Source organism: Dermochelys coriacea, chromosome 3, assembly GCF_009764565.3.
Source record: "Dermochelys coriacea isolate rDerCor1 chromosome 3, rDerCor1.pri.v4, whole genome shotgun sequence".
In the NCBI taxonomy this organism is placed as follows: domain Eukaryota; kingdom Metazoa; phylum Chordata; order Testudines; family Dermochelyidae; genus Dermochelys; species Dermochelys coriacea.
The window spans coordinates 65,624,061-65,851,887 of NC_050070.1; the positions used below are offsets into that span (position 1 = coordinate 65,624,061).

The 227,827-nt window shown below is 40.9% G+C and overlaps 1 protein-coding gene across 33 annotated transcripts; it reads right to left on the bottom strand.

The window, feature by feature from the left end:
* Positions 1-5,366: 5,366 nt before the first annotated feature.
* On the bottom strand, positions 5,367-143,749 carry SNAP91 (synaptosome associated protein 91). 33 transcript variants are annotated; one of them, XM_043510584.1, is made up of 31 exons: positions 143,592-143,749; positions 142,318-142,477; positions 101,366-101,508; positions 100,013-100,088; positions 86,052-86,154; positions 78,686-78,779; positions 77,084-77,195; positions 73,837-73,943; positions 72,573-72,614; positions 68,328-68,398; positions 67,298-67,303; positions 65,745-65,772; positions 57,977-58,086; positions 56,300-56,400; positions 43,291-43,305; positions 42,965-43,135; positions 31,908-32,015; positions 31,040-31,282; positions 30,736-30,813; positions 30,513-30,584; positions 29,898-29,981; positions 28,751-28,834; positions 20,814-20,951; positions 19,341-19,481; positions 16,778-16,808; positions 15,131-15,242; positions 14,539-14,562; positions 11,577-11,660; positions 11,394-11,492; positions 9,319-9,420; positions 5,367-6,759 (listed from the first exon to the last, which is right to left on the bottom strand). In XM_043510584.1, the coding sequence occupies exons 2-30, from the start codon at positions 142,445-142,447 to the stop codon at positions 9,328-9,330; spliced, it is 2,700 nt and encodes an 899-aa protein (XP_043366519.1). In that variant the 5' UTR covers positions 142,448-142,477; positions 143,592-143,749; the 3' UTR covers positions 5,367-6,759; positions 9,319-9,327. The 33 variants fall into 33 exon arrangements, with proteins under 33 accessions (XP_043366519.1, XP_043366517.1, XP_043366513.1 ...); XM_043510582.1 differs by having other exon boundaries at positions 19,341-19,466; positions 31,040-31,303; XM_043510578.1 differs by having other exon boundaries at positions 31,040-31,303.
* Positions 143,750-227,827: the final 84,078 nt, after the last annotated feature.

Consider the following 227,827-nt stretch of genomic DNA (forward strand, 5'->3'; position numbering starts at 1 on the left):
GAATTTAAATGCTTAACTCTCTGTTTTACTCACGGCATATGCATATTGCTACATTTTTCCATTCTGTGACTTTAGGTAACAAGGCTCACACTCTCTCTCTCTCTCAAACTATTAGCAAAACCATAACGAAATATTTCAGAAACAATTTGTGATTACAACTTTATGACCTCAAAACAAGCCCCATGCTCTTCACAATCACGCTTTCAAGCTGCATGTGTCTATGGTACTATGAACTTGATTTACTGGGCAAATATAGAGTGACAGAGTTTAAGGCCAGAAGGAACCATGAGATCATCTAGTCTGACCTGCTGTTTATCACAGGCCACACCACCACCCAGCACCTACACACTAAACCCAACAATGGAAATTAGACCAAAGTATTTCAGCCCAGAAGATACTAGGCTGTTTTGTGTCACAGGGAGAGAACGGGGGGGGACCAAGATGCACCAATGCTTCAGACCACAGTAATGGCAGAGAAATGACTCAGATATACCCAGATAATCCTAACAAGTGACCCGCAACCACACATTGCAGAGGAAGGCAAAAAAACAAACCACCAACCAAACAAAAAAACCAACCCACCCACCTTAAGGTCACTGCCCATCTGACCTGGGGGAAAATTCATCTCCACATATGGCAATCAGTTAGACCCAGAGCATGTGAGCAAGAACCAGCCAGCGAGCCAAGCATCTGAGAGAGAGAGAGAATGCTCAGTGCCACCTCAAAGCACTGGCTTACCCCACACAATGTCCCATGTCAAGCCATGGCCATCTCTGATGCTTCAGAGAAAGGAGACAATCTTTCCTCCCATCCCCCAGAATATCTTGAGGCATGGACGAAATCCCTCCTGATCCCTGAAGTATGAGTTTTTAGGAATGTAAGGAAACCTGCAAGTGAGTCCCAGGGCTGCTGAACATGACCTGTGCCATCGCAAGCAACTATGTCATACAATCACACTCAGATTTGTTCAGCTTCTAAAAACTAATTATGTTGTTTGCCTTGGTCTTGAACATGAATGACCATAACTGTACACAGTATTCCAACTGAGGTCTTACCAGTGCCTTGTACAATGGCATTAATACATCTCTATCTCTACTGGGAATCACTCACTTGATACATCCTAGGATCACATTGGCCTTTTTCACAACCACATCACATTGGTGACTCAGTCATCTTGTGATCGACCCATGACCCAAGTCTCTTATGTCACTTCCAACCGATGAGCCACCAGCTTGTAGCAGAAAGTCCATTACTAGATAATTCCACCATTGCTATCAACAACAATGCAGAAAAAGAAGTGTTATATAAATATTTTTTTCTGTATTTGGGAAAAACAGAAATGATATAGTCTCATGTTATAGTGATAACACTCTTTTCATTCCATTAGTGTCTTCTGGGAAGGTTAAACAGAAGCTACTAATGTTAGACACTTAAATCAGCAGATCAGAATAATGTGCAACCAACCGTTTTAAAAGAGCTGGCTCAGGAGCTCACTGGACCATTAATGTTGATCTTCAGTAAGGCCTGGAGCTCTGGGGAAGTTCCAGAAGACTGGAAGAAAGCTAATGTTGTGCAAATTTTTAAAAAGGGTAAGTGAGATAACCCACATTATTATAGGCCTGCCAGTTTGACATCAATCCTGGATAAGATAATGAAGAGGCTGATATGGGACTTGATTAATAGAGAATTAAAAAGAGGAGGATAATATAATTAATGGTTTATGAAAAATAGATCCTATGAAATTAACTTGATATCCTTCTTGGATGAGATTACAAGTTTGGCTGATAAAGTAATAGTGTTGATGTAATATACTTAAATTTCCTGTAAGATGTTTGACTTGGTACTGCACAACATTTTGATTAAAAACTACATAACATTAACGTATTAGCCGGATTTTAATCTACTTAACTAATAGGTCTCAAAATATAATTGTAAATGGGGATGCGTCATCAAGCAGGTGTATTTCCAGTGGGGTCTCCCAGGGATCTGTTTGTGGCTGTCAAGGTTCCTTCCCCACTCTGAACTCTAGGGTACAGATGTGGGTACCTGCATGAAAGACCCCCTAAGATTATTCTTAACAGATTAGATTAAAAGCTGCCACCACCAAAGTGTTACACAAAGAACAGGGGAAGTGCCCACTTGGAAATGTCTCCCCCCAAAATATCCTCCCAAGCACTACACTCCCTTTCCTGGGGAAGGCTTGATAAAAATCCTCACCAATTTGCATAGGTGAACACAGACCTAAATCCTTGGATCTTAAGAAGGAAAAAAGCAAATCAGGTTCTTAAAAGAAGAATGTTAATTGAAGAAAAAGTAAAAGAATCACCTCTGTAAAATCAGGATGGTAAATACCTTACAGGGTAATCAGATTCAAAACAGAGAATCCCTCTAGGCAAAACCTTAAGTTACAAAAAGACACAAAAACAGGAATATACATTCCATTCAGCACAACTTATTTTTATCAGCCATTCAAACAAAACAGAATCTAACGCATATTTAACTAGATTGCTTACTAACTCTTCACAGGAGTTCTGACCTGCATTCCTGCTCTGGTCCCAGCAAAAGCATCACACAGACAGAGAGAACCCTTTGTTTCCCCCCCCTCCAGCTTTGAAAGTATCTTGTCTCCTCATTGGTCATTTTGGTCAGCGAGGTTATCTTAGCTTCTTAACCCTTTACAGGAGGGATTTAAAGTTGGGATTTAAAGGTGGTTAGCCTTCTCTTTATATTTATGACAGTGGCTCTACACTATTTAGCATTTTTATCAATAAAAAATGAAAGAAAACATAAAATCATCACTGATAACGTTTGCAGATGACAAACATGGGGGAATGGGAGGCTAGGTCACTGATACAGAGCCATCTGGATGTCTTGGTAAATTGGGTACAAGGAAACAATGTGTGTTTTAATGTAACTGTATACTTCTAGTAACAAAGAACGAAGGCCATACTTACAGGACTTGATCCTCAGAACCAGTGAGTCTGAAAAATATTTGGGGGGTCTTGGTGAATAATCAGCTCAACATGAGCTCCCAGCATGTTGCTTTGTTTTCAGACGCACAAAATTCTGTGTGAAGTATTTTTCCATTTTTATGGGTTTACATTTTCAGTGGCAAGAAATTATGTGGGGAGGGGGATCAGACAATTAATGACATTTTTACCAAAAAAACCTGAATTCTTCCAAGCCTAACTATCCTGGATGTCACACTACCCCACCTCTCCCTCCCTGACCTCCACCATCTCTAACTTCCTGCTCCTCTCAGGTTTCATTCTGTGCCCATCTCTTTCCTTTAGGGAAGGGCCTACCTATTCTCACACCCACTGACAGGGGGCAGCTCCAGTGGAGGAAGCCTCTCTCCTTCCCCCACTCCTAAAGCCTGGGGGGAGCAGGGATAAAGGAGGAAGCCAGAAGGCTAGGCAGATACTTTCCCACCACAGGAGGGAGAAGGGAAGAGGAGAAGCTGAAAGAATCTAGTAGCTCAGCTCACTCCTTCACCTTCTCGCTACTGAACAATGGGTGAGCTCTGGGGAGGAGGAGCAGGCCCACACACTTTTTCAGTTAAGGGGATGCATGGGCCCTTAGCTGCTGGAATCTTTCTGCTCTCTCTTTGCCCATTGCCCTCTTGTGAAAGTGAAGTCACAGCTACAGCATCATCCCTCTCCCTCCACAGCCCCCAAGTGCAACCTTCTCTTGGCTACTGAGGGGGCGAGCACTGTATTATATATAATTACTACTCTCCCATGTCTCTATGAAATAACCTGTACTTACTGCATAGTTTAGGAATCAGTGACTTTCTATACACTATATTTCAGAAATGCCAGTTGAGTCTTGCTGTTCTTCCCAATGTCAGGCATCAAGTGCAACCCTTTTTCTCTCCACAATGGTCAAGAAATAGACTTTAGTGCCCTGATTATGATGTTACAGTATTACATGGCATATAACTTGCCAGTGCTACCATTTGCCATATGAAACAAACAAATTAACAGAAAAAGAGAGCTCTTCAGTACAATGATATCCAGTTAAGTTGCTTATTTAAAAAAGCAACACAATAGACTTGAGTGCTATTTTAGGGAGAAAGAATGTAACTAAAGAATGGAGAAACTAGTTCTTAAAGAAAAAAGCATACAGCAATAAATGAAGTCGAATTTATGCCATACTCTGAAATTTAATCTGTCCTGGCAAGCATTAATTGGATGCTCAACAGCTGAAGTTTTGCTTTGATGGGTATGATTGGATCATTAGTTACATATTTGACTACATAATCTCTACCTGGTGTTTAGTTATGCTTGCCTTTAAAAGCGTTTCAATTCATTGTATCCATTTTTGCCCCAGGAAACAGCGTGGCTGTAAAGAGTTGATCTGTGTGTTCCTTTGGGCATTACATCATATGAATTAAAGGAAAGTTGTACAATACAGCTTTATTTTAAGTTTAAGTTGAGGCTACTATCTGTGCAAGCTTGGACTTTATTACTAACAGGATAGCCCATAGTTTCTAAACAGTGAGGCATGTGAATAACTTTATATATGTTTATTTGCAGAGCTTGGGCCTACGTTTATCTGTTTGATAAGGGTGAAAGAAACAAGCAGCAAGGTATGTGTCAGGGAAACTTTTGAAATTTAAAATTCAAATGGAATCTTTGCTGCAAAGCATTTTGGGATGACTCAAATGATCACAAGTGCCAAATTCAGTTCTGGCTTAAGGTATAACTTCAGTTATTTTCAGTGAACTGCACCCATTTAGCCAAAGGCTGGATTTAGTCCAAAGACTTTGCATCTATTTTAAATATTAGTAATTGTTCTAAAAGTTGTGTTAGACTACTAAACATTGTAGCAGCATTGTAAGGTCAGACAATTTCAAACCATTTTTACTACCAGTTTCAGAATTAGAAATTCATCTGGAAAACACTACTAATTGACTTACATTTAAAGTTTATATTGTGGTTTTTAAATATTTCAGTATTTTAATTTTTGTGAAATCCAGTCTTTTAGTTGGAAGGATATGTAAACTTTAAATTGTTTGTTACATGTCATATACATTACAGAGGTCTGATTTTTAAAGACTAAAAACAACAAATTGAAAAACAGGATTACTTTGTCCAGAGTATGTTACTTTGTGCCTAGTCAGTTTAACTTTTTTCTTTGCTTGTATGTGTATTTCACAGAGCAATAGGGAAAAGAGATTTTAACCATAGGAAACAGATTGTAAAAGTCAAAGTTTAGTAGGGGACTCAGGTGTAGTTAGACACACAATTTTTGGAAAATGGTGCACTTTTAAAACTGTGGAATGAACAATACATTGAGAACTAGTGGCTATAATCCTGGACCTTTTCTTTTATGAAATTAGACAGACAATATTTGTGTTCATATTTACTTTGATCAAGGTGTTTATTGCATCTCAGAGGGCGTACATGCACTGGGTTCTTAAACCAAAATACAAAGAAAAGCTATTTTGAAATTAGCTTTCTATAACTTTTTCCCCATTACAGTGTATGTTATCCCCACAATTAATTCAGATACAACCACTTTTAATGGTACCATACATTGATTAAATAGTTAATTTGAAAGACTTAGGTGAACATCTTTCCAATTCAATATGTTTTGAACAAAGAGCTGCCAAGCCACTTGTAACACTGATCAACAGTGACCTCATTTAAGAGTCAAAATCTTAAGCCAAGCCATCAGCACAAACAGTATGAGAACAAACTAAAAATTAAAGAACACAATATGTACAGTAAAGGGTGTGGTTCTCTGGATCAGAATGAGGTCTAGTCACAAATAGTACAAAAACTACTCACAGCATAGTTGGGGAATGAAAATACACTACTCTAAGGTATACATACAGGTAAGCACTAAAACAACAGATGTACATAAAAGAGTTAAATAAAAATGCAATAATGTTATAACTACAGACACACCAAAGAGTGCTTTCATATTTGACATTCTTTAATGTCAGCACAAGTATGGCTGCTTTTTTCAACTACATGGAGAGAAACTGACCCTTTACTTATTTTCAGTGCATTTAGCAAGAACTGATCAATAAGCGAATTTAAATGAACTCAAAAACAGTTAAAATATATTTTAAATAAAAAAGTGATAAATACAGTATTCTTTCAGATATGATTTTTCATTGGTGAAGTAATCTGAAAGAAGTATTCGTTATGGAAATTTACCTTTATATTACTTTAAATTATAATATAACATATACAATGCCACAAAAATAAAACATTTCTCACAACAACTGAAATTCCTGCGACTGTGGAAAATGTATTCCACACAAAGATTTTGTCTAGTTAAGTGTTTCTTACTATTGGTATTATCACACTATGTTTTGTAACAGATAAAGAAGAAACTGAATGTTTAGGGAAATTTCAGGTGTTTGTCAAAAGTTATATACATTAAAACCTTCAAAAACACAGACACATCGCTCCAAATGGCTCACCACACAACAGCTGCATAATCTGCCCCCACTGAATGGGTTCAGAGAAGCACTAGAAGGCATCAGAAACATACATCCATTGTTTAAACTGTAGAACACAAATAACCCAAGTACACAAATTGAGAGAGAGTAGGGATAACAGCTAAGGTAGTACACATTCCTAATGTTCACTTTCACAGCTGTGCTACACGTTTCGGAAGTAAGAGAAAGTCTGAATAAGCACTGGGTTTGGTACTGGTGGCTCACTTTAAAACTCTGAGCATCAATCTGTGATTTGTAGACTCCAAACTCACATTTTTACTATCCAGTCAGAAAAACTGCAGCTGTGAAGACAAAAACATAGTTAGAAGGAATAGGTTTCATAGTAGGAATAGAAGGAATAATGACACAAGTCTGACTCAAATTTGAATAAAATGGCTTGCAGAGCAGCTTTAAGGCCAAACTTGGTATACAAAAGAATCAATAGTCCCCCTTATCATACCTAAAACAGCTATGAAACTATTCTTTGAAGGAATGGCTTTCATACAAAAACATTTAAGAATTCAGCTATATTCTAACTTGAACTTTGATGGAGGTGTCTCCCCAACAAGTTGGGGCCCCAATATTGCAACTGGTCTATCATGCTTACATAGAGCTCTTTGGAGACACTGGGTCCTAATTACAATGGGTTATCTATGCTCACCAACAGCTCTAATTCGGTCACTATAGCAGAGATTCTCAAAATTAATTGGACTGCAACCCCCTGCTGATGATAAAAATTACTACATGGCCTCAGGAGGAGGGACTGAGACCTGCCCCTACATGAGCTCGCCGCCCCAGGCAGGGGACCCAAAGCCAAAGCCCGAGTCCCACCACCCCAGATTGTGGGGCCAAAGTCGAAGCTCAAGGGCTTCAGCCCCAGGTGGGGGGCCTGCAACCTGAGTCCCGCCACCCAGCGTTGAAGTCCTTGGGCTTCAGCCCCAACCCCGAGCAGCGGGGCTCAGGCTTTGGCACCGGGCCCCAGCAAGTCTAATACCAGCCTTGGTGACCACATTAAAATTGTGTTGTGACCCATTTTGGGGTCCCAACCCATAGTTTGAGAATTGCTGATCTATAGCCAGCAATGGATGTAGGTGCACCGGTGTTGACCTCAAGTGTAGACAAGGGCATGTCGGAGAGAGTTTGCACTGGCTGAGCCAATCCGTGAAAAACCCAGTTTGACTTTGTCTACAGTTACATGCAGAGCTGTCCCTAGACACTGTGGTGCCCTATGCAGCCCCCCACGGGGGAGGGGAGGAATGGCCCCATGCCTCCATGGGGGGGCCGGTGGGAGAGGGCTATGCCCAAGGTCTGTGGGGGGCAGGAATAGGCTGGGAGGGCCAGGAGGAAGCCACCCCCCCGGCACAAGCTGGCGGAGTGGGTTGGGGCCAGGTCACTCTACTTCCTGCCTTCCAGTGATTGCAGGGTAGGCCTGGCCCGCTCTGCTCCACTCCCCTGGCTCCCAGCCTTGGGACTTGGGGGGAACTGCCCCCCAGCACTCACCAGCAGCACGGAGTGGGCTGGGGCCGGGTCACTCCACTTTCTGCCTCCTGGTGAGTGCAGGGTGCGCCAGACCCCTGCTGCAGTCCCCCGGGACATAGCTCAGAGGAAGGAATGGAGTGGGGGTGGGGCTGGGGCAGAGCAGGGGTGGGAAGAGGCAGGGCAGGGGTAGCTTTCCTGGCCAGTTCAACTGGCCGGGGGATTGGGCTGGCCGCTGGAGCAGCATGGAGTTGCGTCGTTTCTGTATGGGTAAAGATGGCCCTGGTTACGTGTCACCAAAGGTGCAGCTTCTTCAGTCATTGAATCAGGACAATTCTCAAATTCTTCCTGATATCAAATTTTCACATGCTGTGGATTGTACTGAGTACAATAACTAAAAACTATCACCAGAGATGATGTAGAGCTGCTACTTTCTCTTGTTTAATTCTAATAAATGGCGGAAAAGACTATTTAACACAATTTCTCATCACCTATCTTCTCTACTTCAGTGGTCTCCAAATTTTATTGGTTGGCTCCCTCAAACCGTTTTGTGATGTTCTGGTATCTGAACCCTCATATTGCTTCCCAGAAAGGTTTATTATGGTAACTATCTTTTCCCTTCCCCCCCCTTTTATTAAATTATTATTATTCTTTTTTGGTTGCTCCTCTTTGCCTCTTATTCTCTCTCAGCTCCCTACTCCCCTAATTTCCCCTTCTCTCTTTCAGTGCATCCTCACTGGTGTTTGTTCCCTCCCTAATCCATGCTTCCCCATGGCTGTTCTACATAGCACTGCTCAATGCCTTATGCCATGATGTGCAGAAAAGCAACGCCCTGTAGCACCCCACAAGGAGACATGGAAAGGCCATGGGGCTGGAAGCAATGAAGGATGCAGGCAATATCCTCTTCCAACCAGATCAGAGATTTGGCATCCTTTGAGGACATGCACACGTTTGGGAGTCTCAATTGCACTCATTCGTAACAGTGATACCAAATCAGTTTTATGGCCGCAAATCAATTTCTCAGACCAGATTAGGGATTACAGTGTAGGACTAGTCACAAGAAGAATTAATGTGAAGAGGAGAGTTATTATTATGAATAAAAAAAAACCTACTACAACCGCAGCATAAAGAAACAAGATTGTCAAACAGAATGGCATGGAGAGGTAGTTATGATTTAAACCTATTTTACAACCTGAAAACACTTTTTAAAAGGGCTTTAAACTTGTACCTCCCAGTTCTCATCACAGTTGTATTTTTCTACAAATAGTTGCAGGTTCTTACTCAAATTTAAAGGGAGTGGTATGCTTGTAGTAATGTTTTATACTAGTTAACTGCTGCAAACTAAATACATAACCCAGATAAGTTCAAAGTCAGCCACAGAATACCTTAATTGTTTACAAGAAATCCTTGATGTTAAGATCTGCTAATGGGTCCTTTGTTGGAGGTTTCTTGGGACTCTGAGTGGCAGGTGTAGGGCTTGGAGAGAGCTAACAAAACAGACACCAGCCAAGGAAAGCGGAAAAAGAAAGTAAACAGAGATACACAAGCATTAGGTAGATTTATTCTATACAAAAAGCACATTACAAACATGCAAAAAGTTAGAGATCTTGATTTATGGGCTTAGCAGTGTCTTTTCTCTGTCATCTCTTGTTTGACTCCTGTGTTTAAATTTCAAATACAATTACTACAAAGTTGACCGTAATTGTGGGAGGGATAGCTCAGGGTTAGTAAGTTGGGGGAGGATTAGCTCAGTGGTTTGAGCATTGGCCTGCTAAACCCAGGACTGAGTTCAATCCTTGAGGGGGCCATTTAGGGATCTGGGGCAAAAATTGAGGATTGGTCCTGCTTTGAGCAGGGAGTTGGACTAGATGATCTCCTGTAATCCCTTCCAACCCTGGTATTCTATGATTCTATGACAGTGCTTAGTGGACATTTTAATTCAAGACAAAACTAGGTTTTCTAAGTAACTTACTCGTCATATTTGGCCGCAGTGAATATTCTGTTTAGTGTACCCATTAAATGATAAGGGAGTTTAGAGAGCATGTCAATGCCTAATACGCTTGCCCAAGCAGATAAGAATTTCTCTAACTGGATAGTTAGAGAATTGTTCGGAGCACTAACCTGGTAAGAAGGCAGTTTAATTGATATTTTGTAGCAACAGTTTAACATCAATGTATGGAATACACAATATATTTTTTGAAGAACATAGCTAGTGTTCATTGGCATAAAGCAATCTTTATGCAAAGGAAAACCCAAACATACAGTAGGCCAAGCTATAGTGTACACAATATTAAACAAAAAAGAACTACATCAAAAGAACATGATTAAAGTTGCAAAGACAAGCACTCAAAAGTTAGGAAATAGGAGAATGAAGGTTCCACAGACAACCTTAATTTTGGCTCCCTTAGGCTGAATCATAATGCATATGCACAATTACATGATCCCATACTATGTTTTCCACAGGACCTCTACCTCATTCAATGCATTGCATGGACGATACTCATTTAACGAGCTGCTATTCAAGACTGTTTTTTCCTCACTTCTCAATGTGTGGCCCATGCCTTGTTTATGGCACACTATTTCAAACCCCATTCTGAAGACAGAATTATTAATTTCCTCATAGGCTTATAGCTATAGTGCTCATCAGTGTAGTATGCAAGTGCTTCCACCATTCATGTATTTATCTTCAATACTATTATTCCTGCAGTCCCCTATCTCATTCACTACACATCCCCCAGCTTCAGCAACAAGTGAAGCAAGTGTCCTACAGACAACAGTATTCCCTCCCTACACAGCCCTTATTCATCCCCAGAGAAGGTCCATCCTGTGCCCTGAATGAGGTAAGATCATATGGAATTTTTCAGCAATTTTTCAAATGTTCATAACTTGGCCATATTTCGGCACATTTTCACCGGGACAGCAAAAGAGACATCCCTTAAAAGGCCATCCCCCTTGCCAAATTTCTCAAGTCTCTGTTCCAAAGTGGGGTTGGGGGTGGAAAGGAAGAGGGTGCCAGGACTTATCAAGGAAATGATTGCCAGAATTTAAAATTAGTCAAAAATGTTTTTCCTCTAGTCTTCTTCTTGGCAATGATAACTCTTTTGGCAGAAACTTACCAATCATTATCCCTACACTGAAGAAAGTTCAACACCCAACTTTTCTGATTGGGCAGAGAAAAGAATATCACGCATACAAAGGGAAGTTTTCATGTGATTTATTCTCATAAGGCTACATGCACTTCAGTGGAGTTAAAAGCCAAACACAATAAAGTTCTCCTTTATCCATATACTCAGGACTGTATATAGATAGCATTTAAAACCAAGTTTTCAGCCAGGGTTTAACAGAAGGAAAAGCTTAAATAACAAATGGCTGTATAGGTGGCATGGAATGCAATGCCACTAACACCCTATTTCTACTTTAAAATTTATTTAATTATTTTACATATAAAAAACAGACTTACTTGTACACCTGGTCCAGATGCAACTCCGAATGGTGGCCTCATCATAGGTTGTCCATACATAACTGGCTGCTGAGACATCAGACTTGGTCCAGCAGGAGGCTGCAAAATTAAGAAATTAAAAATATATAAGGTTGCTAAAATTGACTAGGAAGACTTATTTAAATGAAGAAAAAGATCACTCACCATTCCAAATCCTGCTCCTGGCTGTGCAACTGGTGGGACACCTGAGGCAGGAGGAATAGCACTTGCTGGAGGCACAGTTCCAGCCTAAAAGCCAAAAAAACAACAGATGATAATTTCTATAAATCCAGCTGCAATTACATGGAATAAAAGAGGGGAAAAATCTTATTGTATTTCAAGATAAAAAATGTCACAACTGTTGTACAAAATATTGTTAAGTAATAGATGTTACCCAAATTGCACAGCAGCCCACCTCTATGGCAATTCAGCCATTTTAATTCTCAAAACACTGAGAACTGGTCATTAGAAACTTCAAAATTTGGTTTCTAGAGAAGTATCTAGAAGGTATATTTATGTCAATGACATTAAACTTTAGATAGTCATTTCTTACTAGGATTTGCACAGTATGTTCCGCTTTATAGATAAAATTCTTAATTCTGAAAACAGCTTCAATCTATTATCCATGTCTTAATCTAATACAACTAGAAAATGACTGCAAGGGAAATCTTCTGTACAGAACTGCAACAATACCTCCCATTTCTCTTCTTCCCACCAGATAACACTCTTCAAATCTGCTATAAAGAGGACAGTGATCAATTGTCCTCAATATCCACTGAAGGTTGGACAAGAAGTAACGGGCTTAAATCTGCAGCAAGGGAGATTTGGGTTATATATTAGGAAAGGCTTTCAAACTATAAAGGATAGATAAATAATTGAACAGGCTTTCAAGGGAGGTTGTGGAATCCCTATCATTGGACATTTAAGAACAAGTTAGTTAGACAAACACTTGTGAGGGATGGTTTAACTATACGTGGCCTTGCCTCAGTGCAGAGGATGAACTAGATAACTTCTCAAGGAACCTTCTAGCCCTACATTTCTATGATGCTACATTAGCACCCTTGACTGGTTGTTGCTCCAAACAAAATGAATTATGAAGACCGTTTAGAACATGTTACACATAATAAATCTGGGGTTGTTTATCTTGATCCAAGATAAGCAACACAGCAACCTGTAGATCCTGGTCAATTAATTACTATGATGGATTACTGTATGTCTGTATATCAGTCTGCAAACTCCATTTTCTTGTGTGTACATCATTTTGATTATAAATGTGCTGCACCTTCACTTATGCCTGTTAGCCTCTATATTTGACTGGAACACCCAAGAGATATTAGCACAGAATCTGTGTGCCCATTGGTGGAGAGATAACCATGGAGAGCTTTCAAGAGTCATTAACAACCTGGAATGTCTTCCATTCAAAGGGAAACATCCTAGAGCAATGAGCTGGCTGCAGGTCAAGGGAGCTAGAATCCCTAGTTTGGGGACCAAACAACAAATCACCTGACAAGGGACCTGAAGTTGCTTGGGGGAAGAGGGCAGTTGCCTGATATAGAGGGCTGAAACTTTATAAAGAACAAGTATTGCTCTTAGCAGGGGCTCTCTCACCAACCAGGACATAAAGGCATGGCTGGGCAGGAAGAAAGGAGGGTCCTGCAATTCTGAAAGGACTGACAAAATCCCGAAGGGCTCCCAGAGTGGCGAGGACAGGGGAGGGAAGTAGGAAGGAATTTGTATGCAGCTGTTTTCCATAGATCTTTACCCATTGTGCTTTGTCTATGAGTAAAATGTAACTTGTTTAGAAATTCCTTTGTAAGGTCTGAGGGTTACAGCAGTTAGAGCAAGTTACACTTACTTTAACAGTCACAGAATCCCTAAAGGGTGAAACAGTAATCTAGAGGGTCCATGGTTTCAACTGAACTCTGCAGAGCATCAAGAATTACTGGGGATGCTTGGGAGAGCTAGCACTAGCTTCAGGGCCAAGGCAGTTGGACTATTGCATATTTTCTCAGGAAGTTGTGCGCGCGCGCACTCTAAGACTTCCAAGGAGAGTGGAAGAAACTCTAAAAGCCACCACTGCCTTTAAAGTATCCTCTTACAGTGGTCCAGAGCATAAAAGTTTGGCAAATATTTTTACTAAGCCAGGCTTTTGAATGAACCTCAATACAAATACAGGTAGTCTGTCTGAAGATTAGGACCTTTAGATAAGTGTCGATGACTAATTTGTGTCTTTTACTGTTATTGTGCAGTGCCATAGGTACCCTCCATTATTGACACTAGACAATATATAGTAATAGTTTAACTGCTTGACTAAAGAAAGTTCAACAGTCCTAGAACTATTAAGTTCACAAAAAAAAGTCCATTCCTACTGTTTAAAAACAATAGCAGCAAGAAGAATCATATAGCTAACATTTCCATGTGAATTTAGTACTCTCAAAAAGTGTCAGATTGGACACAGCTAGAGGACAGACAGCATAAGCAGCAGTTCAAGCTTCAATATTGCTCTGCCAGCGTATCTCAATACTGACCTGAAGGAACTTTAAGGGTTTCAATCTCCATAGTCATTTCTATGTCACTGGTATCCTTGTTGGCAGAGTTAATTAATTTTTTTTTTTTACTGGCTTTAGACATCAGCGAACTATGAACTCTACCAAAGCCACCCAACCCATTTCCTAGAGACCAGTGAATTCCTATTAGATGGTAACTACTTTCAGTTACAACCAGTCTAGTCTGGGTTTGAATGAGTGACTAGAAGTGAAGTTCCACATTATAAATCTCCAGATGCATCCAGGTCCTCAGTTTTTCAATATCTGCTGGGAACAAGAATATCCTGAAACAACTGCTTTTAACTTGCCTTCCATGAAAGAGATTACTAAGTTGTTTCTCATGAACATACTACAAAGGCTAGTGGATTAAGTAACTGGTCACAATGACATGCTCTCAGGCATGTAAGAGCAGCCACATTAATATATTAGTGACAACTTCCATCTAACTTTAAGCCAGCTGTAAGACCTGTAGTGCAGGCAAAGAGCAGTTAGTATTTTCAAGTTTAGTTTTAAAAAACAAAACAAAAAAACAACAACTTTGTAAGTAGAATTAGTAGAACTTTACAATTAAATTCACTTACATAATAGAAAATTGCCCAACCTTTCTAGCAAGAAAAAAAGTTGAAATAATAACTAATTCATTCATCAAAATTCCACACCCACATTAAATGGAAGCTGAAACAATGATTGCAAAAAATGTCCCTCCAGCCCGCCCCATGAAACATTTTGCTCATAAATTACTAAAAGAAAATATCACACCCTATTGTCTTGGAAGTAACTGACCACTCTTTCTGGCACATATACACAGATCCTGAGCAGGTGTAGGCCAGCGTAGTTCAACTGACATCAATTCCACAATGCTGATTTACATCAGCTAAGGATCTGGCCCACAGGTATTGGTTGTCTCAAATCAACGTTTTCCATGTTAGTCACATTATCAGAGATACCACAGTATTTCCCTACAGTTACAGACAATTAAAGTATCTCCGATATCACATGTTTAACAGTTGGCTAATGTTGATTAATAGTCAGAATTATACACACACAGTCCCCCAGAAAAACACAGGGAAGAACACCAGTTTATGTACAGAATAGTAATAATTTGTTTCTATTTCATCACCATTTGAGTGGTGCCGGACATGAAGCGCTAGGACTAGTTACTGAACTACATACCAAGGGACCAGTTGGAGGAACACCAGTTGACCATGTTGCAGGTGCTACTTTTGGTTGCCAGTTAGCTCCTCCTGTTAACTTCTTTTCTCCAGCATTCCACTGAAGGTCTCCCCTAATAGGGATTCAAATGCAGAAGCAGAGATATAAATCAGAATAAAGCTGTACATTGAATGTTAAAAAACTCAGCACTCTGAATGTATGTACATTAATTTACATAAACACTAAACAAAGCTAGCACACGCATTAGTTTTTATTATAGGCAGCTGAGAAATCCTGAACGCATTTAGTGTGCATAGGTTGTGAATAAATTATCTCCAATCTCAGTGGTGGTCATTAGCTATGGTAACTAAATTGCCAAGTTTACGATAGTTTATATCAAAAGATGAAAACAGAATTAATGGTGAAAGCCTTTAAATCTCATTACCAATGAGTAATTAGCAACATGGGAGGAGGCAAAACATTGTTTAGTGCTATATTCACATTCACCTGTATGGTGGTATAATCTACAGGGAAGGATACAATTTATATCAAAGACAAAAAGTGAGGGATTGGCACTGCATATTCTACTGTTGATAAAGGCATTTCACAGTTAAGAATCTTGTTCAGAAAGCTGCAGCAAAAGAAAAGGAGGGCTTTTCCCTTCAGAACAGTCATCTTGTAGGATCAAGATCTATAAAAAACATTCATAGAAAAAAGAAGGAATATTTTCACCCCTTCTAGATGCAGAACGACTATTAGTAAGGGGTAGCCCAACATTTGTGTTTTAACAAAAGACTGCAGAAAAAAATAACAGGATTTGAGGCACATGACAAACCGGTACATCTCCAAACCTGGACAGTGTTGGAATTCCCCACCTTCCGACCACAAACCAGTTAAAAAGGTAAAACTCAAAGTGAAGATTTTAAGAGAGCCTTGCTCTACAGATGTAAGTCTTGTTTGATGGGACAAGTGGGAAAGAATCCATTGGAAACTTTGGGTGAAATTCTGACCCACTGAAGTCAACTTGAAGTTTGCTTCAATGGAGGCCAGGATTGCACCTTTTGTCAGTAAATTGGGACTGATTTTGTTTTAGAGTGTAACTGACAAAGTGGGAAAACCAGCTAAGATAGGAACAAAACAAAACAAACAAGACATGGTGGAAAAGAGTCAAACAATGATAATAAAAGTAATTTTACATTTTCCTTTTCTCAAAAGAAATACCACCATGGATTTCCCCCCTCTTAGCTCAGTCTAAGTAGAGGTTGTGAACCAGCTCAGTAGTCAGTGGAGTTGAACAATCACAGAAAGTGTATCTAAATATAAAGCTCAGCAAAAAGATAAAAGGGACTGGGTGAACTTGAACACTACATCAGTTTTGAAACAATATATTACGTGTTGCTTCAGGACCTAAATTTGTCTCTAGTTACCCTGCCAATGCTGTGGTTTAACAAATCCCATTTCTTTAAAAGTATATCTCCCCATTAGTGTGGAAACAGATAGACTCTGCCAGAAAGATAACGAAACGGACCACGTTCAAAGTGCTATCAAATACACCAAACAAAATGGGGGAAAAGTTCGCTAATCTTTCAGTTTTATTAATCTTATGCGTTACAAGGACCAGCATTTTTAAACAATAAAAAAACCCCCCACCCAAAATTCAGAACTTACTTTTTTGATGTGGTGCCAGAAATTCCAAGATCTGAAAATCAGAAATGAAATTAGGATAAAAAAGTTACTTGTTTATAAAATTAGGTGAAGGATTCTGTCAAATGCTTTTAATATAAAAACATCTGTGCACCTGCACAAAACTGATCCAACAGCACAGTCTAGGAATAGTATTCATTTTTTCTAAAAGCCCTCTAAATAATGAGAGCTAAAAATTGAAGCACACCAGTTTCATCAATGATTTCCTTATGACAAACTTGTTCTTCCAAAACTTAACATTTCTTTAACATACAAAAGAAATAAGAGGCCTAAAGAGCCAGTGTCATAGTTTCCTTAACTGTGTATTTGTGTGTGTGTGCGCAAAATAAAATGTAAATATGGTAGTTTGGATCCAAGTGGCAAATCTAGTTTATCTTTTATGTCATACTTGTGAGAGGTTCCAGCCACCTGGGTGTAGATATGAAAACAAGTTGGTCTTTAACAGTGTCCTTTCAAATTTAAAAAAAATTGTGCATTGCACTGCTAGGCTAAGACTTATGTGCACATCAGTTGCTCTCTAAGTTTGTAAGCAACAGAGTTAAGTGGACTTAAATTTAAAAGGTTTTGGAATCCCAGTGATTGAGAATTTTTTTAAAATATTTTCCTCCTCCTCCATCACCAGTAGAGATCCTACAAAAATTCTGCTGCGTTTCCCCTATGTTTCCCCATTGCCCACAGATACACAGGAGTAATTGAGGATGGAATTTGATTTACATGATAATTTACAAGTGATCGTGCATAGAAGAAAAGCCAGCTTTGCTCTTGCTGATCAGATAATTGTTTTTAGGGCTGTCGGAAAAAAAATCTGTTTGTAAAAAGTACATATTAGATGATGTCATTGAGAAACATGAAACAGTGCAATTTCTATGGTCTTTTTCAGACTGCAACCACATTTTAAATATGATTACCCATTGGCCCAAGCAGTTGATCAGTATTCAGGGCCTTGCTGGGTTGTTTCCATTAGAAGAAGAGATTGATTATACAAGTTTGGGGTGGTTTTTGTGTGTGTAATTTTGTTTATTTACAAAGAAAATACAAAGTCCCATTTCCCTAAAAAAGTAGAAATAGTTTTCTTGCTCAGAAATCAAAGTCTGCCTTTTCAGTGAGCACTCTACCAAAAAGAAGCTCTCTCTACTTCCTCCCAGGGCCATGCACTGCTGCATCTCCTGTTGTCTGCTGACTTTCTCCTTGATATTTGTTTCCTTTTCCACAGGGACACAGCTGCAACCAACCAAAGCTGCAGTCCCTACATGTGTAATCAGAGAAAACCCTTAAATCACATGGCTTTGCCTCTGCTCAGGCCTTGCCATGCTGGCCTGTGCCTTGGGCAGCGGCTTCTATTATTTCAGCTATCACTAAGCCCCCACTGACTTTTACCAGATCTCTCCTTTTCTGCGGAAAAGGACCTAGGGGTGACAGTGGACGAGAAGCTGGATATGAGTCAGCAGTGTGCCCTTGTTGCCAAGAAGGCCAATGGCATTTTGGGATGTATAAGTAGGGGCATAGCGAGCAGATCGAGGGACGTGATCGTTCCCCTCTATTCGACACTGGTGAGGCCTCATCTGGAGTACTGTGTCCAGTTTTGGGCCCCACACTACAGGAAGGATGTGGATAAATTGGAAAGAGTACAGCGAAGGGCAACAAAAATGATTAGGGGTCTAGAGCACATGACTTATGAGGAGAGGCTGAGGGAGCTGGGATTGTTTAGTCTGCAGAAGAGAAGAATGAGGGGGGATTTGATAGCTGCTTTCAACTACCTGAAAGGGGGTTTCAAAGAGGATGGCTCTAGACTGTTCTCAATGGTAGCAGATGACAGAACGAGGAGTAATGGTCTCAAGTTGCAATGGGGGAGGTTTAGATTGGATATTAGGAAAAACTTTTTCACTAAGAGGGTGGTGAAACACTGGAATGCGTTACCTAGGGAGGTGGTAGAATCTCCTTCCTTAGAGGTTTTTAAGGTCAGGCTTGACAAAGCCCTGGCTGGGATGATTTAACTGGGACTTGGTCCTGCTTTGAGCAGGGGGTTGGACTAGATGACCTTCTGGGGTCCCTTCCAACCCTGATATTCTATGATTCTATGATTCTATGATTCATTGATAGCTGTTAGTAGCTCCTTCAGCCTAATGTACACCTCTAGAATGGCAAGTGCTATTTTTCCCATCTGTATTCTAGTCTGTTTCAAGTATCTAAGCTTGAAAACGTGTTTTCAAAAGACAAATTTGTAAATGTCCCTTGGATTATAGAACAGACCAATTTAGTCTGCTTGAAAACAGAAGCTCTATGATATGGATCAAACTTTGGCACAAGACCAGGAACTGAGCTGTGAAAACCTAAGCACTGTGGTCTCCTACAGAGAAGGACTGTAGCAAAGAGGCAGGACTCTTAAGGGGTGCCGCAGACTAAACTAACGTACAAGTGACAGCTATATTTGTGTACTCAAAAACAAATATTACCAATAAGTTGAATGAGTTGAGTAGTTAAGATAAGTCACTTTTTAAAAAAACCAAAAACCATAGTTGTGACTTACTGCCTACTAAACTTGCAAGAGATGAATCAAGATCACTTCCAAGGCCTTTGCTTGCTGCTGAAGCTGTAGCAGCTGAAGCTGCTACAGACTGACCAGATGGAATCATAGTTGGCATAAGAAGATCACCTAAACCATCAAACACTAGAATTTAAAGAAAACAGCAGTTTAGATAGTAACCTTTACTGTAATATTCCTTTAAGTAACACCACTGCATAGAACCTTTAGTATTGCTTAACAAATGACCATAGCACAGACAATCACTACACAGGTATTACTAATACATAATTTCACATGAAAGAATGCCGACACGGCATGCATGATATTTTACTAACACACTGAAATGTAGGATTACCTTGAAATAAAAATATACTAATGAAGACTGGAACAATACATGCCTAAATGGTTACAAATGAATTCTTAAACCCTGGTAACAAACTTAAAAATCCCAGAGCATTGCCCCTCTATGTATAGATTTTGCAAAGAGGTTTAGAAAAGCTATGTAAAAATATTTTTTTAATAGATGTACAAGTTACTGTAGTAGGAGAGCCAGGAAGATAGAGGATTTTAAAATGTGTTAATTGATAAACAGGTTTCTCTAACATATCAATTAAAGAGATCAACAGGGATGTAACTGGTACTCTTCATCCACACTGACAGATCTAACTTCCCCAGAGCAGATGTCTGCGTCAGGAATCAAATTTACATATCATAACTCAAACTGCTTCTCTTTTGCCTGGTTAGCCCACTATTATTTTAATAACCTATATTACTTTATTTCACCACAGTAAATATTCTGATCCACATTTGATGTGCATGCTAATGTTATTTCAACAAGCAAGTGTAGCATATTATGCACTGGCAAGCAACCAAATAATCAAGCAGCAGTACTACTCAGATTTCTCTCTTACTGATTTAGTTGCAGAACTCACCAATTGTAAATTTGTAGCAAGGACCCAGCATGGAAAGTATAAAATGGAAGAGATACAAACAAAATGACAGCAGTGATGAAGAGTTAAGCTTTATGTCAAGCAAAGACGACTATCTTGATCTCAGTTTTGTGTAACTGGGTGCCATGCAAATTTAAGGGCTTCAGCAACAGCAGCGAGATCACATGCCTATACTCTGAATATACAGTACAAAGTGTTTTGTTTTTCCTCTGATAACTCGTAACAGTCATGCAGATAAGCACGTGCAAAGAGATGACACACACACTTATATTTGGTTTCTGCTGAAAATTGAGAGAAGATAATGGGAACAAGGAAAAATTTCCTAGAATTATCCCCACTGCAGGTGAACACTTACGCTACTAACTGGTATTTTCTCTTTCAGTTGAATACGTGATAGAAAATATTGATACCCATGAGATTTATTTTTATATCCTTTGTATTAAGAGCAGTAAAAATTGTATCATTTATATTAGTGTTGAATGAACACATTTGTTCTGAAGATACACAAGGGAAACCCTTCCCTCACCTGATGGATCAAATGAGCTGCCACCAGTTGATGGTGATGTTCCAAAAGCTGCTTCAAAGTTGGGCTTTAATAAGGTGGTTTGAGCTGGAGTAACCGGTGATGGTGATGGAGAGGGAGCAATGAAAGAACCTCCAAAGCCTTTAAAAAAGTTATATTAAAAAAGGTCAGATGCACCCAGATGGAAATCACAAAATAAAAGCCTTGACATACTTACTGTTCTTAAAGCCATAATATAATATAGTTACTCTATCATTATGCTTTCTGATATTAGATAATAAGCATCTCTTGATGTAATGCAAAGTATTCTAGTAAAAATCACTCTAAAACCAGCTAAAGAAGATATACTATAACTGGCAAGTTCCGGGTTGCAAAAATCATAAGATAGCATCATAAACCTAATTTGTAACTTTACCCACAAATGAAATGCAATCACCTCTGGGGTACAGCACAGCAGTTTAATAGCACATTCAGTGCACAATGCAAGATAGACATTCAATACGCCTTACCCAATTATAATGATAGGGGTAATCTATAAGTAGGCAGAATGCAGTTACTGGGATTTGGTCAGGACACTGGGGTTAGCTCTTAAGGAAAGTGTACCATGAGTTGTTTAATGACCCTGACTTGAATAGCCAGGAATGCCAACAGTACCTCTTAATTTCATCTAGATTAAATACTGACTACCTCTTGATTCAACAACCAACCAAATGAATCACCATCACTACTTCCTACAGCACATGGGCCTTCTTTGCACCTCTCCCAAGTTCTTATCTAACCTGACCCTCAATTTCATTGATTTCTATTAACGGTACCACTTTCCTTTACATGACTGGGCTTTTAAGTGGTCTCCAACTATAATTTTAGATTTTTGAAGTACTATAAAATATTGTAAATAAGAAAAATTATATGATTTTATAGATTTCTTTCTACAGCATTTTTCCCCAGACTCCTTGATTTAAGTTTTCCTCTTGTTAAACAAGAAACGTTTTCCCTGAAAAATGGAAATAAAAGCAATAATCCACCACATTTCTCTCTGAAAATAGTTCTGTGCCAATGTAACATGAGTTGAGCAGTTCTATCTATCAGTCCATATCTTGCTGGCAGCTATGGCTTGTTTTTCAGGAGGTGTGAAACACCCACAAAGCTCAATGAAATTAACAGAAGCTGCAGGTGCTTCATAACTTTGGGAGACCAACCAGTATAGATTTTAGTTACAAGGTCAATTTTCAAGTAGAATAGTCAGCAGCCTAGAATATTTTCTTGTTGCACTAATTTCAGGTTGTCAGGATTCAAGTTGCATTGGTTGAGGACACAGCATATATTAGGGATTAGTGATATCACAAAATATAGGAATGAAAATCAGAACCTTGAACTCAGCTTGTGAAAGAAATGAAAGAGGAACTGACTTAAACTGTTAAGATTTGTAGTCTACACATTATGCTAAATGCTTAAAGATACTGAATCTATTAACATTTTTAAGGCAACAACACATGGCAACTGATGCACTTTAGAGAGATTATGACAGATCGAACACAGACTTTTTATCCACTTGCAAACTGTAATATGTACCTTCAAATGTCAGACTACTGTAATAAGGAAGAAGACAGCCAGACCTGAATGTTTGGAGAACACTGGACACAAGTGTGGTAAAGTGGACTACCTTCAATTTAAATAATTAATGCTTTAAAAAATGAAGTGTTAAAATTTAGGAAGTTAGAATATATATAAAAAACTCAACAAAAGTTATTGTAACACATTATGTTTCTCATAGCCATTTAACCCCAAATCAAACTTTTGCCCCAAGCTGTGAAGGAGCACATCATGTTCCCAAAGAATACTTCATTAGCCCACTATTCTAGGAATAGTAGCTTTGGAATGATCCTGACACCATTTTCTAGCATATGAATGCACTAACAGATTACTGTATCACTTCTCAGTAATGTTGATTAACCTCAATCTATCAGCCACGCTCAGTAATCATGAGATACTGGTAACCTATATACATAACCTAGCAGGAATTATGCTTTTCTAAAAGATCTCAAAGAGTCATGATGGGTAGCTACTTCTCCTTCCCAAGGATTTGGGTAAGACTGGTGACGGAATCAAACCCTACTTGCAACTATGCCTGGTAGATGCACAACAGCATAATTTGAATTAAACTGAAACAGATGCAGAGAAGGACTACTAGGATGATCAGGTGAATGGAGAGGATAAGATTTCTCTCTATGAATACATCAGAGAGATATACACCAGAAAGGGAGGAAGGGTTATTTAAGATGAAGAATTGGCACAAGAACAAATAGGAATAAATAGCCCAATAGTACATTTAGGCTGGAAAATAGAAGAATGTTTCTAATCAGAGGAGTGAGGTTTTGGACCAGCCTTACAACAGGAGTTGTGAGGACAAATGACCTAACTAGTTTTTGGGTTGGAGATTGACAAATTTATGACAGAGTACATGATGAGGTTGCCTGTAATAGCAGGAGACTGCCTATGACCCACGAGGTCCCTTCCAGTTCTATGTGCAACATGGATTATCATGCCAGCGGTATGATGTTCCGAGTTTTTTTTCCCCAATCACTGAAGACACTATATTCCAGTTATCTCCAGATACAGAGGAGCTGGTACATGGCATAACAGCCTGCCTGTTCAAAGTGTATCTAGGAAAGACTGAAGCAATGCTAGTTGGATAAGGAACATCACTATTTCATCCTTGATCAAGGCCCCTGACCTCTAGTAATTAAGACAGCTGCAGTCTGGGTTATGCTAGACTCATTGACCTTGGACTCACTGGCTCATTAGTGCCCTTCCATCTCAAGTTAGCCTGAAAATTCCAGGACAGAGCTGAGAGTGACCAGTCCGCAGTAGTTAGAGATTTGCAATTAATGTGATCTAGAGCTGCCAAATGCTCTATCTGGGGCCCTGATAAGGTAATTAGGAACTAGACAATTAAGTAGGCTATGTAAATAGCTAAAGAAAGAATATCACTTTTCCAGAATCTGCACTAACTTCCCTTTGTTAGCAGATCCACTTGAGGGTTCTGCTAGGACAAAGACGTGAATTACTCTCATTATCTCAAACTGCCTCTTTTTCCAGGAATCCATACCAGCTGCAATCAGACTCACTAAGATTTAGAGCCCAGACAAAAACTTATGAGGGAGATGAGCCGCCTTTACAGCAGCCCATAGGCTCTCAAACATTGTCCTGAAGGAAACATGTCAACTTCAGATCCCTCTGCAAAATTCCTTTTCAGTCCCCAGAAAAATGAAAGCAAAAGGATATGTTTGAATATTCAAAGAATAGATGCTCACAAATTAAGAGCAGAACAGAAACCCAGCTGCCCTTCTGGAAATTTGTTTGTATTACTATAATCCATGAATATAGTTCTATGGTGACAGGTGCTTTAGAAGAGCATAAATAAGTTCTATCCTTCTCTCAAGACTGGAATGGTAGATTTGGAAGCAACAGATGACATTTAGCCTTACAAAACAAACTGCTCGTTATGAAGGTGGCAATAAAGTTAAACTGGTAGGGTTTTAATTTGTACATAATTTTTATAAACATACTTCATATACTATTACATAGTCACAGATTTACCATTTTAACTTAGTTTGCTTTTAGTCCTTGTGAATTTGCTACATTTGAAAACTGATTGTAGTATATTTATCAACTTACACTACTTAGCTAGCACATCCAAAGAAAGATCTGAAATGTTGAACAGTTGGTTGAAAGAAATGAGCAATATTAGAAGTTAGACTGGGAGAGTTAAAAAAAAAACATTCCAAAAGCAGTCTAGAAAGAAACTATACTAAAATGCTGTCTTGAAGTTTCCCTGCACTCATTGTTTAGGAGTTTCCAGTTGGGCTAGCATTTATTCTACATGACACTAGGAATTCGCTTGAGAGTAGAACTGCATCTTCAGTGAAGATTGCTAATACAAATGTGGACAACAAAATAATAGCAAGCAAAACTAAAGTTTCAAGTAATGTCTGGATGGATCAGACAAAACTGTCTATTTTTTTATTAGGACAAAATACCTCATAAAATATTCTATTACCAGTTGTGTAGGGTTCCTATTTACATATATATACACACACACATACTAAGTTTAGATATAGGATTAATTACAGAGAGGAAGCAATTCAATAAAACTTTAATAAACCTTTATATTATCCTATTCCAATAAGTTTCTCAGCAGAGAAGAATAGGAGAAAGATATTTTTTTCATTAGGAGGAGATTAAAGGAAGTAAGCCAAGAACACAGCCAAACAGTGTGACACTTTACAGAATACTTACAATTATGCATAATAAAAAGGTACCCGTAATTTTATGCACACTTTCACTAAAACTACGCATTCAAAATCCTTGGAGAACAAGCCTTCAAGAACTATGAGAAATCAAGAGGATTTTATATTTAGAATTGGATTATGCTGCAGGTTATACATCTGCCATTATCTGAGGCAAATAAATGCTTAGCAATATGCTGTTATGGTTTTACAGAGCCTTTGTATCTGCCAAATTGTCATTCAAACCCTATTGGTAGCCATTTTGGATTTAGAATGTAGAAGCTCTAAGCAGGAAAAAAAATAGTTTACTTAATAGTAAGTGAGACTGTTGGAATTTTACCTCTTTTCACAGGCACTTCAACATGTGGATCCAGAAACATTGAAAGAATAAAGCTTAAAGGCAAGATCACATGCCTCAGTGCAGGATAGGGATGGGCAACTGTGGGTTTGATGAATTCTAACTAAGCCTCAGTTAACCAAAAAAACCCCAAAAAACAACAAAAAAAACAGGCTCATGTCCTCCATCCTTTACACACAGAAGTCTTGATTTAATACAAACTTCACCAATCTTTTCCAGCACCTATGAACTTGATAGCTGAGATAGCTCTTTAACAAAAAGAGGGAATCTAAATTAAAAGGCAAGGACTGCCTTTACTGACGGCTCCTGGTTTATCCACATACTCCGCTTCAAGCAGCTGTCTTGGAACCAGTATATGTAATCATTTCTGGTTACTTGTAGGAATACGGACAGTTGCAGAAAATGTTATAGCTGAGAAAGATTTAAGCCACTTTACTTTAAAGATGACAGTATGCCAGTATTTAAAGGACAAATATGATCTAACAAATAGGGCCAAATAAGTAGTTCATAGGTGCTGGAACAATTTTTCTAGTGGAGAATGCTGAAAGCGATTCCACAAAACTGAAAACCTTTTATATACAATGTAAACCACTTCAAATTAGGGAGAGCTGCTGTACCCCAAGCACCAATGAAATAGTTACCTGAAAGGCAGCAAGGAAAGATTTTCACTTTAATTCTGAATTAAGAGCCAATGTATATGAGATGAAAGGGAGTACAGTACTATTAGAAAAAGCAGCAACATTTTCAATCTGCTAACTCAAGGGAGAAGAGATAATACCCTTAGTTACTGGACTTGCCAACTTCACTTTCTAGACTAATCAAAGTCACAGTGAGTTAGTGACTATTCTCTGGCTATTTAGAAATATATAAATAAGTTTCCTGAAACTAGAGGAAAGCTGGCTAGGAACTTTTTCCACCACTGATTTAGTGGCCTTTTTTGGTTTGGTGTAGAACAGGTAGCTTGTGTTATCTGAGCCAGTATATGCCACCACATCAGGTTCGGTAGCATAAAAAGGTAATACTTCTAAGTTGGTCATTGCCTAATGTAAGTCAATAAAAAGGGTATTGCTCACAAAGTTGGCACATGGAAAAGACCAATGAGGATAAGCTGAAGCTGCCTGAGTAAGAAGAAAGCCAAATACATAGTGGTGGAAGAAAGAAGGCCATAGTATATGGATATTTCTCGTTGATATGTATTTATTTTTACAGGAAGAAAAGCAAAAAAGTGTCATCTTGTACCCCAGAAGGAATAGTATGTTACATGTATGCTTGGCAATGAAGCTTCAAGGAATCAGACTGACCTGAGGCGGTCACCTTAAACTTGAAAATCAGCATGACATCCCCAGTTTTGATTTGGTACCATACTCAGCACAATTCAGGTTTTTATAATCCCTTCTGATTTGAACCAAGAGTGACAAACACTTTGAACGCTGAGGGTGTTATGCTGCTCTTTGAGACGCCTCCCTTTGATGAAGGGGCACAAAGGCACATACAAGTTAAAGTGGACAAGTTATTTAAAACGAAGTAATACTCAGAATTTGTTGCCTCTTCAATCTGGCTCAAACAAAGATTTGGGCATATGTGCCAAAAATCACAAGTAGTGTCCTCTATCCCAATTCTTCTTACTGCGGGATACTATGAGTTTACTTTCCACACAGTTTGGATCAATTAAATCAGAAGAAAACAACTTTTCATGAAATTTCTAAAACTAAAATTATGCACCGATATTGCAACCATCACTTAGAGGTTCTTAATTTATGGTCTATAATCTGCAGCACAAGTAGTACTGTAGGACCACTTTGATCAGTAATCCATAACTGTGCAATTTTAAGGTATTTTAATACAATTTAAGTAGAGATGCCTTTGCAGTAACAGATTTAAATTCAAATGAGTTTATATTGTTTGATTTAACAGAAGCTTAGCAGTACCACATAATAGCTGTGAGGTTCTGAGAACCTCACTAAATCTTCAGTTTATAGTAACTTTGAGAGCTGCTCATTTAGATGTTTTCATTGTTTAAGATATTTGTATCATATTTGACCTTATCCTGATGATGCATGGTTTAGGATTCTTTTTTCTCAATGCAAACTTGTGTCCAAAAACTTTAAGTCTAGTACAGTACTGAACATATTTAGTCCAATAGATCATTCTCCAAAAACTGCTAACAGCAGTTATCCTCTGCTTCTCAGTTAGCCAAAACGTAAAATGGGGTAAGTGATGCTTGCAAGGATTATTTAACATACCTTCAGAGTTTTAAAAATAACATTATCTGAACATTGTCAGAAATTAAACAAACTATAAATGGTGATACTTCCATTTGTTAAATAAAGCTTGTACAACTGTGAAGATACAGGACAAATGTTTAGCACGGAGAGGTTAGTTTAACAACACTGACACAAGCAGTTACACACTAAAGTTATCAAAAATGTAACTAGTCTAGAGCAAGTTTACTTCTTTAAATCAACTCTTGTTTACTGTTCACTTTCATAGCAACACAAATATGCATGGGACCATACAATAGACATAATACCTATTTCCTGCCCTGAAGTAAAATCTAAAGGAAGAACAAACAGGAGGAGATTAGGAGAAATAAGGAGAGGAAAGTAGGGTTAAGAAAAAGGAATAAGAGGATGAGAACAATAGGATCATGCAGTCACTTAGAAGGAGATATGCCATGAAAGTAGTAAAATTTGATATACACAGCTTTATTTAAACGATGGTACTTAAGAATGTTTAATACTATCAAATCTGCTGCTGTCCAACAACATTTAGAGCAGGGGTGGCCAACCTGTGGCTCCGGAGCCACATGCAGCTCTTCAGAAGTTAATATGCGGCTCCTTATATAGGCACCGACTCCGGGGCTGGAGCTACAGGCACCAAACGTTTACATGTGCCTGGGGGGGGGGGGGGGGAAGGTGCTCACTGCTCAACCCCTGGCTCTGCCCCCACTCCACCCTTCCCATAAGCCTGCCATGCCCTCCCTCCGGCACGCCATGAAACAGCTGATCAGGAGGTGCAGGCAGGAGGGGGAGGCGCAGATCAGCGGGACTGCTGATGGGCAGGAGACACTGGGGGAAGCCGATATATTACTGTGCCTCTTTGGCAATGTACATTGGTAAATTCTGGCTCCTTCTCAGGCTCAGGTTGGCCACCCCTGATTTAGAGTTTACTCTACTGCAAAATGAAGGTTCGTTTTGAAATAAAATAGGCGTGTGACTAAACAAATCCAAAAAAAAAAAAAAAAACCCCTTCCACAATAAAGAACACATTTTATTTAAATTTATATTTATTACCAGCCAATAAGTCTGCAGAAGCTGAGGAACTAGAAGCTGCCTGGGTTGCAGGTTGGGGTTCAGAAGCACTACTTCCAAAAGCATCTACAGGGTAAATTCCACAATGCAGCAAGAAAGGCAAAAAAAGTTTAACATAAATACTCTGATTCATCATTGCTATGTAAAGAATGCATGAATAGCAGTAGTATGACAACTTCATTCACCAGGTAGAATGACAGAATGATGAGCAAACATGTTTGGGAACCTCAGACAGAATTGCAGAAAAAGTGGTTTTGATTGCATATAGTGAAGGTGGAGAAATAAGGCAATGAGCCAACATGTTTTAAAAATGATATTTTCATATGAGAAATGCAAGTGATTTTTTGGGCCAATACTTCGCCTGTGAAGCTTGTAAAACTAGTGGGCTTTTCCAATAGGAGACCCCAACTATATTTACAGTATGCCATTTTTGACTTGAGTTAAGCCATTTACACAGATCCACATTATGGATTAAATAAAAGGCAATGATAACTCCAGCTAGAAGTGTAGAGCTGAAAGTACTCTAACAACCTACAAGCCTGTCATTTTAGTTGACTGTTTCACTGAAGTTTAAAAATAGCTTCATAATACATGAAACAGAAATTCTGTGGTGTTTGCCTATACAGATAAAGTTTTAAAAAAGTTAAGAGTTGGCTAGGCCTATCCTAACTTCCACCATTTCTGATCAATTCAATCTAATCTAGTAGAATTCACATTTACCAATTTGTTTTAGTTTATATACCAACTCCAGCTGCTTACAGAAGTTGAGCTGCTCAGAGAAACATCAACAGAAGATTAAAGATATACAGCTTCGTACAATGAACTTTGAGTGAAAATGCAAATACATGATCAAGGAAGATAACCCATGCACTGAATATAGATGATAGAATGGGGTAAATACAATGAGGATGGATGATGGAATAGAAGTGTTGCAAACGTTTATTTGCAGTTTAAGTTTTATTGAATTTTCGTTTAAGACGACTTCAATACATACAAAGCTGTTCAGCTGCAACACTGCATGAGCTAAATTGTGAAAAAAGAAAATTGCAACCGCCAACATGAAAACAGTGTAAATGTATTTGAAATAAGTCATTTAACTTGCAAGTGGTGAGGAAGGAGAAATACCCACCACCAAATAGGTCAATCACACCTGAAGAATCCACTTTTGCTGGAGAGGCAGCGGGTAGAGGAGATGGTGCTGCAAATGCATCCACTGCAGTAGGATAGGCATATGACAAATAATATTTAGTATCAGCAAGTTAATAGCAATGATAACTAAATATTTTGAAATCCACACTTAGACTCCACCAGTTAGCACCACAGGACTTGTACATTAGTTCAGATACCAAACTACAACACTGCAATCAAAGTATGTGAAGTTTTGCATATGTTGTTTTTATGATGAAGACAGCTTTGTTCTGCACAGGGTAACACTTATTTTCTGAAAAATTAAGGCTATACATACATGTTATCTACTACTAGTATAGATAACTTCAGTGGAGCTGGCAAACTGAACGTTAGCTGACAAAATCTGAAGTTTTATTTTTAAGACATATTTGACTATTGTGATCACTAGAAAATATTCTTCACAAACAACATGCATCACAATTTATCATTGAAACATTTGAGGTATTATAGATAGGGATTTGAAAGGGGATTCTCAAATTAAGCATAAAAATCAATCATTTATTTTTACTTGGGAAAAGACTGAAAATCTGTAGTATCCTGTGACACAAGCACTCACCAGATAAGAGATCAGCAGTGAGAGAACTCTCAGGCACTGGAGAAGGTCCATGTGGTGGAGATGAAAAAGCATCTTCCAGAAGTAAAAGAAAAACCAAGTAGAAGTAAGTACTGTGTTTAAATCAAAATCAGCTTATGTGGTAACAGTGTCAAATGAGAACATTTAACGGAAAAACAAAACAAAAAAAAAACTACATTGTGGGAAAGGATCTTTTTATCTTTACCTGTACCAAACAGGTCTATGCTAGGAGTAGCATCTGGTTTAGGCGCTGCAGGAGCATCAGGAGCAGATTCAAATAAATCTAAGACCAAGAATATACATGTCTAACTCATTTTGGAAGACAGGACTGAAAGCAGTAACTTTTCAGTTTTGTACATCGTATTTGCAGAATTTTAAAAGGACTGGCTCTTTGTCTGTAAAGAACCTTCTAATATACAGTATACATGCAGTAGTGATAGTGTATGCTGTACATTTATTTGACAAACCAGAGTTCAATCCACCAGAATCAAAGACTTAAAAACAATTACCACCAAAGATATCTAGAGCAGGAGGAGCGGAAGTGGTGGTAGTGGTGGTGGCAGATGTGGTGGCTGTGGTGGTAGTGGTAGTTGCTGTAGCAGTAGTAGCAGTGGCAGTGGCAGCAGTGGCAGCAGGAGAAGGAGTAGTTGCGGGAGCTGGAGTAGCTGCACTAGTAGGGGTAACTACAGGAACACTGGTCTCAGTTGGCTTCATAGCAAAGAGGTCCAGCTCGGGAGCAGCCTCTGCACTACCTTCAGATGGGGCAAAGGGGTCTTGTAAAAAGGAAAGCGGAGAATATATATATATATATATATAGGATCAGTAAGGGAAGAAATTAGCAAAAATAAAGCATAACTATGGGTAACATACATACACAGTAGATACACACAATGACTAGGCTCACTGTAACATCTATCCTACTGATCTTGGCAAGCTATTCAGCAAGTTTTTCTAAAATAAAGTATTTTTATAAAGGTGGAAAGTTTGGGGAATTGAACACTTTTTTTTTTTTTTTTTTGAAAGACTGGTTTGGCACGATTGAAATGCAGCAGATGAAGATAACTGAAGAAAAAAGGTCAGTCTACAAAACATTAACAGGATATTAAACTTGTTGCTGCTTACAACACTCAGCATTGTCAAAATTATTCAGTAGTGCTACTGAATAAATGTACGGAGAAAGGATATTGGCTTTGATAGAAGACACATGCAGTTATGTGAAGAATGCTCTTCTGTCTCAAAGTTCTACGTTTTTGATCAACTACAACGAATACTACGTACTCAGAAGAAAAAGATTTACTGATCATTAAAAAAAAAAAAAACACACTGCCATGTAGTTTAATACTACAACACACAAGAGACTAATGACATAAAACCCACCATTTCCTGAACATGCATCAAGAGCTGCTGCTACAGGGGTTGGGGTAGCTGGTGCTGCTGCCCCTTCAGGTGCTGCAGGGGTTTCTGCAGGAGAAGCTGCAAAGGCATCTTGAGTGCAGTTTTTTAAAACAGAAATTAAAAGGATAAAGAGAAAAGATATAGTAAAAGAACCAAGTTAAATTGCATAGGAAGATTCCCTTATACAACATGAATTTTTATTAGTATTTTTACTAATGTCAGATAAAACATACATTATAAATTCTCAATCTCCCCCCACCCCACCGCACTCAATGTATTTATTTTAGATGGGACTACATATTAATACTTTGAGGTGGTAGGCAAGAGGCATATTAAGATGTTAAAGGCAACAGGATTCTCATTGTATAAGGGTTCTGAGCAGCATGTTTATGTAACATGAGAAGTTAACGAAAGCATGTAAAAAGTTTGGCAGTAAAGTGATTCCAATTAAGTTATTAAACTTCCATGTTCAGTCAAATTACCTCAAATGTATGTCTGAATAATAATTTATCTAGCATGTGACTTTTAGCTCTTCAAAATATTCAGGAAACAAAGCTTGTGCTGTGAACTAGAATTCTCAATTACCCTTTATTGCCAGCATTTTATTGATTAGAATTTGTGAAGCCCATTTATAGAGAAACCTCATTTGAGAGATATCCACATAACTGACAGGTATCCTGAGAAGTGGAATTTTAATTACCTATAGTAAAAAAAAAAACAGACCGGTGAATGGAAATTCAGTCATTCTTTGCCATTAACCGTTAATAGTTTAAAATATTTCTAGTTCTTGAAAGGTACAACACTAAAAATTTAGCAGTTTTTAATTTTTTTTTTGTAGTCCAGTCTTATAAAACATCCCAGGAACTGTAGTGTTTTACATGAGTATTGATATTCACTGGGCTCCCCAGATGGAAACACTCCTTTGCACTTTTCTATAACCCATTTAATTTTTCTATATATATTGCATCTCAGTGGTCTAAATTCAGACTTTATCCATGTCTCCATTTGATAATGTAACTTTTAAAATGAGTCTTATAAGTCTGCATGTCAATCTTTATTAAAATCAATAAGGCCCTCTAAAATAATTTGTTTGAAGACATTAGCAGGTCTTGAGGATTTGCATGAGAGGATTCACTATAAAAAGGTTTCACCAAGCTTCAAAAGACAAATTAACCATCTTTCTAAAAAAATCAAGAATTCTAAAAAAAGATTATATGTTCACTTATCTTGTTTTTGACAGAGCAAGAAAGTTCATCTTAATGTACGGTGTAGTAAAAGACAACTAACCAATCTCCTCTAATTTGAGATCAGTGTTCCCTTGTGACTAAACATTTGAAAATTGACCCCAACATTAAATTTGGGTGGTAGTTGAGCAATAGCTTTTTTCTTTTGCTTTTTCAAACAAGTGCTAACATTATAGCATTTCAAGCTTTGAAACCATTATAGTAATACATTCCCAGCATTATGCAACTGGGCAAGTTAGGCACAATGTTAAGTCTTACTACCACATGTAGTGTTTACTATCATGGAGTAGTTCTAAAGCTACAATTCATGGGGACTGCTCACATAAGCAAGCTCAGTGCACAGTAGCATTTGCATGATCAGGTCCTAAAGTGTGGTGCATAACACATTCAGCTATCGAAAGCATTTCTAAGTCCTAAATATCCAATGTTGCTCAGGTTTCAGAGTAGCAGCCGTGTTAGTCTGTATTCGCAAAAAGAAAAGGAGTACTTGTGGCACCTTAGAGACTAACAAATTTATTAGAGCATAAGCTTTCGTGAGCTACAGCTCACTTCATGCATCCGATGAAGTGAGCTGTAGTTCACGAAAGTTTATGCTCAAATAAATTTGTTAGTCTCTAAGGTGCCACAAGTACTCCTTTTCAATGTTGCTCAGGAGATAGAAAGGAATGAGGAAAAAATAGCTAACTACAAACTTCCTGTTAGAAAGGAATGCTGCAACTGCATTGCCAAGCCAGCATTAGAAAGCTTTACATGCTGTAACAAGTTTCAATTTGAATGAAAATGCCCATTTTAAAAACAAATTTTGTGCCAACTACTCTAAAAACGCTCAAGACGACATGCATCTGAACTTCAGCAAAACCAGATAAAAGCTGATATTTTAATTCTATCTGACCAAATAAAAAGTGAGAACTAAGAGCAACAGGAAAAAGAGCCTGTCAATAAGCAGTTTCTCATTACTGCATTAGAGATTTAAATGTATTTAATTTACAAGAATTCACAATGGCAAAACTGAATGGCAGTTGTTCAAAACAGTAAAATGTATAATCAGTCAAAAATTCTCTACATTATTGCAGAAATACTACACACTGGCACATGATTTAGAAGAATGGAGAAATCTGATCAGTCTAACAAAGAATTGGACTCAAAGTTTTTTGAATTTGGGTACTTCCAACTATAATTGCTTTTGAAGATCTGTATGCAAGTGACTTTTTGCCTTTTCACCAGCTTCCGAATCAGTGGAGAGTTTCAACTGGAATACAATCTAGTATTACTCCTGGAAAAATAAACACTTCCAATGCACAATACAAAGTAGACTGATACTGTGGAATACTTTCAGTAAATACTGTTTTTAGATAACTTTGTTCTGATACTATAATGTACAGTATTACATTAAGAAAATAAAAAAAACATTGTGGGATTGCAAGAAAGCCCATCAGGATTACTTGAAAGAATAATTAGTTATGTGCTGAGACCATGTAAGCAAGGGCATAAAAGCTTATTCCTGTTAAGATGTAACACACCATCTCTCGAAATGTAACAGCTAAAGAACTCCAGCAGGGATAAACCCCTCAAATACTCATAAAAGGGGAGTGGCTGGCTCTGAATATGGCAAATAATTTTTTTCAATTCTGGTTTCATACTTAGCTGGGACCTACAATGGGTTTTCAATTTATAAAACAGAGCTCTAGCTTGCAAAACTATGATTTTCATAGCTTTCTAAAGCGTTCAGACTATCAGCTATACAAAGACTTACAACAGTGAACTAACATTATAATGGCTCTACAATCCTGACAGTTATCAGAATAAGCCACAAAGGACGCCCTTAAAAACTTGTTTCAGAGTAGCAGCCGCGTTAGTCTGTATCCGCAAAAAGAAAAGGAGTACTTGTGGCACCTTAGAGACTAACAGTGGGCTACAGCTCACTTCATCGGATGCATCTGATGCAGTGAGCTGTAGCTCACGAAAGCTTATGCTCAAATAAATTTGTTAGTCTCTAAGGTGCCACAAGTACACCTTTTCTTAAAAGCTTGAGAGACTAAAATAAACTTACCTTAACAGCAGTTCCCATAATATATGATTTACCTTAAGGATTTCAGCATAAGATCTTAAAATAACAATAAACTCGCACAAGTTTTGCTACAGACAAACTTTGAAAGGCATGTCAAGTCAAGTCATGAAAAAAACTGTACCACATATACAGTTGAATTATGATGGAAACATTTACAAGCCTAACTTAAAAAGAAAAGGAGTACTTGTGGCATCTTAGAGACTAACAAATTTATTAGAGCATAAGCTTTCGTGACCTACAGCTCACTTCATCGGATGCATTTGGTGGAAAAAACAGCGGGGAGATTGATATACACACAGAGAGAACATGAAACAATGAGTTTATCATACATACTGTAAGGAGAGTGATCACTTAAGATAAGCCATCACCAGCAGCGGGGGGGGCGGGGGGTAAGGAGAAAAACCTTTCATGGTGACAAGCAAGGTAGGCTATTTCCAGCAGTTAACAAGAATATTTGAGGAACAGTGGGGGGTGGGGTGGGGAGAAATAACATGGGGAAATAGTTTTACTTTGTGTAATGACTCATCCATTCCCAGTCTCTGTTCAAGCCTAAGTTAATTGTATCCAGTTTGCAAATTAATTCCAATTCAGCAGTCTCTCGTTGGAGTCTGTTTTGGAAGCTTTTTTGTTGAAGGATAGCCACTCCTAGGTCTGTAATCGAGTGACCAGAGAGACTGAAGTGTTCTCCAACTGGTTTTTGGATGTTATAATTCTTGACGTCTGATTTGTGTCCATTCATTCTTTTACGTAGAGACTGTCCAGTTTGACCAATGTACATGGCAGAGGGGCATTGCTGGCACATGATGGCATATATCACATTGGTAGATGCGCAGGTGAACGAGCCTCTGATAGTGTGGCTGATGTGATTAGGCCTTATGATGGTGTCCCCTGAATAGATATGTGGACAGAGTTGGCAATGGGCTTTGTTGCAAGGATAGGTTCCTGGGTTGGTGGTTCTGTTGTGTGGTGTGTGGTTGCTGGTGAGTATTTGCTTCAGATTGGGGGGCTGTCTGTAAGCAAGGCGCATTGTGGCATCATCTCAGGCATTGGCACCCTGATAGCAGGATTGTCTGGCTATGTAGACTCCCTCCTCAGGCCCTACGTTACCAGCACTCCCAGCTATCTTCGAGACACCACTGACTTCCTGAGGAAACTACAATCCATTGGTGATCTTCCTAAAAACACCATCCTAGTCACTATGGATGTAGAAGCCCTCTACACCAACATTCCACACAAAGATGGGCTACAAGCCGTCAGGAACAGTATCCCCGATAATGTCACGGCTAACCTGGTGGCTGAATTTTGTGACTTTGTCCTCACCCATAACTATTTCACATTTGGGGACAATGTATACCTTCAAGTCAGCAGCACTGCGATGGGTACCCGCATGGCCCCACAGTATGCCAACATTTTTATGGCTGACTTAGAACAACGCTTCCTCAGCTCTCGTCTCCTAATGCCCCTACTCTACTTGAGCTACATTGATGACATCTTCATCATCTGGACCCATGGAAAAGAAGCCCTTGAGGAATTCCACCATGATTTCAACAATTTCCATCCCACCATCAACCTCAGCCTGGACCAATCCACACAAGAGATCCACTTCCTGGACACTACGGTGCTAATAAGCGATGGTCACATAAACACCACCCTATATCGGAAACCTACTGACTGCTATTCCTACCTACATGCCTCTAGCTTTCATCCAGATCATACCACACGATGCATTGTCTACAGCCAAGCTCTACCGCATACCGCATAACCGCATTTGCTCCAACCCCTCAGACAGAGACAAACACCTACAAGATCTCGATCATGCATTCCTACAACTACAATACCCACTTGCTGAAGTGAAGAAACAGATTGACAGAGCCGGAAGAGTACCCAGAAGTCACCTACTACAGGACAGGACCAACAAAGAAAAGAACAGAACGCCACTAGCCATCACCTTCAGCCCCCAACTAAAACCTCTCCAACGCATCATCAAGGATCTACAACCTATCCTGAATGACGACCCATCACACTCTCAGATCTTGGGAGACAGGCCAGTCCTTGCTTACAGACAGCCCCCCAATCTGAAGCAAATACTCACCAGCAACCACACACCACACAACAGAACCACCAACCCAGGAACCTATCCTTGCAACAAAGCCTGTTGCCAACTGTGCCCACATATCTATTCAGGGGACACCATCATAGGGCCTAATCACATCAGCCACACTATCAGAGGCTCCTTCACCTGCGCATCTACCAATGTGATATATGCCATCATGTGCCAGCAATGCCCCTCTGCCATGTACATTGGTCAAACTGGACAGTCTCTACGTAAAAGAATGAATGGACACAAATCAGACGTCAAGAATTATAACATTCAAAAACCAGTTGGAGAACACTTCAATCTCTCTGGTCACTCGATCACAGACCTAAGAGTGGCTATCCTTCAACAAAAAAGCTTCAAAAACAGACTCCAACGAGAGACTGCTGAATTGGAATTAATTTGCAAACTGGAAACAATTAACTTAGGCTTGAATAGAGACTGGGAATGGATGAGTCATTACACAAAGTAAAACTATTTCCCCATGTTATTTCTCCCCCCCCACCCCACCCCCCACTGTTCCTCAGATATTCTTGTTAACTGCTGGAAATAGTCTACCTTGCTTTTCACCATGAAAGGTTTTCCTCCTTCCCCCCCCCCCCCGCTGCTGGTGATGGCTTATCTTAAGTGATCACTCTTCTTACAGTGTGTATGAAACCCATTGTTTCATGTTCTGTGTGTGTGTGTATATCAATCTCCCCTCTGTTTTTTCCACCAAATGCATCCGATGAAGTGAGCTGTAGCTCACGAAAGCTTGTGATCAAATAAACTTGTTCGTCTCTAAGGTGCCACAAGTACTCCTTTTCTTTTTGCGAATACAGACTAACACGGCTGCTACTCTGAAGCCTAACTTAATTTTCACTATATTGCATACGGTATGTACTTTTCACATTTCATTCATCTTGGATCAAAAAATAGTTTAGTTATTTTCTCTTTCTAGTCCCATAGTACTGGCACAATACTCCCATCTTTAAATTTCCGAACACTGAATTTATCATGTAAAATTTAAGATTAATGACATTTCTACTCAATGTTTTATGTTCCCACTTAAAAAAAAAACAGGAGTATTTGTGGCACCTTAGAGACTAATGAATTTATTAGAGCATAAGCTTTCGTGAGCTACAGCTCACTTCATCGGATGCACAGAATGGAACGTACAAGATCTTACTATATGTTCCATTCTATGCATCTGAAGAAGTGAGCTATAGCTCACGAAAGCTTATGCTCTAATAAATGTGTTAGTCTTTAAGGTGCCACAAGTACTTTTTGCGGATACAGACCAACACGGCTGCTACTCTGAAACCACTTAAAAGAAGTCACAAAATCAAAGTTTTGGTTCTAAAGACTAATTTAAAATAAATGAGTATATGATCTCTGGCTAGGTCTGGAATGAGAAAAATAACTGCATTACTTAAAAGGAAACACTAAATCCGTATCAAACATACATTGTTGAAACCCTTAAATTAAGGGTACATAATTTGGGACTATTGAGATACTAAAAGTATCTACATAAATATATTTAAGTTAGATGTGCATATTGTTTTAGGAAAAACATTCTTTGTTTTCAATACAACACATCTTTCTTCTGTTGAGTTTTGCAGGAAGACAATTATGCTTCCGTACTTAGAGACCACTGAAACTAGAGACCATTGAAAAATGTTTTGTCTACAAATTTATAATTCCAGAGTGTGCATGCCATGTTATGTGGCCATAGGATCCATAGTTGACAAAAATATTTCACACATGTACTAGACATACTGGATACGGTTGCCAACCCTCCTGGACTGGCTGGGAGTCTACAGGGATCGATCTCCCAGTGGCCACTGAAAGCAATCCAGGAGATTTTAATAGCTACTAAAAGTCCAGTTGGCAGCGCAACAGGGCTAAGGCAGGCTCCCCATCTGCTCTGGCTCCACATGGCTCACAGAAGTGACCGGCATGTCTAGTCTTAGGCACAGGGGCGGTCAGGGGGTCTCTGCGTGCTGCCCCCGCCTCATACACTAACTCCGCAACTCTCGTTGACTGGGAACCACTGCCAATGGGAGCTATGGGGGTGGTGCCTGCATGCAGGGGCAGCATGCGGAGCCACCTAGCTGCCCCAAGCCTGGGAGCTGAACATGCTGGTTGCTTCTGGGAGCTGCCCAAGTTAAGCATCGCCTAGTCAGACCCCACACCCCAACCTCCTGCCCCTCACAGAACCTGCACCTCAAACCCCCTCCCAGAACCCATATGCCAAACTCCTTGGCCCAACCCCCCCACCCCAGCCCAGAGCCCATGATACAAACTATTGACAAGTGAATCATAATGAATCTTTATAAATGGAACAGTCCATAAGAAGGATATATGCAACAATATTATCTCAGAAGATCCTTGGTAAGTTTATCTTCTATTATATTAGAGAACGGGGGATAAAAATTACAAGACTTTCCCCAATTAAAAAATTAAACAGACCTAAAAATAGCAATTCTTCAACAAACATCTCCAAAAAAACAGACTCTAATGAGAAACTGCAGAACTGGAATTAATTTGCAAACTGGACACCATCAAATTAGGCTTGAAGACAGATTGGGAGTGGAAGGGTCATTACACAAAACTAAACTATTTCCCCATGCCAATTTTCCCCCGTACTGTTACTCACACCTTCTTGTCAACTGTAGTTTTAATTAGGATGGCCCATTTCAAACAGAAGTTTTTCTTCTCCTGCCGACAGTAGCCCACCTTAATTGATTTGTCTCATTAGAGTTGGTATGGCAACCCCCATCTTTTCATGTTTTCTGTATATACACATCTTCCTACTGTATTTTCCACTCCATGCATCTGATGAAGTGGGTTTTAGCCCACGAAAGCTTATACCCAAATAAATGTGTTAGTCATTAAGGTGCCACAAGTACTCCCCGTTCTTTTTGCAAAAACAACCAGTTATTCATGCATTTTTAAAAGCAATAGCCTTAGTGAAGCAACCTTGCTTCAAGTTTCTTGTCCCTTAACCAGCCCGACAGCCATTATATTTTGGAGGAAACATGTTCACTTGAATTAAAGACTCCAACAAAATACCAAGAGAGGGAATATATTCCAAGACCTTTCCCTTTCCTCCACACTCAGTTTCCTTAATAAATTTGACTCATTCTATTGCAATCCATTTGGCCACCTATTACTCAAAGTATAGATCCTACGTTTTCTGGAAAACAAGGTAAGAAATTGTTAACCTTTAGCCTAGTTAATAAGCTACCTCCCAAACAAGTTATTCTGGTATCTAATTGATTCCAGAAATACAACTTCTTTTTAGAACAAGGCAATAGACAAAAATACATTGATCAATCCTGACCTTAGATAAAACACAATGGAGAACTACTTTGTGTTTTTGAATAATAAACTGATCAGGTAGCAATTCAAGTGAAGCCTAAGGATAGTTTTGAATCTTTTCAGTGAAAATTTATTAGTACCAATAAAGCTAAACTCCTGATCTGTAGATTAGTAAATTCAGTACACTTTCCTTAGGTGTTAGTTAGTTTTTTTTTTTAAAGAGAGTATTAGTAAAATATTAATTCTTGTATAAATGCCCCTTTGCATTTCCTCCTATGCTCAAGCAACAAAGCCTCTGCCACCGCTTCACCCCTTTCTTTTTTCTACCTTCACAGCCCTTTTTTCTTTAGTGTCCCTATTTCTGCTCTAGACTATTCCTCTGGCTTCTTCCCCATCTCACATCCAACACCAGAGAGAGTAGCTAAGAACTGGTGAACTATGAGAAGTTAAAGTGACTCCACAAAGTTAACATTTTCACTCTCCAGCAGACTCACAGGTCAACAAATAATTTCTTAAGATAAGCACTAATGTGGTCAGCACCATTCAAAACACATTGATCACCCCTCCCCTGAAGAATTTTAAAAGATCTAAAATCTGCTAATGTGAAATGAACATAGAGGACAAAAAAATTGAAGGACAGAAGAAAATAAAGAGCTGGAAGTGTTGGCCTAAGGAACTGATGAGGGGAAAACAGACTATAACTATAGATCACTGGGCTGTGTTTGACCCAGATCAGCAGTAATCAAAAGTTACTAACTAATAGTCATTTGGTGGCTTTTCACAAAAAAGGTTTTAATCTGAGTCTGGTGCGTAGCAGATACATCTTTACATTACAAGAATCATTTAAAACTTGTGTTTGTTGTGGGCAGCTTCAGGAGAAAGGCAAAGACCAATAAATCCCGGAGGAGACTAAACCAGGCATTCATAAAGAAAAAGGGTGATTAGATTCTGTAGAAGGGATGTCAAAGAACCCAAACCAACAAGCACGTAGAGGCGGAAACCAGAGCTGGGTACATTTTTGGCAAATAGTTTATTCACTGAAAAATGCCGTTTTGGGTTGACCAAAACTATTTGCCAATTCACATCACAATTGCCAAAACAGTTTTAACAAACCAAAAAAGATGAGTTAATTGAAAATTAACTCAACAAAATTGGTTCAATTTCAGCCATTTTGACAAGAGCAAAGACTAGGAGGACTAGATTCACAAAATGGGAGGAGGTGGTGATTTTATAGATTTTCATCTCACTGGTTACAGCACTTACCTGGGATGCGGGAGACCTGAGTTCAAATCCTCCCTCCACATCAGATGGAGAGAAGGGATTTGGACTCTGGTCTCCCAGTTGCAGGGAAATGCACTAGGCAGTGGCCTGTGTATAATAGAAGTATTCTGAGCTGGGTCTCCTAAATCTCTCCTTTTGAAGCTGTTCCACTGTATATAATCAGTCACTGGAGCAGGGACTTGAAATTGGGTCTCCCACAGCCTAAATTACTGCACTACCCACCAGGTACAGAGATATTCTCACTCTTCCCTTGGCCCAGCAAAAGGCAGAGAAAGGGCCCAGTTTTACCTAAAGGTCTAGCAGTAGATATTTAATTTGCCATTTCAATCTCTTTAAATAGGATCCCCTTTTGGCTCAGCTACGCAGCAACTCAAAACTGAGGAAAAAGGCACCAATTATCCCAGTCAGTGATAATTTTCTTTTCAAAATACTTTTTAGGGTTTACTTTCAACAAAAAAACTTCAACAAAATCTTCTGAAATACAAGAAAATTTAAGAGGACTAGATTACTAGAATTTAAAGAAAGGGTCAAAGAATAGCACAACATGGGTCTCTGTGTGCCAATTAAGTACAATGACAAACAGCTGTAGAGGACTGGTAATTTTAGTGATATGAGTCTATGCATTTCAATGAAAAGTCCTAGGTTCACTCACAGTATAAGAATGCAGATTGTGAATAAGTGTTTTTAAAAAAATCCAATATTTAATTTTAAACGTTAATTGTTTGTTCTAAAATTGGCTACTTAATAGTTAAGCTTAGAACCCAGTTGAAAATGTATCCAGTTTTATGTTCCCACTCCATAGGAGATATGCAAAAAGGAAACTCTGCACACAGAAAAGGGAAAGTCTTTCAGAATGTACGACAAAAAACCAAAAACCCAGAAACCTTTAGTTAATTTGTAAGTTCCAGCCAAATGTATCTAATTACTTGAATAATTTGGGCTTTCAGACACCACATGATCAAGTTTTTAGTTAGACTATGGAAGTGGATGATTTCAAGATGGCTTATTCTTCTTGTATAAATTGCATAATTAGAGTAACGAAACTAACCTCCAAAGAGATCCACTTCAGCAGCGACAGCAGTAATGGTTGTTGTAGTTGTAGCAGATGCTGTGGCAGTTACAATTTCAGTAGTTGCAGCAGTAGTTGGGCTAGGTTCTGGAGCAAATGGATCTGAAATCTGTGGCTCAGAAGTAACACTGGAAAGCGCTGCCAGATTGTCTACATGCAACCATATACGAAGACCAAATGGAAATAGTGAGCGGAAGAACGGGGGAAAAAAAACCTCACTAGACTCCAAGAAGTAAAGACAGCTGTTAAAATTATATTAACAATTCTCTATTTAAAGAAGCTTAGAAAATAAAAGTGTTACTCACCCTCTCCCAAGAGATCTGTAACATTGTCCATTACATGATAGCAATATAAAGAAATCTGAGAGTTAACAAAACTGCCAGAGTGAACATGTACATTAGCCACACACGATAAACAATTTCTGAACAATTCAATCACTAGTATGCTACCCTACCCAGACATGCCATAGATAACTTGAACTGAGTTTACATAGGATAGTCTAGTTTTAGGAACTTTGAAAGGTCAAAGTAGAGACTTAAGTGAATAGCCTGATATGTGAACTGAATCCACTTCTTTAACAGCTTAATTCAACTATTCACCCATTGGTCCATGGGACTTTGATTCACTTGTCAAATTCATTCATTACATAGTTGCTATTAAATACACTACCAATACCAAGTCTGAATGGACTGCTGATTAATAGTTTGTTTCAGCTAACTGAAATGTTTTCTTTCCATGTAAGAAAAGTACTTCGAGTCACATCAGTTATTAAAAATCCACGACTATACTGCCATTGAAGGAGCTGAACAAGAAAAACACTTTTGTAAGTATTTTGTTGCCACAGATTATACCAGTCTCCCTATTTCCCATATTGCTGTCATTGATCTCAAGACTACTGTATTTAAGAGATTATTTTTTACAAGGGACGCGCCAAAGTGCTTGCCCTTAACCCATACATTTACAGCTACATATGTTAATGGAATTATCTGGGATAATGGGCCACTCTAAGGTTTGTCAGTGATACTTTACCTTTGGATAACTATTCTCTCCCCGCTTAGATTTGCGTAACCACTACTGATGGCCTACTAAAACGAAACCTCAATTTAAGAGTTAAGGCGTATTTGACTAATACAGTTCTAAAAACTGGCACACAGAGCACTCAATTATAATCTGCCCCTTTCCTCAAAGCCTGCTATGACATATGATCTCTGAAGCTGATTCAAATTAGTCCCTCATCCAGAAATATAATGCACACACACAAGACATTGGACTGGCTGGTTAATGTTTGGACTCAAGACTAGAGTTCATGTTAAAGGAAGTTAGTCATCCAAAATGAGCCATTTTAAAAAACTCCACACCTCAAGACAGAAAATGATGCAACAAACTATCATCAATAGCCAATTGGAGTCTTTAAATATAAACTTTGTCATTTCAACTTGTCAGTTTTGGCTGGAAATTGAATTTCTCTGTGGAAATCTAACTGAATAGCAATTGGTCTTTTCCTACCAGAATTAAATGATTATGCTCAAATTCTAAATTTTACATCAAAGTAAACATTGTGGAGATAGGACAATGTGCAAAATGAGGAAGCAAAATGAGAATTTTTTTTATATCCTTGTTTCACCCCAAATTTCTACAAAAAGGCACACATTCAGGGGTACTATAACAATTTATATAGTGGGGATGCTGAGAGACATTGAATCAAACTGTAAATCCTATGTATTATGGAAACCACTTCAAGTCAGGGGGTGCGGAAGGGCCCCAAGCACCCCTACTTCCAGCACCTATGCACAAACTAGAGCAGAATTACAATGACAAAATTAGATAATTCAAAAACATTCTATATCAATTGCTTCAGGATACCACTCATGCGTCCTATATGATTTTTTTTGTCTTACATCTTCCATAAAAAAGTTCAAAATTGTGATTAATACACAGTACAAGTGGTTTGAAGTTCACTGTATCGTATTTGAAGAGTTTTGCTTTAGAAAAAAATCCAGCTGCATTAGTAAGGAAGCAGAGTCTCCCAGAGGCATAAGTACTTTGGCAAAGCATGTCCTGATAGGATGTAAAATCAGATAAGCCTCAAAACCAAACATGATTTTTAGGTTATTATTGACCACTGACCTGATCTTCGGGGGGGGGAGTGTCTCTGGTTTTGGGTAAAATAAAGCAAGTTATTCAAGCTGTAACAGCAAGTAGAACCACCAAAATATACGTACTAAAGTAGGTTTGGCTATAGGTCCTAAGCATTAAGTGTTAAGGGCTTAGGGTGTGGCCTAAAAGTTTGCAATATGTATCTTGTGATAGTTTAGCAATGCATCTTGTAATGAATAGGTAAACTGCAAATGGACAGTAGCATCTGAGGGGCTTTTTGCAATAAGAGATAATGCGATCTTTCAATACATCAGTGAGGTTAACCGTTGGAAATGTAATTATGGGGAACCGGAATAACACATATGGACTAACAGAACCCTGAAACTGATTGCCCGGTACACCAAATATGAATAAGTGGGCTGGGATGTTATCAGATATGGTCCTGGATGTATGTGGATGGAATAGAAAAAGGCATATAAAAGATTGTCAAATCCATCCTAATTGGAACACAAGAGAAGACCAAATAGTGGAATCCTGAGTATGAACAAGTCTTCCTGTGGTCATCTCCACCCACCTTTTTTGTCCATCTTCGCTGTCACCAGTCTCCATAAGGTTGTAAATATGTCAACACTGGGGAGAGGGGAAGGGGCTTTATCTTGTACCAGCCTAAGGCTGTAAGTATGTATGATCCAGGGGTGTTTTGTTATATATGTATGTTTTCTTGTATAATTATCCTTATACTTGGATTTATTTGCATTTTAAGTCAAGTCTTCACATTTCCATGTATGTGCTCTACTAATGTCAACCCAACAAAAATTTCTTGAATAGCTTCCTGAGTAAAGAACCAGTTATTAGCGATTTGTGCAATTTGCACCCTAAACTTAATGGAGGCTACATAAGCAATTTTCTGTAATGACTCAAGAGTTAAATATTAGAAGCAAAAAGGCTACAGTATTACAGAAAGAGTGTGTGCTGTATTTCTATTCAGAAGATGTGTTGCGATTTCCCTACATACATGGGGGCAAAGTGTTGGTTAGAATGCACAACATGCAAGAGGGGGCAAAACAAGTTATTACCAAGTGTTCAGAAAATTATTAGATGTGATAACTGATAGCTGGAGTGAATAGCTCAGGGATGCAATAATGGGATGTAGAGACTTTCACCTTCAGATCATTAGTCAGCAAGAGCTTGATAAATTTAAGAACGTTGTGTAATCCCATGGTTGCCTGCAACAGCAGGCAACTGAATGCAATGACCCATGAAGTCCTTTTTAGTTTTGTCCCCAAGTGCCAGATTTTCAAAAGGCAACGGAGGTATTTGTTTTAGAAAAGCCTACTATTAAGTTAACATGGAGACTGCCATCCTCTTCTAGGAGTGGTCAGACTTGGAGCACATTGAAAGAGTCAGATTAAAGTTTTTCATGGTTCCTGCCACAACTGTGGCTATGATTTAGAAGATTCAATTAAGATGAACTATCGTGAAAAGGAGACTAAGCCTTTACCTATATGATAAGCCTAATAGGAAGTGAAAGTCAATCCTTGCAGCATGTCTCAACAAATCTGTTACAAACCAGAGGTGGCTATGTGAGTCAATGATCTCCATCAAAAATTGGCATTTTCTAACAGCTACAGACAGTGAAATTAAAATACCAAAAGCTCTTGTTTCACTCAAGATAGAAACCAAGTGTAGTAACTGTGGAAAACTTTCACTCTAAAATGGAGTTCTAACATGGTGAAAATGTGCATCCACAGCTACACCCACACCTTTTATGCATCTCCCTCCCCATCCACCACAGAGCCCTTAACAAGCATGCCTCCGTCATTTTATAAAGTAACATTTGTGATTTACTAACAAAATATTTCATAGATATGGAAACAAAACACTAAAGTTGCAAGAAGCCTTGGTTGGCTCTGAACTTCTTGCAGTCTTATCAGACTCTCCTCATTTGGCCCTACCAAATTCATGGTCCATTTTAGTGAATTTCTCGTCATAGAATTTTAAAAAATAATAAATTTCATGATTTCAGCCATTTAAATCTGAAATTTCACACAGTGGTGTAATTGTAAGGATCCTGACCCCAAAGGGGGGGGAGGAGAGAGAGAGAGAGTGTGTGTGTGTGTGTGTGTGTGTGTGTGTGTGTGTGTGTGTGTGTGTGTTGGGGGAGGTCGCAAGATTATTGTGGGGGCGGTGGTGTTTGCGATATTCCTACCCTTACTTCTGCGCTGCTGCTGGCAGTAGTGCTGACATCAGAGCCAGGCAGCTGGAGAGTAGCAGCTGCTGGCCTGGAGCCCAGCTCTGAAGGAACAGCCACTGCCAGCAGCAGCACAGAAATAAGGATAGCCTGGTATGGTATTGCCACCCTTACTTCTGCACAGCTGCTGGCAGGGTGGACGCTGCCTTCAGAGCTGGGTGCCCAACCAACAGCCACTACTCTCTGGCCACCCAGCTCTGAAGGCAATGCAGAACTAAGGGTGGCCATACTGCGACTCCCCCCAAAATAACCTTGTGACCCCGCTGCAACTCCCTTTTGAGTAAAGAATTACAATTTGAGAAACACTGGTCTCCCCTGTGACATCTATGTACTATAGGGTAAAAGCACACAAAAAACACCAGATGTCACAGGGGGAGACCAGATTCCATGGTTCGGACACATTTTTCATAGCCATGAATTTGGTAGGGCCCTACTCATAACTGCTGTTATCCTCTTCACTGAGGTCAAGGTTTAAAATAATAGGGAGGGGTGGGGAAGGGTGCACAGCTCCTTCAGTTAAAAAAAGGCTCCTGTCTTCTATCCAACTTGGATGAGCAGAATCTCCCCCATCTCTTCCTCCTCAAATGGTATAAGGGGTACTCCCCCTCCTGTTTCGATCTAGTTTAAAATATAACTGACTAATGTAACTGGTATTTGCCAGTGATTTTTTGGATTATTACACATCAAGGCAGGTCTATTGTATCAAAATACCACGGGGTACTTCTAGTTCTCAATTGACTATCAAAGTGCAGAACTGCAAAATAAAAGATTTCACAGCTTCAGAAAAACAGTAGCTCTTATAACCTTTCACTACAGAGATGCAAGGAGTAAAAACCTTTAACTTCAAGAAGACAGGAAGGAGTGACTATGCAGTTCCAGTTCATCTTTACAATGATGCAAAATCCACTGGCTGTGACACTATTATTTAGAGAATGGTTTGGATTTCTTGTTTTAAATCAACTCTCTATTAGTCTGCTCACAGCTTTAGTCTGAAGCACACTGAGCACAAGCTAATGTAGTGTACGGCACACATATGTAGTGTATGGGCCAGTACAGTCATTAAAAATTCTTCCCTGATGAAAAGTTACAGAGCAGAGGAACACTATAAATACATGTAGCATGACCATAACAGTTATCGTCCCTTTATATTATATAACCAATCTTTACATCATACACTGTTGTAAAAAAAACAAAAAAAAACACAAAAAACAAAACAAAACAGTGCATACTCTGTAGAAATAAAGTATTTACTGCAGAATTCCTATTACGAAGGCCAGAGGAATATTCACAGAACTACATGCATCATCGGGGAAAAAGTCAAACATTTTGAAGGTTTTTTTTTTTTAAACTTGAGATAGTCAAGAGGCATACTTCCTTCCATAAAGGATTTTACAACAGTAGCAGGAGGTATATTAAAAAAACATATCACTGCATACCTGGCTGAGCTTTGAAAGCTTGACTAGAGATACTGTTGTTGAAACATTCCCACCTTGCATTTGTCTATACTTATACATAACCAATTTGTTACCTCACTAATTTATAGATGATCATATTGTACGGAAGTCTTCTAATTTCCTAGCATGGTAGCCTACTAAAATGTTGTTAAAAAAAGTTTCAATTATTGTTTTATAAAGCAATTAAAAAGAAAAACATTGCAACTATTTAAGAATGCAAGTTTTAAAATAATGTTTTACTGCTTTTTATACTTACTGCCATTACAGATATTTTTGTGGAACAGAGGAATGAAGCTGTGAAATTATCAAAAGGTGAGTATTAGGTCACAGTTTAAAACTAATCTACTTTAACATTTCATGATATTCTGATGTTGTAGGGAACTATAATTTTTCCTTGCAAATATTTTTACAACATGTCCAAGGAAAATATTGTCTCAAGAAACAAAACTGAACAGTTAACATATGGGACACTTCCTAGAGGAATGAATCATACCCACATACTATATATTGTTTCAGTAGATATAGCTTGCAGCACTGCTTTGCTGATTTTAATCAATCATTCCCTTTGCAAGTCTAACAATCATTAGACACTGCAGAAATTAAAGGGTGGGACTTCCAAAAGCACCTCAGGGTATGTCTATACTGTAATTAGATAACTGCAGCTGGCCCATGCCAGCTGACTCTGGCTTACAGATCTCAGGCTTGGGTTGCAGCCCAAGCTCTGGGACTCTGACGTAGGAAGGCCCAGACCTGGGCTGCAGCCTGAGCTTGAATGTCTATACTACAATTCAATAGTCCCTTAGCCTAAACCCAGCTGGCATGGGCCAGTCATGGGTGTCTAATTGCAGTGTAGACAAACCCTGGATGGCTAACTTGGGGTCACAAGTAATTTAGGGTGGGATTTTTCAAAGTGCCTTAGATTTCAGTAACAAATAGGGAAAGGCTCAAAAAAGTTGTCTGTTCTCAACTTTGTGTTAATTAGAAATGGGGAAGAATGTAAGTAAACTTCCATCACAGAGGTCCAAGAAATTGCAAAATTTAATCTACTGAATCCTTAGTACAAGGGTCAGCAACCTTTGGCACACGGCCCATCAGGGTAATCCACTGGCAGGCCGCACATTTTGTTTATGTTGACCGTCCGCAGGCACGGCCCCCCGCAGCTCCCTGTGGCTGCGTTTTGCCGTTCCCAGCCAATGAGAGCTGCGGGAAGCGGCAGCCAGCATGTCCCTGCGGCCTGTGCCACTTCCCACAGCTCCCATTGGCTGGGAATGGCAAACCACGGCCATTGGGAACTGTTCCTGCGGACAGTCAATGTAAACAAAACGTCTCGCAGCCCGCCAGCAGATTACCCTGATGGGCCGCGTGCCAAAGGTTTCCAACACTGCCTTAGTAATACACTGCATTCCTTCAGCCCACTTCCTCTTTGCTTGCTCACCCCTTCCCTACATTGCATTTGGTACATTATGTTCCATTAATTCTGCAATTTTTATTTCCCAAACCTTGCCCTTATTAAAGTCTACTGCCACAGAAAGAAATGAAAGCAGATTATTGCACCTGCAGCTACAGAAAAGTTTGTATAATAAATGGAAGCATGGCAGCTATACTGAAGCTAAGCAAAAGAGGGAGAAATTTTCAGAAAGCAACATTACTTAACTGTTAAAGTGCAGATACATGGAAAAAATCCAAATCACTTTTAAAAAAGAGTTTGTGACCATATACGATATAGATTATGGCACCTTAGAGACTAACAAATTTATTAGAGCATAAGCTTTCGTGAGCTACAGCTCACTTCATCGGATGCATTTGGTGGAAAAAACAGAGGAGAGATTTATATACACACACACAGAGAACATGAAACAATGGGTTTATCATACACACTGTAAGGAGAGTGATCACTTAAGATAAGCCATCACCAACAGCAGGGGGGGGGGAAGGAGGAAAACCTTTCATGGTGACAAGCAGGTAGGCTAATTCCAGCAGTTAACAAGAACACCATACAAAGCAAAGCTGCAGCGATTAGCAAAAGATCTTCTAAAGCAGTTCCAAGTAAAGAATATCAGAGGAACAGTGGGGGGTGGGGTGGGAGGGAGAAATACCATGGGGAAATAGTTTTACTTTGTGTAATGACTCATCCATTCCCAGTCTCTATTCAAGCCTAAGTTAATTGTATCCAGTTTGCAAATTAATTCCAATTCAGCAGTCTCTCGTTGGAGTCTGTTTTTGAAGCTTTTTTGTTGAAGTTTAGCCACTCTTGGGTCTGTGATCGAGTGACCAGAGAGATTGAAGTGTTCTCCAACTGGTTTTTGAATGTTATAATTCTTGACGTCTGATTTGTGTCCATTCATTCTTTTACGTAGAGACTGTCCAGTTTGGCCAATGTACATGGCAGAGGGGCATTGCTGGCACATGATGGCATATATCACATTGGTAGATGCGCAGGTGAACGAGCCTCTGATAGTGTGGCTGATGTGATTATCTACCAATGTGATATATGCCATCATGTGCCAGCAATGCCCCTCTGCCATGTACATTGGCCAAACTGGACAGTCTCTACGTAAAAGAATGAATGGACACAAATCAGATGTCAAGAATTATAACATTCAAAAACCAGTTGGAGAACACTTCAATCTCTCTGGTCACTCGATCACAGACCCAAGAGTGGCTAAACTTCAACAAAAAAGCTTCAAAAACAGACTCCAACGAGAGACTGCTGAATTGGAATTAATTTGCAAACTGGATACAATTAACTTAGGCTTGAATAGAGACTGGGAATGGATGAGTCATTACACAAAGTAAAACTATTTCCCCATGGTATTTCTCCCTCCCACCCCACCCCCCACTGTTCCTCTGATATTCTTTACTTGGAACTGCTTTAGAAGATCTTTTGCTAATCGCTGCAGCTTTGCTTTGTATGGTGTTCTTGTTAACTGCTGGAATTAGCCTACCTGCTTGTCACCATGAAAGGTTTTCCTCCTTCCCCCCCCCCCTGCTGTTGGTGATGGCTTATCTTAAGTGATCACTCTCCTTACAGTGTGTATGAGAAACCCATTGTTTCATGTTCTCTGTGTGTGTGTATATAAATCTCTCCTCTGTTTTTTCCACCAAATGCATCCGATGAAGTGAGCTGTAGCTCACGAAAGCTTATGCTCTAATAAATTTGTTAGTCTCTAAGGTGCCACAAGTACTCCTTTTCTTTTTGCGAATACAGACTAACACGGCTGCTACTCTGAAACCTGTGATATAGATTATGTCACTGTACTAAAAACAAAGTTTCTGATGTGCCTTAAACTGTAAAAATAAAAACAGGCTTTTAGCCACAACTGCTATTCTCTCTTTCTTAGTGTCATGGTTTCTTTTCCCTATCTCTAGATCCACATTTCTAAACTTCTTTCAGCATATAAAATTAGTCGAGGTTTGAAGCCTAGAGACTCAAGTTTCTTGAATCCTACAAGAAGATGTTACAAGCTATAAGAGAATGTTAAAACTTTTGGTTCACACATTACAACTGCTTGGCATTGCTGAAAGAAAGGAATATGTGGCATATGAAGACAAGTAGACTGTCGACTTCTCAATACTTGTGAGAGCTGCTGTCTAGACTGATGCAAAGGAAGAAGTCGGGACGAATGAAGAGCCTTGACCAGTTATAAATTTAATTTATCCAATTTTTTCTGCCATGTTCATGTCTTCGTTCTAGAATAACTCACTTCAACTGTAGCACAAGGTTCATATGAATGGTGAAATACTCCATACTTGTGCATCCCATCTCATACTTTCTTTAGTTTATTATTATTTTAATTTTACATTGTAAAGAGATGAAGTTGACAATGGCATATTATGATAAACAACGCCCTCAGGCAGTCCCTATTCTTACAGAGTTCTGTGGTGGATGCAATATAAGGTATGTTGGAACACCAATGAAAAAAGGAGACAGCTAGAAGCAGTGGGGGATGGACATTTGGAACCTAAAGCAATCACCATATACCTTGCTGAACTATCCTCCCCTTTCTTAAAAGAAGGCAGCCCCATATCCAGTTGAAGATAAATACGCTTTTGTTTACAATTAACCTTTAAGACCTAAGGACAGTATAAGTTTCTTTTTAATTATTTTACCTAGTGACCATTTAAAAGTTGACTATCAGGAGAAACCTCATTTTTTTTTCTCCTCCCCACTTGTGTCTGAATCATTCCTAAACCATTTAATGAGTTGATCTGGCTTTGAGTATCAAGCTCTTTTGGCTTTGCGTGCAGGTGGCACATAACACAGAGGAGGATAGGGAGTAGAAGCATAAACATCTATTGTTGCTTTCCAACAATGTCCCTTTACCTGACAAGTGTACAAACACTGGAAAATAGCAGCATTCTGATTTCCTCTGCTGAATTGCAATAACTGATGCAAGAGCACTGAGGAAGGAAGTGGATGGGAAGCCCAGAGTACCCCATGGGAAAGGAAGCCTAGCTTTTATGAAAGCGTATTCCACAGTGTACAAATTTCAGCAAAGCAACAGGAAGAGAATCTAAAATACATTTACTGACTGCTTGCATTCTCTTATGGAGTCCTGGATATTTAGTTAGGTAAATTTAACTTAATTTTTAGAGCTAATTTTAAATCCTATCTTATCCCCCAAGACTGAAAAAATAAATCCCAGTTTCAAAATAAAGAAACCTCACAAAATATATAAAAAACAACCTATTCCAGTACATAATACTTTAATGGATTTGCCAGTTGCCTGAAGGATGTGTCAGAGTAAGGCACAGAGTTATTCCTTGCCATAGCATATTATCTCACACAGAGTTACTACATATTTAACCCGTCACCATATTTGTATTACTGCCAATGGTAAAGTAGAGACTTATTAGAATAAAAAAATAATTCAAATTGTCAAAACAAGTGCTTTCCTAATAAAATGGTTAAAAGGGTATTAAAAATTACATTCAGTAAGTTATAAGAAAATAAGAAGGAACTTATTACATCAAGAACAAAAGAAATTCTAGTTGTGTTATAGGTACATTACCAGATAAGGATGCTAAAATTGTCATAGACTTAGATATGGCAGAAGGGTTCAAAAATATTTTTGTTCTGTATGCAGAAACAAGTTGGAGGACATTCACATGATAATGAAATACTTTCTACTTCAACTGTAATTAAGATGTTTAAAAATGCTAAAGAACAATTGTGAATTTAATTCTGCAGATAATGGGCACCTAAGGATTTTTAGAGGAATTGGCTGAGATGTTTGCAACGTTGATATTTAAACAAAATCCAGTGGCCTGGATAAAAGCTAATATGCTACTATTTATAAAAGGTAAATACGATAACCTGGGTAACTACAGGGTGCTTAGCTTGACCATGATCCAAGACAAAATCATAGAAAGGCCAATACAGGATGCCATCAATGAAGAATTAAAGCATGGCTGCATAATTATTTCCAGACAATATATTTTTATGAAAGATAAAATAATCAAGTTTGGCCTATTTTTTTTAAGAGGAGATTAAAGTTTGGTTGATAAAGGCATATGTTGACCATATATAGATTTCTGTAAGGTATTTCACTTGATACCACATGACTAATTAAAAATTAACACAATACAAAAAACAATGTAGCCCATATTAAATCTGTTACAAGCTGTCTAGATAGATAGATAGATAGATAGATAAAGAAATAACTGTAAATGAGTAAACATCATTAATTGAGGGCATTTTTAGTGGGGACCTATTGCCATCTGTTTTGGACTCAATGCTATTCCACATTTAAATCTTGTTTTCTTCCAGATCATTGATAATTGCCAATAAAATCCGCAGATGATAAAAACTGGTGGAGCAGACAACAAGGATAAGTCAGTTCTACACACTGAGTTGAAATGCATGGTAAGCTGGAGTCACTTGAACACACATTTTAACATAGTTAATGCAAGGTCATACTTCTAGGAACCAAGAATATAGGTCACACTTATAGGACTGGGAGAGGGGACAAATACTCTGGAATACAGAAAAAGACTTATGGTCATAGTGGACAGCCAACTAAACATGAGCTCCAGTACAATACAATGGCTAAGAGGAAACACATCGCTTAGATGTACAAGAGGAAATATTGAGAAGTAAGGAGGTATTATTACCCCCATAGATGGTATTAGTAAGATTATTACTGAAATACTCTGTCCAGTTCGGTTACCCATGCTTTAAAAAGGATGTAGACAGATTGGAAAAAAATTCAGAAAACTATTACAAGAACGACTTGAGGTCTAGAAAACCTGCTTTACCAAGGAAGATGAAAATAGCTTCATCTATGCAGTTTATCCAAGAGAAGATTAAGAGGTCATGGTCTACAAATATCTACATAGAAGGGACAATCGTGAATTTGTCTAGCTCCGGCTCCCAACCACTGGATCTTGTTATATCTTTAACACAGAGGGGAATTAACCACTAGAACAACTTATGTAGTGGATTCTCCATTACTTGAAGTCTTTATATCAAGATTTGATGTCCTTAAAAAGGATATGCTCTAGCTTAACCAGAAGTTATAGGCTTCATGCAGGAAAAACTAGGTGACATTCTACGGCATGTATTCTGTAGAAAGAAGGTTAGGAGAGTTGATCATAATTTTCCTTTCTGGCCTTAAGATCTTTGAAAATAGGTGGTTAATACGGAAAAAACTTTAGAGCTAGAAGATCCACAAGAGTTGCTGCTCTAAGAGTTCAAAAATCAGAGAAAATACTGACCAGATATATAAAATACATTGCCCAAAAAGCCTCTTCTTCCTTAGAAATTTCAGAGAATTTGAGTCCATGAAATGTTTCTGATATAAAGTAGCATTAGCCTGAACTGAAATTTTTTAGGATTTTGCATATTGTGGCTATGCAGATACAGCTGCAGATAACAGCAGTTTTGTTCAGCTGTAAGTATTTCAGGAAATAGCGTTTCAACGTTTAGGATTCCTAAGATTGTTAATACACTTACAGGCCAACTAAAAAAAATACCACCACTCACTGAGCAAGGGCTGATTAAGAAATCCAAGAAGTAATAGAGCCAATAGTTGAGAATTTTCATGGTGCCTATCTTCTACAGATCTCACTTGCCTGCAGGGAAAACTTTTGTTAAGTGACTTACCCCCAGTCATATATCAAGTTACTGACATAGATTAGAAGGCTGGTATTTTGACTCCTATCCCTATGCCCCATCCCTACTTAATCAGCACACCACCAGGCTGTTCCAGGGCCCCCACCCCACCCCCATCATCTCCTTCCCAGCTGTTTCTGGGCTCCACACTCTGGCTCCCACATCGGATAAGGACTGTTGACAGCTTGTATGGCTGCACATCCACCCCTAGAAGATTCTTCACTACAAAGAGCCTACAGTCTGAGTTCCACTGACTTTTGTCAGCTGAAGCTAGTGAGTGAGTTTGGAACATGGTTTGTTCTTTTCATAACAGTAGGGAAAGTCAAGTTTCAGTTCAGCTGCCAATCTAAGAGTGAGATTAAAAGGAAAAGTGAGTGTAAAACAAAAAGGTACTTTACCTCCCCATGAAGTCGCTTCTGCTGGAGCAGTTGGAGCTGCTTGCCCAGTAGATGTGAAATCTGGCTGAAGATCTAGAAGATCACTGGATGGTTTGGAAGTGCTATTGGGGGTAGAGGGGAAGCGGGGGGGGGGGGGGGAAGGGGTGAAGAAAAAAACCAAAATTTGTATAATTCTGCAAAGTAAAAGCTGTTCCAGGTTACACTGGAGTGTAAATGTTGTGAACAAGATTAGGCTGTTAAACCACTGTAAAGCAACTATTTTTCTGGATCAGAACTTAATCCTGCAGAAGCTACTAAATGCCTTTACAGGTTTCAGAGAAGCAGCCGTGTTAGTCTGTATTCGCAAAAAGAAAAGGAGTACTTGTGGCACCTTAGAGACTAACAAATTTATTAGAGCATAAGCTTTCGTGAGCTACAGCTCACTTCATCGGATGCGATGAAGTGAGCTGTAGCTCACGAAAGCTTATGCTCTAATAAATTTGTTAGTCTCTAAGGTGCCACAAGTACTCCTTTTCTTTTTTCTTTTTGTAAATGCCTTTAATACACATTTAGCTCAATAAATGCTGAAGGTATTCAGCACCTGGAGTGAGGACACCATTGCTCCTAACCATTTTTTTATATTACTGGATGCTGGTACTGTTCTCAGAGTAGCAGCCGTATTAGTCTATATTCGCAAAAAGAAAAGGAGTACTTGTGGCACCTTAGAGACTAAAATTTATTTGAGCATAATTTTTCGTGAGCTACAGCTCACTTCATCGGATGGAATGCATCCAATGAAGTGAGCTGTAGCTCACGAAAGCTTATGCTCTAATAAATTTGTTAGTCTCTAAGGTGCCACAAGTACTCCTTTTCTTTTTGGTACTGTTCTGTGTCTCTAGAGGACGCAGTTAAAGTGCAATGATACTGTAGGACAAAGCACAATAGAGGAAATACTGCTGCAGAATTTCTAAAAGGAAAATCAAAACCCTTTTAGGACCAATAGGAATGGAACTCTGTTTTCAGTCACAGCAACTATCTTCCAAAATATTTCTGTCCCTTAGGTCAGAAAGCCATAGACCTATGCACCAGGTACTGAACAGGCAACAGGGAGAAAGTTAATATCAAGGGCTCATTTTAGAGCTATATCACCAACTAATCAATTTCAGTAAGTCACCCTTCAAAAAGACTGAAGAAGTGAAAAAGTTAATTTTTTTCAGCATGTCTATTTAGATGTGAAGATTAATATTTAAGGTTAACAAAGAAATAAAAATCAATTAAGTTAGCACTTTTTCCCTTAACATATATTTTAGTCAAACAGAACTTATGTTTGTTTATATGAAGTAGTAGTGCTTAATGGTTGTGATATTGCATACTGCTCAAAGTAGCTATGGAACTAATTTCAGTTTTCTTGGAATTAGTCATATAAATCTAGGGTTTGTGCAGCTGTAATGCCATACCATCCCACAAACATACTATGCATTCAGTGTTAAGTAAACTAAAAATTGTGAATGAGTCCAGTGACTAAAAACTGTAGAGCTGTAACTGGTATAACTCCAGAGATCTAGAATTTGTATAGCAGGTGCAGCATTTCTCAGAACTATGCAACATGCTTAGCTTTTAAAATTCACAATGTGAAATGGCAAAAGGGTCTGTGGGCAACACAAACACAGTTCACGATTAACGTATTGCAGAACTAACCTGACTGGAGCTGCTGTAGATGAAGTTGCAAAGAGATCAACTGGTGGAGAGGTATCAATACTTTTTGCTGGGGTAGAATTAGGAGATGTAACAGTTGTGGCTGGAGAAGACTGGAGACAAATCATAAAAACATATCACTCAAAAAAAAGGTAGTGCCATCATCAATATATAAACTAGCATAGGCTTTCAAACTATTACCACCTTTAATACAAAAATGAAATTTTCTAGTGATTCAAAATTAATCTGGGAACAACACAAGGAAATCAAGTCTCCCTACAGAGTGCAATTTCTTTTCCTTCGAAGACTGAGCAGCACAAATATTCTTAAATAAGAAATGCTTTAATGGACTAGCAAATTTGAAAAACCACACAAGTACAGAACACCAGTTAACTAATTGTGTGCTCTGTTTATGGGATCCTTTACTTGCATGGGGGATGTCTGGTCACTGGGTAAGCTTCTTAAACCCTGCCTTTCCAAAGCCTCAAATCCCAACTTATCTGTTTTCTTGGAGATGCAAGTTATTCACCCTATGCATTTAGTTTCAGTGCAATTGAGAAAAGAAAAAATGGTCAACTATAAAAAAAAGATAGATATTATGTGGCTTGTTTCTTTGTACTAGACATGTTTACACGTTTGCACATAACTACTTTCCACTACATACCCTCCAACCTGAGAAGCTTGATAAACCAGTTTAAAAGAAAATACTTTGAGTATTTCATGAACTGAAGTAAACAGACCCAAGATTACGGTTTGTTAAAACAACTTATTACAGGCAACTGTCTCCATAACAGTTAAAGATATTATTGGGAGATACCTACTCTTAGGTGCAACATCCAAACACTGTCTGTGGCTCTTATGGCTAAAGTTTGTAATCTCAAATTTCTTTACTCTGACAGGGATCAACAGTTTGCCACCATCCACCTTTAAGAAGATCCCACATTAAGTCTTATGCTGGTGGTGGAGGTGTTGGAGGTTATTTTTGCTATACTGATCGAGGGAAAGAAATTTGCTCTTCATCAATTTCTGTCCCATCCATCCTCCAACTTTTAAAATGATTCTAGTTCCCCACCCACTAAAATGTGAAAACAGAATGTAAACAGAAAACATGATAATTGTTGGCACTTTGTTTCTGCATTTCTTTTCTTGTCAGAAATACCCTTTTTTGGTAAGAGGATTCTGTTTAGATACTGTACTGTTCCACTATGAATCATTGCATAGCACCTCAAGTGCCTTGTCTGAGTGGAGGTAGAGGGTAAAGGGAACAAGAATAATGAAGAATTAACAATCAGAGGCTAATTAGTTAATGCGTAAAATGCTCTGAAGATGAGAAGTACCAGCATCACCAATTACCAACATGGTAGTTCCCTGGGAAAGTAATATCTGGGGGGGGAAAAACAGCTAAACTGAGAAATTCTATCAAGAAAAATATTGGGAACATAAAAGAAAATCAAATATTATTGTACATTCAGACAACAATTACAGAGAAACAAGTTCTTCATTTGATGGTACTTTGGATAGATCAACATGCCTCCTCAAGGCTAGGAGTATGGGTGATGTTTAAGAATTTTGAAGTGAGACTGCCTGTGGGAAGAGATAGATATTACCCTTTCATAAGGGTATTAAAAGCAGAACTGCAAGAAAATATACAAGGGATTTGGGGTTATTTAGGAAGTGGGTAAGTATATACTCATGGTAAAAACGGTAATCCAGTTTATGTGGCTGGAAAAGAAAATTAGGAATAAAGATACTATGCCTCCTCCTTGGGGGTAGAGAAATCAGGATGATCCAGGAAGCTTCCAAATGGTGAGAGAGAGGTTTAGATCAAATCCTACATAATGGATAACCCAAGAATGTAGGGGAGGGTACAATAGAGTGAGATCCATCTCAAAAATAGGTCAAGTTATGTGTAAAATGAAATGTTGTCATCTCCAAAAAGTTGGACTCCCACAGAGCTGCTTTGCAGGATTTTATGGGCAATTTGAAAAGCTTTATATCAGCAGCAGTTCCTTTTAAATATTTAAGCTATTACTGATGTGTTGTAACACTATCTGGTATTAAAATATAACTAATGCTGTGAGAACAGGCCAAAAACCTAACTATAGCTTTGTTAACTTCTGTGGTCATATAGCAGATTCTCCTATTATTAATGAACTGTCAGGAAAGCCCATAGTTCTCTGTTGTGCACCACTGCAACAATTCACTTTTGAGGCAGCTGCCCTCATTTGACAGATTGCAAGCATTAAGATATACCATGAAAGTAGGTTTAAAGAGTGCTGCATTTATCAATTGTAACTACAACTACCTATTCAGAGTAACAGAATCAAAGACTCAGGGTGCTCTTCAGTTCTTCACTCAGTAATTCACCTTGCAGAAGTCAGTCCAACGGTTAGCAGTGTAGGTACTTGAAAGGACTAATGATTTTTCCATCAGAAGAATCTGGAATTACTGTCTGGGACACAAAGTCATGCATCCCCTTGACTAGGGCTTGTTATTGTATTCTGCAATCACAAGTAATGAAGACTGAACACAATAGTACATGGTTGTAACCCAATAGCCCCTTAATGCCAGCAGGCAAGGGGGTTACAGCAAAGTCCCAATTCCTGTATATACATGCTGGTTCACCACAGAATGCCATGTGAGGTCTTAAATAAAAGCTGGAGTCTCACTGGTTTTTAGTATCATTGAGAAATGTACCTACAGATACTTTGTAAGGAGTTATGCACATAAACAATGAAAATATGTTCTTGGAGTCTGTGTCAAGGTACGAATCCTCAGCAGAGGTGGAGAAACAGTTTTTCTGGCGGACATATGATATTTATTCACCTCTCTTGGATATACATCAGTGAGCTGATATACAATTAAGCATAATCAAGTCTCTCTCATACTGACGGCAGAGGGGTAACAAGGTGACTCAGTCCTGGGTACCCCAAGAATAGTCACAGTGATGCATCTGGACATTTCCATCTAGGTATTTTCACCTTTTATTGATGGATATTGGGTTGGAATGTGGATAGGGCTGCATGTCATTCACTGCAGAGTCTGTTGGAAAACAAAGGCTTTTTGGGCCACAGCTTCAAGAATTTTAAAAATCATGTTTTCCAAACCAAGAGGTAAGGGTCCATCTAATGAAGAGAGGGAAGAGTATCTTCGCAGGCAGGCTGGCTAACCTAGTGAGGAGGGCTTTAAACTAGGATCACCAGGGGACAGTGACCTACGCCCTGAGGTAAGTGGGATACCAGGAGGAAACAAGGAGGAGGGTGCAACAGTGGGGGCCTCCTGATTCATACTGAGAAAGCAGGGCAATCGGCTAGTTATCATAGGTGCATGTACATGAATGCAAGAAGCCAGGGAAACAAGCAGGAAGAATTGGAAGTCCTGGCACAGTCAAAGAACTATGATGTGATTGGAACAACAGAGACTTGGTGGGGTAGCTCACATGACTGGAGCACTGTCATGGATGGGTATAAACGGTTCAGGAAGACAAGCAAGGGAGAAAAGGTGGAGGAGTTGCACTGTATGTAAGAGAGCAGTACGACTGCTCAGAGCTCCAGTATGAAACTACAGAAAAACCTGTTGAGTGTCTTTGGGTTAAGTTTAGAAGAGAGAGCACCATGGGTGATGTCGTGGTGGGCATGTGCTATAGACCACAGGAGCAGGAGGATGAGGTAGATGAGGCTTTCTTTGGACAACTGAAGTTTCCGGAACACAGGCCCTGGTTCTAATGGGGGACTTCAATCACCCTAACATCTGCTGGGAGAGCAATACAGCAGTGCACAGACAATCCAGGAAGTTTTTGCAGAGTGTTGTGGACAACTTCCTGGTATAAGTGCTGGAGGAACCAGCTAGGGGACGTGCTCCTCTTGACCTGCTGCTTACAAACAGGGAAGAATTGGTAGGGGAAATAGAAGTGGGTGGCAACCTGGGCAGCAGTGACCATGACATGGTTGAGTTCAGGATCCTCACAAAAGGAAGAAAGGACAGTAGCAAAATACGGACCCTGGACTTCAGAAAAGCGGACTTTGACTCCCTCAGAGAATTGATGGGTAGGATCCCCTGGGAGGCTAATATGAGGAGAAAAGGAGTCCAGGAGAGCTGGCTGTATTTTAAAGAAGCCTTATTGAGGGCACAAGAACAAAACCATCCAGATGTACAGAAAGAATAGCAAATATGACAGGCGACCCGCTTGGCTTAAGAGTAAAATCTTCGGCGAGCTTAAACACAAAAAGGAAGCTTACAAGAAATGGAAACTTGGACAGATGACTAGGGAGGAGTATAATAATATTGTTTGAGCATGCAGGGGGTGTAATCAGGAAGGCCAAAGCACAACTGGAGTTGCAGCTAGCAAGGGATGTGAAGGGTAACAATAAGGGTTTCTACAGGTATGTTAGCCACAAGAAAATGGTCAGGGAAAGTGTGGGACCCTTACTGAATGGGGGAGGCAACCTAGTGACAAGTGATGTGAAACAAGCTGAAGTACTCGATGCTTTTTTTGCCTCAGGTCTTCACAGACAAGGTCAGCTCCCACACTGTTGTCCAGGGCAACACAGTGTGGGGAGGAGAAGAGCAGCCCTCAGTGGTAAAAGAACAGGTTAAGGACTATTTATAAAAGCTGGACATGCAAAAGTCCATGGGTCCAGATCTAATGCATCTGAGGTTGCAAAGGGAATTGGCTGATGTGATTGCAGAGCCACTGGCCATTATCTATGAAAACTCATGGCAATTTGGGAGGTTCCGGACGACTGGAAAAAGGCAAATAGTGCCCAACTTTTAAAAAGGGAACAAGGAGAACCTGGGGAACTACAGACTGGGTCAGCCTCAACTCAGTCCCTGGAAAAAGTCATGGCGCAGGCTCTCAAGGAAACCATTTTGAAGCACTTGGAGGAAAGGAAGGTGATCAGGAACAGTCAACATGGATTCACCAAGGGCAAGTCATACCTGATTAACCTGATTGCCTTCTATGATGAGATAACTGGCTCTGTGCATATGGGGAAACCAGTGGACATGATACATCTTGATTTTAGCAAAGCTTTTGATATGGTCTCCCACAGTATTCTTGCCAGCAAGTTAAAAAAGTATGGATTAGATGAATGGACTATAAAGGTGGACAGAAAGATGGCTAGATTGCCAGGCTCAAAGGGTAGTGATCAACGGCTCTATGTCTAGTTGGCAGCTGGTATCAAGCAGAGTGCCTTAAGGATCGGTCCTGGGGTGATTTTGTTCAACATCTTTATTAATGATGGGATGGACTGCACCCTCAGCAAGTTTGTGGATGACACTAAGCTGAGGGGTGGGGGGGAAGAGGTAGATACGCTGGAGGGTAGGGATAGGGTCCAGAGTGACCTAGACAAATTGGAGGATTGGGCCAAAAGAAATCTGATGAGGTTCAAAAAGGACAAGAATCCCATGCACTGCTACAGGCTGGGGACCAACTGGCTAAGCAGCAGTTCTGCAGAAAAGGACCTGGGGATTACAGTGGATGAGAAGCTGGATATGAGTCAACAGTGTGTCCTTGTTGCCAAGAAGGCTAACAGCTTATTGGACTGCATTAGTAGGAGCACTGCCAGGAGATTGGGGGAAGTGATTATTCTCCTCTATTAGGCACTGGTGAGGCCACATCTGGAGCATTGCATCCAGTTTTGGGCACCCCACTACAGAAAGGATGTGAACAAATTGGAGACAGTCCAGCGGAGGGCAACGAAAATGATCAGGGAGCTGAGGAACATGACTTACGAGGAGCGGCTGAGGGAACTGGGCTTGTTTAGTCTGCAGAAGAGAAGAGTCAGGGGGGATTTGATAGCAGCCTTCAACTACCTGAAGGGGGATTCCAAAGAGGATGGAGCTTGGATGTTCTCAGTGGTGGCAGATAACAGAATAAGGAGCAGTAGTCTCAAGTTGCAGTGGGGGAGGTCTAGGTTGGATATTAGGAAACACTATTTCACTAGGAAGGTGGTGAAGCATTGTAATGGGTTACCTAGGGAGGTTGTGGAATCTCCTTTCTTTGAGGTTTTTAAGACCTGGCTTGACAAAGCCCTGGCTGGGATGATTTAATTGGTGTTGGTCCTACTTTGAGCTGGGGGATGGACTCTATGACCTTGTGAGGTCTCTTCTAACCCTAATCTTCTATGATATTCCTCAGACCAAGGAAGATGGGTATCTCCCCAAAGATATACAAGGGAAGTCTGGAAACACTGCCAAACATAATCCTTTGATATTTTACTCTTAGTCCATATGTGGCAATATTTCAGGGAGTCACCACTTTTCAGAAGATCTAGGTGTGGCCAGACTTGCCTTGGGGCACAGTCTCTGGAGCAGCAGGGTTATGAGAATGTGACCATATACATTGCAGCTGTCAGGTGTATGGAGCCCATCTCAAAGCCCTGCTCTGAGATTTTGGGCCTGAAGTTTGCCCTTGGACCATGTGCACAATGTCAATACATGGAGGTGGTGTTGCCTAATGGACCGACAGAGCTCTGGACGAGTCAGAAGACTTGAGTTCTTGGCCTGGATCTGGCTTGCTGGGTACACTAGGCAAGACACTTTACCTCTGTGTGCTTAAGTTTCCCCATCTGTAAGACAGGGATGAGGCTACTGACCTCCTTTGTAAAGCACTTTGAGATCTACAGATGAAAAGTCTATACAAGAGGTAGGTATTACTACTTCTATATTCCTTGGAAGAAGTAGGCATTAAAAGCTGTTGAAACACCTTGCACAACTGAAAATTCACAACAGCCACCTTACTCCTAGCGAGTTGACTATTCAATCCCTCTGTCTTTGTGGAAGCCTTTAGTGCATACAAGTTTGATCTACAGAATGATTTCAAAAAGAAAAGGAGTACTTGTGGCACCTTAGAGACTAACAAATTTATTAGAGCATAAGCTTTCGTGAGCTACAGCTCACTTCAAGCTTATGCTCTAATAAATTTGTTAGTCTCTAAGGTGCCACAAGTACTCCTTTTCTTTTTGCGAATACAGACTAACACGGCTGGTACTCTGAAACCTGTCAGAATGATTTCAATGTATGAATGAATGACTTGAGTCATGTTTCCTGGGCACTGACAGACTGATACCAAATATTTGCAGAGACCCTGTCCTCTGAGCTGACATGACCAGGCCTCAGAGAGAGGCAGTGCCCATGTCCTTTAAGTTCATTTGGATAAGGCGGGATGCTGGTTGGTATTAGAGTTTCTATAACAAAATGATGAAGACATTTGAGAGGGAAAAACAGTGATCTGAAAAAAGCCAAATAGGGGATGGCAAATCAAACAGAGGAGAACTCAAAAGGGCAGTCTCCTCACAGTAAATATACCACCAGAGAAAAAGATGTAGGAGAGAGAAGTTGACATGCCAGAGTCAGCTTCTCACTGGGAAATGGGAAAGGCCAAGTGAAGGTGTGGACTTCAGTTATGCCTCCACATAGCACTTGTTTGCCATCTCCTGGCAAGGCAGTTCAACATTCTTTCAAGTGTTATGAAGTATTCTCAGCCATCATAAATTAGCATCTTAAAATTCAAGAGCAAGTCTCTAATCCCTGTTTTACAGTGGTTTCATTGTTTGCACCCCCGCCCCCCCCCCCTTTTTTTTTAAACGGACAATAGATTGTCTAGAGCTTGGATAGGCGGAGGTGTTTTTTGTTTTTGTTTTTTTATAAAAGAAAAGCCACACAGACCCAAATGAAGTTTTCTTAAGCACTTTTAACTCTAAGGGTGGTTTAAAAGCATATGCTGACTGAGAGCAAATCAATCTTTAGTACATAAGTTATTAATATTTACCTTGCTCAATGGAGAAGGAGCACCAGACCTAAAAAAGAGAATGTAATGAATATTTTCAAGCTAAGTACGTTTTAGGAAAGCACAATGCTGAAGAAACATCAGAATAGTATTAAAATAGTTTTCCACGTTCTCATTAAAAAATTATGTAACCAAAGAGATTTTCAACAAGTATGCTGGACTTGTCTAAAAGCCATTTCAAAATCAATACATGCTGGAATTTAACTCAAAGTCTGCTATTTTAGGAAATAAAGAGATACTTTAAGATGTGAAATACTGATACCTATGTTTAGTACTGTTTGTGGCATTTGACATCCTAGGCCAAGTCCTACAGTCCAGACCAGATGTACTTTACACAAGAATGGTAAGTAAGGCAGCAACTTACACATCTGCCTTTGGCCCCATGAAAGCTGGGGATTATGGGGTGAAGTGGTGGCCTGGCCTTACCTCTTTCCCAGCCATGCCCCCTGTATTGATGGCTGGGAAGGGTTGGCATATGAGTCACTGTGGAACAGGAGGACACTTCAGGGGGTCAGATCTCTTATTTTTAAGCTCCCAGAAAGCTACAAAAGCCAAGATCAGCTATGCCTTAGCTCCTGTCAGTTATATCTGAAATATATAGCTCTATGGGAAGGTGGCATTTAAGGCATACATATCAGTGATTTAAGATTAAAAGTGTTACAGGGCTAGTGTATTTAACATAAAAAACCAAACATGAAAAACCCAGGAAATTCATATCTAAGATTATACTTAAAAGAAGCCCAAATATGCAAAGATATGGCAACGCATAGTTAGGACACCTAGACTAAAATCTGCCCTGTGGTGACATCATGCAATAACCATACCGTTTTAATTAAGGCATTTTAATATTTGTGGTTCTAGATTAAACTCAGGTAAAGACATATTCAGGCTTTTTCATACATTTTCCTACCTCATGCTGTCACTACTAGGCAGAGTTAAGGTTGTTTGAGTGCCCTAGCTGTGCATTTCCTTACCCATAGATAGTTAATTTATTATAAAAAGAGTAATTGTTTCACTGATTGCTGCTTTCATACCATGACAATAACTCTTTGTTCAGAACTTCAGCTGGGTAAACAAACCTGAAGAAGAGCTCTGTGTAAGCTCAAGAGTGTGTCTTTCACCAACAAAAATTGGTCCAATAAAAAGATATTACCTCATTCACTTGTCTCTCTAAATAGTTAGGAGTCAATTTTCTCACTTCTAGGCTAAGTTTTTACACTAATCTGATAGTCAATTTTTTGTACCAGTTTAACCTCTGGATACATACACAGTTGTGAAATTGACCAGATACTTTTTCATGTATTTAAATTTTGTGGTTAAGACAACTAGTTCTGAAATAGGCTATTAGATATTCCTCTTTGCGCAAGAGAAAACAAATATTCCTTGATTAGTTGCAAATATCAGTGAACACAAATATATACACAGCTCATGAAAAAACAACTTAATCATAGAAATTGGCAAGATTTGATCAGTCAATCTCCTCAATACTATGAGTATTTAAATATGCATGCAAACAAGAATATATACAAACTTACCCTTCACTGAATTGCATGACAAACAGACATACAGAAAGAAAGAGAAAGAATGCATAGGTTAAGTGCACTTTAACTTTTTTCCTCAAAAAAAAAAGAGAACAGTTAAGATAAATATCTAGATAAGAAGCTGCAAGTCAATTAGAAAAATCTGCCCAGCAAATCCAATTTTTACAAATATGAACAAAGACAGCAAATAAAGTAATGGAGAAGAACCAACTTATTCTTCCTCAAAATGATCCCTGTACAAAAGCAATACAAGTCAAGTGGATTCCATTATGTTGCAGTGTATACTTTTTTTTTTTGGTGAAATTAAGAACTCTATTAAGCAGCTCTTGTAAATAGAAAACATCTGAGAAGTCAATGATGCTAGTTAAACAACATGATTAGTCTGTTCTGAAAAGTGAATCATGAATGACGTAAGTGAGGGCTGTCTTCAATATTTATGTCTAATTAGTTGCTATCAAAACAAAGCAGAATTACATTTGCATAGGTTATACTTGTTTCAGATAAGCACAGGGAAATCTTAAAATAGTTGTAAAAAGGTATTGCTTGTATGGTCATAATGGTGTGAAAAAAATGAAATCTCAAGCAGCGTTTAAAGTCAAGTATGGGGAAGTAGACCCAGTATAAATTAGAGGAACAGCAAATACTGGGATGAGCACAGTGTGATGCTGCTATACTCCCAGTGTGCAAATGGAGTCACATATCACTAGGCTTCTTCTACTTCCATGGAAGTTCCAGCAGAGATAACAGTGATACACAGACCACTTTCTCTCTTCAGCAGTCTTTCAGAGCTGCTACATTTAAAGTTCTTTGCAGCAATCAACACAGCCCAAAGAATTAAAGATGGCCAATATGCATGTGTTGCTCTAGTAGAGAAGCAAGGTGAAACCAAGAGCCATCTCTTCTTTCAATAAGAAGCAAAGGGGAAGCTCTGGATGCTGGGTGGCCTCTCTGGCCTGGAGGGGCTTCCATTTTGGGCTTGATGAATTTTTAATCTAGTTCTACACATGTAATTGCATCATTTTACCTGTTCCCAGGTTTTTTCCCTTCCAACGTGTTTAGATGTTGTTCAAGGGTCTCCATAAGACTGCTGGGAGCCTAGAAAGTGAATGTAAAAAAAAGGTGCACATTTTTCTTCTTTAAAAACCACATTAAATGATGGGAACCTTAAGGTTATCAAGGCAATTTAAATCTTCTGCTAGTTATATATAACCAGTTTGCATGCTCACGCTATAACCCTAATTCCACTCCATTATGTAAAGAAAAAAAAATGTAGTTTCATGCTGGAAATATCATGACAAAAAAGTAATTCTATAAAAAAAGCCAATTCTGAAACATTTATTCTTTGCAGAGTTATAGCCATCTTTTTCTTTACTACACAGGTACTGAACCCTATGTGCGTGATGTGCTCACCATGCTTCCAGCCAGATCATGTGTTTGACATTGACAACAGCACAGGTATCCCACAGGTTAAGTGGAAGTTACCAAAAAAAAAAAAACCCCACACAGGTATTTATGTTCATATCATATTCTATGATTCTGAGACTTAATAAAGTTTTCCAATATACTATGTGCAGCATGTGCGCTATATTAGCTTTCAAAAACAAGTGAACTTTAAAAAAATCTGTCTGATTCAGCTATAGATAGGGCTCCAGACCTAAGAGTTCCAAGGCCTCGGAGGTCATAGTGCCACATCCAAATACGGTGATCAGATAGCAACTGTGAAAAATTGGGATGGGGTGGTGGTGGGTAATAGGCCTCTATATAAGAAAAAGCCCCAAATATCGGGATTGTCCTTATAAAATTGGGACATCTGGTCACCCTAAGCTCAAACTAGTTAAATATGAAGTTTAATAGCATGCAGCTGGCAACATTTGCTATTAAGAAGTTTTTATGACACATTCATGGGGATTATCTCTGGCACAGATGACTAGGCACAGAAGATGGCTCTAAAGTTAGCAAATCAGCCTAATCTTCTATTCAGTTTAGTGGTGGCTGCCATGAGCCTGTTCTCTTCAGGCATAACTGATATATTTTGTCTGGCTACTAAAATTAAAAATCCCTCACGTTTTCTAGCAATTAAGACTCCCACCTCAACTTCCAACTCCCTGAAGCTGAACTAGAAAGACTAAAATATATATGAAGCAAAAATCCAACAAGAGAAACATGGTTGGGAAATAAACAGAAGTATTTATGAAAAGTTAAAACCCACTATATTTCCCTTCTTTAAGGCTGCAAAGCATCAAACCTAGATGCCAAGTTGAGAGAACAACACTGTGTACATGTAAATCTTCTACATAGGACATTTTGGGAGATATTTATTACCACCACTAAGGAATGCCACAAACCATTATAGACCTAGTAGACAGAGCCTTAAGAACACATAGGTAATGTCACCTTACATAAAAATATAACTGGTATTTCAATTACAGCTGCGGAAATAACTGCTTCTTCTGTTCAGCAGCTGAACAAAAAATTTAAGGAATTTCAGATAGACCCCCACATGATTTGTGTTTGGCTGGCTAACAAAAACAAACAAACGAGTCAAAAATTTCATTTGAGGTCATAGGAAGGATTTAATTTGACATGAAACAAACTTTTTAAAAAGGCTAACCTCCAAATCAAAATTGCAGTAAAACTGGAAACAAATAAATAAATAAAAAGATTTTATTTCAAATATGTACCCCTGGTTGAGAACCACTGTGCTAGGGGACTGATTATCTGCATCTGGTGGAATTTAGATACCGCTTTTGAAACACATTTGTTATCAAAATGCAAGTCTCTCTGGTGACTCCGTCGGTACCAACCTGAGGTTTCCTGCCCAGACCTGATTCTGCCTAGATGCAAGTTTCTTCAGTACCTGAGAATTGTTTGCTCCTACCATGCCAGCCAGACTAGATAGGAGCTAGTACCTGATTTTTTGGTGACTGTTTACTTGACTTGGGCATCTTTGGAGCCAGATACTGATCCAAGATTTCTCAGGGACCCTGACTTAAGGGCTCACATTAAGAAATACTGGCACCATCTGTGCTTAGTCAGTCAGGGTCTAAGATATAAACATGACACGCTGCCCTTTTAGTACTGGTTTGGAATGTTTGTGACAGAAGCTGCTCATGCAGTCCAATGGGCACTGGTTTCCTGAAAGGCTGCAGAAGCTTAGCAGCATAGTAAGGGCAAATTTGCAGAAGTACTCCAAGAATTAATTTCAGTGTAACAATTTCTGGGTGCTTCCTAACAGCCATAGCCCAAATTAAAACCTCTTAGTTTAAGGATTTAATAATCTACATGTGACAAAGTGTGGAAGTGTTTAATATCTTATCAATATCATGCAAGACTATTTCTATGTTCAGCTTTGCATAGCTGCACTATAGTGCATAGAGTTAAATCAAAGGGGAGTATAAAGGGGTTAAAGAACTGAGGAGGAAAGAACGATAGCTTCTGGTAAACACCTTTAAAGCAGCTAACAAAAAATAATGGTGCCATCAGACGTACCAGAGATCAAAAAGGCTGAGACCCCTAAAATAAGAGACCTTAGAAGGTGGCCCTGGCAGAAAGGAAGAGGGAGAAGTGGTCAGTATGCTAGGAGACTGATACAAACTAGGGGAGAGGTAAGAGCTGTACGCAAGCAGCCTCTCTCTAAACAGGGCCTAAGTAGGGTGACCACATAACTGAAAAAAACAGGACCAGAGGGGGTGGGGGGGGGGAATAGGCGCCTATATAAGAAAAAGTCCCCAAAAATGGGACTGTCCCTATAAAATGGGACATCTGGTCACCCTAGGCCTAAGAATCTAGGCCAGGAGCAGCTAAGCTAAAAGCAATGTAAGATTCATGTGGTCAGGCCTCTTATTTGTACCCCATGTCTCAAACGGCTTTATTCCTACTGATAATATTGAACAATACTGCTTGAGAAAACTGTGTGTTCCCTGTGAACTAACTACTAGTCACAGCTCTGGGAGAGAACTCAACAGCAGGATTCAAATCCCAGTTGGGCCTTCTGAAGTAATCATAGCTGGTATTCAAGGGGTTGTAACACAAGTCCTGGTCTAAAAGTGGGAAAATTACAGAATTCTACCTTAGAAGAGATAAAGATCTGAGGCCTGACATCTATGGGAGTGCACGCAGATCCCAAGAAGGGACAGTAGTGCAGCAGCTACCCTGGAAGCTGTGACCCCACATATAGGTATTACTTTGTAAAAAGAAAACTTGAAACATTTAATGTAATGTAGTTATACAATTTTTGCTTCTAGCAGACTAAAATGGAAATTCAACGATTTTAAAAGTAAATTTGTTGTAAATGCAAGTATTTTAGATTATATAAAAACCTCAAGAATTCCTTAGGCTTCTGTTATTTTCCTCAACTCAAGCCAAAACGTTAAACACAAACTTTTATTTGCGATAAAGGGATATTTTCCAATCAGAAAAAACAATTTAGGGAATATAGTAGGTAACCAAGTATTTAGATGCTTTTAATATATATTTATAAGCAGTGAACATATTCTATTAAAATTCATTAGATTTTTATACAATTGCTCTCCAGTTTGATTAAGAGCTTTTAGTTTCTGTGCCATTTTGCAGGCATTGAGATATGCAAGAAGTTATAATTTGATTTGAATACACCGTTCTGCATTCACTAATGAAAATGTTCATACTACTGTGCATTAAGGCAAACAATTAACAAAAGATTGTTATGGTTCTTGTTAAAAACAGGAATGCCACATTAATACTTGTAGTTGCTGTAAGTAAGGAGTTGGATCCATGTTTGAGTATCAAGGAATAAAATTCTGCCTCTAGTTTTAGCTCCTTACTATGTTTTAAAGTTTAAGATATTCTTATTTGGTCATATTATGACAACTTCTTTATATCTATGGACCAAGACACTCTGCCAGAGTTGAAATTATGAACTAGGTCAAAGCACGAATTCAGTGCGATGACACCTTTGTCCATTTTTTAAATGCAGTACTCGCACTTCTTGTGGGATAAATCTGCATGCCTACAAGGGAGAACAGATAGGCAGTCTTTTCATTATTTAGTTACAAACTGTAAGACAATAGTCAGAAAATGAAACTGGTCTTCTGGGATTATATGACCAGCAGAGATCAATCTGCCAAAAATGGTTGACAATTTGCAAATTACTCCCTTTTGCATTTGAGAAGGATTTCAAGAAATGTATGTATAAGTGTACATGCTAATTATCTGATTCTTTTCCTCATACAATTTTAGTTTATTGTGTCTTTCCGTATTGCATCTGTTTATACAAAATTTAGAAACTTACTTGTGTGAGATCAGGAATGTCTCCTTTATCAATTCCAACTTGCTGTGGATTTAAAAAAAAAAAAATTTATTGAGAAACCAGCAATGGTCATATGCTACAACTGCAGCAAGTATTCAAATTGATTAAACTGTGGCATATTTTGTTTTCAACTAACTTCTTATGCTTTACGTCTAAAAATCATTAAGTTATGAAGTTTCTAATTTGTATACAGATTTTTCTCCCCACAAGCCACTCCCTCACCCAAGCACCTTGAAAATGCTGCAATGCTTCCTTGTAGGGAGCAAAAAAAGTTTCTTTAGAAACAAAGGTTCCCCGCCAACCCTCCAAAAACACCTCAATTCTCACTCAGGTCTTGCACTCCCTAGCACGTACAAGCAGAACTTTCCAGCTCTAATGCATTTGGTCTGAAAAGGCAGCAGCAGTGAGCTCAAGAAAGCATTATCCAGGACTCAGAACTCTTTTTGAAACTTTCAGTTAATCCTCTCTCAAATCAGTGAAAGAGCCCCTGCAGGAGCTGCACCTCTTCACCCTTCAATCTGGGTCCCTTATGCCCCTTTCAGTGCTTTGGAAAACTAAAATAAATGTTAAAATACCAATCTCTGCTAGCATCCTTAGTCCAGTTGTGGTGGGGCCCAGAGCTTCTATTTTTTTGTTCCAATTTTTTAAGTCTCAGCTCATTGCCTTGAGACTTTCGCTCCAATTTAGAGTTCTTTCAACTCCAAAGTCACTTGATTGATTTTAGAATGTAATCCGCTTCTCTATCCATCACGAAGAAAGGAAGATTATAAATCTAAGCAGTGTCCATGTAGCAGGAGAATATTATGAATTGGCACACTTGCTGCATATTCTACTTGAGCTAGGAACGTTGTACAAAAGTGTCAAATCTATCTTCAGGTGTCAAGCTGACAACTAGATCTTCATGAAGATCACCTGTAGTCCCCAAAATTGCCACCCTCTCCAAGGTTACATTTAAGTCAGGGACTGTCCATTGGCACAGGTTGTGGTTCTAAACATGAATGGAATGCTACAAGCTATGGTTAGTTTTCATATCTTGTGCTTCAACCCACTACTGACCAAGAACTTTAGAACCTGGATTTAATCAGCACTGTTTGAGCCATGAATAGTACACAGTGTATCAAACGTCTGAAAATAGAAGTAATATTTTGATGTATGTGCTTTTTACTCTGATATTGAGGAAAATATAGCTTATCCTTTAGCAGTTTGTCACTTAAGATTTTTCATGATAATATTGGAGGTTACTTACCTCTGCAACTTTAAGAAATTCAGATACTCTGGTCATTCTAGTCAGAAACCGTTTGTAAATTTCAAGAGCATCTTTACACTGTCCCTTTTTCATTTCAAAAAATTTCTCTAGAAGAAAAATATAAAAGTGAACAACCATTTTTTCTTTAGCAGTATGTCAGTCACTAGAACTACATTTATGGTAGATCTGCACTCATCTGCAATCCTATTTACAGAAAAATGATACTTAAATAATTTAATTGTTAAGTGGTATATTGATTGGTCCTATTAAGGCCTCTCCCTCCTCCTCCATTAGCTAAAATGCAACATTATCTTAAGCTACAACTACATGACACAATTGAAGTAAGTTTAACTGGTGCACATGGTTAATTTACCTCTACATATTTGCGAAACTAATTCAGTAGCTCTTCTAGTCATTAGTAAAAGTTATCAAGGATCTTACGTGACCAGCAGCTAAAAATCTTAAATTTTTCATAATTTCCATTATGAAAATTTTTGTGATCCAGGTTTTTAAGCTCTCAGAAAACCAGTTTTAGAAATATTTAAACAAAAACAGTGAGTACACTTATGTTTGCATACCTATCACTAATTTGAAAATAAGTTGAAAGTAGTCTAAGTTCAAGGAGCTTTTTTCTCCTTCTTCCCCAATACCAAATAAGGTTCACAAAACTCTAAAACAGTTGTTCTCACTTTGGACTTTGAGACATTGTCTTATGCCCATTTTTCAGATTCACAACCATTACTATAAAACAGGGTCGATGTGGGTTTTTCAACCCTGAGCACTTGAAGAAGCATCATGAAAAAACCCATGAAGGTTTATGAAATAGAATACAAGAACAAACACTTCATAAGCACAGTCTATTCCACAAAGAGGCACATTTTATCCAATCATAAAAATCTTGCAATTCCTTAAGCACCACCTTAAACCGCCCCCCCTCCACAAAAAAAACCTGACACACCCAAACATCCAGGTTTTCAGTCCAAATTAGTCCTTCCACAAACAGCTGCCAGTTTCTTCACTGTTGCAACCGTCGGAAGCAGCAACAGTAAGCAAGGTCCAACTTCTCAATTATTCCCTAGAACCAGCAAAGGAGCACATGCCTGAACGCACACAGCACTCCCACTCCTTCCTAGTTCCATGGAGAGGTTTGGGGAAAGTAAATTTTGTCCCAGCTCCACACAGGAGTCCTGCTAAGGAGACAGCTTGATCCCAACCAAACAGAAGAAACTATACTACTGGTAAGCACCCTCTTGCGGGGCCTGGAGAACATCATGCACACAAACCCCCTCCACCCCAATGCAGTTTATTAGGCCATATTATTGCATGCGACAGGAAGGGCAGTTTCCCATGAACAAAAAACCCATGACACAAAATTGACATATTGAAGAGAATTTTCCCTGGCTAGCTCACGGCTGTAGTTACTGTACATGCACCATCTGCCTCCTGACCATCCCCTTGTGGCTGGCATGGCTCTGAGACACCCTGCCTCAGTTTCCCCTCTTTCAGGTTCCACAATGAACTCTAAAACACAAAAGGCTTTCATGAACCCACACATCAGCCACCTTTTTTGGGGTCTGATTCATTAACACAATATTCAGAATTAACCCAGAAAATCTCCCACATCAGCCTTAAACTGGACACAGCCCTTCTTCCCTGAAGTACAGTCTCCTCCTGCTCTCAGAGCAGCTGAAGAAGATACAAGGCCTGATCTGCCTTCTTTGTCTTCTCCCTAGCAATAAAACACAACTTCCAGCCAGGGCTTTGTACCCAACCACAACTCCCTGGGCTCTAGCCTAGAGTCTCTCTTCCTCAGGCACCATGGCAGCAGACTCCTTTCCTGCAGCATACTCTGCAGTCCACAGGCCCCCTTTTTCTACACCACCTCAACCAGGTTTAGTCACATGACTTAATCCATCCTCCCTCCACCTGGGGAGGTATATCAGTTTTGTCACAGGTGGATCAAGACCTATCTCCCTTTAAAGGGGCCAGCCACCCTCCGACTGTTACAGTTACTGTTCTAAGCAACAGTAGGTACAGTTTCCAGACAGACATGTCATTTCCAAGTAGGAGGCTTTCTAAATTTGTTTAGAATTTCAAAGAAAACTCCATCAGAAACAAGAAGTGGGGAAAAAACATGAAGACAGTAAGCATTTTAGTTCATGACGTATAAAATATTAGCTGTTTTATAAAAAACATCTACAATTTATCAGCTTTGAGTTGCCTATGCTGAGAAAATTGATGACTTGAAAGTAATAAACAGAAACTAGAATCTCTCTCCAGTTCAGTAGTTGAAACTCATCCCAACTGGACAATTACTAACAGTCACTGTATGCGAACCCTCTAAGTTCCTGGTGAACTTGTCCCCCATCACAAGATACAACATAACTGAAATCAAGTATCACCATCCTTGTGGGCAGTTAAAGCTATAAGGCCAAGGAAAAAGTCAGCAAGGGGTCAGAATTACAAATTCAGCCCTACAGATTGTTAGCCCAGAAGAGAAAGCAACACACTGGTTGAGTGTAGAGCCTGCACCCTGTCACATGTGGCTGTCCTGTTGATAAGAATGTCTCTGAATGTCAATCCTGTTTTTTAAGAGTAGGATTTATTTTTAACTGATAGAGAAAGTCTCAGTATGCATTTATGAGATTCAAGTAACTACAATACCCAGATACCTTGTCAAAAACTTAATGTGAGTCAGCTAAAGTCTGTATCATAAAACTTTGTATAGTAATGGTTAGGAGTACATGATTTATAAAGTTCTGTACTAATAAGTAAAGGCTAAAATAATCAGGGATGAAAGTTAACATATCCCAGCCCCACCCCAAGTCTCTTCATTTAAGATTCCAGTTCTTGCTCTGTTTTCTTGGTATTTTAGAAGGCAAGGTGTTTATAACTGAATAATAAATGGGCAAGACAAAAAGGGTATTTTTACACTTGGAAAAAATACTAGTGTGTCAAGAGTGTCAATTCTTTTTATACTAAAATAATTAAGTGTTTGTAAGAATTCTATTTTTTTCTGCTTCCTGAAGTCATATTTTCAAATTCCATTACTATCCAATTCTTTTACAGCTTGTCTAGTTGAGTAACTGCTGTAGAAAACCTGCATGTCCGATTAAGGATATAAAAACAAACCAAAAAACAGACTATCACATCTTTTATTTGGCAAGAGTATTTAAAGTTGCCTCAGAAAAACTTGAGTAGAAATTAAGTCTACTACTTTACAATAAAATTTCATCAGCCTACTTACCTAGTAAGTTAATAACTCCATCATTGTAACATGCAAAAAGCTTGATAAGATCTTTAAAGAGAAGCATAAATGCAGCATTTATGACGCCATTTGTCAATTCATTTGGATGAACCTACACACAAATAGAACTCCATTCAGGTACATTTAATTGATCTATAAAATGCTTAACATTTTGGCTTTCAGCAGCAGATACATATTAAGTTAAAAGAACAGGAGTACTTGTGGCACCTTAGAGACTAACGTTTATTAGTTTACACCTAATTACACCTCCAACTCCAGTGTATATATCGACACCTAAGCCATTTAGGTGCCCAAGAAGTTTAGAAGCTTAATTTTAGATTTCCACTTTTGAAAACTTTGGCCTATGTTGCATATAAGAGTTCACAATACTGTGTCAATGCACTGAAAGTGTGAATAAACTTTTCAATGTTAACATGGAAACCATTTTATTTAAGGTTTCAGAGTAGCAGCCGTGTTAGTCTGTATTCGCAAAAAGAAAAGGAGTACTTGTGGCACCTTAGAGACTAACACATTTATTTGAGCATAAGCTTTTGTGAGCTACAGCTCACTTCATCGGATGCTTTCAGTGCAAAATACAGCAGGGAGATTTATATACATAGAGAACATGAAACAATGAGTGTTACCATACACACTGTAACGAGAGCGATCACTTAAGGTGAGCTATTACCAGCAGGAGAGCGGGGAGGGGGAACTTTTATAAAAAAAAATTTATTTTAAGTGACAAAGATTTCATGCCACTGAGAAAAGTTTTCAATAAAAACATTTTAGCCACTGATGTTGTAAACACTTATGCACATGCCTAACTAAGTGCGCAAGCAGTCACACTGAAGACAATGGGGCTATTCTGGTGAGTGAAGTTATTTACCTGCTTAAGAAACCCTACCAGCAGTGGCATGTAAAAAAGCTAGCATTTATAATTTAGTTCATTAGAAAGTTTTAAATCTTAAATTACAATAGCACAAGTTTCCAGTGTAGTTTTACGAAGCCTCCATCTGATTTAAAAAAAACAAACAAACAAAAACCTTATGATTTATATTTGCTCCACCCTGGTCTTAACAGATTTGCAGCAGTATTTTCCCCTCTTATTTTTTCATCTTTCTTCTGCTGCTCTCAATCACTCTCCATCCCATTCTTTCCTTACGTCCTCTCCTTTATATGTAAAAGGAAATTCCCAAGCTCAAGTTTAAAAACAAAAACAAAACAAAAAAGAAACTTGAGCATCAACTCTTCTACTCCCAATCTCTCCTCCTGCCTCATCCTGTCTACTCCTTCATTCCCCTGTCCACAGCCCACTTTTATTATATCCTCTTTACTACTATCTACTTTGCATTGTCTACACAACCTATATTCATTTACTCTAAAAACAAAAAAAAAATTAAAAAAGGAATGCTGTACTTCACCCAACCCTTGAAATGCAACAAATTGGAGGAAAAACATGCTGTGCCCTATTGCAGTAAAAAGTGTTAAGTCCCATTAATCTCAGCTGCTAGTAGGGTAAAGCAACACATTTAGCTAACTTTAAAAAAAAGTATGAAGTAATGTTTATACTTTTGTTTTGAATTTAAAATTCTGAATACATACATCAAATTCAAGTAGTGCATCAATTTGTTCCTGTAATATTGGCATGCTCTTCAACAGCTTTTCTGGAATCATTGTTCTCATTACACCATCAGCTCTGCAAGACAGAAGAACATAAGTTAAGAGACAAGTTTGATTAAAGATCAGTTACTCATTAACTAGAAGGCCTGAAGTACAATAGGGTGGTGGTTTAGAAAGTTTCAAACACAACACAGCATCTCAAATACATTTTTGTTGCCATCTAAGTCACCTGTTTATTTCAGTGCTTCATATAAAATGTAAAATTGAAATTAAATCTTAGTAAGTGTTGGAGAGGTCCACTTTTTCATAGGTTCCATTGTTTGCTAAGTACCTAATTAGTAGTCTATTACTACTAAAAAAAAAAAAAAAAAAGCGACAGGTAGTCATAGCACTCATGGAAAAATACAGTGCAGCATATCGTGTCAGACACAAAGATACAGTGTTGTACTCAAATGTTCTCCCACTATAGCATCCACAAGGGCAGTCAGCTACCTGTAATTCTGCTTATCTTCAAGTATCTTTTGAATCGATTCCATCATTCCTACTTTTTGGTCACCACACCCTGGCACAGAGATTGGAATTCCCCTAGTTTGTACAGTGCCTACTACAGTAGGGTCCTGTTACTTGGCACTATGGTACTACGAATAGTTCTCAAAGATTTGACCCTTTGAGACAACACTAGTTCAGTCTGATAGTGAGACCAATTTCTAAAGCCTCAGCAATCCCATAGAGAAAATTCAGTTTCACTTCCTTGATAAAAAGGAAGCTCTTTGCTTTCTATGTTTTGAGTCCCCACGGAAATAGTCACTTGGGAAAAAAAAAAAAAAAGAAAAGAAAAGAAAAGTACTTGTGGCACCTTAGAGACTAAAATTTATTTGAGCATAAGCTTTTGGGAGCTACAGCTCACTTCATTGGATGCATTCAGTGGATGCATCCAATGAAGTGAGCTGTAGCTCACAAAAGCTTATGCTCAAATAAATTTGTTAGTCTAACGTGCCACAAGTCCTCCTTTTCTTTTTGCGAATACAGACTAACAGCTGCTACTCTGAAACTTGAAAAAAAAAAAAAAGTTACCTTCAACAGCTCTGAGGGGAGATGGGTGCACAAAACAGGAATACAATCAAATAATACCTTCAGAGAAGTTGAACTACAGGAGTAGAACTCTTCTCTAAAGCTAACTTGTTGAACAGATTTCTACTTGTGGAGACTAAGAACTTTGAAGTGAGCCTCCATAAACCTACAGATTCTACTGTTATGAAGGAACAAAGACGAACACAAAACTGACCTTTTTATATATGACCAGGAAGAGTGTATTCACATCACAGGGAAGTTCTGACAAACAAGCAAGGCCATGTAGTCAAGAAGAAAATATTTTTTACAATAAAAACTTGAGTGGATGAGAGTTTTTCTAACCTATTCCATCCATAGTGGATAAAAACCAATTCCAGTACCCAGCAAGTACTTCCTGTTTGTCTTTCTGCCTGTATTTCTCTGTTTGTTTCTATGAATTTCTAATACCTAGAGAAACCCATCCTATGCTCCTGGTGACTGTCAAACTGAACACACACACACCTCCAAAGATGGCGGACCATAAATACAGCACGTCTCCCTCAAACCATGGACCACTTCTTCAGCCAGGAAGATTAGTGGTCTGGTTTTTGAGACAGTAAGGCCCACTGTGTAAATACTGTAATCAAGTCTGGAAGTCTTTGTGATTAATGGACAGAGGGTTTTGGAGATCTGGCTCAGGGAACTGTATATTACTCTTAAAAGAAGATTAGCACAGACCTCTGGGTCTGTGAGTTGATGATCTGATACACATTATCCAGTCATCCCCTTTAGCTGCAATCAAGCAATGTGTCTGGAGTCTCTATAGTTAGATATAACATAGTAAGAAATAATGTGTTACACCTTGAAAGGGATCTCTGAAATGCAAATCAGACTTTAAACCAGTAGATTAGTCATAAAAAAAGAGTTTTGAAGTCTTAAAATAGACCTCAAGACTACCAAATGTAGCCTAGAGAATAATGTGTGCAGTTCTTGTGCATTACTAACTTATTCACAAGCATAATAGGGTGCCATTAAATGACAATGTATTGTGAATGAGAATTCTGAGAGTGGAAAAAGTAAGGAGAAATTCATTTAAGGTTACTAAGATGACTAAACTTCCAGAAGATTTCCATGTTAATATTCTTGTCACTTAGTAGGGATTTCAACACCATAAATAAAAAAGGACTGATGGGGGAAGATTACCTCCTTGCTGGAGAAGAGAAACTCTTACACCAGGGAGCATCCCAAATGGTTCTTGGGAAGCTACTGAAGCAAGCCTGTAAGATTCCTATATGGTGTCTCCAGGACACAAGATCCCCAGCCCAAGGAACAGAGCAAATAAATAAAACCATAAAGAAAATGTTCCCTGAAGTATTCATTTAGCAATAAGAGGATAAGAATAATACAGTCATAACTTCTGCTGTAGCACTATGAGGGTATAACAGCACCTTCATAATGTGAACCAGGAATTACGAACCATTACTAAGCAAGTCAAAACAGATGCAAGGAAGGTGAAACAAGGCATAAGGGTTCATAGAAATGAAGGCACCTCAGCAAGTTGGATGGTACAACCTTGGAGTGTTTGGAGTCAGAAATCTCAGAAATTAGTGAGGTATATGCAGCATGTCAGATGCAGGGCTAAGCATCCAATTTCAGGTGAATGCTTTTGAAGTTCTGGGATGAGAATCAGGCTTACAGAAGTTATTCAGAGACTTCAGGAAACCAGGGATGCTCTATTTTCTGGGCAGATTAGGAAATATCCGCAGAACAGAAATATCCCAATTCACCCTTACCTGATAGTGGATCTTCCCCTCTGAATGTCTCTTCTGTCAACTCTAGATGAGACCAAAACCCAATAGCCACGCGCTGAGAAGGCACTGAAGTCAATAACTTAGGAATACACAACATTTCAATGTAAGATCAGACCACTGAATCAGGTGGCTGAGAAATCAGTGCCAACAGTAAACCATTAAGGCGACTGATGCTCCGTGCACTGAACGAAGAACACAAGAGGAAAACTACGCTAATTACCTGAAGTTAAACACACAAAACAGTGGCTGAAAGCCTGGTGGGTTTTTTGGTTTGTTTGTTTGTTTTTTTGTTTAAGATGCTAGCAACTCCAAGATGCCTTCACTTACACAGTGAAGTAGTTGAAGCAGATACTGGTGCTATGAACAACTCTGAGGACAAGTGTTCCCCTAATCAGCTGCTCATGTCTAGGAATGCAGCAGAGGCTGTAACCAAATCAGGTTGGTAGTAATGTTAATTGGCAACTAACTATAAGCAGTCGGCAAAGGAACTGAAACAAGATTATAGAGGGCACTGAGCCACTAGCTGTTTATCTTGGAATGTAGCTGAACTATTGGTGCCTTACAGGGACCAAAAAAATAAATCTTAAGTTAGAAGAATCCCAGCCTGTTTCACACTAAAGAATAGAGACCCAAGAGTATTCATTCTCATACTACAGAGACCAACTTGTTGTTTATTCCACGTGAACACACATTTACAACCACCTAGTAGTCCTTATGTACTGAAAATGAATTCTAAAAAATGCATTGTGCAGTTATGTTCATGGCCTTGAGTTTCTGTATCAATATGCTCAGTTCACCAATACATGTTTTTCTCACTGCTACATACTCAACCTGGGCTCTGAAATGCACGTGGAGGTTTCCTTCTCACACATTCGTGAGCTGTAATAAACCCTGTAATGATTCTACAGGCTAAGTTAGCAAATCAGCAACATCTGTGCAAACCCACTGCCTACAAGTTTAATATTCTATAAAACTGACAGATGAAAACAGGTAATGTTTGCATGCTGATGGAAAGCCACAGGAAATGGTGAAGATGAAATATTTAGCCCAACTTGAAGGGATGTTTGTGACTGAAGATGTTCTTAATGCTGACTGGGAAGGGTGCGCAGTGGGGTTACAGGAATTCCTGATTCTGGTACGCACATTCTGTTTCACACAAGAATGTTACGTGAGGTCTCAAATGAAAGCTGATGTCACACTGGTGAAATGTATATACATGTGCCAGGCAAGGAGTTACGTATGTGTACCAGAAAGTTATGTTCTTAAGCATATAAGATAAAAGCAGGTCACCAAAAGGTAAAATGTCTTAAACCGGTTTCTCCAGACAGGAGGCAAGAAAGGTTTCTCTCTCTCTGTTGGGATATAAATTAAACGTTGTATATTTACACATGTAGTCAAATGTTGAGATGTGAAAACAGGAAAGCACATACAGGAAAAAACAAGCCTTGGAGGGTTATTCTGTCTTTGAGTAAAGACAATGAACTTTGTGGGTATTTCTAGAAAGCAAAAAAGATACCCTGGTATCCTGCACCTAGGAAGTAAACTGACAGCATGTCTGCATTCATGAAAGCAGAATCTTAGACAGCCATGGTTGAAAATGTGGCATAGGACTTTGGGCGAGAGAAGTTTAGTTAAGTTTAGTCTGTAGAAAGCACGTTATGCGTTTCGAATAGTTTTACTCACTACTACACTACTTGTAATAAGTTTATTACTGCTTTCACTATAAATATATTAAGCTCTGTGATATTAAGCAAAGCAATGGTCCCCAGCTGACTCTTACAAGCTGGTGTGTACTGTTCCTTTGGGAATACGAGACCTGGTAATTTTGAGTGTGTCTAAGGGATAAGGGGCAAGACACTGTAGGGAACATTCCAAGGACTCAGGGGTTGGTATGTACCTATTGCTACCTACACACAGAGAGAAAACTCTGGAAAATGGTGCTTGTGCTGCCGGAGGCTATTGGTTTCAGGGAACTGATCCATAGCAAGCACAAATGAGATTCCTTGATGCTACGGGCAGGTAGTGGAGAGGTGCCTCACTGTGGGTATTTTGGGGGAGCATCAGTGAACACTTGCCTGTTTGTTACCAAACTTGCTAGTTCCAGTTGGTTTGAGAGAAGTTCAAGATGTTGTTTTTGGATCTAGTAAGCCCTCTAGTTTGGGTCCTGGGTACCTCTGCCATCCTGTTAGGTTTTCCAACTCAGCAGTTGAGATCAGCTAGAGACTGTTAGCAGGAACATCCTATGTTAACAGATGGAGTAGGGAGAGAGGGCACTCAGTGGACAGCCTCAGCTCCAGAATTTACTTCTGTCCTTTGTCCAGAGCCAGATAAGCTTCAAGGCCCCTCCTTATGCAGGCTTTTTTTTTTTTTTTTTTTTTTTTTTAAAGAGGGGATAGTTTGAATAGAGATAGTCTACAAACAAACTAAAAACAGGTTTTTTAAAAAAAGTTTTTGAAGGTTAAGACCATCTTTTTCTTGGTAAAAATATTTTGTTCAAGTGCCTCAAGAAAGTACTATTAAGAAAAAACAAGCAAGACAAAGCAGTCTACACAGTAAAATGCCAACTATCACAATGCAATTCAAACATTTAGTAGGGCCTGAAAAGGCCAGCTGGCTCATTTGATCTGATCCCGTATGTTTTGAAAGATGAATTATTACATTATTCTCACCAAATTCTCATCAAGCTGGTCTAACAATCTCTTAGTAATTATTCTACTGCTCATTTGCTTTAAGTTTTGAGAACATTTTTAAAACCCTAAAAATATTTATTTCAGGGAACTGCTATCTCCCATAACCATCATCTGCAATGGAACTATGACAATATGGCCCAATGTCCCCTCCATTAAATTTTTTTTTTTTTTAAGTATAGAAGTTTAAGCTTCTTTACTCTGCCTATCTTCCAGTTCTTGTGGCGCTTGAACTCTTTTACTATAACCTTCTACAAGAAGAGTGTACAGCCTTCCAAATATGGTAGCTTCAGGACTAAGAGCAATAACGCTCTCTCCAGTTTCTACATGCAATATGCCTGCAGAAAAAACATGTTATAGCAGTTTTAAATAAAAAAATAAATGCACTGCACTGAAAGCTCCTATATACAGATTTTCTACTCAGTTTAGTCATCCTGACTTAACATTGTGACACCTAGCTCAGTGTCCTATGTTACAGTCTAATCTACATAAAGCTCTCTTGCGCAGAGGTTGAAGGGTATGTCAGCTTCCTACCATGCCAGTCAGTCAGTCTGCCTCACTAGCAGATTCTTTGACACTCTGTCTTTACTCTGCCTTGCAGGTTTAAAAACCACCAACCTGTGAACCCCCAATTCCTGAGTTTCCAGACACATGGCTCTGTAGTGTCCACAGAGAGACTGGACACACAGAAATTCAGTTCACTGCCTCCAAAAAGACACTGTACACACAAGCCTGTTTGGTTACCTGAGGACTCATTCGATACTTTATTAGAACAGCACAGGTATGATTTGTAGTAAAGCTAAGAATAAGTTTACCTACAAAGAATAGAGATTTAAGTGATACTAAGATAAAATTGTTACAAGATATGATTACAAAACAAAACACTTTCTAGTGACTAAAACTTAATTTTAGCAAGTTACAGTCTTTGCTTAAGCAGTTCTCAAATCAAGTTACCAGAATCTCTAGCCTGCCAGGCTGGGGGATCCAACTTTCTCAGGCTCAGAGGGTGCGCTTTCCTTTGTCGTCACTTAAGTGACAGATAACTAGAAGATCTTTTTGTTCCCCTTATATTTTCCAGCATCCATTATTTCTGTCTAAAGAGCCAAGAAAACAAACCACCAGTATGTTCTCTAAGCTTCAGCTTGTTAGCTTGGATTAAGAAAAGGAGTACTTGTGGCACCTTAGAGACTAACAAATTTATTATTTTTATTATATAAATTTATTATTATTAGCTTGGATTGATTGATTTATCTTACATGTATGTGTACTTTCATTGACCTCTGTCTGTAATCCAGCCAAGCAGACAGATAATACTACGTTCCTTTGTGTAAGGATCCACTGGATCCATTCAGTGCCTCCAATCATATACCCAGCACACACACACCTTTATGCCCAACTCACACATACACACAATGATATTCCTGATCAGACATCACCAGTTTACAAAGGATATCTTTGGATACATATTACAACTGTGTTGGAGGCAGTGAGTGTGTCAGGCCTGATAAGGGTTACAGTATGGTGTGCCCTCTACCAGTTGGCATTGAGGGGTTTTCACACAACTCAGCTCAATACATTATTTAAGACTGCACTGAGGGAGTATGGACTACCACTACTTGACAAACTAAATTATTTCTTAATGTTTAGATTTAGTTGCATCTTTCATTTGCTGTTCAACTAATACTTAAACTATGCCCTTTCATTAAAGCATTAGATAATTATTTATTTTAATGTCAGAAGAGTCAGGTTTCACTCAAGTCCCATCATAATTAAGTTTAAATATGTAAATAAACAGCTTACCCTTTCTTCACTCTTGCAAAATCAAATGCCATTTGTCTGTAGGAGAATGCTTTTTCATTCAAGTATCTACTATAACGCCTTATGAAGGTAGACATATCATATCCTGCAATAAAAGAAAGTTCCATGTTTTGTTAAACCGGATCGGTGTAATTGTTTATAAAGACACTTACCCATTTGCTAAAACTGAAAAAACGGCACATTGCAAAATCTACTGAGACTAGACGTAGCCTTACATATGAAAAAGTGACACTTCAAAGGAAGTTCATAGGAAGAATTCTCAGTTTTGAAAATTTAATTGAACCCCACCAAATAAAAGTAAAACAAAACAAAACCACAGTTCGTATAAGAATCACTGCTCACTAGCCAAGCAACAGCACAAGCCAGATTAAATGTGGAAGTCGCTCTATTGCTTATACTATATATTTAAAAAAAAAAAGTTCTGAATCAGTAGATTTACATGCTTTTGTTAATTGATCTTGTAACCATAACTGAAAACCATTAGCAAGTGTCAGTAGTTTCTGACCTATCCGAAAGACTCAAAAGCACGCCCAAATTACTATACTTTTGTCCAAACAGTCATGTTAAATTCAAGAGAGTCTCTTCCGACATCTATTACATGCTGCATACTTGTAGCCTGCAATATTGTCTTAGGTAACAGAATTTACCAGATGAATAGCGCTTCTGTTCCTGCAATTATTTCAGTCTATGGCAGTCTTTGATTATACTTTGGATGATACCTTAGAGAAACTTTGTAACTGAACATATCTAAAATAATTAATGTTTAGACGAAAGCCACCTGCATTTCTCATTTCATAGTTTACTCATTTGAAGTCTTGTGGGTATTCTAGCTTGCTCCACTGACAAGCTAAGCAAAATAATTCACAAAACACAAATAATTAGCACTCTAAAAGTGATTAAAGACAGAGTCCTGTATTTAGCCTTATAAGTTAGAGGATGACTTACTGCTAACTCTGTAGATATGTAAAAAATGAAAAGTTAGAAATACTGTGCTGTGTGTAATCTATTTTATACCCCTTTAATTCTCCTTGGACAACCTGAAGCACATCAGAAACTATAACACTTTATATCACTCAGTGTGTGAGCCAGAATTTCTGTTTTCATATAAATCCCCCATACTAACACTTGTAAATTAATTTATATTTGTAATTTCTGAAGTTTCAATAAAGCTTGGTTAATGGAATCTTAACATCATGAGGAGGGTAAGCCAAGTCATAATGGTGTGTGTGTTTTTTGTGGGAGGGCAGAATAACTGAGGGAACACTTCAGTTACAACTCTTCTACTAATCCCTTGTAAACTATTTTGTAGGAAAGGTGCAGGAAGAACATGGAGTTGTAGCAGCTACTATATATAACCAATAAGAAGGATGCAGCCACAAAACAGTTATGGCATACACCTACAAGTGTTTATGGGAATAAAGGTTACAGCAAGAAACAGCTAGTTTGGGGGTTGTAGTCCCAGTTGACTTCTGCTCTAGTTACCCCTTGCCTCAACTACTGCAAGTTCTTCCACCTCTCCGAGTCATCCAATTCAGATTAGGCACCCAATACCACAGTATGCCTTCCAAGACAGGGTTCATCAAGTGAACTCTTGCACTCCTTTCTTGGCAGCAGCTAGAAGTATTCCTTTTTCACTATGTGCATGGGCACACGCCCTTCTCCCTTTAGTTTGTTATTGTTGTGGGAGGCTATGTTAGAATTGTAATCTTCCTTGCAAGTCTTCCACAAGCACCTGTATACTCTGCCTACCCCCAATGGTTCAGAAAGGGCATCTACTGTAGGCTCCTGGCTCCTCAGCCATCATCTCCCTTGATTGGAGGAGACCTGTCTCTCTCCACTAGCCGACTGAGGTTTTTCCAATCTGCACTGTTCCCTGCTTACACTGATAGCCACAGCAAGCCAGACTGCCTAAGCAGGCTGCCTTTCCTGCTTTCTCCTCACAGGGCACAGACAGCGTAAATTTTTCACAATCAATCAGAAGTTACCACAACACCCTTCCTTATCAAACCTTTTTATTCTTAAACTGAAAGAATCACAGAGAAAACATTTAAAAAAATGCGATCTACACACATGCTAATACAAACACCAAACAAGGCTCTGGTAGGCGTTCAGTCCTTCAAACCCCAACAAGGAATTTTTCTGTGGTTATGAATTCATAAAAGCTGTTAGTTCAGAACAACCACCCCAATGAATATGTAAATCCCTGCTTTATATAGTTCAGGTCTCTGATCTTGGGACCCTGAGAACAGGTAATCAGACAGATAATTGCCCTCTCCCCAGTGCATAAGCTCCAAAGGGTTGCGTTTCTCCATAAGCAGAGATGGAAAAGTCAGGGGAGAAAATGTTTCCCCCTAGATGTTTCCCAGGAAATCCACTTCACACATATTGTCCCCAAAGATCATCCTTGTCCCCAAAGATCATCTGCTACAACGTTCAATGTAGTCCTTTGATCATACAGGCCCACAATAATTTGGAATCTTTACATTTAATACAATGAACTCCAAAGATATTGAACCTTAATTCAATAAGGTTATACAAGGGTACTGCAGTCGCAGTCTGTTCCTGAAGAAGTAAAAATGAGGTTGCAGGTCAGTTGCGGAAAGAGCTCCATCCCCCTGCTTGCATGGAGTTTGACTCCTGAAATTGACAATATTGTTGTTCCAGTAGATTATCGCTCTAAAAGAGCAAGAATTCACAACAAAAGGTGTATTGATTGCACTCCCTTTGCACTGGACCAAAATTTATCTGAAGTTTTACCTGATTTTATATGAAAGGAACAGTATAATGAATAGCAGACTAAGATGATGTGTTCTAAGCAGTCAGTTCTGCTTAGGAAGCAAACTGCAGTGTTCTGAACTGGTTGGAACTTGGAAATTAAGTGCACTCATTTCCAAGTATTGCATACACATTGAATTGCCATCCCAACTAGGTATCATGGAAGTGTAGGCAACTGTGGACAGGCCATTAACAGACCGTATGGGGCACTGCCTTCTGGGCAACAACAGAAGAATGAGAGCATTTCAGGTAGCTCTGGCTGAGTGTCCAGAAACAGTCGGTCAATCTAGAACAATTCCCAGGCCATGTACCAGCTTTACTATTTGATGGTTCCTTGCTCTAAATTTTTCCATCTTTCCTTGAGCATCACCTCTGTCTTGTTTGAGTTTGACAATTGCTGTACATCCACTTGTTGATCCTAGATAGCTACTACGATAGTTGAACAACAGTATTATATACATCTGATGAGAGGTATAGATCTGGGTGTCTATGTAGTGTCATGGCTTATGATTTCTTACAGTAAACTTAACAGGATGGAGGGATACTACAAAAGCCACAAGAAACTCCACAGGTGAATAATCTGGTAGGATAGTGTGTGATGCCCTTTCACCTACATACTACTCCAGGTGGAGGGGGGGGGGTCACATCCAAGTCAGTACTTCCACATTAACCCTGATCCTACCTTGCAGTAAAAGAATAGTATACTGTAGTCATTGACACTGAATGCCATATAGGTGAACAGCAGACACCAATGTGGTCAACTTAAATGTATCCTTCTACACAACTTACTTTGTCTACTTTAAGATGATGCATATGGGGAGCTGCCAAATGGTGCTGTTACTATAGCAATAGGGATAAAGAAGGACACTAACACATTAAAATGAACACTGAAATATTTGCATCTGTTTGTTAAATGATTATTTCAAGACAAAGAACATTGGATTTCTTTGACCTCAAAAGCATCACAATCTAAAGGGTAATAAAATCTAGGAACAAGTTTGTACAGGTATCATTGAAATGTGATAGCACTAATGATATGCAATAATCATCAATCATCATCATGAGCTCCGTCAAGAGAGTGTATGGTTACACCAGTCTTCATTGCCTTGGTATGTACATAGTTTTGTGCAGGAAAGATTGTTTTGACTATAGACAGTTGATTGTGCAGCAATTGGTACAGGCACTAAGAAGATCTTGTAGAAACTCAGATGCCATTGAGCCCTTTAAGAATACAGGAAGTAGTTCACCATCCATGTTTTTCAATTGATGTTGCAGTGGCAATCCCGTATCTGGTTTATCTATGTATGTCGTCCCAAATCTTTCTTTTCCAAGATGCACTTGTCATGCTCTTCAAAACGGTCCCCACACTGTGGGAGTTTGGCCAGGGACTTGTTCTTTTTGATAGCTAGACTGAGAAGCAACAATTCACGTCTGTGGGTTTCCTTTTCTTTTTTGCTCTGGTCACACAGTACTGTTACTAACTTCCTTGCAGCAGAAATTGCAGCTTGTACATCACTCTCCTCCAATTTGGCAAGATCTCTGAAGTGGTAAGCTCCCTTTATTATGACATTAAACACAGATTTCCTTCTCCCTACCAATATTAAGTAGTGATGACACAGTCACATCCTGTTAATGCATGTACAGGAGAAAGCATGTTGCAGAAGTCAGGAGTGAGTGCGTCACAAATTGCATGCACAGGTATGAAGCAACGCTTGACAGTTGTGCTAGTAATGGTGCCATTTGAATCCACACAATATCTGTGTTCCATTTTGGAAAGTAGTGAACAGCAAGGACCAAAACGTCTCAGATTACCTAAGTTACTGTAGTTCCTTTGACACCAAGAGACCCAAAAGCCATACTGGAACATACAGCTTGCAGAAGTAGCCTTGTGACGGCTTCCTCTTGAGTACTATACAAAAGTCTTGGGCTTCAAACGCCTCTACTGGAGATGGACTTTGCTACTTCACCATTAGAAAAACCTCCACTAAGAAAATGTCTTTACTGGATGTGCTCCTGCACCTACAGGCATTTTGAACCATAGTCACTTGTAAAACTCCTCTAAGATATCCTTGTTGGACGACGTGTTTAGAAGGTTTTCCATGGAGGCACACGAATCGCCTTGTATTTCTTCCATCAGACATTACATCCTGTCCTGCTCTGTCTTTCTGCAGATCTCATTTATTGTTGTCAAAGCTGTCAGACTTTGAATACAGAATTAGTTTTATCACATCCTCTGAGGACCTTCCTTAAGTATATAGCCAATTCATCAAATGTGTGGAATTTGTCTCCACCCATGGCCTCTCTGATGTACACTGTGGTTTCTTTGTTGAATGCTCTTAGCTCATGGATTCTTTCAGTTTGAGCTTCCAGATGATGTCCTAATTCAGCTTAGTCTGTTCTTCTCATTGTCCCATCACCGTGGGACAGACACATAGTCCCACAACAGGACTTGTGCCTAAGAACAGTTGCCATTGAAAAATCATCTTCGCATCTCACCAATGACAGGGCTCTTCAGAAAACAGTTTCTGAACTAATAGCTGCTATGATTGTCCTTCCTTGCCAGACTTAAAAATTGATTTCTTGGCTATGTCAGCAAGGTTCTGATGCCAAATTTATTGACTGGAATGAAGAAACGATGGGTCCAATCGGGATCAACTGCACCTCTCAAATTGCTTTATTGGTTTTCTACAGAATCTGCTCTTTTGGAGTAGAAACTCTTGTACATCTGATGTTACATGCTGTCAGTAGATAACATTGATAGGAACCTCTAGATGTGATTCAGGGTCAAATGGGTTTTCAATATTGCTGATGGCATAGTTGGTAAGAGCTGTAACGTGCTCTTCATACCTCTTCAGTTTAGTGGCAAGGACTTGTCTGTGGACTCTGTCTTCACTACTTCTTGTTCTTATAGCTTTTTCATATTCAAGTTCTTTTATGAGAGAGTCCACCTGACAAGAGCTAGTTTCTTTCTTGCCAGTCCTACATTCCCACTCTGCCCTTTGAGTCTTTGACAGTTCTGTTCCCATGTCACTCAAATTCCACTGAAAGATCCAGGAAGCTGATGCACAGAAAATTTCAAACATTCAGAGGCACTGTACTTCTTCAGGGATATCAAGAATGTAGACGGATATCTACCTGACATGGTTGGGCGAGTTTGCTCTTAAGAACTATTGAAGCTTGGCATGTTGGGTTTGTAACTGAAGTTTCCAATCACCATCTTGCTCTACACAGACATTTAGTAGTATGACTTGGAGAAAATGATTCCATAATTGAACGTAGGAGACAGGACATACTATGACCACCCTGCCTGACATTCCTCCAACAGCAGCATACACAGAGTTATAGCATCATCAAGCTCTTTAATAGACATATTGCAAGAACTCAAATACCTTTTGAGTATCAGCCAACATTTGCCAAAGTGTTAGAGCTACAGTAGAACCTTCTCCCTGTTCACATCATTTAACAATGAATAAAGTTTCAGAGCCCTCAGGGTCTCAAATGCTAGAATCAAGCCATGTAGAGAATGGTTAATTGCTTACCAGCAAGCGTTTGATCTGCAATACAAACTGCATACACATCAGAATCAATAAGAAAGTCTAGCAATGTTGCGTCTCCCCCAGAATATCCTGAGATATTAATAGTCTGTCTCTGAAGGAGATATTTCTATTATCTCCTTCATGAATGAGATTTCTATCAGCAGGAAGTGGTACAATTCCATTTGGAATGAACACCCCTCCCTGGGACTCTTCCTAGTTCGGTTTTTGCAGCACTAGCAAGGAACCAGCATTTTTGCCACATGTTAAACAGTTCCATCATTTCGGGGGTGGGGGGAGACTTTCCCATGCAAAGCAAATAAAAAAAATATTTTAATACATTGCCATTTGGTAGCTTGACATTTTGGGTACCATTGTTTTACCTAGCCTGCAGGCTTATGGCAGTATTTGACAGCTCCACATCATACCTCAATTAAACGTATATAAAAAAAAGCTTTCAAATGATGTGATGTAAGCATGTGTAGGATGGATACATTACACTCCAAAAATATGGCCCATCCATCCGTGAACTTAATGTTTATTTCATATCCTGGCCTGAAACTTCACTGGTTGGACAGATGAGTTCAAAACTGAGAATTTTGAAAAAATCTATTACTTTTCAATTAGTTAGGAAAGGAAGGTTGCTACCAGGCGATAATTTGCTGCATGTGAAGGCCCTTGTGTATTGGAAGAACTATTGCTGGCTTTAACGGGGTGGTAGTTCATGCTGCCTTACAGCAAAATCTATGTCAAGAGGGAACTCAAGTGATCCCAGCCATCTTACTAACCACAGGGGGTATGGATCATGTTACATGCAATTGCTCCAATTTCCAGTGGAGCTTCAGTTATATACTGTGCGTGCACATTAGCCAAAGACTGGAAAAAAGAAGGAAAATTTATGGTACTGCAATCTGTTTATAGTTCCTTTGGTCTGAAGAGGTCACCACAGATTCAGATGTCTACTCCATTAGACAGTTTACATGTTGTGAAGAAATATCCATGCTAGCGTCTGGTTATTACGACCATAAAATCAGGGTTTATGAGAATGTCATCCTAACAATTTCTGCTGACTACAATTTACTGACTGCAGGTGACAGTGGAGGAAAAAATCCAGCTAGCAAATCAGATAACTCTTGCCATTCTAACCAACCCATACCTTTTCCCTTCTGAATCCCTGCACTGGATACTGAATATTTCTCCTGCTACTACTACCACCATTTTCAAATTAAGAATATTCAAGGCAGTGTTTGTGTTCAACAAATTGTTCATGTAGATTTAAAAAAAAAAAAAAAAAAAAAAAAAAAAAAGATATCCACCTTCAAGAACTTTCACCATCACTCCCCTATTCATGCGCACGCACACAAAGTATTTGATTCTTTGAATTCTGCTGCACACATCACCTCTTCCAGGAATTAGAAGCAAGGTCCATAAAACTAAATAGCAAAGCTTTCAGAAAAAATGTCCAGAAATATTTTTGGACCCCTAAAAAGACTTGGCAAGGCTTGACCAGGACAGTTTGTGCAGTGGTAAACAGAAATGTTACTTTATACAGCTATGGAAAGCACATTATCCGCTTCCAAAAAGCGGGTGCTGTGTGCATGCCAACTATTAACCATGTGGGCATCCAACACGTAAATGTTCATACCCAAGAAAAAATTCTCACATGCAGAAAACAAATAAAAAAGGAAGGGTCTTTACTCTCAATATGGCAGAGATGAGACAAGACTGTGTGTAGAATAGTTCAATTAAAGGAGTAACACTAAAACAGTAACATTAGGGAAAAAAATTCTAACATTATGCTCTGTTATTCCATTGTCTAGACCTTTTCTCTTGGTCTTCCTGTTCTTTTCTGGCAGGAGAATATCTTTGTACTGGGTAGATGTCTGCACTTTGGATTCTGTCCTTTTAACTCTTTAGGCTGGGCCTCCTGGAGATCTGGCTCCAGCTTGGAGGGGAGAAACTTAGGAGTCTACTGTAGTCCCTCGGCCAATGCTTCCCTCTTTGGTCCAAAGTCTTTGTGTGTCCTGAGGCCTACTGTAAATAATAGGCCTTGAAGTTGGAGGCCTATATTCATAAAAGTTTGCTTTCTTCTAGGAATTGGATTAATATAAATTACTGTTAAGAATGTGGGAGATAGGGGTGTACACAGAATCAGTAGAATGCCTATTACTGTCATGCTGTCTGCTACATAGGACTTAGTTAACCCTCTACAACTATGTGATTTTGCTGCCCAGCCAGGAAGGCAGACAATGGGCTAACTCAGTCACTAATACTTAAAACAAGTGTCAACTTCTACTAGCATGGATCAGGATTCTGATTGGAGGTGAAAGGTCCCAGCTTGAGGCCTCAGGGGCACTTCAGGTGGAAAAAATGAAAGAGCTTGGGGGGGGGGGTCAGAAGGAGTCAGTGACTGCTTGAGGTCTGCTGCCCCTTCATTCTTGGATGTGGGGGCAATAGGGAGGTAAGTTAGATCTACCTAAGCAGTTAGGTTTCAGAGTAGCAGCCGTATTAGTCTGTATTTGCAAAAAGAAAAGGAGGACTTGTGGCACCTTAGAGACTAACACATTTATTTGAGCACAAGCTTTCGTGAGCTACAGCTCACTTCATCGGATGTATTCAGTGGAAAATACAGTGGGGAGATTGTGTGTATGTACACACACACACACACACACACACACACACACACACAGAGCGCGAGAGAACATGAAAAAAATGGGTATTACTATACACACTGTAAGGAGAGTGATCACTTAAGACGAGCTATTACCAGCAGGTGGGTGGGGGGGGAGGAAGAAGAAGAAAACCTTTTGTGGCGATAATCAAGGTGGGCCATTTCCAGCAGTTGACAAGAACGTCTGAGGAACAGTGGGGGTGGGGAGGGGGAAAATAAATGGGGAAATAGTTTTACTTTGTGTAATGACTCATCCATTCCCAGTCTCTATTCAAGCCTAAGTTAATTATATCCAGTTTGCAAATTAATTCCAATTCAGCAGTCTCTCGTTGGAGTCTGTTTTTGAAGCTTTTTTGTTGAAGGATAGCCACCTCTTAGGTCTGTAATCGAGTGACCAGAGAGACTGAAGTGTTCTCCAACTGGTTTTTGAATGTTATAATTCTTGACGTCTGATTTGTGTCCATTCATTCTTTTACGTAGAGACTGTCCAGTTTGACCAATGTACATAGCAGAAGGGCATTGCTGGCACATGATGGCATATATCACATTGGTAGATGCGCAGGTGAAAGAGCCTCTAATAGTGTGGATAATGTGATTAGGCCCTATGATGGTGTCCCCTGAATAGGTATGTGGACAGAGTTGGCAACGGGCTTTGTTGCAAGGATAGGTCCTGGGTTAGTGGTTCTGTTGTGTGGTTGCTGGTGAGCTGTCTGTAAGCAAGGACTGGCCTGTCTCCCAAGATCTGTGAGAGTGATGGGTTGTCCTTCAGGATAGGTTGTAGATCCTTGATGATGTGTTGGAGAGGTTTTAGTTGAGGGCTGAAGATGATGGCTAGTGGCGTTCTGTTTTCTTTGTTGGGTCTGTCCTGTAGTAGGTGACTTCTGGGTACTCTTCTGGCTCTGTCAATCTGTTTCTTCACTTCAGCAGGTGGGTATTGTAGTTGTAGGAATGCATGATAGAGATCTTGTAGGTGTTTGTCTCTGTCTGAGGGGTTGGAGCAAATGCAGTTATATTGTAGAGCTTGGCTGTAGACAATGGATTGTGAGGTGTGATCTGGGTGAAAGCTGGAGGCATGTAGGTAGGAATAGCAGTCAGTAGGTTTCCGGTATAGGGTGGTGTTTACGTGACCATCGCTTTTTAGCACTGTAGTGTCCAGGAAGTGGATCTCTTGTGTGGACTGGTCCAGGCTGAGATTGATGGTAAGACAACATGCAAATTAGGGTTGCCAACTGTCTAATCACACAAAGCCAAACACCCTTGCCCTTCCCCATCCCTTCTCCGAGGTCCCCCCTCCCTCTGTTGCTTGCTTTCGTGCACCCTCACTGGGCTGGGGCTGAGGGGTTTGGCATGTGGGAGGGGGTTTGGTGTCCAGCTCCAGGAGAGGGCTCAGGGCTGGGGCAGGGTGTTGGTGCTGGCTCCAGCTGGACTTACCTTGAGTAGCTCTCCGCTGGCTGTGCAGCAGGGTTAAGGCAAGGTCCCCTGCCTGCCCTGGCCCCGTGCTGCTCCCGGAAGCAGCCAGCAAGTCCTTGCTGTGCCTGGGGGGTGGGGAGCAGGGGTTTCTGCACACTGCCTGTGCCCTGAGCACTGACTCCACAGCTCCAATTGGCCGGGAACAGTGACCAATGGGCACTGCGGGAGCGGAGCCTGCTTTAGTCGTGCTGCACCGCCAACCAGGAGCCACCTGAGGTAAGAGGAGACAGGGGACCCCATGCGCTGCCCCTTTTGTTTGCTGCTCCCGGAAGTGGCCAGCACATCCCTGCAGCCCCTGGGGGATGATGGGGTGCTAGGTGCCGCCATGGCCTGCAGCTCACATTGGCCTCCAGGGGCCGTAGGGAAGTGCCGATTGCTTCCAGGAGCGGCGCAGGGCCAGGGCAGGCAGGGAGACTGCCTTAGCCCTGCTGCACTTTCAGCAGCTTAAAAAAAAAATCTCTGTTTGGCTTCAGTAAGCTCCAGGAAATTGAGTGCGATTCTGGGAGTCTCCCAGCAAAACTGGGAGGTTTGGCAACCTTAATGCAAATAGGCCTTGTTCTTGTAATCTCTTCTCTCTGTTCATTATGTTCATTTAAAATAAAGGATGTACTCAAAGAAACTGTTTTGAGTCACAGCATTTACCTACTGTTCACAAGTCCGAAAGGGAAGTCTATAGTCTGGCCCAGTCAAGTCATGGCAGGATTGGACCAGGAAAAAAGAGCAAGACAGACAAACAAACACAGACTCCCATGCTGGCATGTGGGCAGCCATCAACTCTGGACAGATCTCTGCTAGTACAAAGATCTCAGTGGTATACATCAGTGAAGCATAAGACAGCAGAGGTTTGCTCTTAACTGAAAAATGGATTTTGCAAGTATTTGATATTGCGCTATTGTAACACTTTGAAGTATATGTTTCTACTCGAATATGATAGATTATATTTCTCTACTGGATTGACGTAAAAACTGGCAGTCTAACATTAGAACAAGCCTAGTATAAATCAGGACTGGTCTCACTGGAAATGGAGGTTTGTGTAAAACAGGCAGGAGCATCAGTTGCAAAATGGGGAGGGACATGCAAAGAATCATTACTCCAGACTTATCCTACAACTCAAAGATATATACAAAAGTGGTACCTCAAGCCTATCCACAGACATGTTTGCAAAGGACCGCCAGGCAAAGAAAGGACCTTAGGTTGCCCCTCAGTTTTGATTTTCTAATTTTCATTTGGTGAGAGGTGTAGATTAAGAGTTACACAAACCCATACTAAACTCTATGTACTTGTTCATTACTTAAGATGGTTTTATTTAATGCCAGATTTCAGCAGAACTTAGTTTAAAGTTTCCTGAACGAACAGATTAGTTTACTAAAATAGTCTTTTGTAGAAAAAATTTAAGTAAGCTTGTGCCATTGCAGTGTTATTGAGATTCTGTAAAACAACACTACATAAAATGAGTCAAAATTAATTAGATAAAGACACGTCCCCTAGAGCGTTAGTAAATACTCTAAATAAAAGCAGGAGAAATGTGTTCATTTTTAAGAATCTAATGGACGATGGAAAGAGTTAGGAGCACAGAAGTCTGCAGTTATTGCTAGCATACTGTCAAAGGGAACAGTGGAGACAGTAAAATAGACATATTGACAAAAGAGAAAAGGTAGACAACACAAGTACAGATCACTAAGGTAAAAAATAAGAGTTGCTCAAAATACCTTTATGAACACTTTGGGCATATTATAACATATTGGTATCTGTTATTTGTATTTTTACGAGTCTGACTGGGATTAGCTTAATTCTAACTCCAACTAAATAAATTAGTTTTCCCTTACAATTGTTAGTGCATTTTATACTGACAACTTCATATGAAAATCAATAGTATTTAACACAGGGAACATGTCTTTACTGGCAACATTAAAGGGCTTTTTATATAAGGACAATACCTCTGTGCTATCAATGACCCCCCTGTAATACCATTGTCTATGCAGTCCCAAATAGCACTGGCCTTCTGTTGCTACATCTCCATGCTTATCAGGTGTAATTAGCATCCCACATCACCCATAAATCTTTCCACATTTCCCTCCGAGGTACAGAATCTCTGTTTTGGATTTTCTCCAAGCTGAACGTTTATTTTCTGCCTGTATTTCCATCTTCAGTAGGATTTGCGTCTCCTTCCAATTCAATATCAACTGCCAGTTTCATTAATGATCTTGAAATAGCAGGTTTCATATCTTTACTAAGATCAGGCCCATCACTATAGTATTCCCTGGACAGCTCCCCAAACTTTATATAAATTACTCTATGATTATGGGTCTCTGTATATTGTGGTAATATTTATAAATGGTAAGTTTAAGATACCTGTAAACAAGGAGGACAGTGGTGGGGGCAGGGGAGAACAGAATTTGTCAACATAGAAAGCAGAATTACTTCAAACCAGGCATCAGCAGGAATTCAAACAAATGGAGCTCAAGCATTTAAACATGTTCTTCTCTAGTTTTATTCCTTGCCCTGTGTGTGAACCTATAACAAAACTCAAAATACTATTTTTTTCTCCTGTACGATGTGTCCTTTTTGATAAGAGCTGAAACATCTTTGTGATGCTAGCAACCACTCCAGCATTTGTGTTTCCTGCACATACTCCTAAAGCCATTCATATAATTCTTTAACAGCTTCCTGCTATTAAAAAAAGAGGGAATTTATTCCATCCACAGAGAAAACTTTTAGGTTAAAAACAACACCATATTAAGGAAGCCTCACTACAAAGTTCAGCAATCAATGTAGAATTAGAGTTCCACCACTTTCTCATGCCAACTTGCCATCCCCACCCCCGGATTGGCCCCTCTGGCCTCCTCAACTTCCTCTTGCCCCCCCAAGTGACTTCTCTCTTTCTTGATGTGCAACGATAATAAAACAAAAGCCTATCTTGAAAGGTACAGAACATCTCCTACAAGTGAGGGAGTCCTCCTTATTAGGAATGTTTAATACTAAATGAGAAAAGACACATTAGGGAACAATTTCTCATTTAGAGTTCTTTCCAGGATGGATAAAATATATATTTATATATAAAATAAAACCAGTTGCCACTTTCATCTTTAACTTCCATTACATCCAGTTATAATAAAGAGATAAATTAATAGGATAAGATACCCTGCCTTATTCCCATTTGAAAGGTTCTGTTTTAAGTCATGAGGTATGGGAACTTCAATTATTCTCCCCCATGAAAATTTTAAGTTCTGCAGAAACTGACCGGCCAGCTGGGAATTTTAGAATAGCACCCCATCTCACTTAGTCTTACAGCTTCATTACATTTACAAAGTAAAGAAAACGCAAGTTTGTCAAATGAAATACATTTTAGAATGGATTATTCCCATTTTGGCTTCATATGCTCCCTAATTCATAACTTTCAATGAGTCTCTACTAATATAGGTTAGTAAGGCCTATGAGATATTAGCAGTATCTTATTGCTGAAGTTTAATACAGACAGACCACCACATTCTTACCATGTGATCCACTTTTGTCCAAAAAATTGCTGAGATTGAATAGCGTGTTTCTAGATGCCAAATACTGAATAAATCTCTGCAAGACACAAAAATGAAAGTCAATTTCCTCTCCATGACCTCTTCATTCCAGTCCAGATCTGCAAGCAGGTAAAAAATCAGAGCTGATCATATGTACATATAAAGGGAAGATTCAGCTGATCTCCTGCTAACTGACCCGAGTCACTCTGACTCAAGTGGATATAGATGGCCAAAGCCACAAAGCCTGGATCCAGATTAGAACTTTCTCAAAAATCAGGAACCTGAAGGGAGTTAGAACCTATGTTTTGACTTGAGCCTTTGGTTGTTCTCTTTAACAGTTAATAGCATTCATAAAATGAGACTTAGGCTAATCTACTGTCCTGCCCTTCCTCAAGCAAAAATGGGGAAAGCACATTAGTAGCCAACTAAAAAAAAAAAAAAAAAAAAAAAAAAAAAAAATCTGGAATGATAGACAATGGAGTTGAACTAGGAATTTTGATGCAGCTACATAAGAGACAAGTGCATGGTGCATGCATGTGCGCGCACACACACAGTGGAAGGCACGAGTGGAATTACTTCATTCCACATGCAAAGTACAATTGTAAAGAGGCTGAATTCGCTCAAGGAAGTTTTATATTTAAAGAGCCACTAATCTAAAGTCAAACACAAACAAAGATTAGGAAAATATGAGCTGAGAAATGCTATTAAATTTTCATATAGTGGAGAAAAAAATCATCATTTGTATAGCAGACGTTCACTAGGACAATGGTCTGAAGAGCTGTGGCTATAAAATGAATAAAAATGAAATGGGTAATGCCTTGTTAGTATAAAAGTCAAGTTTTTAGGCAAAAAGAACACATTAACAGAGGTCAGACAGACCTAAATCAGAGAACCAGTCACAGGAGGCAGGTAAAAGTGAGGGTTCCACAACATTTAGAGTTTTCCCCCTACGTATTTTTTTCCTTAACTTCTCAGTCATTATGGTCATAAACAAGCATATTAGAATGTTACAACTTAAATACTCTTTGTAACTTTAACTTTAGTTTCTAATTAAGATGAGGCAGAAGTTAAAGAATGAATGATTACCTGATCTATTATGTTGACAAGTTACAATTGCTAGAAGGAAAGCCTAACTGCTAGTTCTGTACTGGCACTTAATATCTCCAGCTTCAATTTAAATTTGGAAAAGTATCAACTGACAAGTTTAGTCCTTTGTTTTCATGAAACATTGAGAGATCAAAACAATTAAAAAAAGGTACTTTTAAATTTTCAATGATCTATCCAGGAATTTCTTCAGGGTAAACATGGTCTTATGAGAGAATTCCATTTGCTTACCTCATTGCCATGAACCATTAGATGATGTGTTGTAACTAAGGCTTTGAAAACCACCACCCAGCTACTATTTGTTGCTCGCTCAAAAAGAGTATCAGCCATTTGAGGAATATTAACATTGGTCTCATTGGTTGCCTGGATCAAATCTATTTAAAAAAAAAGAAAAAAAAGGAAAACGGTTACAGTAAGTACAGAAAAGACAAACAGAACAGCATCTGGTAGACTAGATTAGAGTAAGAGTTTCAATGAGACTGTGATAACAGATAATATATTGAAACACAAGAGTCCAAAGACATTTATCATAGTATCTATCCTCAAGGCTGAGAGAGAGTGTACTGGCCATCCCAACCCAACATTTATTCTTAAAGGGTTATCAAAGAAGTTACACCATTTCAATTTGACATTATCAAAAGCTCCTTTGGAGTTAAAGACATGTTTTGGTCTTATATGAAGTAGGTGAGAGGATAGCACCAACTATTGTTGCTTATCTAGTAATGCACGCTCTAAGGATAAGTCTACACTGCAAGTAAAAACCTATAGTTGGCCCATGCCAGCTGACTCACACATGGGTGCTCGACTCCCGCTCCTCTGCCCCGCCCTGACTTGACCTCTGCCCCTTCCCCTCCCACCCCCATTCCAATCCCTTCTCCAAAGTCCCCGCCTCAACTCCCCCCATTCCTGCCCCTATTCCAATTCCTTCCCCAAATCCCCGCCCCAGTCCCACATTTTCCCCGAGTGCGCCACATTCCCGCTCCTCCCCCATCCCTCCCGGAGCTTGCTAGAACTGTTTGGCAATGGCAAGTGCTGGGAGATAGGCGGAGGAGTGGGGATCTGGTGCGCTCAGGGGAGAAGGTGGAGGAGGTGGTGAGGTGAGGTGGGGCAGGGAGCTTGGCTGTCGGTGGGTGCAGAGCACCCATTAATTTTTCCCTGTGGGTGCTTCAGCCCTGGAGCACCCACGGAGTCAGTGCATATAGACACACAGGGTCAGGCTAAGTGCTTGTTTAATTGTGTTACCTTAGAGACTAACAAATTTATTTGAGTATAAGCTTTCGTGAGCTACAGCTCACTTCATCAGATGCATTTGGTGGAAGATACAGTGGGGAGATTTATACACACACACACACACACACACACACACACACACACACACACACACACGAAACAATGGGTTTTATCATATACACTGTAAGGAGAGTGATCACTTAAGATGAGCCATCACCAGCAGCAGGGGGCTGGGGGTGGGAAGGAGGAAAACCTTTCATGGTGACAAGCAAGGTAGGCTATTTCCAGCAGTGGGATCAGAGGGTAATGGCTTCGTCATCATGAATAGGTTGGAATATGAACAAGAGGCTACTAGGCAGCTCTCCAACACCACTTTCTACAAGCCATTACCCTCTGATCCCACTGAGAGTTACCAAAAGAAACTACAGCATTTGCTCAAGAAACTCCCTGAAAAAGCACAAGAACAAATCCGCACAGACACACCCCTGGAGCCCCGACCTGGGGTATTCTATCTGCTACCCAAGATCCATAAACTTGGAAATCCTGGATGCCCCATCATCTCAGGCATTGGCACCCTGACAGCAGGATTGTCTGGCTTTGTAGACTCCCTCCTCAGGCCCTACATTACCAGCACTCCCAGCTATCTTCGAGACACCACTGACTTCCTGAGGAAACTACAGTCCATTGGTGATCTTCCTAAAAACACCATCCTAGCCACTATGGATGTAGAAGCCCTCTACACCAACATTCCACACAAAGATGGACTACATGTCGTCAGGAACAGTATCCCCAATAATGTTACGGCTAACCTGGTGGCTGAACTTTGTGACTTTGTCCTCACCCATAACTATTTCACATTTGGGGACAATGTATACCTTCAAATCAGCGGCACTGTGATGGGTACCGCGTGGCCCCACAGTATGCCAACATTTTTATGGCTGACTTAGAACAACGCTTCCTCAGCTCTCGTCCCCTAATGCCCCTACTCTACTTACGCTACATTGATGACATCACCTGGACCCATGGAAAAGAAGCCCTTGAGGAATTCCACCATGATTTCAACAATTTCCATCCCACCATCAACCTCAGCCTGGACCAGTCCACACAAGAGATCCACTTCCTGGACACTACGGTGCTAATAAGCGATGGTCACATAATCACCACCCTATATCGGAAACCTACTGACCGCTATTCCTACCTACATGCCTCGAGCTTTCATCCAGATCATACCACACGATCCATTGTCTACAGCCAAGCTCTACGATATAACCGCATTTGCTCCAACCCCTCAGACAGAGACAAACACCTACAAGGTCTCGATCATGTATTCCTACAACTACAATACCCCCCTGCTGAAGTGAAGAAACAGATTGACAGAGCCATAAGAGTACCCAGAAGTCACCTACTACAGGACAGGCCCAACAAAGAAAACAACAGAACGCCACTAGCCATCACCTTCAGCCCCCAACTAAAACCTCTCCAACGCATCAAGGATCTACAACCTATCCTGAAGGACGACCCATCACTCTCACAGATCTTGGGAGACAGACCAGTTCTTGCTTACAGACAGCCCCCCAGCCTGAGGCCATTTCTAAAGTGATCACCAATCTGGTCACCAGCAACCACACAACAGAACCACTAACCCAGGAACCTATCCTTGCAACAAAGCCTGTTGCCAACTGTGCCCAAATATCTATTCAGGGGACACCATCATAGGGCCTAATCACATCAGCCACACTATCAGAGGCTCATTCACCTGCGCATCTACCAATATGATATATGCCATCATGTGCCAGCAATGCCCCACTGCCATGTACATTGGTCAAACTGGACAGTCTTTATGTAAAAGAATAAATGGACACAAATCAGACGTCAAGAATTATAACATTCAAAAACCAGTTGGAGAACACTTCAATCTCTCTGGTCACTCGATCACAGACCTAAGAGTGGCTATCCTTCAACAAAAAAACTTCAAAAAACAAACAGACTCCAATTAGAGACTGCTGAATTGGAATTAATTTGCAAACTGGATACAACTAACTTAGGCTTGAATAGAGACTGGGAATGGATGAGTCATTACACGAAGTAAAACTATTTCCCCATGTTATTTCTCCTCCCCACCCCACCCCCCCACTGTTCCTCAGATTTCTTGTTAACTGCTGGAAATAGCCTACCTTGCTTGTCACCATGAAAGGTTTTCCTCCTTTCCCCCCTCTGCTGCTGGTGATGACTCATCTTAAGTGATCACTCTCCTTACAGCGTGTATGATAAAACCCATTGTTTCATGTTCTCTCTGTGTGTATATCAATCTCCCCACTGTATTTTCCACTGAATGCATCCGATGAAGTGAGCTATAGCTCACGAAAGCTTATGCTCAAATAAATTTGTTAGTCTCTAAGGTGCCACAAGTCCTCCTTTTCTTTTTGCAAATACAGACTAACAGCTGCTACTCTGAAACTTTTAATTGTGTTGTAGGTGTTCGGGCTCAGGCTGGCAGGAGAGTGACAGAGCCCAGGCTCCCGCCTGAGCCTGAATGTCTACATCACAATTAGCCCGAATCCTGTGAGCCTGAGTCAGCTAGCACAGGCCAGCCATGGGTGTCTAACTGCAATGTAGCCCAACCCTAAGTCATGCCAGCATGCCTTTGCAGATCTCATCAGGATACCAAAGGCGTATCAGCCAGAACAACCTTTTAATGGTCACATTCTCGGTAACAGACTTATAATACCATGTCACTTGAGAATCATAAGTGAACCCATGCACTCTGCTTATATAGGCCAGAGAAAGTTTGATATCTTGATATCTGTTATTGAGGAATTTAACTTATTTTCAACAGAGGAGTTTCTAGTTGTTGTAAAGCTAGCCTTCAAAATGTTCACTGCTGCAGTTACGTCTTCCAGTGTCTCCATAGCTTTTGACAGCGACAAAAGTGATAAGGCTGTCAATTTTTTGTAAGCCCGTTTCTTAACTTATGAAAGCTTTGACCAGCAGATGCATACATTGAGTTAATTATGGATGCAAAGCAAACCCTCAAAACCCAGAGGCTTTGGGGTGGAGGAAGAGAAGAGGGGGAAGTAGACTATTGTGACAGAATTGGACCAGATGGCTATAGGAGAGTAATAGAAGGCAGATATATTAGCCCCAGGCTAAGTAGGTCCCTTTTCCCTGGGTAAGGTAACAGGGAAGGTTTCAGAACAATCAGGAACCCTCTGGTGACAATTAAGACAGGCTAATTAGAACACCTGCAGCCAATCAAGAAACTGCTAGAATCAAGACAGGCTAATCAGGGCACCTGGGTTTTAAAAAGGAGCTCACTTCAGTTTGTGGTGTGCGTGTGAGGAGTTGGGAGCAAGAGGCACTAGGAGCTGAGTAAGAACACGGACTGTTGGAGGACTGATGTGTACAAGCATCAAACACCAGGAGTAAGGTCCTATGGTGAGGATAAAGAAGGTGTTGGGAGGAGGCCATGGGGAAGTAGCTCAGGGAGTTGTAGCTGTCGCACAGCTGTTCCAGGAGGCACACTAGACAGCTGCATTCCACAGGGCCCTGGGCTGGAACCCGGAGTAGAGGGCGGGCCCGGGTTCCCCCCAAATCCTCCCAACTCCTGGTCAGACACAGGAGGAGTCAACCTGGACTGTGAATTCAGAAAAATGGCCAAGCTGAGGGCTGCCATGAAGTTCCAAGGTGAGCAAATTCACCAATAAGTGCAAGACCCACCAAGGTAGAGCAGGAACTTTGTCACACTATATATAAATATCTGGGTCTGGGGAAGAGAAGGAAAAAATATCATTGTGGGATTCTATATCAGAGACCCTAAAAGCCAAAAACAGATACCAAAGTAAGTCTGGTCCAAGGAGAACACGTACAAGGAATTCAAGAACTCTTCCCAGCCATAAGAGATAGGATACGTTTATTTTCTACTAGGGCATTACTGGTAAACCTAGCCCTCCCCAGATCCATCTGTTGCATTAAGGCAGAAATAGGTTTAGCACTGCAGCCATAATAAGAACACAAATGGGGCAAATAGTCAATTCTAAAATACCCTCAATATCAGTAGAACCTTGCCTTGGATGCAACTGATGGTTACAACAGCAGTCTTTGTCTGATTGGGTCAGTAGGCCCAAGAAACTAAACCTTTGAACACCAGAAGCAGGACCAGGAAGACCTGTACTGAAGTAATGTGACCAAAAATTCAATGCTGTCAGTTATTTTGAATTTGGAAGCAACACTTGTGCCCATGCAGAGGTCCACTGACATGAGTGAAAAGCCACACAGCACTTAAAGAGTTCAAGCATGCAGATCTTAATGGGCCTAAGTTTAGTCATAGCTAGTGACAGGAAAACGGATGATAGAGCAGAATATGAGAGTTGACAGATCATGATTACTTAGGTTTATCATGTACACAAAAAACTTGCAGTTTCAGAACTAGAAACATTAAAAAGATTTTGATTTATTACTCTAGATGGCAACACACCACTGTTTAGAACCTTACATACCTGGTTTTATTTCTTCTTCGATATGCATCCAAGCATTCTACATGTTAACTGCTCTCAGTGTTAGCCCAGCACTTTTTGACCCATAATCCAGGACCCTGCCATCCTCTACAGAAGGATCAGCTTACAGCAGAAGTGAAGACTTACCCTCCATCTTCTCTCAGAACTATGTCAGTGTGGGTAATAAGAGTTATAGTGCTCTGCACCTCAGGATCAGAACCTATATCCTGCAGCTATTCCTCACCCACAATTTGTAAGGAGCACCAATACATTGCATCAATGATTGGAGTAGTTCAGTCTTCATACCCATTAAACCCCAACTGATTAGCTGACATGGCTATTTGGGTCACATCACAGTTTATTTCTAAAGTGATACAGTACTAATGACCTTCAGTATGTGTTAAAAGAACACAGAATTCCAAAATTTAGACTACTATTGAATCTAGTCCTGCATGGAATGCAGTTTTTTTTTTAAATTTACAGAAGAGTGATGTTTGAGGCGTTAGCACAAACGCTAAAGAGCACACTTACATGTTCATAAATACATATACTACTGTACTTGATGTAATACAGGCATTGTTTAATTGTAATGAAAGAGGTGCTGGGGCTCAAGCACATTTTTTACATTCATAACTGATGTGGCAAGCCTAGAGGTGCCAGGGCTCAGCCCTGGCACAAATTAAGCACTGAATACAGGAAGTGAGAGACTTTTGAACGTCAGCACAACACAAGGCCAATTTCCCAGTAATTTGGGAGCAAATGTGAGCCCTGAATTATACCAACCTTCCCTGGTTGATACTAGAATTATGAACGTTAAGGATGTTTGAACCTGAATGCTACCCATATTTAAATGGATTTGTTAAAGGAAACCTAGGACCCAAATTCAGAGAAAGGTTTACAATTGTGCTAAATGAAGAGGGGGGTAAGCTACCTTTTCTGGACACCCAGCCAGCCAGCCATAAAATCCCTGTTAGTAGCTGTTCTTTACTTGCTTTACCTGTAAAGGGTTAAAAAGCCCATAGGTAAAAGGAAGGGAGTGGGTACCTGAACAAAAGAGCCAATGAAAAGGCTAGAACTTGTTAAAATTGAAACAAAAAAAACTCTCCTTTTGTCTGTCTGTGCTGTTCTCCCGGAGATCAGGGACAGGGGAGGAATTATACTGCAAGAACTTGTGCCAGGTATGGAAAAAAGAAAATATCAAATCATACCTAGAAACTACTCATTTGAAACCCCAAGTATGTAGGTAGATCAGGAAAATGTCTAGGAAGATGCGATTAGGTTTATCTCTTATTTCTGCAAGGCTTGTGGACTCCTCTGCGCTAACCCCCAAATACTTTTGTTTTGCTTGTAACTATTAAGCTTGACCTGAAAAAAACAAAAAAAACTCCACCCACCATTCTTTATGCTTATTATATTTGTTTTTAAAATCTAGCAATAGCCTAAGTTCCAGATGTATTTTCTTTGTTTTTAATAAAATTTTTACTTTTTTTTTTTTTTTTTTTTTTTTAAAAGAACAGAATTGGGTTTGTGTGCGTCTTAAGAGGTTTGTGCACATGTTGAATTAGCTGGTGGCAACAGCCGATTTCCTTTATTGTTCAGCTCTTCCCCGGAAGGGGTGGTGAAAGGGCTTGAGGGCACCCCATATGAAGGAATTTCCAAGTGTGCCTTCCTGGATTCCAAAAGGGATTTTTTGCACTTGGATGGGTAGATGCTGCCACCACCCAAGGTCAGAGAAAAGCTGTAACCTTGGGAGTTTAATACAAGCTTGGAGTGGCCAGTATTAATTTTTAGAATCTTTGCAAGAATCCTTTTAGAATCCTGCACTCAAAGTGCCAGAGTGGGAAATCAGCCTTGACAGCCATCTTCTAAGAAATACAGTACACAAGAGTGATCTGGAAGATGGTATCCAAAAGCAAATGAAACCACAAAAAACTTGCCTATAAATGTTTATGAATAATGTGCTCATACAAATCAGTAGCAGGGCCAGCTCTACCATTTTTGCCACCCCAAGCGGTGGAAAAAATACAAAAACAAAAAAAAACCCCAAAACTGTCCCCACCGAATTGCCGCCTGGGATGGCAAAAGGGAGAAGCCACTGCTGAACTGCCGCCGCAGATGGCAAAAGGGAGAAGCTGCCATCGAATTGCCGCCGCCACAGAAACACTGCCATCCCTTTCTGACTGCCACCCCAAGCACCTGCTTGGAATGCTGGTGCCTGGAGCCAGCCCTGGTCACTAGGAGAGGGAACCAAAATAACTTATAGCTAGGCTATTACCAGAACACGTGGGTCATGTTTGCAACTGTTTCACCTCCAAAGAAAGCAAAACTGGGATGTGTAGAACTAGCGGTTTATGGTGTAATAAATATTCCTATCTTGCTGCTACCTCCCAAAGTGCATCTTTATGTACAGGCTTAAAAGATGTTTTGAGTGGAAAATAAAAACTTAAAATACTTTCTAAATTTACAGTATATTAAAATGTAGTGTTTTAGTATCACCTCTAATTGATCTTTACTAAAAAGTGGTGCGCCTAAAGGGCAACATACACACTAGTAATTACATAATACGGCAACATCAGTGCTACAGCCCAATTAACCTCAGGAAAACCTCCACAAAGATGCTGCCATTTCACCCACTCTTACACATTACACCAAGGTAGCATGGCAGCAGTTTATGCTCTCAGAAAGCTCTAATACATACTTTCCACTTGATGAATTTTTGCTGTTCAATCAGGTTGACATTTGTCTATTCACAATACTATAGTAATACATTAAAGGGAGGAGTTTATTTACTTAGTGAAAACCCTAAAAGCAAAAGAGTCTGGAGCAGCTTTGTTTACACACTACCCAATTCAGTTAATTTTTCCTATCAGCCTAAAACACTTATGACCATTCTTATGCACAAGTATAGCAAGCAAACACTTGGTAGCCTGTGCCACATGCAAGGTCTACAACTCAGAATCAACCCTACCTCAGCAGTGAAACTGAAAAGCATGAGGGATGGGGGAAAAACGGAAAACAATTCAGGACCTGATTCATCCGCTTCATCCCCACAAATCATAAAGCAAAGCATCAGAAGTCAGTTCAACAGATACCAGCAGGAGAGAGGGCAGAGAGAGCATGTAAAATATGGACATCATGTAAGTTTGTAAACACCTAGAAAAAAAAGCCTATACAAGTAATCCAGAGAATAATAATTGAAGACGACAATGACATGATGCCAGGACACAGGGAAGGTGGCTAAAGGCAATTGTTTTTGCCTATCAGATTTTCCAGTTCCTGAGTTTACTCCTCAGTATCTACATTTTAATCTGAAACTCCCTTCAAGTGAGGGGAATGAAAGAAGCATTCAACTGATTCAACAGCACTCTACAGTTTGTCCTACATGACATCTTTCATCTGCTGAAAGGGCAAAGCCAAGTAGAGTAACAAGGCTAAGTTTTGAATTTAATGTATGACATCTCAGTGGTTTAAATACAGGCAGGCACATAAATAAGAAATTAAGCCTGGGACAAGAAATGGACCTGAAGTAATACAAGAACGCAAGTAAGTTGTTAAAGAGGCAACACTAGAGAAAATTTTACCACTCATTAACCACCAATACATATGGGAATAAAAAAAAACCTGCCATTTGGGAGTAGCTGAAGATAGCCTTATTGGGGTCTGGAATTATCTACATGGGGAAGAGATTTCTGATATATGAATCCTCTAATCTAGTGGGCAAAAGGATTAAGATCAATGACTGGAAATTTGAAGATGGATAAATTCAAACCAGAAATATGGTGAAAATTAAGAGTCAGAATAATTAGCCGTAGCTTAACTAGGGATGTAGCAGTGAACCATCACATAAAAAAAATAAATCTCTAATCTTAATATAAAGACTTCAAGACTATATGGTCTGCTCAACTGGAAGTTATGCCTGGTTTCAATACAGGATGAGGAAAATCAACTAAATGAAGAAATAGTAAGGGATTAAGGAACACAGATGATAATGACAGGTTTCAGAGTATCAGCCGTGTTAGTCTGTATTCGCAAAAAGAAAAGGAGTACTTGTGGCACCTTAGAGACTAAAATTTATTTGAGCACAAGCTTTCGTGAGCTCACTTCATCGGATGCATTCAGTGGAAAATACAGTGGGGAAGATTTATATACACAGAGAACATGAAACAATGGGTGTTACCATACACACTGTAACCAGAGTGATCGCTTAAAATGAGCGATTACTAGCAGGAGCGCAGGGGGGACCTTTTGTAGTGATAATCAAGGTGGGCCATTTCCAGCAGTTGACAAGAACGTCTGAGGAACAGCGGGGGGGTGGGGGTGGGGAATAAACATGGGGAAATGGTTTTACTTTGTGTAATGACCCATCCACTCCCAGTCTCCATTCGAGAATAAGTTAATTGTATCCAGTTTGCAAATTAATTCTAATTCAGCACTCTCTCGTTGGAGTCTGTTTTTGAAGTTTTTTGGTTGAAGGATAGCTACCCTAAGGTCTGTAATCAAGTGACCAGAGAAATTGAAGTGTTCTCCAACTAGTTTTTGAATGTTATAATTCTTGACGTCTGATTTGTGTCCATTTATTCTTTTACGTAGAGACTGTCCAGTTTGACCAATGTACATGGCAGAGGGGCATTGCTGGCACATGATGGCATATATCACATTGGTAGATGTGCAGGTGAACGAGCCTCTGATAGTGTGGCTGATGTGATTAGGCCCTATGATGGTGTCCCCTGAATAGATATGTGGGCACAGTTGGCAACAGGCTTTGTTGCAAGGATAGGTTCCTGGGTTAGTGGTTCTGTTGTGTGGTTGCTTGTGAGTATTTGCTTCAGATTGGGGGGGTATGGTAACACCCATTGTTTCGTGTTCTCTATGTATATAAAATCTCCCCACTGTATTTTCCACTGAATGCATCCGATGAAGTGAGCTGTAGCTCATGAAAGCTTATGCTCAAATAAATGTTAGTCTCCAAGGTGCCACAAGTACTCCTTTTCTTACTTGGAATTGTGACATAATGGTAGACAAATGCTAATAACATTTGTAGAGGCCAGTTATTTCTGGATGTGATAGACAGTCTTCTTAACCAAATAGTCGCTGAACCAAGAAGGAATGCAATTTTAGACTGTTTCGGTAAGTAGGTGAGGACATCAGGAGAGCTGGTCATGGGAAATAACCAATTTATGGTCATGTAATTCAAGGTTGAGTTAAATTAAAAAACGGAAGGTTAATCAAATCCAGAGTGGATAAAAATTAATTTAAAAAAAAAATCAGATATTTATTTAAATTGGATTTTTTTGATAAAATGCTTTGAGGGGAAAAAAAGCCAATTAAGATACATCTTTGAGCTATAATGTCTCATCATAGATTAGGGATTATAAATTCTAGTTCTATAGTACATAACAGTATAGTCACGTAATGTTTAAAAAAAAAGTTTTGTAAACGAGTTCCAATAGTTCATGGATTATGGACCCAATCTTATGGGGTTCCAGGGGCTTCTGTATAGATTTAGGTTAATCTTTTTTCCTCCCCAATGGGACTCAGTGCTCAGTCTAGAAGATACCACCAGAAATGCTTAGTTTTGAAGTTCTCAAACTGTGGATTTGGGTCTCCAGAGATAACATGATTGTTGACAGCAAAAATGTTTTTAAATAAATAAAATAAAATAAATAGAGATGAGAAATAACAGACCTCAACCCTATTATCCCTCTGCAAATTTATGTACACAGAATCAATCCCTTACCTCTCCCTAAAAGTGCAAAAAGTTTCAAAAAGTTAAATGTACAGAAGATGGTTGGGGGAGGAATAGCTCTGGACAAGGAGAAGTCTTGAGATAAATGTGAGAAGGGAGGGACAGGCAGTAGAAACCAAAGTGAAACTGTTTGAGCAGCATATTCCAGGAGATCTTTCTGAGTGTAGCCTTCATTGATTTGAGATCTACCATACCATTCTTTCACTAGAAGGAAAAACGTATAATGGCAGCAGGCCGTAAAAGAGACCTCGTCTGGGAATATTTTAAATGAAGTTCCTCTACCTGTGGGTAAGATAGGCATGTGTGCAAAATGCAAAACAGTGCAACAAAGAAATGCAAGGCCTGCTTGCCCTCATGAAACATCATGAGAAGTGTTCTTCTCAGGAGGAAGCTGCATTGAAGAGGATAAAACGAACATGCAGGATCTTCAGGTTGGTAAATTTTTTTTTTTTTTTTATATTTCATTCTTCTTTCTTAAGGACTGCCTGTCTTCCTTCTGTACTACTCTTGAATTCTCATGTTGGAGCAAAAAAAAAAAAAAAAAAAAAAAAAATATATAGTTGTTACTCTACTCTATGGTACTAGCATTTTAAACGCAGGATTCTGAAGACTATTCACCTTCAAGATCACATCATTTTCTATAGTTTCAGTTATCTGCCAAGGATAGTGTTTCAGTCACATAATGTATGTCACCTGTAGCAAAAAGGAAAAAAGCTCCATCATCCAGAATCAACCATAGATACGTTTGTGAGAAGAACCAGCAGATTACAAAAAGAGGTAATTGATTAAAAAATTGCCCCGTTTGTTTATGCAACAAATGCTCCTTTCGGTATGACAGAGCCCACACTTCGTTAACATGGTTCAGTCATTCAGACCAGAATACAGTCCACCCAACAGAGTAGATGTTGCAGGCAAATTGCTGGATAAAGGGTATGGAAGAGAAATTGAGCAGTGTGCAAAAGGTCTAGAGGGTGAAATTGTTAATCTGAGTCTTGATGGGTGGAGCAATGTCCACAATGATCCTGTTTTATGTGCTTGTGTGACAACAGAAGAAGGGAATGTCTTCCTTACAGAAACAATTGATACATCAGGAAATGCACACACATTTACTTGAATACTTACAAGTAGCAGCAGTAACAGCTATAACTGAAAAAAAAAAAAATCAATTGTCTAGTATGCAGCTTGATCACAGACAATGCTGCAAACGGATCCAAGATGAAACAAAATTTAGAAGAGAGTCCCAAGTTAACATAGGGTTGCAGTGCTCATTTGTTGCACCTCCTAGCCAGACATCAATGTTGTTGAATTGCAAAATACTTCCCTAACAACCACTTTGCAGCAGCTGCTCTGAAAAAAGTGAGAGGAACCAAGCTAACTCTCCCACAAGACGTGCGATGGAACTCAGTAGTGGACTGTTTTGCGCACTATATCAAGAACTGGCCTAATCTGATGACAGTTTGTGCACAAAATCATGAAAAAAAATAGACTGTCTGCCACAGCCAAAGTTCTCAACATGGGGCTTAAGAGACATATTGAATGCATGCTGAGTACCCTGAAGCCTATTTCTGTAGCCTTGAACAAAAGGCAGGGAAATTGCTGTTTTATTGTTGATGTTGCAATTTGAAAGGAACCAAGTGAGATCTTAAAAAGAGAAATATTCAATGAAAGTTAAATTACAAGCATAAAAAAAAAATTAATGGGGCAAGCACTATCCCCAGCTCATTTTCTTGCAAATATTCTCAATACTCAGTACTAGGATCAAACCTTAACTGGTGAAGGAGTTATTAGTTATGCCATGGACATCCAGCAGTCATCCCTCCATAATGCCAACTATAATAAACTTCAGAGCTAAGGGTGAACCATTCAAGAAATATAGGTTTGCTGATGACGTTTTAAAGAAAGTCACACAAGTGAACTGGTGGAAGTTGCTTAAGCACTTCGATTCAGAGACTGTTGAAGTGATAATCTCACTTAACAGCAGTAGCTTCGTCTGCTGGTACAGAAAGAATATTTTCTTCCTTTGGACTAATTCATTCCAAATTGAGAAATCCTTTGGGACCTGAAAAAGCAGGAATGCTTGTTTTTCTTTTCCAGATTATGAAATAACAGAAAAATTATGGTGAAGACAACCGAGTTAGCTGCAGAAACCAATTTTTAAGTTTCTCATGTTGACCTGGCTGACAGTTGATTTAAGGTGGTGGTGGTGGTGGTTTTTTTAACTATTTTTTTTAAAAGATTGAATGTTAAGCATATTAATTTAGTTAGTTTTATTAAAATATTATATGTTTGCTGTTGAAGAAAAAATCCAGAATACATAATGTTGTTGTTTCAGTTAAATAAAACAATTTAAATGTCTGTATGGTGATGTTCTCCTCCTAATACAGCATGGCAAGAAAATCTTCCAAATATTAATGATTAACCTTTTGAATTGGAGAGATATTTATGAAGTCACTGGGAGGTGAACTGCTTCATTTACTGTTGGTTAATGAAATAACCAAACACACAATCATTCATTTTCTGATATAGCTGTAAAACTAATCCGAAAAGTTTTCAAAATAAATCACTTAAAAATGTATAGTGTGTACCTTCTAAAAATAAAACCTACATGTCTGATTTGTGAAGAAAATGTATTACGGTTATACCAACCAACAAGAATGCACTTTTATGTAGAAATCCATGATTAAATCAAGTCTTCCTGACTAGTAATTTAAATCAAATTGATTTAAATCAAATCCACCCTGATCAAAATCAGGATGTCAACTAAAAATTTTTTATTTAAAAAATGGCTGACTAAGTGAATTAGTTCAAGTCAAACTGGAGGTTTGGAATTTCTTTAAATCAACTATGCAATTATCTACAATTTGCATCCTAAACAAAGCAGGGGAGAGGGGAAATGTATAGGGAAAAGGCTTCAGTCCCAGTTCGATGAATAACTATTCCTAACCTTTTTTTGAGGTGAACAGATATCCTACATGGAATGGAAAAAGGGATTGCTTAAAGAAAGCTACATTTTGGAAGTTAGAAAATGTAGAAATAAATCAGAATTGCCAAAAGTCAAACTGAATTAGTTCTTGCTAAGGAAATTAAAACAGAGGTTTTTTAGTTTTATAAATGAAGAATAAGATTGGATTACTCTGCAGTGTGGATGAGAAGAAGATTCAAGGTGATCAAGGTATGGCTCATAATTAAATTCTTTGTGTATTTTCCCCCAAATAAGGATTATAATATGGAACATGTGCATGAAAGCAGAGAAGAGCTACTAGAATGTTCAAGGGAATGGAGCGCTTATCTTATGCAAGGAGACTGGATGAACTTGGCTTGTTAAAGTCACAAAAAGAAGGCTGAGAAGGGATAGGATTACCTCCCTGATGTACAGAGGCCAAACACCATGTAGGATGAAGAGCTAATAAAAGCTCAAGGACAACGTTGGCACAAGAACAAATGAGTATAAACATGCCATGACCAAATTAGAAGGTTTAGAAGAGTGATGTTATGGAACAGCCTCCCAATAGAAGTTGAGGGGGCAAACAACTGAATTAGTTTCAAAAGGTAGACAAGTTTTATGAGTGTGACTGTATGACAGGGTTGCTTACGATGGTGGGATTCCTTTTGGTTTATGTCTTATGCTCCTAAAGGTTATGTTTCAGGACTTCAGCTGGTCACCTGTTGGTGTCAGGAAAGGATTCTACAAACCCCCCCACCCCATTCCTCCTGCATCTCACCAATGTATTCAGGGTTTTTGGTCTCCTTCCTCTGAAACTTCCGAGATGTCCTCTGTATTAATGCCTCTAGCAGTAGCCTGGAATATTATACAGAAGTTCTGGATAACCATGAAGACTGGTGTGACAGAAACTGGATGTAATTCTATAGTATAGAGTGGAAGATCCTCCACTTAGAATCTAATAATGAAAATTTCTGTTACAAGCTAGGGGGCTCATCAGTTGCAAGTGACAGAAGAGGAGAGAGGCGTGGGTGCATGGACTGATCATAGGATGACAATCACCAGTATAATATAGCTGTGAAATACGATCCAAGGCTGAATCAGGCAAGTATTAATGCCATTGTACAAGGCACTGGTAAGATTTCCATTTAGAATACTGTGTACAGTTATTGTCACCCATGTTCAAGGAAGATCAATTCAAAAGTTGCTCACATGTTCAGGGTCTAGCTGATCACCATATATGGTATCAGGAAGGAATTTTCCCCCCAGATCAGATTGGGGAAAAATACCCCAGGTCACTGCCACTTTCCTCTGCAGCATGGAGTGGGGTTGTTTGCCAGGATTATCTGGATCTCTCTGCACTTAAACTGGTGCACCTTGATCCCTCCTATTCTCTGCCTGGGGCCCAGAAGTCTAGTCTCCTGTAGGCTGTGTTACTTGGTTTAATTTTGACTATTGCATTTAATGTGAAGATGCTGGGTGATGTTGGTGGCCCACGATATATAGAAGGTCAGGTTAGATGGTGTAGTGGTCCCTTCTAGCCTTAAACTCTGAGTAATTTAAGCTTGCATATCAGCACGAGTACAGTCATTTGTAACACTGAATCTCTTTAATCAAAAGGAGATTTTTAAAAGCTACCAAGAACTCAACCTTCCTGTATTAGAGGCAGAGTTGGCAGAGCCATCTCTAGTTGAAGATGCTGAACTTTCCATTTTAAGATCCCATTTTCAGTTGCTTTGCTGAGCCATATGAGGTTTGGGTTTTTGTTAAGAACTTTTCCACAAAACAATTCACGTTTCCTACGAGGTTTGGTAAAAACTAGGGCCGTCAGCAATTAAAAAAATTAATAGTCATTACTTGCATGATTAATTGTACTGTTTAAAAGTATAGAAAAAAATCCAAAAATATTTAAATATATGGTATTCTATTGTTTAATATATTGATTTCAATTATAAACAGACTATAAAGTGAGCACTGTACACTTTGTATTATTTTTATTTCAAATATTTGCACTGTAAAAATAGTATTTTTCAATTCACCTCATAAGTACTGTAGTGCAATCTCTTTATAATGAAAGTTGAACTTACAAATGTAGAATTATGTCCAAAAAATAACTGCATTCAAAAATAAAACAATGAAAAAAACAACTTTGGAACCTACAATCCACTCAGTCCTACTTCAGTCCATCACTCAGACAAACAAGTTTGGTTACAATTTGGAGGAGCTAATGCTGCCCACATCTTGTTTACAACGTCACCTGAAAGTGAGAACAAGTGTTTGCTGGCTACAACAGTGCCATGCGTCAGAAGATATTTACGTGCCAGATGCGCTAAAGGCTTGTATGTCCCTTCATGTTTCAACAACCATTCCAGAAGACACAGGTCCATGCTGATGACGGGTTCAGCTTGATAATGATCTAAAGCAGAGCGGACTGACACATGATCATTTTAATCATCTGAGTCAGATGCTACCAGCTGAAGGGGGTTGATTTTCTTTTTTGGAGGTTCAGATTCCATAGTTTCCACATCGAAGCAGTGTTGCTCTTTTAAGACTTTTTTAAAAGTCCTGTTGAAGTTTGTTAGTACCTTGCCTGGCTACAACAACATTTTGGTGACGAGGATGGATCTTCTGCCTCTGAACTCACCTGCACCCTTTCTACAAAGCCCAGGTGAGCCTCCAATTGCTTTTACTGCCTGGATCCATATGTTTGAGACTTATCTGCTTGCAATCAGTGCTACAGAGATTTCTGAAGTAAGAAAGCATGCTCTGCTAATCCACTGTCTTGGAGCAGAAGGGCAGAGTATATTTTACATTCTTCCCCTTGCAGATAATAAATATGAGACTGCACTCACTGCATTAAAGAGCTACAGATTTCGCCAGCGTGAGCAGAAACCAGGGGAGACTATAATGCAGTATATTGCTTCCCTGAGGAGTGTGATTGTAACTTGTGACTTTGGGAATATGGCAGATGAGATGATCCGAGACCAGCTCATTGAGAAAACAACCCTGCTTCATGTAAGAGAACGTTTATGTCTAGAACCACAACTTACACTAGAAAAAGCAATAACCATTGCTACCCAGATTGAGTCAGCTACAGCTGAAGCCAAAATAGTGAGCATGGATACAGGAGGCACAGTCCAGGCTGTGACTCCTTTGCAGAAAAGTTCACTATCGCTGCAGGCAATTACAAGAGGAAAACTAATGAAAAACCACCAAATCAGCAAATTCAAAAAATACAGTAAAAAGCATGCTTTTGCTGTGGATCCCCACAACACCTTGCAAGCTACACAGGATGTCCGGCAAAAGTAGCTCAGTGTAATCATTACAAGAAGATTGGGCATTTTGCTAAAGTATGTCGCAGCAGCCAGTTCAATCAACAGGTGCATGCAGTTACAATACCAGATGTTACTGTGCTGAGCATGGACAAAATCACTACTGCACATATTCCAGAACAAATAAAGTGCACAGTAAACGTTTCCATCACACCCACAGGCAAATCACACTTATTCAGCTAATGTTGGACACTGGCTCAGCAATATCTATACTACTTGATTCCATCTATTTGCATTACTTTAAAGATGTGCCTCTTACTGAGCCCAAGCTTCACTTGGTGTGCTATTTGAAAAACCATATTCCAGTACGTGGCTGCCTGCCAGCATTAGTTACTTTTGGTGATTGCTGTGTAACTGCAGAGTCCACAAAGGCACTCCCAATCTTGGCAGGGATTTATTGGCTGCTTAAATCTCAGGGTAGTTAATGGACAAATTGATCTTCCTCAGCAAAGCACTCTTGCAGTACACACACCAGTTTCAGCTGGAACCCAAACACCAGGTTGAGGAGAAATTCGGCTGTGCTTATGGGTTTCTGCATAAAGTTAAAATGTGGAATAATGTGATGCCTGTATGACAGAAATTAGGGCGCTTACCATTTTCAGTCATGGAAGCTGTTTCAGAGGAAAAAAAATTTAGAAAACTTGTTCAAGAGGACATTATTGAAGAGATTAACTCCTCGGAATGGGTTTCACTTACAGTAGCGATGCAGAAGGCTGGAGGCATTCGCCTGTGTGTGGACTTAAGGGAGCCAAATAAAGCTATTGTGATTGACAGCCATCCTCTTCCTCACATAGAAGAGGTATTTGCAGAACTCCGTGGAGCAAAGATGTTTTCTAGTCTTGATTTGCAGAGCACATTCCACCAGGTTATGTTGAATGAAGACAGCAGAGACCTCACAGCATTTAGGACACACGAGGGACAATTACATTTTAAATGTGTTCCATATGGTCTCACATCAGCCCCAAGTGCCTTCCAAAAAATGATGTCATTTATTTTGAAGAATCAATATGGAGTTCAGTGTTATTTGGATGATATTATCGTGTTTAGAAATACTTCGGAGGAGCATGACAATAACCTGCAGTCTATACTAAATTGCATCAGCAAAGCAGGCCTCAAGCTCAATCGGTCCAAATGCAAATTTAGACAAACTGACCTCTTTCCGGGGCATACAATTTCACAGGCTGGACTAAATCCTGATCCAGCTCATATCTTGGCAATTTCAAATGCTCCTCCAACAAATTTGCAAACCTTACGTTCCTGCTTGGGTCTTACCTCCTGGTATGCAAAATTCATTCTCAATTATGCTTCTGTCATTGAACCATTACAAGAATTACTATGGGGAAGTTCAACCTTAGTGTGGACAACGGATGCACAAGCTAGTTTCGAAATGGTGAAAGACTTGATTGTACATAGTCCAGTACTTGCACTATTCACTCCTGCATTGCCCACAATTGTAGCTACCGATACTTCTGATTATGGACTTGGGGCTGTCCTCGCACAACTTCATGAGGACAACAGAGAGGACTGTTGCATTTGCTTCAAGGACACTAAGTAATGCTGAGAGAAAATATTCTCCAGTCGAAAAAGAAGCACTTGCTTGCGTCTGGGCTACTGAAAAATGGAGAACTTACCCGTGGGGCCTCATGTTCAAGTTGCGCAGATCACAGATCATAGCCCTTTGACGACGTTGCTCACCATGAAAGGACTGGGAAGAGCAGGATATTGTATTGCTGGATGGTCTACAAGACTACTCTTTTTCAATTATGAACTGGAATATAAGCCTGGAAACCAAAATGTGGTAGCTGATTGCCTCTCTCGCCTGCCTATGCCTTCACCAGATGGTCCACTGGAGGATGAGGATGCAGTAGTTGCGCTTATTACAAGCGCTCTTACTGCAGTTACAAGAGAACAATTTCAAGCTGCTTGTTCAGCGTGTCCAATTCAACAAAAACTGCAGGAATTTCTGACAACGATGGCCCAGTAACCCTAAAAACCTTGACCCAGTTTTGCTGCCGTATTTTAGGGTTTGGGATGAACTTTCTTTGCTCAATGGCTGTGTGCTACGAGGTACACACCAGCTACTTGTGCCACAAGAATTTCAGTCAAAACTCATACACCTGGCACCCGATACTCATCAAGGAATTGTCAGAACCAAAACTGACTACAGGATCTGTATCGGTGGCGAGGGACGGACTCTCAAACTGAAGCACTCAAAAAATCCTGTGTCACTTGCCAAATGCATGATAAGATAGCAGTGACATGTACCCCTCCATTACAGCCTGTTTCTCTTCCTGAATCTGCATGGGAAAAAGTGGCAATTGACATTGTAGGACCCTTTGATATTGCTCCAGTTGACTGTCATTATGCCATCACCTTAATAGACTATTTCAGTAAATGGCCTAAGGTAGCGTTTACATCGCAAATCTCTTCTGTACAGTAATTAAGTTCCTCTTTTCAGTTTTTAGCAGGGAAGGTAACCCCAAAGAACTGGTTTCAGATAATGGAGTCAAATTACTTCCCTGGAGTGTGAAACTTTTCTAGCAGAGAGGAACATTTTCCACAGAGGGTCATCCCTATACTACCCTCAAGCCAATGGGGAAATCAAATGGTTTAACAGAGGAAGTTAGAGTTTGCAAACAGCTAAACTGGAAGGGTGATTGTGGATAACCTTCACTACTTTTTTCTTGCAAGAATATTGGGCTACACGACATGCCACAATGCAAAGATCACCCGCAAAGTTACTACATGGGAAACAGATGAATATTAAACTGAACATTGCTGGATTGTTAAAGGCACGACCTGAGGCCCCAACCGAGGATGATGTGAGAAAAACAGTTGCACAGAACCAAGCAAAGTATAAGACTTTCACAGACAAGCGGTGGGGTGCTAAGGAACCAAAGTTTCAGTGTGGTTCCTTTGTTAGGATACAAACACCTGGAATTTTACGCAAAGGGGACCATAAATTCACAGCTCCTCTTAAAATCATAGAGAAGATTACACCTATCGACTTTCTGATGGGTGAGTACGGAATGCTTCTTATCTTGCACCTGCTTATGCACCAAGAAGAGATTATGCCAACACCCAGTCTGCATTGGATGACTTCACTGTAATATCAACACAACAAGACATGGCACTGGAACCGGGGCTTGAGAGACGGCCTGTCAGACCCAGACGACCACTTGTCTGGACTAGAAACTAGGTTATGTAGCATCTATAGTGTTTTTAGTGTAATATTGCTGCCAACAGTATAGTGCCTTGTTTCCTATTTGTTCCTGTGGTTAGAACAACAATGTTTACTGTAAGTGGGAGAGTTTAAGAGAGGAGGGAATGTGGTGTTTAGATGTTGCTTGTAATTACTGGAATTGGAAGCACTGGCTGCTGGGAGTTTGAAAGGACAGGAAACAAAGGAGTGGGGAGGAGTTGAAGAGGCAGAGGGAGATCTACTGAGGGTGCAGCAGCAGCTTGGGGGAAGAAAAAAAAAAAAAAAAAGAGGTTTCCCCTTTAAAAAATAAAGTCCTGTTGAAGTTTGCTAGTACCTTGCCTGGCTACTACAACATACAGTAAAGTCAGGACAGGACATACCAGGAAGATGTAATCAGGTGCCTTATCTTAACGCATTTGGATTTATTTTTAGAGTAACTTTAGCGGAGTTTCCCCAATTTTTAATGCTTGATTTTGAGATGATTACAAAACCTCTGTAAAAATCTTTTTAGCCTTAATTTATAGATACTCTCAACCTTAAAATCTTCACTACATTTTCTGGGAATATATGATGTAACCTCTTCAATGTACCATTAAACGTCTATGAATTGTGGCGGGGGGTGCGGAGATGGAAAGAGAAATCTGTAGTTGTTTCACTTGAATCTTAATGTAAGTGCCTCAAACTTTTCATACAATTCTTCATTTAAAAGAGTCATGTATAGGTTACATTTAGCAAAGTTAAAAACTGTTTTATCAAAATGAATAGTTATGCTCACATCAGCTGAAGTTATTTCTAAACGGTGTCACTGTGACAGAAGAAGCTCAACCAAACACCCTTTCGCAGCTAAATTTGTATGTTGCAATTCTCTTGGTTTTAGTGAGTCAGACTGAAGGCAACTCTACACATGACCAAAATTGTTTAGAGATCATTTGTACTCTGATGGAAGATTGGTTGGCTCCAACCATCACTGGCTGGCAATGTTAAAGAGCAAAGGGCGATCTGGAACAGGGAGAGGCTAGCACAACAGATTCTTGTCTTGGTACCTTGTGACAGTGCTGGAGGAATTTTTAAAAACAGAGATAGCCCTGGCCTCCTGAACGAGCCCCCCGCTCTCACCAACAGCCTTCTTCCCCTTAGTCCCCTCTCAGATCATATCTATGGCCTGCCCCCTCTCACACACTTTCAGCTCATCATCCTGGGCCCTCCCTACCACAGGACCCTCCCACTGTTCTCTCCTCCCATTCACCATACCTAATAACATCCCACTCCCAAAATATCTGCCCAATCCCCACCCCACTAAATGGACTTGTAGGCTCTGAAGTTTTACATTGTTTTGTTTTTGAACACAGTTAAGTAACAAAAAAAAAATTCTACTTTTGTAAGTTGCACTTTCAGGATAAAGATATTACACTATGGTACTTGTATGTGGTGAATTTAAAAATACTATTTCTTTTGTTTATATTATTTTTATTACAAATACATACACTATGCATTTTATATTCTGTGTTGTAATTGATAAAAATTTGAAAAATATAGAAAAACCATCCAAAAAATGTTCAATTACCATTGGTATTCTATTGCTTTTAACAGTGGGATTAAAACTGATTAATCATGATTAATTGTTTTGAGTTAATCATGTGAGTTAACTGATTAAAATCAACAGCCCTACTAAAATGCTTATTAATTGCTCTGTGTTAGAAGAACAAGTGTTATGGTAAATCTAGATTCAGCTACAGTGTAACAGCTAGAAGCAGATACCAAATCTGAGCTCTACCAGTTTCCTTGAAAAAAATCCTTTCTAAAAAAAGTAGTTTGAAGCATGCGATTCCCAATTCTTTGTCAAGTATTTGAGATTGTACTTAGGCTACACAGAGAAGCAATCCAATTGAAATGATCAAAGCAGACCACATGAGGAGAGATGTTCCAAGGGCAGAGGGAAATTTGTGTTGGCCAAACAACAGAGTATTATACTGTCAGAACAAACCTGAGGTATCCACTGAACACATACTGTGGTACTGTACTGAATATATAAAGCAATAATCAGTCAAAAGGGATAAGCCAGAAGAGATACACAACAAAGACAAAACGGGCTGGAAAGAAGTTACTTTTGGACGAGATCAGTATCTTTAGCTATGGCTGATATTAACTGAAACAGCAACATTGACAAGAGCTATTGTTTTTGTGGCTATTAATATTGTGATAGGACATTGAAAGAATACTGAAAGGGAAGTGTAAGATTGTTATTTTAAAGCTGGGCTCAGACACAGAATTGGAATGAATGTAGATGTGTTTTGAAGCAGAGTTAAGTCTGAAACATCTCAGCTAAAGAAAGCCAAAGCGGGGGAGGAGAGCCACAAAAAAAAAAAAAAAAAACCCCAGAAACACATCATCCCTTTTGTAAAAAGTCATTACCCCCCCACCAAACTTCATCTTGCAACAAAAAAAGTTTACTTATGTCCCATCATGCTGCCAATGCTAGCCATTGCAGGAGCTGGATTTCAATTTCTGTGTAATCAGACATTTGATGGAGAGGACTTAGCATTGGACAGCAGAAGGACATTTTCCACACTGATGTGTATTGGAAGTAACAGAGGTGATTGAATACTGCATGGTTAACAGGGGTATTAAATGAGAGTCAATAAGCAAGAAGGGTTCATTGGATGAACTTAATTTTATGTATCACTAATTAGCCATTTGTGAAATAGAGCCAGCAAATCCACTTAAATCATGTTAACTGTAGAAGGGTTAACCAAAACAAACATTGTTTCCAGCTCAGTTTAACATGGGTCTTGCTGTTTCATGAGAAGACAGTTTTGGTTTTCCTCTTTGATATTAAATGAGGCTGAACTTGGGATTTTGCTTTTTCTGGACCTTTAATTTATATATAAAAAAGGTCCTGAATAGTTTTCTTCCAAAGAGTACTTGCTGCCTCATCACTCTTTTTTCCAGAGGGTGGGGCTAACCTTTCCTAGTTTTGCTAGAAGACTCCTAGAGGTATGCGCTCTCACACATTAAACCAAGTGTCTTGTCTTTAAAGTCTTTATTAGTCACTGAAGTCTACTACTGTTAAAAATGTTTAACCAAAAAAAAATTTAAAAAAATCTCCCCTCAATAGCATAACTGAGTTTTCCCTCAAATCTTGGGAAAAACAGCATTGTTTTTGAAAGTTTACTCCAAATACAGTCTGTCCTGAAAGATTATTCCCATACACTTTGGGAAGACAATGCTCCTAGGATCCCAAGGCCTCCTCTACCTGGGAAAGTTATCCTGACATTAACTACAGTGTGAATTTAAGCAGATATACTAATGTAAATCCCTGTTTGGACACTTATTCCAGAATAAGTGGCTGTTGCAGTTTAGCTTAAAACTCTTCCTGACAAATTGAACTGAAAAAAGCCTCTTATTCTGGAATAGGAGCATCCATGTAGGGAGTTATACTAGTATGACCCAAATCTGTTTAGCTACACCAATATCAGGATAAATTATAAGACTTTCCCATGCAGCCAAGCTCTTAAGCAAATAGGACACAATGTTTTTGGAAATTTTATCCCAAGATTTCTGATGTATAAAGACCATCTGACAACTTCTTCTCTTTCTTAATACAAGAAAAGGGAGGTGGGAGCACTTCCTTTGCAGGTTACGTTTAACATAAATTTCTCTTACTAAGATATCCACAGAACATTTTCTTACACATGAAAATTGATGGAGTTGAGCTAAAATTGAGCGTAAAGGGGAAAAAGCCAACACGTTAATAGTCTAAGAAATAAAGACTGTTCTTTTCCAGTCTTACACTCTGCCTAGCCAACTCATCTTTGCCAACTTGAGCAATTCTGAACTTTTAGCAATTTGAAGTTTGGCAGAGAGATAGTCCTGGGGTCAGAGAGATGCCTTTTGCTATCCCCATGAGAATCCATCCAGATTTGGCATCACACAAGAAATTGCCATCTGCACATATGGATTAGAACTTGAACAAGTACTAGTACCTTCATTCTCTGGGAATTTTATCTACAACATACATACCCTTTGCCAAACTTCTTGCCTGCCCTCCTGTCAGGGTTCCCTCCCCACTCTGAACTCTAGGGTACAGACGTGGGGACCTGACGGAAGACCCCCTAAGCTTATTTCTACCAGCTTAGGTTAAAAACTCCTTGAGGCACAAATTCTCCCTTGTACCTTGGATTAGGTAATGCTGCCATCACCACCACGTGATTTAGACAAACTCAGTGAAAGGAACACTTGGAGTTCTTACTCCTTTCTAATATCCCGCCAAGCTCTACACCCCCTTTCCTGTGGAGGCCTGAGAACAAACAAGTGAGCACAGACCAACCTTGGGGTTCTTTTTAGAACACTTAAAAAAAGAAAACAAAAACAAAAAACTAATCAGATTCTAAAAGAAACAGAACTTTATTAGAAAGGGTAAAAGAAGCATTGCTGTAAAGGTAGAAGGGAAGATAATCTTACAGGGCAATCAGATTCAAAAACCACAGAGGATTTCCCTCTGGACCAAACTTTAAAGTTACAAAAAGAAAACCAGGAATACACCTTCCTCTCAGCACAGAGAAAAATCACAAGCCAAAACAAAAATAAGCTAATGCATTCCCTTGCTAGTACATAGTAATTCTAATGGAGTTGGATTGCTTGCTTCCTTGATCTGTGTCCAGCAAGCACATAGAACAGACCGACCAAAACCTCCCCTCACCCCAGGATTGAAAGCATCTTGTCCCCTTATTGGTCAGATGCTAGCCAAGTTACCTGAGCTTCTTAACCCTTTACAGGTAAAAGGATATTGTGCCTCTGGCCAGGAGGGATTCTATAGTACTGTATACAGGAAGGTTGTTACCCTTCCCTTTATATTTATGACACCTCTCCTATCAGAATACCAATTAGCCCAAAAGGAGACGCACCAAGTGGGAGCCAGGGAACCATGAGTAATGGGATTGATTTTGGAACAGAAGCCAGGAGAGCTCCTGGAAATAACCCCTTCTCTCTCAGGCAAACATTGCCACAGTTTCACTAGAATTCCATAAGTATCATTTCCTTCCTTCCCACTGTGTAGTTATGATGCACACAGAGGTGTTCCTTCTGTTTAATTCAGTGAAGCTATACTTCAAAGATTACAGCATCAAAATAGCTTCCTTGGTAGGATAATGATTCTATAAACAATGGATCGTTCATCACTAAATAAATCAATGCAGAGGAAACAGTTAAAGAGGAAGCTTCAGTTTTACACATGTATGCTTTTTTTCCCCCAGCAAGGAAGCACCACCTCAGCTACTCTTTGACCTGCACGGGTCTATCTACACAGTAGTTAAACACCTGCAGATGGCCCATGTCTGCTGACTTTGGCTTAGGTGAGATTTAACTGCAGTATAGACATTTGGGCTCAGGCCCAAGCTCTGGGACCCTCCTCCTGTATGGGGATCCCAGAGCCCGGGCTCAAGCTCAAATGTCTACACTGCAGTTAAACAGCACCTTAGCCCGAGCCCAAGTCAGCTGATGTGGGCCAGCTACAGGTGTTAACTGCAGTGTAGACATATTGCATGGGGTCAGACAGACTTCACAGGTTGCAAAGACTGTGCTCTGAACTCTTAAGGCAGCATTACCAGTGAGCAAGAACACTGAAATTGGACAATTGCTAGAATAGTTACAACTGTGCAATTACTTTAGTCTGCACTGACCCATGGCAATGGTTGGTGACATGGTGGCTTCACCTGGCTCAGAGCAAGGGCAATATTTGGGCAAATGCCTGTGGGATGTTGATAGCAACTGTATGGTATAATACACATGTGCTGAAGAATTGCAGTGCCAAAGTTCTATCGTGTGAACACATCAAAACAAAGACTATCATCATATACATAAGTGAAGTAAACAAACAAACATTTTGCATGAGAAACTTTCTAGAAAGTTTGGCATTTTGGATTACACCACAAACAAATCTTATGGTGTCGTTCTGCTAAATTTAGTGAAGGGTTATTTTGGCACTGAAACATGAATTTTCATTCTACAGCTCTCTCTCTCTCTCAAGTGTATCTGAGCAAAAGCATGAATGAACTATTTTTCATTACTAAAGAACAAAGTGAGACACTCCATTCTCTTTATACTCTTAAAGAATCTGCTTGTCCAATCTTTAAAGACAGGCTGAAAGAATGGCAATAATGGCAGAGTACAGAGATAAAAGTGTTAAATAATGTTGCTTCTCTCATTAGTATCCACTTCCTAGGCTTGCAGATCTGTCAATTTGTAAGATGATAAAGTGTTTGACAATTTGAAAGCCCCAGCTTTGCACTTTTATAGTTTCAAACCGTTAAGGCATTTTGTTGTGAAAGTAGGGTTTTCCCTTACAGATTTAGTTTTGCAAGTGAGTGTAATGTATACCACATAATTAAGTTTATATTTCTTTTACACAGTACTGTGAATAGTTTACTGGTGGTAAAATGCACCAAACAAGATCTCTGCATTTCTCCAAGAAACTATACAGTCCAATCAGGTTTTACCCTAGTACACCAACTTATTAAGCACTGACAACAAGAGTCCATGAACTGCTACTATGCAACCAATGGAGAAAAATACGGTGCAAATCCCCAAAACACTCGATGAACAAAATGGTAATTCAACATCAAGTTTAATCTATCCATCCTATAACTTTAATATTCACTATTGCCAACTCCAAGCATTCAAAAATTGCAAGACAGACAGACACCCCCTGCGCAAATCTTGACTTAAGTCAAAGACCTGGAGGGAGTTTTTGTTTTTCCTTCATATTCATGTTTCCCCATGAAGACTAGAAACTAACTTCTTTTTTTAAGATGAGAACTGACATTCTCTCAGAATCCTATAGCTGTAAGTAGCTCAGCCTTTAAGACCACCAAGTATTTTAAGACTCAGAGCTGGCAGCCCTGATCATTCTATAGTTTATTTGTTTTATACCAATAATGTTAATATCTACTGGTTATGCTGGGGGTTGTGTGAAACCTCCTTGAAGATGGTGGGAGTAACAGCTGTCCTTCATTCAGGATAACTGAGATGCAGTTAAGCTCCTTTTTTTGGGAAGGGGGAGGGGGAAGATAGCTGAAACAGTAGTAGCCACTGCCCAAGGCATAGGCTACATGCAAGAAGCTGAGCTATGAAGGTGGAGAGATTTCACTGGGAGCTGAATGTGACCGAACTCATCACACAGTTCGTTGAAACGCTCTTGGGACGGTCACCTGATGTGCTGAAATTATCTCCGAGTCCATTTTCCCTGCCAGCTTGGGACTCCAGAACCCTGCCTTGTTGAGCCAGACATGCTAGCTTTGGCACAAGGCGGGAATCTTTTGTCTCTCTGGGTCCCCACCTCTTCTTCTAAATGGAAAAGTACCAGATTTAAGATGGATTTCATCATCAGGTGACATGTCACATGTCCCTGAGAGACCTTATTCTTCATTACCCAAGGGCTGGCTACAGGTACACAGGAAAGCTTGCAGGTAAATAAACCCATTCACAACCAGTTGTCCTAGTCAATGGGAGCCATTAAGATTTTAAGCCACCATTAATGGCCCACACTTTGCATAATTGCAATAGGACCTCAGAGTTATAGTTCATATTTCTAGCTTCAGATACAAGGATGATACATCCATACAAACAGGATGAACACACACAGATTATAAGCTTTGTAATGATACCTTACAAGAGACCTTTTGCTTAAAGCATATACCACTTATAAATGTGAATATAATGTAAGCAAGCATATTTTCATAAATCATATGGTGTGCATCATAATAAGCGGAAGGCTGGGGGTGTTTTTTGGCCGGGGGAGTATACTTTTGAGAAACTGCAGCTGAAAACAGAGGCAGGCAGAAGGCCACAGGCAGCCAGAGATGCACTGATAATGCGATTAGAGAGACAGCGAAGCGGTTTTTGGGTGGAATGCTAGCTGGACAGAGAGGCTTGAAAAACTGAGCAAACAAACAGTCTCCTGCTTGATTCCTACTGTGTTCAGGGAAACAAGACTTTGTGCATTGTTTTGTAAACAAACAGGATTACATCAAAGAAGTGTCTGCCTCCATCAATTTCTCCTATGGAAACAATCTGCAAGAGCCAGAATGTTGGATAACCACTTGGGTCAAAAAAAAAAAAAAAGGGGGTAACAATCCATACTTTATTAATTTAGAGGATAACTTGCAGTCTGGCCTCACAGGAGAGCGATGGGACTGTGAATGTGTCAAATCTGCTTTATTCATTTTCAGTTTTGTGACTAATGGAAGTGGGGAAAAAAAAAAAAATCTAGAAATTTTCCTAAATTACTGCCAGGTGAAAGAGTATTTCAAAGACTTCATAGAGTACATTAATTTCAGTACACCTGAAATCTGAAATGAGAGGAGGAGTAAAGTATTTTACAAGAGTGCTGGGATAATCCAGTCCATGCCAAATTAATCAGATTTACTCTGAGGTCTTATGGGTCCCAGAGAGAAGTATCTGCATTTGTAAAATGAGTACAGAGTACTTGATGTTATATTTAAAGTAACAATAACTCTCTGGCTGAGGTTATTTAGCACTCCATTTGGTAGAGAACTGTAACAAGGGAATCCATGTCCCTGCTACTCCAGAAGTTCCTTATTCGATGCAAGAGGTGTCCCTATTAATATACAAGTCAGTCACTTTCGATTTGGTTTTATTCTACACAACCCTCCTGTAGTTAAGTTTATTCTATAACAAGCCCCTCTTCTTACTTCAGCATAGTCCTACATCCCCAGTCTCCTCTATCATTGATCATCTGCTTATTATTGCATTGCTATGGGTTCATCTGTCACTATGAACAGTCACTTTGCTGCCTCAATACATAACAGCCAATACTGCTGCAGGTGAAAAACAGGCAGTGAGAATATTTTGAGTTTTACTCAAAACACATGACAGGTACCATCTTGTCTGATATAAGAGGGCTTGAACCAGAGACCTTCAATGCTGAACACATAAATCACTAATGCTTGAACTAGAAGAGCCAGGTTCTATAGCTATTGACTATAGCCAGCTTGTACTTTGTGGATTGAAACCAGACAGGGAGGCATGCGCACGCACGCACGCACGCAGTCTTTCCCATAATCAAATGTCGCTCAAAGTTAGACATTTGGACCGGTCAGGTTTTCTGTTTTTTTTTAAAAATAGAAAGTAGATCAGCGCTAATTTGGTCTCTAGTCTCACAACCTAAGGAACTATGGGAAACTGAATTATTTCAGCCCACAATTCATTCTTTTTAAAACTAAAAGTTTGATTGTCACACTTCTTTATGTAAGACTAGCGTCACCACTTAGATTATAAAAATCAAGGACACCGGCAAAGTATGTATTTGGGCCAAATCACCTTCAGAAAAGTACTAGTAAACTGAAGTCTGAGATTTCAGGCAAAATTCTGAACATCTAGAGCAAGTATTTGAATTACCTATGGAATTTGGTTTCTGCTCCCTTTTCAGACAACTGTCTGAAGTTCTTTAGCTGCAAAGTAATTTTTCTGACAATCTCCAAGTCAATTCACAGGATACAAGAGGTTAACAGCATCCCCAACTTTCTGTAGTTCAGCATCAGGCTGTTTTGTTTCTGAGCTATTGGTGTGACTCTTACCTACAACTTAGTCTCAAATTCTACTCTAACACCTACTGCAGACAGTTCTAAAATATTGATTTCTGGTGTTTGTGAACATCTTTGATAAAATTTGAGCCAATTTATGGGTATATGAGAATATTTTGCAGTAAGCAACAGTCGCTGATACCATACTCGCATTTTGATAAAAGCCACCCCTACACCTAAACAAATATTACCTATATTACATGCACAATCTGGAAGAGTTTGCACCTATTCTATGGAAAGCTTAAATATTCTGATAACTAAGAGAGAAAGGATAGTATTCCTTCCAAATGGATCAACACTTCTCTGTTAGGGGGCAAAAAGCCTCAGGTGAAATGTAGCATTAAGGATTGTCAGTCAGTCTGACAGTTTTAAGTACAAAAGCCAACAACAGATATTAGTCAAATATGGCAAGTCTCAGACTTTATGCTACAGACGAGTCCCTTTTGGATAAGGCTTCCAGGCTTTCTGACCTAACCAAAAGATACTTTTGCAGGGGTGGGAGGAGGGTGTTGCACTGACTTCTTGATGATGGTGCATTACAGCTTCACTGTTAGACACCCTGTTCATGTAGTGGCAGCCCAGATGGTCTGTTTAAAAAGCAGTTCAGTTGACCAAGTTCCTTTAATTTTCACGTCCCTGCTGTAGTCACACTAACTTTAAATATAGGAAGACATCTCTGTACCCATTGTCTCCTACAAGAACAAACCCCACAATTGAATCTAGACTCCAAAGGATCCTAATTCTTGTTGTGGCAGGAAAAGAGCCAACAAGATATCCCAGTGCAATTCTACACTCTTCAATGAGCTGCTACACATGCCGTCTTCTTACAGTATATGAATTACACAAAAGAAATAGTTGCCACAGTGGGCTGTCTACTGTAATCTGGTATCAGACTTCAGGCAGTGGCTATGCTGATCTTTAGAGGAAAGTTTACCATTCCAGACTGCATATGGCTAAACAGATAATACTTACTACAGTAGAAGTTCTTCCTGATTCCATCTGACTTGGCTTATTTAATCGAACACCAGAACCAACACCCCTGGAAGTTTTTACTCTAGCTAACAGAGCTACAGATGCTATGAACCCAAGTTTTGTTTGTTTAGTCTTCAGCTACAGTATTTATCCAAATATCTTGCTGCAAAGCACTCTTCAGGTTGCACTGCACTGACAAATAATTTTTGTGTTAGCTTTTAAGTTCACGGCTTTTAGATTTCATTACATATCTGCCTTTTTTGTTATTGTATGATGGCATAGAGCAGGGGTTCTCAAACTGTGGGTCGCAATCCAGTTTTAATGGGGTTGCCATGACTGGCATTAGATTTGCTGGTGCTTGGGGCTGAAGCAAAAGCCTGAGCCCCATCAACCGGGGCCAAAGCAAACACTTGAGATTATTCTACAATTGCAGTCCCATTAGCCACTGTTTAAACTATTTCAATACTGATCACATTCAGTAGAGAAATAGTTTAAACTGTCACTTTAAATGGTCATTTAGTTTGAATTACCCTGTTGTGTGAACTTCTCCATTCACCTCCTTGCAACTGAGTCAAGAAGATCTCTGTTTGCACGCTGTTCAGGGGTAGAAGCGTCTTTTAAAAGGGAAAGTTCTATATTAAGGAACACAACAGAAAATGTTGAATGCATGGGGCCTGTGTTAACAAGTGATAATTTGAATGAAAAAAATTAAACGCATGCATTTCAATACTTTAAGTGTCACATTCCATCAAAACAATTTTCAGTGGTGTTTTCCAGTGTGTAAACAGATATACAATTCTTCGCATAAACTGGAAGCCTGCACTATATTATTTAAAGAGGTCATTTTTAAATTGTTTGAAGCAAGATATTCCAAAATGACAAAGATCATGTGAATATCTGAAGCTTGTAAAGAGACAGTAAGAGTACTTTTTTCCCATCCACGCCCTGTCATAACAAATGAACAATTCACTCAAAAAGCCCCTCCCCCCCGCAAAGTCAGTAAATTATAAGCAAGGTTCCAATTGGAAGAGTAGTCGTTTTCTTCTACCTGAGATGCCACTCATGGTAGATTGTGCAGGTGTTCAAAAATATTACACTTGCTATGCTAAACTCCTTTGGTTGCCTCCCTAGATGGAGTCTGAATATATCTACGAACTGAGCCAGATTAAGGTATAGGCACAACAGACATATAGCTTTCCAACTTCAAGAGCCATGATCAGGTCAGGATCTAAGCTTGCATTTGGGGCTAAAACAATCTTCAACTAGAAGCTGAAGACATAATCCAGGTGGAACCAATGCAGTAGCTTCTAAATCAAGCCTCCAACAGAGGGAGAAGCAGCAGCCATTGGAGCCAGAGAATAAACCATCTAGCTTCACATCCACCACTGGGGGGGGGAAGAACCTCCACTACTATTGGGGGGAAATGGAGGGATAGAGAGTTACCACATTATGTTAAATTCAGTTTAAGCAGGATTTAAATCTGTTTAAGTGCATCTATAGTAGGGTTTTGCACTGGTGACTGGAACTGATGCATATTTTTGAACAGACAAACTCTTGGGTTCTGTTGGACCAAAGGATGGGGAACAAATCCCCAAACTGAAGATCCAGCACTAAGAGCTCTTCCCTCAAACATACAAATCATGGAACTTTTAGCTCAAGGGTCCCAGCTGAAACCTAGAGTGATAAAGCATGGAGAAAGGCAGCCTCCAAGTTACGAGACTCAAATCATGAAGGGCTGGGTTACATTAAACCCGTCGGTTTGAAGTTAGTCTTTCACTGGTCTTCTCCACTTGTCCTGTACCTTCCACCCCCTGCTCCCTAGCACTGGGGCAACATTCCTTTTGCTGGGTACCTGGTGTCCCCACTCTTTTCATATCCTTCCTCAAGATCTACTTTTGCTTTGCTTGCCACTGTATTTCAGATGCCCATCAGAAACTGATTGGTCTGTTATCTGCTTAAACCGCACATCTCCATGCCCTAACTTACCTCTACTATTGTCTAACTTCATACTCTTATTTATATTTAATCTTTTCAAGAGAGGGGTCGTACCTTCTTGTCTCTGAAGTGCCATGCATATATGGTACTAAAAAAAAAAGTTAATAGACTACTACAGCCATCTTCTGGGCTCTTACAGAATAACACTGGAGCTACTCCAATGTAGCGCTAGCCTGCAGGCTATCAATGGATTATATGGGATTAACCAGTGCATACATTGCCAACTATATTTAAAAAAACAATACCAGTGTGTATTAGCCACAAATGATACCAGCACAGTATCAGTGCCAAACCAAGACTTGCAAGTAGTCAAGGAAACCTGAAAACTCTACATACTGCCACAGTTTCCTGGCCACAACCTTCTCAATCTTTCCTAAAAATAAAGGGGAGACAAATTTGACAACATACACCACCGCCCCACCCTAGAGCTACCCTTAAGCTATTCTCAGGAGACGCTAGCATTGTTCTTCTGAAAGGAGACACAGACAATATCTCTCTACTCTAGTTTTACTTGCCATAAGTGGTCATGGTTGATGTTTTAAGCACCTCCAGAACTTCTGAGGAAAAAAAACTTGCCTCCCCCCCCAAAAAAATCCAACCAAAGCTGACTTTGCATTTGTTCCTCTCCTAATCACACTAGCCTACAATCCACAAACTTTATCTATAATGTAAATTAAGGACTCACTGCAAGAAACTTTTCACTCTGTAGCAGAGTTGAGACACCTTGATTTCCTGCCAGACCGTTTATCACCTAAAACGGTTCCATGAATCATGATTTCAGACTAATGAGGGAAAAAAGTCCCAAGCCTCCAGTACAATCCCAGCATAAGACTGAATTCTGTGATTAAAACATGCTTTTAAGTCACCCTTACATATTACTTTAGAGATATGTGAAACCACTAAAAGGAAATTGTGAGAAGTGACATCTGTCCCCTTTACATCAAAGCAAGATACCATTGCTCAGTTATCCCAGTGCTTAAAATATCAGCTTCCAGTGAAAGAGCTGGCTGAAGCTTAACCTGTTCCGGTTTTCAGTTTGAGCAATGTTTCGTGTGTATATCACAGCAGAAAAGGCCTGTGCTGGTCCCCCCCAGCAGCACCAGGCAATTCAGGTGCGCCCGCAATGATTCACTGAAGGCATATGGTGGTTTCAACACATTACAAATGAGGATGTCAGCCTCCAGACCAACCAGCCTCCACTGTCTTCCCAGTGTTAGGCTTCAATGTTAGCTCAAGCAGCTTGGCCACCTGCTCTGTATGCCAGAGTCCATGCCAGCCCGCTAGCTTTATAAGTTTGATCAAGCAGATGGTCTCACAAGTTGGAGATGTGTCACGGCTTCCAACTTCACCCGCCTCAAGTAGCGCAGGCTGTAATACTGACAGCAAACCAGGCTCTCTGGAAATGGGCGATCTGAAGTTTGTACTCTATGCTTCACAAGCAGGAGAATTAATGAAATGAATGAAGCTTAACCTCACCAAGACCGGTGATGGTGATGTGGAGGATTCCCAGGAACTCACAATACCAGCCTGAAGTCAAGACAGTGTTCACCCTCAAATTCCTTTTGGACTTCAGATGGTAAAGTAAGCACCCTCTTAGGTGCAGCTGGCCAAGAGACTGAGATTGTGGGATATGGACTTAGCCACACATTTGTAATTCCCAGGCTTGACTGTTGCCATTCACCATACCTATGAAGAAGCCAACCCTAAAAAGCCTTCTATGTGTTTAGCTTACTGAATTAGTAGTATTTCACAAAGCATGCCATACTGCTGATCCATCTTCATCTACTGGCTACCTGTCAAGTACCCAGTCAAGTTGGATATTTCAGTCTCATTCTTCAATGCCATAAATGACATTACCTCCAGCTATAAGGGAAAGAAAAATCTCCCAGTGACCAAAACCTCCTACAACAGCTACACTCCTCTAACAGTGAATTTGTCAGCCTTAAAAATAAGACTTGTGAGCACAAGAGATGGGGTTCTTGGCAGCTGATGAGGAATTGTTAACTCATTCCCAAAAAGAGTACAGAATGACCACAGAACTCACCATCTTCAAAACAAGACGCAAAACACAAATGGAAAAAAAACTAACAAAAATCCAAGCAGCAAGTGTAACTTTATCATTGTGGTATGAGTACATTACAACAACTAAACATGCTGTAAAAATAGGGATAAAGCTAATTTGTTGTTGATCCAACAGAACCATGAGTTTGCAGGCTTTCAAAAGAAGGAGGCATAGCCCCTCAATATAAGGAGCAGATAAGACTTGGCAGAGGCAGTGTTTGCTATCTAACAATTGCCAGCATCTTCTACGTCTTTGCCTGGTTTAGCTTCAGTGATCAAGCCCAGTATTGGGCAGACAGTGGGAAAAGTTGAGCAACCACATTGTCTGGGTCTGATGAAAAAAATTAGAGTAGGATATTGTCAGCATATTAATGCCACTATATCCCCAGCCATTTCACACTCTCCAATTGATCTCACCCACATTCCCAATTCAGTGTGGCTATCAAACCCCAGAGCAACCCAGCAGAACTGAAGAACTGCAGAGTGTAACATATGGGGCTACTCTTGAAGGTTGCTGGTGCCTTCTAAAGCAGTGAAGAGATTTCCTTCAATCATGGGAACTAAAACAGCACAAGTCAGATTCCACCAGTCCTCTCTGTTGCCTGCATAAGAAAGTAGGTACTTTTGATAAGTTTCTCCAAATGAAATTTGAAAATAGGAATTCAAAAAAAAGGATCAAGAGTTCCAAACCAGGGTTAAGTGGTAAGAATAGGAATGACAGCGAATATGTGGGATCTGAATTTTCAGTTCCTCATGCCACTTCAGCTTTCAAAACTCCACAGTGGGACTGATGCTCCCTCTACATTTATGAGGGAGTATCATACACCAGAAACTTCTCTTCTGTTGCCCCCACCCTTAACCAGGAATTTACCTCGGTTCTCCTCAGTGCCCAACATGAGGAATCCCTGAAAAGAAAAGGGCGGGGGGGGGGGGAGAGGGAGTTAAGAGACAGCATGAATGGAACTGCTTTGCATATACTAAGTGAATAAAATGCTAATTCAACCTCATATTATGAAAAATAAGATAAATGTTCCCCAAAAGGAGGGAAGAGAAGTCAAACAAGTGTATGCTGTTGCAAGACTCTGGAAATACCACAGATCTGAGGCTGGGCAGTGGATGTTTCAGTGGCCTAAAAAATGCTTCTCTTTCCCTCCACCTTCTGTCAAAGAGGTAGAGGTATCTTGAAAGGAGGAGGAGATAAAAGCCATCAAGCAAAGGATTTAACATAAAAATAAATGCTACATTGCTATTTTCACTGCATCCAGGAGGAGTGAGTCTCAGATCTTCCAATGGATATGAAGTCCTTCGTTTAAGAATTTCATGTATTTACACTAAAGATGTCTTCCCTTTCAAAGGAAGTTCTTCAACCCATCTCTGTGCCTCATCCAAGAAACCAGAAAACTTCATCAGGAACAGAGATATGCCCAATGCCACCCACCTAGCAGAGAAGTCAGGAGCATTGGAAGGACACAAAAGCAGCATGCTTGGTTATTGTATGTCCCTCAGACAGTAGCCTTCACCACCTTCTAATGGACCCAAAATCAGAAGGAAATGCTTCATGGATGGGAGATGTAAATCAGCTAATGCTGTCCTATTCCACTAAGCAGGTCCCTTCCACTCATCAAAGCTCCCTCATAGCCTTTGAGAATAGGCCGAAGTGAAGTATGCTTCCTGGAGGTTGCTGAGCAAGTTTTGCACCAAGAAATAAAGGACAATCTTTTTTTAAATAGAAAAAGAAGACAGCTAACAACTGCTGCTACCTGGAATCTAAAAGAAGTATGACTGCAATCTAGTCTGGTATGAGGTAGATTTAGCCCACTAATATAAAAAGTAGTCCCAATGTCCATCAAAAAGAACAGGAGTACTTGTGGCACCTTAGAAACTAACAAATTTATTTGGACACAAGTGGGCTGTAGCCCATGAAAGCTTATGCCCAAATAAATTTGTTAGTCTCTAAGGTGCCACAAGTACTCCTTTTCTTTTTGTGGATACAGACTAACATGGCTGCTACTCTGAAACCTGTCAAATTCCTTTAGTTACTTCCTCCTGCTAGCTGGCATCACTCCTCAACAGGCCAAGCAAACTAGTTCTGGGCCAAGCACTAGGAAAAACAAGACAGCTATATCACCTGAACCTGTTGGAAAAGTTAAAAAAAAAAAAAAAAAGTAAGTTTCATCAGCATGCTGATGTTACTATGATGCTTAATGGCTCAATCTCCCCAGCGCCCTAATATACAGGTTGAGCAGGAGAAGCAACGGAACCCTGTTTGACACAATGAAGAGTCTCTAGTGAATATGCAGCTCCCAAGATATCTTTCAAAGTAAGGAATGCAGACTCACTGAGCAGCCACACATGTAGAATCTAGGAGGTATCCCCAACACCTTGCTGTCCACTGTATCCATGCTGCAGAGAGATATTTGAACAGTCTCCAGATTTCAATACTTGGATGCTGCTGGCAGGCCCTTCTCAGTGGAGGAACCTCAACTTACTGCTTCCCAAAGAGCCCATGATTGTTGACCTCAGAACAGCATAAAGCCTTTGTTCGAGGGAGTTTTGTTTACTTTCTGTGGAATTAGTTAATTGACTTATGTTAATGGACCATATTCAAACCAAATATTTAGAACATTTACACATGTTAATATATTAAGGATATACTTAAACGGGAAAGGAAAAAGCAATGTTATTTTACACTTGACCTTTGTCCACTAGTGTCCTTGAGATAAGCAAAGAAGCCAGCACTGCAACCTCCCTTTAAGCTGCATGCACAGGTGGCCATGCAGCAATCTCATGTGGCTAGGAGCGTGTTGGCACCCCGCCCCACGATCTGCCAAAACCCGCAGCAGTTCCTCTTGACTTGAGGCTCCCCAAAACACCAACAGGAAGGAGAGGCAGGGTTTAAGGACTCATTTATGTAGAATGGGAAAGCAGTACACGGTCCAGGATGCACAGAGCTTGCTGTGGAGAGGCTGGTCCCCACAGCTGGCAGGAGCATCCAAGGACTGGAGGTGCTGAAGTGAGCCTCCCTTTCCCCAATAGTTGCTGCAGCTCCCTGCTGGGCCAGGAAAGCCTGTACCATCACTAGGTCAGGAGTACCCAGTCCACGTGCTTCTGCCTGCTCTGGGCTGGAAACTCCCTCTCCAAGGACCCCCGGGGGGGGAAAAAAGAGGGCTGGCTGTGGAGCAGAGAGGGGAAGACGCTGAGATCCCTTCCCCCAAGGAAATCTCAAACCCAGCAGGCAGGGGATAAGTGCTCAGCAGAGTTTGTAGGTGGCTCAGAACAAAAAAAAAAAAAAAAAAAAGTTTAGAAGGAACACTGACACTCTACCATAACCAGGTCTTAATCTGGGGTTTGGAGTGGGTTTTTTTTGTTTTTTTTTAATGGGTGCAGTAAGTCACTAGATCATTAAGTTGGTCTGTCATTACCTTCAATCGTCTTTTAAATAAGGAATTCTTGAGACTCAGCAGTTGTTAAGTTCCATATCAAGCTATGTATCAGAGGGGTAGCCATGTTAGTCTGGATCTGTAAAAGCAGCAGAGTCCTGTGGCACCTTATAGACTAACAGACGTATTGGAGCATAAACTTTCGTGGGTGAATTTGTCGGATGCATGTAGTGGAAATTTCCAGAGGCAGGTATAAATATGCAAGCAAGAATCAGGCTAGGGATAACGAGTTCAATAAGGGAGGATGAGGCCCTCTTCTAGCAGTTGAGGTGTGATCATCGAGGGAGGAGAAACTGCTTTTGTAGTTGGCTAGCCATTCACAGTCTTTGTTTAATCCTGACCTGATGGTGTCAAATTTGCAAATGAACTGAAGCTCAGCAGTTTCTCTTTGAAGTCTGGTCCTGAAGTTTTTTTTTTTTGCTGCAGGATGGCTACCTTTAAATCTGCTAGTTTGTGTCCAGGGAGGTTGAAGTGTTCTCCTATAGGTTTTTGTATATTGCCATTCCCAATCTCTGATTTGCGTCCATTTATCCTTTTACGTAGGGACTGTCCAGTCTGGTTGATGTACATAGCAGAGGGGCACTGCTGGCACATGATGGCGTAGATTACATTGGTGGACGTGCAGGTGAATGAACCGGTGATGGTGTGGCTGATCTGGTTAGGTCCTGTGATGGTGTCACTGGTATAAATATTTGGGCAGAGTTAGCATTGAGGTTTGTTACATGGATTGGTTCCTGAGTTAGAGTTACTAAGGTGCCATGTGTAGTTGCTGGTGAGAATATGCTTCAGGTTGGCGGGTTGCTGTGGGCCAGGACTGGCCTGTCTCCCAAAGCCTGTGAAAGTGAGGGATCGTTGTCCAGGATAGGTTGTAGATCACCGATGATGCATTGGAGAGGTTTTAGCTGAGGACTGTATGTGATGGCCAGTGGAGTTCTGTTGGTTTCTTTCTTGGGCTTGTCAAAAACCTGTAGGAGAACACTTCAACCTCCCTGGACACATAATACCAGATTTAAAGGTAGCTATCCGGCAGCAAAAAAAACTTCAGGACCAGACTTCGAAGAGAAACTGCTGATCTTCAGTTCATTTGCAAATAAACACTAGAAGGTGAAATACAATCAGACGTTATTCTTCCTTTGTAATAGCAAGAATGTAATATAATTCTATTAAAAAGTATTTAAACACATTAAAGCAATGTTTGTATATTAATGCTAACATTAGTCCAAAGAAAGACAGTTATGAGCTAATATTTCCTGATACAGATTAGCAAGACGTTTCTCATTGTTTAGTAATAGTTCCCAAAATTAAAAAAAGATCTTTTTTTTTAATGCATCCTAAAAATGAAGAAGAAGAAGTGTCAAGACATTGGGATACAAACACACTTTTCTGTCCAAACAATCCACAGCTTCTAAGCAAAACCTGGCTCAACACCACATGATAAAATTCTGCCCACCTCTCTCTCAAAGTCAGAAGTGAAACCACACTGGATCAGAAAGAACTGAAGTGAGATTGCCAAAACAAGCAGAACACTACAGAGATGTTATTGTTTTTCAGTGACCTCATTCACTAGTCTTGGTTTCATACTAAATAATTTCTATATGTCCAAGACCGATTTTAAGTCTCTAATATGTGCAATACAAAGCCACCAGTCTTCTTCCCCAAAAGAGTGGGAGCCATCAGATATGCAGATAAGGCAATTGCTTTCCTCAAGCAATTGGGTTCCTCAACACAAGAGCCTTAGACTCCCTTATTCAAGGATCATCTTGACTTAACGTGATCACCTTTGAGTCCACCTTTGTGTTATGACCACATACATCAATACTCCAGCCCCAGGTTCAGTATCCATGTCAAAATCTAACCTAATCCTGACTAACATGATAGGCAGTGAGGGGTACCAGACCCACCTTTCACAGGTTCTAGTCTTTAATATACATACTAAGTTGCCTTTCTGGAACTGAGGCTAGAGGTCAAAAGGAGAGAAAATGGCTGAGGGGACAATATTATGGGAGCACAGAAGATATTCAATGACACAACCCATTCCCCTTCAGGATTTCTCATAAGCCTTATGACTTATAGGGTTGATAATAGCAAGTACTGTTGTCAGAGAGTTTAAGGGCCACACAGACTGCCTTCTTAGCCCTGAGCATGTAATGCTTTATATAAAGAGATGCTTACAGTCCAGGTGTTTTTTCTTGGGCCCCATCACTTCATGTGTGGTTGCTTTGCAGACGGCTCTGGCTACAGCTGATCCTGTAACGCTGTACTGAGCAGCTGCGATGCGATCTGTCAGCGTCTGACCCGACATCTTCGACTAATGTTAGTGCTGCTGCCTCTTCTGCAAGCGGGGAAACACAGGGGAGGAAGGGGATGTTCGGGTTTAATGACAGAGCGAGGGAGACCCTGTCCTTCCAGCACTCAGGCCCTTTCCAGCAGGGACAATCCTTCCTCCCCCACCCCGTTGTGTAAGCATTACAAGAGCAGTCAAGAGAAGCTGCCCAGGGCAAGACGGGGTATTTTAGACACTGCAGAAAAAAAAGCCAGCACACCCATAGCGCATCCATCCCCTCCCCACCCCACCCCTAACCTGCGCCCCTAGCGCAATACCATCTCGGTGAACCGCTGCTGCCGAGCGGGGCCCACCTTCCTCTCCGCCGCCAGCCCCACTGAAGCGGGGAAGGGCGGGAACCCGCCCCCCCCCCGAGACGGGGTCCCCCCTCTGCACTCCTGACAGCCCCGAGAGCCCCAGCAAGCGCCAGGGAGTGAATTAAACACCCCGGCGGAGCCGCTGCTCGCTGCTACTGCGGCAAACGGGAGCTTTTCCATCGCCTGCTTCCCCGCGTCTCTCTAGCGGGAGATTATCACATCATTGCGCCATGTTATGCCCTCCCTGCGCCTCTCCCCACCCCGCTCCTCCTTTACCGCTCCGGGAGGCAAGGGTAGGCCGCCCATCGGAAACGGACACCGGCTCCCCTGGCCGCGCCCACCCGGCCCCAGCCTCACCCCCCGCCCTTCTCTCCACTGCGCCCCACCGGGCCCCTGCGCCGGCCCTGGCTCACGCCACCCCCAGGCCCACTGCAGCTCAGGGGCCCCACCCCCCACGCCCGACAGGGATGCTGCGGCTGCAGCGGGCTGCCCCGGGCCGCCCCGGGCAGCAGCCCGGGCTGGGCTGGGCGGTAGCGCCGGCGGCAGCAGCAGCAGACCTGTCACCGCGTCCCGCTGGCTGCCGCTCCCGGGGAGGGCGCCCGCTCCTCCCGCCGCGGCGCCGAGCCTCCGCGACGGGCTGGGCCGGGAGAGCCCCAGGTGCTGGGCGGCCCCGCCCGCCGGCCGCGCAGGGCCAGGGAGACGCCGCGATTTCTAGCCCAGTCCCCCAGCGCCGCCGCCGCCGCCGCCGCCGCCGGGATGGATGTACCAGCCCGGCGCGCCGCCCTCGCCGTCTCCGCCGCGCTCACCCTCCTGCTCCTCCCGGCCCCTCCTCAGGTTTGTGGCTCGGCGGAGTCAGGTGACCCGGCGCGGCCAAACCGGGACGTGCGGTCCACTAGGTGCCGTAGGGGGAGCGCCCCGCCCGCGCCGCGCTCTTAAAGGGGACACCCAGCAGCCCGCGCCCGCCCCCCGCAAGGTGAGCTCTGAGGCAGGCCCAGCCCGCTCCCGGGGCAGCTCGCTTTCAAGTCCCCCGGGCTGGGGGCCTGTCTCTCCGGTTGCTTCCCCTGGTTTCTTGCACCATTTTCTCTCATTTCCCTCAGCTCCCTCCTTGCCTGATTTTGCCTCTTTCATCTTCTCTCTGGCTCTGTCGCCCTTTAACTGGGGGTGGGATATTTTTCACTTTGGAGCGTTTCATTGTGAGTTTGCAAAAGAATTGCTATTTGAAAATAAGTTTTTAAGGTGGAAATATGTTTGAATTCCAGGCCCCTTGGAGGATGGTCAGGTTATATTTGGTTCTCTGACTTCCTCCCCCGCGCACAAGAGTTCTTACACTACCAATATTTAGACTGCCAATTTAAGCCCCTTACAGCTGCTCTACAGTTACCATAAGAATGGCCCTACTGGATCAGACCATGTCCATCTAGCTCGTGAAGCATCTGGCCAGTGCCAGATGCTTCAGAGAGAGCGAACAGAACAGGGAAATTTTGAATGATGTACCCCTTGTTCTCCAGTCCCAGCTTCTGGAAGTCAGAGGGGGTTGTATGGCCTTGCCTCCCTGACCATCTTGGCTAATAGCCGTTGACGGACCTGTCCTCCACGAACTTATCTAATTTTTTTTATCTCAGTTATACTCTGGGCCTTCATAACATCCTCTGGCAATGAGTTCCACAGGTTGACTGTGTGTTGTGTGATGAAGTACTTCCTTAGGTTTGTTTTAAACCTGCTGCCTATTTTTCATCAGGTGACCCCTTGTTCTTGTGTTATGTGAAGGGGTACATAACACTTCCCTATTCACTTTCTCCATACTGTTCGTGATTTTATAGACTTCTATCATATCCACCCTTCTTCGTCTTTCTCTAAAATGAACAGTTCCAATCTTTTTAATCTCTCCTTTTATGGAAGCTGTTCCATCCCCCAATCATTTTCATGGCCCTTTGTACTTTTTCTGATTCCATTATATCTTTTTTGAGATGAGGCAAACAGAGCTGCATGCAGTATTCAAGATGTAGCATACCTTGGGTTTATACAGTGATGTTATGATATCTTCTGTTTTATTATCTATCCTTTAATGGTTCTTAACATTGTTAGCTGCTTTTTTTTTTTTTGACTGCTGATACACATTAAGCGGACGTTTTCAGAGAACTATTCACAATGACTCCAAGATCTCTTTCTTGAGTGATAACAGCTAATTTAGACCCCATCATTTTGTATGTATAGTTGGGATTATTTTTTCCAATGTTTATTACTTTGCACTTATCAACATTGCAGTTACAGTACAGAGGATCCTCTTTTCAGTGCAATTAAAATGTCTTTCCAGAGCAGCTTCCTGTTGTCTTTTTATCTTATATTTGGCACGAATGGATGCCACATTATCCACAGATTTTGGAGATTAAGATTTGTGCTAAAACACAGGAATTGAGCAAATTATTCCAAATTTATCCCTCACAACTTTAGTAGTGTAGTGCTTTAAAAAAGTTAAAAGCCTTTTTAAAGAGACTTTAATTCAGTCAATGTATGTGACTATGAGATTCCACTATTAACATTTTTGACTCATTGATTATACAACTGAGTAAGAAATATGAATTCCAGATTAATACACTAAATTTAATGCAAGTTTGGAAAAATATCATATTGGCTAGGGTACAATTAGAATTCTTTCTAGGACAACTATTCCAAACAAAAAGAAAAGGAGTACTTGTGGCACCTTAGAGACTAACAAATTTATTAGAGCATAAGCTTTCGTGAGCTACAGCTCACTTCATCGGATGCATTTGGTGGAAAAAACAGAGGAGAGATTTATATACACACACACAGAGAACATGAAACAATGGGTTTATCATACACCCTGTAAGGAGAGTGATCACTTAAGATAAGCCATCACCCACAGCAGGGGGGGGAAAGGAGGAAAACCTTCCATGGTGACAAGCAGGTAGGATAATTCCAGCAGTTAACAAGAATATCAGAGGAACAGTGGGGGGTGGGGTGGGAGGGAGAAATACCATGGGGAAATAGTTTTACTTTGTGTAATGACTCATCCATTCCCAGTCTCTCTTCAAGCCTAAGTTAATTGTATCCAGTTTGCAAATTAATTCCAATTCAGCAGTCTCTCCTTGGAGTCTGTTTTTGAAGCTTTTTTGTTGAAGGATAGCCACTCTTAGGTCTGTGATCGAGTGACCAGAGAGACTGAAGTGTTCTCCAACTGGTTTTTGAATGTTATAATTCTTGACGTCTGATTTGTGTCCATTCATTCTTTTACGTAGAGACTGTCCAGTTTGGCCAATGTACATGGCAGAGGGGCATGGCTGGCACATGATGGCATATATCACATTGGTAGATGCGCAGGTGAACGAGCCTCTGATAGTGTGGCTGATGTGATTAGGCCCTATGATGGTATCCCCTGAATAGATATGTGGACAGAGTTGGCAACGGGCTTTGTTGCAAGGATAGGTTCCTGGGTTAGTGGTTCTGTTGTGTGGTGTGTGGTTGCTGGTGAGTATTTGCTTCAGATTGGGGGGCTGTCTGTAAGCAAGGACTGGTCTGTCTCCCAAGATCTGAGAGAGCGATGGCTCGTCCTTCAGGATAGGTTGTAGATCCTTGATGATGCGTTGGAGAGGTTTTAGTTGGGGGCTGAAGGTGATGGCTAGTGGCGTTCTGTTGTTTTCTTTGTTGGGCCTGTCCTGTAGTAGGTGACTTCTGGGTACTCTTCTGGCTCTGTCAATCTATCATGCATTCCTACAACTACAATACCCACCTGCTGAAGTGAAGAAACAGATTGACCCTATCACCCCGCCCTCTAAATTCTGCCAGTTCTCCGGCGGAGAGGGATGCGTGGCAGAAAGGTAAACGCCCAGATAGAGCAGCGTACCCGTGCTCCACCGGATGGCCTGAAGCGCGGGTGGGAGGGAGCTCCCCTGCCGCCAGTCCCCTAAAACCAAGCCAGAGCTCTCGACCCAGTTGACCCGCACAGAGGAGGCTGCTGAATAGATGGCCTGGCAAGCCTCCACTCGCACCAAGTCGCCCGGGTCCTGGACCACGAGGAGCACGTCATCAGCGTACGCCGACAGGACCAGCCGCAGCTCCGGCTCCCTCAGCACCAACCCTGTCAACCTTCTTTGGAGGAGACAGAGGAAGGGCTCGATCGCCAGAGCGTACAGCTGGCCTGAGAGGGGGCACCCCTGCCGTACTCCTCGCCCGAAGCTGACCGGTTCGGTCAGGGTCCAGTTGAGCCTTACCAGACACTCTGCGGAAGCGTACAGGACCCGGAGAAAATTCACAAACCTGGGTCCGAATCCAAACGCCTGCAGAGTGCTCAGGAGATACCCGTGATCCATCCTGTCGAACGCCTTCTCCTGATCTAAGGACAGGAGGGCGAACGACAGACCATCCCTACACCCAAGTTCCAATAGGTCCCGGACCAGATATAGGTTGTCAAAGATGCTGCGGCCCGGAACGGTGTAGGTCTGGTCTGGGTGGACCACGTCCGCCAGCACAGACCCTAGCCACAAGGAGATGGCTTTTGCCACGATTTTGTAGTCAGTGCTGAGGAGCGAGACAGGACGCCAATTTCGTAAATCGCGGAGGTCCCCCTTCTTCGGCAATAAGGCGAGCACGGCTCACCTGCACGAAAGAGGGAGGACCCCGCTCTGCAAAGACTCGGCCCAGACGGTGACTAGGTCTGGGCCCAGGACGTCCCAGAACACGCGGTAGAACTCCACGGTCAGCCCGTCCATGCCCGGAGATTTATTGGTGGGCATGCGACGGAGGGCTTCCGAGAACTCGGCCAGAGTGAGAGGCAGCTCTAGCCGGTCTCGGTCGCCCACGCTGACCGGCGGGAGCTCCTCCCAAAGCACTCTGCAAGCGTTAGGATTATTCGGATCCGGGGAGAAAAGGCTTGCGTAGAAGGCTCTTGCCCTCTCGCACATCTCCACTGGATCCGTGAGGGGGGTGCCATCTTCTGCCAGTAGGCAGATGATATGTTTCTTAGCCCCCCTCTTTTTCTCCAGGGCGTAGAAGAAGCGGGAGCCGCAATCCATCTCCCGAAGGAGACGGATGCGGGATCGAACAAAAGCACCCCAGGCCCGATGGTCCTCGAGGGACCGGAGCTCCTCCCGCTTCTCCCGGCACGCTCCGCAGAGGGGTGGATCCTCGGGGCTGGCTGCCAGACGCCTCTCCAGCTCTAAGACCTCCCGTTCCAGCTGCTCTATCGCCGCGTCCCTCCGTCGGCTGGCGCCCCGGGTGTAGTCACGGCAGAAGAGCCGGGCGCGCACCTTCCCTAAGTCCCACCACCGCCTCGCCGAGGGAAAGGCACGACGCTGCCCTCGCCAGGCCGGCCAGAACTCCCGGAAGGACGCCACGAAGCCCGCATCCTCCAGCAAGCTGTTGTTAAAATGCCAGTAGGCCCGCCCCGGCCTCTCCGCGCAGAGGGAGGCTGTCACGGTGGCTATATGATGGTCAGAAAATGGGGCCGGCCGGATGCTGGAGGAGTGGGCTTGTGAAAGATGAAAACGTGATAAATAAATGCGGTCCAACCAGGAGTGGCGCGACCGATGGGCCTCCACCCGGACAAAGGTGAACGTGGAAGTGTCATCCGGGTGGTGGTCGCGCCAGACGTCCACCAGGGAGTGGTGTTCGACTATCTCCTGGAGGACGGCGATGGCGGCCGGGCTCTGCTCTGTCCCCGAGCGGTCCCGCTCCTCAAGGGTGATGTTAAAAGTCCTCTCCCAGGACCAGGCACTCCTGAGGATCCAAGGTGCCGAGGAAGGCAGATGGCTGCCGATAGAATTGCAGCCGCTCCGGGCTCGCTGCTGGGGCATAGATGTTGACGAGGTTGACTACGAGCCCCTCCATGCAGACCTGGAGGTGCAGCAGGCGACCCGGCACAGCCTCAGCGACCCCCAGCACCTCGGGCCGTAGGTCGGGGGAGAACAGGGTCACCACTCCAGCAGTACGAACTCTGAGGTGGCTAAAGTAGACCCTGTCCCCCCAATCCAGCCGCCAGCTGTCTTCGGCGGTCGGATCCGTATGGGTCTCCTGCAGGAAAACCACAGAGTACCTCCCCTCTCGAAGGAAGGAGAGCACCCGGGACCTGCGGAGACCCATCCTACAGCCACGGGTGTTCAATGTTGCGATGGTAAAGGGTGCCATGAGGAGGGCTGGGGGGGATCCTCGCCGGCAGGGATGCTCGTGGCTCCCGGCGGGCCGCGCAGCAGTCCGTGACCCACCCCGTAGGTGAGTAAGGAGTCACGGAAGTGGCGGACCTGCTGGTAGGCCGCGGCGCCCTGCCTCCCGGTCTTTTTCCCCTCCCCCATGAGGGCCCTTGCGGCCCGGAGGATTTGATTAAAGTCCCCCCATCGCTGGAGGCCAAGCTGGACTTTGTTGCGGGAGCCACGGACGTCTTCTAGAAACTCCCGCAACTCCTCTCGCAGTGCATGGGGGGCTGGGGTTATGGTCTGGTTACTCCCCGACAGGGCCCTTGGTACAGCCCCATGGCCCACCGAGACGGGCAGACAGGTTGCGGACCCCCGACAGGGCTCCTGATGGGTTGACCTGAATGCTGGGGCGATAGGGGGCGGCGGAGGGAGGATAGCAGCCCCTGGTAGGTCGGGATGGATAAACACAAAGGCCGCTCCCTGGAGGTCATCTTTTGGCAAGGGGAAGGAGACAGCCCCAGGGGGGGCAATAACATCTTGGGATGTGGACGGGATAGGGACAGGGGCAGGGGCAAGGTTAGAGGTGAGATTTTGGTAAAACCTCAGTCCAAGTGTCTACATGTTTAATATAGAAGGCAACATCACCTCCCTTTTTCCCTGCCTGTTCTTCCTGAGCAAGCTGTACCCTTCTATACCAATATTCCAGTCATGCATATTATCCCAGCAGGTCTCTGTGATGCCAACTGTGTCATAGTTGTGTTTATTTACAGGCATTTTGAGTTCTTCCTCCTTATTCCCCATACTTCTCGCATTAGTGTACAGACATGTAAGGTACTAATTTGATTTCCCCCCCCCCACCACAATTCTGTCTTCTCTCCCTTATCCCTGCTATAACAGCCCATGCTCCCCCCAGATTCCGACCCTTCTCCCAGGTCTCCATGTTCTTGACTTACCTGTCGGCTTTGGTCACCTGCCCCCTTCAAACCTAGTTGAAAGCCTCCTCACTAGATTAGGTTGTCTGTATCCAAATATACTCTTCCCCTTCCGTGATAGGTGGATCCCATCTCTGCTTAGCAGTCCTTCTTCCTGGAACAGTATCCCATAGTCAAGGAAGCCAAAGCCCTCCTGGTAACCCCATCTTCGCAGACAGGCATTCACCTCCAGGATGTATCTGTGTCTGCCTGGGCCCCTACTCTGGACTGGCAGGATTGAAGGGAACACCACCTGTGGTCTCAACTCCTTCACCCTTACTCCCAGAGCCCTGTAGTTACTTCTGATCTGCTGAGGGTCATACCTTGCAGTATCATTAGTGCGCATATGGATGTAGTATGGGGTAGTAGTCAGAGATCCGGATGATCCTTGACATTCCCTCTGTAACGTCTCAGATACGAGCCCCTGGTAGGCAGCATACCTCCCGAGATGTCATGTTAGGGCAACAGCTGGGTGCCTCAGAAGAGAGTCACCAACTACCACTTCCCTACATTTCCTCCAGGGAGTGGTGCTGCGATCCTTCCAGCCTTGGGGGTACATGGCTTCTCCTCCTTCACCTTTGGGGGTGATTCCTTATCGCTTGTTGCCAGGGCAGCATATCAGTTTTCCATCACCATGGTGGGTGGGTTGAGAGTAGGGGGGAGCACTGCCTGCTGCCAAAAGTAACCAGCTGCTAGTGTCCTTCCTGTGACACATCCATAGCTTCCTCAGCCTTGGATGTCTCCATATAAATACTCTCGAGGAATTCCTCATGGACACGGATGCTCCTCAGCCTAGCCACCTCCTCCTGTAGCTCTCCCACCTGCTTCCTGAGAGATTCCACCAGCAGCTTTATAAGCTTTAAGGTAGGATAGGCAGACACAGACTGTTTTTGTATTCAAATGGTTTCTCTCTAAATGCTTTGTTCCTACTGTTAAAATAAACAATACTCTTGTTTTAAGAAGGCTGTCTGATTACTGTGCTCCACTGGTGACAGACTCAGGCAGACCTGCTGGGTGAGCATGGAGATACAGGGTACTGTAGCCCAGAGCCTGGTCTAAGAGTGGGACAACTGCAGAATTCTGTCCCACGATAGGTAATGGTCTGAGACCTTAGGGGTAAACTGGTGGATAATCAGAAGAACATGAGCTCCCACTATGATGCTGTGGCCAAAAGGCCTAGTGTAATCCTTAGATGCATAAAAAGGGGAGACTTGACTAGGAGTAGAGAGGTTATATTAGCTCTTAGCAGTGGTGCAACTGCCCCTGGAATACTCTGTGCATTGCTGGTACCCACAATTCGAGATGAATGTTGATAAATCGGAGAAGGTTTAAAGAGCCCTGAGAATGATTAAAGAATTAGAAAACATGCTGTGACGGGTTGGATCACAGAAACCCCCTGGGGGTTGCCAACTGATGTGCTAAGACTACTTCTGCTCCTGCTTTCCTGCCCTGTCAGCTTAGGGCTTCAGTGCCCTGCCTGGTTTGAGCCAGACCCACTAGCCTGCTGCAAACCCAGACCCAGGTCTGAACCATGTCCCCTAACAGCTGTAGGCTTAATTGAAAGCAACTTAGGAAGTTTTCTTAAAGATGCCCAACTCCTAATGTGGTCCAAACTCTAAATAAATCCGTTTTACCCTGTATAAAGCTTACACAGGGAAAACTCATATATTGTTTGCCCTCTATAACACTGACAGAGATATGCACAGCTGTTTGCCCCCTCCCCCCAGTATTAATATATACTTTGTGTTAATTAATAAGTAAAAAGTGATTTTATTAAATACAGAAAGTAGGATTTAAGTGGTTCAAAGTAGTAATAGGCAGAACAAAGTGAATTACCAAACAAAATAAAATAAAACACGCAAGTCTATGTCTAGTACAGTAATAAAACTGAATACAGATAAAAACCTCACCAGTTCCAGTAAGCTTTCTTTTACAGAGTAGTCTCCTTCTAGTCTGGGTCCAGCAATCACTCACACCCCCTGTAGTTACTGTCCTTTATTCCAGTTTTTCTTTCAGATATCTTTGGGGGTGGAGAGGCTCTCTCTTTAGCCAGCTGAAGACAAAATGGAGGGATCTCCCAGGGGTTTAAATAGACTCTCTCTTGTGGGTGGAGACCCCCTCCTCTCTCCTATGCAAAGCCCAGCTACAAAATGGAGTTTTGGAGTCACCTGGGCAAGTCACATGTCCATGCATGACTGAGTTCCTTACCAGCCAAGCCACATGCCTGGGAAAGCTCAGATGTGGATTGGCGTCTCCAAGTTCATTGTTGGCTTAAGGGCTTCTTGGTTGGGCACTTACTGAGAATAGTCTTTTCTTAGGAAGCTGACCAACTGCTTCACTAAAACCTACTTAGAATCAGACAAGTATACAGCCAATATTTATAACTTCGAATACAAAAATGATATATGTATACAAATAGGATCAATAGATTCGGTAGACTGTAACCTTTACAGAGATATGTTACATGGCACAGGTAGCATAAAACATATTCCAGTTATGTCATATTCCCATAAAGCATTATGGGGTACAACATCACGCATGCCTTATAGCGATAGACTCAAGGAGCTCAATCTGTTTAGTTTAAAGGGATAGTTAAGGGGCAACTTGATTAGTTTATAAATACCACAATGGAGAACAAATATTTGATAATGGCTCTTCAATTTATCAGATAAAAGCTTAACAAGATGCAATGGCTGGAAGTTGAAGCTATACAAATAAAGACTGGAAATAAGGTGTACTTTTTTAACAGTGAGCTACGATTAACCATTGGAACAATTTTCAAGGGCAGTGGTGCGTTCTACATCACTGGCAATTGTTAAATCAATATTGGATATTTTTCTAAAATATGTGCTCTGGTTTAAACAGGAATTATTTTGGGAAGTTCTATGATCTGTGTAATGCAGGAGACTATCACAGTGGTCCTTTCTGGCCTTAGAATCTATAAAGAAATCCTTTAAATAATCTAAGGGAAACTGAATTTTCATGAACAAGACTATAGCGCATTAAGCGTTTCTGTTGATTCAACAACACTTATGACGAAGGAAACTCCTCTTCGTTTCTGTAAAAATATTGGGCCTGTCACCAGAAGCCAATTTAATTTCTTTAAAGGCTGTTTAAATCAATAGATTATAGCAGCAGAAACTCCTGAGTTTTAAGTCCATCTCTGAGACATTTTTGTCCAAGTCTTGACAGCAAGTCACTTTATTCTCTTCTTGAGAGTTTCTGGGAATGGAGATTATCAATTGTTTGTTACCTGAATGTACTAAGTACTTATTTGTAAATATATATTGGGCATGAAATGTCTCAGCCTTTTCTTTATTAGTTTTCAAATAACAGTAGCATGTAGACTAGCAGAGAGCAAATTGTTCAGAAACCAGATAAACACTGGACTGTCAAAACAAGCTGAGGGACAAAACCACTACTGTGCAAGATGTAAATCTCTGCCAATTAAAGTGAACTGTTTATTTTAACTTTCTTGTGTCCTGCCAGTGCTTCTTAACCAAGTAATAACCAATTGGAGTGCAGAAATTAGCCAATTACAGGGGAAAGTTCCTAAAGTGCAACACCACACAAAACAAGGGTAAGACAACATTGCAAGGGATACACTTTTTTCCTTTACACTTTCCCCATACAACGAGTGATAGAGTGTAGCACCAGTAAAACCCAAACCTTGCAGGCTCAGGCTTTTTTACAGTCTAATGTTCTGATATATCCCACCTGCTGCTGTATGTTTAAAAAATAAATATAGTAGTAAAGTGAAATGACAGCACAGCATTGTCAAAGTCTGTTACTAAATTTCTGAAGTTGTAATTTCACTGACAGATTTGTTGTTCAGCAGATATTCAATAGATGTCAGAAATCTGTCAAGAATAAAATCAAATTCTCAATGCAGTGAGTAGAAAAAGCTTTTAAGCAACACATATAAGCATATATTTAAAAGAGAAGTGAAATAATTAGTTTTAATACCTTGGGGCCAAAATCCTGTCCCTATTGACTTCAAAGGAAGTGGGATTGGGACATTAAATAGACAAGTGAATATCTACTAAAATATGTATACACGCATGTGTATATTAAACTCAACTTTTCAAGCCTTTTTAACTATATTTATTTTAATAGCTGCATCTTTGAGTAGTTCTTGTATCTTCAGTCAGTTCAGTCATTTTGCTGCTACTTCTCAGCAGGAAACTCCATTTACTTGGCCCAGATCCTCAACTAAACTCAAGAAGTGTTTAGTGCAGCTGATGGGAGCAGGGTGCAAACATGACTTCAAGCTAGAGTTCCACCCCTCTTATCGTGGGGTCCCTCTTCTCTAGATGAATCCACCACCATAAATTATAGCAACTTGAGGGCTGCTTTAGATTGTGCTGGCTGTTGAAAGGCCCATGGTGGCAGCTGGTGATTGCTGAATTGCAGGTATGCCAGCTGCACTACTGTGGTATCCTGTTGAACAGTCAGATATCTGCTTTTGAAAGATTTTGAACACATCCCAACCAACTCACAAAATAAGTCACTTCTGATTTTGAATCTGATCTGTATTCAAAATGGTAGTGATACGTTTAGGTACAGGAATTCAAATCTAAACCCTCCTCCCTCAAAATTCATGATCCAAGATTCTGTTTTTGTCTCTCCACAAATCCTTACCATTTCAAATTCCACGGGCATAGGGTTACCATATGTCTGAGTTTTCCTGGACACGATCTCTTTTTTGGTCCTCTGATCTCCATTCAGGCGGATTTTTGAAATATGAACTCATGATTTGGTATTGCCACCCTTACTTCTGCACTGCCTTCAGATCTGGGTAGCCAGAGAGCAGTGGTTGCTGGCTAGTCACCCAGTTCTGAAGGCAGTGCTGCAGCCAACAGCAGTGCAGAAGCATGGGTGGTATGGTAGGGCCCAGAACTGTTGCTAGCCCACTGGGGACCCTAAGCAGGAATATTTGGGGGGCTCCTCTCACACAATACTAAAACAGGCAAGTGTTTATAATAAAAAGACTGCTTGGGCCCCTAAGTAATTGCTTAGTCTGCTTATGCCTAACATGGGCTCTGCTATTGCGACCCTTACTTCTGCACTGCTGCTGGCAGCAGCACTGCCTTCAGAGCTGGGTGGCCAGAGACTGGCAGCTGCTGTATGCCCCCTGCTCCAGCATCCCCTCCCCCCAGCAGTGTTCTCTATTTGGGAACTTGAAATAAGGTAACCCTAACAGGACATAAATTCACTAACACATTTTTTTTTACCCAATACTGCACTGTATTAACAGGAGTGTTGTAAGCAAGACATGAGAAGTAATTCTTCCACTCTATTCTGCACTGATTAGGCCTCAACTGGAGTATTGTGTCCAGTTCTGGGAACCACATTTTAGGAAGGGTGTGGACAAATTGGAGCGAGTCCAGAGAAGAGCAACAAAAATGATTAAAGGTCTAGGAAACAAGACCTATGAGGGAAGCTTGAAAGAACTGGGTTTGTTTAGTCTGGAAAAGAGAAGAATGAGAGGGGACATGATAACAGTTTTCAAGTATGTAAAAGGTTGTTACAAGGAGGCAGAAAAATTGTCCTTCTTAACCTCTGAGGATAGGACAAGAAGCAATGGGTTTAAATTGCAGCAAGGGAGGTTTAGGTTGGACATTAGGAAAAACTTCATAACTGTCAGGGTGGTTAAGCACTGAAATAAATTGCCTAGGGAGGTTGTGGAATCTCCATCATTGAAGATTTTTAAGAGCAGGTTAGACAAACACCTGTCAGGTATGGTCTAGATAATACTAAGTCCTGCTATGAGTGCAGGGGACTAGACTAGATGACCTCTCGAGGGCCCTTCCAGTCCTATAATTCTATGTGATTTATTCTACCGAAGGATTTTAATTAAATAATTTCTCAAACTAACATTATGAATAGATGTATATGTCTTGTCCCAAGCTGAGCCCAAGTGATAAATAATGACAACAAGGCAGTCATACAAAGTGATCTGGATCACTGGGTAAGCTGGGCCCACTGAAACAAAATGTGTTCTCATACAGCCAAATACAACTTCAAATATAACCCACTTGCTTGTACTGCAGCAAATTTTTTCCATAAAAAGGGAGAGAAGCAGTTAGAGAAAACATGGGTTTTTGTTGAATTCTCTTTGTCTCTGCACAAATGCAGAGAGCAGGGCACAGTACTTATATGGGTCCAGAGGCACCTACAGGAGCGATGTGGAAGTTACAGGGCATACTCGGTAGCTGTGTCTGAAATTCTGTAGAGGAATTCCATTAAGGGCAAACAGTCCAGCAGGTTCCACACATTCACCATCTGAGAGCTAAGCCACTTAGAGCTCAGTGGTTGAAAAGTTATAGGGGGCATTTAACACAACACTGTGGACTCAGCTGCTGAACAGGGCAGGAGTGAGATTTTGTATGTGGGGTGGGAGAGTGAGCTGTGTCTCATAGCCTGTTCTACTTTGGATCTAGACCAGGGATGAGCAACCTTTGACACATCCCTCGGCCCACGCTGCTTTCCGCAGCCCCCGTTGGCATGGAATGGCGAACCGCAGCCAGTGGGAGCTGTGATCAGCGCAACCTGCGCACGCAGCTGGTACAAACCGGCCCGGCCCACCAGGAGGCTTACCCTGGCAGGCTGCGGGCCAAAGGTTGCTGATCCCTGATCTAGACTACAGACTCTATGCCTTGCTGGAAGCTGAGGAGATGGCCAAGTACTAACTGGAATTGCTGCTGACCATGAGGCTCTTTGATTTGCATTTTCCTAAAGACAAAGACACTCTGAGGAGTTTGGAGGGGAACTGTCATCCACCTCTGGCTCTGAGCTCAAGGGTATGTCTACACTGCAATTAAACATGCCGAAGCCTGAATGTCTACACCAGAATTTTATAGCCCAAGCCCAGATCAGCTGACACAGGCCAGATGTGGGTGTTTAAATGCAGTATAGATATATGCAAAATGACACACATGCACATGCAGAGACTGAGAGATCATCTCTGTGAAAAGGTTGCAGGACAGAGTGTGAAAAAACAAGTGTTCATGTGCGTTTATATATATATATATATAAAATGACACACACACACCAAGATATACCTTGCACTGAAACTTATATAACAGCAATGAAGTGGGGAAATCTGTGAAAACACAACAGTGTTAACATAAAATATTTGTTTAAGAAAAATTTTCAGAAGTATTCCAAATGTTGTTTGCAAATGTGTGTGTGTATTTAATATTATTCTTTAAAAAATTGTATAGTACTCTCTCTTAGCAGTTTAACACAGTATAACAGTGGTCCCCAAACTGTGGGGCACTCCCCCCAGAGGAACATTTGGAGGCGTGAGGTGGGGCCTCACAGGGTGCAGGGAGAAAGCACCACCCAGTCCCACTCTGTCCCCAGCTCTGCTCTGGCCCCAGTCCCAACCATTCTCCAGCTGCAACCCCAGTTGCCAGCCCCCACTGCAGCCTGACCGTAGCCCTGCTCCTACCCCCGGTCCCAGTTTCATCCCCTGGCCAGGGCACTGCTCCCACTCCAACCCCCAGCTGCAGCCCCAGCCTCAGATCCCTTACCCCTGTTTGTGTTCCCATCCCGGGAGCCACGGCCCCACTCCTGAGGGGGTGCATGGATGGGGTAAACGGGGTGCAACCCTGAAAAGTTACCACTGCTTATAAAACTATTTATTTTTAAAAGTCCTGAAAGACTGCTTCAGCAGAGAAGTAGGCTGACATGCAGGAAAGGGGGAGTATATTAATTATACACAATATTACCTCAGCACCCTTCCAACCTGGAGCAAGAACATCTAAGAACTAGGAAGCAGGCTGTATCTACAGAATGGGGGACTGTATGCTGGAATGCTGTAACTCTGAAAAGGACGTAGGGGTTCATAGACCAAACAACATGAGTTCCCATTGCAATGAAGTAGGCAAAAAGGCTAATAAGATCCCTGGATGTATAAACAAGGGAGTAGTCAGTAGGAGGTGGGAGGTGATTTTTACCTCTGTCTATAGCATGGTCAGACTGATACTGGAATAAATCATCCAGTTCTGGTGCATTTTAAGAAGGATGCTGAAAAATTGGAGAGGGCACAGCAATGTTCCCTCTAATTTTTTATATCCATGTGCAGAGGGGTTTGGAGTGTGGGAGCGGCTGGGGGCAGAGATATTGGGTGCAGGGGTGAGGGCTCCAGGGTGGGAACAGGGATGAGGAGTTCAGGGTGTGGGAAAGGGCTCAAGGGCTGGGGCAGAGCAGTAGGGTGTGGGGGGTCTGGGCTCAGGGATGGGGCCAGGGATGAGGAGTTCAGGGTGCAGGCTGCCTTGGGGGAGTGGCCCCTCTCTCCCCACTGGCAGCACGGAGCTCTGGGGCAGGGGAGAAGCCCACAGCAACCATACACTCCCCAACTTGCTCCCCTCCCCAGTCCCCACCCACCCCCTACCTCTCTCTTCACCAGGCCCATGTGACTGTGTGGACCTTTATAGGCTGCTGCATGGCTGCACAGTTTAGAGAGAACTTATGGCACAGGAAAAAAAAACCCACAAAAACTAATTTGAGTGTTGGAGAAAATCACTTACAGTGAGAGACTAACAAGTCAATCAGTTTACAGTTTATCAAAAAAAAAAGATTTGAGGCGTGACTTGTTTATAATGTATAAGTACCTTCACAGGGAGAAAACACCAGATAGCAAAGCCCTTTTTAATCTAGCAAGGAAAGTCATAAAAAGAACACATGTCTGGAAACTAAAACCAGCCAAATTCAAATTAGACATAAGTAAGGCTATGAATTGGTCACGGAGTCTGTGATTTTACAAGACTTCCGTGATTTCTTGAAAATTCCAATAATTCAGTGCCAGGCGGAGGGGCTCGAACTTTGGCTTCAGCTCCAGGCACCGGGGCTCAGACTTCGGCTTCAATATATCCATGATTTATTGTTTATTGTCCACAGCCTGTCTGTGACTCTTAATAAAAAACACCCATGCCAAAATCATAGACTTAGACATAAGGCACAAATTAGTAACAGAGAAGGATTAACCAGTGGAACAAACTACCAAGGCAAACAATGGATTATCCCTTGATGTCTACACCTCAAGATGGATGGATACTTTTCTGGAACATATGCCTTAATCAAACATAAAGGGTAGCTGAATGAAATTCTTTGGCCTTTGTTGTACAGGAGGTCAGACTACATGATCTAATACTTTGTTGTGGTCTGAAAATCTATGACTGTGAACCATGAAGGGGTTGAGCCCTTTTCCTGAATTGAGAGGAAGCATCCATAGGGACTGAGTTATATATCAGACATTCGGTGAAGGGCTGACAGCTGTGGTAATTGAAGGAAGGAGCCAACAGCCATGTCTCCTGATGGCATCTTTATAAGAATCTAAGGCTTTCAGTAGCACAGGGAGTTGCTCCTTGAATGGAGAAGTGGAACTTCCTCCCCAGAGGAGAGGTATGGAATCTGAGCAAGGAACATGGGCTCTTTTCTTTATCTCCATCCCCACTCTCACAATACAATGGAGTACTGGATCTAAATGGCTACTCTACAGAGGGAAGTCCTTTTTGTTTGTTGGATTTAATTAGTCTCCTTTTTCATCAGCTGGCTTGAGAGACTAATTGCTGCTGAAGAGGAATGCAGTCTTTAAGAGCTGAGGTTTTATTTTTTGGATTTTTTTTCTGCCAAGCCTTAAAAAAGTGGAGACTGCTATTCCACTGAGGGGAGGCCAGTAACCCTATTGCAAACATAAATGTACATTATGTTTTGTACCCAAGACTCTGAACAAAACTGAACAAAATTATTTTCTGCACAAAGTGACCTGCTGTGCCTTAATTGGAAGTAAATTCCAGAAGTGGGAGGGCCAGGGCCTACACAGTAACCCATATTTCATGGATACAAACTGTTGCACCAGAAGTGTGGGAGAGGCTAATGTAGTGGGGGATAAAGGGGGTGTGGGACTGAAGAAAAAAAGGCATTGCCGGTGTTGTACCTTCTGGAATTTTACCATGCAAGCCTTTCTCCATAGAAGTCAGTGGAGGCAGGATTTCACCTACACTGTCTGCAAACAGAACAGATACAGGGAACCATAGCCAACAGTAATACCTGCAAGCTCGCTTGCATATTTCCTAGACAAGTGCATGGTATGAGAGTACTCACTTGGGAAAGCCCTATCTCCCTCTCCCACCTGTGAGAGTCTTGAAGAGCCCCAAGGTCAGGGGAGAAAATTGGCCTACCTAGCCACTGAAACTCATGTCCCAGCATGATCACTGCCTCCTGAAGGCCTGATGCTGTCTGCAAACAATCTCTGAGCCATTTCATCCAATGTGGGTGGGGGACATTATGTTTCTGATCTATGGAACTTTTCCCATTTCTTTGCAGGTCCATTTATGGCTATGTCAGACTCTGTCACTACCCACACTTATCAAAGCTGCTTCCACCTCAATAAAAGATCACAAAAATATGGAAAACAATCAAAACCCTTGAAAACTGAGCCAAGGGAATAAATATCAGAACAGTAGACCTGCCACATAGCATGAAGACAAATTACCTCATGCTGTGATCAAGATGAGTGCAATAGCTCCTGAAGATAGATAATACTGGGGATGATCCATTACAGGATATGCTTCTTTACCTTTAGTGGAAGGAAGCCTGATTGTCACAGCAAGGTGCAGGTATTGGCTGTAGCCAGAAAATGAAAATGTTACTTAAAAGTAAATACATAAAATATTTACCTGGAAATTAGTCCCAGTATCTAGGCAAAGTGCACTGATGGTTACCAAAATACCATTGAACAAGGAGGTCATTTAAACACCATGCTTTTCTCAATCAAACTGTATGTTTATAATACTGGTAAATACATATCCTGGTGCACTGCTAATTATTTTGTATTAAAAAAAGAATCAGACACTTAATGGTGCCCTATTGAGCTCAGTTTCTGTTCATTTTTGTTAAATCAATGGCTAACGTTTTTAGATTTGGATACTTATATTCACATTTAGGCATCTAAATATACCACATGATTTTTCAGTATGCTGAGCGTGATCATCTCCTTTTGAATGCACTGTTAGTGGTGGGTACTTAGCTCCTCTAAAAATTATTATTTTTAACATCTGGAGATGAACTAAGTGGTTCACTGTCAGGGTACCCTCCCCACTCTGAACTCTAGGTTACAGATGGGGACCGGCATGAAAGACCCCCTAAGCTTATTTCTATCAGCTTCGGGTAAAACTTCCCCAACGCACAAACTCTTTGCCTTTGGAGGGTACACTGCCACCACCAAGTGATTTAACAAAGAATCAGGGAAAGGACAACTTGGTCATCACTCAAAATGTCCCCCCAAACCCTTACACCTCCTTTCCTGGGGAGGCTTGAGAATAATATCCTAACCAATTGGTTACAAAGTGATCACAGACCCAAACCCCTGGTCTTAGGACAATAGAGAAATCAGTCAGGCTCCTAAAAGAAAGAGGCTCTTTATTAGAAAGAAAAAAGGTAAAAGAAGCACCTCTGTAAAATTAGAAGGAAAGCTAATCTCATAGGGAAATCAGATTTAAAACCCAGAGGATTTCCCTCTGGGCAAAAACTTCAAAATTACAAAAAGAAAACCAGGAATACACCTTCCTCTCAGCACAGAGAAAATCACAAGCCAAAACAAAAGTAAACTAACACATTTCCTTGCTAGTACTTACTAATTCTAATGGAGTTGGATTGCTTGCTTTCTTTCTTGATCTCTCTGCGGCAAGCACACAGGACAGACAGACAAAAGCCTTTCTCCCCCCCACCCTAGATTTCAAAGTATCTTGTCCCCTTATTGGTCCTTTTGGTCAGGTGCCAGCCAGATTACCTGAGCTTCTTAAAGGTAAAAGGATATTGTACCTCTGGCCATAGGAGGGATTTTATAGTACTGTATACAGGAAGGTTGTTACCCTTCCCTTTATATTTATGACAGCCTGCTTAACTGGCAAATAAATCAGACCACTTGTTGATGTGCCTAAATATGGATTGAAGTGCCTAGCTTTATGCACCCAAATTTAAAGATTTTCACCTAAAATAATAGCTGATCCCAAATCTACTTTCTCTCTCAGTTACCCACATTGCTAATAGAATAATTGTTATTGAATTGTATTTATTATGTTTTATAATATACTTTGCTTTATCCTATATATCTCTGGTGATTTCCATTCAGAGAACTCAAAAGTGCTTTACAAATGTTAATTTAGCCTCATAACGCCTCTGTATGGAAGGTAAATATTATCCTCAAGGACTTTCTTTCTTTTGTATTTGGAATATGCCTACTATTTTGTAGGCATCGCAGAAACAATAAATAGGTTGTTTATGATGCTAAACACTTCTCTCAAGGAACATATCAAGAACAATCCTTGCTTCACACAGTGTAAAAATCCCCTCAAATTAAACTCTATATTGTAAATGTAAAAGTGCAGGGTGGGACGGGGATGACACACGTCCTGCTCGAGGAAGAATAAAAATCAACAAAAAATTATGCCTGGCATAAAAATTATGTGGCAATGATGAATGCATAATATTTTAGTTAAATATTATATTATAATTAATTATGTTAAGTGAGTCCATGGGGATTTATTTAGATATATTAATTGTCCCACTAGTTATTTCTCTTGTACTAAACAATGTAAAATATACACATTTGCCCAGTTTAATATGTTAAAACTTCACAGATTTTCACAATGCAGATAAGTGCAGAGCACTCAGCACTTGTTCTTTCATTTTGATGATTTTGAGTCTGACTAAAATGAGTAAGATCTAACACATTGCATAAGGAATGGCCTAACTTTACTTTGATACTAATGATACTACTACTTTGATACTAATGATACTACTATCGATGTACATAAAATGCACACATTCCAGGTTTAACGAGATTAATTTCATGACAGGGAAGAGCTGTTCTTTCCTTGCATGGTAAATGACATTGAAAAGTTCATTGAACCTACTAACAGAATAGGAGAACTAGAATACTGCATTTTTTCTGCTTTCTAGTAATGGCTTTAGGTTAGGCATAGTTAGATGGCATAGCTTTTTAATTGTTATTTCTACCTAAGTATTAACTTAAACTGAAGGTTATTAAGGCTGAACATTAGCTGGGTACAACTTACAGCTCGTGAAACATATTCAACATGTACAAAAGCAGACCCAGGCATGGTGATGGAATGTGAGCTTTTTAGTATGACGCACTAAATGAAAGAATCTGCATCCTCTAAAAGCTGGCCACACACTAAGAGGCAGATTTATCCAGTAAGATATGGCTCCCTTCTTGACATCCTGGTAGCATAAAAGATCCAGAAACACATTGGAAACATCCCCCAGGAACTACCTACTACTAGGGTGTCACCATGCCTCAGTGGGTCACAACTGAGAATACCAAATTCAGGACAAGTTGCTGAGAAATAGGGCAGACACCCCCCAAAACTGGTGGTTATTCTTCCATAGGATATACCAATCCAACAACAAAAGTAAACTTCTGTCTCACCATACTGGATAACAAGAAGTCAGAAATGCAGCCAACTTAGGTATTCCAGTCCTGGAGTCAACACCCAGACACTAGACTTAATGATGAGTGGTTACTTAAAACAAATTTCATCAATCAAATGGTTCTCCTCATCCCAAAGGACCAGCCACATACCCAGGTCAATATATAACTTGGATCTTGTCCAATAGAATCATAGAATATCAGGGTTGGAAGGGACCTCAGGAGGTCATCTAGTTCATCCCAGCCAGGGCTTTGTCAAGCCTGACCTAAAAAATTTCTAAGGAAGGAGATTCCACCACCTCCCTAGGTAACGCATTCCAGTGTTTCATCACCCTCCTAGTGAAAAAGTTTATTATCCTAATATTCAACCTAAACCACCCCCACTGCAACTTCAGACCATTACTCCTCTGTCATCTGCTACCACTGAGAACACTCTAGACCCATCCTCTTTGAAACCCCCTTTTAGGTAGTTGAAAGCAGCTATCAAATCCCCCCTCATTCTTCTCTTCAGCAGACTAAACAATCCCAGTTCCCTCCCCTCTCCTTATAAGTCGTGTGTTCCAGTCCCCTAATCATTTTTGTTGCCCTCCGCTGGATGCTTTCCAATTTTTCCACATCCTTCTTGTAGTGTGGGACCCAAAATTGGACACAGTACTCCAGATGAGGCCTCACCAATGTCAAATAGAGGGGAACAATCACGTCCCTTGATCTGCTGGCAATGCCCCTACTTATACATCCCAAAATGCCATTGGCCTTCTTGGCAACAAGGGCACACTGTTGACTCATATCCAGCTTCTCGTCCACTGTAACCCCTAGGTCCTTTTCTGCAGAACGGCTGATTAGCCATTTGGTCCCTAGTCTGTAGCGGTTGTCAATCCTTTAGTATCTAATATCTAAATGTTTATTTATAAAAAGAAGGAAAGAAAGGTCCCTAGAGCTACTGGTGCAGGAAGTGAAACCAGATATTATAGGGATAACAGAAACATGGTGGAATAGTAGTCATGACTGGACTACAAGTATTGAAAGGGTATGTGCTGTTTAGGAAAGACAGAAACAAAGGTAAAGGTGGTGGAGTAGCATTGTATATCAATGATGAGGTAGAATGTAAAGAAATAAGAAGCGATGCAATGGATAAGACAGAGTCCGTCTGGGCAAAAATTACATTGGGGAAGATAACTAGTAAAGCCTCTCCTACGATGGTGCTTGGGGTGTGCTATAGACCTGCGGGATCTAATTTGGATATGGATAGAGCCCTTTTTAATGTTTTTAATCAAGTAAATACTAATGGAAACTGCGTGATCATGGGAGACTTTGACTTCCCAGATATAGACTGGAGGACCAGTGCTAGTAATAATAATAGGGCTCAGATTTTCCTAGATGCGATAGCTGATGGATTCCTTCATCAAGTAGTTGCTGAACCGACTAGAGGGGATGCCATTTTAGATTTAATTTTGGTAAGTAGTAAGGACCTCATAGAAGAAATGGTTGTAGGGGACAATCTTGGCTCAAGTGATCATGAGCTAATTCAGTTCAAACTAAATGGAAGGATTAACAAAAATAAATCTGCAACTAGGGTTTTTGATTTCGAAAGGGCTGACTTTCAAAAATTAAGGAAATTAGTTAGGGAAGTGGATTGTACTGAAGAACTTATGGATCTAAAGGTAGAGGAGGCCTGGGATTACTTTAAATCAAAGCTGCAGAAGCTATCGGAAGCCTGTATCCCAAGAAAGGGGAAAAAATTCATAGGAAGGAGTTGAAGACCAAGCTGGATGAGCAAGCATCTTAGAGAGGTGATTAAGAAGAAGCAGAAAGCATACAGGGAGTGGAAGATGGGAGGGATCAGCAAGGAAAGCTACCTAATTGAGGTCAGAACACGTAGGGATAAAGTGAGACAAGCTAAAGTCGAGTAGAGTTGGACCTTGCAAAGGGAATTAAAACCAATAGTAAAAGGTTCTATAGCCATATAAATGAGAAGAAAACTAAGAAAGAAGAAGTGGGGCCGCTAAACACTGAGGATGGAGTGGAGGTTAAAGATAATCTAGGCATGGCCCAATATCTAAACAAATACTTTGCCTCAGTCTTTAATAAGGCTAAAGAGGATCTTAGGGATAATGGTAGCATGACAAATGGGAATGAGGATATGGAGGTAGATATTACCATATCTGAGGTAGAAGCGAAACTCAAACATCTTAATGGGACTAAATCGGGGGGCCCAGATAATCTTCATCCAAGAATATTAAAGGAATTGGCACCTGAAATTGCAAGCCCATTAGCAAGAATTTTTAATGAATCTGTAAACTCAGGAGTTGTACCGAATGATTGGAGAATTGCTAATATAGTTCCTATTTTTAAGAAAGGAAAAAAAAGTGATCCGGGTAACTACAGGCCAGTTAGTTTGACATCTGTAATATGCAAGGTCCTGGAAAAAATTTTGAAGGAGAAATTAGTTAAGGATATTGAAGTCAATGGTAAATGGGACAAAATACAACATGGTTTTACAAAAGATAGATCGTGCCAAACCAACCTAATCTCCCTTTTTGAAAAAGTAACAGATTTTTTAGATAAAGGAAATGCAGTGGATCTAATTTACCTAGATTTCAGTAAGGCATTTGATACCGTGCCACATGGGGAATTATTAGTTAAATTGGAGAAGATGGGGATCAATATGATCATCAAAAGGTGGATAAGGAATTGGTTAAAGGGGAGACTGCAATGGGTCCTACTGAAAGGCGAACTGTCAGGTTGGAGGGAGGTTACCGGTGGAGTTCCTCAGGGATCGGTTTTGGGACCAATCTTATTTAATCTTTTTATTACTAACCTTGGAACAAGAAGTGGGAGTGTGCTAATAAAGGTTGCAGATGATACAAAGCTGGGAGGTATTGCCAATTCAGAGAAGGATCGGGATATTATACAGGAGGATCTGGATGACCTTGTAAACTGGAGTCATAGTAATAGGATGAAATTTAATAGTGAGAAGTGTAAGGTTATGCATTTAGGGATTAATAACAAGAATTTTAGTTATAAGTTGGGGACGCATCAGTTAGAAGTAATGGAAGAGGAGAAGGACCAACAATCCTATTGTTGATCATAGGATGGACTATGAGCTGCCAATGTGATATGGCTGTGAAAATAGCTAATGCGGTTTTGGGATGCATCAGGAGAGGCATTTCCAGTAGGGATAAGGAGGTTTTAGTACCATTATACAAGGCACTGGTGTGACCTCACCTAGAATACTGTGTGCAGTTCTGGTCTCCCATGTTTAAAAAGGATGAATTCAAACTGGAGCAGGTACAGAGAAGGGCTACTAGGATGATCCGAGGAATGGAAAACTTGTCTTATGAAAGGAGACGCAAGGAGCTTGGCTTGTTTAGTCTAACTAAAAGAAGGTTGAGGGGAGATATGATTGCTCTCTATAAATATATCAGAGGGATAAATACAGGAGAGGAAGAGGAATTATTTCAGCTCAGCACCAATGTGGACACAAGAACAAATGGGTATAAACTGGCCACCAGGAAGTTTAGACTTGAAATTAGACGAAGGTTTCTAACCATCAGAGGAGTGAAGTTTTGGAATAGCCTTCCAAGGGAAGCAGTTGGGGCAAAAGATCTATCTGGTTTTAAGATTCTACTCGATAAGTTTATGGAGGAGATGGTATGATGGGATAATGGGATTTTGGTAAGTAATTGATCTTTAAATATTCAGGGTAAATAGGACTAATCCCCTGAGATGGGATACTAGATGTATGGGATCTGAGTTACCCAGGAAAGAATTTTCTGTAGTATCTGGCTGGTGAATCTTGCCCATATGCTCAGGGTTTAGCTGATTGCCATATTTGGGGTCGGGAAGGAATTTTCCTCCAGGGCAGATTGGAGAGGCCCTGGAGGTTTTTCGCCTTCCTCTGTAGCATGGGGCATGGGTGACATGAGGGAGGCTTCTCTGCTCCTTGAAGTCTTTAAACCATGATTTGAGGACTTCAATAGCTCAGACATAGGTGAGGTTTTTCGTAGGAGTGGGTGGGTGAGACTCTGTGGCATGCGCTGTGCAGGAGGTCGGACTAGATGATCATAATGGTCCCTTCTGACCTTAATATCTATGAATCTATGAAAGGTGAGAGTTACAATTGCTAAAGGAATCAAATACATACAATAATTGCAAGGTTCTTGGATCAGGTTTGAAGCAGTGATGGCATGAACTTCTAACTGGTTAAGTCTCTGGTTGCTCCCAAATAATTGTGAGGTCCTCCCTCAGTCCCTTGGCTAAAATGCTCCCATTAGTATAAGTCCATAGTCCAGAGATCAAAGCAGGAAAGAAGCAAAATTGAGATGTTTCCAGGGCCTTATAGCTTCTGCCATGTGGAGAGAAACTTCATTATCCCAAACAAAGCCCTCAGTCCAGTTTGTGGAAAAATATAGGTAACAAGATGGCATTTAGGGTCACATGATTTTATTCACATGCCCTTGCATGCTTTGTTGAGTCATAGCAGAGGCCATTACCCATAGTCTAACTAGAATGTCCACAGGAAGGTCCATCAGATAGGGATAAGTCTCTTTTATGGTCCATTGTCAGTTAATTGTTCTTTGATGGGCCATTGAACTTGAATAGTCCTTCATAATGTGCTGGCCAGACTAGAAGTAAACTGCCTTGTGGGTGTGATCACAGGAGCAAACACATTTGAAATACACATATACAGTCAATATTCATAACTTCAGAAATAAAAATGATACATGCATACAAATAGGATAATCACATTCAGCAAACCATAACTTTTTCATATGCACCTTACACAACACACTTTGTACAAGATTTGTTGCAATTATATAACAGTGGTACCAACAACAATCACCATGATCATACTGTATTTTAATCAGATAACGTCACAATGCCTGTAACATAAAAGGTCCAGAAAAACATTGGAAACATCCCCCAGGAACTACCTACTACTAGGGTAAAGAGATTCTCTGGGCAGTACACTGCCGCCTCACAACCCCTGACTAGGAGAGATGGCTATTCTTGGCTGCCGAATGATACCTATGGGGTCACTGTAGCCAAGCATAAATTAGAACAGCCTCAGGGTTGCTCTAGATTATTCCAGGGACCAAAGAGACTCCTCGCTGGCACCAGAATACACTGAGCACAACTCATCTACAATGATGAATCTGGCCCTAAGTCTTCTGGCAACTTTTATTTAAAAAATGCTGTAATAGTGCACAGTAATTGTTCAAAACACTGCAGGTTACAGTAGCATTTCTCCGGTGTTTTGTGGCCAGTGCCACAGAATACTTTAGAAAGTATTTTGTAGATGCAGAACAATTAATAGGTGCAGCAATTAATTGTTTTCTTGTATGCACTCTCCTTAGTCTAGTGGTTCTCCAGTGTCCTGGAGACATTAGGAAAATTATTAAATTGCCCCAGAAGGACTTAGGAAAAACCAGAAGCGCGCTCCTATGTAGCTGCTTCATGAAGAATTGTTATCTGTTCAGTTTATGGTTTAGGAATTAGAAACCAAAATTAAAGTGTTTCTTGAGAGCAAGGGGAGTGCAAGGAGCACTTCCAGCACCAAAGCTCAGGAGGGAGGCATTATATCTCTGCAAAACATAATATCTCCTGTGCTTTGGAGAAGTTTTCTGGGGAGCAGCATGTTTCATATTTTTAAAAGTATAGCCAGAACTCCCCCAGCATGCTTTGCCAGCGTGTATGGGGCAAGCACAGATTATAGACAGATTCCATCCAGGTGTACTGGCAGAGCTGGCCTGCCTCATTTGTTTGTTTTTGGGAATTTATGTTTACAGTCTTCTGCATTGGTTCACTTGGATCGACAAGGTTATCCCTTTGCCTTTTTCATACTTCTAGTACACAGACCAGCCATAATCTGACCCTGATGTCTTTGCCTCTGTAGGAAGTTTCTGTATGGAAGTTTTGGAGAGGAGGGAACGGTTGCATTTAACAACGTTTAACCAAAGTGTGAAAATCTTGCTGGTTTCTGCAAATCTATTTGATACAGAGTGGCCAGAGGAAAGACGAGAGGTTGGATCCTACATACTTACCATGGGAGTTTTCGATGATTAAGGAGTGTAGGACCTAGCTCATCCGATGCATCCAATGAAGTGAGCTGTAGCTCACGAAAGCTTATGCTCAAATAAATTTGTTAGTCTCTAAGGTGCCACAAGTACTCCTTTTCTTTTTGCGAATACAGACTAACACAGCTGCTACTCTGGGACCTAGCTCAAACTCTCTTAAAAATTGCTGTGATTCCTCAAAGACAGAGATGGGTTAACTAAGACTTAACTACAGGTTTCAGAGTAGCAGCCGTGTTAGTCTGTATTCGCAAAAAGAAAAGGAGTACTTGTGGCACCTTAGAGACTAAAAAATTTATTAGAGCATAAGCTTTCGTGAGCTACCGATGAAGTGAGCTGTAGCTCACGAAAGCTTATGCTCTAATAAATTTGTTAGTCTCTAAGGTGCCACAAGTACTCCTTTTCTTTTTAAGACTTAACTGTAACTAAAGGCCAAATACACTCTTTAGGAAGAAAAACCCCATACAAATGCAGGCAGGGTCGGCTCTAGGCACCAGCTAAGCAAGCTGGTACCTGGGGCAGCACTGCTAAAGGAGCGGCACTCTGGCTGTTCTTGGGGCAGCACTCTGGCAGCAGCCCCGGCGGCAATTCAGCAGCTCCCTCCAATGTTCCTGTTCTCTCCGGCCGCGGCGTATTCAACAGGGAGGGTTTTTTTGCTGCTTGGGGTAGCAAAAAACGTAGAGCCGGCCCTGAATGCAGGAATCCTAGCAATTCTGAACTTTTTCATTACCCTTATGTTGTTCAGGTTGTTATAAAGTTATGTCAAAACTTCAATAATAGCTTCCTTTTTTTTTCACAGCTCTGTTAAGTGGGGTGTAATTATGCACTTCTTTGTGAAACCTGACATACAGAAGCTTAACCTTGGATCCTTTGCTTCTGGGGAGTTGAAATGAGAACTTTATCTGAATGGAATGTTTTGTGCTTTAATACTCCGGTACATTGTGTTTGGAATTTAATCTATGTAAGAAAATGAATAATAAGTTTAATGAGGCCTGGTTAAAGAAAGCATTACATTGCATTTGGATTGCTCCCAGCAATCTTAATTGAACAAAGGGAAGGTTTCCAATACACCTTTAATGTTGGCTGACTCCCTGAAAACTTTTCTCCAAAGCTAGGAGAAAATACTGTTCCATTCCAATTCCAGACGCATACTGTAAAAAAACCACTCAAATTTGTATGGTATAAGATTAGATCAGTAAGTATATTAAGAGTTTTTATGGAGTGTTTTTAATCACAAGTTGATGTCATAATTAAACTATGTTGTAGTCCTATGTTTGCAGTTACTCCATAGTAAAAATGGAATAAATCCTTAGTAACTGAGAGCAAAATTTGGTCCAAAATTTGATCCAAAATTAAAATGTAGGCTGCTGACAATTGGAATCAACTCATTACAGTCAGGTGGTGGTATCAGAGAGCAGTTGGAGCTTGTACTGTTTTACTGGCTAGAGAGACAAAAAACAGTTTAAAAGCAATAGTCCATTGAGCCAATTTGTCACTTGAAAATGTTATCCCATTCTGACACAGTTCTATGTATTCTGCCTCTTACGGATCAGATCAGTGATAAAGCAATGTTTGGATTAATGACTCGCAACTGAAAAGTTCTAGCCTTGTTTATATTATATCTGATTTTTTCCTTGTCAGTAGCCCTGCTTTATGCTTACAATTTTGCTAACAGATGCTGTGAGAAACAAGAGCTGGAACAGTGACAGTTCATTCCGTGGCCATACCTTATCTATGCCTTCACCGGATTCAGCACTTGGTTGAATGTTCACATGTTGTTCTATTTAAAGACACTTGCTTCACCTATCATCAATGAGAAATAAATTTATGGGGGTTTGTAGTAAGGAAAGATAGGTTTGTTTAATTATATTTTGAGGATGTGGATTAAAAATTGAAAGTGAATGGGTTTGGGAAGGGAGTGGAAAAATGGCACATAGTAAAATTAAACAGGAGACATTTACATGTATTCCACACAACACAAAGTTACACATTCACACTACCTACCACTTACTTGGGAAATCTGCCTAATTGAGACTTTGCCGAGGAATTAGTTTAAGATTAATGACACAATAGCATAGACTGTTTCTTAATGGGCACAGTAATTGTTCTTAATGGGGATTCTTCTTGGGACTTCAGTGAACAATATTGATTTACAACAGCTTAGGATCTGGTACTATGACTTTTGTTCTTCAGTTTCATAATAGTTCCTACTGCTTAACTCTTTAATAGCAGCTTTCAGTCCTTTAACTATGATATGTGTGGAAATCTTATGAATTGCCTAACTTATCCTCTTTGTGTAAGGGACAAGAAATGTCATGAGTTTGTGCTCACAGACCTTTGAGTTCTTCTGTGGTGGGGATTGGGTTTTGTCCCTGCAGAAATAATATGGATTTGAGCCCCCAAAACCAGGGGATCCCTTGAATTCACAAAATCACTGGACCACCCAAGTGACGGCCTTGTGCTTTCCTAGTGGCTCCCAGCTACCCAGAGTCACTTCTGCAGGAGCTATACTGGCAGTGACATCCCCACTGGCTACTGCTTCCAGAACCTAAGGAGAGGGAAATGCCTAGGTTACTGTGACAGAACCCTCAGTATTTTAAGTGCTACAATCATTCACACTTTGGTGAATGGGAATGTCTCTTCCCCAGCCCTCACTTTCCCATTATGTGGAGTCAGTTCTCCAAAGAGACTTCACAATAAAGCTTCTGCTGGGTCAGAGGAGAGTGGAAGGACTCTGCTGCAGAAGTGTCACTCCTCACTTTTACACCTACCTACCCAGATACATCTTTTTATTCTCTCCACTTAGTGAGGTCCTTTTAATCAACCTAAAGCATCAATGAAGCACTTTGCTTGCAGGTATTAGCAATAGTTGTTCTACATCACAACGTTCAGGGAGATTACATCTGTATATCAGTCAGTAAAAATCCCTTTCAGATGATCCTTAAACATTTTATTAAGGGATACATCCAAAGGCCTGGGCAAGCTGGTATACAAAGAAGAGACAAAAACCATAATAAGTTTTGTCTATTTTTTCTAGTAGAACACCCATGTGTGGTCTAGAATGGTTCATAATTTGGATGACACAGAATTCATGCAATCTATTTTTTAATGTTCATAGCATAGACCTTCTGTAATGTAAGGCAATATTTTTATGTCCTATACAATGCTGTGTGCTATCACAGTTAGGTCAAAGATTTCCCATATGGAAATTATCCCAGCTTCTCAGGAACAAAATTTGTAAGTGACCCTCTGGTAAATGACCCAGAGAGGGGTCACTCAGAGAGGGTCACCCAGAGAGGCAGGAAGCCAACAGAAAAAGTGAAAGTTTAAAACCATGGAGACTTGTTGCTTATAATCCATCCTTGATGTTTCAAGACAAATTGTTTATAACAATTTGAATTCATCCATTTAAAATAACAAATTCACTGCACTCCATTCTGTAGTAATTACATGTTTGTGAGAACAGCTTGCTATTGTTGCCTCTGCAAATCAACTAAATATATATCACACACACAAACTACATTAAAAGCTCATGTAATACATAATACATATGTACAATCACATATTTTTTCAGTGGGACCCCTGTCTTATTGGGTGCACAGCATGGACTGTGCTCATCTACTGAGTAGCTAGTCTATATTTCTTTTATTCTGATCATTCAGTGTTTATTATTTATTGAACTAGATACAAAATTATTAACTTCCCTATGGGCTTTTTTAAAGATGCTTTCTTCATAGTTTCAGGGGCCTGGATCCACAAAGGGACTTAAGCATTGCAACTCCTAATGTTTAGGCACCTAGAAAAATTACTGGAACAACAAGAACCACAAAGGCAGAGTGGCACCTAGACTCTCAATACAGTATAAGTGAACAGATAGGTATCTTAGAATGGGATCCACAAGACCCAGCATACTAGGTAGGGAGCCATCAAAGATAGCCAACAGGAGATGTTGAGGGTGGGGTATGTCCTAAATCCTGCCCCTCCCATGGAGTTAGGTGTCTATATCTGTTCTTGAGTCAGGCAGTTTAGGTGCCTGCGCTGTTTCTTCAAAGAAATGGCAGACAACTGTAACCACTTCAGATAAATACTTAGTCATTGGGCCAGAGAGAAAAAAAGTGAGAGGACTCTTGAGCTTGGTGAAGAACTTTAGAGGAGGTGGGAGACCCAGGGCCCAGTCCCCCTGCTCCAATGAATATCTAATTATTTAAACAAAGTGGAATAGCTTCAACTGAAGAGATTGAAGGAGCCCACAGCAGAATATTCCCTAACCCAGTGGTTAAGACACTCTCCTGAGAGAATTTGAACCCAGGTCTCCTGTCTTTCTCCCCATCAGGTAGAGGGGGAAACTAAGCCCTGGTCGTTGACATCTCAGCTGAATGTTCTGCCTACTGGGCTAAAAAGTTGTAAGGGAGGCACCTCCTCCTCTGGCTGGATTTTGAATGAGACCCAATCTGGTGGCTTGCTCTGAGAAAGCCTACCAGATTGGGCCCTGCAGGTAACATAGGTAGGGGAACACCTATCTTTCCCTGCCTTGAGGGTTTTGATGTGATATAGTTGTCCAGACACCTAGAGGGAGGCAGCAGTGTGCATGCCCAGAGGCAGAAACTTTGGCACCTAGGGAACTTTCATGGGGGGGGGGGCAGGGAGTAGTTTAAGCTCCATGTGAGTTTAAGCATCTACAGGGTTAGGTGGCACCTGAGTAGGGTTTTGTGTGTGTGTGTGTGTGTGTGTGTGTGTATTGCAGTGGTGCCTAAATCTGGGGTTTATGTGCCTAAGTAGCTTTGTGGACCTGGGCATTGGTTGTTACAAACAATAAATTTATCTGCATAATGCCTCCATGAGATGAGGTGGTATTATTACCATTTTATAGATGGGGAAATGAGGCACAGTGATTAAAGTCAAAATTGTCAAGTGTCAGCTAGTTTTGGGTACTCAGTTTGTGAAGGTAAGAGCCTGATTTTTCAGAGTACATTTTATAGCACTTTATATATAAGAAGCAGAACTCCCCTTGTCCTCAGTTGCAGTTTTGAGTGCTTAGTTCTTGTGCAAGTCAGACCCCACCTGCCTAATCTTGAGCACCCAAAAAATGAGGAACACACAACTAGGAAACACACCTGTGAAAAGTTTGGACTAAATGATTTGTACAACTCTGACAGACACAGGGATAAAATATAGTTCTCGAGGACAGTGGTCAACTGCCTAACCCATAAGACAATCCTTTCTCTTCCTACAATCCCCTGCCTTATTCACCACAGACCTTCCAACTTGTGCAACAAATGAGGTAAGAGTCTTACTGACAACAGCCTCATGAACTACACAATCCTGATGCATTTCCTGAAAGCCATCCATCCTGTACACTGAATGAAGATACTGTGATAAAAATACTATATGATCATGTAATTTAATGACTGACTATCAAAATGCATATGCACATGGGGGCTGAATTAAGGTTGCACAGGCAATCTTAATGTTGCCATTTCCTAACTTTTGAGTGCTTGCCTTTGCACCTTAACATTCTTTTAATGTATGCTACCTATACCGCCTATAATCTATGTATAAGTTAACATCTGGGCACCTCTGAAGATACTTTCCTATTCAAAAATAAAGCAAATTCTCTTTTATCAGACTCTAAGAATGATATTTTTGCAGATAGATGCTCAAGTAAATTTCTGACATGTTATCCTAGAATTCAGTAGTGAAATCCAACTGTATTAGAAGGATGTGATGTGACGGAGAGACTGCCGAGACTCATCAAGCCCTCGGATCGCTACCCCTTCCTGCTTCTCCACGTGGGCACCAATGATACTGCCAAGAATGACCTTGAGCGGATCACTGCGGACTATGTGGCTCTGGGAAGAAGGATAAAGGAGTTGGAGGCGCAAGTGGTGTTCTCGTCCATCCTCCCCGTGGAAGGAAAAGGCCTGGGTAGGGACCGTCGAATCGTGGAGGTCAACGAATGGCTACGCAGGTGGTGTCGGAGAGAAGGCTTTGGATTCTTTGACCATGGGATGGTGTTCCAGGAAGGAGGAGTGCTGGGCAGAGACGGGCTCCATCTTACGAAGAGAGGGAAGAACATCTTTGCCAGCAGGCTGGCTAACCTAGTGAGGAGGGCTTTAAACTAGGTTCACCGGGGGAAGGAGACCAAAGCCCTGAGGTAAGTGGGAAAGCGGGATACCGGGAGGAAGCACAGGCAGGAAGGTCTGTGAGGGGAGGGCTCCTGCCTCATACTGGGAATGAGGGGCGATCAACAGGTTATCTCAAGTGCTTATATACAAATGCACAAAGCCTTAGAAACAAGCAGGGAGAACTGGAGGTCCTGGTGATGTCAAGGAATTATGACGTGATTGGAATAACAGAGACTTGGTGGGATAACTCACATGACTGGAGTACAGTCATGGATGGTTATAAACTGTTCAGGAAGGACAGGCAGGGCAGAAAAGGTGGGGGAGTAGCACTGTATGTAAGGGAGCAGTATGACTGCTCAGAGCTCCGGTACGAAACTGTGGAAAAACCTGAGTGTCTCTGGATTAAGTTTAGAAGTGTGTGCAACAAGAGTGATGTCATGGTGGGAGTCTGCTATAGACCACCGGACCAGGGGGATGAGGTGGATGAGGCTTTCTTCCGGCAACTCACGGAAGCTACTAGATCGCATGCCCTGATTCTCATGGGTGACTTTAATTTTCCTGATATCTGCTGGGAGAGCAATACAGCGGTGCATAGACAATCCAGGAAGTTTTTGGAAAGCGTAGGGGACAATTTCCTGGTGCAAGTGCTAGGGGAGCCAACTAGGGGGAGCGCTTTTCTTGACCTGCTGCTCACAAACCGGGTAGAATTAGTGGGGGAAGCAAAAGTGGATGGGAATCTGGGAGGCAGTGACCATGAGTTGGTTGAGTTCAGGATCCTGACGCAGGGAAGAAAGGTAAGCAGCAGGATACGGACCCTGGACTTCAGGAAAGCAGACTTTGACTCCCTCAGGGAACAGATGGCCAGGATCCCCTGGGGGACTAACATGAAAGGGAAGGGAGTCCAGGAGAGCTGGCTGTATTTCAAGGAATCCCTGTTGAGGTTACAGGGACAAACCATCCCGATGAGTCGAAAGAATAGTAAATATGGCAGGCGACCAGCTTGGCTTAATGGTGAAATCCTAGCGGATCTTAAACATAAAAAAGAAGCTTACAAGAAGTGGAAGGTTGGACATATGACCAGGGAAGAGTATAAAAATATTGCTCGGGCATGTAGGAAAGATATCAGGAGGGCCAAATCGCACCTGGAGCTGCAGCTAGCAAGAGATGTCAAGAGTAACAAGAAGGGTTTCTTCAGGTATGTTGGCAACAAGAAGAAAGCCAAGGAAGGTGTGGGCCCCTTACTGAATGAGGGAGGCAAGCTAGTGACAGAGGATGTGGAAAAAGCTAATGTACTCAATGCTTTTTTTGCCTCTGTTTTCACTAACAAGGTCAGCTCCCAGACTGCTGTGCTGGGCAACACAAAATGGGGAAGAGATGGCCAGCCCTCTGTAGAGATAGAGGTGGTTAGGGACTATTTAGAAAAGCTGGACGTGCACAAGTCCATGGGGCCGGACGAATTGCATCCGAGAGTGCTGAAGGAATTGGCGGCTGTGATTGCAGAGCCCTTGGCCATTATCTTTGAAAACTCGTGGCGAACGGGGGAAGTCCCGGATGACTGGAAAAAGGCTAATGTAGTGCCCATCTTTAAAAAAGGGAAGAAGGAGGATCCTGGGAACTACAGGCCGGTCAGCCTCACCTCAGTCCCTGGAAAAATCATGGAGCAGGTCCTCAAAGAATCAATCCTGAAGCACTTAGAGGAGAGGAAAGTGATCAGGAACAGTCAGCATGGATTCACCAAGGGAAGGTCATGCCTGACTAATCTAATCGCCTTTTATGATGAGATTACTGGTTCTGTGGATGAAGGGAAAGCAGTGGATGTATTGTTTCTTGACTTTAGCAAAGCTTTTGACACGGTCTCCCACAGCATTCTTGTCAGCAAGTTAAGGAAGTATGGGCTGGATGAATGCACTATAAGGTGGGTAGAAAGCTGGCTAGATTGTCGGGCTCAACGGGTAGTGATCAATGGCTCCATGTCTAGTTGGCAGCCGGTGTCAAGTGGAGTGCCCCAGGGGTCGGTCCTGGGGCCCGTTTTGTTCAATATCTTCATAAATGATCTGGAGGATGGTGTGGATTGCACTCTCAGCAAATTTGCGGATGATACTAAACTGGGAGGAGTGGTAGATACGCTGGAGGGGAGGGATAGGATACAGAAGGACCTAGACAAATTGGAGGATTGGGCCAAAAGAAATCTAATGAGGTTCAATAAGGATAAGTGCAGGGTCCTGCACTTAGGATGGAAGAATCCAATGCACCGCTACAGACTAGGGACCGAATGGCTCGGCAGCAGTTCTGCGGAAAAGGACCTAGGGGTGACAGTGGACGAGAAGCTGGATATGAGTCAGCAGTGTGCCCTTGTTGCCAAGAAGGCCAATGGCATTTTGGGTTGTATAAGTAGGGGCATAGCGAGCAGATCGAGGGACGTGATCGTTCCCCTCTATTCGACACTGGTGAGGCCTCATCTGGAGTACTGTGTCCAGTTTTGGGCCCCACACTACAGGAAGGATGTGGATAAATTGGAAAGAGTACAACGAAGGGCAACAAAAATGATTAGGGGTCTAGAGCACATGACTTATGAGGAGAGGCTGAGGGAGCTGGGATTGTTTAGTCTGCAGAAGAGAAGAATGAGGGGGGATTTGATAGCTGCTTTCAACTACCTGAAAGGGGGTTTCAAAGAGGATGGCTCTAGACTGTTCTCAATGGTAGCAGATGACAGAACGAGGAGTAATGGTCTCAAGTTGCAATGGGGGAGGTTTAGATTGGATATTAGGAAAAACTTTTTCACTAAGAGGGTGGTGAAACACTGGAATGCGTTACCTAGGGAGGTGGTAGAATCTCCTTCCTTAGAGGTTTTTAAGGTCAGGCTTGACAAAGCCCTGGCTGGGATGATTTAACTGGGACTTGGTCCTGCTTTGAGCAGGGGGTTGGACTAGATGACCTTCTGGGGTCCCTTCCAACCCTGATATTCTATGATTCTATGATTCTATGTAGAATTTAGCATGATAAAAGAAATCTGAATTTTCCAGGTTTCACAACAGAATTCAATATTAATAGCTCAATTCCTTCTCTGAAAGAACTTAACATATTAAGAAAGCAAAATTCTCAGTGCTGCAAAAGGTGGGGCAAGTTAAAGATCATCTGATCTCAATGAAGAAAAACAACATTAACAAAAGTGGATAATTCTAGGCTTCAGATATGACTACAGTTCTGTCAAAGAGCCAAGAGAAATGATAGATTCTCCTGCTTCACCAGAGTTGACTATTGCTTAAAATTCAGAAACTGGCATGTTTGTAAAGCTGCATTTAGATGCCTTGCCAGAAGTGAAGTTGCTGGCTATATACTAGTTTATTTTAATAAATTCATGTTCACATGTTGCAGATCTTCAGCTACATCATTTCTTCTATTTATACTACATGTCTGCTTGCTTCCATTTAACCCCTTCCATGGGAAGCGTACTTACAACACTTGCTGTTGCAGGAATTATGAGTTTACAGCTAAAATACATTAAGATTCAATATACTGTCCCTTTGGGATATCTCAGGTAGACGCTGTTTAGTTTCTCTGCATATATTTTATTTTATATGATTATTCACATTTTGGGGCACTTGCTCATGAAACTGGAAGAGGTCCATCTAAGATGTAAACAAAATACAACTTAAATATTCAGTAGATTTATTCCAAAGTGGCCACTGAAAGTGTATTGTTCTATACAACATCAAAATCTATGTGTGATCAGAATTATCATGGAACAAGGTATTTCTAAAAAGACTTTTCAAATCTCAAATTCTTGCAATGAACCTCTCAGAATAATTATTCACAAATTTACCATCAATTTTGCTAAACTACTACAGTCAAGAATATCACGACTTTGTGTGCACGTCACAAACACAAAACAGGTATAATTGCTTAATAAGTTACTTGTTACAAATTATTCATCCAGGGTGGTAAATATCAATCATCCTTCTATCTGTGAACTCACTGATTTCCAATCAAAGAATTCAGATCTATAGTCACATGAAAATGGAATACATAGTTCTTTTGTAATAAAGAAGGAGATCAAAGGCTAGGCTAGATTAAACAAGGTACTGTGAACAAGACATAGGAATTTGTTATAGCATTGTACAACTCTGTGAGGCAGCTGGAACACAGTGTCAGATTTTGGCCCCTTACTTCAATAAAGCCAAATTGTAAGCCCCTTATCACCACAGCTCACTAGCACGACTAAGGGTTTCACCCTGTGGCCCATAAGGACATACAAATCATAAGGTAGGTCCACAGAAGAACTACTAATTTGACTTAGTGAATTTGCCTTGGATTTACCTGCTGTAAATGAGAATACAGTCTGACCCTATGTTCACATGTGAATTCATTTTTTTCCTTGAAATGCAACTGGTGAGGACATTACAGACTTTCAAGAGAACAATAACAACAACGGTTTACTGATTCAAAACGGGAAAGTAATCTTTTGTGAAACCAGGATAAACTCTTCCTTAACATCACTCAGAATTTGCTAGAATACTTTAAAATTAATTCAGAAGGAAGATTTGTAATCAGCTTTACTAGAAATGGTTAACATTTTTTGGAGATCCCAGACATGGGTAACTTTTATTGGAAACTATAAATTGTGAGAGACAAGGTGGGTGAGTAAATATCTTTTACTGGACCAATTTCTGTTAGTAAAAGAGACAAGAGTTTGAAAGCTTGTCTCTTTCACCAACAGAAGTTAATCCAATAAAAGATATTACCTCACCCACCTTGTCTCTCATAACCTTGGACCAGCACACAGCTACAACAACACTGCAAACAACTATAAATTATGACAGGAATACAGAAAGGAAGACATTTCATTCTTTAACTTTTATTGTTTATTTTACACAAAGCTGCTGCTTGCTGTGCCAATCTACAATCTTTTTCATGAAAAATGGAGTTAGGAAATTTGGGTTCTGTATTCCTGTCTCTGCCACTACTTGCTCTGTCTCCATGGGAAAGTCATCTAACATCTCTGCCTCAGTTTCCCCATCTATAAAAATGGGGATTATACTTAGTTTTCAAACGTGACTCAAGATCTACAAATGAAAAGGGCTATTTTAGACCCAAATATTATTATTTAAGAGTATCAATCTTAATATGTCAAAAATCATTATTTCAGAGTGTGACACGGCAGGTAAGCAGAGATCAGGTGAAGGTGGAGAAGATGAACACATGGATTTATGTTTCAAACATACAAAGGAAAAATAAAATTGGAACTCTGGCTGAAAGAACCCTAACTGTTGAAAAGGTTTGTTACAGGGCCAAGCATCTAGCTTAGAATGAGTGACTTTCACAATATCATTTCTCTCAGAGCACCCAATTATAAAATCTTCAGGCTCATCTCAGAAATCAACGGAAGGTTTGCTGGAGTAAGAATTTCCAGTTCAACCTCAATCCTTTAGAAGTCCTCGTTCTGTCTCCTCCCACATGAGCAAAACCACATTCTGCTCGTGGTGAGATCCTCTGGCTTTCTCTGCCCTGAAGACAGACAGGTATGGTAGTTTCTCTCTTCAAGGAGACTGTTTCTCTCTCCCTGGTAACTCCAGGACCGGGTCTGTACATCCATTCACACAGAGTCAGTAAGAATCTTAATGAATAAATTGCAATGAATTTTTTGATTACTTTATTATAAGTGCCTTGAAATTGGATAGCTATTCTAATCCATCTATATGCAATTTAGATGCCAGCTCATGCTGTTGAACAATTAGCTGACCATACTTGAAATTTGCACTGAGAGTGCCATTGCATTCTCAATTTGGCTGAGACAGGGTCTCTTAGTTTGGACTTACTATCTTTCTCATCTTGCACAAACTGTTCTTAGGGACTACATTTTAAGGGCTGATGTAAATTGGCACAGCTCTATTGAAGCCACTGGAGCATCTGGCCTGGTAAATTAAAGGAGATATAACTAGGTACGAGAATACATGCAGTGGTGAGCTGGAGCCAGTTCACACCGGTTCGCGCGAACCAGTTGTTAAATTTTGAAGCCAGTTTAGAACCGGTTGTTAAAGGGGTGAGCAAACTCCGGCCAACAGGCCACATGCGGCCTGTGGGACCATCCTGTCTGTCCCGCCTCAGCTCTCGGCTGGGGAGGGCCCCCTGTGAATTTTTACCCACCCTGGTAAGAGGCGGCACTCTGAGCCTTCGGCGGCACTTCAGCGGCGGGTCCTTCACTCGCTCCTTCAGTGCCGCTGAAGACCCGGAGCAACTGAAGGACTTGCCGCCGAAGTGCCGCTGAAGACTCGGAGCGACTGAAGGAACCGGTTCTTCAGCTTCTGGCAGCTCATCACTGAATATATGTATATAAGTTTGACCATCCCTAAAGTCACCGGACTCACTTTTAAAAAAAGTCTTTATTTCAAAGATGCCTAATTGGTTAGGATGTATATTACAAGGCCACTAGCTTCTCTCTGTAGTAAATATACCATATCCAAAGCATGCAGTACCCCAATAATGCTTAACCACCACAGCAATCACTCAGGAAAAACAAATATGGGCACTTGGGCCTAGATCCATATAGGTACTTAGGTGTCCAAGTTCCTTTGTGGATTTGGTGTAAGCATTTCATTAATTTTCTTCTCTCAGATCCAAGGGAAGGCAGAAAATGATAGCATTTCAAGGGAGACCTGTCTGCTCAAATGTTACTTCTGCCTACAGTTTGAACTGAAAAATACAAGGACACAACAGCAAGAGTTCTGTTAAGCAATTGCTCTGATTGTTAGTTACAGAATGATATAGATTTTTGTTATAGTTTCTATCTTGGCACGGATGTATTCAATCCTATTTCCTGTAGTTTTATTATACCAAAGGCCATTAAGATTCTTAATAAGCACAGGTGTAATATATAATCTGCACACCATAAAAAGTGTACTGTATGTACAATGTTTCTCTCCTTGACTGCTTAAGCACATTAAAATTACTTCCTCAGTGATCTCTCAGAATCACTATGTTTATGGTTTATCATTTGGAATTTTATATGAAAAGGCTATACATACTCCTTTTTTTGTTTCTTTTTTTTTTTTAGTTTTATATTGTTGTATTTCTTGGATAATTATCTTCAATCTACAATACCCAGACTGCTGTTAATACTGGAATACTTCATGGTGTTATCTTACCTACATAATTATTTTCTGTAATTGAACAGAGTAAATCCACACACCCACATGACCAATTTTCAAAGTAAGCATCCCAAACTATTGGACTGGCTGTGTTGAATAGGGTTATAAGTCTTTTTTTAAAAAAAATATAAAGGTAGTGTGAAATTCTGGCTCCACTGAAGTCAATGACAAAACTCCCATTGACTTTAAGGGGGCTAGGATCTCATATATACAGTCAAAATGTATGGACAAATATAGGATCTGATCTTTTAACTCTTACACAAACACATATATCCCTTACTCATGCAACTAGTACCACATAAATCACACTGAAATCATTGGGCTGACTGCATGAGTTATGATTTTGGAACTGGGTCCATAGGAATTAATTTGCCTGCAAACCTACATACTTGTCCAAATTGATAGAAAAATCAAAGTAGCTGTACTAAAAAATATATCAATGCACTTGCAAATTTAATTACATTTTTTTAAAAAAGTATACATTAATCTATGTTGCCTCACCACCTTTGAAAAATAGATAGTAATGGTGTAATCCCTACTCCCCCAATTCAGTTTGCCAGAGCCTGGGGTGTCACTCTAAACCTCAGCAGAGTCCTACCTCTGGGACTACAACTGAAATGACAACCAGAGCCTGCTGACACCATTTTCCACTATGCTTGTTGTCAATGGTGTGAACAAAAATGGACTAGAAATGCCTGCTAGGATCACTAGGGAGGCTTCTGCATTGCATAATATGGACAAGCAGTTTGCTGGGCCAATGATGAGCCAGGACTGCTCAGTCCCACAGTGGGAGAAGACAGCCTGACTCAGAGACAAGGTTTTGTTTTAGGTTTGAGCTTGGGTTGGGAGCTGTGTCAGAGAGAAGCAGAACGCCTCAAGGAGTCTGATGAACTCCTGCCCACTCCCTACAAAGAGAGTCTTTGAACTGCAGGGGGAAAGTTGTATGGCCAGGCAGTTCCAGCCCTGCAGAGTGGTAGAGATCTGAACTGACCCTGGCAACTGACAGCCTCCACAGGACCCTGGATCAGGGAGCCAGGTGAGGACCTGCCTCTCTTGGGACAAAGACACAGTTAAGGGGACTAGTTTTGTTTAAGTCAGCCAATGTTCACAGTGCAGCACACTAATTTTTGGACTCGCTCTCAGCCAAGGAAGGTGTTGGAGGGAATCGGGGAGTTGGGAAGGATTGTGAGCATTGGGAAGTGAGGAATTTGTCAATTTGTTAGTGTTGGGTACTTTAACTCTAATACTTTCCTTCTCCGCATCCTTTTTCCTATTCCCAGTAAAGTCTCCTTTGTCATAGTTATTTTTGGGTGTATCATTTCTTTGTTGGGATTTGTGTTGATGCACTTTGTTTCCTGTGTATTGGGTTTACACTCCTTGCCAGGTAGTAGTATTATTCAGGGACATTGTCCTGGGCACAGTGAGAAGTCACCTTGCGTGGAGCACCAGGTATCATAAAAAGAGCCTGGGACCCAACCTATGTGAGGGGAGGGGAGAAACCACTCCAAGTAACAGCACCAGGGAGGAGACATGAGGCATACCTTGGGGGAGGGGCTACAGTTGACTAGGACAACACGAACTACTAGGCTCAACAAAAGGACAAGCTGGATGAAATTCAATGACCTGTATTATACAAGAATCATGCTGGATAATCCAGTGGTCTCTTCTGGCCCTACAGAAAAAAAAAATCTATGAAAAGGTCTTAAATACTATATGCTGTAGGAGGAGGAGTTCTTATCTCTGATAAAATCTTTTAAACATCAATATGTCAATTCACTTTTTTGGTATGGTATGTACATTTTCCCAACATACACATCCTCATTCCACAAAAGGATACATTTCATAATCTTAATGCTTTATCAACTTAAAATTCCTGTAATATTCTTCCTTCTCAAAACACCTAAGGTAATACATATAAAAACTAGCCAGGACCAGACAAGAGCACTAGGACACTTAAGTACTCAGTAAAATGTATATTAAAAACTTATATTTGATATTCAGAACATCTTCACTGTGAATAGAAGTCAAAAAAACCAAAGACAACAAACAAACTTCTGGCTGTTTTGTCCTTCCATTCCCAGCAATGGGATTGGACTTTAATTTTATACCAACTCTGTTGCTTTTTGCAACATTCAGTACAAGTTGTAGATTCAGTACAAGTGCATATCATGAATCTGGGAGCAACTTATAGATCCTTTAAATTTTGTCTTTGATTTTAAACCTTTCTATCTGAACAATTTCCTGTGCTCGTTTGTTCCTGTGCTTGCCAATTGTCAAGGCAATCATTTGACTTCTGATGGTCCCTTTTGATGTTTTCCAAATTAAATGACCAAATAGTGGAGATGACTTTATTCATTTTCAAGGAAGTTATTTCATCTTTTAAATAAAATTATACAATGTGAGGCTTTTAAAATTATTAAATATTTAGCTTACATTAGATTTACTTGGCTTTGTAGAACCCAGTTCACCATTGCTATGCATCTTTGAGACCAAAGCTGTGCAAAATGCTACCATTCTGATTTGGCAGAGTTTTACACCCATTTTGTATTACTTTGCACTTGTGTAAATGATGACACGAAGTACAGATTAGCAGTGAATCAAGTATGTGTAAATCCTGTGGCCCAAAGTTGATGAACAGGGGAAAGAAAGGCCACAGAGTTGCTTCATCTGTTACTAGAGATGGTCAAAAAGTTTCCAGCAGAACATTTTTCCATCTGAAAATTCCAATTCATCACAATTAAAATACCCTGCAGAGAAGTGTGGATTTTGACAAGAAGGGACCACTGTGATCATCTGTTCTGACCTCCTGTACACCACAGGCCAAAGAACTTTCCTAAAATAGTTTCAGTTTGAGCTAGAGAACATTAGAAGAAAAATCCAAACAATCTTGATTAAAAAAAAATGCAATGGAGAATTCACTACAACCTTTGGTGAGTTGTTCCAGTGGTTAATTACCTTCACTGTTTAAAAAATGTGTGCTTTATTACTAATCTGAATTTGTTTAGCTTCAGTTTCTAACCTTTGATTCTTGTTATGCCTTGGCCTGCTAGATTGACAAGCCTATTATCAAATATTTGTTCCTCAGGTAGGTACTTATACACTGATCAAGTCAGCCCTTAACCTTCTGTTTGTTAAGCTAACTAGATAGACTCAAGGAGCTCAGTGACTCTGTAAGGCATGTTTTCCAATCCTTTAATCATTATGGCTCTTCCCTGATCTCTAATTTGTCAGTGCCCTTGGATTGTGGACACCAGAACTGGACAACTGCTGGAATACTGTACCCAATGGAAAGCTGCCTGGTTACCTTGCAGCTCACCTAACTCCTCCTCAGGCCTCACAGGGAGCTGGCTGCCTGTGGACTTGGGCAACCCAGGTAGTTGGGCAACCTGGGGAGCAAACTGAAAAAAAAAGTCCTTTTTGGTTCTTCTGAAACAGATTTTCCTGTCTTTCCTTACCGCCCCCCCACAAAAAAATTAAAATTGTTCTTTCATCCCAAATTGGGATGAACCGTTAAAAATATATATATATATATATATCAGAATTTCACAGGGGGAAATGTCTGTTTTCCAGTCACATGTACTATGATATACTCAGGTTTCAGAGTAGCAGCCATGTTAGTCTGTATCCATAAAAAGAAAAGGAGTACTTGTGGCACCTTAGAGACTAACAAATTTATTAGAGCATAAGCTTTCGTGAGCTACAGCTCACTTCATCGGATGCATACAGTGGAAAATATAGTCCACTTTTCCACTGAATGCATCCAATGAAGTGAGCTGTAGCTCACAAAAGCTTATGCTCTAATAAATTTGTTAGTCTCTAAGGTGCCACAAGTACTCCTTTTCTTTTTATGATATACTCAGAACTCTAGATGGAAAAATGTAAGGGGAGAAAGAGCTCTCTGCTCACATCTAGTGGCAAAGAGGGGGAATTATGGCTAGAGAGAGTTTTATTTGTTTAAGTTTTCTACACAAATTCCTGTAGTGGCACTTTGGGAGTTACTATAACTGTACAGAACTCAGAATTGGTTGGGTAGTGGAACTGAATGGAAAGGTCTTCTGTCTTGAGGCAAGAAGGACAATCTTGGTGGGAAAGATTTTACCCAAAGCTACTTTTTGCTACTGGTTCCCCCCCCATTGAAGAGGGTAGGCTGTGCAGCAGATGAAGGAGGAAGATGTGATAAAGGGATTGTTGCCTAATGGATGTTGACACTGGCAGCTGGGAAACCAGATTAGCAGACTCCTGCCAGGGTTATCATGGGGAGTGTTTAATATAGATTTTTGCTGTGTTCTTCCACATTGATGTTGTGGCCCCTGTGCCCCTAATAGTTTTCCTTGTTTCATATGCAGGCTCAGTGCTGGGGAGTGGGGAAGGATTGCCTACTAAGGGAGTCCAGGGAAGGTATTTATTAGGCCCAGGAATTCTGGGTGAGTAGCCGCTGGTGTTTATTTTTAAGAGGGACCCTTTGCTATTTGAACCCAGCCTATGTTGTTGCCAACACCTGGCAGAAGGGCAACAGATTAAATACACTGATCTCACAGTAAAGAGTACTGATCCCCACTCTCAGCTGCAGGCTTGCTTTTCTGCTATTAAAATATTTTGCACTTTGGCAGAATTCACAGGAAGAAGATAGTTTTATTATCCAGCTGTAGATGGTGCCAAATATCCATTAGTTGAGAGTTATTCATGAGTTTGTTTGGAGCATTTCTATGGAGCTAGAGAGCTGAGATCCAATTTTTGGCAATCTTCTACATCACAGTTTAGATCTCAGGCTGTTACATCGGTCATAAAAAAATAGAAATTTCATGCAATAATTTCTCCTAAATATCTAAGGCTCAAGTATAAAATAAATTAAATTCACCATATTTTAGGTGATTCATTTTGTATGTATTTGTACTACAGTAGCACCCAAAGTCCCTTTCAAGATCATGGCCCCATTATGCTAGACACAGTATAAAGATGTTATCAGAATACCTGCTTTGAAGATCTTAGTCTAAAAAGGCACAAGTACTATTATTCCCATTTTACAGATGGGAAATGGAGGTAAAGTGACCTCTGGCCAGGGTCACACAAAGTTCTGTAGCAGAGCTGAAAACTGAGGTGCAGTCCAGTGACCATCTTTCTTCTCAGTCCAATTCAATATCCTTAGCTTCCAGACTAGATTATAATGGTCCTTTCTGGCTTTAAAAATCTTTGAACATGACTAGGAAATACTGTAATGTTATTAATCAATGCAGTCTGAGTCTCTTGCTGGCTTCATTAAATTGATAAGTCTTTGTCAGAGACTTATACTTGACGTTTGCTGCCAGAGATGTGGCAAAAGCCCTTCTCTGTTATGGACTCAGTATATTTATACAGTTGTATAAAGATAAATGAAATATCAATAGTACTTTTCAGTAACTGTTTATTACTTCATGTTAAATTACAACAATTCCATAGAACAGCTACATCTTTTCCAGAAGGAATACAGGATGATTTGTTCAATGCATGTACCAGTGATTGGACTTTGTATAAAAAAAATTTGGCTTAATCCACAAAAAGAACTCCTAAATTTATATTTAAACTTTTTGGTTCTAATAATGTAAAAGTTGAACATTAGTATTTTCAGCCTCAAATGAAACACAAATATGTACCCTAAAAATCTGTGGTAAAACCTAATATTTTCTTCACACATTTAAATTCATTCTCTGCAGACGCAGACCATAAAGATTTTGGTCCATCTGAACTGAAAACCTGCACTTAGGCTAGGTCATCTGAATGTTTGACTCATTTCAGAATCAATGGCTACCATCATCTATGGTTCACAAAGGTATAGTGCTATCTCTGAAAGTGGTTCCTGGAAATATATTACAGGTCTAGCCAAGTTATAGACTGATGCTAGGACATTACTCCTGGAACTATTGCCTCAACGAGACATTTCTGCCAGAAATTAGACTCTTGAAAATGGTAATGGAGTGACTTTAAAAAAACAGGGGGTCAAATCCTTCAGTCACTATTCAGTTCTTACTTGGGCAAAACTCCTGTGGAGATCAGATTGTAAACTCCTGTGGAGATCAGATTATAAACTCCTCAGGGCAGGTTTGTCTCTGTCTTGGGCAAGATTAAGCACACTGTGGACAGTTAAATCAAATAATTTTAGTAGGGGTTTTTGCCAGTGTCAAACAGCCAGCCTGCCTGGAAAACCATCCAGCTGCAGAACTCACCACAACAGGTGCACCTACTTCAGTTTCCCTCCTTCAAAGTCCCCAGTAATTCTATACCAGGTTCTTTTGCCCAATACCATGCCTTCTTGGGGCCAATTACAAAAACATAGTGCAAGTAGTCCATAACAAGAGTCCCAAAATATAATCCGTTTATCCCAAGACATCTGGTCCCTCTACCTCCACACTCCAGCATCTTCCACCAGATCTGGGTTCTGGACAGCCACCCTACCTTTCCAGCTGAAGTGCAACCCTGCTGTTTCCAGAGGGAATGTCTCCCCCACTCCTCAGCCAGGTCTTTTCTGAAGGGAGTTAATCTTCATCGGGGAAGCAGCCATCACTCCCCCAGCTCTTAGCCTTCTCTGGCCCTCTAGCTTCATCAGATAAGCCCCATTGCTGTTCCCCTGCCTTTAGCCCTCTCTGGCTTATAACACAGGCAACACCCTCTGCTTCTCTCTAGCCTTCGGCCCTCTCCAGCCCTGGCTCTGGTTTGTTGAGGTTAGCTAGCCAATCTCTCTCGCTGCTCTTCTGCCTTCAACCTTCCCCCAAAACTGCTTACAGGTTCCTTCAGGGACTTCCTATTGTTTCCTGGTCTCTGGTAGCTCTTTCCTGCTAATCTCTCACTCCTAGGCAACTTCTTCCCTTTCCTGACTGAACTCTGCTTCCTCCATCTCTCCCCATTTATATGGCTCAGATCATAGTACCGTCTTTTAACCCAACTGGGGTCAGCGGCCAACTGACCAGTCACAGATCCATTATCCTTTTCCCTCTTAAAAGGCAAGGGTTGACTACGGATTGCAGAATTTGGCCTATGTTCTGATTACTCACAGATCATCTGAACATTAGTAGTGTTTACTCATTGGCATTTAAGTGTGATAATTAAATATATCTCATTCCTCATTTTGATGTCTTCTGCATCTTTTTCTTTCCTCTTTGACTGCATGGTTGTATGTAATGCTAATATAACCTCAAGACCTCTAATTAACACTAAAGTTTACTGAAGCAGATGCATAAACTGTATGGCAGATACATAAGCTAATACAAAGCTTAGGTGTCACAACTTCTCTCAGTTACCGGAAAGCAAAATGCTCTGGAAGTCTGCTTGTCTAGGATTTTATCTAGTGGCAATATGATTACTGCATGCTGTGCTAAATACTCACTAGTATTCACCTACAGCAAGTCTTCCAGTAATATATACAGCACATTATTTTTCTCTCTGCACTCTAGTTCTCCCTCACTGATCAACAGAGCTGCTCACTGAGCAAGTGTCAGCACAGCACAGAATACAGAAAGGAGAGAAGGAAACAAAATGGCCACTACTCTTACTGTTACTTGAATAAACAGTCCTCTTCAGTTCTTCTTTCGATACTTTGTTCTAGCAAAAAGAAGCCAGAAAACATTGATCATCAGCTTGAAGTTCTCGTCTAGTTATTGCACAGAGCTGTATGTTTCTCACACACAGAGCAAACTGAGCCTGAGGGCTTGTCCTTCCCCATCTGCTGATGCCCTAAGCTCCCTGGAGAAATTCTGTGGACCTCAGGGCACCCACAGATGGCCAGAGCTTTTCAATGGAGGCTTCTGGGCCTCACTTTCCCTATCGCAGCAAGTTTTAGGAACCATATTGAGTCACACGAGTGTGCAATTGGAGGAATAACTTGCAGAATCAGGCCCCAATTTACATCTCTATGAAATATCCTTTGACACTTTGCTAAATCCTGGGTGACTATTTTGTCTTTATCTTCCTCTGGGGATACAGCCATAATCCAGTTCTTCTTGACTACATGATTCTCAGCCCTTTGATTTACATCCTGGTTAGAATCTGATTCACCAGATGAATTACCCTTGCCTCTTGAATTAAGAGAGCCACAGAGTGAGCCCTGCTGCTTTTTAGAAGTCTAATCGCTGTTTGTTTTAACATAATGTCCTTACTCCTTGCCTGTTCTACAGGCTTTTTTCTCTGTAACACTTAATCCTGATCTTTTGAATATTTAAACCTTATACAGTTTACAAGGATGCAATGCATTTACTTCATGCTAGCACCATTACCAGTCCTGGTTTCTCTCCATAGTCATTACTCATGATCCCTGTAGCGTCAGCTGAGCTAGGCTTCTCATTTTCTCTCTTCTTGCCCTGGAGAGCCATGGCAGTATTCAGGTTATCAATTAAGATGGTCTTGAGAACTCAGCGCTATAGCTTGCTTTCAGTACTCCAGCAGTTAATTATCTGTTTCTTATTTACATATGTGACATTAAATGACAAATCAAAATCTCACTTAAATTGTTCTGTCTCTGATGGCCTGAATTTGTAAGCCATCTCTAGTCAGTCTGTATATCACTAGAATGTTTTCCTGGAAGAAATTGTCCTTTGATTAGAACTGTCAGTTTGAGATGTACAGAGCTGATTTGATTCTGTATCATTTAGTGCACTCTAGTGGTTTCTGCTTCTAGTTCAAGCCGATCAACTTTTTATTCTTTCTATACAGAGAGAATTAGCAGTGTATATGTTCCCTTTGACTCTTCATAATGATGAATAAACTGAAAAAACAGGGCAGTCTGCCCCTTCAATAGCTAAGAGTGGGAGGGGACATAGGTGCTGGGAATCAGCTGAACAGTACCTCATGATTGGCCCACACACTCAGTTGGATGATATAAAGGAGAGCCCAGCTCCCTAAGAGGGTATAGGAAATCAGCATACAGCATGTTGTCCTGCAGATGGTCTGGGTCAGGTGACTTCCCAGTAGCTACCGGAGGTCAGAGGGCCCCAGTCTGAATCCTTCACCAGATAGAAGTTTGTGTTGCTTTTGTACTTTGTTTGTGAAGATAAAGAAGAGAGCCCTGAAGAAAAACAGCAATACCCAGTTTAGTCTATTTGTCCCCAGCCGGTGATTAGGACCACCCATCTACACCATTCCATTTCACAAAGCTTTTCTACCTTAATCTGAACAATATTACCATCACTTCTATGCTAAAAAGAAACCCAGATGAGTTTTCTATAACTTGAGAAAGCATAAGGGGATGGAGGAGACTCCATGAACTGTACTAGGGACTTTGACTATAGTCAATCTCTGTGTGGAAGGGGCTCAGATTCTATAGTGATGGGTGGCAGTGCAACCCCCTAAATAGACAGACGCACTGTAGTTGCCAGTCATCTTGACCAGCATATTTAAATTCTATTGGGAGAATAGAAGCCAGCTGCCTCAATGCTCCTCTGTTTCCATCAGGGGCAGCAGAGCCTTCCCAAAAGTGGGGGGAGGGCTGGGGCCCCCACCCCTCTGAGGCCCAAGGCCCTGTTCCTGGCCAAACTGGAGAGGCCCCCTGCCCATGTCTCTGCCCCCTGAGGCCCCATCCAGGACAGGTGGAGGGACCCAAGCTCCCCTACAGCTGCCCATGCAGCTCTTACCCCAACCCAGCCGGGGGGGTGGGGCCGGGCCTTGGAACCACAGCCCAGACCTGGTAAGAGCCAAGCAGGCAGCTGTGGGGATCCATGGCGCAGACCCTCCACCGGCCCTGGGCAGGGGACCCAGTGGGCAGGGACACAAGGTAGGGAGCTGCTCTCAGGCCCCCTGCACCATGGGCAGGTGGAAGGTCTGCACAGTTCCCACAACTGCCTGGGCTCCACCAGCTCCTGGCCTGGCTGGGGGAATGGGGCTGGGGGGGAGGGGAGGAAGAGGAGGTGAAGGGAGCAGGGTCCGCCATGGTAAAAAAAAGACCAGGACAGGCCTGTCCACTTTTAAGAAAGGGGAGGGCAATGGACCCCCAGCCCTGTTCCAGTGCCACTGGTTTCCATAAGAGGAGTGGAATACATATGCACAAACCCATCCCCAAAAGTGAAGACTGGGTGTGGTGGGGACTGGCTCCACAACACATACTCCTTCCCCTAACCACCGGCTTCTGACCCTGCAGAAGTTCTCCTGTGGGTGATTCCAGAGTTCTGGTCCTGTAATTGTACAGAGGACTGGGTGACTTGGAATCATAGCTAGAGAGACCAGCAGACTTCATGGCATCATGACCTGTGAAACTTCTGGGACACACTTCAAATGAATGAGGATACCCTTAATTCGCATTAATACCTTCTCCGTGGTGTGAGAGTCCCATTGAAGGGGTTTCAAGGGAAGTGGCTGGGGTGTGTGAATGGGGAGGCAGTGTTGATGGCAGCACAGAGATTGGAACAATGCTGTCTGGGGATTTCTGCGCAATGGCCCTTGGCTCTGATGGAACAACTAGTTGTTCCAACTGACCTCAGCAGAAGCTCAGTATTTTTGAAAATCAAGACACTGATTTGGGTACCTGTTTATAGATTTAGGAGCCTAACTTTAGGCTCCAATTCTGAAAATCAGGTGTTCACTATTCATGCTGTTTGCTTCTTGTATTTGACCAGTAAAGACTGAATAGTTCTGTTCAGTTCCATGTCTGTTTCAGTTTTATGCACTATGAAAGCCTGTGAGGGTTATGTTGCAAACGCTTCAGAAAAAACATCTAAAAAAGCCCCAAAAACTTTTTTAACTGAACTTTTACAATAAAAGTCATGAACATATTTCTGTTAATAGTAGGTTTTGTATAATCTTTGTGGCCCACTTGCTACGTTTTTATAATAGTAGCTAAGTAGGTAATAGAAGTCATCATCTATTGCCCAGCCATGAGGAGACATGAACAGATAAACAGCCATTGTGTTACATTAACAAAATCTACACTTTGGGACTAATGTAGCTGACAGTGTCTTTTTAAGTTAATATCCTTTAAACTGCATAACTATGATTTTTACTATGTTAGAGCATTCACGTATAATTTTTCACTCCCATTAAGTAGTCTCACATTCTCCAGGATGTTATCTAATACTAATGGGAAATACTAAACACAAACCCGTTTTGTATAATTAATAGCTGTGTCCCCAATACAGATGAGGAAAATTTCTAAAAGGTTTTAATTAAACGCTGACTTTATTTGGACAAATATAATTTAAGGGTGGGGGAGACTTTAATTACTTTCTTAATTTAAAAAATAGATTAGTCAACAGAAAGACCAGGAATCAACTCTGAACCATTTGAAGAACTGAGAAATTATAAAGCATTTTGTGTACACTCAGAATTCTCCTCAGTCTACTATCATTGTTCCTCAGTGCATGATTGCTTCTCAGCTGAACTATTTCTTTGTTAGAGTAACGAATGCATAAAATCAAAACAGCTATGGAGGGCATCAGAGCCCTCTCAGATCACTTCCCTTTATATATGTCAATTACAGCCTCCCTAGAACAAGCAATGACTAGTTGGAGACAACATAAATGCAAGTTACTTGTGTGTACAGAGCATAATAAAGCTTTCTGGACAGCAGGGAAATTCATTTTATAAGCAAATCTATTAGTATGTGTTTGCTTTGTATTTGAGCCCCTCCATTTATGAGACATTGTGAAAAAATCATTTGAAACTTACTGCAGCTTTCTGAAAATGCATATTTTCCCTAGCTTCTCATAATAAAGGTGGTTTGCTTTCTAATCATTGTAGCTTGAGGAAGGCTCTAAATGTTCCAGTTATGATTCAGGGAATTACAGAATCCATATACATATATGAAAGATGCCAGGTGATCGCAATTTCCAGTTGCAAGTGTTCATGGTATGTCCCTTGATCTTTTTAACAATGCATGTGAATACTATGTTCAGTGTGTATCTCAACCTGAAAAGACAAGAATCCCCAGGATGCCTTAAAGATCAGTGAGGTTTGAGACTAAAGAAACATATGACAATTGCTCTAAGAATAATACTTTTTTGATGAGGCTTCTCTAAATGGATTAGCATACGGTAGTTGTGTCTAAACTGCAGCAGATTTTATTTGAACAAAAGTAGTACGTTCATGGTAATAATTCATTACTTTTCTCCAGTGTGACAGTGCACTCATCTCCTGTGAGCACATCCTGTCAGGTAGGATTGCCAACTTTCTAATCACACAAAACTGAACATCCCTGCCCTACCCCTTCTCCTAGGCCCTGCCCCGAACATCCTCCTTCCCTCCATCACTCACTCTTCCCCACCTTCACTTTCACTGGGCTGGGGCAGTGGGTTGGAGTGCAGGAGGGGGTATAGGCTCTGGGATGGGGCCAGGGATGAGGCATTTGGGGTGTGGGAGGGGGCTCCAGCTGGGGGTGTGGGCTTTGGGGCACAGGAGGGAACTCCATGCTGGGGCAGATGGTTGGGGTGCAGGAGGGGGTACGCGGTCCTGGCAGCACTTACCACAGCTCCAAGGAAGTGGCCGCCAGGTCCCTCTGGCCTCTAGGCTCATGGGTAGCCAAGTGGCTCTGAACTGTGTGTGCGTCCTTTGCGCCCGCCATCCCTGCAGCCTCCATTAGTCACAGTTCCTGGTCAATGGGAGCTGCAGAGCCAGCACTGGGGGCTGCGTGCAGAGCCTCCCAGTCCCTGGCCACCCCAGCACCCAGGGGCTGCAGGGACCTGGCGGCTGCTTCAGGGAGCTGCATGGAGCCAGGGCAGATAGGGAGCCTGCTTTAGCCCTGAGCCCCACTGCGCTGCTGACTGGACTTTTGACAGTCCAGTCAGCAGTACCAACCGGAACCACCAGGGTCTTTTCAACCAGGCTTTCTGGTCAAACACCAGATACCTGGCAATCCGACTGTCAGGTGAGTGCAAACCAGCACGTTCCCTCTCTTTTGGTAGTGCCACCATCAGCTAATACCCTTATCAGGTGGGTCTTCAGTGGCTCAGCCCTCCAGTCAAGTCACACAGTCAACATGTGACTGAACAAACCCATTTCAGGGTAAGACATCCAACTGGGCCTGTCCCTGTGCCCTCAGTAATGTCTTAAGCCTGGTCTCTAGGCTCTGTCCTCAGCCCTGCTGGGCTAGCGTTAAGTTCATGTCTGCTCTGGTATAGAGCAGTGCCCCTACACTTTTCTCCCAGGAGACTCTAAGTCCTGCCCTTCACTTAGGCCTCTAAACAAGCCTTATCACCTTCTTGGGGCTTCAGCCATCCTGCCAGTGGCAGGACTCAGGCCCACCCACTACTGTGGGTCACAACCCAGGGAACCTATAAATAGCAGCTACATGCTGCTTCCTATAATAAGTGCTGCTGCTATTCCCTGGGCCACTTCCCACCTAACCCCTTTCTCTTCACCCTTACCAAGCAGGGTTCTCTGTCTGTTCCCTGCTTGAGCACAGTCTCTCCAAATCATTCTCACCTGGAGCATTTCACAGCCTTCCAATCCTTCCTCACCCTTCTGATCACAGTTAAAAACTATACCTAAAAGACTTTAAAGTAAAGTATATTGTTAATAAATCTGCACTGAAGTATGGATTTATATATTGATGGGGGAAGGGGGGGTTATGATGATATTACAACACCAACTCCCAACAGTGCACAACTGAGACCTAATCATCATCATTTTTTTAAAAAAATAAAGCAGTATCGAGGAGACAGTAATTCTTTAGGGGCCAAATCCTAGTCCCATTGTAGTCAATAGCATCATTTCATTTATCTTCAATAGGGCCCAGAACTGGCCCAAGATGAACAGGAAGGTGATTTTACTTTTGCAAGTTTCCTCTCTTTCTCTCCTTCCTTCAGACAGCTGCAGCAGCACAGGAGCTAGCAAACAGAGCTCTAAACAGGGGAGTTTGAGTGGGAGTTCTGTTGGGGAGTTTGGATTGTGGTGCTTGTTTGGGGTTTGCTTTTGCTGGGGGGTGTGTGGTCTTTTTGGTGTGGCTTGTGTTTCCCAGATTAACAGGATTTAGGTGGGAAGGAGATGACAGATACAGAGGCAGCTGTGGGAGTGACTCCTGCAGTGAAAGACACATTGAGGATGACTGGATGTGGAAGCTGTGGTATGTACATGATCCTGGAGGGGGGAACTGGTAAGAGTTTTGTCTGCATGAAATGCCGTCTGATAGAGCTGATGGAGGAAAAGATCCGAGGTTTGGAGATGCAGGTGGAAAGTCTGGTTGAGTTTAGGAAGGGGTTTGAGCAGATGATGGAGCAAAGATATGAGGTATCTGAAGGGAAAAGCTCAGACTCACGGATGGAAGCAGGGCTGGGGAATTTTGAGGGGAGACTGGATGAGGAAAGTGGTCAGTGGAAACATGTGACTCAAAGAACCAGGCAGAGAAAAAGACGGGCTAGTGAAGGAGAAATAGAGCTTAGGAACAGGTTTGCAGAGTTGGAAAATGAAGAAGGGGCTCAGCAGGTAGTCGCTGAAGGTGGAAGGGAAAGGAAGAAGAGAAGAGAGGCTAGCCCTATAGAAAAAGGGGAAGAGTCAAGGGAGACTACACCAAATATGAACCCCAGGAGGATACAGGATGGGTTGAAGAAGATTGTAAGGGAAAATAGGAATGGAAAGAACTTGCAGCCAGAGAGAACAGGGGAGACACTGGAGAATAGCACTGTCACCAGGAAAAGGCAGGTCTATGTGATCGGGGACTCTTTATTGAGAAGAATAGACAGGCCTGTAACTAGAGCTGATCCTGAGAATAGAAGGGTGTGCTGTCTTCCGGGTGCTAAGATACGGGATGTAGACCTGAAGTTGAAAAGGATCCTAAAGGGAGCGGGAAAGAATCCCCTAATTATCCTTCATGTGGGAACAAATGATACGGCTAGATTCTCGCTGGAAAGTATTAAGGGAGACTATGCTAGGCTGGGGAAGACGCTTAAGGAAATCGAGGCTCAGGTGATCTTTAGTGGGATCCTTCCTGTTCCTAGAGAAGGGCAACAAAGGTGTGACAAGATTATGACTGTCAACAGATGGCTTAGGCAGTGGTGCTATAAGGAGGGCTTTGGGATGTATGGCCACTGGGAAGCATTCACAGACAGAGGACAGTTCTCTCGGGATGGACTTCATCTGAGTAGGAAAGGAAATAGACTTCTAGGATCAAGGCTGGCACAACTGATAAAGAGAGCTTTAAACTAGGAATTAGGGGGAGATGGTTGGGAGATGTCCAGGTAATCTCCATGCCAGATTTTAGCATTGAGAGGGAAGAAGACGAAGTAAGAAAGGATACAGCCGTGGGTAGGAGAATGTATATAAGGAGCGAGGGTGGTGTGGATACTAGTCTAATAGGTTATACTGGCTGTAGAATGACTGTGCCTAATAGGGTACAAAATGTGAGCGAGGCCAAACAGCAAAAATTAAGATGTTTGTACACCAATGCGAGGAGCCTAGGTAACAAAATGGAGGAACTAGAGCTACTGGTGCAGGAAGTGAAACCAGATATTATAGGGATAACAGAAACATGGTGGAATAGTAGTCATGAATGGACTACAGGTATTGAAGGGTATGTGCTGTTTAGGAAAGACAGAAACAAAGGTAAAGGTGGTGGAGTAGCATTGTATATCAATGATGAGGTAGAATGTAAAGAAATAGGAAGCGATGCAATGGATAAGGCAGAGTCCGTCTGGGCAAAAATTATATTGGGGAAGATAACTAGTAAAGCCTCTCCTACGATAGTGCTTGGGGTGTGCTATAGACCTGCGGGATCTAATTTGGATATGGATAGAGCCCTTTTTAATGTTTTTAATCAAGTAAATACTAATGGAAACTGCGTGATCATGGGAGACTTTAACTTCCCAGATATAGACTGGAGGACCAGTGCTAGTAATAATAATAGGGCTCAGATTTTCCTAGATGTGATAGCTGATGGATTCCTTCATCAAGTAGTTGCTGAACCGACTAGAGGGGATGCCATTTTAGATTTAATTTTGGTGAGTAGCGAGGACCTCATAGAAGAAATGGTTGTAGGGGACAATCTTGGCTCAAGTGATCATGAGCTAATTGAGTTCAAACTAAATGGAAGGATTTACAAAAATAAATCTGCAACTAGAGTTTTTGATTTCAAAAGGGCTGACTTTCAAAAATTAAGGAAATTAGTTAGGGAAGTGGATTGTACTGAAGAACTTATGGATCTAAAGGTAGAGGAGGCCTGGGATTACTTTAAATCAAAGCTGCAGAAGCTATCGGAAGCCTGTATCCCAAGAAAGGGGAAAAAATTCATAGGAAGGAGTTGTAGACCAAGCTGGATGAGCAAGCATCTTAGAGAGGTGATTAAGAAGAAGCAGAAAGCATACAGGGAGTGGAAGATGGGAGAGATCAGCAAGGAAAGCTACCTAATTGAGGTCAGAACATGTCGGGATAAAGTGAGACAGGCTAAAAGTCGAGTAGAGTTGGACCTTGCAAAGGGAATTAAAACCAATAGTAAAAGGTTCTATAGCCATATAAATAAGAAGAAAACTAAGAAAGAAGAAGTGGGGCTGCTAAACACTGAGGATGGAGTGGAGGTTAAAGATAATCTAGGCATGGCCCAATATCTAAACAAATACTTTGCCTCAGTCTTTAATAAGGCTAAAGAGGATCTTAGGGATAATGGTAGCATGACAAATGGGAATGAGGATATGGAGGTAGATATTACCATATCTGAGGTAGAAGCGAAACTCAAACAGCTTAATGGGACTAAATCGGGGGGCTCAGATAATCTTCATCCAAGAATATTAAAGGAATTGGCACCTGAAATTGCAAGCCCATTAGCAAGAATTTTTAATGAATCTGTAAACTCAGGAGTTGTACCGAATGATTGGAGAATTGCTAATATAGTTCCTATTTTTAAGAAAGGAAAAAAAAGTGATCCGGGTAACTACAGGCCAGTTAGTTTGACACCTGTAGTATGCAAGGTCCTGGAAAAAATTTTGAAGGAGAAATTAGTTAAGGACATTGAAGTCAATGGTAAATGGGACAAAATACAACATGGTTTTACAAAAGGTAGATCGTGCCAAACCAACCTAATCTCCTTTTTTGAAAAAGTAACAGATTTTTTAGATAAAGGAAATGCAGTGGATCTAATTTACCTAGATTTCAGTAAGGCATTTGATACTGTGCCACATGGGGAATTATTAGTTAAATTGGAGAAGATGGGGATCAATATGAACATCAAAAGGTGGATAAGGAATTGGTTAAAGGGGAGACTGCAACGGGTCCTACTGAAAGGCGAACTGTCAGGTTGGAGGGAGGTTACCAGTGGAGTTCCTCAGGGATCGGTCTTGGGACCAATCTTATTTAATCTTTTTATTACTGACCTTGGCACAAAAAGTGGGAGTCTGCTAATAAAGTTTGCAGATGATACAAAGCTGGGAGGTATTGCCAATTCGGAGAAAGATCGGGATATTATACAGGAGGATCTGGATGACCTTGTAAACTGGAGTCATAGTAATAGGATGAAATTTAATAGTGAGAAGTGTAAGGTTATGCATTTAGGGATTAATAACAAGAATTTTAGTTATAAGTTGGGGACGCATCAATTAGAAGTAACGGAAGAGGAGAAGGACCTTGGAGTATTGGTTGATCATAGGATGACTATGAGCTGCCAATGTGATACGGCTATGAAAAAAGCTAATGCGGTTTTGGGATGCATCAGGAGAGGCATTTCCAGTAGGGATAAGGAGGTTTTAGTACTGTTATACAAGGCACTGGTGAGACCTCACCTAGAATACTGTGTGCAGTTCTGGTCTCCCATGTTTAAAAAGGATGAATTCAAACTGGAGCAGGTACAGAGAAGGGCTACTAGGATGATCCGAGGAATGGAAAACTTGTCTTATGAAAGGAGACGCAAGGAGCTTGGCTTGTTTAGCCTAACTAAAAGAAGGTTGAGGGGAGATATGATTGCTCTCTATAAATATATCAGAGGGATAAATACAGGAGAGGGAGAGGAATTATTTCAGCTCAGCACCAATGTGGACACAAGAACAAATGGGTATAAACTGGCCACCAGGAAGTTTAGACTTGAAATTAGACGAAGGTTTCTAACCATCAGAGGAGTGAAGTTTTGGAATAGCCTTCCAAGGGAAGCAGTGGGGGCAAAAGATCTATCTGGTTTTAAGATTCTACTCGATAAGTTTATGGAGGAGATGGTATGATGGGATTTTGGTAAGTAATTGATCTTTAAATATTCAGGGTAAATAGGACTAATCCCCTGAGATGGGATATTAGACGGATGGGATCTGAGTTACCCAGGAAAGAATTTTCTGTAGTATCTGGCTGATGAATCTTGCCCATATGCTCAGGGTTTAGCTGATTGCCATATTTGGGGTCGGGAAGGAATTTTCCTCCAGGGCAGATTGGAGAGGCCCTGGAGGTTTTTCGCCTTCCTCTGTAGCATGGGGCATGGTTGACTGGAGGGAGGCTTCTCTGCTCCTTGAAGTCTTTAAACCATGATTTGAGGACTTCAATAGCTCAGACATAGGTGAGGTTTTTCGTAGGAGTGGGTGGGTGAGATTCTGTGGCCTGCGCTGTGCAGGAGGTCGGACTAGATGATCATAATGGTCCCTTCTGACCTTAGTATCTATGAATCTATAAGATTCTCCTGTTTATCCTCCAAGGATTGCATTAGCCCTTTGGGGCACAGTATCAAACTAGGAGCTCATGTCTCCATTTGGTCCTCAGCTGTTTTAAGCCAATTTCACTGTTGAAGGCATCTCATGGAAATTCGACGAGGTGGAAGAAAGGTCTAGTGGTTAAGGCAATGAAGAGGAACTCAGTGGCACATCAGGCCACTCATACACATCACATTGCAGGGTTCGGACCAGAGTGAAATATAAAAAATTAGTGACCTTAGATATGATTTACAAAGACCACAATATTTCATTTGGCTCTGTATGGAGCCCCACTGAAGTCAACCAACAGCAGATCCAGTTGCAGGATTGGGACTTCTGTTTCTTCTTCCATCTTAAATTCAGTTAATAGGTTTCCACTACTCAAGGGTACTTTATTTCTTCTACTTTGTATAACCAAGTACAATACATATCATCTATTTAAACTTCAGGCAAACGAGAACTTTATTGTTTCAGTCTTCAATGTGACAGTGTTAAACAATGAAAAGCCTTGGGCAAAATGCTTGTCAGGCAGCCCAAGCTCTTGTTTTGGTGCTGGACCCTGGGAAATCTCTCTCTATATTCTTAGATCAATTAGAGTTCAAAGCCTTAGATTTCATACTATTTTCAGCAGAATTGCATTTCCCTGGTCATTGCCTCATTCTATATTTCTAAAGCTGTTTTATGAAAACAGAATATTTGTTTCTTAAGACTTCATTTCCTTCTGCTGTTTCTTCCCTACCTTAAACCACAGATCATAATCCTGTTTGTCATCACAATCTTTTGTGGAAATTATGAGCTGATGGTGCTCCTATTGAAGGTCAATAGCAAAACTCCTTTTGGCTTAGGCCCTGTGACATCACAAAAAAAGCCATGATATTGAATGGGGTTAAGTTTTAGAAAGAGAAATCCAGTTTTCAGGTAAATAGCCTTACAGAAGAGAGAGAGAAGGGTATTAGAAAAATTACAATCTATCCTTTAAAGGAATAAGTCTCAAAATTACATTTTTCACAAAGTGTCAGAGTCCCATATTTACTAAAGTATGGTTTTCTCACCAGGGCCTAATTTTTCAGGTGTCTTACATAAGGCACCCCAAAACTTAGGCACCCAAAATCAATGGCTACTCATGAATATTTTGGCCCAGGACTTTAAGTTTGCTGTATGATCTTGGAGATCACACAGCTTTCCAGAGAACCGGCTGCTCTAAAATCTTGCTCTTCTGAAGTAGGAAAATCTTGCCCAGGATGAAAGGGACAAGAATCCTTCAGAGAAAGGGCTCTGGCTGTGTTCACGGAGGCTTAGCCCATAGCAATGTGAAGTGGCATTTGAGGGGCTGCATAGTAAATGCTGAGAGTTTGGCCAGCTCCACCATTATACACATTCTTCTCTTGGTGAGGCACAGCTATAGTTCTGTGATGCCACTTTGCAGCTGGGAAGAGAAGGGGGCAGAATTCCTAAATTCCTAAACTCATGGAGCCCCACCCAGCCATATCAACTCCATTTAATTCAGCAAGGTCTAGGAGACAATATATGGCTGTCTATGGATGTGAATTGTCACAATTCCTCTTTGTCAATTTTTAAAAAATCAAAAGAGTAATATCAAACATATGGTATTAAAATACATGAAAATCATAAAACACCCCTAATGATAGAAAGAATTTGTTTTATGAGCAAAAAGTAAACTGTGTTGCATTGATTGTGATACAATGATCTGCAGGTTTTTTGTAATGCTTTCCCCATGCAAGGAGCAAAACATGTACTTTCAAACTAGAATATTTTTATTTTTGATTAAGGAAAATGACACCCAAATTCAGAACAGATATAAAATCTCCATGAGTGAGAGAAAGTAGAGCATAACTGTCACTCTGAAAGATCGTTCATCTTGAATCCTCTCCCATACATGCCCCTGAGCAAACAAGAACAGAGCCTCCTTACTTATAAAGAATCATAGCTGCATATACCACATTTTCCTCACCTACTTTTGAATGCTGTTTCAGAGGATGGTAAACAAGAGTAGCTCATAAAAATGGAGAGGTTTCAAAATGTACTGTCCTTGGGCATACTAGAAACTAACTCTTCAGTTTTACAGTGGGGAGAGAAAAGGTGAAAGATTTGTATGATAGGCAGAGAGAACGAGAAAAGTGATTCACATAGTGTATTTCTCCTCTAGGGGAATTTTTGGGGAAAAGGCAGGTTATTCTGACAACACTGGAGAAATACCAGAATGTGCAGTCATGTGGAATTAAAAAATATAACTCTAAAAAAATTATGTAGTCAGGAATTAACAGATAGAAGATGTGTGAGCAGGGAAAATAAGGTAATATAAACAGCAGAGAGCTATTTTGATAGTGATATTGTTGTGAGTGAAGGCGGGCTAATCTGAAATAAGTTTAAAAAAAAATTAAAATGTACTTCACCTAAGGGAATTTCTGAAGGGAAGTGCGATAGACTTACTAGATATTTGATTTACACTGAATAATTTCCTAAACTAGTAATGAGGACATTTAGACTTATCTACCTTTCCTCCTGGAAAGACAAAGATACAGGTAAATGTGAGGTACATATTACAAATGGATATTAATCCGATGAATTGGAATTGCAAATGGAGTGCAATCCAATTCATTTTACATTGATTTGTATTGATTTAGATCAAGACCGGGCAACTCATGGAAACAATGAAAATGGCAATGGAGATATAGAAGGAGATTTTTGTCAGCACATGTTGCAAAGATTGTAACAGACACTTAGTAATGAGTGAATGCTTTTACAAGATATGTAAAGAAGACCAAAGAAAAAGGTGATAGACTACTGAGTGAATAATCTGAGAGAGAATATATATACTGTTTGTGGAGTGATGAGTTTCCTTGGATCCTTCAGGAAAATCCTTTTAAGGTATTAAGTATTAATACTAATTAAGAAAGTCATTGATTGAAACTAGTCTATGTTCTGATTGAGTCATATTCTGATTTCATTTGATTTGATACATTCAGAATTGAATTATGGTTTATTGTGAAAGTTTATGTCCTTAATATTCTTGCAGCTTTTTCTGATCCTGAGCAAAATGCACCCCGGTATAACTGTCTTCCAAAGAGTTCCATTGGGAATACATTTTGCCCCAAAATTGTTTGTGTTTCTGTATATACCCTCATGTTCTTTTAAAGACATCATCCTTCAAAATAACTGGGGGGGAAAGAAGGAACTGCTAATATGTATGGGTGTATCTGTATATAAAGATATTGAGCTTATTATAGCATATAATGAAGATTTTTATGAAATAGAAAATATTAGACTTGGACCCTGAAGTATGGGACATGAAAACATTGTCAGCAGGGACTGGAATAATTGATGTAACATGAATGAAGAAATTCTCCTAGGAAAACATTAATATCAAAAAGGTTGTGCTACTTAGTAAAGTATAGAAGGTGTTGTTGTTTACAAACCAATAAGGCTTAATGAAGACAGAGCTGAAATGATAGCATTTCTTGTAAAATGAATTTAAAGAAATCCTAAAAAAATATAGCAGGAGAGTTTCAAAGGCACAAATGACAGGTGCCTAACTTCCATTTACATTCAATGTGCTTTAGGTGTCTGTCATCTGTGCCTTTGAGACACTCTCTCCCCTACAGCCTAATTCTCCATGTATTTATGCCAATTTTATACTGGTGTAATGCCATTAGCTTTGACGGCCTTATTTCTGATCTACATCAGTGTTAACAAAAGGAGAATCTGGCCCATAAATGTAAACAAAATTTTCTTCTGCCAATTGGCAAAGTGCCTTTGCTTATTTTGATGCAAAATGCCAACAGCATGTTGGACTGCAAAGTACAAATTTAAAGAAATTTCATATAGAAGACAAGACTTTTTAGGGTGTGGCATCTCCTGCCCTTATAATATAGAGTACTTTTATGTTCATACAAAATGGTCTTGGTCATAAATACTAGTTTTCAAAAACAAGGGGGAAGATAAAGAATGAATTAAATAATTGCTGTAAGAGAAGAAAATATCTGAGAATACTGTTACTCCTTTTTGACTTGAGTGGCTAGTCAAAGTTCGGAGCACTGGGGATGTTCCAGTTGGAAATTGATGGAGTCTTTGATGGAATCTTGTTTGTTTACAAATCGTGCTTCCCTGAACACAGGGCAAAGAACCAAGAACAAAAGAAGGTGTTTTAGTTTACAGCTCCGTGCCTCGCTAGCCAACACCAGCCCCAAAAACTCTCTAACTTTTCTAGGGTCATACCATGCTCAGAGGCTTTCTTGCTTTTTGTCTTTGTGTCTCTGTTCTCTGATATTAGTTTGTGTGTTATGCCCACATGCACGTGCACGCACGCGCACACACACACACACACACTACTCAGCAAAAGCCCTCCGCCCACTCAGTCCAAACTCCGGGACAAGTTCACCACCGCAGTTTGTCTTAGGTGGGATGCTAATATACTCATCCTGACCAGTATGTTAATTGAAGGATGTGTTCACACCCGTCTCAGAGGGGTTTGTGATCTAAGCAGTATCAATACCTTTCAGCAACTCCAAATGGATTTGATCTGTATACTCTGAATTTATGTCAGGCCATATCAGAGCTATATCACTATAACTATGTCGCTCAAAGGTGTGAAAAATCCACACCCCTGAGCAACGTAGTTATACTGACCTAACCCCCGGTATACACAGCGCTATGTTGATGGTAGGGCATCGTATATGTAGACAAGCCCTCAGACAGTTTACTTACTTACTCATAGTCCTTTTATCAAGCTATCTTTAACTTCAGCTCCTGTCTTATAAGATGTGGTCTCAAAGGGTCATATGCTCAGTGAGACACTCCTAGTCCCATTTTCCCAGTGACACAGCTACAAACTGATGTACAAAATAAAGTAAGGATGATTTTGTGGTTAAGCCCTTATACTAGAAGGCTGGAGATCTGGGTTCCATTCTTAGCTCTGGCACAAACTTTTGGCAGGTAGGGTATGTCTACAGAGCAAAAAACAACAGCAGTGAGTCTAAGGGTATGTCTACAGAGCATTTAAACACCTTTGGCTGGCTTGGGTCAGCTGACTTGGGTTCACAAGGCTCGGGCCATGAGGCTGTAAAATGAACATAAGAACAGCCATACTTGATCAGACCAATGGTCCATCGAGCCTAGTATCCTGTCTTCCAACAGCAGCCAAAGCCAGGTGCTTCAGGGCACCAAAACAGGACAAATAGCAAGGGGCAGTCAGAGGCTTTGGGACATCTAGAACATGGGGTTCATCCCTGACCATCTTGACCAATAGCCATTGATGGACCTATCCTCCATGAATTTACGTCATTCTTTTTGAAACCAGTTATACTTTCAGCCGTCACAACAGCCCATGGGAATGAATTCTACAGGTTGACTGTGCATTGTATGAGGAAGTTCTTCCTTATGTTTGTTTTAAACCTGCTGCCTATTAATTTCACCTGGTGACCCTGATTCTTATGTTTTGGGAAGGGGTAAATAACACTTCCCTAGTCACTTTCTCCCCACCACTCACGATTTTATAGACTTGATCATATCCCCCCTCAGTTGTTTCTTTTCTAAGCTGACCAATCCCAGTCTCTTTAATGTCTCCTCATATGGAAGTTGTTCCATACCCCTAATAATTTTTGTTGCCCTTCTCTGTACTCTTTTCCAGTTCTCATATATAGTTTTTTTTAGATGGGGTGACCAGAAGTGCACACAGTATTGAAGGTGGTGAATCTAGTTTCTTTGGCTTGAGTAGAGCTGCATCACATAACACAAACAGAAAATTTGGCCCTCCATTTTAAAATTCCTTCAGCTTTAATGTAAATGTAAAATGTAATTATTAACATGAGAAAGAAATGTGTTGTTTTTAAAAATATTTTTAAAAGACCTGACATTGGTCTTTCATTTCTGACTTAGAATCTGGCTCAGGACAAAAATGAACTGAGTTTTAGACCTTGTCGACACTGCCAAGTTTTTTCGCCAAAAGGCAGCTTTTGATGATGAAACAGTGGAGGTGTACACACTGCAACGCCACTTTCAGTGACAAAAGGCCTCAGTTTCATCGACCAAATAAAACCACTTCAATGAGAGACATAGGGCTTTTTACACAAAAGTTTCATCCACGAATTGCCAGTGTAGACACCATGCTTCATTTTATTGCTTTAATTGGTCTCCTAAAGGTGCCCATCCTGACTGTTCTGGTCAGCAGTTTCAACTCCGCTGCCCTGCAGTCACATAAATAACCTTCCACCCCCTTTCATTAAAGCCCCGGGAATTTTTGAAATTCCCTTTCCTGTTTGCTCGGCATGGAGAGCTCACATCACATCTTCCCAGGTGACCATGGGAGCTCCATGCAGCAAACGCTCTCCTGCTTGGACCAGTGCAGAGCTGCTCAATCTGCTATTTGGAGAGAGGAAGCTGTGCAGTCCCAGCTGTGCTCCAGCTGTGGGAATTTTGATGCCTGGGACAGATTACTTGAGGCTTGTGCAAAAAGGGCTATGATCAGGACATGCTTCAGTGCAGAGCAAAGATCAAGGGGCTGAGGCACATGTACCAGAAGGCGAGGGAGGCCAACCATCGCTCCGGTGCTGCGCCCCAGACCTGCCATTTTTATAAGCAGTTGGATGCTATCCTCGGTGGTGACTCCAACTTCACCGCAAAGAGCCCTGTGGATACTTAGATGGGTGTGGAGGCGGTGAAAAGTGGACCTCTCTGTAACAACAAAATCATTGATGAAGAGGTGGAGGCAGAGGATGATGTGGAGTCCACGGCGGGGATGCCCTGTGGTGCATCCAGTCAGGAGCTGTTCTCCATTCCAGAGGTATCTAGCCAGTCTCGGCAGTGTCAATCCAGTGAGGCAGAAGCAGGAGAGGGGACCCCATATAAGTGGTTTTTCTTTGTGAAGTGAGTAGGTTGGTTGAGGTCATAGAAATGTTCAAGGCTGGCTGTGCTTCTGTGTTTTGGACATTTCCCCATGCAGCTGGGCAGTGTGGTGGAACAGGGTGTTGATGTGTAACACCAACAGACCCCAGTTGTCGGTGTTGTGGGATTGTGTGTTACAACCAGAAGATGTGTGGGTTACATACTTCCCCTAGCTGAGGAAGTGCATCCCGTGCTTCAGAGACTTACCAGTTGAAATCCTGGAAGAGCCCCCACTTATAATGCTGACAGACCCCGGTTGTTGGCAGGTGGGATTGAACCTGGGACCTCTGGAGCTTAGTGCATGAGCCTCTACTGCATAAGCTAAAAGCCATATGCCTGTTAGCTAAGGCTGTGGAGCAGACTCATTAATCTTTCTCTTACTCTATAAGTGGTCTTGGTGCCACTAGATGGGACAGAACGCCACACCCAAGAGGAGTGTGGATTACAGATGCACACCAAGATTTCATGGGAATCCTCCAGAGAGATATCTAGGAAACGTTCCTGGAGGTACTGGGCAATCCTCTGCCAAAGAAACAAAGAGCTGCTTTGTTCCTTCCCCCATTGAAGGAAACTTTCCAGTGTCATTCTGCAATCACTTGTGCAGGGACCAAACCAGCACACTGGTGAGCAGCATAGGGGCCAGGGTGGAAGCTGCAAGCGTGTAGTAGATGCTCCCTTTCCTCCCTGCTTACCCTCAGGAGTGAGATGTCTGACACAACGAACTCTGCCTGTTGAAAAGGGTGGGAAAATTTAGAATATTGTCCCTAGCCCACTACACTGCAATCCTTTTATATTGATTTTCTCCCCATGTACAATGTCCCCCAACTCAGGGGAAACTCACCATGCCTGGGGTATTCGCCGGTTCAGCGTGGAAGACTGGTATGTTAGTAGAAGTGTATTTTACTGTCCTGTTTCAATGATGTTTGTGTGCGCTTAACATCATGAGTCTGTATATTGTTCTTTGTGTTTCTGTAGATGTGCCTTGACAGGCACCCCCTACACACCAGCAAAGCGCCTGTGCTGGCTAAGGAAGTGCCAAAGACGGAGCAAAGAAGACATGTTCCTGGCAGTGATGGACTGCTCTGAGACCCAACACAGAGAATGCAGGCAGCGGAGGGAAAAAGAGTCAGGAAAGAGCAGACAATCTGGCCTACTCTAGGGCCGCAACGGAGAGGATGATCAAAGTGATGGAAAAACCAACAAACATGCCACAGACCCTCATAGTGCTCCAGGCTGAGCAGATGTGTGCCCAACTTCACCTTCAGCACATTCAGAACTCTCTCCCATGCCCTCCCCAAACTCCACCTGCCATTTCCTATCAGCTACCTGGCATTTGTCAGTATCCCACTCACCCCATCCCAAGGAAACATTTTTAAATGAGAGCTGGACTTGGGCACAGCTGTGAAAATCAGCCCTCCCTCTCCCCCCAAGCATTTGTGTGTGTGTGTACACTGTCTAGATCAATCCTCTTTGGAACCCCCTTTTAGGTAGTTGAAAGCAGCTATCAAATCCCCCCTCATTCTTCTCTTCAGCAGACTAAACAATCCCAGTTCCCTCAGCCTCTCCTCATAAATCATGTGCTCCAGCCCCCTAATCATTTTTGTTGCCCTCCGCTGGACATTTTCCAATTTTTCCACATCCTTCTTGTAGTGTGGGACCCAAAACTGGACACAGTACTCCAGATGAGGCCTCACCAATGTTGAATAGAGGGGAACGATCACATCCCTCGATCTGCTGCCAATGCCCCTACTTATACATCCCAAAATGCCATTGGCCTTCTTGGCAACAGGGGCACACTGTTGACTCATATCTAGCTTCTCGTCCACTGCAACCCCTAGTCCTTTTCTGCAGAACTGCTGCCTAGCCACTCGGTCCCTAGTCTGTAGCAGTGCATGGGATTCTTCTGTCCTAAGTGCAGGTCTCTGCATTCGTCCTTGTTGAACCTCATCAGATTTCTTTTGGCCCAATCCTCTAATTTGTCTAGGTCTCTCTGTATCCTATCCCTACCTTCCAGCATATCTACCACTCCTCCCAGTTTAGTGTCATCCGCAAACTTGCTGAGGGTGCAATCCACGCCGTCCTCCAGATCGTTAATGAAGATATTGAACAAAACCGGCCCCAGGACCGACCCTTGGGGCACTCCGCTTGACATTGGCTGCCATTGATCACTACCTTTTGAGCCCGATGATCTAGCCAGCTTTCTATCCACCTTATAGTCCTTATAGAGTTATGGTCCTTCACAGCAAGATGCGATTAATGGCCCTGCATACTTGTGTTAATGCAGCCCCAACAGTTGACTTTCCCACTCCAAGCTGATTTGCGACTGAGTGGTAGCAGTCTGGAGTTGCCAGCTTCCACACAGCAATCACTATGCGCTTCTCTACCGACAGGACAGCTCTCATTCTTCAGGTACAAGTTCAGCACATAGTTCCAGGAAAGTGGCTTTCCTCATCCAAAAGGTCTTCAGCCACTGCTAGTCATCCCAGACCTGCATAACTATTCAATCCCCTCATTCAGTGCATGTTTCATGAAACTAAAAGCGATGGTCCACCATGTGCAGCTGCTCCATGAATGCCAAAAGCAATCTCACGTTGATCTTATCAATGTCGGACAGCACGTCAGGCAACTGTGACTCCCTTTGACTTCGGAACTTCAAGATTAACTGCACTGCCGCTTGCGATGTGCTACTGACAGCTAGCAGAGCATGGGAGAGCAGCGCAGGATCCCTGATGGGGCGGACAGAAATCAAGGAACGTTGAAAAATGCTGTGAACCAAAGATGGAAGCACATGGAATGCTGGGACGGAAAGCAATGCATCATGGGACAGTAAGCCTAGACCCATGATGCCCTGCAATCCATTCCACCTTCCCACAAGACCTAGCGGCAGAAGGTGGAGAGCTGAATTGTGGAATAGCTTCCCACAGTGCATTGCGCTCACTGTCGATGCTACTGACCCAAGTGTGGACACGCTATGACAACAGAGCAAGACAGTTTGAACATGTAACAATGATTTTCTTTTAGCGCTTTTAGATCGTCAGTACAACTTTCAGTGAAAAAACTCTGACAATGTAGACGTAGCCTGAGATTTCTGAGACTAATCTACTCATGGACATTTATCTGCATCCGACACAATTCTACTGAATGGCACACTCAGCGCTGGAAAAATAGTGATGCTGCAGATAAACACTGAAATACACAGGCAGAGCTGGGTGATAAAATCTATTTTCTCTCTAGCTATAGCTAGTATGATTGTATTGGTTTCATTGACCCTGGAAATCACAAATAATTGTAGGAAAACTATGGGCTACGTCATGCTGTTTCATAGAAAAACCATAAGAAAGGGCCAATTTAAGATAGAAATTCAAAGTTTCTGAAGCATCTTGTGGTTAAAGAGTCAAATGTGTATCATGATAACGGGGGTTTAATGCTGCAAATGTACAGCTGCCCCAAGATCCATAGGCAAATGTCAGCTTAGTGCCAGAGCATCTGTCCAGAGTTCACCGCTCTTCACTACTTACCTACCAGCACTGTTCCCTTGGAGTCACGATGGGAGTTATTGTCTCCTTACCACATCTGGGTCCCAAATCCTCTCTCTTGAAATGGGTTTGAAAATTGAGAGCGCTAATGCTGGCAGTCAGTGTTATTTCACTGCAGGTTTGTTGAGGAGACGATGCCATGTAGGGGGTCTCCTTATGTTATGATCCTTCCCTCACACACTGGTTATCAGTGCTCCTTTATACAAATGTGTTATATTTATACAAATATTTTATATAAATACATAGCATATTTATTTAAAGGGACACTGATACTTTGTTAGGGCTAAAGATTTGCCATTCAGAATCAATGGAAAATATTTTATATGTTTGATTTATAGGTCATAGGTGTTTATAAGTATAAGAAAAGAGGAATTTTTTTTGATTCCTCAGAATAGCTTTTTTTTTTTAATTCAAGCAGGGGATGCTTAACTTGTAGAAACAATAAAGATTCCATTAATAAAATACAGCGCAACAGAGTAAAATGATTTTCCCAAGTAAGAAGTGTGATTAACACTTCCTTGTTAGAAACCCTCTCAGGACCATTTGCAAAGAAGTCTAAGCTCTGTTGTTTATATTAGCACTCTGAAACTTGTCTCTGAGCTGAAACCAGTCCTTTATGTTTGCTCAGACATACCAGGGAAGTGCTAATGTTTACAGAATTCAGATGCTGCTGCTTAAGAACCTTAATTAAATGTATCATTCCTGAGTAGCAGAATAATGTGTAAAATGGAAAGATGTGAACTGTGCACTGACAAAAAACCCACTGTGGACTGTGGGTTAAAAAAGTTTATTTTCAATCAAATAATCAATGTCAGAGTTGGGTTTTTTTGTGGCGGGGAGAGGGAGGGGCGGGGTTCTTCATGCACCTAACAAATACTTCGTGTTCTCAGGTTATTGTTTTTTAATATATATTATTAAATCAGACAGTGGTTGGCACAGAGCTGTTCACCTTTAGTGGAGCACTTTGAATGCTGCCCAACGGCTGGTCTACTCTGAAAAGTTCTATCAACTTAGCTATGTCCCTCAGGAGTGTGAAACAGTGGTGTAAACAGCATTAGGTCAATTAAGAATTCTTGTGTTAACCTAGATACTACATCTCCCCGAGGTGGATTTACTAGGACGGGAGAACCTTGCCTGTTGCTCTAGTGATTGTCTATGCTGAAGTGCAACTGGAGCGCTAGCAAATGTGTTTATTGGCATAAATGTTCATGAAAACAATGAATGTTAAGCAAATATTGGAGATTACTCGTGGAAAATACATTTTTAATTAATATGTGTGAATATTTGCACTGGAAACCTGATTGGATGAATGTTGCTTTTACAAACAGGGAACACAGATATATACTATGTGTCCAAACAAAGCTAACTAACACATCTCAGATTTCACTTACATTTAACTGCAATGAGCTGACCAAGAATTATCATACACAATATTGGTGCATTATTTCAAATAACAAAGAATTTCATAATCTGTTCATGGACAATTTTCAGAGAAAAAAAGAGAGGTGATATTCTCAAATACATTATTTGTTGGGAATTATTTTCTCAGCTCTACTTTCACTGGCTTGTTAATTGTAAATTGATTTTAGCTAATTCCTAGAGTCTTCATCATTAAGCCATCATCCCAACCGGTGCCATGGTTTGCAGCCTCAGCAGCAAGGCCAAGGACTGAATGGGCAATGGAAACTGAACTAGAATCTCACGCCTAGGTCCCTCCAGGCAGGGTTGTGAGGAAGCTTTCACTGCCAGTGCTTTTGCTGCCTCAACTATTGATAGAATAAAAGACAGTGGACCACAGTCTTATTTTCCCCTTGCCCACGGCAGTGGAATTCTACACTGTTGTAATACTGGTGAAGGCAGTGAAACTGCTTGCTGTGCCTGCTATGCCACCCCTCCTCAGCATAAAGGATGTGCTGGCAGAAAAATAAAGTGTGACAGGCTGGGCTGGGGCCATAATGGTGCAGCAGCGCTCTGTTACACCAGTTCTCCACAGGAATAATCTACCGCAGCCCCTGGAATTCTTTAAATAACTCTGAGGCTGAAACAGGGCACCATAACCAGCTCTTTAATGTCTCCTTCCCCATTCCCCTGAACTAAGGTGCGCTTGGATGCAGAGGAGAATTCAGCCGTGTTAGTCCAATACTTTTCATGAGCAGTATATTCAATAAAATGTTTAAACTATTCAGTTAATATGAACTGTCAGTGATTAGAAATGACTATGAAAAGGGAAATTGAAAGCTCTGTGTAAAATTTCCCATATGTGTTAGGCATCCAGAAGCCTTTGGGTGTTTTACAAATAAATGTTGATTATAATTATAGTACTAAAGCATTTTCATCTGCCAAAGAGTCTGCCATGCACCTGCTCTTCTACCTTGGAGAGATGGTGATGAGGGAGAGTAGAGGATGTAGAAAGGCAGGGACTATTCAGAGAAAATGGAAATAGCAGTCTTTTCCTTTAGAAAAGCACAGCTGGTCAGATCCGACAATCTTTCTGCATACAATATTCCCACTGAGTTCAATGTGGAGGATCAACTGTAACCCCTCCATTGTTACCTCTTGTTCATGCCCATAGACAATCCTTTCAAAAGGCACCTAAGTTGTAAAATTATTTTTGAAACATAACTAAAGGGACATTTAGTGGTAGCCTTGGAGCCTGATATTTTATATTTGTGCATAAAGCAGGTGCGGAACGAGCAGTGCCAATGTGAGCTTCATCACAACAGTGATCTACAGGGACAGGTGAGGTGGCAGTTTAGACCTGATTCAGATCCCATTAAAATCAAAAGAAAGACTCTCTGACTTCAGTGGGAGTTGAGTCAGGCTCTACTTCTTCATCCACCTTCGATCCTTGGACTCCCTTTTATGTTGCCAAGATGGTGTCAATTATGATGACTTTTCTGACAAAGATAGGCTGTCCACTAGGAAATGGACTGAAGCACCAACCCACTTCAGATGAGCCACTCCACAGCTATTAAATGATAGATACTACTTTTCAGTCATTACAAATCTGGGCCAAATTCAAAGTGATACAGTGAGAGAGAGGCCCCAGTTCAGCCAGGTGCTTAACCACATGTTTAACTTGAAGCAGATAAGCAGGTCCTACTGAAACCAATGGAATTTCTGACATGCTTAAAATTAGACACTTGCTTAAATACCTTGCTGAATTAAGATCTAAATTTCCATGTTCCATGCCCAAGTCCTCTGAATCCTAACACTCTAAATGTTGCATGCATAAAAAATAAATGAATTAAGGCAATCTTAAATATACATATGCAAATTGGTTTTAATGTTATTCAAACCACTTGTTTTAAACAAACAGGCATTTTAAACAATACTTTATCTTCTAGTATCAATCTAATGCTGATGATATGTACAGTAAGAGTGATCTCTTACATTGCTGATCTAATGATCACCCCAGAAATCACTTTTATGATGACATAGAAAATATGCTGAAAATATCTTGTGCTTAAAAATTATTGCTTCATAATTGCTCCAAAATGAAAATGTCAAAAGCCTGCTGGAGTCGGGGGTGGGGGATCCAAGCTCCCCTACCAACCCCCTTCTACATTAAGAAGGGACTGACTCCCCACAGCCACTAGGTGACACTTCCAACAAACACCAACTGTCACATGAGGAACATACAATTAGTGACCACCTGTGAAAAGTCTGGTTTAAGCAACTTGTCTAGCATCACATAGGAACTCTGTGGCACAGGCAGGGATAGCATCCAATTTACCAGGGCCGCACTCAACTGCCTTAACCATGAGTCTGTCCTTTTGTTTACTGCAGTTTTCTGCTTTATTCACTATATACCTTCCAATTTCTTCAACAAATCGGGAGGGGGGGTCCCACAGAGAACATACTTCTTCTCTACACATCCCCAATTCATCCCCAAAGCAGGACCATCCTGTTCACAGGCAACCTTAATTCTGGCATTTCCTAACTTTTGAGTGCTTGACTTTGCAACCTTTATTACTGTTCTTTAAACAGTTGTTCTGTGAGTAACTTCCTAGGTTTTGAAGAAAAAAAACAACAACCTTTCCCTTCCCTCTCCCCGCCCCCAGAAATGTAATTTTATGACATCATATTGACACCCAGATGGTTCATCAGCAAGGGTTGGGCCTTTAGATCCACTTCACAGATTTCTGTTACTTGAACTAACAGAATAAGTGATAGAAATAGTAGTTGTAGAGGGGGATAAAAGGTACACTCTGCCAGTGGGTTACACAGATATTTGCTGACTGTCGAGGAATAGTGAGACTCGGGGATCTCTGATTCCATTCCAGGCTCTGGAGTGTGCTCTAGTGAGCACAGACTCTTCTGTTCCCCCAAAATTTGAACCTTTCTTCCCCATCTATTCCAACCTGTCTCTGTCCCACTCTTGTCTCTTCCTCTCCCCACCCCTGGTTCCTCAATCCTAATCCCATTCTATTCACCTAGCTGGAATCAGTCTCCAATCTTCAGGCTTCTCATCCCAATCCTCAGCAAGTCCTAGTCTGACTCCTCCAGACTCCAAGTCCATGTCTCCCCCTTGTTGCTCAATTCTTTAGTGGTTATTTATTATTAGTGATTTCCAAATAATTCTGATTTAAAGAGCTGGGGAATTGTAGAGTTCTAGTCCCAGAATCAGGCACACCAGAATCAAGGTTATCCCGTTCAATATCTGGTTGTGAACCTTGGTGGGCACAATGTAAACACTCACAGTGAGGGCCAAACAAAGCTTTAACAACGTTTATTAGTACAAAGTAAAGACATAAACGCTCCAAGCCACAAATAAAAAAAAAGCACAAATACAGAATGAATGCAGTATCTTATACCTTTCTTCACATATATACTTACACACTTTCTGATGGTGAGAGACAAAAGTCCCATTCTGTCTCTGGCATTCCAAACAGGCCCGAATGATCCAGTTCAAGATTGACCAAGTGATCAACCGATGAGCCTTCTTAAATGGTGGTTTGATCTAGTACATGGCTTCAGGCCCGTCATGAATATTCATTCAAATACATTCAGTCTCCATGCCCAGCCAGTCCCATTCTTTATCCCTGGATCCTAGTCTCAGTCTCTGCCATAGCTCCGAATCTCCTTGTCCAGCCAGTCCCATTGTCCCCAACTCCCAGTCCCAGTTTCCCTCTCCTTATCCCTGCCAGCCTCCAGATCCAGTTTCTACCTGCTTCCCAATCCAGACTCCTTTTCCCAATCTATTCCTCTGACCCTTTCCCTGATTATTCCTGTCACCTTTACATTTGAATCACACTGCCTGGACCCAGTAGTGGGGGGCAGGGAGATGAGAATACATGAGACAGGCCTCGTGTTCTCAGTTAAGGTGCCCAGACCTGGACCCAGCAAAGTCTGCAGCAGCCCAGAGCTGCAATTGCAGGGAAAGTCTTGCTCAGCGCTGAGTTGGAGCATGCCCAGTATGGATCAAATGTTAGGGGAAATCTCTACTAAATATGTGCGAACTGTGATTTTTTAAAGGCTTATAACTTTGCTAAATTTGGGTGGATTTTTAAGGGAATAGCAAAACAAACACCATCCTTTGCCAAATTTTAAGTCCCTGCTCTAAAGCATGGGGTCACTAGAACTTATTGAAGAAAAGGTTACCAGAATTTTTTAACATGGGCTAAACAATGTATTTTTCCTTAGCCTCATTCTTGGAAATGGCTGAAATTTTCCAGAAACATTCAGTGTGAGGCAGACACCTAGCATGGAAAATTTCAGACCAAAGTTTGGCAAAATTACAAGCTACTGAAAGCAGGACCTTATAATGGGAAGTACTGGGCAACCTTAATAATAGGCAGCGCAACCAGCTGTGTCTATAATTATTTCATGTACACTGGCCATACACAGTTGGCCTAACTAGGACAGGTAGGCTACTACTAAACTGTTCTACTACTTCTATATTCCTAGTCTCTATTATGCTATAACTCAGGGTTTCTGGGATTTGAGCATGCAAATAAACTTTGAAATTCTGCTGTGATGGAGGTTAGAACTTGAGGATATCAGTGGTCTGAATCAATTTCTTCTCTGTGGGGAAACAGGCGGGAAAGGGCAAAGGCACCAGGGAACTCTGCCAGAATTCCACTTATGGCTCCTGCAGAGAAGCTACTTTAGCAAAAGCCGTAGTCCCATTGTTAGGAGGTGCTAGCCTTGTACTTGAGAGAGTAGGGTTCAATTTCCTTTTCTGCCACAAGGAACTTGGGCAAATCACTTATTCTCTTTGTGCCTGAGTTCCCCATCTGTAAATTGGGGATAATAGCACTTCCCTATCTCACAGGGTGTTATGAGGATAAATACAATAAAGACGCTGGGGTGCTCAGATACTATGGTAACTGATAACTATGGGGTGGGGGGCATATAAATACCTTAGATAGAAAAGTTCTCTCAGCCTTTAAAATGGTACAGTTTGCTCTTCTACGAGCTGGGCCCCTTCCCAGCTGCACCAGGCGCTTGTTGGCCACAGCTGAAGGAAGATCTGTGTCTTGATCTGTGTACTTGGTGGTGGTGGTGATGCCCTCCTGCTGGAGGTTAAATACCACATCACAGGTTAAGTGTCATCATACGTGTTTCATGAGATGCTCAGTGCTATAACAAAGTCACAGAGCAATAGGGGAAAGAAAAGGACAACACTGTCTCCGTCATTGACTTTCTAGACAGGGAGGTTATAAATGAGAAGACCACTTAAGTGAATGGAACACTGGTAAGCTAAAGCATGACTGGATGCAAATGCCCGTAACTTATAAATCAGAGTTGGAGTGGGATGATCCTTCTATTATCTAATTTCTTATTCTTTTCTGACTGTATCTGATGTGTTAGAACTAAATGCATCTCTACTTCATTTAATCTAGCTACTTTCTCACTTTTTTAGGGATTATGGGGCAAAGTCTGCCATGCCACACTGCAGGCATTGAGGGCCCTTACTGCAGCAAATACAGTATGATTATGCTGTGTGGTGGGTCAAACACTTCTGCTGAGGTCTAACATCAGTGATGCATCAGTATTTCACCACCCTCATTATCTTAAAAGGTCAGAAACAAGCAAGATTTTCTTAGCTGCTATTCAGCACCAATGCTTCTGTTTGTCTTTCTGTATGTTATTTAAAGTGCCTATAATCCCATAGCAAATAATATGCCTATTTTAAAAAAAAAAGTGGTTTGTCGCCTTAAATATTCTTGATTCTGCAATGTGCAGTTTACTCATCTGGATGCATTGTCTTTGCCATTTGCCAGAGTGTGCTTGGGGGCACACAATCTGGTGTTTGGAGTCACATCCTGTCACATGCGCACTGAGAAGCCTGCAGTGAATGCACACTCTCTTTGCTGTCCTCAGCCAGATACCCAGAGTAGCAATGTGACCACCATTTAATTTTCAAGTGATCAATAGGTTTAAAACACTGTACAGCAGGGATTCACAAGACACAAAGGAGAATTTTGTATCTCCAACTACTGGGTATTTCCATAGAGGCATGCTGGAAAGGGAATCCTCCCCGCAGCTCCACAGAGCAGAGTCAATCGCTCTGTAGCTATTACTTCATATTTATTGCTGGCATAGACCTAGAGCCTTAGCACCTCTATTGTGCAGAATGGGGCTAGTGAATCCATGCAGTATTCGATCTACAAATCTACCCATCCTGTATAATTGCACTCAAGGATCCCCATGGAACTTGGCTCTATGGGATGAAACGAGTGCAAGGATATGTCGTTTCCTAAAAATTTACCCCTCTCCTCCACGCAGCAGGGCTGCACCAGTTTTGTTTTTTCTGGGACCCTTCACACCAGTCAAGTAGCTGGAAGAACATATTTTACTCTTTGAGCAAAAAAAGACAGACTTTAAATAATATTACAGTCTAATTCAAAATCCAGGTGGGGCCTTTTACATTGTCTAAGGACAATATAACATAGGATTGAGGGGATGCAGGATCAGCTCCTTTGCTATCAAAATACAGTGGTGACCATTTTAAACCAACAGACATCCTATGTGGTAAGAAAACAGCATATTAGGGCCATAATAGTAACACAATATCTTGTACAAAATGTACATTTTGTTCATATTTTGCTAAATCTTTTTAAAACTTTGCACTAAGAAGTTGAATTTTAAACTTGTTCATACCCTGTTCTAACTTAAGATAGGTTTCAGAGTAGCAGCCGTGTTAGTCTGTATTCGCAAAAAGAAAAGGAGTACTTGTGACACCTTAGAGACTAACAAATTTATTAGAGCATAAGCTTTCGTGAGCTACAGCTCACTTCATTGGATGCATCCGATGAAGTGAGCTGTAACTCACGAAAGCTTATGCTCTAATAAATTTGTTAGTCTCTAAGGTGCCACAAGTACTCCTTTTCTTTTTGCTAACTTAAGATAATAATTCTTTGTTATTCCTGCCTGTTTACAGCTCCTAACCTAATCCTATGCTTATGCACTGCCCAGTTATCAGAAACTATAAATTGTGTTGTGTTTATTGGATTTTTTTTGTTTAATTAATGGCCCACCCTTGCTCATACACTAGTAGTCCCAATGGCCTGATCCAAAGCCAAGATCAAAAGGCTTTGGTTCAGGCCCTAAATGGGAATCACAGTATGGCTTATGTCCCATGCACTCACAATTGATTTTAACAGTGTAGAATCTAGTCCATTGTATTCAGAATTATGTCTTCAAATTTTGTGCCACTCTGTTACTGGGTACTTATAGATGCCAATTGCCATAGTAAATGAGTACCTTATAATCTGTGTTGCATTTCTCCTCATAACAACCCTGTGAGGTAGGGAAGTGCTGTTATCCAAATTTTACCCATAAGGAACAGAGGCACAGAGAGGCTGAGTGGCTTGCCCAAACTCACAGAGGAAGTCTGTGGTGGAAGAAGGAATCAAACTAATATTTCCCAAATCCCTGGCTACTGCCCTAACCTCTAGATCATCCTTCCTCTCAAGCACTTTAGAAATATACTTTAAACCTGTTAATTTTTTTTTTTAAATAAGCATCTTTACCAATGGAAAATCAAAGTAAGGGGACATTCTTGTGCTAGCAGATAATGGAGAAGCACTAGGCTTTCTCAGATGGTGTGTGTTAAAGAAAATGTGTGACGAGGTTTTCCCTAACACTCTGAGGGATAGACTGTGCGACCCTTACACACACACACACACACTTATGAGTACTGACTCCCACAAATAGTCCCATTAACTTCAGTAGGACTACTCATGTGAGTAAGTGCTTACAAACATGAGTCAGGGTTTCAAAATCTAGCCATGAGAATAAGACTTTTTATTAGATCTCTTTATGAATTACTGCGGGACAAATTGCAAGAGATACTGAGCACTTGCAACTTCCACTGATGTCAATGGGAGTTGATACCACTCACCATTCTACAGAAGGCATACAACTGGGAAGTTCATTTAAGTTATTTTATTATGTGTATTGGTCATATTGATGCTGCATAACTAAAGGGTATGTCTTCACTGCAATAAGGGTGTATTCTTAAGTTGCGATAGCTAAGGCAGGTTAAAATAACAGTGAAAACACAGCAGCTCAAGGTTTTACTTAGGTTAGCAGCTTGCATCCAAATCTAGACGGTTTATCTGGAGGATTGCAAACCATGATGAGATAAAATGAACTCTTTCTTATCCTCTGTACCTGAAAAATATCACTAGTTATTTCAAAGAAATACATAAAAGTGCATTTCTATTGTTTATATCAAACAATATGGAAACTATAATGGATTCCTGATGTATCAATATATTCCAACTAAACAGTAGCAGGAGTATGGAAACAAGAGGTCTTGACTGATAGAGTTTATGCTACATTAAGTCAAAGGGCATAAACAGATATCTTGAATCAGTAACAAGTGTTGACTTATTGAGGGCACTGTCAAAGTCATAAATTAGTAGGAGAAAATATGACAACAGCAAGAGGGCAAGTAAGCTCCTTACAAGAGGGAAAGCACCAATTTATAGCCATAAGTAACTTGAGTGGATTGATTTGTTGACTGAGTCTTATTCTTTCTTCAAAACCAAAATTACCTTTTAGTTTCATGAATGTATTTAGGCCCAAAACATGATTTCATTGTACTAAGTGATAAAACTTCCACCTCATAGGAAATGCTGAGCACTGCCTGAACCTTAGCCCAGTTTTGGATATTTTAATAATATTCTGGAAACTTTTCATCAATACAAAATGTTTGTCAAGATGGCAGGGTTGGTAACACATTGTGTGTTGTTCTTTGTAAATTCATATCTTGTTTTCAAAGTATATAGGAAAACTGCATTTATTTCCATATCTGAAAATAAAAAAAAATCTGATGCTATGTACTTGAAAGACAGTACCAGATTTTCAGTCAGGCATGTGTAATTGCATACGCACCTCATTTGTACATACAAATCACATACATAGATGTGCAAATGAATCAAGAACTTACATGCACTCATGAGTCATGATTAACCACCTAACTGGCCGAATGTATAAATAAATGCCTTATTTGTATACACACATTGGACAGCTGCATGCATAAATTAGGCAGACACCTAACTTTCAAAATATGTCTGTAAAATGTTATCAAAACTGGCAACATGAAGATGGAACTGGGCTATAAACTACCAATTACTAAGAAAGTGTTTTCCCCTGATATCAGGATTTCCCCAGCTGACACAGTCTCAGCCAATAGAAAAGTGACAAGCTAATTACACTGGACCTGATCCTGCATTTCTAAATTTATATAGTGCTTTTTCCATAGGTGTTGGAACTAGTTGTGCTGCCGCACCCCCTGACTTGAAGTAGTAATAACAACCCACATACCTTGTTTCTACCTTCAGCACCCCCACAATAAAAATTGTCCCAGAACCACTGACTCTGACTATATAAATAAGATCTGGAGGATCAGGCCCATACATTTCACATGTAAGCTGGTACAGAAGACTTCACATAATGTATTATGTTTTATTAATAACCAAGAGGTATCTATTGCTGTTCACAGAAAGGCTTCTATGAAGCCAGCTGAATGTTTTCAGCCCAGCTATTCCCATGTCCAAGTGTGATTAGCACTGTGTTGTCAGATCTTGCTCTGAGCCATTTGGGAACATGTTCCTTGTTTGTAATAGCACACTCATCTGCCCAGACCTCTGTGTTTACTCTTCTATGTGTCCTATTAAAAGTATATTGCATTACCAGGTGTTGAACTGCTAAAAGGTATACAAGTACTCCAAATCAATTTCAATGAATGAATTACCCTTTGCTCCTGATAAATATTTGCTTGATATGTAGAGCTAAATTGTGTTATCAGTTGTATTGGTGTGAATCCAGAGTAACTCTATTTGAATGACTTGTACTGCCCTTGACATTTTTTAAAATTTAATTTTAACAGTATTTTTTTACAAAAATTGCAAAGTGGCTGAATAAGACTAAATCCTGTAAGTTTACATGTGCAGCTGCTTTGAATGGGATAGCTATTAATAATAAATAAATCCTTAATGCTGACATATTTTGTATATTAGAGACTTTTGGAAGACGTGACATTTAATATAATCTCTGAGTATATTTTGTTGTTATTTATGAAAAAAGTAGAAAAGCCTCATTTGTTAGTTTCTGTTCCTTTCTGTTTTTAAAGCAGAATGTATTCGAGCATGACAATTAGAATTACTCTATTATACTTACCCTGGAGTTACATAAGTGTAATTGAGAGCAACATCTGGTCCAATATTCATATTGTGTATTTTTAAAAAGCTTAGCTACAAATATCTGACACAGAACCAGTATCTGAGGCATACAAAGAGAAAAACGGTGTTAATTTGATTAAGCAAGAATTAATGAGTGACTCAGCCTCAATCACAAAGATTCTCTTCATATTGCACTCAGAACTATACTAGCATCCACCAAATTTAAAAAAGGTTATTTATGAATTGTTTTGTTAATCATACTTGACCACTCTTTCTTAAATGGTTGTAGCATGGTTTTAATGTGGATTAGTGTCTAGCATAGACAAGACATTGTCCTGTGTATGCATTGCAAGCTAACATTCCTTTGTTGCCTTCTGTGCTAAACGAGGGAAGCAAAGGGGCCTATGACAGGAGATAAAGCTATTCTTCCATACTTCGTTTAACAATGCCAGTCATACTCAACCTTCTTGCCACTAGGTCAGTCATGGTAAAGTACTGCAAAAAATAACCTTATCTTAATAAATGAGACTTCACTACAAAACTACAAGGCTATGAGTAGTCATGTAGCATGTAAGCACACAGTGGCACCAACAGCTGCTAGTCATTATTTTCTCCTCATCTCTTCAACACCTCTGTGTTTCAGTTTGCTTTATAAGTGGTAAGTCACTCTTTTCTCAAGAGATTTTCTCATACAGGGTAGGTATTAAAAGGAACTCTAAGCTCTGGGGCAACTAAGGGTCACCAGCAAAGGAACTCAGCTTTGTTTTTTATTTGAACTGTGCATCCTCTCTTCAACTTCTCTGTAGATAAGGTGGCTCACCTTGGTAAATTACGAAATAAATAATGCTGTGGCAATTAATCTTTGCTGTTTTGACAGAGACTCTTTTCTATTTTTCTTCTACAGGCAACCTGGTGTCCACCTCTTTCTTCTGTTCCAAGGCTTGTGTTGATGATTTTCTCAGAACTTAAGTGTGAGCTACAAAAACTGGTTCTCACTTCAGTCATGCAAAAATGTATTCTACCGTCAGAGAGTCTTTAGGCATCTGATTTTATGCACTAACTGTAGGTTGTTCCATGCTGACAATTTGGTAACAAAGGAAAAAGAGAGAGAACCTGGCTTATGATCACACAGTCAGATAACTGCATAGACTGCTTTATGCCCTCATCTTATCCAATCCCCTGCTTGAGGATACCGGATAGGTATCTACTACAATGTAGTAGGAGCATTTTGTTTAGTTTAGTTTTAAGAACACAAGAATGGCCATAGTGGGTCAGACCAAATGTCCATCTAGGCCAGTATCCTGTCTTCCCATGCCAGGTGCTTCTGAGGGAATGAACAGAACAGGTAATCATCAAGCGATCCATCCCCTGTCACCCATTCCCAGCTTCTGGCAAACAGAGGCTAGGGATACCATCCAGGCCCATTCTGGTTAATAGCTATTGATGAACCTATCCTCCATGAATTTATCTAGTCCTTTTTTGAACCCTATTATAGTCTTGGCCTTCAAAAAATCCTCTAGCAAAGAGTTCCACAGGTTGACAGTGCATTCTGTGAAATACTTCCGTTTGTTTGTTTGTTTTAAACAAACAAATCTGCTGCCTATTAATTTCATTTGGTGATCCCGAGTTCTTGTGTTATGAGAAGAAGTAAATAACACTTCCTTATTTACTTTCTCCACATCAGTCATGGTTTTATAGACCTCTATCATATCCCACCTCAGTCGTCTCTTTTCCAAGCTGAAAAATCCAAGTTTTACTAATCTCTCCTCATATGGAAGCTGTTCCTTACCGCTAATAATTTTTGTTGCTCTTTTCTGTACCTTTTCCAATTTGAATACATATTTTTTGAGTTGGGGCAACCAGATCTACATGCAGTATTCAAGATGTGGGTGTACCATGGATTTATATAGAGGCAATATTATATTTTCTGTCTAATTGTCTATTCCTTTCCTAATGATTCCCAACATTCTGTTCGCTTGACTGACACTGCACATTGGTTGGATGTTTTCAGAGAAACATCCAAAATGATTCCAAGATCTCTTTTTGAGTGCTAACAGCTAATTTAGATCCCCTCATTTTATATACATTGCTGGGATTATGTTTTTCAATGTGCATTACTTTGCATTTATCAACACTGAATTTCATCTGCCATTTTGTTGCTCAGTCACCCAGTTTTGTGAAAGAGCTACCTTTGTAGCTCTTCGCAGTCTGCTTTGGATTTAACTATCTTGAATAATTTTGTATCATCTGCAAATTTTGCCTCCTCACTATTTACCCCTTTTTCCAGCTCATTTATGAATATGTTGAACAGTAATGGTCCAATTATAGACTCCTGGGGAATTTACCTCTTTCCATTCTGAAAACTGACCATTTATTCCTACCCTTTATTTCCTATCTTGTAACCAGTTACTGATCCATGAGAGAAGCTTCCCTCTTATCCCAGGACAGCTTACTTTGCTTTAGAGCCTTTAATGATGGACCATGTCAAAGGCTTTCTGAAAATCTAAGTACACTATATCCACTGGATCCCCGTTGTCCACCTGCTTGTTGACCCCCTCAAAGAATTCTAGTAGATTGGCGAGGCATGATTTCCCTTTACAAAAATCACGTTGAATCTTCCCCAATAAATCACGTTAACCTATGTATCTGATAATTCTGTTCTTTACTATAGTTTCAACTAGTTTGCCCAATACTAAATTAGGCTTACTGGCCTGTAATTGCCTGGATTGCCTCTGGAGTCTTTTTTTAAAAAATTGGTTATGTCACATTAGCTATCCTCCAGTCATCTGGTAGAGAAGCTGATTTAAATGAGAGGTTACATACCACAGTTAGTTGTTCTTCAATTTCACATGAGTTCCTTTAGAACTCTTGGGTGAATACCATCTATTTTAACCACTTCAACTTCATCCACTATAGGAGGGGGGAAAATTTCAAATAACTACATATGTTGCAGTGTAGCAGAGTTAGTAAGGGAATCTTATACTTTAAAAGTTTGATTTCTTATCCTTAATGAAATTGGGAAATTATATAGCCAGTGTTATTCAGAAGGTCAGATTAGATGATCACAGTGGTCCTTTCTGGCCTTGGAATCTATGAATGATTCATTGTGTCATTTTTTACACTGAGAGCATCTTTTGCTTCAAAATTTGCTTCCCTCATACCCCTCTTAGAAGCCAATGAACAGCTCCAATCTACAGATGGTATACACCTAGTGATCCAACACATGAAGGTGATCTGGGCAGAGCACATCACAAATGTGCAGAAGGTTAAATGCATAGATTAGATAATTATTTCTCTTTCACTGTAAGAGCTTTGCCTTCTTCTCTCACTGATTAAATAGCAGAAAGATATTAAGTCTGTATCCACATTTCTGACTTGGAGCTCTGTGGGGGGGGGGGGAGTTACAGACCTAACAAACTGACACTTACAACAGCTAACAATATGGACATTTTACACATGCTGCTGTGAATTAAATAGTATGAACTGTATTGTGCCCAAACGCACAAGGAAAATGCACAAGGAAATTTCTGCCCATATCTGCTTTTGGGCAGAACATTGCTTGTAACTAGTACCAGAAAGCCAATAGACTCCCCCAAACAGTGCAAACATGCCTCCTGGTTGTGTCCACTGGGCATATTCCATCATTTTGGGGGCTGTGTGTGCTCTAGTCAGCTGGGCTGATCCAATAGGGAAAGGAATGCATGCTACACCCCTTAAAAGGGTGGCAGAGCTGCTGTTGAAGCATGCACTCCCAGACTCATGAGGAACTGTGAATTTCTGCTGTTTGAATGCCCCCAAAGTGTTATTTACTGGCTCTTCTGTTATACTCATTGTTGCAGCATCTGAACACGTAACACACAGTATTGAATACAGCCTCACAACACCCTGTGAAGCAGGGAAATGATGTGGATTGTAGTTTAAAGTCTGGCCATTTAGTACCACATGCTGTTATTGCACAGCATACATTTTCAAAGTTATTTGTCGTTGTGCATTGGAATAAAGCATCATTGTCATGTGAAAGAGAATGAATCAATGGTCTGGGTGCTTGCAGTGCCTTGGGGATGGTGGTTGGGCAGGATATATCCTATAATTTAAGAAACTCCCGTAAATTAAAAGAATTGTTGATATCCGATGGGGGAATATATAAAGTGCAAAATATTTTCTTTCCCTCAGTTAAGAAGGTAAATATTCACTAATAATAGGTGAAGTGAAGTAGGATTATACCACAATGCAAAGCCATTCCCACTGGACATGTCACCTTCTCCACCATCACTATGTGAAGTTCCTTTGTCTGCCTCTCAGCACTGTGTACTGCCCTAGAAATGGTCAAATGCAATTTTAAAAAGTACATTTTTTACAAAGCTACACTGTGGCTAGATAAGATTGCATGCTGGAAGTTTGCATGTGAGAGCTGCTTTGAAAGGGATAGCTGTTAATAAAAATAAATTCACATAAAGTAAATCAAATCATGAGGGTTGAAATATTTTCTATTTCAGAGACTG

What these genes read in the sequence shown, in the direction of transcription:
- SNAP91 (XM_043510578.1), bottom strand. Translation starts at nt 142,447, where the DNA reads ATGTCGGGTCAGACGCTGACAGATCGCATCGCAGCTGCTCAGTACAGC. An exon ending in CAAGAAAAAACACCTGGACT is followed by an intron (nt 101,509 to 142,317) that starts GTAAGCATCTCT and finishes TTTTTTAAATAG; the next exon opens with ATTTGATCCAGGCAACCAAT. An exon ending in TTCCTCCAACTGGTCCCTTG is followed by an intron (nt 14,563 to 15,130) that starts GTATGTAGTTCA and finishes TTTTCTTGCTAG; the next exon opens with AAAGGTTGGGCAATTTTCTA.